The sequence below is a fragment of the Pholis gunnellus genome, assembly GCF_910591455.1.
Source record: "Pholis gunnellus genome assembly, chromosome: 17".
NCBI classification, from domain to species: Eukaryota; Metazoa; Chordata; class Actinopteri; order Perciformes; family Pholidae; genus Pholis; species Pholis gunnellus.
This window is the reverse complement of record NC_136544.1, coordinates 4780639-5047113: the sequence shown is the minus strand read 5'-3', so window position 1 is coordinate 5047113 and position 266475 is coordinate 4780639. Positions and strand designations below refer to the sequence as shown.

The 266475-nt window shown below is 43.3% G+C and overlaps 14 protein-coding genes across 15 annotated transcripts; 4 read left to right on the top strand and 10 right to left on the bottom strand.

Moving 5' to 3' along the window:
• Positions 1-4537: 4537 nt before the first annotated feature.
• prl (prolactin) lies at positions 4538-7734 on the top strand (the record flags this gene model as incomplete). Its single annotated transcript, XM_079178421.1, has 5 exons — positions 4538-4583; positions 5616-5728; positions 5914-6021; positions 6674-6856; positions 7543-7734. 5 exons carry the CDS (start codon positions 4538-4540, stop codon positions 7732-7734), a joined length of 642 nt encoding a protein of 213 aa, XP_079034547.1.
• Positions 7735-10025: 2291 nt separating this feature from the next.
• LOC306709730 (dual specificity protein phosphatase 3-like) lies at positions 10026-17812 on the top strand. The gene is made up of 3 exons (XM_079177995.1): positions 10026-10187; positions 14412-14644; positions 15638-17812. The coding sequence occupies exons 1-3, from the start codon at positions 10036-10038 to the stop codon at positions 15868-15870; spliced, it is 618 nt and encodes a 205-aa protein (XP_079034121.1). The 5' UTR covers positions 10026-10035; the 3' UTR covers positions 15871-17812.
• Positions 17813-30069: 12257 nt separating this feature from the next.
• On the bottom strand, positions 30070-51422 carry LOC306709478 (thyroid hormone receptor alpha; the record flags this gene model as incomplete). 2 transcript variants are annotated; one of them, XM_079177649.1, is made up of 8 exons in its annotated part: positions 30070-30320; positions 31363-31621; positions 33308-33454; positions 36241-36446; positions 37590-37737; positions 40788-40909; positions 42314-42375; positions 51367-51422. In XM_079177649.1, the coding sequence occupies 8 exons, from the start codon at positions 51420-51422 to the stop codon at positions 30070-30072; spliced, it is 1251 nt and encodes a 416-aa protein (XP_079033775.1). The 2 variants fall into 2 exon arrangements, with proteins under 2 accessions (XP_079033775.1, XP_079033776.1); XM_079177650.1 differs by having other exon boundaries at positions 40788-40888.
• Positions 51423-111819: 60397 nt separating this feature from the next.
• On the bottom strand, positions 111820-125157 carry nsfa (N-ethylmaleimide-sensitive factor a; the record flags this gene model as incomplete). The annotated part of the gene is made up of 19 exons (XM_079177945.1): positions 111820-111850; positions 112197-112252; positions 112650-112763; positions 113195-113329; positions 114584-114730; positions 114882-115015; positions 115658-115814; positions 115928-116023; positions 116314-116501; positions 117846-117920; positions 118207-118372; positions 118461-118660; positions 119719-119874; positions 120362-120437; positions 121446-121553; positions 121696-121862; positions 122539-122578; positions 122688-122787; positions 125075-125157. 19 exons carry the CDS (start codon positions 125155-125157, stop codon positions 111820-111822), a joined length of 2229 nt encoding a protein of 742 aa, XP_079034071.1.
• A 21925-nt stretch (positions 125158-147082) lies between these two features.
• LOC306709830 (cyclin-dependent kinase 5 activator 1-like) lies at positions 147083-148255 on the bottom strand (the record flags this gene model as incomplete). Its single annotated transcript, XM_079178127.1, has 2 exons — positions 147083-147574; positions 147740-148255. 2 exons carry the CDS (start codon positions 148253-148255, stop codon positions 147083-147085), a joined length of 1008 nt encoding a protein of 335 aa, XP_079034253.1.
• Positions 148256-162480: 14225 nt separating this feature from the next.
• Positions 162481-169657, bottom strand: tspan34b (tetraspanin 34b). The gene is made up of 8 exons (XM_079177773.1): positions 169451-169657; positions 167397-167474; positions 166690-166905; positions 163789-163863; positions 163591-163698; positions 163361-163498; positions 163151-163243; positions 162481-162989 (listed from the first exon to the last, which is right to left on the bottom strand). Exons 2-8 carry the CDS (start codon positions 167451-167453, stop codon positions 162930-162932), a joined length of 747 nt encoding a protein of 248 aa, XP_079033899.1. The 5' UTR covers positions 167454-167474; positions 169451-169657; the 3' UTR covers positions 162481-162929.
• Positions 169658-175360: 5703 nt separating this feature from the next.
• On the bottom strand, positions 175361-182054 carry znf653 (zinc finger protein 653; the record flags this gene model as incomplete). Its single annotated transcript, XM_079178074.1, has 10 exons — positions 175361-176301; positions 176475-176574; positions 176655-176769; positions 176862-176979; positions 177532-177616; positions 178817-178988; positions 179093-179610; positions 179742-180059; positions 181488-181525; positions 181759-182054. 10 exons carry the CDS (start codon positions 182052-182054, stop codon positions 176124-176126), a joined length of 1938 nt encoding a protein of 645 aa, XP_079034200.1. The 3' UTR covers positions 175361-176123.
• Positions 182055-182343: 289 nt separating this feature from the next.
• On the top strand, positions 182344-186325 carry swsap1 (SWIM-type zinc finger 7 associated protein 1). Its single transcript, XM_079177108.1, has 2 exons — positions 182344-182695; positions 183684-186325. Exons 1-2 carry the CDS (start codon positions 182426-182428, stop codon positions 184239-184241), a joined length of 828 nt encoding a protein of 275 aa, XP_079033234.1. The 5' UTR covers positions 182344-182425; the 3' UTR covers positions 184242-186325.
• On the bottom strand, positions 186321-190363 carry epor (erythropoietin receptor). Its single transcript, XM_079177106.1, has 8 exons — positions 190207-190363; positions 189884-190019; positions 189352-189518; positions 188371-188522; positions 188103-188259; positions 187883-187970; positions 187709-187796; positions 186321-187346 (listed from the first exon to the last, which is right to left on the bottom strand). Exons 1-8 carry the CDS (start codon positions 190307-190309, stop codon positions 186627-186629), a joined length of 1611 nt encoding a protein of 536 aa, XP_079033232.1. The 5' UTR covers positions 190310-190363; the 3' UTR covers positions 186321-186626.
• Positions 190364-191581: 1218 nt separating this feature from the next.
• rab3db (RAB3D, member RAS oncogene family, b) lies at positions 191582-203954 on the bottom strand. Its single transcript, XM_079176963.1, has 5 exons — positions 203687-203954; positions 201172-201408; positions 194968-195086; positions 194339-194463; positions 191582-194249 (listed from the first exon to the last, which is right to left on the bottom strand). The coding sequence occupies exons 2-5, from the start codon at positions 201406-201408 to the stop codon at positions 194062-194064; spliced, it is 669 nt and encodes a 222-aa protein (XP_079033089.1). The 5' UTR covers positions 203687-203954; the 3' UTR covers positions 191582-194061.
• Positions 203955-206006: 2052 nt separating this feature from the next.
• On the bottom strand, positions 206007-208538 carry tmem205 (transmembrane protein 205). Its single transcript, XM_079177050.1, has 4 exons — positions 208433-208538; positions 207375-207483; positions 206842-207005; positions 206007-206750 (listed from the first exon to the last, which is right to left on the bottom strand). The coding sequence occupies exons 1-4, from the start codon at positions 208451-208453 to the stop codon at positions 206448-206450; spliced, it is 597 nt and encodes a 198-aa protein (XP_079033176.1). The 5' UTR covers positions 208454-208538; the 3' UTR covers positions 206007-206447.
• A 691-nt stretch (positions 208539-209229) lies between these two features.
• elof1 (elongation factor 1) lies at positions 209230-211138 on the top strand. Its single transcript, XM_079178142.1, has 4 exons — positions 209230-209267; positions 209894-210025; positions 210108-210178; positions 210301-211138. The coding sequence occupies exons 2-4, from the start codon at positions 209910-209912 to the stop codon at positions 210363-210365; spliced, it is 252 nt and encodes an 83-aa protein (XP_079034268.1). The 5' UTR covers positions 209230-209267; positions 209894-209909; the 3' UTR covers positions 210366-211138.
• Positions 211139-213678: 2540 nt separating this feature from the next.
• cnn1b (calponin 1, basic, smooth muscle, b) lies at positions 213679-222119 on the bottom strand. Its single transcript, XM_079176869.1, is given in 8 exon segments — positions 213679-213922; positions 214670-214729; positions 214731-214817; positions 215547-215663; positions 216056-216193; positions 216944-217010; positions 217189-217310; positions 221993-222119. Coding segments are annotated over 8 exon segments (894 nt in total). The 5' UTR covers positions 222053-222119; the 3' UTR covers position 213679.
• An 8812-nt stretch (positions 222120-230931) lies between these two features.
• On the bottom strand, positions 230932-245809 carry tlcd4b (TLC domain containing 4b). The gene is made up of 7 exons (XM_079177159.1): positions 245671-245809; positions 242573-242725; positions 240584-240673; positions 236399-236457; positions 235685-235779; positions 235524-235597; positions 230932-235398 (listed from the first exon to the last, which is right to left on the bottom strand). Exons 2-7 carry the CDS (start codon positions 242716-242718, stop codon positions 235050-235052), a joined length of 813 nt encoding a protein of 270 aa, XP_079033285.1. The 5' UTR covers positions 242719-242725; positions 245671-245809; the 3' UTR covers positions 230932-235049.
• Between the last annotated feature and the right edge of the window lie 20666 nt (positions 245810-266475).

Here is a 266475-nt window from a genome sequence, read left to right as displayed (position 1 = left end):
CGACACCATGTGGTAGCAGCGGCCTACATTGAGCCACGTGGTCTTGTAGGGATAAACTCAAGGTTATCCAAGGTCAGTCAGAACTTAGTAGGACTTCAGAAGTTTGGACGAGGCCAGAGACGACAGAGTTACTGTATCAAGAGAATCTTCGGCTTTTACACCACTTTTCCATTTCAATCAGTTCATTTTTCTGTCCACTAATCTAAGAATCCAAGAATCTTTGGACATACTTTGGACCCATATAGTTGCAGAACATTAAGAATGTCATTAATAGTTAGTAAAAGGATTTTTTTTTACGATATAGTTTTAACTTGCTAGAAAGTTATGATTACATTTGGTTTATATTGATTGCAGGATTGCCTACAATAACCAACACTGTATGAAGACACGTGACAATTTTATTTTCAAATATTACATTAAATTCAATGAATTTTTTGTACAATGGGAGTACAAGAGCTAAAGAGTTAATTTGCCTCAATAGGTTGCTGGTTTCAGCTTATGTAGCTGCTCATGTTCTAAACAAAGAATGAATGAAACATTATGTGTGTGCACTGCCCCTTTAACGGGATGAAGACATTATTACGACCCAAGTTTATCGTCCGCCATCACTGCGGACGCTGTAATATTACATCACAGTTACGCAACAACCTGCACGAGAGGTCGAAGCTGCTGCTTTGCATACAAGCTAACAGCATCGTGGGTTTAATCACGGAAACGCACATTACTTCGGTTACAAAGTGTGATTACTAAAACACAGAAAAGTGACTTTGATTAAGTTTATTTTACTAGCTTTCCGCGCGTCTCGTGCGTGTACCGGCGGCTCTTGGAGGCTCGCGACCGCTGCTCCCGCTACACACCTGCCTTAAACCTCTGCTAAATGAACGGCACCTATGACTTATGGGATATGTAGTACCGAGCGAATGCACTCGCGCGAGCCTCAGGCTGCTACGAAAGACACAAACAGCTTCTGTAGCCAAGGAAAAAAGGGGAAGAACAGAAGCCTCCTGTTTTATTTTAACCCTCTTTTAAAAAACAGTTTTAACCCCTGCTCAACCTGTGTGCCATATTGAGCACAACACGCATTAACTGGACTCTGCCGCTTCCGAAAATAGAGCCAGCTACTCATTCATATTCAGCAAAGAGGAGAGGAGGAAGATAAAAGTGTGCAGCGCTTTAATTACATCAGCATAAAATGTCAACCAATTAACTTCCTGCGTGGAAAAAAACGAAACTCCTCAATGCTCTGTAATGCATACATTTTTTTCTGGCACGAGGACACTAGATAAAGCAGGCATATAATAGGACTCAATTTTAATTTGGAAAAAGGTGTACAAGTGGTATTACATATATTGAATAGTAGCCTATATTATGAAGCCCCAGACTATTAATCAAATAACTCCAAATAATTCTGGAAAAAACTTTCTCTGTGAATGCAAGTCTCTCTGAAGCATAAAGCAAAGATAACTTCAATGAGAAGCCTCCACCTCCATGAGAGTCCGTGTGCCAAGAGGCAAGAAGGGAACATCATGTACTCTGAGCAACATGAGTGGCTTCCCCTCGCAGAAACCCAGCACATGAGATTGAATTCAGGAAACAAACCCATTAGTTGCCTACCTATCTGCAGATGGGATGTCTTGGTCCTGAGTTGGAAAACTCAAAAAGTGTCTTGAGTGTGTGCAGGAAAAAAATTGGAGGGGGGGGGCTTCAGTGTGCTGCAAGTGCTCTGTAGCCTTAGTGAATGTGATCTCACTGGGAAAAGGGGTGTGTGTGTGTGCTGTAGCGATGTACGCGAGTGTGTGCATGTGTGTACTCGTGGTATGTGCACTGCAAACATGGGGGCCGAAAGACAGAGGGGGAGGGTAAGAAAAAAAGAAGAATGGTATGGAAGCCTGAGCGGGGAGAGCTATAGGAAGGGTGGGGGTGGGGGAGGGGCTCTGCACATTTTGTAACATGTTCAATCCAACATGTCTGCCTGGCTGTGGTGGACTGCGGCAAGGTCGACATGCCATAAACACAAGTGAAATATAGAGGGTCTTCTGTATTCACGTGAACGCACACAGACACACCCACACACACACACACACACCCTTATTTCTTCTTTGCAAGACAACACAAGCAACAGCAATTGGCTTGCAGCAATTAGGAATTTAATTAAACATAAAATGTGTGTGTGTGTGTGTGTGTGTGTGGGTCTGTTACTGGAGGTGACCCCGTCTAGGTGATGAACTCAGTGGAGCCTTTAAAGTCAGTCTGTAGGTCACACACGGGGAGGCCCACCCATGCATGTGCGTGCGGCGCGCTTGTGCAGCACACGATGTGAGGAGGATTGAATGGAAGGAGGCTCATGTTTAAAGCAAGGTGTCATGAGAAAAAAACACAAAGGACGCCAGGCGAGCTCCAGGCTCCTGAACAAGACGGTCCGCGTGCCGTCCTTGCAAGGAGAGTGGATGTGTGTGTGGCTTTCTGAAGAGGTCTCCTGGAAAGGAAACAAAGGAAACTACTGTATTTACTTATTGTTCTTTTCAGGGTCCCCTTTAACAGCTCAGAAAACACATTGTTTTATCACATTGATACTTCATGACTTCTCTTATAAGAATGCTTCTAAACATGACAGAGGTATGTTACACAAAATAATGTATAGGTTGCACAATACGGTTCAATACAAAGGATTTTCATATGTCCTATGTGTTTTTAACGCAGCACTGCATCTCCAAAATTCCAAATGATCCTTTTTGGATTTGTGTCATTGGAGTTAATAAGAAGTTCAAGAAGGAAGTTGGACATCTTCGAGGGCAAATTGGCCCAAAACGTCAGTAATGCAATGGATCATAGGGCACGGGAGGCCTCTGGACAAGGGAGCGCCATAAAGACGGAAGAAGGAGAACAAGAAAAACAAGAAGAAGTTAAAAAGGCTAAATAACAACAGCAACATAAAGCTACTTTTTCAAACCCACTTAATACATTTATTAACCAGAGAACTCACATATGAACATAGTAGCCCCATCGCATTACTAAACGTACTTCTTTGTCTGTAAATGACTGTTTGGCAAACAAAAGGAATCTTTATAGTTCATTATGCACAGTCCACATGACTGAGAAAACGTGAAATGTGTCTTTGTTTGATGTATGTTCATGCTTTATGTTCTGGTCTTTCTGTTTTGACTCTCATTCACCATAAATGGCTCTGTTCACAGCCTTAAGACATAATAACACATTCAACACTTGATATTCAAACCAGCTGCTACAGCCTCTCTGTCTCTGTCAGTATGTCACGCGATCAGCTAATCACTGCAGTCAAAAACATTGTTTTTCCTGCTAATAAGACAGAGGTATTGACCTCAAAGTTGTATTACTGAAGTTGTTTGTTCTCTGTCTCCATTCTCTCCCCTTCCTCTCCCTCTGTTAACCCATGTTTGGTCTGTCTGGCAGTGTAGTTCCACATATGTCCACCAGGCGTCCCCGTTGAGTTCCTGTCTCTGTCATCTGCCCTGCATAATTGCAAATTATTTGTTAAACCAGAACTGATGTCTGCAGGCGAGGCACAGTAAATATTTCCCTGATTGTGGACACAAAAAAAAAGACTTATTTCTGACCGGAAAAAAATGAATGCAACATTTTTATATAATCTCCAGGGAAAAAACACATTAAAAGGGAAAAATATTAAATGCTAATGATATTTTTTTTTACGCATACAGCAGTGAGGTCTGTGGGATCCCAACACTATACACACACAGTACAATAACAATACCAGTATATATATTTATGTTCATTTTAGTGGATAGTTATACCCACAAAAAAGAGGTTGAGGTCTGTTATGTAATCAGTTAGACTTCGATACACATACAACCCTTATATGCAGGTTCACTATCTACAGGATTACACTCTCAAAGACTTCATAGAATTTTAGGAGGTTAAAAAAAAGCCAATACGGCACAATTAGACATCAATGAAATATGACAGAAATGGATTTAAATGAAGGGCAAGTACTGCTGAAGCTGCTCTGTCACTATACTTTTTCTATTCAAACCAGCAGGTCTTGAGGGAGAACCTGTCTCTATTTTAAGTGGATTTAGAACGAGGATCTCTTTTTTTTTTTACCTACTGGTTTGAGCACGCAGGTAGCAGGTGAGGAAAGTGGCCCACACTGTAACTATGGAAAGTTCAGGTCAGTTATGGACCCGCATGGTCGTCAGCACTTTGACCATCCAATGATGCCGCAATGAATTAGGACGCAGCGTCATTACCAAACATCGTGTGAGCGTCACTGTTTTTATTCATCCATCTAATTAAGATCGGGGAGCAACTTTTTCCACGTCGCCCACAACACACACACGCACACACACACACACACACTCCTGTTGCATCCATTCAAATCTCCTTGACCATGTTTCTCATTACGAACAAGTTCCCAAACAATCAGCACACGGTGCTGCATAACCAAACCGCCGAAGCCAAGGGACTATAAAATGGAGGCCAAATGGAGCAAGAGAAAGACGCAGCGACGAGATACAGACGGACAGGAAGCAGAAGAAGAGAGATGGCTCACAGCAGAGGAACCAATGGAAGCAAACTCTTCATGATAGGTGAGATGAGCTCAGCTTGTCTACTTTGTCTGTATATGAAGTTATTAGCATTCCTTGTTTTTTGTCCGGGATCTAAACTATACACCAAAATTAATAAGAAATGCATCTATTTTTACCATGTTAATAGATTTTTATATAGTGGAAATCAGGGCGTGCAAAAAATCTGCACACCAAAAATATCGAATCAAAATTGCTGGAAACAGAGATTTTAAACATTGCATTTAGATGATAAATCAGCCGGGCCCTTAGCTCATCACGGGCAGTATATTTGTATGACAAACAACAAGAAATTGCAGAATAAATTTATTTTCACACTGTAAAATGTCCCATTTAGTACAGATATCAACCACATATATCGACTAAGATTTTCAATAACCAGATTTAAGTGACGCTTATCTCAAATATTTGTTGGTATTATGTGTTTGTATGAAACAGAAACGAATATCGGCCATTTATTGGACAGATGAAAGCGTAGAGGCAGAGAGGAAATGGGGGAGAGAGAGAGAGAAAGTGTTGTGACATGCAACAAAGGCGGCTGGAATCGAACTGGGGACATTGCGATTATGTGGCATGCGCTGTAACCCTTCGGCTACAGAGGTGCTACAATATTTCATTTTTTAAACTTTAAAACTTTGGTTTCTTTATCAACCTCAAAAATCTAGTATTGGTCGGGCAATCGTATACCACTAAAAGACTTCTTAATCCAACAAAATTCATTCAAAAATACAATGAAGAGGTGTAGAAGATACTGAAATATCATGCCCATCAATTACAGCTGCCGGTTAGGATAAGCTAACCTATTTTGCTGTCATACGGTATCTAAAATGGTTATATAAAATGAACCATGTAAGAGAAATAACACTTTCAGCTCATTGGAGTGTTTCAGTTCTCACCGTGTGGGCTGTGGCTGGTGTGGATCTGTAAAAGTCCATTGAGAGAGAGAATGCGATATTTGGCTTTACAGTACAAACAGGTTTGACTTTGAGAAGTTGAAAAACTGTTCCGTCTCTGTCCCTTTCCTGTGCTCCGTAGTGTTGTACATGGTGGCAGCGTGCGGTGCCATCCCCATCAGGGACCTGCTCGACCGAGCCTCTCAGGGCTCCGACAAACTGCACTCCCTCAGCACCACTCTCACCCAGGACCTGGTCAGTATCCGGGCTTTACCAAACATACATGTCAAACCAGCTCTTGGCTTCCTGATTGCCTTGAATTGTGTTATACCCATTGTACTCGCATGCAAGTCTAGTTGGGTCAAGTATCCAGCACAGTGAGAATGAAAAACAACATGAGACAATATAATAATCATCCGCTAACCCCCCCCCCCCCCCAGGACTCTCATTTCCCTTCTACGGGCCGGGTGATCATGCCCCGCCCCTCAATGTGCCACACCTCCTCTCTGCAGACACCCAATGACAAGGAGCAAGCTCTTCAAGTATCAGTGAGTTACTGTACATACATGCAACGTTTCTGACTGTCCCATCTCCTGGGAAGACGAACTCATCGAGTCGTTGTGATATCAGTCGAGGCTTGAGTGAAGTTTTAAATGAGCCATCTCAGCTTTCACCCAAACAGCTGGAGCGATCGCTGAAGGTGTTCTGAAAAGGGGGGTTAAGATAAGCGTCATATTTCTTCTAATTTAAAGCAATTTGCAGCAAAACAATTGGGTTGCCAATCTGAAAGATCAACACGATAAATGTGTGCTTTATATGACAACCAAGGCAGACCCAGTTGCGATCAAACGCTAATTTGAAAGTCTTGCAAAAATCTACCTGATTCCAGAATAACAGCATGAAAATGAATGAGCATTTCTAGAGTTTTAAGTTAGGTAACGTACTTAGATTTCATAACATAGTCTTCATTACTGAAGCTACGCAACAAATGTACTTGTTGTAACCGAAACCACGATCTTTTACTCAACCTAACAAAGTGTCTTTGCCTAAACCTGAGCGACGCCAAGCGGTCCTGACCAAGCGTCCGCATGCGACGAGTTGGGGGTGAGAATGGGTTGAATTAATTTCCGATCCCTTGTTTCCCCAGTTACCCTTCAGCATGTTGTATCTTACTATCACCTGTTTGGCTTCTTTTCCCAGGAGTCGGACCTGTTGTCACTGGCTCGCTCCCTGCTCCAAGCCTGGGAGGACCCGCTGGTGGCTCTGTCCACCTCTGCCAACACCCTGCCTCACCCGGCCCAAGGCGCCATATTCAACAAGATCCAGGAGCTGCAGGAGCACTCCAAGAGTCTGGGAGACGGCCTGAACGTCCTATCTGGCAAGGTGTGCAAGTGTGGGAAGACACACATGCCGTTTTGCTCTTGTATTCAATAGCCGTGTTTGAGGTTCCTGGAAATAATTTTGGTCCTGGGAGTACTTTTCAAGGAACAAAAAGGTTCCTTCAGCCCATTGCAAAAGGTTCTGAGGCCCTCGGGAAGTCCTGCAGTCGAAAAAGGTCTTCTTATAATGTTAATAGAAAATCTGTTTTAAGCCAGATTTCCTCAGCCTGATCTAAATCCTAAATTTCTGTTCAGCAAAACTGCATTGTCAATTATGTTGGGATTGAGTGTAATTTCTCTCACTTTACTTTTGTTTTTGACGTATCATAATTACGTTTAATTAAAGTCTGTGCAACTCCAGAGGAGGTCGGTGGGTCAAATGTGAATTCCTCCCAGGAGACTGGTGTTCGTGCTCCATGTGAACCCAAACCACAATCTTTTACTAAACCTAACCAAGTAGCTTTGTCGCCCAAACATAAACGTAATTGAGAAGGCAGTTTCGAAGCAGCAAGAGTGGTATAAGCAGTTATAACACTATTACACTGATGTAGAAATGTTGATATGGAACTTATTTAGATCTTACGTACCTGTGGTTTGCGGAAACATACAATGCCAATATTTCATTATTTGTGTTTTCCCCCCACATCCCAATCCCTCCAACTCCCTTTCCCTGCCTCCTTTCTCTCCCAGATGGGTCCAGGAGCTCAGACCATCTCCTTGCTGCCCTACATGGGAGGCAACGAAATCGGCCAGGACAGGATTTCCCAATTGATCAACTTCAATTTCCTGTTGTCCTGCTTCCGCCGCGACTCCCACAAGATTGACAGCTTCCTGAAAATATTGCGCTGCCGGGCAGCAGAAATGCTACCGGAGATGTGCTAGAAAGGGAGGCAGCCGGCTTGATGTGTCTCAAATCCTACCAACCGTAGCTTAGCGCGTGCTGGGAATCTGCTATCTGAGCTAATATCCTAATTAATAAGTAGTTGTCATTCTGAGCTTCCAGAAGGTGAAGATGAGGAGGAGTTACACGGCACACGCAGGACATCTTATTTCATTTGAACACCTTTAGTCATCACGGTGCATCAGTCCAATTGGAATGAATAGAATGTATAGACGCTGAGATATTGTGACGTTTTAGCACTTGAGAAACTTTTCCCTTGTAAATTTGAAAAAAAACGCTGTTCTTCCGAAACAGCTTCTTTATTGTTAAAGGTGGTTAATAACTAGGCAGGGGAGCCGCCCAGTGAACCTAAAGGCTCACACTGTTTTGCTAATGAGGACGAAGCACGGCTCACGAACTTCCCCGGATGGTTCCAGCTGGTCTGGCATTACGAGCTGACCATATCGTGCTCCAAGGCAGCGGTAAACCGGTGTGCCATCTCTCCTGTTACTCCTCCAGTCTTGCCTTTCTTCTAAAAGCTTGTTACTTGTGTGTGGCGGCAAGAAGGGTGTGACATGAGAGATCCCTCCACCAGCCAACTCTCCAAGTCTTTCTTCACACTGGGAGGCTTCGGTGGAGAAAGGCCTTCTCTCCCTAACTTGCGCCCTACTGCAGCATTTGCACTTTAGATTTAATCTCACTTTCTTGAGGGTGAAACGCTTATCAATTTCAATATTCCTGGTCATCAATAAAAATCACCTCTTGCACAGTAAAATTCTTTGTCTGTCTCTTGTGAGCCCATCGACTCTGTGGAAATGCAATGTTGAATCAATGGAGTACCACATTAGCCATCGATCATGTGTTAAAGCACACATGTACACTAGTTAAATTGTTTTAAAAAAAAGCATAATACATTACAGGTGGATTATATGTGTGTAGAGGTGGGAGAGCATGATAACCAATTGCACCATAATCTGATATTTGCTTGATTGATAAATTGATACAAATGTCAAAGTGGGTGCTTTGAAGAAAATGTGTTCAATTCCATTTTTCAGTTTTTGAAACATTTTTTGTAACTTTTCACGGCATGGCGACATTTACATTATCTGCATTTCAAACATATACTAATGGGACTTTTCAATATGCTCAGTAGTAAGATAGGGACAGTGTAGTGAGGATACATTTCAGCCCTCAACACAGTTTGACACGAACAACGGAACAGTGAAGGTGAAGCTGTGTCGCAGCTGAATTACTCTCGGCAGGATAACGCAGCAATATTGTCAAATGAGATCAAGATGTGTTGAAGGAGACGATGCTGAATACTTAAAGAGTCATTGCACAACGCAAAAAATGTTACCACGGGGCTGTTAGTGATTATCCGCCTCAAACAGCCAATGTACCGACTGTAGGCTACAGACGTTAGCAGCTAGATAGCAACGAACGCACAGATCTCAGACTCAACAGAAACTCTGGTTCTTTTTCTTATTTCCCTCCAGTCTCTCTCCTGTTTCCTCTCATCTCTGTACGTTTATGAAGCAGATTAATAAAGCCCCAGGATATGTGCAAGTTATTTTACTCAAACTGCAGCATTTTTACATTCCCACGGATACGTCTTTGTGTCATATCACACCGCCCCAGGTGAATTTGTGTCCACTCGCGTCTTTCCATTGACTTCCTTGACTGGCCGACAAGGGCAAACGGGCGACAGAGGCCCAAAACATTTCCGTTAGGAGAAACGTTCTGCAGCTTCATAAATAAATAAAACACAAACGCCGAAAATAAATGCAAAAAACAATCATGAGAGACCAACGTCTACACCTGAATCTTACAGAACTTTAAGTCAACGGGTGATGTTTTTGCCATAACAACATACTTTGTGCCGGTGTTTTAAGGGGATCGAGTTAAAAGAGAAAGTTGAAAAAATAGCCCCTGAAGTCGGGTGATATTGAGAATATATGCAGTATGTGTAAAACTAAGATGTCAATGAAGAGGGTAATTTCAAATGCAATACTGTTATTAAACCGAACTTATCACTAATGTCTAAAAACATATATTTTTCTTTCTTATTTATTTAATTGTCTCGGGACCCCTTCGATGGGAACCACTGAGCTAGGCCCCCCTATAAGCTCGGACCGGCCCTGCATGCGGGTCTCTGCTTTCCCCACACTGAGTCGCTCTCCGCGTTGAGACGCGCTGGAGGCGCACGGAGAGCAGAGCAGCCGTCGGACCGGTAAACCGACACCTGTCTGCCACGTTCGCCACCCCAGACTTCGGCCATGAAGAACAAACACAGCCAACCGGTGATGAGCGCGTCTCCGGAGCGGCTCGACAACATGCCGAGCTTCGAGGTGACTCTCCAGCAGCTCAATGATTTGCTGACGGACGACAGCGGCTTGTACAGCTGGCCGACCAAACACTTCCACGAGGTCTACCCGCGGATCTACGTGGGCAACGCGTGAGTCGTTGTTTTCATTGCGCCACACATGTTATTAGCCCGACATGTCGCTCGATCATTCCGGTCACGCAGCACGAACAATCCCCATCTAGACGCTTTTGCCATTGACCGCAATCGAAACAATTATTACCTATTTAAGAACCACTAATTATCCTGTTACAGTCTATTAATGCAGTGATACGATATTATACGACAACTGCATCAAAACTATGGTTATGAATATATTATACCACAATAGATGACACAATAGAGTAACCTGCAGTATCACCATTGAAATCATTTAAGGGAATATGTATATATATACATATACACACAAATATAACTATAGAATGAATATAACATTTTAGCCTTTTGCTATATATATATATATATATATATATATATATATATATATATATATATATATATTATATAGTTCCCAAGAACACCATAAGAGCCTACATGTGTTAGAACCATCTAGAGATGATGTATAATTAATGCCATGATTCTCAGTCTGGTCTGCAGGAACTCACTGCTGTATCATAATTACTGTCTGCTTTTCATGGGGAGTTTCTATGTGAATATAGGTTATTTTATACTTTATTTCCCTTGTTCGAGGCTGACTGTCTGACATCAGATCATGGAGGCAGCGCGTGTCAGACAGAAAGAGATGGAGGAGGCAAAATAGAGCGGAGACAGACGAAGGCAGACCTGGCAGGGGTGGAGGAGGATCCAAAAATAGCTTGTGTGCTCTACCTGTTAGTGCCCTGTTGATTTGAGTGCTCTGCTATTCAATCTGTGCAATTGCCATGTCTGACTCCTCTGTGTCTCCAAGTCAACGGGTGATGTGTTGCCATGACAACATACTTTGTGCCGGTGTTTTAAATAGCCTACGAAGTCGGGTGATGTTGAGAATATATGCAGTATATGTAAAACTAATGAAGAGGGTCATTTCAAATGCAATACTGTTATTAAACCGAACTTATCACTAATGTCTGAAAACATATATTTTTCTTTCTTATTTATTTAATTGTCTCGGGACCCCTTCCATGGGAACCACTGAGCTAGGCCCCCCTATAAGCTCGGACCGGCCCTGCATGCGGGTCTCTGCTTTCCCCACACTGAGTCGCTCTCCGCGTTGAGACGCGCTGGAGGCGCACGGAGAGCAGAGCAGCCGTCGGACCGGTAAACCGACACCTGTCTGCCACGTTCACCACCCCAGACTTCGGCCATGAAGACGGTCTGACTTCTTTGTGTCTCTGCTGAAGTTAAAGGGACAGTTCTCCCCCCCAAATCAAAACTACATATTTCTCCTCTTACCTGCACTGATGTGTATCAGTCTAGAGTGTGTTGGTGTACCCTGCCTAGTGTTGCTGGATATCTGCTTTCTCTCCAATGTAACAGAAATCAAGACCGGGTTACAAAGAAGGTTCTGTTTAGGTTTAGCTTGGAAGATTACTCGAGATAATCCACAAACCTGAGCAGTTTCATATATGAACTATTTCCTTTCTGCCATAGTTCCTACAGCTACTTACTGACATTAGTATGCACGGTATCGTCTCATCACACAATAGAATAGGACTTGACAGTGGACAACATTAACATACATATTACCCAGCAGTCATCATTGCATATATGACAGACATTACAAAGAAAATAGGAGATTATTCTTTTCACTGAATAGTTTCTGTAGAATAAGCATGTTTTATAGATCACTATTGACTATTTTGCAAAATAAAATAAAACCATGAAGGAGATGGGTTTATGTAGCAAAAGGCATAATTTTATAGTAACTTGAGGTTGTTTTTTAACACAGGCCTATTCCTGAGCTGAGCAAGGTTCTCCGCCCAATACAGTGCATCGTTGGAGGGCCTAGTCTCTCTGAGAGCCTCCACCAGAGGGGCCTCAGTGCTGCCGCTTTGCCTGCACCGCCTAAATGTAGCCCCCTGAGAGGGACGGTAAATAAAATAAATCTAGAGGGGGGGATATCAGTAATCTTTCTCCAGAATCATTGACTCCATGTTTAAGCCGATCGCAGCTCTCCAACATGTCCAGTAAGTCGAGCTTGGAATAGACCTGTATGTTTCAGGCCTATACAAGCAAATGGATGTTTTACTTTTTAAATGGTCAGATCTCAAAGCTTTGAAAGAGAAACACCATCACAGTGTATTTGCAGGAGAGAAAAAGCTCTCTGGTGCCTCCTTTTGTTCCGCCTGCCTTCCTAAAGGAGTCATAATGGACAGAGCAGAAACACTTGTGTCTGTCATATTGGAGCAAGTGTCCTCACAAACACATTAGCAGCTCTGTAAGGCCTAGCGGCGAGAGGAGCGTGATGCACCCACGCGTTGTTCTCTCAGAGCCGGTGCTTTTCTGCTTTGATGTATTGGGCTCCACTGTGCAGTCTGGAAGCCTGGCAGACTATTTTTTTTTTTTGCTGTTGCCGAGTCGTGACGTTGGATTCAGTAGCGTGCGGAGGCTATTTTTAGCTCTCTACATCTAAAAGGCAGTAGCTGCCAAGTGGCAGAGCAATACCAGAGGTTCACAGTGAGAAGCAGCACATCTCTGCTGCAAGAGTGGAGAGCATGTGTATGAAAGAAAAAGGAAGAGGGATGAAGACAAATTAAAGATTTAATTCCAAGGAGCCCCAAAACTAAACTCACAAGGAAGCCTGGCTAGTAAGCCAGCTATAGGTACTTGATCAAATTGGGTTTATTTACATCAGCTGGTCAATTCAGAAGTAATTTGACATTGTTGTTGCTCCAGCTAACAGTAGCTACCTTAAAAGGGTGACTGTTGACATTAGAAATGATATCCAATTAAATTCAGTTATGAAAATGAATGATTAAATAATATTTCATAATGATGAGTAAAGTTTAGAGAATTTCTTCAATCATTTCACAAATTGTTGTTTTTATGTATTTATTTTATAAATCTTTTTCACGTTATTATTTATCGTATAATGCATTTTTCAACACCGGGGATCCGTTAGATCGAGCAGAAAGGGGATTGCATGAGTTGAAGATAATCTATTTCTTCTATGTGATTGCGGACAGACAGACATCTGAAGAGCGAGATTTGTTTCCAAATTGAGTTCACTGTGACACAGCTGAACATGTATAACAGTCAAAAACACAACCTCTGCTTCTTCAAATGATTTCATTTGATTTGTGTATGCTCTGGTGGATCAAATCAAGCGCTCCTTACCCTGCAGGTAACCTGCGTGACTAATGACGGTGGTTTGTTCCCACCACGCCTCATCGCCTCATGAGCACGGTTGCAGGCAAGATCATTTTCAGTAAACACGTAACGTTCAGAAGGAAACAGCTGTCTGTGTAGGGAGGATTATTATTCAGTTTCATTACGTGTAGTAGCTATTAAGTACATTTGTATTTATATTTAGTTCTCACAAGACACAATGATTCATGTGAAGAAAGACATTGTGATTAAAATACTTTGACGCTTGCTCACAGCTTCATTAAAAGAGCTCTGCACCGATTTCACACATCAGTTCATGACCCAAATTTCCAGAATCCGAGGGTTGGATTCAAAAAAGGATTTTGCCTAAACCTGCACAATTAAGAGAAAAAAAACCTCATTCTCAAAGCTCCCCGCAAAGGGTGCAATGCACGGTCACTAACTGTGCTGCAAAGCTCTCGTGCTATTTGCATATTTAAATGTTGTAATATGCATACATTTGGCTCTTTTCTTTCCGGATGAGCCTGATTGCAAAATCAGTGCAAGCACTAGTAGCCACACGCAGTTACAGTGAAATGATCAGCGTCTTCAGAGAGTTGGTGGTCACTTTAAGATCATATTTAGTTTTTCTCTTTCTCTCTGCCATTGTTCTGCTTACTATGTTCTTGCCGCAAAGGCAAAATGTATACTTTTCCACTTGAATAATTGCAACCTGATGCAAAGCTTTATGGGCGTGTTTGCGCTTCAATATCATTTGCGCGGTATCTTTTGTGAATTGGATTTTAAGACAGAGCTGATAGCGGTTGCAAGTGATGGTGCTAAAAGACCCTAAAAGAGCTAAAAGAGAGAGAATATTGGATTTACTTTTGTAATTTACCAGACAGGGAATGTCTAAAGGTCCAAATCAGTTAATGCCAATGGAATTGCCACAATATCTGCCATAGGAGGCACCATGTTGAGTGTTGAGTTTGCTTGATATCTTACTCAGCGTTTGAATGTGTGAACTAAACTCTATGGTGTGTATTTGTTTTGCTTACCAATCGGATGCAGGTTCGTGGCGATGAACGCGATGCGTCTGAAGCGTCAGGGCATCACCCACATCCTGAACGCCGCGGAGGGGAACTCCTTCATGCACGTCAACACCGACGCCGAGTTCTACGCCGGCACAGGCATCGTCTACCACGGCGTGCCGGCCAGCGACACCGACCACTTCGACATCAGCGTGTACTTTGAAGAGGGAGCGGACTTCATCGAGAAGGCGCTGGCGCACAAAAATGGAAAAGGTCAGAGGATAGCGGAGCCGAGGTGAACTGGATGTCAAAGACCCCGTTGGAAAAACATTAAGGAATGCATGTTTTGGTTTGGGGAATCATTATACTTACAGTCCTGATAGAGGCTGCAATTGAAGGTCATTATTAAAGCTGTACTAATCTTTATTTTGTATACAACCAATGGATCACAGGACTATATGTGATGTGAAAGGATTCACTCATGACAAACCCACGGATGACTATCACTTGAGCTGTTTCCTTTATTTCTACAAAGCCTTTTAGCTCGGTGTAGCTTATTGTTTCCTAAACTCTGCTTTTATCGGTCATGTTTCCAGCTGCAGCAAGCTGTTATTTTCAGTGAAAATACCAGACAGCACACAGAACATGGTGAACATAGTGGAGCATTTAGCAGCTAAAGAGTCAGATATTTTTCCTCAGGAGTTGGTGGAGACCAAAACAAAGCTAAACGAGAGAGAATATGCCTCTTACTTTTGTAAAAAGGCCATAAACACGATGCTAAATCAATGCAAATCTATTCTGCTGGATGTGTAAATAGGCAAGTGCCTACATATACGTTAGCCATCACTTTATAAGGTGATAAATAGTTGTGTTTTCATCTTGCTTTTTTATTACCAAAGCTACAAAGCGACAGTACCTGCCTAGCATAAACAGAAGCACAACGTTAGCAGCTAGCTAGGTGAAAATGTGGGACATTTAGCAGCTAAACAGCTGGAGTTGGTGGAAACCAAAACTTAGCTGAAAGGAGAGTCAATATTGCACTTAAACTTGTGACCTGAAACACAAAACGAATCAACTTTGTTTCTAAATGAATGCTAATGTTCCTCGGTATCTGCTGAAAGTGTTACACGTTAGCCATACCAAGGTGATACAACAATGTTGTGTTTATAGTTTTTTCCCACTACCACTGAAAAAAAACAAGCCCTAATAATAGCAATATTTCAGATACGATGCTGTGACCTTGGTCGCTCTTCTCGTCCTCTCCAGGTAAAGTGTACGTTCATTGCAGGGAAGGCTACAGCCGCTCGCCCACCTTGGTCATAGCCTACCTGATGCTTCGCCACAACATGAACGTCCACGCCGCTCTGGCCACGGTGCGGCACAAGCGAGAGATCGGACCCAACGACGGCTTCCTTCGGCAGCTCTGTCGGCTGAACCAGCGGCTGGAACAAATGAAGCAGCTAAGAGAGAGCAGAAGTATGCTTAATAAAGATCTGTGAGGGGAGGATCTAGAGGGGAGCGTAGAGGAAATTGAAAGATATTCTGTCTTAGACTAAGGCTGATGGCACTATGTATGTACAGTAGAAAATACTACACGCAAACCTTTGACACGAACATAACATACAGTATTGTAACACTGGTGGTGCCGCGTGCTGATCATACGCTGTAATGTGTAAAACCAGGTGCACTGCATTTACTCGGCGTGTTTACATCCTGAATATTACATCTCTCTTAGTTCCTTTCCTTTGTGCCCTTTTCTTGGCCTCACTCCTGCGATCACTGCCACATTTCTCAGTTCCAGCCACTCACAGATTTTAAGTGGACACTGTGATTTTCAGATTTCAGGGGTAGCATTGGATGATATTACAATATCTTTTGTTTAACATGTTTTAGAAAACTGCACATACTTTGACCCGTCTGCCTCCGAAGTTTGCCTCGGTAAAAAATGTGTCTGCCACTATTTCATATTGCAAAATCATTAGATTTTTAATAGTAAATTCAAGATGGTCATACAGAGGCCCGGTGAGGCAACTGAGAAAAAAAAAATTCTGGTGATCAATCATCTAAGTTTATTTTAATACTCATTACGGCCACATGAGGCTGACATGCACCACTGCCCAATTTTCTCAATAAGACTAATCTTTCACGTGAGTTTTAATTTACTTTACTTGCTAACACACACTATGTTTGCCTTGTGTTTAGATTGCACGGAGAAACTAAAACTCAACTGGAAGAAAACACGAATGCTATTAGTCTCACTTAGAAGATGGAGTAGTGGTGAACTTCAGCCTCCTGTGGCCGAAATGAGTATTACAACAACAAACTCCCTGGAAAAGAAAGGTCAATTGTCAGAATTCTTTTTAACCTGTTCTTAAGTCATAAACAGCAGGAATAGTGCGGCATTTTGGGAAAACGTTTTTTTTTAAATCATATCTTCAATTATAATTCACTTCCTTGCCAAGAGTGCAGTAAGACTATTGATGCCACACCCATGTCTGTATTGTAAATATGAAGCTAACGCCAGCAGCCGGTTAGCTTAGCTTAGCACAAAGACTGGAGACAGTGGGGAACAGCTAGCCTGGCTACGTCAAAGATGACACAACCTGTAAAAGCTATAAAGTTAGGAACTAACATTTTTTATCTCATATCTCAAATGTCCTGGACTGGTTTTTTGGGACGGACACAGTAACCTTCCTAACTACCGAAAAAACACATATTGTTGTTACGCAGTAAGATTAAACAAACAAAATACAACATGTTAATTAGTGAACTTCACAGGAGCTGGTTAAGGAGCCGGGCTAGCTTTAAGCCTTTGTGCTAAGCTAAGCGAACTGGCTGCTAGCTGTAGCTTCACATTCAACAGTACAGCCATGACAGCGGTGCCAATCTTCTCGTCTAACTCTGGGCAAGAAAGCGCATAAGTGTATTTCCTGAAACAATTTCTTCATTTGACTTTGGGAGATTCTCACAGTCTTGACGACGTAAAGATTAATGCCAAATGGTCCATTGAGTGGAACCAAGCCACCAAAGCCTCCGATTGTAACTTCAACACTGCCAGAATTTGAGATACATTTGCCAGAAACTTACACATTATTGGGTAACTTCTCAGTCAACACTTTCCTGCACATTAGTGCGTTTACATGTACGTGTTTTTGTCAGTGTGTTTTGTTTTGTAATGAACAGAAGCATGCTTTGTAATATAAGTGTGAGCCAAAATGTTGTTCATATTCCATTGCTAGCACAGCTATATATCTATACATATATATCTATATATTTACCGAGTCATAGTGTGCATTAATAAGCCTGCAACTTGTGAATCATCATGTGCATTACTGAGTAGGATGTGATGTAACTGGTCGTGTCGATAGGCTTCCATTGAGTCTCACAGAATACGAGACAGCTTTTATGAAGTGCACTTTATCTAATGACGCTGGTGATTGTTGTCGCTCTCTTTTCATACATTCAGGAATAAACTGAAAAGGACAAACAATGCTTTCTTATTATTGATCGCTGTGGGGACATTCAGCAGAGTTCCAGACAATATTAGTGGATAGTTGTTTTTATTAACAATCGTTTACTTCTTTAACTATGAAGATTTAACACTGAATACTGGAGTAGATGATAGGTTGCTGGTTCGTCTGCACTTTGTCCTGTAGAGGGAGCAGTAGGACTACTGCAGTTGTGCTGAGATCAGCAGGGTCCCCAATACAAACTGTAAGTTCCATCAGCTCGACTGTACTGTAAAAACATCAGAGGCCACATCTACTGTGCAGCACAAATATTTTATGCATAACTAGATGCATAAAAAGATGACCATTTGTAGGTTTTTGTTTCAATATTATTTCCATCAAGTTTATCATACCCATCATGAGAGTTGTTCCGATACCGATACCAATATCAGAAATGCCTCCGATATAACTTGAAATGCAGGATCGGGTCCTATACCACGTTATCAGATCATTCATCAGCTCATTTACGCTACACAGGAACTACCCGGTCCCTGCATCCTGCCCGATCGGTACTGCGCATCAGAGTGACACATGCTCAGTAGCGATCAGGCCGGTGCTAGCGGAGAGTGTAACGTTGGCCAGAGCTGGCAAAATGTCACAATATTTGTCATCTGTCAAACGAGCATAATAAAAGAAAGTTTTATGGCATTCATTCTCTGAATGTATTTGTTCATGTTTTAAAAATGGGTTAAACACTGGTGACTGATCAGTACTTGGTATCATGAAGGTAAAAACGGTATCGGAACATCTCTACAGCGGATTTAGAAGATATTACCGAGACAAATACTTGATTTGAGGATTGCTGTCGATTGGCCTGTGTAGGCCCGTGCTAACGCCTTAGCTTAGTGTCTTCTAAATGTACAATGCACAAAGCAAAATCTTGTTAAAAATGTGCAACTAAATCTCTTTAAAAATGGTCAACATCCTCAACATGCAGACGGTTCACCATCTAAACAAAACAAACACCGCTCACTTGTAGTCCGCCCTCCCTGTTGCTTCATTTAGCTGCCCCTCTACATCCCTGTCATCCTGCCAACAGCCTTTTAAAATGTGTGTGTGTGTGTGTGTGTATGTGTGTGTGTGTGTGTGCCTGCATTCCACAGGTTTTGGAGGTTGAGCTCCATGGTGGGGCCTCTCTCCCTCCCCTTAAGATGTCTCCCCTTCTCGTCTTTTGCCCTCTCAGCTGTTTTCATGCATGTTTTTCTCTCTCTCTCTCTCTCTTTCTTCCTCTGTCTCGCTTTTTCTCTCCTCCTTTCGGTCCTAATCTGACGCATGGAGTTGATGCATGGTTGTGTTCTGTTAGGGGAGCAGGGTAAATCTCTTACATAACACCCGTCTGCATGAATGAATGCATGGGGGTGGGGCAGCCGTTTGCAAAGTGTGCGTGTGTGTGAGAGTGTTTTGAGGGAGTCAGGTGGATGTGTGTAATGAAGTATGAATGCACCATGCAGATCCTCAGTATGTCAGGTTGATGTTTTGGAAAATATTCATTCAAATATTTTGCCTTCAATAAAGTCCTGCAATGCTGATATATTTGTGTATGCCAACCCAGAGGTTAGTATCTGTTCATTACAATACTGAACATTTTTTAATGGGTGAAAATGTTTGAAACACTGTAAATTTAAGATTTTTACTACAAGTGAAGCTAAAAACTGGACTCAAATTGTATCACTCTAATCTGTATTTGAGCTTTAACTGGAGCTTAATGCTAACACGCTAACTCCAGCATGTTAACAAGCATTTTACCAACTAATGGATGTTGAGACATGCTGGTATTTATTATGTAGTTTTTCGATGTTAACAGTTACATGCCTCCACTGTGTATGGTGACATAGTATTTTAGCAAGTTAAGAGTTCCTAGCATGCCATGCTAGCATTAATCTCAAAGTACATTAATTAAAGATCTCAGGAAGTTTGTTCTAGAGGAATACTGAAGTTTTGGGTGTTAAAACCTGTGTGTAGCAATCCAAATTTTCACGATTCATTTCCTGTAGAGCAAAAAGTCAGTAAAAAAGACAATGTTACGATGAACTTTTTGGACCAACTGGCACTGGCAACTTGAGCCAAGATGCTAGCATGCTAAAAAGGTCTAGATGGTAACCCACAATTTGCCAGAACTGGCTAAAACTGTCGCAAAACTCTCACTATGAGTATCGTAAATTGTAGGGTAACGTCTAAGACTAAAACATGAATTCTGCTCGTTGCCATTCATTACTGAATTCTAACAGTCCAATATGTGTTGAGAACTAAACACTGGACTTTTACCAATCCAAACTGAATGCTAACGTGCTAACGGCAGCATTTTACTAACTAATGGATATTCACATGGTGATATAATCATCAAAACACACCGTTGTATTTTTAGAGCCTTCGCTGGAAGGACTTTTCCTTCTGTTGAGGGGAAAAATCTCAAAAATCTGTAATGTCAATCTGTGTCAGTGTAAAACTCTCTTCCTCTACCTCACACTGTCTGCAGCATGCCGGCTCAACCAGCTGTGCCCTTCTGTGTTTTTAGAGATGGAGGGAGGGAGGGAGGCGGACGGGTGTGTGGGTGGCCTGTGAAGGACTTTGGATTGGTGGAGAGCAAAGCTGCTCATTGTTACATCATCAGCTCCACAACAACACTAAAACTAATTTGACCTCGACTGGCTTCCACAAATCCCAGAATCAGTAATAATTTAGTAGTTTGTTTCTAAATTTAGCAAAAGTGCACCATGTATAACCCATTTAGACTGTGCATGCACGGGACAATTACAGGGAGGACTACATTGAATTTTTTTAATTCCGTAGATGAAGAACATTGAAAGACTACTTTCGGGAATCTATTAATTGAAAATATTCAGAGCACAAAATTGCAAAATTACATTTCATGTGGCATTTAATGCTTTTTATCAAATCGATTTTGATACATTGTATCGTAGCTGGTACAACAACCTGATCTGTCCTTTACATCAGACTTGGTGGTTTTACTGTGCAACACTAACAGCAGCCTGGAGGATTACTGTGTCAGACAGTAATCTGAAGTAAGGGAGCAAATCCCAGCAGCCAGGTCCCAACATGTTGTGGAAAGGATTCGCAGATGTCTGGAGGCTTTTATAGCAGCACTTAAAGAAGTTAGCAAACTATTTGTGCTCCCAATTGTTTAGACACCATAGACAAGGGTGTCTATTGGAGGGTGGAGCTAAGTACAACTAAGCGCTGAATAAGCCATTCATAGAGACCAAATGAGACCAAAATGTTACAATTAACTTTCATGAACTGAAATCACACTTAAAAAGAGTTAAAGTTGTAAGACAATGACCGGACAACGCCGTGGTAGTGACAATCACTACGTAAGCCCTAAAGCATTCCCTTTTGTCTATTTGACTCTAAATAGGACCATCATTTACAAAAGGAACATCATGTTGTATTCAAAAAGACTTGAAACTAGAGATTGAATCCCACATTTGTTTTTACAATGTTTACTGAGGGAATACATCACGTGAGAAGTAGAGTCATTTTCTCAGACTTCTATACAACCAGACTTCTTTTTGCAACTGGAGGAGTCGCCCCCTGATGGCCATTAGACAGAATGCAAGTTAGGGCACTTCTGCATTGGCTTCACTTTTCAGAACCGGAGGTTGCTGCCTGGGCGTAGCACTTACTTAAATGGAAACTTTGCAGATTTTCATGACGTGAGACAAGTCATTTTGTGTAACGCAGAGGGAAGCCAAATATCGTTTATCTTGCAGACACCATCCAAATTTCAACGATACAAAGCCGGCTGAAAATCGACAAAGTTTCCCTTTAACAGAATGAACCCTTAATAGGAATGCAAAGATCAGTCCACACAATTTAACACCATCAATCTCATCAAATCAGTCAATGAAAATTTGAATGTGGTGTTAAAAACTTTAAATTTAATGAGAAGGCTGCATATGGCCTGTTGTGTTTGGAGCGGCAGCTTCCGCAGAGTTAATAGTGTTAGTTCAAGTTAACTTGCCATGACTAGTACATTTTTCCTTCTTGTTTTCAGGCTACTGCACCCAAAATGGCTTCTAAAAAAATACCTTGACAAAGACAAAGGAGGCAAACTGATATCAAATCATTTTATAATGTTGAAAATGAATGTCACATAGCCACAAACACAAACAGCTTTGAGCCATCGAGATGCCATTCTCTGATTGTGCCATGAATGATTTGTCACAGGAAACAAGACAAATAACAACCGTGCCCATTACAAACCCGCGACCAGCATTACAAAATACACCATCAAACTCTCGTCTGGGGTGCTTCGACCTCATTCAGCTTTACATTCAACACTGTGCTGTGCCAAAAAAAAAAGAAAAAAGAAAAATACACATTATGGCTGCTTCGCAAACGGGGAAATAGCCGGCTGCTCGCGCGGGCGGGCGGGGCCTCGCATGATGCCTACTCAGATACGGTAATTAGCCGGGTTGCGTGCTACTGTATAAAGTCACTGTGGAGGGGTGCTGCAGGGAGCGAAGAGCAAAAACAAGAAAGGACATTTCCGTCATGGTAATAGCGGTTTGGGACGTTTGGGTCCTAAACCTTTTCGGTTCAAGGCACAATTTACCGGCCCGTATCAAAAGCACACGAACACAAGTGTGTAATTGCATATTTGCACTTGAGGAGATTTCGAAGGCTTGAAGAAGACGACGTCGTCTCTCGCCCAAGCTTTTTCTTGGGGGCGGGGAGCACCGTATTTTGATTTCTGTGCCACTGGGGCGACGAAGTGTCAAACCGTAATTTGGAATTTTAAACGTTTCATTTGGCCAACCAACTCATTGCACCCAAACTCTTGTCCTGATAAAGCATCAGTCCTCTCTTGGTTTGTCAGGGCAGAACACACGTAGAGATGGAATAAATATCTGCCAGCTGTGGATAAATACTCGAGGCATAGCTTCGTATTTTCATGCTATCGATTCTTTATAGACATTAAGTAAGTGCTGCATTTCTCAAACTTTTTACATTTTTTTTACAACCTGAACAGATCCTGTAAGCAGTTTTTTTCAGTGTAGCGTACATTTCAGGGACGAGCTGAGGCGTCGACCAGGAGCTCTGAGCTCAATTGTCCCGACTAAAACTAATCAAGCCACCAAATTTTTTTATAAAAAGATTTTCTGCAAAAAAAAAAAATTGTATACAAAAAAATTTGGGGCCACGTATTAATCTTCCTGAGACCACTGTTGGGTCCTGTTCCGTATTTTGAGAAACCACCGGTGATTTTCTTTGCTTGAGACTGATCACTCTCCCTCCTTTACTCTGGCACAAAGCAGTACAATGAGGTATGAATAGTTGTATATATATATATATCTTTTTTTTTTTCTTTACACTTTTCTTTTTGTAAGTTGAGGCTGTTATTTTTCCTCATGAAATGCAATATTCTTGTCACGACATTGAGATTAATACTATACTGCAGATTTATACATCGCAAGACGAGCCCTGGTCTAAAGTCAGATTATAAGAAAGCTAAAGGCTAAGATCAGAATGTGTTTTTTTTTTAATTTATTGACCCAGATCAGGAGTACGATGAGCAAAGTGATACAGCCCAAGCAACTGTGGAAAGCAGGATTCAGGTTCATTCACTCTCAGTTCAACTAATTGGAGGATGGATTTACAAACTTACAAAATACTTTCACCAAAATAGTAACCTATTAATTGTACTGGAAGTAAAAACAATACTGTAAGCATCCATAATGAGCCATTAGGGACTGTGTGGAAATGATTAGGGAGGGAGGGGGCGTTGTGCTATTTATCTTTTTTAAATGTTTTCTCACCCCAGATTTATATCATAAGATTATGGTGCATCTTAAATTGTTATTGTTACGCATTTTATTAATGATAAATGAAGTTGTACCAATACCGTTATAATATTTTGAGATGTTGGGGTTGAGGGTCTAATTATCATATCAATGCCGCTGTGGAGGGTATATAAACAAAGTGTTTGACTCCCCTCACAACGCCCCGGTACAGTCCCTTCAGAAACACCGTACTCGTGTGTGGCTGTGTGAGGTACGCAAGATGTGAAACCTAACGTTCCAGCCCCGTCCCAACACCGATCATTTTCGTGCAGTCCTGAGGAAAATCAAATGTACTCATTGTATAAAAGTATCAAGTGAAACTGGGAGATGGAAATGAGCCATTGATTGGGACTCTTTGGCCCGTTGACCCACCTGACCCGATATGGTGCTAAGCAATGTGCATGCTAGGCAATATGTTGACTTGTCATATAGGTGACTAGCATTAGCATTTGACATAAAAGACCGTCAACAAGTTGAGTGTTTGTAACTTGCGCGAGGAAACCTTGTTTGAACAAAATGCTAATAGCGGAGACTACAAAACACTAAGTTCAATTCAATTACAGCCAATCAAATGGCAGCTAGTTAGCTGTTAGCTGCGGCTAGAAAAATACATTTCCCAGTTATAATCCTTTGTCCCTGTGTTATTAATTTATTTATTTACTCTTATATGCTAAATATATGTCAGAAAGTTTTTTTTAAAGTTTCTTTAATATATATGTAATAAATATTCAGTTTCACTGTCGAATACATCCCAGTATAGTAGCTAAAGATGCTCCAACTTCCGATCCACTGGAATATTAAAGGCTCTATATACCTTAAAGTAACCTCTTGTGTCTTGGCGGGAAAAAAGTTAATAACCGTTGCTCCAGTTAGATGATTCTAACAACTCTTTTGTCAAAATTTGGAGGAAAATTTGGAAGAAAGTAATTTCTGTAAAAATCTACATTATTGATGTAAACCACTGCTGAGTTTGTGTCCCTAAAAGTTTACACTTTGAATAACGCGAGTCACCTAAATGAGCGCTAGCATACACATTGCAGAGCTCGCTCCGGTGCTAAAACTCCCATTAGACAACGCCATGTTGGGCCAATTCCTTGAAATGAATTTCATAGTTCCATTATGAAAATATATAACGCATTTCATCAGATATTATAACACCAGTTCAAGGCGACTGAAAAGTTGAAATGCTAAATCTGATTACCCATGAATGGAGTCGCGGGCCGTTTCAAAAGGATCTTTTTCAGAGTTTTCAGCTGAACTGAAGGTGATTTGAACCCTGGCCCCCTTGTGGTGACGTCTGAGCACTACAGCGACTACACCGACGATGCTCCGCAAAAGTGCATACACAGCCATTTCACAACAGTAAAGCATCGACACACAAAGACGGACATTCACTTACCAAGAAAATCAGATGCAAATTAATAACATTAAAGAATAATCATAGAAAAAACAAAAACAAAAAAAAGGTTCTTTTTTTTCTCACTGTCCAAAACAAAATCACTTCATCTCTTGCTTCAGTCCTCGCGCCGCAAGTCTTTTATAAACATACTGAAGTAAAGAAGGACTTTATCAGTAGCAGTGTGTCGCACGGCCGAGGTTTTGACCTCGACCACCTTAGAGTAAGCAGAACATCGAACACTTGGTGCACAACGAAAGCAACATCGACAACATCGAAAGAACAACATGAGTGTGGAACTTCACACCGTGTCTTTAAATCGTACAATTTTCAGTATTTTACATTCCACATGTGGACTTATTTTCCTGCAGGGATTGTCGACTATCTCCACCAAAAGAGTGTGTATGTGTGTGTGTGTGTGTGTGTGTGTAGGAAGGGAAGACGGAGGTTTATACTAAGAGGACAGAGTGAAATAAATAGAGAAAGGGGACTGGGTTGTAAAAACAACGGGAACTAGAATGTGAGGACGGACGGACGCGATACAGATGCGAGGGGGAAAAGGATGTTGCTGAGTTACAGATAGATGTTTTCCCTGGATAAGTAATAAAAGTAGCTTCAGTTGTGGAAAAAGAGGTTGCATGAGAGTTGAACTGCTTTCAGAGTGGTTGTTTTGTGCTACGCTGCAGCAGCAGAGCTTAGCATCAAGTTCACATTTTAGTTTGTTGTAAACGTAACATAAAACCCTAACTTTAATCTCAGAGACAGAGGTTAGAGAGAGAGCGAGAGAGAACACAATTTTGTGGTCACTGTGCAGAAAAGACAGGAGACTAAAGGGTTCTTCTATTTCGGAGCTCGGCTGTGTGGAAGGTGGAACAGTAGAGCGGCTGCTCTCGTAGAGCGTTTTATTGACTGTGGCTGTTGTGATGGGAGGCATTTCCGTCGCCTCGCGCACCGCCACCGAGGCCGCGTTAGAAACGCGCAGAAGCGAATCCAGTTTTCCGCTTGGAATTTAGATGCTCCTTATAGTCTTTGCGTGTGCCCGGCTGCTTTGTCGGTGCGACTACAGGGTTTGTGCGGACAGCGGTTGAATACACTGTCCCGAGCCCGAGTTCGATTCTGTCGACTAGACACGACGCCAGTCGGATCGAAAGCGGCAACTGGATTCGCCCGCCGTCTGAGCATCACCGTCGCTAGAGCCGACGTCCGTGTGAAATGGCTTCGGTGGTGACTGGATGGAGGATGGCGACGGACCACTGGTCTGTCTCTCTGCTATGCTGGTGCAACTGATCGTGGTGGAAGGCAGTGTGCTCTGTGGTGCTGGTGTGTTTCTTTATTTTTTTTGTTTTTTGTAAAGAGGACAAGGAGGAGGATTTCTCTAGTGATCATTTGGCTGAGAGAGAGAGAGAGAGAGAGAGAGAGAGAGAGAGAGAGAAATACAGAGAAGCTGTGCTGCCAGCTCAAATCTCAATTCCCCGAGCCATGTGGACCGGAACCTGATCTCATGTTCGTCCTTCCGAGGTAACGGGGGGGGGGGCTTAAGGTACTTCTTGTGCCGTATGAGATGATTCAGAGGTGAGCTGAAAAAAGGTGGGTAAAGGTTTAGCTGGCGATCACCACAAGGCAAACGAGCACCGTAATGCAATATGACGTCAACCGCAAAAAACAATGCAGAAATATCATCACTGTGCGGATATCAATGCGGTCGGGTCGGCTGAGTACCGACACCTTCCGCCACGCGACCGGTAGGTCGGGTTCATGAGCTGATTTGAGCTGGCAGCAGGAATTCAGGCGCTGATAGCGCTAATGCTATGTACAATAACTGTAACATTTATATATATATATATATATCCATCTATCTATAAATATATGCTTCTGTATAATGTATATTTGTTTTGCCGACCTCTGTGAGGCACATTGTACGTGTCTGAGTTATTGAGCTAGCGGTTCCCTGTCTGGAGCCACGAGCCGGTTGCAGCGTGGCTTTCATTCACAGTGATGGTGAGCAACGTGCGGTACGGACACAGACCGGCCTGGACGGCTGCTGTGGAACTGTACTGCTTGATCATCCTATTGCTGTGTGTGTGTGTCTGTGTGTGCTGCTGCTGCTGCTGCTTGTGTGTGTGTATGTGTGTGTATCCCTGTAAAATCAGTGCTTACGGTTCTATTTGAATACCCTGCAACATAGATCAGTAAGACTGATCGCAGTCCTCGCTGGCTTCAACGGGTAATCCAGAGGTGAGATAACGGACCGCGTGTGTTTTCACGTGTGTGTGTGTGCGCGACACATATATAGGAGAATATTGTTAAGACTGCAGGAGCAAGAAAAACATGTGGGGGAAGGGGATCAAGGAAGGGGGTTCGGGGCTACTAAGGGATACAGACATTGTGGTTTTAGTGCAACAGAAAAAACCTGATAGTTATTCGAAGTGGATGGCAAGTTGGGATATGGTTGGTGGAGCTTATTTCAGCAGTGCTTGATTCATAGTGTTGTTAGGTTTCCGGGATAGGGCCGCCGCTTTACAACGTCTTTTGAATGGCTTGGTGTCCATTTCCGCTGGGACGGCGAGGGAAGGATCTGGGGACGTGCTGTGTGTGTGCGCGAGAACGAGGGTCCATTTATTTTTTTCGTGGCGGTTTTGCCCCGTCGGCTTGGCCTGAGTCACAAACACAAGCCGCCACGGCCGCTCGCTCGCCGTTTCCTTCCCCCTTTCAGCCGGGACACGGCCGAATCCGCAGGCGAATACTGCTGACTCACTTGCTGTTTATTCATCTCCCAGTCACCACCCACAGTAGTCCGTTGGCCCCGACACAAACGGGGGCCAAAATGGCTTCCACTGGAGTCCCAGCTTCCAGCTGTCGTTGTCCCCTGACAGTTTCCTTTAAGTTCAATCGGAACAAATTCAGCCCCGTCCTCGTTGTCATTTCAGGTTCCCAAATAAAAAGAGAATCCAAAGTGACTGTCGGTCCCTCGTGGTGTGTGGAAAAAAAAAGAACAAAAAAAAAAAGAAAAGGCGAGAGTCTGCCATGTCAGCTGTCAAATGTTGATCCACGGCCCGTTTAAAAAGAGCTGCTGCACACTGTCGGCAGAGCAGAGGGGCTGCTGCACTGAGATGAGAGGTGAGGTAGAATCTGTCTGCTTGAAACAGGTGCAGGTGACGGGTGGGGGGGGGGATCTAAGGAGGTAAGTGATGACCCCCCCCCCCCCCTCCTAACCCCCCCGCCCCTCCCACCACCACCACCATGTGCCAGCGCTGAACCCATCACAAGATGGCGGGAGGTGAGGAGGCGGGGCCACGGTGTGGTTAACAGGGCGGGGCTGTACACGCACATATGCACACGCGGAGACAGGAAGTGTGGTGCAGCCGGTCTGGTTATTTAGGAGGAGATGAGCGACAATACGACTGAGGTAACACATCAAAAAAACAACTGGGTGTAAGTGTGTGAGGTAATGAAAACAGGAGGTATGTGTTGGAGAGGTATTCTAGCAATATATATATATATATATATATATATATATATTCATAAACTGTATACGAGTGTTATGAGTAAGTCATGTCTTATGACTTAAAATGTTCTCTTCATGACGTAAGTTTGTAGCTGAACTATTTTTTGAAGTACAGTAACTGAAACTGTACAATAAAAGTAGTGGAAACACTTCCTATGTAGCCTATAGCGATTACTATTACTAGCATTATTTGGAAATAGCTCATTGTGTATTATAACAATACAATGATTTCTAGTCTATGTTTTCTATTGTAGCGGCTATAAACTGCTGAAGTTTAGCTAGTAGTGTTTGCTATGTTAGCATGATAGCGTTTCTAACGGTGCGTTCTCACCAAAACGTAAAGCGGATTTTCCCCGCGAGTTCATCTGCTTTGTGAATGTTACCGAGCTGCTTTCGCTGGTTTACTGCAGCGGTATGATCCCAAATAAACCGATTTCGCTGTGATTGAATTGCAATAAACGGATAAAAAAGGACGCCTGCGACTCCATTGTTTTTACCATAGAGAGTCTACGGCTTATACAGAGTTTTATCAGGTCTCTGTCCTATTATGCGGCATTGTAGAGCTCTTGGTGCCCACAGCCGGCTACATTCGACTCACGTTTGGTGTGAACGCACTGTTAGCATAGCATCAATCTTCTCCTCTAACGCTCAGTGTCGCTGAGCCTTTAACAATCATACTTGTGTCATGACTGCAGCTGTTGTAATGCATTAGAATGTCTCATGTATATATTTATATATATATAAATATGTATATAATATTCACTGTAGATAAGGGCTTCATACAAAGTGTTCCCATTGTGACTTCCCCTAACACTAGCAGAGAGGTACATGGGTAACTGCGGACTGCCACAACCCACACAATAATGTGGAAACACATTTCACGACATATGAGGTAACAGTGTTGGGGTGTGTGTGCTCAGCGCATGTATCTATATATATATAGGTGGGGGGGGAGGTAGGTGGACAAACGCTCACAGGGCCTCGGCAGACGGAGGGGCGGGCTGCACGGGCGGACGGAGGGCGCGTGAGAGATGACGGAGGGGTCGTCTGAGGAGCTAATGGTGCCAGAGATAAAAAAAAAATATAGAATAATTCTGAGGTGGGGGTAGAGACATAACCAAACCCCCCTCAGGCTGCGTTAGTGTAGTACAGCTGTTTGTTGTGTTTGCATATGTTCGCACTGTACGTTCATGGCAGTGTGTTTGGAATCTAAATGTTGACAGCGTGTTTCTCACTGGTGACGTCCATGTGTGTGTTTGCTGGTGCCATAGGTGGGCGTTTGAGGACCAAAAATCTAAAATAAAAGTTTACAGAGCACGTTTACACTGAGAGAAAAAAAAAATCCAGTTTTTTTTTCTCCTTCTCCACTTCCGCCACAGCCCCCCACCCCCCACAACAATGTTCTTTCCTTCCATGTGTCCAGGGTTCTTTTGTGGGGGGGTGCTGTGGGTTTTTTATTTTTTTTTCCTCAACGCTTCTTCCAGTCACACGTCCTGGTCCTCGAAGACCTCGAGGAAGAGCGGGGGAAAGAGTTCGTTGGGACACTCCACCTTCATGTGGAGGAAGCGGCTGGCGTGGCACGCTCCGATCATGCGCAGGTCCGTCACCTTCATCAGCAGCTTGGGCCAGAAGTGGGGAAGGCTGTGCTTGCGGTAGTTGATGTAGTGCTCGAACGCCAGCAGGTAGGACTCTTGGCACTGCTCGATCTTCTCCACGCTGGTCAGCCCCAAACGATCTGGTGCGACAAGGGGGGGGGGGGAGAGAGGGAGGGGGGGGAGTTACGTTTGTGCAACATTTCCACCTCAACTTTGCAAAGAAGATTAATATCTAGGTTTTATTCTTGTCTCTAAGAAAAATAGAAAACCTGGCTGTAATAATCCCGTCCGTTTTCACTCGGAACTGTCTACCATGACAGCTGTGAGTATAGACAACAGCCATGTTCGTTGTTTTACGTCCACGATGATCGTTTTGGGGGAGTGGCTTTGGAGGGAGGTCTGTAGAGTCAGTGTTGCTGACTGGGAGACTTTCTCGCTAGATTTAGCAACTTTTGGAGCTAATGCTGCTAGCTGCTTTCATTTCCAGGGTTAGCAACACTGGCCTGGTGTTTTTTTTTTATTTGGATAATTTTCAAAAACTAGCGTGATACCAGTTCCTCAAAACAAAAGCCTGGACGGCTCACATTCCTGATTCCCTGATGCTCCTGGGTTCAGCTTAGGACTTCTCTTATAAGCGCTTGTCACTGTTCTAAAATAACGGACCAAACTGAAATGGACCTGTGGGAAAACTATCCGTACCTGACGTGTGTTACTTGATAAAAAAAAAGAAGAACAAATAAAAGGCACCTGATCCGAAATGGATAAGACTAAATCCAAACACCCGATCGAAAAAACGCAGTTGACTCAGACAGACCTAAACACAGAGACAGCAGCATGCCAGTTAATGAGCAGCTGGCCAGTTTGCTTTGATCCATTTGGTCCAGTGACGGCGATCCTGAGCCGCAACTATAGGACAGGATCCCACCAGGACCTGATTAGACTGAAATTGATTCTAATCCCTTGTTATTCTCACAGGACTAATCTGCTAGATCTGTTTTTTCTCTGGTCAGGTTTGTGATGTAAATTGGTGTACTTGTATTTCACATATTTCAGCTTTAAAATATTTTCTTTTATTCTAAGCAAGAGGAAAACACAGAGTGTAAAGACGCGAGGTGAGAATGGGATAAGCTAAATACTAAAACTGAAACTTGTCCCACTACAACATCATTATTCATTCCTCACCTGAGCTCATGAGCAGCACGGTCTGCATCAGAGCCACCTCCGAGTCGTCCAGGTTGAACTGAGCCAGGCTCTTGCCCAAATCAAAGATGGCGTCCGACACCACGCCCAGCCCGCCGTTCTTCAGCTGCTCGCGCTTCACGGCCATCTCGCCGTTCAGCGTCAGCGTCTCGCTCTCCGGGTCGTAGCGGACGGCGGCGCGCAGCGACATGATCTCCATGCAGCAGCCCTTCAGCAAGATGATCTGGTCTTCACAGGGCAGCTGGGAAACACAGACGCACGTGAGTAATGTTAATCGCATAAAAACGACACAGACAGAATTTCGATCTAAAAGGCAGCCACTGCTCGCTAACAAGTTCCCCCCTAACATAGCAATAAATGCCTTTATCTGATATAGTGATAGTGGATAGTGCAGTTCAATGTGATGGACATCGACTGCTTTTGGGTGCTGTATTTTCTGCTCCTGGACTGTTCTGCTAATTGGGGAAAAATGCAAACGTACCATTAATTAGTCCTCAGCTAAAGGCCATAAGTGAGGAGAAATCTACCTCTGAGATGTACAGTAAGATGTGGTATAATAAGCTTTTCTTCAACCCCCAACAGTAATTATCCTGCTTCCTTGCAGAGGAAAAAAGGGTTATCTTCCATTCATAACAACTCCCCTGACACCCTTTATGTAACCGGGAAGCCCCTGCAATATACATGACGGCTGCACTCAGTAAAGTGGAACCGAGGGCGCGCGCGCACACACACACACACACACACACACACACACACTGTAGAGAGCAGAGCAATATCAGTGAGCGGTGAGTAATCACATCATCCAGAGAGAGAGGGGGTGGGTGGGTCTGTGTCTAGTCGCTGCCAGCTTTTCCTACTTCACTACTGTCCATCTTTTATTTGAGAGGCAACTTTTTCTTTTTTACAATAAAGTGCCTTCATAAATGACCATAGAATGTTTCTACTTTCCGCTGCCTTTGATACAGACTCGTTTCAGAATGAGAACCCTGTCCTAGGCTCATGAATATGCTCGTGATGGCTACATGCATTGTGCTAAATGGCGGAGGGTAAAGGCGCATGTCCCAGGCAAAAGAAACATCATGTAGAATACATGGAGTTAAAGACGCAGCATCGTTCTTGGGTTGCAGCGTCTAGCGAGTTGTTAGATGATATAGTAAAACCTTTGGACCCTCTTCCACCCGGTCGGGGAATACTACACAGCGGAGTTGCTGTTAATTAACAGGGCCTTCACTTCAAAACTCAACATGTAGACCCAGAGGAGGTGGTTAATGATGTGCTCCTTGGTCTGGAAGTAACAGCAAGTCACGTTGCTGCCGTGAGCTAGTTAGCCGGACATTCCAACGATAGCAGCTTACAAGAAAAGCAGATAAATATACAGTTTAATCCAGCCCTGGAACTTTCCCTCTTTGTGCTTTCGGTTTTGAAAAAGAAAAAAAAGAAAAGAAAAAAAAAAGACACAGCCCTCCAAACTCTTTAGATGTTGATGGGCTCCTACTCCAGCCCAACATGTGGAGAAATGAGTGTAATGAGATTTTATTTTGTGAATTTGTCACTTTAATCTCAGATAATTTCCATATTCTGTTTTCCTAAATTTATGACTTTAATCTCTGAAGTTCTGTGTTTTCTCTGGGAATATTACCCCACACATAGCTCCTCAATTATATATTCTAATTATCTATTTTTAACCTACAATGGCCCCAATATCCCGTCGTAGCGAGGCGCTCTGGATGAAAAGCACCTAAAAGTTTCTGTAAACTACCGTGTACTGACGCCAACAACAGACTGGAACTATGTTTGCATGTTGAAACGGATTCAAACACACACACACACACACACACACACACACACACACACACACACACACACACACACACACACACACACACACACACACACACACACACACACACACACACACACAACCTACCTCTGAGAACATGGGCAGTTTCTTGGCGAAGTCGACGACGCGCGTTATGGCCGGGGTCATGATCTTGGTGAACTCGCTGAAGGCCTCCAGGTCCACCTTGTCCCCGTCCGACGTGGGCACGATGGGACCCTGGCCGATTTCGTCCGACTGGAAGCAACACATGACACTCTTAGCTGAGTGAAACCTAATGCGGGCATGTGACACCATCCTGTTTTGAACTTGAGAGCTATGGCAGACAGGGAAATGGCTTTAAGCAACACATGGACGACTAAAGGGAAACCTGCAGGTCGACAGCAGGACGTTGTGACGAAGGGAACAACTGTAACACCTATAACATCATGTACTGATCTGGTATATACAAGATTATGGACAGGAAGTTACTATATCTATTCTGGCTGTTGTCATTAATGGATTTTCAAATACTACAAATAGTGGAATCATACTTCTCAATGTTGAACAAAAACTGAAGTGAGGTCGTCCGTGTCGACAGGACTGAGATACAGCGACCATTCAGTACGTCGTCACTCATGTCATGTTCTATCATTGGATGTCCTGAAATGTGCACTCTTCCTCTTTCTGCTTACAGGAAAAGTGTTTTGTGCTCTGATGTAACTCTTTCGGAGTCAGGTTTCAGCGGACCACAGCCAATCCAAAGGAGGGCGCCGTTAGGGTCTAGGGCGGTCAAGGGACCGGCCTCGAAGACAAGAAGCTTATATTTCCCAGTCGACGGATGGTTTGTTTAAATAACAACATAAATGTCGGGAACTTGTGGTTATCTGCCTTTTTGGAGGTGAAAAGCTCGCTCGCCAGCCAGCCAGTCACACTCACAGACCGGCTAAAGAGCAGCAGGCAGCGGCCAGTCCAGCGGTAGTCGACTCAACACCATTAATAGCCTCCAGCCATAGACGTTGTGGTGTTTGGGTTTAACGAGTGACCGTGTTAACTGGTGACTCTCGGCTCAATGTGTTCGTGGTTGCTGTTGAAAACACGAACAGAACATGTAGGCGTCCTCAACAAAGCATTTAATTAATATACATATTTATCCACGTTTATTATCTACGCCGGTATTGCGAGCAACCACATACACGTTCGGCTGAAAGTCACCAGTTAACACGGTCACCTGTTGAATTGAAACACCTCTTAAACGGTTGTGATCCTGTCTGAATATTGTACAATTGAGTCGGCTGTTGGAATATCGATTGTGACGACCAAACACGCAAAAACCCGACATTTTGATGCTGTTGACAGTTTAAATTCAATGTTTAAAGTTTGATACCTCGAAAAAAGAAAACTGGCACACATATTTCTGATGATAAAAGGGTCTAAAATAATAACTCCAAGAAGGATTAATACAGTTTCTCTCTGAACCAGTGAAGCTGCTGTAACAGTAACAGTCAGTAGCTGTGCTCTGATTGGCCCAGCCTGCTGTGTCACTTGCTCCAAAAAAAAAAAAAGGAATCCCAGCAGACCTTAAACAACTGTTGTCGACTGTGAACTTAACTGTCTTTGCCTTATGGTTGACCGATAACTGCCATCTGCCATTTGCCTTTAGGTAACTGCGGTGGAGACACATGCATCAGCACGTGCAACCGACTCACAAACGTCTCCTTTTTGAAAATGAAAAGGCGATCTCTCTCTCTCGTGTGTTTGAGCTGGATTTCTGGAGCGGAAACAACTTTCGACAAAATGTGGGCAAAGCTGTTCTTGGAGTAATGAGCGACATAAAAGGAGGAACGAGCTACTGTGCGGATGCTGCAGGTAGTTAATACAAATCAGAATGACAGATTCGGCGAGTGTGACGGAGGCCTACATGCCGTAATCCTAAAGAGTAGCCCGATTTAAATGGCCATTCATGACAATATGACATCATTCGTTACTTTTGTTGGTGCAGCTTTTTTCGTTATGCTTTCATGCATTAGGTAGAGGCCATTCAAAAGCTAGTCAGGAGTCAAGGCTGCTGCATGTGTTTCTATCCCAATGCTTTAGTTTACAGTATGTGTAGATATACACATATTATGATGTTTTATTTACAATGCTTACAAGAAATGTAAGCTTTTGCCTGTGTACAATTTGGCAGATTGGCACCATTAACTGTATGCAGAATTAGCTAATAGCAAAGTACCCATGGATGTGCAGACATCATACGTTTTGCATGATTTCCAAGGGGACTTTTGGTGGTTGACTCTCAATGGACAAACGGATATAATGGCATCCTCCGAAAGTGTAGGTCACACTGAACACAACTCCAGCAATAACGTGCATCACGTCTGTTGTTGCTTTGAAACTGAAAATGAGTGTGATTTTCTACGCAAATTGTGGCAAGCTGCTGCAACCGTTGATTATGTTGCTCTCATCTCACACAGTATCTTTACCAGACTCCTTTGACAAAGAGTCATTTTACCTCGCAGAGCACGGGAGTCGCTGGTTTACCGCTTCCTCGATCGGTTAGTTTGTTTGTGTCATTGTGTGTCTTTGGTGTTGTAGAGAGTTAGTTTAGGATCCACTTAAGGATCACACAATAACACAAACATAGGAGGCACCGTTAGACAAGCAGCTCCTGGGTTCTACGTTAGTAGAATTACCGTTTTTTGTCGATGGAGTCGTGTTGCTTTGAAGAGAACGTAGATAACTGCTTCAAAGGGCTGCGTGGCGACAAGTTGAAGCGGTAAAATATTGTAAATCTAGTGTACACTTAAACTGATAGATATTCTTTAGGCGGGCCTTTCTTATACTTCCTGCTGCTCCTTTTTTCGTTGATGAAAGAACACAGAGGATACAGGCCAGCATGATGTCAAACTTTTCTAAATATTAAGTAGCCGCGATTGAACCCCACGCGTCACTGCAATGGACTCGTTTGTGAAACATTTGCGTTCATCATCACGCAACGTTCTCTCTGCCTGAAGGCTCTGTCTGCTTTAAAACTGGAATCTTACCAGGAACTTGCGCTTCTGTTTCCAGCAGGAGCCCTGGGCGTTGGTGTGCCGGTGGGCCTCCGTTGCCATCCTGATGAGATCCCACTCCTCGGTGTTTGGCTCCGGCCGCGTCTGCAACGTCCGCACCATCTCCTCCCTCTTCCTTTTCTGTCGGTTCTCCTCGATCAGACGCCGCTTGGCCACGCGCTTCGAATCGTCCAACACCACTGACCGGCGGGACGGGTGGGGAGGACATTAAGGCGAGTTAATGTGGTGACAAAGGAACACTGACTGCAAATTTGGTCCCGATATGACACCGGATTAATACAAAAGAAAGCATATAGAAATACTGACAGGAAGTCAGAATGAAATATCAGATGCAACACTGAAAGCTAAAATCATATATAAGGACTAAGAGAGCTATTATTATATAAAACAATATAAATGTAAAGAACCCATCTTCATGTTATGTAATACTAAATGTCGTATGGACACAATGTCCAACTTTATTTCTCTGGTTACTTATTAGCTGCCCTCCACTGCAACAAATCACAGCACAAACAAACTGCTGTGAAACATAATTAATGTGTGTCATTCATCAAAATGATCACGAGGAATGGAACTTCCATTTCCTTTATCCACGAGAGCAGCTGTACTGCTAAATCAATATCAATAAATTAGATTATGTGCGTGTGTTCTCTGTTATTCCGCTCTAGGCAGACAAATGTGATTAGGGAGGGCCTATTAACTACAGTTAAAATAGTTCCCGCATGAAACTGCACACGAGGTCTGTGGATTATCGTCAGTAACAGAGTCGTGATATCTAGAGAGAGACATCAATGTTGTTCAGTTTTCCGAATGTATTTTTTGGGATCTATAATCTATCATCACACACACACACACACACACACACACACACACACACACACACACACACACGTTCACGCTCCCTGTAGTCTACCGCCTGCTAGCTCGGCTAATAACAACAAGCTAAAAGAAAAGCGCTCTGTATTCAGACTTTTTAAAGAGCATTAGTAAATATGACTAATGCTAGTGGCTCTACGATGCTCTGCTTAGGCACAGTGGTGCATTAAGCTAAATGCTAATGTCAACATGCTAACATGCTCATAATGACAATGAAATGCTAACATGCTGACGTTTAGCAGGTACTGTCGTACCATGTTCACCATCTTAGATTAGCACGTTAGCATTTTAACATTTGATAGGTAGCACTAAACAGAGTACAAATTACAGCTGTGCCCCGAACATGGACTAAATAGTTTTGCGTAGTGACAGTATCAACCTTAACCCCATAGATCTCTTTAGAAACACGAGTAGCAATAAGAATACATAATCTTATATTAACTCACAGTCCATGGCCATGCCCACAGCGATGCACTTCTTGAAGCGGCACAGCTGGCACTGGTTGCGTGTGATCTTATCGATGATGCAGCAGGCTTCATATTTACAGGAGTAGGCTGGATGGAGGTTCTTCTGGATGGTCCGGCGGAAAAAACCCTGAAGAGAGCCAAGGAAATGGAGAAAGAAAAGAAGAAAAGACAAAAGGGAGAAACAGTAAAATAAAGGAATAAAAAAAAAAAAAAGAGAGAAAGAGCACTCAGAGATTGAGGGAAATATGCAACCCCATAGCCTCAAAAATTAAATCCTCCAATTAAATGTTCTTGCCTTTTAATCAGCATAAAACAAGTGCATCTAATGGTGCACATCACATGACAGGGTGATGATTGCATGGCAGGAACCTGATTGCCAAGAATAATAAGTAATGAAGCGATGCTGTGACTGATCATCTCTGAGTGACCACTTTTGAACAAGACAGTGGGGGAGCAGTGTGATTAGAAATCACACTCTGGGAGTGATTTACAAAGACGTGCATTCAAGCAGAGAAGCATCAGGGACGGAGGCTCTGCTGTTTAGTGAAATCCTTCTGAAACCATACAAAAATGAACTGCATAGCAAGAAATAAATACTTGTATTTATTATTGTATTGTATTTATTATTGTATTATTGTATTGAAAACCATTTTGAAAAGTTGGCATCCAATTCTTGCTACTTGCATACGCACAGGCATTTGTTTTAGAGGCAATGGCGAAGCAAATCAAGTTGTTTGACTGAGGGGTTCAAAGTTTGACGAACCTGGCAACATCACAAACGAATGTGCAAATTGATTCAACTGACAAAGAACCAGATGCCAGCATGGCGACCACTTTTAAAAGTAAGTGCTGAGACCCGACACTAAGCGTTACATTAACGTCTTCATATCAGTCTATAAGCGTTACATTAACGCACGTCTTCAGGACTTTATCTCTGTACAATACATATTCTTTTTTAATTTCATACTGTGAACCTTTGCACATTTCTTGAACAAATTTGCACACAAACCTACAACCTTTAAAAAACCGCACAGCTCTTTCATTTTGAACTTGCTTTTATTTAAACTTCATTTTCTCTTACTTTGTTTCTGTTCTGCACCAGTGGACATTTATTTTATGTGAAAACCTACCTACGGATTCTGAATATATTAAGACTCTCATGGGTTTGTGAATCCCCTGAAGCTAATTTCTTCTTTTCAACACCACAGCAGGATGTCAGTGTGCCTTATTTCCTGTGCGAGTGCGGCAGAAGCCATTTTTAGAGACTGCATACTGTCTGCTCTACGGGATGCCATTAATTGGATAATAAAGCTCGGTCCAGCAGACACCGACTACTGCAATCAAGAGGTCCGTGTGCAGCACTTGGGCTCTTGTCTGTACTTGGACCCGGAGCAGGAGAGCTACTCCGGCTGCTACTCGCAGGAGAGCGAGTGTTGCCATCTTCACCACATGGAAGCGTTTAAAGATATTGTTGCCTGCTTTTCAGCTGGTTGACGCGACGTATTTTCCAACGCGCACTCTCTGTCCGCTGATGGGAGTGTGCTCACCTGTGTGTGTGTGTGTGCGCATCGGTGCGGAACTCCGCTGTGCGCGATACAGAGCGCAGAGGAGAATTGTAAACGTGCGACCATGTAGAGACAGAAATGACATGCTGTCATGTAGATAAGATAAATAACATAAGGCCATATAGTTTGTTTAATAAAAGAACACGGTATAGACCTGTTCTATAGGAAAGGTAACCTTAGATGACTTCTGTTGTGATCTGGCGCTATATAAAATCAAATTAAACAAAATTAACTTCACCTTCAAGAGGGGGGCGGGGCGCCCCCTAATATAATGGTAGGGGAAACACTGGAAGTGTATGAATTAATTAAAAAAAAACAGGAAAATAAAGTTTTATTTGCTTTAGACCTTAAATCCTGGATGATAATAATCAGTGCAGATGGCAAAGCTTGCAGTCGATTCATCAGTTCTGTATTCTTTATTCTAACTTTTAAGACTTTTTGCAAATTGTAGCCCTCTTAACATCAGTTTAGATGGCAAAATATGTTTCACCAACTTCTAGACAGCTGTTTTGCAGTTAAATTATCTTCCAAAGACGTGAAAGCTGTTGAGACAGAGGGTTGTGTACCAAAACTATTTCTAGGCAACTAGCAGTCATTTCCTGTATTCATCCGTGGCTGAAAATAGTCCCCAACAAATTCACTATTTATCTTTGCTCGAATAGTGTTTGCTAAAAAACTACAGTGCCCAGCTGTTTTCAGAAATAACTGAGCCACTTTTAACAACTCACACCTTCAGTGGGAGCCAGTGGACTTGAGGCTGAGTGCCACAGTAAGAGACAGACTAAAACATGTCAAAAGGTTGGTCCAAATCAAATCCAAGTCTTTATTGGACACAAGAGGCTGTTGTAGGAACCTTGAATTGATTAATTCAACCAGGAAAAACTTGTCATGAGCTCGCTCTCTGTTTTAACTCAGTCAGCTGAGTCTAGGCGTTCACAATCTAATTTTGCTGAGGCTTCTGTTCAGCATTAATCTAGCTGTTGTCAGAATTGAATTAAATGCTTCTTTGTTTGGATGTGAATGTGCACTTGATGGCTGAAGCTAAAGCTACATGTTCCAGGCAAAAAGTCAGCATCCTCCCCAGCTGAAGAAGACATGTAGATGAAAACACAACATTGTTCTTGTAATGTAGTGCAGAGCCAGTAAGTCTAGTTTGGAAATTAGGGCGTGGCTACCGTGTGATTGACGGGTCGCCAACACGGCGTTTGGGAGTTTTAGTGATAGAACTTTAACCTTTTCATAGCGTGTTTTTCAGTTCATGAGAGTTTATTATAACATTTTAATTGCCTCAATACGTCCGGTTCAGGGTTGTAATAAGCTCCACCCTCTTGCGTCACTGAGCAAAAAAACAAGATGGCGTCAGCCAAAATGCCAAACTCGAGGCTTTAAAACCGTAGTCCACAAACCAACTGGTGACACCACGGTGACTACGTCCACTTCTTACATACAGTCTATGGGAGAAATCCAAAGCTTGACAGGCCTGCCGTGCCCAAGTACGACTGCTAAGCTACGATTGGACATGATTGGTTCGGGGGAGGGGTTTGGTGAACAGTCAATTGCAGTCTCATCTGAGTCAAAGATCATTCAGTGAGAGGGAGATGCTGCACTGTACCTTGCAACCCTCGCAGGTGATGCAGCGGTAGTGGTAGCCGGTCGCCTTGTCCCCGCACACCACGCATGGCTCATCCTTCTCCAGGTAGCTGGGGATGTACCCTGGAACAGAGACACTAAGATCTATAGGAGAGGAGGAGGAGGAGGAAGACAGGGTCAGGGACAGGAAATGAGAGACGGGTGAACAGTGAGTGTGAGGCGAGGAGGGACGGACGGTGAGGATGGCGAGGTAAGGGGAGGGGCCGGAAAGGAAGAGGAGGAGAGCGGTGACGATGAGGAGGAGATGAGGGGGGAGAGGGAGTGGAGGAGGAGAGGGCTGAGTGTTATACCAGGGGCCTCAATCAAGCTCCTGTGCATAGGGGCCCCAAGGATAGAACGTATCTGCACACAAGACATGACAACACGCCAGCTGACGAGGTTTACAGACACATTCCCAGAGTTCATGAAATGTGCTTTTCATCTCGACTTTTAATTTGCTTCTTTATATCTCTTGAGAGGTGAAATGTTGAATCCTTTTTACTCACAATATGTAACTCTGTTTCTAAGTTGGCTCTTTCGTATAATTCCCAGAACTTAAAAAAATATACTGTACTGGATTTCAAGACAAAAACTTGTTTTGGGCCAAATCAAGTAGAACTGTACAGTACGTGGCCGGCATTACATCTGCTCTTGCCCTGATGCCTATTGCTTCAGTGTTTGCTGTTAAGACTTTCACCGAGGCTTGAGCCTAGAAATGTATTGAATAATACAAACACAGCACCAAAGAAAACACTACGTGTACCCGTCGATGATTATACTCTCTACAGGCCAATATGTGATTAAAATATAAACAGAAGAATTGCCCCATCGTCAAAATTTGATTGCTTTGTAACCTTCGACAAATGACACACTAAACCACAAATCAATCAAAGTATTGATATTTTCTGTTGCTGACAGGTTTGTTTACATCAGTAATGTGTAAAACAGCCTTGTTTGCTATTATGATCACAAAATGCTGATTTTTCTGCTAGAGGTCACATTGTAATGTTTAGTACATTCGTTTAATTGTGTATTTTTTAGGGTTAAGAAATACTGACAGGTGCTTTATTTTTTTTCATCCGTGAATAAGCATTGAGGATTTTTTTTTTTACAATTGTTGGTCATGAATGATGGGTAAAAATAAGTGCTAAATAAAGTTTAAAAACTGTGAATCACATTCATTTTGGTCCCCAATTTGGTGGTTCTGTACTTGGTCGTGGACCTTAATAGGCTTGTCTGCAGCTCTACTCAGACAAATCTCTTAAGCTCAGGTTTTGGTCACCTAGGTGAGCTACTTTGAGTCCGACAAAGCTTCTGAAGGAAAATGATATTATGAAGCGATGAGGAGGAGATTATCACGGTGATCACACCTAGGACGACATTGAAAGCCCAGGGGGGGGCCGTCAGCGCCGTGATGAGCTGCACTGAACTAATCTCCCAGCACATCAAAAAGACTGGGCGTCTCAGAAGGAACCTTGAGTGGCCAAGGCGGTGATGATAAATCCTTACCTGACACGCTCTTCACTGAACAATGGCTGTTCTTGCTCTTTCTCTTCGGCACATCTGGCCACCTGGGAGGCGGGGGGGGGAGAAAAGGATGAGAGCAATGTTACAATGCGGAAAAACTATCAACCGATACCATCTTACAACGGAAAATAATAACTAATCATCAATTCCTCTGCTATCAAACATGCATCTCGCCATTGCCTCCGGGGTGTTTTTTTTATGACAGATTGCAGAGGAAAAATAAGTTTGCAATCAATTATCTCACCAAAGCAACTCACAGCAGAGCGTGCTGCAAACACAACACCGACCAACGAAGACTATGAGCTAAAAGAAGCTAAAACGCTACACAGAGCCACAGAGTTGGGTGATAATTCTCTTGTGGAACCCCTCACCAGAAAGCTGCAGCTCGTCTGGTGTTCAATCGCTCCAAGTTCTCCCACACAACTTCCCTTCTCCGTTCTCTACACTGGCTCCCTGTAAGAGCTCGCATCCAGTGAAAGGTACAGCTCCTTCCTATCTCCAGGCCATGGTCAAGCCCTACACCCCCGCCCGACCACTTGGCTCTGCTGCCTCGGGGCGATCGGTTCCCCCGTCGCTCAGAGGTCTCTGCGGCCGATCGACCCGGTCACGGCTGCTTTCTGTCCTGGCCCCACAATGGTGGAATGAACTCCCCACTGACGTCAGGACAGCGGAGTCACTGCCCTTCTTTCATCAGGCTGAAGACTCACCTCTTCAAGAAGTACTACCCTGAGCCTTCCACTCAGCGCTCATTGTATTCGTATTAGTTTGTTTCTGTACGTTTGCTCTGCTTTATGCTCTTCGATGCTTGTTTAAAAAAGGAGATGCACTTATGACTTCTGGTGACTAGTAGTTCTCTTGAATACACTTTTTGTAAGTGGCTTTGGATAAAAGTGTCTGCTAACGACTAATGACTGTAATGTAAATGTAATGTAGAATATCACAACCATTCTTTGTATAAAAAAAGGTAATCAATCAAGCTTTAAGCTAACTGTTTTTTTGTTGTTGTTTTCACCAAAGCAAAATGCGAGTGACCAGAGGCTGATTTGATCTAAGTAGTTGCTCCGCTGAATTCAACAGCAGCCAATTTTTCAACACCAACTAACTAAAACAAAACAAAAAAGGAGTGGACGTGTGTGAGATTACTTGCGGACTTGCTGGTTTGCATGTATGCTGAATTAAAGTCTGCTTGGCTGAAGATAAGTCTCCTCTAAACAGCTCGACCGGAGGCATGTCTGAATCAATTTACTCTTTCCGTATGGTCCCTTATTTCCCCGTTGCTGTATTCCTAAATTCATTTTTGCTTTGTGCTTGTGCTGGCAAACTATATATTTCTTCACTTTCAATCACATATTCAATTTTTGATGTATAGAGGTAATTCACAGCCTCAGCACATCTCGTGCTTTCAGTGTCTGTTCTGTATGAGGACTGAATCCTACCAATACCGACACATATGGAGACCACACACACACACACACACACACACACACACCAGGGTATAGATAATTCCTCCGCTCATCTCTTCCTCCTAGAATTCTCTAACCTTCCTCTTTTCTCACTCTCACAGGATGGGGTCTGCCTTTGCTTCAGGTAGCAGATTTGGATTACCGTCCTCTCTCCCTTCCCTTTCTGTCCATCCCCACTGCTGGCTGTTTGCCCCCCCCCCCCCCCCCCTCACCCATTCACATTTCCCTTCTCTTCTCTGTCCCTCCCACTTTGGCTACTCCACATTTCTTACTCTATGTTCCCTCGACTTTCCTTATTTTTCTCCTCCCAGACATTTCTGTTATCGTCTCCTCTCTAAACTTCCATCAGCAGAATTAGGTAACACCACTCTTCTCCTCCCTCCTTCTCCTCCTTCTCCTCCCTCCCTCCGTTCCTCTCTGGCTGTCAAATCCACTTTCCTCTTCCAACCCCCCCCCCCCCAAAAAAAAGATTCCTCTGACGTCTCTTTCAGTTCTCGCTGCTCTTCACGGTCGAGCAGACTTATTAATTCTATTGCTGTGCACACGGTCAGGCAGTAACATGGTGGGAAACGGTCTACTCCGGTCTCTGATCACTTTGAGCTGAGCTACCGAAACAGAAACACACACGTTATCATTTCTGCCTCTATTAATTCAATAGTTTATGGAGCTCGTGACAGTGCTGACAGTGTTTCCACAACACGAGGTAATTCATTAAATCCATCGGATGTTGGTGGGCATGTAAACGTCGGCGGTCTAGTGTCCATTTAGGCAAAGACACCAATCATAATAATTATTGTGTCAAAGAGGACATATAGTGAGTAGAAAAATACTTTATTACTACAAACTAGACGTATAGTGAGTACAAAAACACACAGTCTACGATCTACATTGAAAAGACGTGGACATCTTTAAAAACTGCGATTTGATGAGCTCTTTGCAATGAAAAGCTGCCTTGCGTATTTTTTGGCAGCAGAACAAGCTGAAAACACAACATCGGTCACCTTATAATGTTTTTATGGTGAACATTTTAGCAAACAGTCACCCATTTACACATGAGGAAGATTCAGATTCATTGTCATCGTATTAGAACTTCAGTAATGTCCACCCGACACATGCGAGTCCAGCATTCACTCTCCAGCATTTTAGTGCACGTGTGCGTGAACCCACTGGTAGCTCACGGCCGCAGCTCTGCAACATTCGCATACGACGGTTATAGCTGATTGCGACGGTGTCATTGTGGAAGCATAGCACTAACCCTCCGGTTCCCCCCTCAGGTGTTAGCACTGTTAGCTGCGAGCCGCGTCGCCATGTTGAGAACTGTGGAGAGGCAATAGAAATGCTCTTAATCTCGTATTATACACCTTTGAGGTAAAAACATGACATTTTTCATATTAAACACAGTTATTTGATCCATTGCTTTTGAACACATTGCTAAGTAAAGCTGTAAAGCCAATCTGTATTCACTTTTATTTTCAAAGACATTGTGGCAGACAGCAATAAATGCTGCCACAATGTCTTGAATGGTGCTATAATTTAATTAAAACCTTACAATTAGGCTTTAACAACAACACCCTAGGAACACACGGTACTACTGCTGCAACAAATGCAAACTAACAGTCATCCACAGAGGCCAGCCTTCTCTTAACACACACACACACACACACACACGTTTCTTACTTTATCTGCTGTAAACATGCTCTAGAGCATATGGACGCCAGCGGCAGCACACACCCACTTCTAACGCACACATCAATACATTCACGCAAACACACCAACCTGTTGATGCAGTACGGCTGTAAGATGTGCATGCTGCTCAGTTTGCAGGAATATCAGAAGAAGAAGAAGAAGAAGAAGAAGAACGTCGCTCCAGAGGCTCTTTTCTACCGTTTCAGCCTCCTAGTTGAGTCAGTGCGCGTGTGCGGTCGCGTGGCTCTGTTTGTTTAGTATTGCAACAGATCCGCTTCTGAGTGTTCGCGGCTAAGAGAAGCTTTCGTTGATCTAGGAACCACTGAGAGGAGGAGGAGGTCCTTAAATCCCCCGCACACCCCTACGCCGAACCCACCTCCCGGTGACCCGGGCGTTCAAGTCCATCACAGTGACGTACAGTAAGAGTCGGGCGCAGCCTGGAGCTGTTGCTATCAGCTGAGATATCTGAGACAGTAGTGGCTCTCTGCCTCAGACTGGCTGCTGGGAGGAACAACTACTCTGTTTATTCCCCCCCCCCCCCCCCCCCCCACCTCTCGCTCCCCCCTCCCTTCTAGTTGCTCTCGTTCAGCCTCCCCCAGCTCTCCCCGTCCCCCTCTCTGTCTCTGTGTGTGTGTGCATGTGTAGTTCCTCCCCTGGTGTCACACACCTTATCATCTGGTCTACCTTGTACAAACCCTCTTGCTCTCCATCGCTTCCTTTCCTTTCTCTATTCTTCTATCTCTCCTTATTATTGTTTTCTTTTTACAATCTCACTCCTGTCACTTTCTCCCTTCTAGTCTTCTCCTTCGATTTTGCTCTTTTCGTTTTGTCAACCAGGAGAAAACAATACAAAACAAAACAAAACAAAAGTTCTGGCCTCTCTACATCCAAACTCAGTTAAGCTTTAATGTTAACTAGATTACATAACGGCAGACTGATGCAGTCTCTCCAGCTGAGTGAGGTCTTATGAGGACACGAGAGATGCTTGATATCTCATCAATTGAATTAGAGTGCACTGTGATCTCTGTTTTCCACCAAGTGTCAAGAAATAAAGTACATTCTCAAGTCCACAATCGTGAGCTTCATGGTGGCGCTACGGGAGCAGTCAACCAATCACCAGCCAGTAGACTTCATCCTCAAAACCAGACCTGGTTTTCTCTACAATTTAGGTTCATTTTGATGAACATTTTCTCAATACATTTGCAAAGTTACCGTTACTAAAATAACCTGACAAGAGAAAGAATCCCAGCCAACCAACTGGGAATAAAATTAAAAACTACTCACTAAATCATCCGGGTTGTTTTGTTTTTCCTTCAATAGTTTAACTGTCAGAGAAAATGTCCCTTTAATTTAAAGGGTGAATATTTTACGATGGATTCATCTTCTCTCCCTTCCTTGTCTCCTTTCCTACCACTTATTGAAGAGGTGAATTCCCCAGCGTCAGCTATCTGTCAGATGCTTGGCTGGCTAAAGAGCAGGAAAAAGCAAAAAAAAAGCAAAAAAAGAAAGTCACTGCTTTTACATTTGGGAGATGCTCTTATCGAGCGTGATGGAGCAGCGGTTCAGCGCCCGGTCAACGTCACGTGGCTGCTGTCAGAACGGACACTAGGTAACAGTTGGTAGCGGGAGAGTAATGCCAAACACTAATCCACCCTCTCCGTGGCTGTAACCAGTCAGCGTTAAATCACTTCTAAAGATTACACAAACACAGACGGTGTTATGTCTCTATTAGAGCTCAATCTTTCAGAAGTCAAAATCCAGACCGATCCCCACATTTTGGCCGAGGAGTGTGGCGTTCCAGCGGGTCGCTTGGCCTCAACTCCAGCCTGTCCTTTGGATTGTTTGGATTATTTCCTTCTGGGAACGAGGGGAACTTTTTTCTCCACTCAAACAAAGCTGGATCTCGGATTGCTTCCTGACAGTTTTATCATGTGGCAAACTTCGCTCAGGTGCTCTTCACGGAAACCAACCAAGCGACTTTTGTGACCGCAAACAACGGGGAGACCGGATCCCAGTCCCCATATGTTGGCCTCCACATCACCTTTTACTGTTGAACTGGACATTTTTAACATCCTTGTGATGGACTCAAATTTGCAGAGTTATGTGTCACTTTGTCCCTTGTCGCTGATGTAAAATGCAGTGCTAATGCCCTGGGCCTGAATCCCGACAGATTCTGCCAATAAAACAGGGTCCAATCAGAAGAGGAGCAGTCCAGCAGGGTGAGTGGACTGTAGCTCCTCACATGATGTTGTGGATGCACTGGGTGGAAGAAAGTCAGCACCAATTGAACCATTTAGACCGTGACGCGGTCCTAGAAGATCGTGGTGCAGCCACGAGGGATGCTCTCCGTTGCAACAGTCGTATCACTTCCACGAACTCACAGCTGCGTCACCTTAACCTCGGTTCCTGGGTGTAGATCCTATAGGTGGATAAAAGCGATGACTTCGTCTCCCTGCTAATGGAGGAATGCTCGCCCCTGTAATCCGCCAGCCACCTGCTCGGTCTCGCTGGTGTTGAGGGAGCGGTTACTCCGCGGGCGCTCGTGGCATTCCTCGCAGTCATGGGTCCCAAAAAGAGGACAGAGCGTACGAGAGGGAACACACGGGACCGATGCTTGTTGCTTTTTCATTCGTTATTTAAAAAAAAAACTAGATAAAAAGAGGTACACATGCTCCCATGTGATGGACCACGGTCACGCTTAAATGAAATTACATGCTGGCATTACATTTAATTGAGGAGAAATCCTGACTGCAGCTGTGTGACACATGATCGGCCGGGCGAAATCCAATAAATCGCACCATGTGAGTGAGCGTCGGTTGGGTCGGAAGTCTGGTGGTGTGGAGTTAGAAAGAAGTTACCAGACTCCTGCAGCCCGCTGCTCAGCTCTGCTATTGAGGCTAAAGGCTACGTTAGCTGCTACGAACAAAAAAACCCCCACAAATCTCTGACTGAACGGTCGGCGGTCGAGTTGCATTGTGGGTAACGCAGGCACCAGATTTTGACAAAGGAAGAGGAATGCGCGGCATCCTGTCTGTCACGAATCTACCAATGTTATAGAGAGGCGACATTAAATCAGAAAAATCGGAATCAATAAAACGAAGCAAATAATGTTAGACTTCGTTTGTAAGGGCATCTCCGTTTACCATGTTGTTGTTTTTCATTTTAAAAAGTACTACGATAAATGAATGAATGAAACGCTATCGAAATGATATTTCCGCAACAAATCTGCTTGGACAAAGGTTTATTCACGCCTCGCTATAGAAATCCCTCAACACTTCGTTATTGGCTCGTGTCTCACACACTAGTGGGTCAAATGGCCAAGAGGCTTGTGATTCGCCTGAGCTGCTCAACTCAACGTGCGACTACAGAGAGGTTACCTGAGGACAAGGCCTCGGTAAGAGGAAAGGAGCGGATAAACCCTATTGGTCCGTTGCAGCTCTACAGAGCCGCGCTGTTCCTGGTAGAGCTGTCACTTTCTGAAAAACATATACACGCAGAAGTGTTTTTAAAACTGGAGGTGAAGGGATGCGTGCATCAGTGCCGAGTCAAAGCTAAATCATTTCAAAGTCCGTTTTTTCCTGCATAGAAATGCCCCCCAAAAAAATGAATTCATGACTGAATGAATAATGAACCAAGTGCATCAATCTCACTCTGATGAGGGACTAGCCAAAAGCGACTATGGCTTGTGAAAGGACTTGGACATTCCATTCATAAATCGATGAAAAGCTATAAGACTCCACCCGCACCGAAAGAATATATTCCTTCAGATGAATTAAACAATCGTGCTATTTTGAAACGAGCCCCGAAAAAAATACACTCTAACCGCAAACGACACAACAACACGTCTCTTTTGCATTATAAAATAAAGCTCCTAAACAGGCAAAAACACACACACACACACACACACACACACACACACACACACACACAGTTACTGCCATTCTATTTCGATGCTAATTGATTTGCAATGGTGGAAGCCGACAGTCTCCTGAAATAATCAGAGGCTCCACACTGACACGCCCATGCACACACCAAATTCTATTTCAGCATCCTCTACTCCAGGCTATGTGAAGTTCTGCATCAACATCTCTGTGTGTGTGTGTCTGTGTGTGTGTGTGTGTGTGTGTGTGTAGCACTATGTGACTCAGAAATCACAGAGGGGAGGGGTCACGGCATGAGGCAGCGCTCTCAAGAACACGTGCGTGCTCATTGACACCGAGAGAGAGAGAGAGAGAGAGAGAGAGAGAGAGAGAGAGAGACACACACACATGCGCATCAAAACAAAAGCGGCAATCTCCCCTGTTGATGTCACATATCGAGGCATCCTGAGCTGTCCTCTGATTTCTGTGGCATCCATCTGCCCTCGCTGCTCCTAATCCGGCTCCCTACACTCCACTAATCCACACAAACGGCTGTACGACACACACACACACACACACACACACACACACACACACACACACACACACACACACACACACACACACACACACACACACAAACACACTACCTGCATTGACATTCAACACGTACAGAAAAAGATTGATGTGTCTTCACGTGCACATCTGCATGTTCAATGACATGACCCAATCTCCTCAAATGAGGATGCAAATGGAACGCACTCTGCCAAAACCTAAATGCCCCCCCCCCCACCATGGCCATGGCAGTACGGTACCAAATATCTGGTAGGCGGGACCTCAAACCGAACCTTGCTGGTGGGCCTTGTATGCTTTTTTTTTTTTTCTGTCGATGAAGGGGAATGTAACACGGGTGCTCTTATTCACTGCAGCAGCCAGTAATTAATTGGTGGACTCTAGCTAGCAGGAGCTAAGTGGCTAACTCTGGCAGCGGTTGTGGAGCTCGTTTGCTTACGAGGCAGGGGGGACATGAAAAGTGACATTACTGTATGAAATGAATAAAATGCGATACAACTCCAAATGAAAGTGGTATTGGGGGAAAAAAAGCCATTGTAAAACAAAAACATTTTGACGTAAAAATGCCTGCTGTGAAATAAAAAACAGACCCAAAAAAAGAAATTATTTTGTCTATCTATTTTTATAATCTATTTTACAAAATACATTGTGGCTTCCTTACTCTTAGCACCCTGGATGGGTAACGTGGGATTGAACTTGCTCAGTGTTTGTGTTCACTTCTTCATCCGGTGTAAACTCGGCCTCAGTGAATTTATTCAATGAAGCGGTGAGGGCAGCGCGCGCGTGTGTGTGTGTGTGTGTGACTGCACGTGCCGGAGAAATGGAGAGAGCACAGATGGCAGCGTGACAGAGTGTTCTGTCTTACCTCTCCAAAAAAATACACTAAATACACTGAACCCCTCCCAGCGATCCAGCCCTTCTCTCTATTTATAAAGCTCACGCTGCACAAGCACTCGTCTGTTATTGAGCGTTTGTTCTTTTCTATTCTCCCTTTCATTAAAGCATCAAGTGTCTGATGCATTCATACCTCTGTCCCCCTTATATATATTCATAAATATGTATAACATTAAAATATATATATATATACACAGTTGCTCGGTGAAGTGCTTGCATCCGCACTGTGAGGATTCAAATGATGTGAACTTCTGTTGATGCACCTCCATCCATCCATCCATCCATCCATTAATGCGTCCATCTATCTGTTCATGAGTCCTTCTAACCGTCCGTCCATCCATCCAGCCATCTATCTATACGTCCATGCATCCATCCCCCCATCCATCCATCCATCCATGTATTCTTTCATCCATCACTTCAGTCAAATCCATTGTTAATCTCTGCTTTACATCAAAGATGAAGGACACACACATGCAGATGTAGCATCCATCACGGTTTGGTCAACACACACACACACGCACACACGCACACACGCACGCACGCACACACTCTGTCTCACCCTTTCTCGTCTCCCTCTGATGAGTTGCTATCCTGCTTGTTGGACATTGGCTCCATGTAGCCTCAGTCCCGTCCGGCAGCCAATCACAGGACAATGAGGCGGACCTCGACCTCGCCAGCTTGCTCAGCATTCGCCGGCGGCCCCTTCAACAGACAGCCATCTGAGAATCTGGGCAGCGGTTGGTTGAGAGGAGCACGGCGGGCGGGACATCAGTGGAAGCATAAGAGAGCTGGAGGGGCAGAGAGAGAAGCCACAGTAAGGAACAGACACATAGTGACATTAACGTGTAAATAGAGATGTGCGTGCAGTTTTTCCAGTAAGACCTGGAATTGATAATGAATATTTTTAGCGTTCCTGCTTAAAATGCATGACTGTAAAGAAGTCCACAAACCAATGGGTGACGTCACGATGACTACGTCCACTTCTTATATACAGTCTATGCTGCAAACATGCATTTAACATTTCAATTTCGGATGACCAAAAGTTGTTACAATTCTTTTGAAAGAGGGCATGAATGAGTTTAAGAGTGAGGAACACTTCATCTTCAATCATCTTCAACTTAAAGGGACAACACTCCGCGGGTCAGACCCTTTTGTCTCGGTTCATTCCTCAATTTCCTCATTACATGTTGTGATCCGGACTTCACAGAGGCTGCTCTGCTTTCACAATACAGCCCCTGTGTTCGCCACTACAATCCAGCGCCTATTAGAGGAGACATACTCCAGCAAATCTAATTTACTATAAGCTACTTACAAGTCCTCTGAAAGGAATTTGGGGTAAATTGCTCTCCACAATTTCCATGTTTTTTTTTTTCCATGTTTTTATTATTTAGTGGTTTTTATTAGTGTCATTCTCTGACAGACGCAAGCCAATGCATACACTTGCTTTTAAGCTTGTTTTTCACTGTGTGGACCACTGAATGTGATCCCAAGAAGATTTGTTGAGCACAAAAAAATGCAAACATGTTGATTTTTAGTGAGATTTCAAGGTGGGTTAAAGGATTTCTTAAATGATTTTAGTCAGCTAGTTAGGCTCTAGGGATGTCTGTTGTTAGGTCAGTCGATGGGTCCAAAACCTTTGTCCAGATTTAAATACCTCAACAACTATTGGATAGATTGCTATAAAGTGTCATACAGACATTCGTGCTCCCCGGAGGACAGTGACTTTGGTAGTCACCTGATTTTTCCCCTGCCACCATCCTGAGGGGAAGTAAAATGTCTCAGTAACTGTTGGATGGAATACTTCGAATTTATTACGGACATTCATGTCTCCCTCAAGACGAATTAAAACAACTTTTCGGGATCCTCTGCTCTATCAGGCCAACATTTTATTCCTACGTTCCATGACGTCACCCAGTGGATTGTGAACCATTTTGAAGCCTAGAAGTCGGCATTTTGGCCGTCGCCATCTTGGTTTTTGGTCCCAGCGCTAAAAAAGGCATTTTTAGGCGACCAAAATGTTGCAACTAACTTTCATGAACTGAAAACACAAGACAAAAACATGGACAACACCGTGGCAGCGACCTGTCAATCACAAGGTAGCCCCGCCCTAAAGCATACTCTGCTTTATGGTCTGTTTGACGCTAAATGGACCATAATTTACTAAATGAACATCATGCTGTGTTGAAGAAGACTTGAAACTAGAAATTGAGACCATAAACTCATGTTTACAATGTTTACTGAGGTAATAAATCAAGAGAGAAGTAGAGTCATTTTCTCATAGACTTCTATACAATCTGACTTCTTTTTGCAACCAGAGGAGTCGCCCCCTGCTGGTCAGTAGAGATAATGCAAGTTTAAGGCACTTTTACGTTGGCTTCATTTTTTAGACCCGGAGTTTGACGCCTGCAAAACTCATCACATTCCCATCAGCCTTAGCTGTTAAGTGATAAATACCAAATGCTAGCATGCTAACATGGTAAACATCCTGCTACACCGGCCTCACACACCTCATTCTTATAGTCATTACAATCAGGAACACTGGACAATGTGAAAAGCACAGCATTGTTTTTATAAGTTCCAGACGTTCAAATGTTCTAAAACGGCACCTAAATGTTGAGGAAGGAAACTCACTTAATGATAATTGATTGATAATTCAATAACTCAATCAATATGTTTTTGTTATACCACGACTAAGGAGGACACTTGACCGGGACTGGCTGACATGAGTATGATCTGATGTCCTTATCAGTGAAAACAAATCAAATCAAATCAAATCAAATCAAATCAAATCAAATCAAATCAAATCAAATCAAATGAAGCAGCAGCACGAGCTTCCTCCGGTAGGCTGAATACTTTGGGTCTTACTAGACAGGCTTTTATTAGTAATGTTATGCAAGTCATGAAAACGATGCCCTCCTCCTCGTTACTAATCATTATTAATAATAACAGAGCCGTGCCATGTCTCCACGAGTGCAGGCTTCGGAGCGGATTATCCTGCTAACCCCGTGGACACTTGCCAGAGATTAAAATATTAGTCTGGTCATGGTTTAGTGGCTGTGTGTCAGAAGAATCCTTTAAAAATGTGTCAACTTACTATTTGAAAAAAAAAAAAAGAAAACTAAAACTATAATACCACTAATAAAAAAAGATCTGCCACTCTTCCTGTACGAGTAAAACGACAACTACGTCACATGTTTGTTGCCCCACCTCAGCTGCATGCATATCACCATGCGAGGAGCAGAGAGTGCCAGAAGAGGGCACCAGAGTCACCACAACACCGGGTGGTCTACCGCACATGTGACCTGAGCTGACCTGGTTTCCTGCACAGAGCCTGGCCTGTTTTCAGGCTGTGCTCACATCATTTAGCATGACCACTGGATTAAAAACTGGAAAACAGTTGCTTATGAGGAGAGGCTGAGTCCCTGAAGATTGAGTCACACACTTAGCGAAAATGCACACAATGCATTTGTGTACGACGACGCGCAGCGTTTCCCACGGGGCTGTGAGACTGTGGAGGGTTCGGGGTCAAGCTCTCCGGGAAGAAACAATGTATACAAGTGAAATGAAATGCATCAAGCTGGGTCACTTGAGTATTTCCATTTTATGTAACGTTCTACTTCTAGTCCACTTCATCCCAGAGGGACATATTGTACTTCACTACATTTATTTGACAATATTAGATTCTAGTTCGGCTACTTTCTAGATTCAGATTCTTAATACAAAATATACATCAACTAATGAACTCGAATGTATTATTAAGTAGGATATAGCCTAATTATGAGGTATATTAAGTAGTTAAAAGGAGCTGCGTCTTAATGCAACAATGCATCAGTAATAATTTAGCCTATATTATTCTGATATTATTAATGGGCCATTCTGTATTAGGAGTACTTGGAGTACTTTGGTGTTTAAAAGTATATTTTGATGTTAGTAAGTCAGTAAATTGTGAGAAATGTCGATTGCAACTTCCTGCGAGTCCAAGGTGATGTCTACTAATGTCTTGTTTTGTCCATCCAACACTCCCAAAGCCCAAAGATAAATCTTTTACAATGAAAAAAAAAAAAATCTGAGAATATTTCAAATGTTTCACATTTGAGAAGATGAGACATTCTCCTTTTACCTTTAGAAGGATTTTTAATCGATTTTCAGAATACCCGATGATTAAGTTCTTGTCGATGGACTATCGTGTTAATCGCCTCATCATCTAATCAGCTCCGGTTCACTGTGTGCGATAATGTCAACAATTATTCTTCTCCATCGATCAATTCGTCTGTTATCTTTATGATTAACTGATTCGTCTTTTAGTCTTCCGAATATTAGAAAACAGTGATAAATATAAAGCCCTATGCGACGTCCTCCTATTGCTCGCTTTGTCCGCCCAAAAGCCCAAAAAGAAAGACATTTAATTCAAGGGATTTAAAACAGAGAAAAACCTTCAAACTCGAGAGGCTGGAACCAGAGAATATTTTGTGTCTTTGCTGAATAAATGACTTTACCGATTAATTGGTTGTGAAAATGGTAGGCAATTCATTGACTGACACTTTATAACCAATTCCAATGTAATTTGTCCGTTTTGGGTCTTTTTTATGGGATCTGCTGATAATAAAAAACGGGTTTACTTTGGATCTGCATCTATGTTTTGATGCTTTCCAAGCTGCTTTAAACCCAGAGGAAAGAAAGACGGCTGAGCTCCACTTCTCCAGATGTGACAGTAGATGGCATCAGAGTGTGTGAGATCAGATCAGACCACTAATCACACACACACACACACCCAACACCAACAACAACAACAAACACTATTTCACAGTCAAGATTTGTTTGCTACTTGTGGCAATTAGTATCAATGAGAGCTGGAGCGCTAATGGGTAGTTTGAGTCTGACCGAGCTGTGTTCAGATCAGCTGAGTAATCCAGGGAGAGACGTCTGCAAGCATCAATTTGTGCGCCGCAAACGGGAACCTCTGATTGGGCATACACAAAAAAAACACATGGCTCAAGTTGTTGCCGCCAGCTAACAACATGGCAACACTATACTTCCTGTTTACATCCACCAAAGCCCCTAAATGATGGAAACCGTAGCTCCGAAAGCATAATTATTCCCCAAATCAGAGTAAGACGCAGTTGACTACTTTTTCGGATTCCTGACCGACTTCAAAAACGCCTGTTTTAAGTTAATTATGCGACGAGGAAGTGAAAAGATCTTGCACTGAGACATACTGGTTGCTGCCTGGAGCTGAGTTTGGAGGAAGATGTCAGACAGAGCAACGAAGACTAATCACAGGACTTTTTTACTAATGTATTAAGCCTCAAATACCGGCTGAATGTTAATGTGTGTATGTTGAGTAAAAAGCATTATTAATGTGCTGCATGTTTCAAATAAACGGTGCTCGTTCCGGCTTTCTCCCCACAGTCCAAAGACGTGCAGTCTGGGTGAGGTGATGACTCTAAATTGCCCGTAGGTGTGATTGTGAGCGTGGACGGTCGTCTGTCTCTATGCGATAGTCTTTGTTTAGCTGGGATCGGCTCCAGCCGCCCCCTCCCCCCATCGTGACCCTGAACAGGATAAGCGGTTACAGATAATGGATGGATGGATTTTCTTCTCTTTTTTTCATGCCAGCGTCTACATTTCTAACTTCATGTTTAAAACAAGAACTTGAAGTTGAAACCCCCCCCCCACCGAAATAATTAAGAAAGCCATGAAATAAAAAAATAATTATTTGTAGGGAGGTAAGAGGTGCTGAGAAGTTGGACTCGACCCCAGCATATGATCATATGCGGCCGTGGGGTCAGTGATGACACAGATCAATGTAATGTGCATTAACTGCAGACGGATCAGTATGTACACTCCGCTGTGTACATACTGTTCCAGTCTGTCTGGAAACAGGGCAATTAAGAGATCATACACGGGTGTTACAAAACATACGCACACACACACACACACACACACGATTACGTGATGTCTATTTAACCATCAAACACACAAATACATACCTCAGTCTTTGTGAGACATGTCCTCCCAACATATTTTCTCCAACACACTAAGTCAAAGGCATGCACACACATACACACACACACACACACACACACACACACTCCTAGTCTACCTCAGAGTAGGGGAGCCTTGGACGGCGTCCAAGTTGATTAGATGGAGAGAGGAAGCAGCACAGCATGATCAAAGATCTGTTTCCCTCCCTCCCTCCCTCCCTCCCTCTTTCCCTCCCTCTCCAGCTCTTTCCCCGTTTCCTCCATATCACCTCCCTCCCTCCCCTTCCTCCCACTGTATCATATCGGCAAAATCAGCAGGGGGAAGAAAAATAGTCGGCGCGCACCAAAAAGAGGTTTAGTGGCCCAAAAGGAATTTCCCATCAGACTAATCTAATTGTAGCTGTGCTCGGGGGAGGGGGGGGGGCACTTCATATCCCATTTTTGCTTTTCTCAATAAACAGCATCGACACGCTAGTATCCACTGCAAACACCCAATTTATTTGCAAAACGTCCAGACGGCAATCAATAAATCAAATCCTCTGCAAAAAGAGGATAACAATGTGGTATTTGTGGCGGTCGCTGGACTTTAATAACCTTCCTGTCTACCGTGAACTCGTCACCGCAGTCTTCCACAAGCTGCTAGCTTGACAGCTAAGAGGACTAACAACAGCAATGTCCATTGTTTGCGTTCATAACTGTTATTTCGGGGCCGACTCTGCGACTTTCTCGCTAGACTTAGCGACCTTTGGAGCTAATGCTGCTAAAAGAGTCAACACTGGGCTGGCTATTTAAAATCTAGCATCCTCTTGGTAGCTTCCCAACATCAGTGACTCTAGCTTTAAAGAAAATCACATCCTGTCAAAATATTATATGTTTGAAAGGCACAGTGTGCTGTGAATTCATAGTCAAAACTGGAAACACCTCCACTGTGAGTTCAAATATCAACTCAATAAAAAGAGCAATAGTGAAGTTTGCCCTTGCAGGAAAACACAGGGCCACACACTGCAGCTATCTGGTTGGTGGGGAGGGGGCCGGCATTGTAACAGCCGACATTTGGATGTTTACAGTTCACCGGGTGCATGTTTAACATGAGCAGCCTCAAGATAATCCACGACAGTGCATTGTATACAGTAGATGCTGCTTTATATCTGGAGCTGAAATCTGACAGATCAGCAGGGCTACGGAGGTGGGACTTAGCGGGCAAAGCCAGGGCAGTAAGACCAGGACGTTCTGGGCTAAGATGATTTTATCAGTGCAAATGAGCTAATGACTGCAGTGAAGTCTAAGCCTGTTTATTTAACCAGCCTGGGGTCACAAGGAGCACGGATACTTAGCAAATGATGGTGCTGTTTAGATTCTAATAGACCTTTAAGCAGGGCGTGCTTTAGGCCGGGGCTTCCTTGTGATTGACAGGTCGGTACCACGCCGTTATCCAGCCTGGAAGTTGTCCGTGTTTCTGTGTCAGAACTTTAACCCTTTCACCCTGTTTTCTGTTCGTTAAGGTAAATTGTAACATTTTGGTCCCCTAAAAATGTCTAATTCAGCCTTCGGTTGCACTTAGCTCCGCCCTCTCGCGTCACTTCTGGTTGCAAAAAAACAAAACAAAATGTTGACAACTGAAATGCCAAAACAGCTTCAAAACAGCTGTCCACAAACAGGAGGGGACATCGGTCACAGTCACTACATCCACTTCTTATAAACAGTCTGTGATCGTATCGTAGCCGATGGAAACGCACAGCGATTTCATTCATCAGGCGGACAGAAACACGACTTTATGAATGATGCTCTGAATTTGCTGGATATTGTTGTTAGGCGACTGTTTGCCAATACGATCACCATGACAACTCTATCAGGTGAAAAACTGTCCATGCAACGACGTGTTTACAGCTCACTCTGCTGCTCTCCAGTGACAAAGAAATCTGTCAGGGATAAGCACCAACGGCCATTTTTGAAAAAAACAAATCATAACTCAAGGTTGAGTAGCTCTTCCCAGATCAACTGTGGACAAGAGTTTGTCAAGATGTGACGGAGTCAGCGAGTGCTTTTATTTACACATGGACGTTAACCCTCAACGGACGCGGACAGGCCGAGCGGATTCCAGACGTTCGTGCAATGTGTGAGCATAGAGCGGACCGCCTGACAGCCAGACAGAAAGTGTTTGAACGTCATCTTGGAGTCATTACTGGTGTCAAACTCTTCATCCCTCCCCTCGGCTGCTCCGGCGCCCCGTTCACCTGATGGAGTCACCACACTCCCGCTGAAATTTTGTTCAAGGAAACGGCTCCTTCTTCTGCCAAAGTGCTCCGCGCATGTGGAGAAACAGTTAGTCTGAATTCACTCATTCGTATTTCGAATGGAAATAAAGTGGGAAACTTATTCCGTGCCTTGTCCCTCCTCATTCCGGCCCGTTCTCTGGCCCCCTTATTTTCCAGATCTCTCGTTCTCCCCCTCATTCCCCCCGCTTCGGTCCATGCCAGCGGCATCGCGTCCTCCTCCGCTCCATTCTTTTATTTACAGCAATCATCTGCTCTGTGTGCTCATTGTTTTCCCCGGCTCTCATTGACTATGTATGGCCGCCGTTTTCTCTGCCAGCGAACGCAATTATCAGCCCGCTGAGAGAGAGTGTGTGTGTGTGTGTGTGTGGGGGTGCTTACATGTGCGCATTTGTGTGTGCATTTCTCAGCGAGCATGCATATGTAAGTGCAATTATGTGACTTTGTGTCTGTGGGTGTCTGTCTGCACGCAACTGTGCACACACGCCATCGCATGCGTGTGTGAGCATTGTCTAGAAAAACTCTTCGTCTCTTCTCCTTTGCATTAAAGCCCCACTTTGTATCTTCCTCCTGTCAAACTGGAACTCACTCCTCCCCCATCATCTCTTTGTTCCATCTAGTCCAGGTCCAGGGGTATTCAATTCAAATTCCAAAAGGTCCAGATTGAGAAAATCTCCTCGTGCAAAAGTCCGGAACATTACAATAATATCGAACTTGCACTATGTAGTGCCATATATATATATATAAATATATATATATTCAAGAAGTCTAGTAGTAGTAACGTCTCTGTGTAGTCAACAACTGTCAAATCAAATAAAGAAAGTACACATCAATTATATTTTAACAATTATTATTCTCAGTTTTCAAATTTAACTGGATGGATCATAATTAATACATAGAATACATAAATAAATATTCTCATTTCAATGTAAAATAATGGCTGGATTAAAGAATAACTTACATAACAGAAAGCTTTTGAAAAATGTGCATCTTAAAATAAAGTAATTCATTTTAGAAAAATCAATTTCACTGAATTGTCCTGCAGCTTTAAACTCAGTTCATTCAGGTGTGAAGTGATGCCAATCAAAAAAGCCCCAATATTATATTTTTCTCATCTTCTAAGAAATTAGTGAGCATTTATCTGTGGTTATTAAACCACTTGTTTCAGCTCTATTCTCTCTGGTAACACCATCATTGGACAGTGAATTCATGCGTTAGGATTCTGATCATATTGGACTCTTAGATTTATGTGTCTTCATTTCGGATGTGAGTGGGTACGTTTGCTCAAAAGAGTTCTGCTTTGAGACATACTGGTTTTAAACTGCCGTGGCAAGAATTAACCAATAAGAGTCTCCTTATTTTAAAGTACCTGTGTGGATGACAGGCAGTGGCTGCAAAGCCTTCTCTGCTGGCCTAAACAGAACCACAAAGTTATAGCTATTTTATAATTTAATAATTTTCCTTAAATACACTACATGTATCATAATTGATAAAAATATTTTTCCCATTAGCTTATTCTCTCATTGCACAGCTACTGTGCTCCTCAGTTGCTCTGCTTCCAGTGCAGCTTGTTTTAAGTAGAGCTTTTATCCAATCAGATTTCACCTCTGTGTCTCTAGGTAAGAAGAGAGGCCCCAGGCCTGCAGACTCACCAGTGAATCCATGTGCAGTTTAAGTGAATGGGGACGATATTGTTGAGTGTCATAGTGTTCAACCAATCAGATCTTTAGTTTGAAATTCTTTGACGCGCCAGAGCGGCCTGCAGACCTACAGCTACATCAGCATTACGTGCAGCTCTGAGATTCAGCGTGTGCTGTGATTGGTCAGTGGGCGAGCACGTGACTATCGTGAAACGAAATTTAACAGCAGAGGCTTAGTCGGGTTTTTTTTTACCTAGCTTTGATTTTTAACACTCAATGGCTGAAATTGGAAGAGAAACGGATTTGTGAGCTGGGATTTAACTGTGGGATTAAACTCTTTGTCAACAAAGAAAAGAGGATGTGATCAGCATTTGGTAAATCAACTGGTTAGTTTTTTTAGATCTAATATCTAAAAGGCCCTTGAGTGTGTAGCAGAATGCGTGTTACTGCTGTTGTTTTTCTGTTAAGCTAGTTAGCCTAGCCTCCCAGAACACTTACAGGGCCTCAGCTGTTTTTGTTCCGGTTCAGAGGTCACACAGACCTCTGTCTCCTAGTGAGTGCAGAAAACATTATCTTTCCTACAATTTAAGCTTCTGTATTTTCCAAATGCACTAGTATTATTCAAACGTATTGTTCAGTTTGTAAGCCTCGTACCGAACGGTTTAATACGAATACGTAACGTTATATAGTTACAGCCCAAGAAACGAATAATAACCCTAGCTGTGGCGCCATCCTGTGGTTATAAGGTGGTATTTCAGCAGTGTAGGCCCAGGTATAAAACGCATGGCCCTCCACTGGTGGCAGGTAATGGGTGGACGATAAGAGCCACTGTATGGAAAAAATTTAATTTTTTTTTTATTTTAATGCATTTCTGTGAGACTTGGCTGAAAGGAATGAAATCGGCTCCATGAATAAGAAATGAAAAGAGCTATACGCGGGCGGTTCAAAAGTTTATAGAATAATAATATTAATAATACATTTTATTTATAGAGCACTTTTTAGAATACTGAAAGACACTTTACATTAAAATCATCATATAAAAGAAAGCTATACACTAAATATGGATAAAAGCAAAATGCAAGGAAATGTCAAATAAATCATCATGTACTTGAAGTGACCTAAATGTAATCTGACGTTGAGGAGATGAAAAATGGCAGCGGACAGAAACATCAGGTCTGTGTGGAGCGATGTGGAGAGCGTGACGTTCCTCAAATGAATACATGACATGAACATGAATACAGTATTTGTTTTCTCCATTCGTTTGAGGTTTGACTCGTGTCGCATTAGTGCCACAAGACTTGTCTCTCAATGAACCAACTCATATTTGTATAAAAAGTAATTAATCAAACGGTAGTATTAATAGTAGCAGTAGTAGCTTTTTAGAAAAAACTATTAGGTTAACATTTGCTTTGAACTGGGATGGAAGCCTGGCTTATTTCAGCAGCTTGTGTTACACTTGAACTGAAAATGAAATTGTCACTTTTTAGTTTTATGGATCAGACATGATGCTCTTTTAGAGAGACTTCAGTTGGTTCAAACAGAAGTTAACGGGGAGGTTACTGAGCTTTAATAACGAATACTTGCATTATATATCAATCTGATTATTTTTAGATTCATCCTTTAGACTTTAAAATGTAAAAAAACTAGCCTCTTTAAGTCCAAACAGTCAAAAATCCAAACTCATTTTGTTTAAACTGACACAAGGAAATTAACAAATCTTGCATTTAAGAAGCTAAAACCTTTTTCTTTTTAAATGACATTAAATCGATTATAATAGCCCAAAACATTTTTGTCGACAGCTGATCCAAAGGTCAAAGGTGAACTTTCAATCTCAGCTTTGAAGCCAAAATGAAAGAGAAGTCAAACAGCTCAAAGGCACAGACATGAACACATCTACAACTCCATGACGACTGCAACCCAATCAGCTGAGGAGGCTCATGTGATGGGACCGAAAGCTCCGGAACAGCTTGCACTGTACTCATCGATACTCCCTTGGGTACTTTGCACATCGCCGACATGCTCCTAAACTGTAAAGACCAAATCTGACTCACTCACTTGGAATATGTCCGCAAAGGAAAGTTTGAAAATCGTGTTTATGAATGAAGAGATCATTTCCACAGTAGTAGCCTTTACCAATCACGCACAGTGGTGACATGGACTGTTGCTTTAGTGCTTGAGCCCGTGGGTTTATACTCTACTATTCAATATCAGTCCATGTTGCTGAGCAAACGTTTTCCAAGCAGAAAAAAAAGAAAAGAGTGGAAGGAGATTAAAAAAGGCTTTTATCCTTTCTCAAGAGGCAGACCGTGGCAAAGTAAATGTGCGGTCTGCACTCCGCCTTCACACACAACATAATCACTTGTGTGACAGCAGCGAGAGCTCACACACACACACCACAATCACAGCACTGCGTCGGCACGCTGCCAAGAGTTTAATAGTTAATATATTAAACGAATAGCACACAAGGGGAATCCTTAAAGAGGTGATGAATCACAGGTAGGGGTGTATTGTAAATGTTCTCCTTTTATTTTGATATAGTCATCTATAAGGGTTGTTTCCATAAAAACACACTTCAAATGATGAGGGAATAAAGATTGTATTTTTATTGTTAAAAACATCTCGTCATTGGTAGTTTTAATGATGTATTATAAGCTGCTTAAAGTTAGTGTTAGAAAGAAATTAAAGATATCTTTAAAATCTATTTTATAATGCTGTGAAAACTGGGTTTCACCAAAACTATATTTTATAAGATAACACCTGATTATATATACTGTATATATGATATAACACATCATGATAACTTTATAATTTGCCTTTGGCAAATACTCATTTTTACTAAACGGAGCTTGAACGCATCATAATGTAAATCAATGGAATCTCCGTACGTTAGCCATTAGCGGTACTGCTAACGTTACTAGCTCTCAGATTTGTTGTTCACATTGTCGCGTTATCAGGGATAAAAGGACTAAAAGGCATTAATGCATTAATCTACAGATCGCATATTTTGAATGAATATCGGTGACTTTATTTCACATGATCATTATTTCATTATCATCGTTAGACTTTGTAATTAATCCACATTTCACATGCGTGCGTGATCATGGACCAACAACGGTGTCGCCAAGTTCTGAAGGAACGTCTTTTATCTATGATTTCAAAGCAGACTTATGACTTTTTCTTTGCGATGGACAATAGCAGAAATGATATCGCACGTCACACTGAATCTAAAAGTATGTGCTTTATGTCTGTGTGTTCAGATTTGGCACTAATGGTTTTAAAGTACCTTAATTGCTTCTGTGAACTGTGTTTCATTGCTCCTGCAGCTTTGCAGCTGCTGTAAATATCTATCGTGTTTACAAGCGGGCCAAACTGCAATAGCCTTACTTCCTGTTTTTCCTCAAACCTTTCACCTCACACAGTATCTTTGCTTCATGCCAACTCTCCCACAGCACCCTGTGAGGCACCTCACCAGTTGAAAACCTAGACAGACAGACTTATCAAAAAAAAAGTACTTACAGTAATACTTACTGTAATACTAAAACAAATGTGCTGTGTCATAGGTTTTTATGTTGAAGACTGTATTTTTCATAGATGATGAAAGAAAATCAACATTTGACAAATGATGATTAATGTAAATAATCCATAGCTGCAGGTCTAATTTAGAAAATAAAGTGATATGGGCCGATTAAGTTGCACGGATATATTTCTTCCTTCACATCCAGTGGCCTGAGGCAACGCTAGGAGACACTGAACGTTTCACTTTTTCTATAGGAGTTCTAAACCACGGATCTATTTCCTTCTGTTAGAGTGAACAATGTTAAAGCAACGTGCAAGGCCGCACTGTAAACGTAAACATGGAGTGTTTTCAGGCACATTAAGTCAAACATTAAAGCAACTGACACAATAAGCCAAACACAAAACCCATGTTTCCTTTGCAGTACAAACAAGCTTGCGCACACTGAGGCAACATAAAAGCAAAGACTGACCTTCTCAAATCAAAGCTCCACAGTTTTCTTCCTTCTGTCTCCATAGCTCTGCAGTCTCCCATCCCGCACCTCTCCCATTCGGCTGTCTCCCTCCTCCTCCCCCCCCCCCCCCACCCCGTTCTCTCCCTCTGTAACGATCAGCCACGCTGCCAAGAATGCAAGTCTGCCACGGTTGACCTTCCTTTCGCCTCCCCTCTCCTGTTTGTGTGGATGTGTTAGAATGACTGCGCTCCCACCTCATCTCCACCGTTGGGCGTTATTCATTCAGCAGAAGCCGCGGCCCCCACGCTGCAGCTGCATAATTGACCCTGCTGCTGGAAACGTGTAGGAACAATCATAATTCGATACTCGCTCTTGTTGCCCGAGCAGGAAGAAAAAGAGGGCCGAGCGACCGGCCAACTAATTCAGCTGCATTGCTTCACTGCATTTTCTTATTTGTTTCATCTTTTCTGCAGCGCTTTTACAGTTTTAGATCGCTACACTCAGTGTTGTTTTGCCGTCCATCCGTCGAAAATAAAAGCTCAGAGTTAAGATTTTGATGTTAATTCATGCTGCCAGCTGGTTCGGTGTGTTTACAGCATTAGCCGCATGGCTCTGTAGTTGGCAGCTTGACAGGCAGACGCTATTTTGAGCTTCTCTTTAAGGTCCAAATGGGATCTATTAGCAGAAGTGGAATATAATATTCAGAACTATTAGTTTATAATCACCTGAAACTAAGAAGAGTATTGTAAGCTTAGAATGAGCCCCGATCCTCTCGCCATGTTGCACCACCATGTTTCTACAGTAGCCCAGAACGGACAAACCAAACACTGGCTCTGGAGAAGGCATTTTTCATTTTAACGTAATCTTAATATGGTTGGGCGATATGACGGAATATACCGTTCCGACTGTAGAAATGAGTCCACCGGTAGAGATTTGGCGATACCGTTTCCACCGCGGTAGCTACTCTCACCTGATCTTGTAATTCTCACGAGATTCACTCGGGAACAAGCACTGGTTTGATTTGAAGATCGTAATGCCTTGTTCTGAAAGAATTTGGAGGTGAAATAAATGATGGAAAGCCTCTAAAAAAATATAGACTTTTGTCTTTCTCCTCGGACGACATGCTGGGCTCCATAGAGCCCTGAAGCCCCGCCCCTTTACATAGCACTATCGCTTCTTTATGCAAACTTTTTGAATATCGAGTGTGTCCAAATTCAACACTGCACGTCCTTGCGTCCCCAGCAATACATCCACCAAGTGTTAGGAAGATCAGCTGAACGGTATTCGAGATATGCGAAGGACAAACAGAGGCAGACAGACAGTCTTGCTGTATAGTTGGATATAGGTCGATGAAATATAAATGTCAAATACATGTCTGGTTAAAAGGACTTCATTGCGTCCCCCATTACGTCAGAAACCAAACCTACCACGCCCTGAAAAGTACTGTAAAGGAATCCGTCTTTGTGCCATAAAACAGTAAGGCAGATGTAAATATACGATGTAAAATGCCTAATAGAGTCTGTATTTTGCGTCTTGCTATGGCGGCACGAGGCAGCATCATACCGTCGCTGTGAATGTGAAGATTTAGGAAGCTATAAAAACCAGACAACCTAGAGCTGAGAAGAGCTCACGTGGCAGTTACAACTTCCACAGCCACTGCTGCAGAGTGAAACAAAGTCTTCCTGCTTCTGCCGGTGCACACTTTTCTCTGTTGTATCTTTAACACAATCTCCTTTGGGAGTTTGCTCCCGAGGATAAACGACCCCGAGGACACGGCCTTGGTGGTGGGGATAAAACCTGGGACTTAATAACCTCTAGTCCAGGCTTCTGACCTCTAACCTCCCCTTCCTCTACTAATCCTTTCCTTGTATATAGCCTGTAATGACCTCTCTGAGCTCCTCGCCCATCCAATCTAATTTTTTGATATTATCAGTTTAACTCATTTGGAAAATGCCATGGGTATTGGAATTGAGAAATGAACTCGGAGCAAACCTGAATCTCAACACTGTATTTTCTGCCGTTCGTCTCTGCGGAAGTGAACTTTCCTTGTTAACCCTTTCGTCTTCAGCACACGGTTGAACCGCTATCGGATGTATCTCGTGCTCGGAGTGCATGGAGGAATTAAAACTCACCGGGAAGAAAATATGAATGCCTTTGGTCTTATTTAGAAAGCAGTGCACTTCAGCCTCATGTGGCCGAAATTAGCATTACAACACATATTTTTAAAAAAGGTAAGGAATTAAGAAATATTATCCTGGACATTGTCTTTTCAACCGTTTTCTAAGTCACAGGAGAGAAAACAATTAAGTGGATAAAATGGATTATCAGAATAATATTTTTGCCCTCTCAGGGCTTCTGTACTTTCTTGTTATTATTGCGCATGTAAATCTTCTTTTCTTTTATGCAGTCTCCAAATACTGTAAATCATTTCAACATCCCACTTCCATACCCTTGGTCTTCTATTTTACAGATTGTAAACAGCAACCATCTGTTAGCTCATGAATCTGTCCAACAGAAGACAACCGAGGGTTATTCTCCGCATGTCGTCTCTTTATGGTCAACGGTTTGTTTCATTTCTGCAATATGCAGTATATTTCAAATGTTTTATGTTCAGCTCTGTCGAGTCAGTATTTCTCTGCCCCTGCTGCTCCGGTGTCTTGATTCATGTATGAATCCTGTAATGTTGCCTTAACTTGACTTTCAAAAACACTATCAAACCTCAACTTATGCAAATTAGCTGGCATTCAGGTTAAAAAAAAAGGGATTTTTAAAAGAAAGTAGCAATATATCATATTTTGTAGGGATTATTTCCCCAAGAGATTTACATTTATCATATGAAAAGACTTCATTATGCATAGTTGAATAAAGACTAAAGAGAAATGGCAACAAAACCAAATTAAAGCTTTGTGTAAATTGTGATGGATTAGCCAGCTCGGGCAAATTAAATTAAAGGGTTGGAAGTTGTTTGTCATAATTTGCTTGATTAGAGAGCAGCTTTTTGTAAAGGGAGGGAGCAGTTATCAGGGGGTATTCTCCCTCCCTTTACAAAAAGGGAGGGAGAATACCCCCTGATAACTGCTCCTGCGCTACGAGCTGGAGTGTGTGCAGACAAACCAAGAGAACTTTAAAGTGGGGCCTGGTGATTGGATGATGGATGATTTAATTGCTATTTTGTGAAAAACTCAGAAACTGCAGGGCACTAAATTGGATAAGTAACTAAATTATTTCCACAACCAGAAGACCGACGGTTTACTAACACAAGATGCAAGTTGACGTTTGCTTGGACTACAATTCTATACAAGTCCGTCTGCATTTATCTCTTGTTGAACAAATGTTTGTCTTTTAAAATGAACTGTTTTTTTTTTTAATCTTTCCTGATTATTTTCAATGTTTTACTTGAAAAAATAAAATCAGCAAGAGACAAGTTTTTTAACCATCTCATGGCGCTAACAATAGCTAAATTAGCTAGCTAAAGCTAAGGTGGTAAATTGGTCACTACTATCATTGGATATTTGCCGTGCGAGACCAAAAAGATAAACAGGTGTAGCAACGGTAGCTAAGGGGAGCGGTGCGTAGCGAACAGTCAAGACTCTAAATCACCTCAAACACACATTTAACATTCCTGCTGCCTTTTCATGAACATGTGACACTGCAGGAATCGGCAGCCAGAAGATTGATCAATCAACCCTGAGTGGCTGGATATAAAAAGGAGCATCGGCACAGGAGGACGTGGGGGCGGATAGAAGCATATCACACGTAAAAACAAGCTGGCAGATTTAAAAAAATCTGGTGATATATATATATATATATATCATATATATTACTCTTTTCAAACAGCATTTGTTGCCATAAAAGAAGTAACATTTTAAACAGAAATATGGATATACAATTTTTTGTATAAAGTAGGGATGTTCCTGACGAATAATTCCCCTTGCGTTTAAATAAAGGGAAGTTTAATCTTACGCTCGTTGGGTAGTCTAAGAGTACGATAAGACAAAAAATTGAGCACAATTTAATTTATGAGGTCAATTGTCTTGAAAAATGTGTTTAAAGATTCTTTAATTTAAAGAAATGGTTGGAATACTGAGAAGATGAGGTGGGATGACCAGTGAAAAGAAGGAGAAAGAAGGGTGCTAGAAAACTAGGGGTGAGGGAAAGAATAAAGATTCTTATCTTCTAATGAGATTCACATCTTCGAATATGAAAATTAATAGTCGATTGTGAGAAAAACAACAAGCTTGTTCAAAGCGAGTAACAGGAATAAATAAAAACAGGAAAATGTACTGTTTTCTGAGAAATAAAAAAAAACAGATTATCCAATCTGTGAGGCAACTCAACATTTCAGTCCAGGTTGGTTTGTCGACGCCGACGGTTCAATTCTACGGCAAAACACTCCTTCAGTCGAGACGTTTGTCAGAAACACAACAGAAGAGCAGCTGCTGTGTCTGTCTGCAGCGCAGTCCAACAAACTCAAGTGTTGTTGTTTTTTTTAAATCAAGGCTTCAGTCAACAGTTGGCTTCTTTCCATCGCGCAGCGCTCCATCCCCGCGTGGCTTCATGCTGCACAAGCAGATTACCAGCAGGGCAGTGTAAAAACACTTTGTTACTTCACTGAGGAGCTGGAGGTGTGGATCCGGTCACCTGCAGCTCACCAATATGAAAGTGTTTTTTGAGACCGCTTCAAGAGGGGAAAAAGAAAACACCAATGTTTTTAATGTGAAGGAGCGGCAGCAGGAAGTGTTCGGTAACTTAACACGGCTCTGATACGACGTTAGGAGAGTGACAGCAATGGTGCTGACCATGAATAGTATAGAAATAAGGGTTTTAATTAAATTAAAAATTATTATTTAACTGTCATGTATTTACTTGATTGATGAGTAAAAGTGACGCGTCGGGGGAAGCGCTATGCAACTTTATTAATAACATTTTTCTAATATATTCTCCTTTTATTAACACAACTTAGAAAAATAGTGTGGCTGAAATACTGTATCTATATAGACTGACATATTTCTCTAAAGTGACTTCTTTTTTTTATTCCTCTAAAGTAAATTCCGTCACTTTCGCAATTGAAAAAAAAATAAAAAAATCGATTCCCTCTCACCTCATCTCCAGCAAGAAATTGGATGTTTTGAGAAAGAAAAAAAAACAGATGACAGTAAACCCAGCTGTGATTAAGGACAACGACCGCCATGCTGGTGCACTGAGCAGCAACAACATTTTTATATTTGTGTTATATATGTTGCAGGCTTTGCATTGCTACAGCGTCTGACGTCCCACCCAGGGATTATTAAAAAACCAATACAGTATTTAGTTTGATCGCTTCAACAATTCAATGCTGCCAGTCACCCGTGAGCCCTAAATCAACTGTATTGATTGTCTCCTATCCGTCAAGCGCTTGTCAATCAATGTGGAGTTTTTCGTGGACACACTGATCAGTGCTGCGATTACTCTCACTGCCAATAGAAGCGTGTTCACAATGTTCTGGACCCCAACATGTGCAGACTGAGCGTCCTCGCTGGTTTTCTTTTCCTTGTTTTCGAGTGCAGTTTTGGAAATAATTGGAATAAATGGAATCCAAGCCAACCGGAGTCCAGATCGAAACCCAATGGAGGTGTTGAGGCTGGACTTGAAAAAAGGAACTTGACCAGTTTTGCAAAGAAGAATGGAGAATAAAAAAAAGAAAGCAAAACAAAGCTGGTCAGAGACCTAAAGAGACATACAGACTGAATGTTGATCAGTGTCAGAACGACTTTGATCCAATGTCGTAATACAATAAAACATCTCTTTCCTGTAAGCACTGGAATCCAATGACACAGTACTGCATAGTGTTAAAAGGTGGAAGCGAAACAGTTAAAGTGTTTGCGACTCTGAACCTCCAGGAAGCAAAGAGTTGTTTTTTTTCTTGTTGGGTTTTATCGAAAGACAATTGAGTTCCAAAAATCTCAGCAAAAGACGTGAAGTGAAGGTCGATCCATTAGTGCTGATTAAAAAACACACACATAATGGGATAATTGGACATGGGGGATTCATTGGGTGATTGGATCATTCATAGATGTTTATCATTCTTGCATTTCATTACTTCTACATGACTGCTGACTGTCATTTCAGGGAATTCTCGCTCCATTAACGTTAATCTGAAGCGAGAGTAAAACATTAAAAAAAGAGGGGAATGAATGGTGTGATAAAAAAATAGTCCTGGGGTAAATTTAAATCAAAGGAAAGCTTTCGTGTGCATTTAAAAACTGGACGAGCACAAACATCTATTTTGTCTGATAAATGATAGATTCTTTGGTTTTTAATTGAGCTTGCAGTAAGCTATTGATATTCTAACCCTGTACTGTCGGTGGCACGATGTGGACCTGACAAAATTACATAAAACTGCACGCACTTGAAGTTCATTTATTGCATTGTGTATAGTTATTGCTTTAAGGCAGAAACACACTGGAACAACGAGGCAGATGTTTACAGGCACAGCTGTTGTTTGCGATGGTCCAATGATTAAGTGATACCGTGCACAAAAAACAAGAGCCGTCAATGTTTTCATTTTGCAAAAAGCCACAGGGCACGAAAAAAAAAAGCCCTTTTTTTACGAGGCTGACCTATTTTAACGCAATGTGGTATCATGCATGTTTTAACAAGGAGGTTCTGGTCAAGGAGGAGTGACACCGAGGAGAGATTCAGCCGAGGGAGCGTTAATTAAAAAACATTCCAAATTGCCTCTGTGCTCAACTACCAATTAAATAGGTAATGAAGCCAGCTTCATTATAGAAGTACAACCCAAGAAAAACTGGCAGCAGGATTGTAAAACAAGAACAAAAGCTGCAGTGGTGTGTGCGTGTGTGTGTGTGTGTGTGTGTGCGTGTGTGTGTGTGTGTGTGCGTGCGTGCGTGCGTGCGTGCGTGCGTGCGTGCGTGTGCGTGCGTGCAGGGTACCGGTACGGGTAGGAGATCAAACACAAACCAGGAGGTTCAGTTTGAAAGCTCATCAAAGCACCTGCATGAACTTGACTGGCCAACTAAGCGGCTTACTGGTCGTCGCTGCACGGATCGACTTGAAACGACCTGGAATGGACGAGGAAGAGTTCTTTACAGGCTCACCGTCCGTCTGAAAGGGCCCTAAAGCTCACTGACGAAATACATTTACTGAATCCATTAATGGGAACGCACTGAGAACACTAGAATCAGTCGTCGGCCTCTGCCAACCAGTCAAGTTGCAGATTACGTCAGAGCTTGTCCAAAATGTCATCGCTTCATCATTTTATCCTTTTGCGTGAAATTTTCACAATTAGCATATGACTTCTTGAGTTATGGTCCAAAAAAAAAAAAAGGGAGGTCACAGCGGTCTTTGACTACCACAATGTAATCAGTTCCACCTCGAGATCAAGCGAATGTTTGTGCCAGATTTGTAGGAATTGCCTCGAGGCGTTCCACAGATATGGCTTCAATGAGAGAGGGGAAGGACGTGAGGTCACGGTTACCTCGACCTTTGACCCCCATCTTTAAGTCCAGGTGGACGTTTGTGCCAAATTTGAAGAAATCCCCTCTAGGCGCTCAGGAGGCATCGCGTTCACGAGAATGGACGGACAACCATAAAAAAAAAATAGTTCATCATGCTAGATTTTACTATGATGACAAACACGCTGGTTTTGTTTCCTGCTCAGAATAACATGACAAGATTGATACTCCTCTCATACCCTAAATATGAAACTACAGCCACTAGCTGGTTAGCTTAGCATAGAGTGGAAACGTGGAGAAAGACCTTCACCCGAAAAGATCAACTAAAGATCATTGGTTTTTAATACCTTGTCATTTCAAATCCTTCTTTAAAAAGATATAGGCCTTGTATCAAGTGTATGACCGCCATATTTCTTTTTGGGGGGGAAGTGGGCGGGTCGAAGAGAAAGAAAAACACATGGAGAATACTGCTTTGATTGAAAGGTCGAAATCAAATCAATTTTCCAATCTATCTCTCAGCAAGGAAAGAAATAGGCGTATTTTCAAAAATATCAAATGTCCTTTCAGTGAAGACCGAGAGTGAAGCATGAATTAGCATATCTTTGCAAACAGACTGGAAGAAGGGGGACACAGCGAAGCTGGTCCAAAGTTAAAACAATCCACCTACCAACAGCTTCACAATCAACCCGCATCACCTTTGCTAAATCTTTTGGTCAATGCATTCAATGTAATTCCTTTACACTTATGATTTTTTTGACGTACCGTCACATCATACAAACTGGAAGTGAAAAAACTGAAATATAAAACTACAACTATAAAGTACTGGTGGGTATAATTCATGTTTCATACATTCATAGAAGTTTTCTGTGGGAAGAGTGTTTTATCCACACACACACACACACACACACACACACACACACACACACACACACACACACACACAGATTGCAGCAATAGACTCAGAGAGCTCAGTGGTGACTCATTCAGTGCTTGTGTACCTGTGCACAGAAACGAGATAATGAGATCTCTTCTGCTTGCTCTCTCTCTCTCTCTCTCTCTCTCTCTCTCTCTCTCTCTCTCTCTCTCTCTCTCTCTCTCTCTCTCTCTCTCTCTCTCTCTCTCTCTCTCCCTCCCTCCCTTCTATTGGCCCCATATGCCCTTTAATGCGGTAGTCAAACCACTGGGCCACTTAGCAAATGTATACGTGACCACATACACACTTCACTGAGTCGTCTGATTGGTCCAAGTAGGTCAATGCTTCCTAAAGATGGCCCGGGCCAAAAAAGAGAGAGACACACACACACACGCACACACACAGAAACACACGACGATCCGATTGGCCGACGTGGGCCACGTGCGTCCTGAGCCACAGGTGGCTTGGGGAAGGCTGCGCGTTGCCGTGGCAACACGAAGCAGAGGGGCGGGGATTGAGCTGCTGATGTGAGGAGACTGTCAACGACGGACGGCGATGCGCGTGCTACTCCTGCTGATTGACTGAGGACAGAGGGTGTCTGAGGTAAGACGTTTGATGCTGCTGGAGTCACATCCATCTCTGTCGCTCACATGTTAGCCCCTCTATCATCCCCCCCCCCCCATCCTCCACCACCTACCTCCCATCCGTCTCTCTGAAATCTCCCCATCAGTCTTTTCACTCTTCCTTTAATCTTTGTGTGAAGGAAACGAGGAACAGCGTGTCCTGTTTTTATTTGTTTCGAAGAACAGAGTTAATACGCAGCAGCAGCAGCAGCAGCACTGTGCATGATTTCCATCAGGGGATCTCAGCAATCGTCTGATGGCCAAGTGAAGCTGTGCAGCGTTTAAAATAATTGGACACGGAAGATGTCGATAAGTTGATTTTTGGAAGTCTAGGTCGTGCTGAAAAACTGTCGTCTTTTTATTTTTTTGTGCTGTTTTTTGATGCAGGTTTACCTCATCAGATTTAAAAGGAATTCCCTAAATGATGCAATATATTAATACCAATGATTCCCACAGAATTAGATTATACAGGGGGGGGGGGGTCCATGCCAGCAGCTCATTTTGAGGCTACTACACAGCAGTGTTTTAAACAAAACGATGCTAACATGCCTGGTCTTTTCTTCACCCTATAATAGCATAATTAACACTTGCTAATTAGCGCTAAACAGAAAATACAGCTGAGGGGATGTCAGTCTTGGAGGTATTTGGTCATAAACCTGACAAAGTTTAAATAATTCATCCCTCATGGGATTCATAAGACATCAAAGATACAGCTGCAGTCGTCAAACTGTATTTCATTCAATTATAAAATTACGTTATTTCACAGCTTGGTCTTAAACAAAATATTCTGCCTTCCATCCCAGGCCTGGAAAATAACAAAAGGTTCCTTTCCTGAACTACAACTCGAGTGTTTCATAGTCATTCAGCCAAAAGAAATTAAAATAAATGGAGCTCATTTCACTTAAGAGTACTTATCTCTTACGTCCTCGTAGACATTTGTGTCATAATTAGCATATGAATTCTTGAGTTATGGCCAAAAACGTGCGGTCACAATGACCTTTCGACCAACAAAATCTAATCAACATCAACATTGAGCCTAAGTGGACGTTTCTGCCAAATGTTGTAGAAATTCCTGAGATATCACGTTCACGAGAATGGACGGACGACCTGAAACCATCATGCCTCCGGCCTCAGCTGTTGCCGGCGCGGAGCAATAAAAATGTCCTCCTGGTGTTGGTGCCGGAGAGGAATCACCAAAGTCATTAGAATACATGACTGGTTCCCAGAAAAAAAACGGAAATCCATCTGACAGTTTGATGTTTCAGTGTTTACCAAAGCAGTAATGGTAAGTGGACTTGCACTGATGTCAGAGGCTACCGTACCGGGAGCAATTAGGGTTTAAGTGTCTTGTGGACATGGACTGGAGGAGCCGGCGATCGAACCGCCAATCTTCTGATTGGAAGACGACCCTCTAAGCCAGAGCTCTGCTAGTGTGGGTAAAGAAATCTCCCATGGTTGAGATCTCAAATCTCCTACCGCACTACTTTGACATACTTTCTGTCATCTTTGTGGTCGTCAGGCCAAAACCGCGTTCAAAAACCGCGTTCAAGCTACAAACTTCCCAGAGACTTGTATTACAACCCACGTCTCTCCTGAATGAAGTTTCTTTGCCTGGATGAACGTTCTTGAAGGGGTTAATGACCTTTACTACAAAGCTGTCCGTCTCCACTCCGTATCATCTAATAAGGCAGAAATGCCATTTAAATGTCAGTTAGTGATTTAAAGACCTGAAACGATAAGAGATGGAACATAGCTCTTTTTTTCTTCTTGCAGTCATTAGTATATACTGGGAGGTAAGACGAGAGAAAGGACGAAAAACAGTTATATTCTTTATTCTCTAGCCTGCAGGGCCTTCTGTTAGTGAGGAGCAGAAACAAGCATGTCAAATAAAATAAAAAGGAACTCACCGCTGCATTCTTCGTACTCTGAACGCCGTCTCCCTCCTTTCCCTCTCCCGCTGTCACACAATATGGATCTCGGTGTTTGGCTCTTCTAACTTTCTACGGTTCACAATGCTCTGATTTGATCTGCCAGAGAGTTCTTTAGCCTTTATTTCTTTTGCTGTTGAGGCCCCCTCAGGAACTTCTCCTGCTCTGTGGGTGGATTGACTTCTCTGGAGGCTTCATGTGGGTGACACTCGAGGCAAGAAAAAGGGGAGGGACGGGGGGGGACTTCTGAGTCTCTGCTGTGATCTCCCCGAAAGGCCTCTTGGGCGATTGCTGATGTATGCTAGCTCTTGGATCACGAGGCTTATGTATGATGCGACTCTGCTGGGGAAACAAATTAAATGAAGTTGACTGCCGGGGCAGCGCTCTTGAGTCTCTCTCTCTCTCTCCCCCTGCTTCTCCGGAGGCCTCCCTGGCTACTGTTGCTATACTCCCACCTCTAAGGCGAATGGAAGATGCTGAAGGAGAGTCGTCTACTCGATTGAAGCACCGGGGCTTGTGAGCGTGTGTTACCTGCCGGAATGGGATCAAGCACCAGGATATTGAATTCTGTTGCTAAAAAGGTTCCCTTCGGTTTCCTTGAGTGAGTGTGTCGCTGAGGTATATAGTTTCCTGCCGGGTGTATCGTACAGATAGGGTGAGGCTGTTGTGAGTGGGGAGCTGGCTTTCTGGCAACAAGCACCCCCCTTTATCTATTTATTTATTTTATACCAGCAATAACCAACCCAGGCTACAAGTGTGGATCAGTACAATTGAGGCAGCGAGCGGGTCTGAGCTGGCGGGAGGCGAGAGGTCCGAGGTCGTTGCTGGTCGTCACGGCTGCAGTGAGGAGAGCTCGAGAGGCAATACAGGTTGTCATGGTAACAGCAGCGAGAGGTCACAGGTGAGTTTTCTGCCCGGTGTTCCAGTCACTGGGGTCGGCCGTTTCGGTGGAGGAGGTAGTCAGTGGGAGAGAAAATCCCTGAGGTAAATGGAGAAATGTTGCACGGAAAGAAGAAGAAATAGACAACTAATGATAAACCGCTTTCACTTCTTTCCTTTTTTTCCTTCTCTATTTGTCTGGGAGGTAGAAAGCAGGAGATGTTGTTGTCTCTGATTGGATCAGAAGAAGAGGAGAGGACGGGCGGGAGGTAAAGCGGCGCTGTGGCAGTCTTGAGGTTTATTCGTCCATATTGTGTCTTTTGTAAAAGAATGCTGGTGGTTTCCCCGAGTCCATCTGAAGAAGTCCTCGCTCAGCCTCCGCCTCTTAACCTGCACAGGTAGGTTTCTTCAGGGGCTCCACCTACGGGAGACATAAACACAGAGACAGGTTAGCATTTGTGACCGCGGCACTTGACACCGTTATCGCTATTAGTCGAGTTTTGGGGCTCAGTTTTGGTCACTTTAGGACTCGACAAGTTCGCCAGACTTAACAACAAAGCAGTTCTACATTGCCTTCCAAAGTGACCCACATCACCAATTTGTCTGATCTAGCGCCCCCATCGGCACTTTCTTTCCAGTGACTTCCTGAATGTAAGATGAAGTCCATCGATTGCGCAGTTACGATGCTTTCAAATCACAATTGTCACAATAGCAAAATTATGACTTTGATATGAAACCCCGTCGAAATATCTCGATACTGAAAATAAAAACATCAGGAAAAGTAATGGAATAATAGATGACAGAACAATTTTAAATAATTGTTTTATTAATTAAAAATGTATTTCTTAAAAAATGAACGAGGTGTGCAGTAATCTGATGTCTCCTATACTTCAGGTAATGTGATTAGAGCTGTGTTGTTATTTTCCTTGTTTCTTTGAATGGAGTTCTGCTGATGCAGACACCAGCTCAGTGCAGGACTGTGCAGCCGTTGGAGTTCAGGACCTGCTTTAATCTTCTTTTCAGTTTAATTTGGTGACTCCATCCTTCTGGAGAATCCCGGGACCCGATGTCCAGTTCTTGACCGGATGCAAAGTTCAAACCGATCCCCAGGCAGTCCTCTAAAAGTCGGTGCTGCACACACACACACACACACACACACACACACACACACACACACACACACACACTGCCCTCCAGGAAATAACTTACGGCTCTTATTAAAACACGGTCATTCTAAAAAGTACCTGAATTAATAAAATGGGGTGTCAAAACCTTTTTAATGGCACGGTATTGCGATACCTTTCTAGTATCCTGAGTTTAGCATGTTTGCATGCCAACATTTGCTAATCAGCACCAAACTGTATTTGGTTGTAAATCAAAGTATTGGACAAATTGAAATTTTGAGCTGATGTTCGAGGAGTGAGCTACTTGAGTGTTCAGGGGATCAAAGCACAAGTAATCCTTTGGGGACCATAAATATCAGAACCAAATTTCTCAGCAACCTTTCTAATATGTGTCAAGATATTTCGATGAAAAGCCAATGTGCCACACTCATGGTGGCGCTAAAGGGAAGGTCATTCGAACGTACGTTTAATATCTGTCGCAGATGTTTCCCTCTGAACCACAAATGTGATGCTAGTCAGGGGGATCCACAAAGGATAGGACTAATCGTCCGGGTGCCAAGACTGTCTGTACAAGATGGCACGGCATTGCAATCAGTAGTTGAAGTGGTGGACCCGCCACTAGCAACAGATAACAATTATTTACGGACTGTTTTTCTGATCTGCCACTACAGTGGTTGATATTAGCTCAGGTTCCGACACAAAAACCACTCGGTAAAGGTTAGGGAAAGATCATGGTCACGGTTAAAAGAAACCAATCTTAACTGTCTGGTGCAAATGGGAAATGAGGAGCATTCTCCCGTGTAAAAGTCACATTTTAATGACCCAATTATCCACTCTGACCATCTCACTAAGAGGCTCTGCAGCGCTGTAATGATGTTGCTCTTTGTTCTTCTGCCGTCCCTTCGGAGAGATAATAGTCAGAAGCTGCACTACCAGTAGACGTCCTTTTCAAATAAATGAAACTGTTGGTTCCTTGAGGCATATGAAGTAGTTTCCACTTGGACCATTTGAGAGACCAGTATGAAGTCGCCGCAGAGAGAGTCAACACCCCCGAGCCTGAAACCATGGGGTGCTGTTGGGTCGCTCCGTCTGTAACGCGAACACGCTGCTATACCCAGGTTAAGGAGTTCAAGCATCTTGAGGCCTAGCTGCCGAGTGAGGGTTAGATGAAGTGCGAAGGCAGGAGACCCTCAGGGCAGACCCAGAACAACCCGGAGAGAACTACATATCCCATATAACCAGGGGATACCTCAGGTCCCCCCAGCGGGATATGGAGGATGCAGCTAGGGTAAAGGACATCTGGGCTACTTTGCCAAGATTGTACGTTTTGCCTCTTGTCTGAAAGGCTTCATCAATGCCGATAGACTGGCGGGGGAATCCCAGGCATTTAAAGCCCGTCCTTCATTTTACGAACATCTTTGTCAGATCCTTACAGAGGTTGAATGCCCACCGGTCAACCAGAACCGAAGAAGCCTTTTGGACGAGAGTTCAAATAACTTAAGGCAAGTCCAGTTGCCCTTGACTTAGCATATCTGGCACGGGACCCAGATAAGAGACATGAAATAAACAGATGGAAGCTTAAAACAACCCTGCCCTAAAAGCAACACAGTGCAGAGGCGTGACGCAATGCATAATGCAAGAGGTAGGACGGAGGGCGAGCAGAGAATTTTAACATGGGTGCTTCTTTGTCAGAGTCATGATGGGGCTGGGTGTTGATCTTAACGGATACAGCGGTGAGGTACATCAGGAGTGGTAAAGCACTTACTGTGTGGATCAGGAGAAATAATCGTGGCTAAGAACATCCGTCAAGCTGTGATGGCTCTTGGTAGCATTTACATGCATACTAATGGTGGATTTCTCCTATGTTGTCAAAAAAAAAACACACCCTGGATGTGTTGCACAAGAAAAGTGATTCACAATGATAAAGCAACAGTGAGCAGTGATGTGGTGTCCCTGCATGCCACAATGGCTCTGTAGGGGCGACGGAGGCGAATGCTCTAATGCATTGAATTCATTCTGCAACAACAAAAGCTACAGTTCTTGCTCGGTATGCAAATCGGCCGCTGGATGGGAAAATCTATTGTTGGCAACCCACATTTGAATGTACAAAATGTACAGACACATGCACACACCCTGTTAATCTTCCTCCATCTGTGCAAGCTGCTCTTGGGTTGGGTCTGTCACACACACGCAACACACACACACACCTCTCTTTGTACTCCTCATATAGACAAACGGGTATGTTCGTCCTCAAGACATGCACACACAAGTGGAGGCAACCAACAGAATCAAGGTCCGTCCTCTATTTCCAGAACATTTCTTTAGGCTCGCAGTCAACCTATTTATTTGAATACCTTCCATTTGCCCGTGTGAGCTTTAAGCCCTCTTAACTCCGTGAGCACCACTTGTCCATACATTAACAGTAAAAAGGACAGGCAGGTGCATAAAATCACCTACACTCACACAACTCATATATTCAATGTAAGCAAGGTGTACTTCAACCCACCAGGGGCAGGTTTAAAAACTTTAGAATTGGGGGTCAAGACTGGTTATCTTTGTCTTCATTGTTTTTTGTCTGTTTCTTTAGTCGTGTTGTATCTCTATGTTGTCGTCTTACATTAATGTATGGTTGTTTTGTCTCTCTTTGTTGTCATTTTGTGGTCATTTTTGTTTCTCTACAATACTAAAAGGCCAACTACTTACCATCTGACATTGGTTGGAAGGGCACCATTGGAGGGCCAATCAAATTCCAAGAAGGGGCCTTGCCACCAATGTGTCACCTTGGTAACTAAAGTGTGATAAGTCGAGGTTCGCACATCCACACACACCTGTTCGCTTTCTCCTCCTTTCACTTCTAATTTGCGAAAAAAAAAAAAAAGACTACTGAAGGAACGACAGCACCTCCAGGACACCACTTCCAAACAAATGAGAGCTCGGGAGAGGGACTAATTAACCGGCAGCAGGAAACGCCATATGAGAGACACACCGAGATTAATCTCATGAAGGAAGATAGAAGCAGGGATCGTTATGTTCAATATGTATCATTCTGTAAGCAGGAGGAATAAGATAAGACTTCCTTTCTTCACCATCTACAGTGACAGGCTGCTTCCAATGGTTTACCAAGAATATAGTGCGAGTGTCAGATTGCAAAAGAGCCCCGTTTGGCTGCCAAATTGGCCGTGTGAACGTGGGAAAAAAAAGGCCATTCATCGCCAAAACTACTGACCATTTGGCTGTTGGAAAGTGAGAAAAAGAAAAGTATTGGATGGAAAACAGAACAAGGAGGCCGGTGGACGAGTGGTTCTAGAGATGTGCAATATTTGCGATTTCATTTCTCTTCAAACGTTTGATTTAAGACATTCAAGGATAAGGCTGACAGTTTTTATATTGTCGAAATAACAAGTATTGTCTGTGTATCCAAAGCCTTTTGTGCTGAGTAGTATCCATTTAGTCTGTGCCATAGAGCTCCGTTGTCCAAAAAACTATTAAAATAATCAATGAGCTGCACTGGGTGAACATGGGAATTAGGCAATAAAAATGAAATCCTATATCACAGCTAATGCTATTTTATATCATCGTACAGCCATTTAGAGTGGTGCGCTACATGTTTTAGAGGCAATAGGATCAAATGAGAAATTGTTAGTTGTTAAAATAACCAGTAAAGACTATATATCTGTGACATTTTTAAAGTAGGAACGAGTGCCACAAACAGCATAGAGAACACGTTGTTTTTCCTTATTTCTCTTTTGCCTGCAGTTACAATACCGTCTCCCTTCTGACTACAGCATCCGACAGTGCTCCGCAAACACTAATGTTCTCGACTTCAGGGGGGGGGCGCGAAGGGCAAAACTGCCCTCCGTATTCAAGGTATGTGCCCCATGTGACACAACCAAGAGAGCAAAAAATAAAAAGTGTCATTGTGTATGTAATACCTCCAAACTTCAAATTTTATTTTCTGAAAGTACCACTCCAAATTTATACCTTTTACTTATTTTACTGTCACAACTTTTTAAAGTTTTCAGCATTTCTCCACTGTCTCACTTAATTAAGATTGTTTTGAACTCGTCAAGGTGGGCGTTTACGGGCTGGTTTGCCAGAGAGTGGGCTGACGACCTGTCGTTGTTCTGTATCTCACACCGACCTTTGACCTGAAGACTTTTGAAGAGATGAGGCAGAAAACCAAAAAAACGTGAAGAAATCCTCCAGGCATCAATAACCTTGATGTTTTCATCGTCTCTGCGGCTGCTGACACGTCTTTTACTAGTAAAGAGACTGGCACACTGACCTGGAACAGCATGCGTGTGTGTGTGTGTGTGTGTGTGTGTGTGTGTACTGAGCACCGTCTCTTGCCTGAGGCTTTGTCTCAATATTGGCAGGAGGTAGTGATGAGGTCTTACGGTGCTCGTATCTAGGGCTTTTTTTCACCACGTATCTATTTTCCTACGATTTTGGACGTGCATGGCATTTGGAGCCTAGAAAACACCCACCAACCCGCCCACACACACTCCGCAGAAGCAACTGGGAACGCAGCCAAGTGTGTGTGAGACATTCTTCCTAAGCAGTGCAACAATACTCTAAATCAATTATACCAGACTGAACCAGGATTACCGCCTCGCGGTCGTACGCCTCCTCCGACCAGTCAAGTAGCAGTTTGCATCCACGTCCGTCCGAAATGTCGTCGATTCATTTCATCATTTCATCAAAAGTCCTACTTAGCAAATACATTTTTGAGTTGAGGCCAAAAACATCTTTTGTGTGGTCGCACAACATCTAATCAGTTCATCCTTGAGTTCAGGTGGACGTTTTTACCGAATACTGAATTTTGAGGTAATTCCCTCAAGGCTTTCTTGAGCCTCGTTCAACACGTTGACGAGAATGAGACGGACGGGCAACGCAAAAACATAACGCCTCTGACCACTTCTGTCGTCGGCGTGGAGGCATAATAAAAACCGTTTGGTCAGTTGGCGTTTGCTCGGCGCGCGCTGTTCAAAGGAACGTCACACAGCAGGCTGCAGCCAATGAGAGCGTGAGACAGGTGTTAAAGGAGGGAAGCTTGGGGGGAGCGGTCGCCTGTAAGTCACACCAAAAAAAAAACTGGAATAAAATTGAAATTGAAGAAACTTGTTGAAATTGTAGACATTCCCCTCATGATTAGATACCTTTTCTGATGTGCTGAATTCAGCAACATTTTAACAGACAAAATACAGAATTTAGGAAAATATGCTGCCCAGCTTTTACTACGACGAGAAACACTTTCAAAAAGCAGAAAAAGATAAGAGCACTTATCTGTGAAAATAATTGAAAATGTCTTTCACTGCTTTGAAGCTCCCCTTGCATGTGTCTTTTTTTAAATTTGGTAAGTAACTGGGCTGTAAAATTAGGATCACATGCTTGTTAGTCAGTGTGTGGCACTGCAGAGCGATGTGGAGACAGAGCCGTCTATTCCCTATAGTTTCATACTGTGCATATGAAACTATAGGGGGAAACAAGGAGGCCGGGGACGCGACCCTGTATTAACAATACGGCGCCTCTTAAAGTCGGATAACATCCCCGGCTCTCTTCCCGTGTCGGGTGTGGTGCGGTGCTCCCGATGTGGGGTGTGATGGATGTTTCCCTGACAGCGTTCAACGCTCACTGGAGCGTTCCCACATGTGATAGCCGGCCCAGCAGACGTATCTCTCCCCCTCTTTATCTGAAGGGTATCAAAACACAGAAACCGCACTAAAATCGGAGAGAATACCGTGCTGGATCAAACGCTCCCTGCAATTCTGTTTCACTGATATCGTATGAGACAGATACGACACTCTCACCGCTGAGCTACAAGAGAAAGAGGTGCTGTAATAATATACGATAGACATCAGAAGAAGACTATATGCAGTGAATCTGACAATGCTGGAATATCAAGCGTGGCTCAAAATGACGAGTGTGCCTCAGAGGCGTCGCGCTGCTTCGCTGGTGTGAGAGCACAAACGGAGTGCTTTCATGCTCGCAAAGGAATAAGGAGTCAGATTAGCAAATGTCATTCGGACGGACAGATTTACAACAGGAAAGAAAGGAAGCTAACGCTCCATTTAACTGGTCCATAAACCTATTGTTATTCCCTAAGAATACCCTCGCAAATTTCCTGCAAAGAGCTATTTGTCATCTGGCACTAATCATCTGTAGAATAACAGACGGCGTTCAATCGGTAGAATTCCGGACGGAGGGTCCGGAAATATTGCAGTTGCCGGCGGGCAGACATCAAAAATAATATCCTAAGTGATTTTCTTTTTTTTTCCAACTGTCTTTAGGCCACTGCAAAGTCAATAACTCCAGTGATAAAATGTAATAAAACCATATCATGGTTTATATACAGGGCTTGAATTGGTGAGATGAGTAAACTCGGAACCCGGAAAATGTTTTTTTTTAAAACGCAACACCAAAAAAAGCCTTTCCAAACCAACATATGTACCTGCAGTCTAAAGAGCCGAACAGCCTGGATAGAATATAAATGGAGCCCAAATTAAGTGGGCCATTAAGGCTGGCTGTAAATATCGAGCGAGTGAAATGACTTTTTCATGCAGTCGTCTTCAAACATCCTCCCCTTTCTCCGCTCCTCATTAAAACCAACTGAAGACATCTGGATTCTTTTTGATCATCTTTTCCGGTGAGAACCGCAGCCAAGACGCACCTGCGGCTCGAGCACAGCAAAGTATCTCCACACACACACACACACACACACACACACAAGCAAATTACTGACTCGAGCCAAATCACTTGACAGACAGGACTATATTTGAATTGCTTTTTTTTGGTAAAATGCCGCTGATTGATGTCTAGAATAGGTCTAAGATGAAAGGAGTGGGGGTGTTACCGCTGTCTGAAAAGTGTTTAAAAATGGCTGCCACACGCATTCACATCCTTACAGTCAGATAGTAGATCGTAAGGGGGGGGGGGGGGGGGGGGGGGGGGGGACACTTCTGATTGGTATTTCAGGCTCTGGTTGAGCGTGGAGTCCGTCTCCCACTGTGATGCCTGCCGCTCCTTAATAAGACCCACTCGGTCCACGGCGGGTAAATTGTTGGGTAAATAAGAGCAGCAGGAAAGTCGGGCCTGTGCAAAAACCGAGACGGGAGCGGTATGACTGGACCGCTGAGTCAGCGGTGGGAGCAGAAAGCCGATCTGCGGGGCCGCAAACAGAGGGGGCGTGTCCGATTAACAGTCAGGGGGGGGGGGGGGCGAGGAGTTCAAGCTGATTTTGGTGCAAAATGAGTCCGTTAATGACTAATGTCTGATCTTCAGTGTGACTTTCCAGCAGTGAGTGGGAGGGCTGTGTGTGTGTGTGTGTGTGTGTGTGTGTGTGTGTGTGTGTGTGTGTGTGTGTGTGTGTGTTTGCTTTGGAACACATTATGCAGCTTAATTGGGAGAAACAAAAACAATCTAAACATTTATAATTGATTCATTTGTGTGCGTTTTTCTCCCCCACTTTGTTGTCAAGCTCTATTGATTCCACAAGTTTCCGACTAGTTTGGTGAATCAGGCACCTCCACCAAACAGGCAATTATGTAGAAATGTCTGTAATATCGAAAAAAGAATAAGTAAAGCAGTACAATTATCTTGGCTTCTGATAACAGTTATCAATGTTTTCAATTTATTCAAGGTTGCAACTGGAAAATAATGAAATGAAACCCTCAAAGCAGCATTGATTTATATATATTTTTTTCTTTTGCCACTTGGGAGCATCGCCACACAAACTGAAAACACGGACTAATTATTGCAAATCGAAAAATTGTCACGGCTAACAAGTATCTGTGACAGCTTGTTCTCTCCTCACTCGAGTTTCAAAGATGGAAAAAACGAATCCCATCTTCCTGTGACAGAGGAGATTCCCCAACTAGAACTGTAGATTAGATTCTTCAATCAGCTTCGATGTGAGAGAGAGAGAGAGAAACAAAAAGACGGTCTGCAAATGTTCAGGACTGGAAGGCGTGCACAGAGTTCAGCGGGCGCCTGCTGCTTCCTTACAAGGACAGGTTTGACACCATTTACCGCCAGACACAACGGTCGGGGACAAGAAACGCCTGCGGGGGCTCAAGAGGAAGAAAGCTGCACTCAGCAAAAACATCTAAATTCCACGCGACCGGTTTATCACACAGAGAGGAAAGACGAGCACTGAGAGACCGCTGGTCTATAGAGTCGAAGCACACAGAAAGAAAATGATTCTAACGTGATCATAATAATGATGGAATGAAGTTGTTAGCGTCGTAGAAATATACACGCAGAAAGCAGAACGGACACCGAGTCAGCGAGACCTGAGCAACAGTGCACATAAAGATGATGAATGGGCGGAGAGTGAGGTGGTGATAGAAACAGTGTTTCCTGCTGTAGGAAAAATGACAGCGCAGCGAATTATACAATAAAAACAGAGCATCAGGAGCTGACATCTAATTGATTCAAACTCTGTAACAGCTCATTAACAACGGCAGGCTGGTACTGCTGTGAGGGGGAAAAAAAGAAGTTTTAATTACTTGCTATTTAGAGAGAGAGAAAGCTTTCGGGTCTGGGAGTTTTTACAACCTGCCTACAGCTCTTAATCTGAAGTTAATTGGTTGCAACTGATCAATATTCCTCTGGTGATACGTAATGAGTATTGCCATTAGTTAAGCCTTTTATTAGGAGGTGTGTTATTAGAAACTGGGACTATTATACTAACACATGTAGCATAAACCATTAAACGGTATTGTGAAAAACATATATATTTTTTATATAAAAAATGAATAGTCAAATTATGCTTTTATTTGTATATAATAATACATTATAATATATATATTTATATATATACAGACACATACATACATACATACATACATACATACATACATACATTTTTAATATAATAATTTATCTTCCCCCTTGAATGTTAATATACTGCCATTGAATTGAAAACAACTAATTATTTTCCATTAAAACATGTACACATGCTGTTTTGAGTGTGTCATATTGTATTTGCATTGTGTTGCTCTTTTCCTTGTTAATTTAATAAAAAAAAACAAATAGCATGTCTGTTGCAGCCAATTAGCTCATTGGTCCATCTGCACAATGTGACTTATAATTGGAAGGCCTTCATTGTGGAGCCTATCCAGTCTGTGCTAATGCACACATGCACACGGAGACGGTCTTTCTGGACCACGTTAGCAGACTGAACCCTGGATGAGGGAGTAGAAGTGATTACTGATAAAGTAGCGTCATGCAGCTTTTTACCCCCCCCCCCCCCCCCCCCCCCGATCATTTCCTTCTCCTACGGTGACACGTCTCTCCTCGTGCTCTTTATCCTCGACCAGAGTCAATATTTACCAGCTGAAGTGACTGCAGACAGACACCACTGACCCAGCACAGAGCCTCCTATCGCCGGGGACAGTTATACAAGAGGGCCACGCGAGGACACACACACACACACACACACATACATACAGGAGGCATGTATAACGTGACGACAGCCGCAGGAGATTTAAACACACACACACACATACATAAGCGCTGACGTATAGGAAAGTGCAAATAGGACTTTAGGACATTTGCTTGTGTCAAACCAACACACACTGAAGCTGGTATTCACATATGTGCACAGAGTGCACACACACACACACACACACACACACTTGTCAGCGCAGTATGGGTGACCTTGGATGCCGTAAGCCTTGCCAGCAGCTGAGCCAAGACCAGGAGAGAGAGGAGAGGGGGGGGGGCAGCATGGTGGACGGATGACAGCAGAGGAGAGGCAGAGGAGCCAAAGTATGAACGGATCATTTGGAAGAAAAAAAAGCGGAGGTGTAAAAAGCTAGTATATGGATTCACTGGGAAACAGCCTTCCTGCAGTTGCATAGCAACCGAATGAAAGTCACGAAAACTGAACCCAGTGCAATCTGCCAAAAATGGAAGGAAAAAAAAGAAAGTACCACTCTCCGCTTTCCAGGCACTCAGAGGCTGAACAACTCCCCCGTTTGTGCAATACACACTGACACACACACACACACACACACACACACTACCATAAATCAACCTACACACACACACACACACACACAAATCCTGTACAGCTTTCAGAGCCAGAGACGATGTGGTTAAAGAGTGACAAGGACAGTGGACAGCCTAAAGGATGGGGGAGATGAAATGATGAGAGACTACAGCAGAGAGAGAGAAAGAGAAAGAGAGAGAGAGACAGAGAGATACAGAAGAAGGAGAGAGAGAGAGAAAGAGAGAGATGTGGAAGTTATAAAAGAAAAGTAGAGAAGCTGATTAGTGGTGAACAACAGCAGTGAAGTCTGGCAGGAGGAGTGGCTCCTCTATTCGCTGGCTCTTTGTTCACCGCATCGCTTCTTTTTTATCTTGGATGAAATTGAATTGAACCCTTTAAACGGAGCAATTGAAGTTGAAGTCATATCGGATGGCAGTACTCGCCCTGAAGCAGAGGATCTTGTTTTACTGTTTTTATTCAACAATAAAGAACAAAGTAATTTTAACACTAATCAAGCCTTGATCTTCCCACTGTGAGAGAGAGAGAGAGAGAGAGAAAGAGAGAGAGAGAAAGAGAGAGAAAGAGAGAGAGAGAGAGAGAGAGAGAGAAAGAAAGAGACCTGTGTCTCTGAGTCCTCAGTCTTGATAATTCTTCTACGATGATGCATAAAGTTGGCGGTCGGTATCGTTGATTAATGTATATTTTTGGGGCGGTGAGGGGATTGGCTCTCATAACAAGTCGGGCGGGTGCGTATATAAAAAAAAAAAAAACCTGATGTCACTTCTTGACATGAACATATCAGAGTCTGCCAATTTCAATATGTTTGGTCTCATAAATGATGGTCTAATAAGACTGCAGGCGCCACGACTCGTTGTATTTTAGGAAATGATATGAATATTGTCATGATTAGGCTTTGCCTCTGTGTTTTTCTACCCTCCTCACTCTACCTGTCAGTCACTCCCTCAGCCTATTCCCTTCACCTGCCTCTGATCACCAATCAAGCACTTCCCCCTCATCAGCACAACTCCTCTCACCTGTTCTTCCCCCTACATAAACTCCTGCCCCTCAATCACTCCTTGCCAGATTCTTGTATTGTCTACCCGCCCGTTCGGCTTGTCCTGTTCCCGGGTTTCCCGTCGGTCTTCCCTGTTCTGCTGGAGTTTCCTCCCTCGTCTCTTGTCTGCTCTGTGGATCCCCTGCCGATTCCTGTATGGTCTGTTTTTGGATTATTTTGTTCATTAAAATTACTCTTTTCACACTACTCTGCCTGGTCTGCGCTTGAGTCCTCCACCATGCCCCGCGACAAATATAGGCTTTGAGTCGGGATAAAACAATAGAATACCAATTATTAGGTTGAAAATAAATGAATATGCTGCAGATAGCTTTTTGTCTTCATTTATAATTGAAATATGCTACCAGGTGGAGTGCACAGTGTGGAATAACTTCCAGACTTTTTTTGGGGGGGTTGGTTGGAGAGTACCAAGAATTTCAGTGCTCCCACATATTGCAAAAAGTATTTCTGTATCTGTTGCTCTTTAATTAATGAAATACTTTCACACTCTAATACTCTAATGGCTTGAGTGCCCGCTTAACTTATTATGACATTGTGTGTAAATCTTTGAATAAAGTTAAAACAGGAAGTCAGCCCTCTTCTCACCCGACGCCACCGTGTTTTCAGACGGACGCAGAGTTCTCTCCTCTAAAACCGCTTTGACTCGACACAGCACTTTGTGGTTATTGTGGTGTCTTCCTGACGCAAGCAGCTTTTCTACTTCAACTGAATTTATTATCATGTTGTGGGGTTTCCTTTCGTTTTGGAAGCCTCTCCCCGTCACCGGTGCTGCAGTACTAGACTCCGCCCGAGTTGTTACGGATATGCAGCGGGGGCGCTGTTTTACCAGAATTAAAAAAAAAAAAAGCTGTTTAAAAAGTGACATCCGGTTTCATATGTAGCTAAGAAATCAATTAAACTCAAGTATAGGGGACATCAGATTGCTGCGTACCACGTACAGTTTTGTAATTAATACATTTAAAAAATATTTGATTTGAAGAAAAATGATGTCATGTATTAATCCATTACGTTCCTTATGTTTTTGCTGTGCTATCGTTTCAATATCCGTATCGAGAGATCATCAAATCAAAGTGACAACACTAGTGCGATCAACCAACAGCAAACCATCTCAATGTCAGACCTAAATGGGGTGAGCTAACGTTTTCGACTTGCCATCAGAACGTCCGCAGCATCTTTTGCCGAACCATCATCTATTCAAATGAAGAATATTTGGTATCGGGCACGTAGCCGTGGCATTTTGCAGTCCTAATTATCATCTTGAAAAAGTGAAGCTGAAGGCGAGCCGTCTCTTTACCGATTCATTAAAATGTAACCGAACCCCGCGGCGACGGCGACGCTGTTATTAATTCAGTGCCAAACACTGATTAGCCGGGAGGTCGCAGACTAATCGCTCGTCGAAACCTTACGAGGAGGCCCAATCAGCAGCGTGACACCTACAGAATTAAATGTCATCACTCCAACATCGAGTTCTTCTCACGGGTTCAGAGATGACATTTACAACCGACGATGTTCCTTTCCTTCCCATTTATCTTAAATAATTTGAATACATACTGAATCTTGAGCTTGTGTCTTGAATAGGACGATGGATTTTCCCAGCCACTGTAAGAAAAAGAAACTGCTCTGGTTCACCTCCCGTGTTATTTCCACTCTCTGAAGAAACAATCCTATTCAATATCGGATCACATGCGGTGCATGGAGGGAGGGGGGGGGGGTCAAATGCGGTTGTCCGTCTTCTGGAGAGGTCAATGACACACTCAGCGAGTCTTTACCCTGTCCTCTGGTGGGACACTGTAGCTCTTCAATCTATACGCAGCGTGTTGTGCTACATTCCAGCAGAATTTAGACAGTGTGCTTTCAGAGTTTAGGGATGTTAGCGATGTGTCCTCGTCTTCTGGATTAGACGGAGGTTTAGAGTTCAAACGCGGTTTCCACTAAGATATTCACGTTCATTTTAGTCCAGGGGCTACTTTTAAAAAGGAGCTAAACGATTGAAAGTCAGCGCTCAGCTTCAATCACTGATGTTAAAAACCACAAACCAAGCCATAAACCTAGGTGTAGTTATGGATTCAGACCTCAACAGTCATATCAAGACAATTTCAAAATCATCAGCCTACTATCACCTGAAGAATATATCAAGGATTAGAGGACTTGTGTCTCAACAGGATTTGGAAAAGCTTGTCCACGCATTTATCTTCAGTAGACTCGACTACTGTAACAGTGTGTTTACAGGTCTCTGTAACAAGTCAATCAGAACGCTGCAGCTGGAGTCCTCACTAAGACCAAGAAAGTGGATCACATCACTCCAGTTCTGAGGTCTTTGCATTGGCTTCCAGTCCAACAAAGAATTGACTTAGATCCTGCTGTTGGTTTATAAAGCACTGAAAACACCAGTCTACTTTCTGCTCCAAGAGTCAGAACTAAACTTGGAGAAGCGTTCTGCTCCACACATCTGGAACAAAGTCCCAGAAAGCTGCAGGTCTGCTGAGACCCTCAACTCCTTTAAATCAAGATTGAAGACTTTTCTGTTTGCTGCTGCCTTTAATTGAACCATATTCAAGGATATTTATCAATTTCCTGCATTTCACTACTGTATTTTATTTGTTACACTGCTTTTTGACTGTTTTTAATGTTTCAATGAATTGTTTTTAAATCTCCTTTTCTTTTGCCTTATGTTTTGATGTCTTTAATGGTTTTAAGTGAAGCACGTTCAATTACCTTGTTGTTGAAATGTGCTATACAAATAAACTTGCCTTGCCTCGCCTTGCCTAAAAGGTTCCATCAGCCCATTGTTGTCTGTGTTTTCATAGCGATCTAAAGACCTGGCGACTGAAAAAGGGTGCTGGTGGTCGCAGCGTTAAACACAGACAGAAAAACTATAATAATATCAGGGACTGTAAAAAACATATTTTGGGACGGTCGCAGCATGAAAGGTAGACCGGTAACACAAAGTAAAACAGATATTACAATATTTAAAAATCTGATGTTTTCATTTGGCACTCACGCTTAAGTGCATGTGGGTTGTTGCGAATGTATCAAAACCTGACAGCCCGGATTCTTGAAGGGTGTCACCTCCCCCGGCTAAAATAAACTTTGCATATAGCATACCTGCGGTATGTGACGGGAGCGTTCTTGTCATTAATACCACATGTGTCGTGTGCACACAAACCCACGAGGACAATTAACAGCACTGCCAGCGACAAGTGAGCGGACATGAAACTGCTTTGAAAGACGAAAAACTAAATAAAGCCTATTAAGACTGGGAGAAATTGTGAGTAAAGATACAAATTTAAAAAAAGTACTACTTTGTCACCTTTGACCAAAGCTGGCAAAAATATCAACCAGCAATGTGTCTCTGAGATGATAAAGAGTAGCTGGAATCTCACCGTTAAATTCTCATTCAGAGAATTAATTCATGCTCATCATCTTATGCTTCTAAAAGGGGCGAGGAGCCATAACAAAGCCCTAAGTCGCTCTAATCCTGGGGATCCGTTTGGGACATCGCAACCAAAAACCTGTAAGCCTACATTGTCACTGCCACTTCATCTGACTGAAATAAACAAACTCAGAGGATTCAAAGTGGGTCATCGCGCCGCCAAGGCAGCGTCACCTTTGACTCCGACGCGAGGATGGGTTCACGCCAAGGTGAGCTGGAGATATTGCAGCATCGGGCGAAACGGGGAGATGCATTGGATTGAAAGGATTAGATGGGAACAGGGGTTTGTTTGTCTCCCGGTCCGCCTGTATTATCTGGGCATCGCACCAGATCATCCGAAAAACTACCCACAGCACCTTATGGGTTTGTAAATGAGGGCCTGGGACACAACAACAGATGAGCAAACACGGGTGCTGCGGGCGGCTTCATTAATGTTGTTTCAGAAAACGAGTGTTTGTTGTGCTGTTAAACGCGGCGTCCCAATCATGCCTCGTCGGAGCGAATAATGACATGATGGGTAGCAAACAAAGGGGGTGGAATTTGCACACTTGTGTAACTCAAAAAAAAAGAAAGGGAAAAAAAAATACACTGATACGCATAAAGATGTACACATGTGTTTACCTCGCAGTGTGGGGAAGCAGCGGATGATATCCGCTTTGATTTGGTCGGCGAGGTAAATGTCACAATGGCTTCCAAATGATGGATGGCTGTGCTAAGATGTTTCCCACAGGCACGGACGAATCCTGGCATTTGTTACAGACTGAGTGAGACACTTGAGGGAATAAGATGAATCCCTCCAAACAACACATCGCCGTGGCTGATATCATTGGTAGATTTGATCTTATGGCAGATATATCGGCATATATGTCTGCTGGTACCTATAAAGAAGCTACAGTACAGAAATATTTGGGCTTCATTCACTTAAGGCCTTTACACACCAGGGGTGGGTTTTTTTTTGTGCGTTTAATTTGCATGTCAATATAGTTTTTTCAAACTATTATTTGTTTTTGTCATGAATACTTTCATAAAGAACACAAATATTACGCGGTGGAAAAGCGAAGCAAGGTGCATTTTTCGGAGCTTTCGCACCGCAAAACTATTACACGTGGTAGCTCAGGCGTGCGAACGCGCTACCAAAACAAAACGTGTCGACGGTGTGCAACTTTTACAAAGTGCGTGAGGCAGATAATCGGCAGGAGCGGAGCTAGCTAACGTTAGCCGTTAGCAGCCGACGGTCAGCGCTGTCCCGCCTGGCTAAACGACAGCTAACGTAAACAGAGGTTGTGTTGAGTTACATTATGGTGCGTAAAAATCAGTGTTAGGTTTGGCAAAAATCTTGATTGGGGGCATCTGTTATTTATTGCCAAGCACAGAAAAACGGTTGCAGGGGGTGACCCTATAGTGTCTCACCAGAGTAGGAATTTTCCGTCCAAATTTATAACATTTTGAACGAATTTCCAGAAAGTCAACAACAGAAGATGCTTCAAGTGTACGGAACAAAACGGTCTAATAATGGTCGCGTGGCCGAGGACTTTATACTTCTTTGCCCCTGGCATGAAAAGTTTGTACACCCCCCTTAAGGAAACCAGCGACATCCCAGTGTTAACACTCTGATGCACTGCTGGAGCTCAACACGAATGATAACGCCTGTTGGAAACAGTTGCACTGCGAATGAAGACGTCGCCCTCGGGGCCCAGAAGCGTTTACGCGTCGCTCTGATCTTGTGAGCGGAACAAGGCTGAAAATAAATCGAACACTTTGTACAAATTATTCTCCCACTGGATCTCTCTCTTTTTTACTACAATTGCTATGAAAGGAGCAGGGATTATTGGGTATGATATGGGAGCTCATGAATGACTCAACCAAAAATTCCCCCTGGCGCAGGAAGAAAAACAATGAACACTGTGTTTCTGTTCAGAGTTTTCACTCTGAATACTGATGTGTTCTTCGAAGTTCTTTGGATAATAACATCTTCCAAGATCTCCATAGCCAGCTGTTTGAGCTTTTTACGCTATCATGTTGTTACCGTACAGTGAGGCACTCTGGATGAAAGTGCTGATCAATGCCATTCATCTCCTATTGCTGGGTCTGGAGAGATGCCGTCTGCTCCAACATCTAGGATAATTGCCAGCAGTCGAGTGCCTACTTGAGCAACGTATTTCTAGCACTTGCTGTCACAGCCTAAGGGCAGAGCAGCTATTCTCAACCACTGACCCGGGGCCCACTGGTGGGCCTCAACGCGCCATCCAGTTGGCCGTGGAGGTACTAACAAATGATTAGATTCAACTCCAAAAATACTTTTTCTTTTGGTAATACACAAAAATAGCTTTTCCTATATCTAAATGAAAGAACTCCATTACATGAAAAGCATAATTTCAATGACCATTTACGTTTGAATATCGCCACGACATTCGTTGCCATTGTTAGCTAGCCAACGTTCCCTTCGGACACAGTAAATGGATTGAGTTTCGAAACGAAAAAGTGATGTTGGAGACGACTGACGGCTATGTTGGAGACTCCTCGGCTCTGATTGGTCGATTTTCTTCGGTCGCGGCAGGATCTCGCAAATGCCATTAGGGGCACTACAAGAAGGCAGAGGAAACTTTTTTTTCCACAGTCTCGTGTACTACTATCAGGATATGGTGACGGTTGGAGGAAATATGACAAAGTTCTTTTCATAAAAGTTACCAGTTTGCACTGTGTTGGGATTTTGCAGATGTGGGACACAGTTGCCTACTACAGCACCTTGGTGACTGGACATGCAAGACCACTAGTGTGGGTTTTGGGGACAGACTCATAGTTTAAAATACTCCTATGGCACTCCCTTGCAGTAGATGAAACAGCAACAACCTGAAGTCTTTCAGAAGGATGCATCTGTGGACGGTCCAACAGAGCAGAGCCAGAGGAGAGGGGGCAGTCAGAGTTGAAAAGGAAGCGCCTCCATTAGCGGGCCATTAGAGGCAGTTGTTGGTAATTAAGTGCGGGTTTAGGGCAGCGCGGATGACGACAGAGAATATGCCTTCAAGTCTACCATCACTCTCGCCCTGTGACTATGTGTGACTAACCTGACTGAGATTTATTTTTAAAAGGCCAAAGGGGATAACACTTTCTTTCTCTCTCTCTCCCTCTTGTGTCGGACAAATTGTTCAACGTCCAGGTAATTAGCGTGGCCATTAGAGAGCAAGTGCTCATTAAGAACGGCTGTGGAATATATATACTCCGCAACCTTTAGGCTAATAGTTTTTCACGGCCCGAGCTCTCGTCTGCATTCCAATTTCCGCAAACAAAAAGAAAAGACAGATTAGATCAAAAGTCGATTCAAACCGATCACACGTCTCCTCGGCTTTTATGTAGGTTAATGCATTTTTGGCTTCTGGGTCTGTCGTGTCATCGCATGTTTCGTGTTGGCCAAAATCATTGATGCAGCATTTAAAAAGGACTCTATAATTTAAGAGGAGGGGAAGAGTTTGCATCTTTGCAGTTCATGTTCAGTGGCTGTGAAAGGTTTAAACACCCACTGGGGTATGCAGGCATTTTAGCTTACAGTGCACGGATGCAACTTTTTGTTCTTATCACTGATGAATTCATTAAATAAAGTAACTAACTGCCCGCTGTGGTAAAAAAAAAAGCCCCCAAAAAAATAATTAAATTAATAAAAGCTGAACTAGTAATTTCATGGTAAACTGCGTTCTTTCATTTTTATTTCTGAGTTAATACAACATGTGAGATTCTTTCAGATATTCATCTCAATATGAACTCCATTCATCATCCTTAAGTTCATGAACCAGTTTTTTTCTTTTTTCTTTTTTTTCTTTTTACACATTTCGGTCACAAATTCCCTCGTTGAGGTTTTGCTGCATTACTTGTGTTTTTCCATTCAATCGTTGAGCAAATTTCAAGCAAACTTTTGAAATGTCGCACATCTGTTAAATGGTTTGGAGCAAATAAACTGAATGAACTAGGCTGTGTCTGAAGTTGGCGGTATAAGCCACGCTTTGTGAATGGCTGTAATCTACCAGTAAACAAAGTAGAAGAAGAAGAAAAAGAGGAAGTTGTGAACTGAAAAATAAAAAAAGGCCGCTTTGCCAATCTACAAGAGAACAAATGGAAAGAGGCCTTCAGGAATTAGTTTCAACTGGGCCAGTAATAGTTCTTTCATGTCAGGTAGTATTGGCCATGTTTCATGTTGTCTGGAGACAAAGACGATACAAACATTTATCCAGGAAGACACACAGCAAAAATAGCTGATCAGTCATTATGTTAATTGTTCGCTACATCAGAATTTATTCTGCAAAGTACTTTCATAATCCATTCAGCACATCAACCCATCTTCCACAAAAGGCAAAAAGCACTTTATGTGAGCGCGTTTGTTTAAAAGTGTTACGAAATTGTACATGTAAGGAGGTGGTTTCTGTGATGTACTTTAATAATGAAATAAATACATTCATAGACATAAATTCATGGTTTGTTTGGTTCTTGTATGTATAAATGTCGATGTTATGGCAATTCATTATGTATATTTGTAAGTTTTGGTCCCAGGGACTCTTCAAATTTGTCATTTGGGTCTCGAGCTGAAAAAGTTTGGAACCCCCTTCATTAGAGAGCTTTGAACTTTAGTTTTACATTTGATGATTTCAAAGAATTCCGTTTTTTTTTGTTTCTTTTTTCCGATTTACTCATTATCATGGCGACACCCGCTTAAATTAGATTTTGAATATTCCACAATACGACCATGCACGCCATGTGGTGCGCCGCCGCTCCCGCTTTGGGTCGCTCACACGCATTCAGGTCCGTGTTGCATGTGAGGGAATGAGGACAGTGAACACAGCCGCGGAGGCGCCGAACGTGTGTTGCAAATTCGTATCAGGGGAACCCAGGAGCGTGACAAAATAATTCCGGGGGCCGGGTGAAACAGTTAGATCAAATCAAATTGGATCTACCGTCGTGTCGCAATACGTCCCGTCACATCACATCACATCAGGGCATCAAGAGCGTCTATCGGCGACTCCCGCCGCTGCTGCTAATCTCTGCGCGCTGCTTTCCCCACATAGGCCCAGCAGGGGTAATAAGGCCATACAACCATTATCTATTGTCTGTACATTTCTGCAACAGCAGGAGAGGTACCACTTTACAGTCAGCGCACACACTCACGCACCTCTCGGGCTGCACTGGTAATTCAAAGACAGTGGGTACGATGCGGAGGAGGAGGGGTGAGAACAAGGGTTATTTATACAACGGTACAACGTTCACGTCCTATTTGTGAAATAATTACTGATCTGTTCTTCGTAACAGTTGTTTTAAAAACATTTCCAAAAGGATTGTTCACAAGGCTGTGACACAAATTAAATTAAATTAAAAAGATAATCATTCAACTGCGAGTTTTGTCTTTAAGCTTTTTGGGAGTAATCTAGAGTAATAATAATGGTCCAAAATGATGTAAAATTCCATAGTTTTGAGTCGAAAAACCTTCACATTTTCTTGAGGGAGGACCCCTAAACCAAACACACCACCACAACCCCATAATGTTTCAGTCGGATATATTATGGGATTATTAGAGGCCTACCATAGAAGATGCATGGACATGGCAAACACACACAAGACTGAAACGCATAATCTCCTGACAGGCCCATGTGTGGTGGAGATGATCAAAATGCTTTCAGCAGTGTCACAGATATGCATACAATTAACCAGCATTATGTAACACTGGACATTATAAATTGTGAGTTTGTCACTAAATTCCACTATGTTATTATTTAACCCCTCTTTAATCAGCTTTTCCTTATTGTTAAAAAGTGACTTTAGCCTTACAGTACATAGTGCAGAATATCCCTTCACATCAGCAGCATGGTCAAGTAGCAGTATTCCTTCAACATTATCTGTACGTAAGTTTATCTTTTTTTATTTTTTGAATAAGCCTTTCCACTGTGCCAATAGAGACGGGTCAATTTTTGCAGGTCCCGTCCGGCATGAGCTTGACCCGTAACGCTGAACCGGCATTTCTCATTATGACACGCCTGACAAATTATAAAGTAGCCTACATCGGCAACCTGTGCCAACTTGTATTGCATTAGTAATAAGCAATATTGACAAAGTGAATAGTGTGATATTATGTTAGTTTATATACGGACTAACCGAGCCAATTGTGTCTGTCGAGACAACTAGGGAGGCTGATGTAGAATTCTTTTCTTCTGACCGACAGCCGCCCCCCTTTTCCCCGATGATTAACTGTTATCAGAGGAGATAAATGCCTTGCATGCAGGTGGCTGATGTGGTGGAAACGTGTAACAAGCCGACCAGCTATTCTCATTTTAGTGAGATGCCGCTCCTCCGAGGTTTGCTCCGCTTTAAAAAAAAAAAAAGCTTACATTTTTCTTTTATCTTTAGCTGATAGTATTAATGGGTCAAAATTTGTATTGTTGATTTCCAGTTAACGGTCATCTCTAAAAGGCAAGTGCGTCAGCGGTCCAGCTGATTGTGGTACCGCTTCACACTCTTCTGCTTTTTCTTCTTATTTAGGGTTTATTGGTTTTTGTCAAACCAGCTACTGCACTCTCATTTGGCAGCGGCTGTTGAGTTCCACTCGCATGTGATCGAACACTGAAGACGAACGGAAGATGAACCGACCTGGTGCTGTGAAGATGGAGGCCGGCCTTGCTCATTGACACAAACATCAGATGGCAGCGCGTCTTCGTTTTGAAATGGAAATGTTCCTGTGACGGTCTGAAAGATCTGAAACAATAAGAAAAAATAAGCTTAGATTTTTTTCTTTTCTTGATGTGACATTGAAATAAAAAATAAAATAGTGCTCCCCCCCCCCCCCCCCCCCCCCCACCCGCCCAATCAATACATTTTCACTCAATAAAGAAACCTTTTTAAAGCTGCGGCAGCTGCTTATTGATCCTCCCTCATTATCACTTTAAACTCACCAGGAGACTCCAGCTCTTTCATCTCGATATCATTCTGTATTCTGGAGAATATATAGCACAGCTTTGTGTGTGTGCTTTGTTATACTGATTTAGTGTGAATGAAAAAGGGGGAGGGGGAAAATCTACTCATGATCTGAATGTTCAGACTCTTTATAAGAAGGTCAACATGTGCCTCAAATCACATGGCTCTTATATCAGGGAGAAGTTCCCAGCTCGACTAACAAACTTTTCCTCGGTGCTCCGCAGCGGCCAGCTTTGACCCGGCGAGGCTGAAGTGAAAAAGTGAGAGCGCGCTTAATCCATCAACTGGTGAAGCGCTGGGTGTTAATGATGAGTGCTGGCCCTGTGGCCAAATCCTGCACGAGGACTAGTCTGAGTTACTAAACAAACCGCGTTGAACTGAATCCGACCTTCACCAACAGGGTACCGGTTATTTCCACTCCATTTACCGCCCATGGAGAGTCTAGCCTGAGCTACTGCCACTTACACATACATGTCGCCGCCTCGGGCCGCCACGGCCCCCCCCCCCCCCTCTCTCACTCATTCTTCATCCAACAGAAAGCACTCATCTCTACTCAGAGGCTTAGCAACGCATTCAAAAAATGAAACACTTTTTACTGTAAAAAAAGAAATGACTAAAAAAGATAAACCCGGAATGATTGATTATTTAGACAAAATGAGGGGGTTGGTAGTTGCAGTAATCGGTATGTAATATGAACTGAATAACTACCGTCTAAATTAACTTAATGCCTGTTTGTCCCAGTGTGCGAGGGTTCCAACCAAATATGAAAATAAATATTCGATTGTGTAAATAAAGCAACACTCCTGGCGGCACACTGAATGCACCACATGACAGGACTCACGCGCCATTTTTATTGAAAATAAAATGTAACGTTGGGTCAAGCTGAACAATGAAATAACCATAATGTGTAAACACTCTCTGGTTGGAGGCAACACCAACTGCATCCGACTTTGTGGACTTAAGTCTGGAACATGACCTTTACTGCTGCCTCCCTTGTTTCGCCATTTTTTCTATCTTGATCTTGATTCCCTGCAGTGTATCTCACCCATCTTCCCCATCTCCCCCTCTCAGATGTTGACAACAGCAGGATGCCAGGGAAATACTCATGGCGTGAGCTTTACTCTACAAGAATGCTGAATCCCCCCCCTGAGGAGAGGAGCAAAGAGGCCACGACCTCTCTGCAGAGGTTCATTCTAAGAGGCGGGGTCCGTCTCTTTAATGTAATCCCTGGACCACTTCCTGTTGTGGCCACTCCTGACGCCGGTTCCTCTCTCTGTAGGACACTGAGTGCATGTGTGTGTGTTGCACTACTGCAATATTCCGTGTGTCCCCTCTGCGAACATTTGTGTGTGTGTGTGTGTGTGTGTGTGTGTGTGTGTGAGAGAGAGAGAGAGAATCCCCCCTGGAGGTGCGAGAGCTTGTTATAAAGTCTCTCTGTCATCCCACCGAGCAAGTTTTTTTTTTATCTTCCCTTTAATCCGTTGAAACAATACAAGCCCCTTGAGAGGTTCGACTGAAAGACAGAAAGAGAGAGAGAGAGACTGTGCAGAAACAAAGATGGAGGGAGGAGGAACGGGACAGAGAGTGGCAAACATGTTGTCACTGACGGATGCAGCCGTCCCCCCTCTGGGCCAATCACAGTTTGAAAAATGGAGGGTTGCACCAGTGTGATGGCTGCAGAACTCTCAGTAACCCGAAGGAAGTAAGTTTAGTTTGTTGAACCTTTTGCCCTCATGCACATCCATCCGCAAACGGATAAAATGTTAATGCATAACGTTTGTTTTATACATCAGTTTAAAAATGAATGAAATGACACGTTTGTTTCAAATCGGTGAGCAAACGTTTTTCTGCCTCATCTCCGTTACACGGTTCGGCCGGAACTCGCATTCGGTACCAGGTGCTCTTCTCTACTTTGTTTGCCATCGCAGATAGTACCACGTCAATGTAGGCGGGATCATAGCAACGCCGTGTGAAACTACCGCAACATCACTTTCAATCTTCGACCTCAAGCTGAAGAATATCTGCACGACCGCTTTGTGGCTGGCCATTTCTAAGAATCAGGGAAATTTCAAGCAATTTTTTTTAATAAAAAAAAAAAAGAAAATTGAGGCCGCTATTGACGGTAGCTTGATTATGTAAAAACGGTGTGTTTGTGCAGGAAGAACTAATGACGGTTCTTACTGACCAATCGGTGGTCTGCAGTGTTTTAACGCCACCTTCTAGTATCAGCTCAGCATGCTAGGTGGTAAAAAAAAAACAATATTATCCACAACTTTTGCATGAGGAAAACCAAAAAAATAACCAGGCAGTGAAATAGAGGCTTTAATAAATATTGGTACAGTCAACACTTTAGTTTATCTCAAGTTGTTCCAATTTCTTTGGGTAACCGGTGTTGAGGGTTCCTACTGGAGGGACATCTCGTCAGGCCAAGTCAGCAGCAGGGAGCCCACTCTACCAGGTGAGCTAGCAGGGCCAAGGCTCGTGGGTTTGAATCCAACCCACGAGCCTTTGCAGCATGTCGTCCCCACTGGTTGTGGTCCTTCGGACTGTACCAAGTGCGCCACAGCATGGGGGCGGATTGAGGTTTTGTAAATCATTTTTGATGCTTTTGTTTTGGTTAATTGTTAAACTATTTATACAGATCCAATTCATTTTTTAGGGAACCCCTTATTTGAAAAATCCACCTGAGACTCCTCATGCCTGCCAGCCCCCCCAGTGGAATCAGTTTAACCAAAATCTGATCAGCGGTGTCTGGGATGAACAAACAAATGATTTTTTTTCTAATGTGTAAAGTGAAGAGAATAGCACAAGGTGACGAACCTGCAACTTTAATCACATCCAAGTAGCACAAAAAAAAAAAGTCTACTATTACCTCCTTACAAGAGGTAGACAGCTGGACGCAATAGCTGTTAAACGCTTAATAACCAGGTTTATGTTTCCCAAGACAGATTCCAGTCCTCTCTGCTGTGTTCCAGACCTGAATGTCTTTAAGGTCCTTGGCCAGTTTAAGATTATGGCCCCTGTTTAAATCCCCTTTATATCATGCTGCCTTTATCCCGCGTTACTGACGGACACAGAGGACACCATTGTGGTGCGCTACGTTGGTCTAAATGATTTAGTAGGAAACAACTACTTAGGGGACGAGAGGAACACTGTTGCCTTCATTACATTACCATTTACAGTCCGCCTCTCACCTCGTTGACCCTTTTAACAGTGCATTAGCTTGTCAAGCTAGTATTTAGCAACCCAGTTTTTAGGGGCCAGATATATGCCCAAGCAAGAAAGTACCAGCAAAGTAATCGTACATTATCTGAGGCCATGTGCAGAACGTTTAACGCCATGACGTAGTATCAGAGTTTTGACCTTATTGAGTTTTGAAATGGAAGCTACAAACACGTCTTTTTGATGCACTTTTAAAGAGATTGCCGCCTCAGAGGTGTTTCGGCTTAACGGGTGACCGTGCCGACTGGTGACCCTCAGCGTCATCATGAAAACAACATGTAGGTGTCTTTGTACAAGCCTTCGATCATTTCTAAACACAAACTCATCTGCGTTCATTATCCACAACCATTTCATGTCAGTTACTGCGAGCAATGCCAGACGCATTCGGATGAAAGTCACTAATCAACACAGTCGCTCGTTAAACTGAAACACCTGTTAAGATTCTGTTTGGAATCCCGTAGAACTTGACTCCACCGTCGGAGCATCAAATCTGGTGACTGAAATGGCATCATGGTATTTCGATGTTTAAACTTGCTAGCTCGCCTGGATGGTCAGGGGAGAAAAAACCGCCACTTCCGTTGCCAACATGTGCACACATACCTTTGATGACGTCGGCTGTAAAAGCATCTCTATACAGCCAAGTGTTGAGTACATTTTCTTTTTCAAATACCACTTCAAAACTCTTTTTTCCTACATTGTTTTCGACATAAGTCGACTAAAGTGGTGGACTGAGCGCCGACATTGCCGTAAACGGAGCCGATAGTAAAACACGCGAGACCTTTGAAAACTCAAAGAGAGCTACAACTTCACAGACGGCTCGGCCTCAGGACACAGCGTGGAGGTAAAAAAGCTTATTAAGATAAGCTCCTGCAGCCGGACAAACGGTCGGTTCCACTTTGTATCTTTAATAAAGGAACGCGAGTAAAGAGCTTTTTTTATTCTGTAGCTCCAAGTCAAGCAGTGAAACACTAACAATTTAGAAACGTCAAATATCTTGACTAAAAACCCCCAAACACATGCTTTGGCACAAATACACTGCTGATAGAAAGAAACTTTCTCCTACCTGATTCCAATTGTTAAAGTCATGTTTTGAGTACATATACCTTTAAAAAAAAACACATTAAATATAAAAACTCAAACTTAATCAAAGCATGGTGTCCTGAAATGACACCGCGATTGTCATCGCCCGACTTTAAGAACTTCTTCAGAAGTAATTTCCTTTCGGAAGGCGGGAGAATCGCCCTGGCTTACTTGAGCTTTTAATTTTCTGTGAGGGAGATGGCGTTTCACACTAATTGAAGATGTTCTTCCCCCTCTCAGAAAAAGAACAGAACATTCTAAAGCAGCACGGAGGAGCCCCAAGGCCACCCTGTGTGTGTGTGTGTGTGTGTGTGTGTGTGTGTGTGTGTGTGTGTGTGTGTGTGTGTGTGTGTGTGTGTGTGTGTGTGTGTGTGTGTGAGAGAGAACAAGAAGCTGCCCTACCTGTTTGGTATTGTACCCGCACAGGTAATATGTACACTATGTACATACATCCTGGCGGTTTCTCTCTTTCTCTGTGTGACATCTCTCTCAAACACTTCAGATGCGATCAGTCGGCACCGTTCATCTCCGCCTCTATTTATCTGCCCACATATGGATCGATCGTTCGTTGAAGTGTCAGAAAATAGGGAAGAATATCATAATTTACCAGGGCCGAGGGCGAGGTTTTCTAGCGGTGATCCATCAAGTGTGCTCTTGGAAAGAAATTTGTTTTTGCCGAGAAACTGGAATAAATACAGTTGTTTGAAGGAGATGTTTTCCTCGCGATATATAGATATTACAGACGTATGATCTGAAGTATGGGATGTATGATCCATTTAACTTTACTAACACTAGCTCTAAGCAGCTTAAATAAATAAACTACGTTAAACTACTTTTTTCCCCCTTTCTAATCATTGAAATTGTGTATTTTCTTTTTGCAAATAACCACTATAGACGACTATAACAAAAATAAAAGGGTAACATTTGGACATTTTTAACAGTGTATACTGACTTCAGAGCGGTTGGAATTCATTTTTAGGAATGTTGGTAAAAAACAATAGTCTGGAGCCTCGATGGGCAGCAAAGAAAACAAACAACCTAATCTGGGCATCTCTTAAAGTACATTTGCTTTTTTATTTACATGCTAAATCGACCCAAGACTCAAAACCGAACTGTGAGTTCTGTGATCCGTTGCACCCCTCCTGTCTTCAAATGTCTCGTTTATGTCCGAAAATAGTTCCGACATGAAACTGCTCACAACAAGGTGTGTTACCGGGTTCTGATTTTATAGAGAGAGACATTGTTGTTGAGTTTTTCAAATGTATGTAAACTAAGTGCGATATAGTCCAATATATTGGAAAAAAGGCAGACATCTCTATTCCAGATATCTCCAAAACTAGGGAACTCGCATTGAATCAATCTAAATTGATTAATAGCGCCACAAGTAAGAGGCAACATATGTATTTTTGATTTTGACGGTGAACGATCGCAGCAATCTTTAGTGCATCTATCCTTCACTTCCACAGTACGGAGTGTTTCAAGTGGCTCAGGCTAACATGTATGTGGGTTAACAGAAGACAATCAAATCACATTAAATTAGTGTGCAAACTCAGTATCCTCCAGAATTGGCCAACATGACAGACGACTCCTCCCACATGTCTGTGACGTGAGCGGGCCGTGTGAGCCTCCACGGCCCCGGTTATGTAACTGATTTCCCTCAGACTGAGCAGGCTGGGAGGGGGCGGGGGGGTAGGGTGAGAGACTGGTTTTCTTCCTGCCCCCTCCCCCTTCCTCCTCGTTTCACCCTGCCCCACTCGCTCGCTAGCTATACATTAAGCCTCAACCTCGGAAAACCAGGACACTGCCTTACAGCAGCGAGGCATGGGAAAGGGGAGGAGGAGGGGGGGGGGGGGGGGGGGGGGGCGTGAGAAGGGTGTTAGCAACGGACGTCAAAAGAGGTCACGTCTGGCTGCGGGCAGAGATTATGGCTTTGTATGTGTATATGCAGACATACATACAGACATGTGTGCAGTATTATACTTTCTTTGGTTTGCCATTCATTCAAGACAGTTCAATCCTGATCGTTGGCCTCCTAAACAGATATTAATTATTTAAGTCATTGGGATTTATTAAGTATTGGGTCAAAATAAATCCACTCAGACAGATTGTCTTTCTTCAGAGAGAACAAGTCTGAGGGAAGGAAACTCGTAAAGATCTTTGCTGAAAAATCGAATGAAAGCCACCGGCTACCAAAATCATAACTGGGTTACTAGGGGAAACTCTCGTAAACAAGCAGAGTGCTTCCTGGGTAATTGTATGTGGTTCTGGCCTCTGCACTCTAGGGAAATATTACTTTTTGTGGTTCCACAGTTCCCAGTTGTGGTTATATGAGAGTTTTTGTTTTTTTCCCCTTCCTGCCTGCATCTGTGGACATTTTTCTATATGAAAGCATCACATGCGCATTTGGGATTTCTTTTTTTTGACTGGATTTGAAGATTGAGGAATATTATATTTGCTCACAAATAAAAACGTGAAGTTGCAGAAGAAACCTTTGCTGTTGCAGAGTCTGGACTTTTTTCTTTTAGGTTCCGAAGGCATTAAATGTACTCTGATGTAGGTCACCTACCTTCAACCCGGGGTGTCTCAAGCTGCGGCTCTGGACTCAAAACCAGTCATAGAACCACCTCTGACGGCCCCACCGATGAAGCCGTGGACTCTGCCCTCAACCTGGAAATGTTTAAAAAAAGAATTATTAACAACACATCCATCTCCTAACTGTACCTTTAAACCACTTACACACACACACACACACACACACACACACACACACACACACCCTTCAAAGAGTGGTATTGTGTGCATCTCCACAAACAAGATACCACGCACCACGCCTCAGCCCGTGGGAAGCAGCTAGGCTGGGAACCACATTTCATATTTCATGCTGTCCTTTAAAAACACATGCACGGTTCATCCCAAAAGTCATTTCAAGCACAATTTGACACACTCGGACCTACTCGGCTACGTCACAGCAAAGGAATGCGGTGGCCGCGCGCGCTACATATCATGCATCGGGAGGGCCACACACATGTAGAAGCACACGTACATGGCAGCCTATATGTTGGCACAAAGCCATGTCTCTGTACCGATTCTTCCCGGATAACGTGTCTCGCCGTATAGGGCAGAGTGTAGGTTAACATGTTTGTTTGCAACGAGCCCGTAGTTCAGACCTCCACCGGGCACTTTATGGGAGCCCTTACCTGAACCAGGTGCATCGATATAACGAAAAAAAACAACAGCAAAAAGGTGGAGCACATGGCAGCCAAACAGGTCCGAGCTTGCAGAGGTGGTTTTCTAAAGTCCGGCGCGCGGAGGAAGCGTTAGACAGCTATGGGACGGTGACCGGGGCTTCTTCGCGTTAGCCTATATGTAGAGTGCAGGACAGTACCTACAGTACGGCAGGCCGGTGCAGCGCCCGGGTTGACGTGAGGACAGCGCTCACGTTGCATAAAAAAGCCGCCGCTGTACATTTCGCTGTATAGTGCGATGAAATGACACACTCACCAACGCTGGACTTGTGATGTAACGCCGCCTCTTGTGCCGTCAACATAAAGCCCGTGGACCAGGAACAGACGGATTAACACGTGAGGGTGGGGAAAGGAAGAAAAAAACTAAAAAAAAACCAGAACAAATACGTAGAAATACAAGCGAGTCCAGCCGGTTGACCGACTCAAGCGGCGTAGCTAATGCTTCTCCTGGTGTTAGCCCCCCTCCGGTTCAGTCCGCTATCAGGTATGAGGAGACGGGAGCGCCGTGTCTGTCAGGGACGGCCAAAGCCATGGCCACGGTCTGCAAAGGGGAACTCTCCACTGCGTTTATTAGCTTTCTGTGCTCGGTCCTCCTCCTCCTCCTCCTCCTCCTCCCCCCTGCCTGTACAGTACGGGTGAATGCGGGTCAGGAGACGCGGAGCTGCCGCTAGAGAGGTTGTTTCAGCTCCGCACTGCCCTCCATCGGTCCGAGAGGGGTACTGCGGCAGGAGGGAGGATTGCATAATACCGCGAGCCTGGAGAATTAAAAGGGGAATGTCTCCCGTTTCCCCAGCACCGTTCACAGGCAACACAAGTGGTGGGGGAAAAAGAACAACATTCACACCCAGCTAAGAACTGTTATTAAATACAACGGGAGGTGCACTTTATTTTACTGTTTTGAATTTATGCTACTTTACATTATACATGTCAGAGAGAAAAAGTAGGCCATTTACTCCACTACATTTAGGCTACCTGACAGCTGTAGATGCCGGTTAATTCTAGGTACAACACATATATATAGCTTAATTGTTTTATAACATATGATGCATTGTTATAGATTAATTTAAAAAAGTAAGTAGCTATAAAGAATTAGCTCCACATATGCATTATAATAATAATGTTAATGATAATAATTGTAATATTAACGATATTGATCATAATACATACATACAATAATACACATGGTAATACATATAACAATACCCTGAGAAGAGCACTGTTTACTTTTACACTTTAACCTAATAATCCAACCAACTGGGGCCCCCACAGACCCCAGAGGAATCATTTTTGTCATATCTCACAGGTGCTCTATTCTATCATTATCTATCACTATCATCATTATTTAGCAATTTGTTCCTAATGACTTCAAACTATTGTTTTCTGTTTTAAATGTATTGGACTCCAGCCAAAAGCACCCAATTCTGCCTATGCAGTTTAAACAGATGGACCTATTTATCACACACCAACATGGAGGTAGGGGCGCTCCGCCAGTCATTTTGAACGAGACGAAGATTCCCTCATGTTGTGACTGGTTGTTATGGCGTACAGTGCTCTGTAGCGCCCCCTAGAGGGGAGAAGCTGAAACAGGTGGTGACCAGGAAGTGAAGGTGAAGGGTCTGCAGGGATGTTTACCCGCTTGCTTCCTGACTCTGGAGAAGTATGAGTCCTGGTGGAGCTGGCTCCGATGTATATTTTTATGTTATGCAATATAGACAATCTGAACTGCATCCCAAAAGAATATACAATAATAATGATAATAATTAATATATATATAATATACATAATTAATATATATATGTATATTTACATACAGTATATACACACAATTTTACTACCAACTTTTTACTGTGTAAACAGCTGTTTTAGCTGGTGGGGATGACGCTACATTCTATTACTTGATATACTATTGTTGGGTAGTTTTATCTAAGCCAATGTACTATTATTTCATAAACTGATCCTATTAATAAATGGATGTAAAACCTGAATATGCAAGTCACCAGTGACTATGGCCGTCGGATAAATGTAGTGGAGTAAAAGGTAGGAACCGCCTACAATATTCCCCTTTAAAATGTATTCTAGTAATAGTGTAAAGTACAGCACAAAATGGAAATACTCAAGTAAAGTACAAGTATCTCAAAACTGTACTTAAGTCAATGCACTTAAGTTGCTTTTCAAAACTGAAAATGAACTATAGTTCCATCCTTCTGTCGACATATCCATCCATCGATCCATCACTAAATAAATAAATGAGATCAGACGAGCGGTTGTAAGTTTCTTTTTCCTGTGCATCTGTGCCTTTTTATTGCAATAATACATCTGCATGTTGATATATATTTACACACACTCACACTCACATCATCAATGATCAGAACAAAACAAGAACTTTGGACGATAAGCACCAAATACATGACATGGAAAAAAAAAAGAAAACCCCACAAATAAACCAGACTGTCTAAAACCTAGAATCAAATGTATACACACACACACACACACCCACACACACACACATATATGCACATTCAAAAGCACGTTCTGCCACCACACACACACACTCACGCACACACACGCGCTCCGACACACTGGACGCATGCAGCGTTTGTTTCCCCACATACATGCACACGAGCGGACACAAGCTCGGGTTCCCACGAAGAACTGCCGAGATAAGTACTAAAGGGTTTTTTGTTTGTTTTGTATTTAGTCGATGTTATAAGTGCAGAATATTTTATTTTTAAATCTTTAACACTGATGATGTTGCAGCTACAATATAGCTAGACTGAAACCGAACTGCACACAACACAGACAGACGGGCCAACAATCCCACATTTACTTTCACTATTACAGTCACCTGGTAAAGTCAACATCTCTTGAAGAATAAGGAAGAAGAAACGTTCTGATATATCGTTTAAATTATTTTGTCTATATATACTATTTACAGAACATGAATAAGTTACATACTGTAGATTTAAAGGGTCTACATTTACACATGGATCACCTTTTTTTTTTTTTTTTTTTACAGCCACTACATATTCACTAAAACCTGTCATAGAAACCTTAAATATTCAAATGCCTCTGGGGATTTGTGTCCGTTGTACTCTGTACGTTCTGCTTGTGTGTTATCAGGATACATATCGTACTATTTTTAGCAGGGGAAGGGGGGGGGGGGGGGGGGGATATGCAACGAATACAACAAATACTACAGCTGAAAACATACATGGCTTTTTTTGTTGTTGTAATTTTTCCGCACGATGCACAAAACAGCACTTTTTTTTTTTTTTTTTACAATCATCTATTCCAATTTCTTTACAGATAACATGTTTTTAACAGTACGACTTCCAGTAGTTTGCTGTGATATGTCAATAAGTAAAGTCTATGGCAGTGATACAGAGATATTGCCTACGGAAACATGCGGAGATGACGAGGACTCGGGTGTTCCCCTCTTTGACCAGGTGTGTATTTAAGTAGATGGACAGGACGGATGGGTGGACGGACAAGAGGAAGATCTCTTCTCTTTCTCCTCCTCTTCCTCATCTGGTCCCATGGGTGGCTTTGTTGGTGGCGAGATGTTTGCTTCACTCCTCCAACCCCTCTACTCGAAGAAGCTGCGGTCACTAGAAAGAGGAAAAGCAGAAGACGTGTTGGTTCAGTTTCCTGTCGGTTGTGTTGCGTTACCCCAACCGCCTTTTCGCAACCCTCAACAAACTCCAGTGTACTTACGCAACACCAACACAATGCAGGGCGGTGTCTTGTGCAAAATAAAATACGATGAGCAGGATTTAACCGGCTATAAAACAAGAAGAGAGCCACAATATAACACCGTCGCTCACTGCTCTTTGACAATTATCAAATTTAACTGCCAGTCCTTTGAAATTGTGTAATACTATGTTTTATACTCTACATGGAGAAATATGTTTCAGAAATAGTACTATTCGTGCAGTTTAAAATAGCAATATTTATGAACATAAATGCTACATGTGCTAGCAAGCTAACTTTAGCTTTGTCAGTAAATTTGGTTATCTATGAAACAATTACACGTGGAAGTTACTGGATGTAAATAATTAGTAACAACTAACCTCTACAAAATAACTTTTGCTCTTGCATGTGGTGTGTGTGGTACAAGCCATTTCAATTTAGTTCTGCGTTAATCTCTATTTAGTAAACATTTAATTCGCTTATATGTACGCTAAGTTTGAACATATGCAGAGCTGGTGCAAGCGACTTCGGAAACCTGGACCCTGAAGCAGGACTGAAAATGATATTCATATTATAAAAGCTAAAATATGCTAACAACATGCTAAGCACTCGACGGAATCGCTTATGTTCCGAAATGAATACAATTGAGTTATAATGCGAATTAAGAGCAACAGTAAAATAATGATGAAGGGGGAGTAAAAATGCAATGCCTGCATGACATTTAGAATGTCATGTTACATAAATTCAACAAATATTATGAGTGATGGCAGCTGTAGGGGCGGAAATATACTATGTAAGATACACGGGGGGGTAAAAATTTCCATGTAGGAATCCATTTTGCTAATGACAGAGACGTGAGGATGGAGGGGCAAAGAGCTGGTTAAAGACAAGCGAGACTATTTAGCTGGAGAACATACTAGTAAGAAATAAAAACTAGTGGTTCTCTGCCAAATACGCCCAGTGGTTTTACTGATACAACCTTTTCTCAGTCGGATATATGACCAGTAGCTGTAATGGCTAACGTTAGCTAATGTAAGCTAACGTTACATTGATATTGCTTTGGAACTGATACTACTGAGTTAATTTGCTTACTCTTCTCTCTTAGAATTTACTATAATCATGTTAATGTCACTTGTGGCCACAGTAACAACTGTTGCGACATGATTGAAAACATGTACACGTGTTGTGTTCTTTTTAAATGAGACCACGGAGTCAACATGCTATGTCACTCAATCATTTAAGTTAACAAATGATCAGAGCAATACAAACATTCAGGCTGTCTCATGTGGCTAAATGGTGTACAGCAGGTATAAATGTTAAATATAAGACTAAGAGAGAAATTCTGCCAATTTATTTGGCGAAGAAAACTCCCAATCTCCCAACCCAGTCAAACACCATTTAAACAGTTACCTGAAGCTGCTACTGCAATCAAATTTCTAAAGCAGAAAGAAAAGAAAACAAAGTAAATGCTAAGCTAACGGCTAACTGACAAGCTACGAGGCTGATGGCCTTACCAGTGCACAGCGAGAGCGACCAACAGCTTTAAATTCGGATTTGATCGCCATCGTTCAACCTGGTGATTGCAAAAATAAAGCTGTTAAGGTCAGTAGTTGGTGACTGATTGTTAGCCCTTTTCTGCCATGTTTGTACTTCTCTGTGTGCAGTGTGGAAATACAAGATTTCTTGTCTTCATTAATAAGTGTACTTATGTGTGGCATTAGTGAGCCGTGTTCAAAGTACATTCTGTCAATGGTGTTTATAGAAATAACAATATATATAGTCTAAAGAGAACAAGCGGACAGGGTGATACAAGGAGAAACATAAAAATGGATGGAGATGAGAATAAAATAAGAGGGTTTAAGTTGATGGAAGCTGTTGGTAAGCAATGGCAATGATTGTTGCAGAGTGGTTGTACTCACGCCCCCTCGTCTCTGAGCAGAGACAGGAACTTGGTCACTCTGTAATCCGCGCTCATCTGGAGACAGTGAAAGAAAGCAGAATGAGAGAGCGATTGAAGAGTCTGGACAATACAAACAACCAACAGTAGCCTGGTCTGACTCACCGGATGTAGACTGTGGGTATAAATCTGCCGCTTAGCTTAGCTTAGCATAAAGTCAAAAACAGCTGGAAACGGCTAGCCTCGCTCTCTCTTAGTGGAATACTTTTACCCCAAAATGACCAATTGTATATCACTAACTCACCCCGAGTAACCTTGATATGTTGAAAAAAACTTTTTCTCGCATGACTCCAAGGTGAACAAAGAATCCAAAAACGGAGAATAGTCTTGATGAATGGAGGCCTGTTGTCTTTAGTTTTCTATTGTCCAACCCCTCACACATCACAGCTTTTCTGCATCGGTGAGTGTCCTTTACCTGCAGGGACATCTCGATGAGCACGAGGAGCTTCTTGATGCCGATCCACACTCGCTTCCCTTTGAGCTGATGTGCGATGCTGGCCCGCTCTTTATCTGTGAAGCTCCCCAGCAGCTGCAGAGACAACAAGAGATATTCAATTCTGCCTTCAAAACCTCCGAACCGATAAGCAAAATAAAAAAGGATCGGCTGGTGAAAACTAGCCCCTTTAATTATGTTTAAGCCACTTGTATTTTTTCAGTACCTTAAGTGAAAGTATTTTTTTTCCCACACAAAGGACACAGAGTCGGTTCTTCCAAGGCTGTGTGTGAACGTGTGCTCTTGAGAATGGGGGATGGTAATGCACCACAGTTAGATGAGCCAAAAGGAACCAGTAACTTGGCATTGCAAAAAGGAGTAAATCCCGAGAAAAAGAGCCGGCCAATCACTAAACATTGTGTGCATGATTGGACGGTCAATCACGAGCATCTTCACCTTCAAGCAACCGAATGCGTTGACTACATTAAAGAGAACGCCCGTGATTGTGTGTGTGCGTTCGTTCATACCTCTAAAGCGTCGACGAGTTGCTCCCCGGTAGAGATGTTGGGGACATGGATGGTGGTGCTGAAGGCGTCCAACATCTCCATCTCCTGCAGCACGTCCTTCCTGCTGGTGGTGCCGATGATGAGCAGCTTCCGGCCCTGCAGGGAGGAGTAAACGCTTTGTTTTGTCCCTTGGTGACAGCTATAACCACAGGCGCTGGGTAGATTTTCATTTCAGCATTTATTCGGGTTATGGTTGGGTAATTCTGAGATAAACAAATATACTGTTCCAGCTTTTAGTTGATCTAATTAAAAACAACATGTATCTAGGGCTCCAGCTAAATTTAATTATGTGTTGATGCAGTAAAGCAATTATATAATATACTGCTGTCCTCTTAAAGGAATAGTCAACACTTTGGGAAACATGCTTTTTTTTGCTTTATTGTCATGAAAAGATCCACTCTCATATCTGTCCTTTAAATATGAAGCTAAAGCCAGCAGCCACTTAGCCTAGCTTAGCATAAAGACTGGAAACGTCTAGCCGGGCTGGTGCGCCATGCCAATAAAAATAGTTCGGCACATAACCTCCCCAAAACTACAATGTGTCGTTTGTACACGTTTACATTTTTTGTAGAGATTGAACAAATCTTGCCGTTTCCCTTTGTTTCCAGTCTTCATGCTAAGCAAAGCTAATCGGCTTCTGCCTTTTTATCCTCATCATCCGTACAGACACGAGAGTGGTATCGATCTTCTCATGTAACTCTCTACAAAAAAAAGTTTAACAAAAGTTATTATAATTTGGTGATTATTCTATATCGTTCTTATTGTGAAGAAATCCAATGAAAAGACCCAAAACAACAGTGTTTGTGAGATTGAGTAAAATAATGTGGCTCAATGACTGACGATGGAGCTTTAAGGCACAGAGGAAGAAGAAGATTGTTGGTTTAGGTCTTTCTGTGTTGATTTGTTGACAATATGTACTTTGTGGCAGCTATTCTGAACCGGAGCACCATCTAGTGGGCCGTAGCTGTACTGTCAAACGGTTTATAATTTTGGTAATATACAAAGCTAGTTATTGTTACATCTAACTATGCAAAATAATTCACCTGAATAAAAAACGTGAAATTAAAAAGAATGATTTCAATGACCATCTACGTTTGAGCTCATCGGGTAGAGAAAAATGTGTTCTACCACCGTCAGCAGCAGCATAACACATGTTTACAGCCCAGTTTAGTTATTCTCCTTTGTTTTGTCATGTCAGGGTTTTTTTTCTCATCTATTTAAGGGTGTCCTCTGTTTTTTATTTATCAATCAGAAGTGGGCAATAAGCTACAAAAGGTCAAGAACCTCTGCTGTATGGTGCACATATAGTATTAGTAACAATATGTATACGGGTGTCAGATGAACTCTGACCTTTGGCGGAGCTTTCTTCAGCAGCACCAGCAGAGCCTGAAGCACCAGGTTGGAGAAACGAGGCCCGATGGGGACGTAGTCCAGCAGACGCTCAATGTCATCCACCACCACGCAGCTGAGCTGCGACTTATAAGCATCATCGAAGACCTGAAACAGTAGTGAGGGAGGGACAAAGGAGTGAGGAAAGGGACAAAGGAAAGACAGGCAGGGAGAATAGTCCCAGAATCTATTGTCTAAATGCAAATGTCTCATTGTTTGCTGACATACTACGGAGGTTAAAACACACTGCAGTGCTTACCTTTTTGATCGCCTGGCACTTGGAGATCTCCGAGTGTCCAATCATCTTCTCTGGAGAGCAGATCTTAATGAAGGGGAACTCCGAGTCCTCTGCAATCTGAGCTGCCAAGGCCGTCTTTCCGCTGTGGGGTGGGCCTGGTGTGTGTCGAGAGTGGAGGAGGGGTGCAATTTACTGTCTGCATCTGTTTGTGTTTGTATGTGTAGCTCAGTGGCGTGAAAGCCGTGGGTGTCGTTTGAGTCATTTAGTGCAAATAATGTTTTTTTTACCACTAAAACTGCTTTATTTCAATATGGGGTATTTTTCCCATAAACATGGTGACTCTATGGGTCGTGCTAACGTCGTGCTCGCAAAGCTGTAGACGGCTGCTTTCTGTGTTTGATTTCATTTCCGACTCAGAGACAAGCTTTTGGAATGATTCATGTACAAACCATGTTCATTTGGAAAGCTGTAGGAGACTTGTGCCTGATATGTTGTGATAGGTGTGTGACTCCTCATTTCCCATAATCTCTAAAACGGAAGTCACTATAGCCACGTTTATTGGAAATATGGCGTCTTGAAATAAATCGTTTGAATGGTGTAAATATTTGCATTGATCTCGCTGGTCTGGAATGCCACGGAAACTCAGGAAATTGGATTCAATCTTGTGCAAAGTCGCACATTATCAACAATTTGGGCAAAACAAATTGGTTTAACTCTTTAATTGGAATAATAGTGCATAAAACTGTGTGTTTTATTGTAGTTTTGCTCTGCTTTTCAGTGTGTTTCTGGTTTCTTACCCTCCAGCAGCACAGCCACCAGCGGTGTGCGATCACTGTTCTTGGTCTGCTGCACCAGCAACTCTCCATCATCCAGGACATGAGTGACCGGGTCGCCCCATTTGATGATGCCGTTCATGATGTAGTTAGAGTAGTCCTCCTGGTTCGTACCAAACGCCTGGGTAGAAAACATAAAGAAGTGTCAGGAACTGCGTTCTGCCTTTACACAATACAGGATTAAACCATATTCTACAGTCAGAGGCATGAACTGTAAAACGACCCGGTACATACAGGTTTGATGTCGTTGTTGAGGGATCCCATGAAGTCACTTCTGGTGACCTGCAGCTTCTCTGCCTTCTCCATGTCCACTTCCACTGTAGCTGTGGCCTGGAGAGGAACATACAATTGCATTAAAATCTCCTTAAAGGCGAGGGTCACAAAAACTAGCAAGATAATCTGCTCGCATACTACTCTACCAGCTAACATGTTTACTTTCTGCTAACCACTATTTGGCTGTGCCAGCTGTTATTACAATATCATCTTTTACACCACACTTACTTTGACTTTCAACATGATTTTATGCATTTTAATTCACATTTCAATCTTGACTTCTCAAAGCAGTGGCATCCAAACCAAACCCTAATGCAAGCTTTGAGTCTTAGAAAGTGCAGAGTGACCTTGATGTGTCGGTTCATGGCCGTGGACTGAGCGGCCCTGACCAGCCCCTCCAGCTCGGCACCGCTGTAGTTCTTGGTGTCGGCCGCCAGCTCCTTGATGTCGACATCGGGGGCGAGCAGGTTGTAGCCTCGCATCTTGTTGGTGTGGATGGTCAGGATCTGGACACGCCCCTTCTCATCGGGCAGACCTGGAGGTGAGAGGATGAGGAGGAGGAGGAGGAGGAGGGGCGTGAGGACAAGATGGACACGGGAATGGAACGGAAAAGAAGAGTCGAGAGGTCATTGGAAGAGAGAGATGGGGTAGAGTTTATGCGACAGAATGGAAGACGTGAGGAAAGGAAGGGAGGGAGGATGGGAATGGGCAGAGGAGGCAAAGAATAAATGTAAAAGGAAAAACTAGTAAAATGTCTCTATTCACTTAATTTCAACTCCATGCTGCCATGATGTGATTAAAAAAACATATAGAGTGCTGTGGGGATGACATATTTTTTTAGGCCGACCTGGTTCCGTCGACAAAAAGCGAGTGGGATTTTTCCGTTGCGTTTATAAATTATTGCAGAAAATGAGCTCTGTGAACATAGATAAACAAACTACACCACTGACACAGGACCGCAAGTAAACACAGCGAGGCCAGCGATGACGTTTTCTGGTCCCGTTTAGCCGCATGTTATTTTAGACACTTAAAAGCTTCAAAGTTCACCAGAGGGGTATTTATTGATGTATTTTATATCATAGAAAAAAAGAGTTTGAATATGTGAAGCTTGTGTTAATCCCAGGCCTTATTTCAGGCATCTAACAAAAAACCCATTGAATTTGAGACGAGACGACTTTGAGACGACTTTGAGATTAAAAAATGCTGACTCATTCCGGGGTTTTAGCACTCATTCCGGCACCACTCTATTGCCAAAGCATATAAACAGAGGAAAAAAAGACATACTGTGGTGTGGATGCATAAAAGTAGAGGTATACAGTACAGGAAATGATTCAACCAAACGTGTTATAGTTTTGATTATTATGGAGCCACTAAACTGAACATTATTTTAAAAAGGCTATCAGAAAAATCAAAAGTATCACTGAATATATAAAAAAAATACTCTTGTCAGCTGTGCTCCTCGATGAACCAGGGCGAAAGAATCGCTCATAATCTGTGTTCATGTCCACTTAATAATAATAGGCTCTAGACCTGAGTCCTAAAGGGGCGGGGCACTGGCAAAACCTGCATGACATAGACACAGTAAATGAGTCTTTAGTGTGCCGTCTCCTTTCTGAAGCGTCTCTGTGGCTCAATTTACGCTACACGCGCAAACAATCCCCTCGACCAATCACTGCTCTGCACGCATATGGACACGCCCTAAAATTATCACATCAACATTAAGCAAACTAGAAATGTGCTGAGGAAAATGGCCATCATTTTGAGGTCCTCAATAGGGATAAGGGGACACTAACTTAAACCAGAAGGTCAAGCTGAGTAGTTTGTATAAGAAACAGAGAGAGAGAGAAAGAGAAAGAGAAAGGGATCCCGCAACACTCACTGATTTCCATCTTGACCTCAAACCTGCCAGGCCTCATCAGGGCGTCGTCTATCAGGTCAGGCCTGTTGGTCATACCTGGAGGGAAAGAGAAAACAGCAGAGATTGAGGGAAGGCAGACGTATGTGAGCCATGCTGTCTGACATTTACCGTATGAAAGGCATTGCAGATGCATACAGTAACAGGAGAAACCGATCTTTAATGGCACAAATAGTAACATGTAGGCAAATCAATTATGTTGGTATCATTTCACACGCAACCAAATCAAAACATAAAGGTACTTGTAACTGAAATCTAAGTAAAAAAAATAACTGCAAAACAGCATTTATATCGTCATATATCAGTTCCCGCTCATGCCACTGACCGATGACCAGGATGTTGTTGAGTTGCTCCACGCCGTCAATCTTGGACAGCAGCTGGTTGACCACGGTGTCGTGCACGCCCGTGCTGCTGGCGCCCGTGCCTCTCTGCTTGCAGATGGCATCCAGCTCATCAAAGATGATGATATGGAGGCCGCTGTTGGCTCCCAGCTGGAGACGAGTTCAGAAACGATTAGTTCAGTTTTGTTTTTCTACTTGAACATTTTTTAAAAAAGCACATTGAGAGTCTCCTCCTCACCCTCTTCTGCTCGTCCTCTGCGTCAGCGAAGAGCTTGCGGATGTTGGCCTCAGACTCTCCCACGTACTTGTTGAGGATCTCGGGGCCGTTGACGACCTTCGGCTCGCGGGCGTTGAGCATCTTGCCAATCTGCCTGGCCATCAGTGTTTTACCACAGCCAGGAGGCCCGAACAGCATGATGCCCTTCACGTGCTTACACCCTGGGAGGGAGGAGAAGGATAAAAAAGTGAGATGGTGGGGAGAGAAAAGTGCAAGGAGAATCAGAAAGGAGACATGTAAGAAATACAAGACGCCAGAGGAAAAAGCAAGGAGAGGAGAGGATAAAGATTTATGAATGTAAGAAGAAAGCAGATTAATAAAATGAATCATAAAACCAAGGAATAGTATGCTGCTGTCTGTGTGTCTCTCTCTCTGTGTGTGTGTGTGAGGGGAAAGAAGCCGCTGTGTTGACTAACCCTGTTTCCTCCATTGTATTACTGTATATTAGATGTTGCTACTGCTAGAAATATGCAGTATACAAAATAACTGTTTGGTTATGAAAACCAAATGAAAAAAAAGACAAATTTAAATATATTACTTTACTATAATAAGTTTCTATGACGACATATTGGGGCCGTTATAAGTAAGAAACAAAAAATGTAGCCTGGGGAGGGGGTTAATATTAGGTCGTAAATTTAGAAAAAGAACATTGATATTCCCTGAGATTAGAGTGGTTAATTTAGAGAATAAATTCACAAATGTATGAGGACAAAACATGAATATTCCCTGAGTTCCAAGTGGCTAATCAACAAAAAAAAATCTACAAATCAATATATGAAATTTTAATTTACCAGTAAAAGAAACGCAGTGGCCAATGATGTTTTTTTTCTGGACAGGTCCAATTCATGGCAATGTCTCTTTAAAGTCCAGCTGCTTATTCATCTCAGAGAACGTTAATTCCTCGTAAATTTACAACTTAAATTTTGGATATTCCTTTTTCTCATTTTTGTCTTGCAATATCAACAGCCTCCCTCCAGCTCCGTCCTTAACGTTCACTTGTTGGTTAAAAAAAAAAGAATTTATAGTCAAATCAAGTAAATAAAAGTTCCTGCATTACACTATATGTCATATCAGGGCAGAGAAAGCTAAAACCTCATAAATACAGAGAAGAAAAGAGACATCATGACAAATTTCTCGTAAAAGTCAATAAAAGGATGGTGGACGTGCACGGTAAAAATATGAAAAGTCAACCGGAGGGAAGGTGGAGAGGCTTTCTCACCCATCTGCTCCACAATGTCTGGAGGGAAGACTCGGGAAGCAAAGGCCCTGCGGAAAATGTCAGAGAATTCCTTGTCCAGACCGCCGATTCCCATCTTCTCAAAGTTCCACTCTGGGTTGATGATCGTCTGACGGGCCTCCTTGGTCTTTGCCTTACCTGTTAAAAGACAAAAGGGAACCACTTGACCAGCAACTCACAGATATATGTTTTTAAAGCGAGTGACTCCATGAGGATAGAGTAAGATATTTGTTAAAAACCAGTTTCAGGATGTTGTCAGATGGGAAGGAAAATGGGATTTCTGTAGCTTAATAGAGAATTAAAAACCCTTAAAATAAAAGTCAAGTTTGGCTTGTAAGTCGTTCTTGGCCTTTTTTCCTTAGCGAGAGAATACTGTGGTGTTCTTACTGCCATCCTGTGGAGAAAATAGATAAGGGACTGTTGCATGATGGCTCCACGGCCCTCATATTGTTTATGCAGCACCCTGGGTTTACCATGTACATTGAAATATATTTAACTTCATCTTACAAAAAATGCTAAGAAAAACAGCTTCTGGCAATAGTTCCCGCTTTGATTTAGCGACATATTGTCCCCTAGAATCCGGATCCTGAAGGTGAATCACATTCTGGTAAAAGAAGGAACTTACCAACTAGTGTGAGGGATGAACTATTGGCCTTCTCAAAGATCACCTGACTGTTGCCCACCATCAGTCCGATGTCGATCTGTCGGAGAAAACAAGAGCTGCAATCGGTCTCCTTTCAGGTAAGTGGCGTATATAGACTTTATGCATTAGCTTTCCTTCATTTAGCCACATGCTAGCCATGATAGCATCAAATGACTCATCTATTCATTTCTACACCTGAGGTGATTTGTCCGTCTGCCCTCCATCTCCATGATGATACATGTAGAATGTGAATGGCCCCTTCGGATAAAAAACATGTACAGGAGCGAAAGCACCACCAGGACCTACTGTGTTATTTGTAACATTTCTGGTTTTAGCTATTTTTCTGCAATTCTAAATGCCTTTTTTTACTGATGTTTGAGTTGTCACTTCTTATATGTTGTAGTATTTGATGCATTTCTGAATCTGGAGCTAATTTCTCTGAATGTGTGCACTTTTGCTTGTGACTGCTTCTTGTCCTGAGGGGCTGCCATATTAATGTGCATTGCTAAATAATGTGTAAGGCAATAAATCACTGGAATGCTTCTATTCCCTCGACTCCAGCTGATATCTGCACCATTTCATTCCTCATAAGCGTTTCAATTTCAAGCTTTAGGCATTACCTGCAGTTTAATTATTGAGGGGTATGTTAACAAGTAACAGAGCTACAATGAGTACTTGGGAACATGGGGGGGTCATCTTCCATGACATTTTGAGCGCCAAATACTTAATTTCCTGGATTCTGCTGAATTTGTATGCACATTTTTATGGCAGATTGCAACCATCACTTTACCGGAGGCATTGTATGAGTCGAGTTCTAGCGGTTCTTCAAAATAAAAATCTTCTGCTACTTTCAACTTTTTCATTTTGGGGGCTGGGGGGCACAAAAATGCACACGTATTAAATATTGACAGGGACGTGTCCCCTGCAACCCCACACATAGGCTTGTTAAAGTTCAAGTGTCCCCCATTTTAAAAAGGCTGGTGAATGGTGACACTTTGATCTGCTCCTTTTACTGGTTTTAACGATAAATCAAATAAACCCCAGGTTCTGCATGCCGGTCGGTTACCTTCTGTTTCTTTCCAGAAGCTGGTTCTCCTCTGAGGATGCTGGCATCCATGGCCTCGATATCTTTTACCATCAAACCAAAGAGCTTGTCGCAGAAACTAAACACTAGCTGAGAGACAGAGAAAGGCAAGAGGATGATCAAACAACCTGCAGAGCAACATCGAACAACAAAGAACAAAGAACAAAGCAAAGCGTGTGTGTATGTGTGTGTGTGTGAGGGAGAGATATTTTGTAGGTTTGTGGATATGAACCTGCTGGGTAACAGAGAAGCTCTGGTTGTTGAACTGCTGGATAAACTCGGCGGCCATCCTGTCTGAGTCGTAGGGGGAGGAGTCAGTACTCTTCTTCTGCAGGAAGTCAATTTCGATTGTCATGGCGCCAATGCACTGCATGGACTTGTCAAAGTTGTAGTTGGCCACTGAGGGGAGAGATGAATTGAACATTTAAATAAATACAACATTTTGAATAGACTAGCACACATTGGATTAAATGGGTCTTTTTTTGCCTTTTCAAAACTAAAAATGTGTAAGGAATTGATTAAATAGTGCACTAATGTAATGCAAATGTTAGCATATCCAGCTACCTAGCTTACTGCCCACACTAGCTACCTAGCATTTTGCTATTAAAAGACAGGGTTTAGTATATCGCTAATCACAACTCGCGGTAATATTTCCCCAGCTGTGTGGAAGGTAATCCCGGATGCTATCAAAGTCCTAGTCTTCATTGGCTGTATTTAGCCGCAAGTGCATATTTAATAGCCCTTTACGGGGTTCTTGTTTTAATACAAGTTAGCCGGAAACAACAAAAAGGCTGCCAGACACTAGCTTTATGTTTGCAACCATCTCATGGCGCTAACATTAGCTTAATTAGCTAGCTAGCTACAGTTGATAAAATAATTCAGTGACAGTTGTCATTTCAGCCGGCGAACTGGACTGACTGAACAAACTAACTGTTAGTTAGAAATGAATGACCCATTGTTTCAGAAATGAGTAACTATGGAGGTCGCTGATGTCATAGCTAATGTCAATTACAGCAAAAGAGCTAATATGTTCTGTTCGTAGCATTTTGCAGCAATCAAGTAGAAAATGTTATACCTTCCACTTCCTGGCCAATGGAGAGACCGGCCCACTTCCTCTACAAGAGAGATAAAGACAGGGACATAAGGAAAGATGACAAACAGTAGACCAATTAACAAAGTGTGCGCAAGTTGCTTGTGTGTGTGTGTGTATGTGTGTGTCTGTACCTGTGGCAGGCTGAAGGCGATGCTTCCAGGTGCCACAGTGTGGTGGGTCTTCACTGTGAACACAAACTTGTGGTTGGGTGTGGTCTTCACCGACACATGTCTGCAGAGATAGGAGGCAGACAGACGCTGGTTATTACATGTGTCATAGTGAATTATTTTGGCTTGCCCAGGACTGTTATTAACTACTATATGCAATGCAACACTGCTCCCTCATCCCTCAATGTGTCTTATTTGACCTTTCACTATCTAGTATGTTCTATTCCGCTCCATTTTTATGCTTTAACATCAACGTTACTGAGTAAGCTGATTTTTTTTGGGGGGGGGTGGGGGGGGGGGGGCATGACATGGTTTACGTCTTTGCAAACAATTGCTTTTTATATATCCAGCAGACATGATGCTACATTAGCCTGCATTTAGAGTTTTGTTTCTGGCTACTTGACAAATATGAGTCCACTATCCAGTCTTCTTCCTGCTCTGGTTTGGTCTGCACAAACTCTTGAGGGGAATATGAGCCTCTCTAGCTGCTAAATGCTCCACTATATTCAGAAGCTAGTTGCTATCATTGTCTGTCTGGTGCTGAGCAGGTAGCTTCATGCCCCTAAAAACCAAGGCAAATATCCAAAATAGAGAAGGAATCGCATATACTGGGATGACAACATTCTAGGAGTTTGTCAATATAGACTAATATAACTCCTTTCACATTACATGTTACATGGTGATTAAAAACATCGGTTAGTGCAGCTTTAATTCATTTATTCAATCTTTCTACAGCGCTCTAGGTGACATCTCTGGAGGTGAGGAAAGAAAAACACTAACATATCAGTGTGTGTGGAGACCATGCACCACTATTTAATTAGCTACATTATATTTCACAGAGGCATTATTGACGAGTTGCGATTGGTTTATCTGCGATGGTTGCTAGGATACCACTGCTTTCCTCTCACACAAGGCTCATCGAGACAGTTTGATAAGAGTCAGAGTTTGAGTAAAACCACCTTTCAATGTTGATGCCTACTGAAGGAATGCATCACATCACTGCAGTGGGTATTTAACACCTTCATTTTAAAGCGTTACCTCGTTGCTAGGCTACGAGAGAAACATCTTTAATATTTCGCCAGCTGACTTTAAATATCTGCATTAACTCATTACCAGACATTTACAATAATGACAACAGTGTTAAACCTGAAAAAATATAGTTATTCTAATCTTAAAACATCATGCACAGTGACAATGGATGATAAAGACAAGGCAGCAGTTGCCATGGCAGTACAAATGTAGGACACAGATAACACATTCATCTTGAGGCTCCCACTTGAAAACAAGTGGAATGTTTGCTGATTATTAAAATGATAATACGTACGGAAACTATTGTGTGCAAATAAATATTAACCAATAGTATCTATGACTATTCTTTATTGTTATATTCTTATGCAACACTATGTATGCACATTGGCTGCAGCAATGAGCCTGTGTCATCGCTTCTGTTGTTTGTCAGCAGCTCAATCCCATTATCTTTTATTAGCGACCTTTCTTGCTTCAACACACAAAGAGATAAAGTGCAGCAGAAACACGATGACATCTGAAGTGTTTGTCATGCAAAACCCTTCATTTAGAGGGCCAACTGTGATGGTGGCAATGCAGAAAGGACACTAAAATAACTTCCTATTTGAAAAACTGAGATTATCATGAAGGCTGCACAGAGGTATTTCACATGTTGGTATCCCCAAATAGCAGCGAATGGTAACTGTTTAAGTACCGTACAAAATTACAGACAATGCCAATAACCATACTATCGTGCTTTTTAAAGTTTCTATTTGAACTACAGTGATGGTATGTATGTTTCTGCAACAGAGATTTCATGTATTTATATTCTGTAACTGCCCCTCGACATAGTGTTTTTTATTGTTGCTGGCGGAGTCCGCCATTCCGGCGGTGGATTCAAACTACCTACTCCCCCTCAAGGGATGCACAGGAAATGATGCGTTCATGTGCTTTAGCAATAACTCTTTATAATGTGATCTCACTGATCAGGGATCAGATCAGAAAATGCTTGATTTCTGTCTGTTAGCTTCAATGGCCTTAATGTTTGCGATTTATTACATTTTTATTCATTACATTTTTGTAATCATCAGGTTGAAAAGATGGTGTCTCTTTACATTTAATTCTTGCACCTCTAGCTATCATTATTACAATATCCAGCAAAATCATCCGGATGATCACACGCTGTAAATCCTGCAGCCTCATGTCAGATTATTGACGGTGACCTTCTGGACAAAGGATAAGGGGATAAGGTGGGTGGATGGATGAGTAAATGCTCGGGGAGATGCCCGGGTGTGTGGGTCTGTATTGACAAACGCATGGATGAATATGCGATAATGATAACTCACTGTCCTGACTGCAGATCCTTCTCGCTCACCACGGCACAATTTGACAGCGACAGCTCATCTGTCGGGCATCGCGCCGCTTGCATGGTCTGCGAAGAGAAAGAGGAGGAGGAGGAGGAGGAGGAGGAGGAGAGGAAGAGCAAAAAATGTTTCAAAGATATTGGCAAAATTGAGAGTCATCCCTGGGCTGAGAGTTGTATAAAATACAATCGTTCTGTGTTACTGTGCAGTCTGTGTTATGTGCAGGTTATGTACAGCCTGAGATAAATGATGCAGATGTAAAGTTGCAGCTGAATTGGAAGCATCTATTGGTATTCTGACAAATTATAAATATGACTAAATATGGGATTAAGTCTCTAAAATATTTTTTTTTACATCCATCCATCATCTTTTACTATTCAATTGTACACCGTTGTACACCAATGTGGTTCAACTTAAGAACGTTGATTCCTCTGCTGCCGTAACAAATGTGAGTTCACTGAACTTAGGTTGAAGAATCTGTTCAAATGAGTTCAATACACGTACAACAATAAGATGAATTGAACAGTTCAGTCACGCTGAGAAACATTACGGACAGATTCATTTTCCCTGTCAGCCCTTCTTTTGACATGTACAAATTAAAACTGTGTATTCTTGTACCAAAGTCAGAGCAGAGACAACATACAAGGCTGTTTCCAATCACTTAGAAAACAATATATATACACAGTATATATATTCAACACAAACCTACACAACTATATCTTTGCCCACTTGGGGGCAGCGGAAACAAGTTGTGAAGACAACATGGACATATCAGCGAACACCTTTTTAATTTGATGTGATGAATGTGCTCGCAAACAGTTGCTTATTTACACAACCAGCAGTTAAAAAAAAACCAAGATGAGCATTCAGTTCCAGTAACTCCTCTGGCCACCTCCCAGTCACAGGAGGGATATTCCTGTGCAACGACGTTTAGATGCTCTTAATTACATTTCACTGATCATTCTGTAGTTTTACTTTAGTAGGATTTTGCATCAAGTAGTTTTACTTGTAGTAGAGTCATTTAAGATGAATGCATTACTATTTTTGCCATAAATTATCCGAATAGTTCTTCCACCACTGTGGAGGACATAGTTTGAGCAAGAGGGATGAATCAAAGAGTACTGCAGGAGCCGTGATGAAGTTTACATCTCCATCCTATAATTAGAAATGTGAGAAGAATCAGGGGCGGTGACATCGCCCCCCCCATGTAATATTATTACCCCCCCCCAACGCCCCCCTAATAGAACCTATTACAACCACCAATTGATTTGCCTTTTACCCCGACCTTTCATTTGAGCCTGTAGTTCTTATCTTTCAGGAGTCTCTAGCACACGTCTGGTAAGACAGGTGTGAATGTAAGGACACTCTGCCATGTTCTCATTTCGACATGAATTAAAAGGCCTCGGCAGAACAACCGTCTCTGCGGCTCGGAGGAAAGGTACATAAAAATCTGCCGCAAGGTTCGGCATTCCATCGCACATCACTGTAACCATGGTAACCACATTAAGCAATCACACGGAGCCTCAGACCATAAATCGGGCTTTAAATCTGGCTGGTTTATGAATAGCACAGTCGCTCCGAGGCACAAAGGTTACTCTGCCACAAATTGTTTTATTATTGTTTGTTCCAGCGAGGCTTCGCAGCCGACACACCAGCCCTGCTCTCACTGTGGACACGGACTCCTCCTCCGTGTTTGATCTGCGTATTGCTTCAACGGTTTCGTTAAAAGCTACGACGATGCAGCAGCTTGACGACATACACTGGTGAAACCTCCTCCCTTGCAGAGCAACATAACACAATGTCTTTTCACAAATAAAAAGAAAATGCATTTGAACCCAGACACAGAAAGGAAAATAACCGTTATTAACAATGATCTAATGAACAAAGCAATTTTAAGTAACAAACGTAAACTGGGTTTCACACAGGACACAAACAGCAGTGTCCTGGGTGAAAGTCCTGTGTTTGTTCGACCCGTGCACACATTCCATCCACCCTTCGTGGACTTTCTCGCATTTTATACTCTTTATTATACCGCGTCACTTTCAATACGAACGCTCCTTATACAACGTCGCTTACTCTGCTCGAATGCAAAAACGTCCAAATTAAGAAAGAAAACGTTCACATTCAACATATTCGTGGCTTACAGTAACGTACAGTGCCATAAGAATTTCCTGGCAACTTGACAAGTAAATAAAGATAAAGACCAAGCTGATCACTGCATCCTGAGGTATTCTGTGTGATATATATACATGGTATTTTGTACACTAAGTGTGTATTTATACATAATTGAACGAGAAGACAGCAGATAAAGAGGAACTGAGAGAACAGAGACAGAGAGACAAACTGGTAGGAAACACTGCAATGCTGGCGTCGTGCCCACATCACCTGCTCCCCGTAGTCTGGCCAGACAGAGGTGAGACAGAGCAAGACCAGTGTGTCAAAAGCCTTAAAGGGCCCTTTCACTAAGAATACATGTTATTTCTTTCTGGATTTTTTTTAATCCAAAGAGGATTCTCAAAAAATATGACTCAATTTGTTTTGACTGAGTTTTGAGATGTGAATTTAATGTCCACCATAATAGAAAACATGTTTTTGTTGAGGCAGAGGAACAAGCTGTAAACACAACATTGACAAACATCCCCTCATACCGTTGTTGTGGTAAACGTGTTGGTTGTCTCGGGACTACCGGTCCTAATTAGCTGTCGCGCTAATCCTGGCACATTTACATTGCTGCTGTTCACATCAGTCCCATACAAATAAATGAATAAACAAACAAATAAAACGCCTTTTTTTTTGCCTTTTTAGTATGATCCATTGAAATTGATTTGCAAATATCTCAAATATTGTCATAGACAATCAAGCAAACACATTTTCCGTTCAAATGGAGAAGCCATAAATTGGGGAATGAAAGACAATTCCCCTGTGGAACACAACATAAATGTGATACAAAATGGAAAACATTTTGTGGTCATGTGAAATATTGCTTTCAGTGGGGAAAGCAAGGTGGCACACAAATCAATATGGATGACAGAGAGGGCAGTTGAGAGCAAAAGTATAATGAAATACTGGGAATATAAATACACGATTGCCCTGGTTATCTGCAAACTGCATCCCATCTAGGTTACCCTAGAAAGCATCTGGGTTATCTGGAAAACAGTGCATATCAAGCATCATAACATGGTTTATTTAAAACCCACGGCAATTTATTTTAAGCAGTGTTTGGTTTTTGCGGCGGACATCGGAGATAATGACATACACGTGAAATCATGTCTGTGTGTTCAGATTTGACTGAGTTATGATAGCTGTGAGAGAAGGAGTGCCAATGTGTGCAGAATCTGTTGACGTCACTTTTCAAAGTGCAGGCTAGTCCGATAGACTTGAATGTTATGTTATGTACGTTACGCAAGTTCAGTACGTTACGTACGTGAGGCCACTAAAGTACGTTACGTTGCTACTTGGTATGATTTAGGAAAAGATCATAGTTTGGGTTAAGATAAGTATGTTTGTATGTAACTTAAGTTAAGTCAGTGTTAAGTACGCTACGTGTGTTTAGTATCTTATGCGATGCAAGTTAAGTTGTAAGTTACGTAATTTAAAATAAGTCAACGTTGACCTCACAGGAGGCACAAACAACAGTCTCCTGGGTGAAATTCAAACCCGTCCATCCACCCCAACCTCCTGCTTTGTGGAGCTTCATAGTTTAAATGGTAGGGCGACCGAGCTGCTGTATTTGACGCGTTGGGAGGGAGAACGGGTCGGTTTTTTTTCGCCATGAAAACTTGTCATCACTGGAATCCATGGTAACTGTCGTGATGTCCTCAATGCGGTTTCTGTTCTTTTGTTTTTGCGACAGGGCACAGTTTTACAGGCAGCTAAGCAGACAGGAAGTAAGGTAAGGGATATCTTCTTGTCAACAGCTTTGTTTTTTCCACGGTATTTTTCCCATATCTTTTCAATATAAACCTTTATTTCACATTTAAGATGTAAGCAAAACACGGCTAATGTGCTATAACCCCAATCTACCTCCCTGGGTAGAAGGACTACCTGCCTCCTGAGCTCTTAACGGAACAAATCCATTTAGTTCTGGGCTCCAGAGACTAAGCGTTCAGTGAGAGAAGCGGCGCAACAGGGGAGTTGATTAATGGATGCTAATGACTTAGCATTTCCATTCAGTCAGCACAAGACATCAGCCTGACATTGCAGCCCACTGGATTGCAATAGTGCCAGACCTTTCCGGGGTTGTTGCTATGGGCATGGTTGCCTATGGATGTCTACTGAGATGCTACTCAGCTATCCAGCCTGTAGCGGGGGAGGGGAGGTGGGGAGGGGGGGACAGCAACGTCCGCTATATATCCATCTCAAGTCAGAGCCAGAAACACGCAAATGTATTCCACAATGACGAGGAAGACGGCAGCTTGCTTTAAAAAAAATTTAACTGGTGTGTATCCATACATACCTTGAAAAATATTACGACCTTGAGGGCACCAGCGTGGGCAAGCAGAGAGGAAGGACAGAAGACAGTATTTGAGACGGAGGGGGACTTTAGAGCAGCAGGCTGGGGCTGAGGTGCGAAGCGGTGGTGAATGAAGACGTGTGCATTCAAGTTTCATTCACATGTACGTATGAGTTTTTTCATGCAAGCCACAGTCACATAATGAGATCACCTGGGATGTTGTCAAGCGCATGCAGACCAGAGTTGGGGTTTGTTTGGATTTGTTGTTTTTTTTAACCAGAAAACACATTTTTGTTTCTGTCTTTTCTTTGCCGAATGCCAAATTTACACATTGTACAGTTACAAAACTACACCCCCAAATCTTGTGGCGGTCGGATGATGCGAGCCGTGTGCAGAGTGCCATGCCAAAGATACGCTGTTATGTTGATCATAAGGTTGTATCTCTTCCCCACATTAGAGACAGAGTGACAGCTGTCGTATTGTGGTGAGAGACATGGATGATGGAGAAAGGAATCAGCCGATTCAGTTCTCCGATGGGTGAACTGTTAATGGTTGAGAGGGGAAATGTCATCAATGTGACCATACTGAGAATGGTAACTTTCACGGTGATATGCCTTTATGGTGATTTGTCTCCATATTTCATTCATTCAATAAATCAAATCAGTCAGGGATGATTACGTTTGAAAATCCGTAATTTGTGATTGAATCCCTTCATGGTGTGGGAAGACCAGCGCTAGTCCCGTTATTGCTTTGTGTTTTGTCTGCTGTTGTATTGTTAGGACGCTTAGGACAGGATCAGTTAGTATTAGCCCGCATGCTCAAACAAACAAGAAGTCACAGGAAGTGGAACAGTGTCAGAAGCAAATACATTTGAAAAAAAGTGTTGAACAAGTAGTCATGTTAACATCAGTTGTCCTGCATGAATTCCTTGTTTGAATTCCTGCTCCATTCTCCGAGTGGAGGTGCGTCTACCTTTGCCTCAAGGAAGCTCTGAGCTACCTCTGACAGCTCTTTAACGTCCTGAGAAACAGAGAATTCAAGGAAAGTATCCATGTACAAAAACCAAATGATCATTTCAGCATACTGTTTGCTATTCTTTGCATCTGTGTATTGTGAAATCTGTGTTGTGATCGGCTTGAAATAAAATCACACCGCTTATGTAATTCGTAAATTAGGTTATGAAAGCATAGTATGACTCATACTGTATGTTCAATGAATAGAAAGACATTTTGGGAAATCCCCCTTATTCATTTTCTCGCAGAGAGTTAGACGAGATGATTCAAACCGCTCTTATGTCCGTGCGGTGAATTTTGTAGCTAGAGCGACCAACTGATTAGCTTAGCTTAGCATAAAGATTTCTAGTCTAGACAACTAGCTTGGCTCTGTCCAAAGGTCACCAAATCTGCCTGCCAGCATCTCTAAAAGCTCCCAAATGATCTGGTTATATCTCCGGACCAGCAGCTTCCTGGTGTTTCCACTGAGGAAGTCCTGCAAACAAACATTACACAATATGTTAATTTGGAGGTGGAGGAAGGTGGATTTTGATACCCTGTGGACAGACTCAAAGCTAGCTGTTTCCCCCGGTTTACAGCCTTTATGCTAAGCTAAGCTAACGCGCTGCTGGTTCCGGCTACGTAATAACAGAACCGTCATAGAGGTGGTATCAATCATCTCATCTAACTCTCAGCAAAAAAGCGAATGAGCGTATTTCCCAAAAATGACAGACAACTAGTAGGACATTTTGCAGCAGCACCTTTTGCAAGCGAACATTTTGCAAACTAACATTTTGCAGGCGAACACAAGCTATTTAGAAGTGTAGATTTTGAATAAGTTGCTGGTATATTCCCAGGATCTTTTGACATGAAGATTGTCCTTCCTTCGTTCCATCCATCAATCCATCGGTTTTTCCTTTTGCTTTCTTCCATCTTCCCTTCTTTCTTTCCATTTTGTAAATATTTTACAACCGGCTCTCGCCTTTTGAGAAAGTGTGCTCTGACTGCATCTTGGCAGTGGAGATAATAAAAGGCTTCAACAGTCTCTTTGTTTGACCTACTCACAGAAAATACAACTTCAGACACGGTCTTCGTTTTGTCTGGAATGCCGGTATGAGAACATCTGTTTGAGTTGCTGCTGGCTCGGGTGTTTCTTTTATTTCTTTCAAAGCTGCTCTGTGCTTCCAAAAAGCAAAGCTTTGTTTTTACTGCAACCTTTTCAATGGCTCAAATTTCCTGCTCCCAAAACATTTTCTCAATAAATAATCTGTCGCAGGGCTTTCTGTGCAATGGTTTGGGTGTTGCCCCCCAATCACTAAATGTGTTCATTTCAGCAAACGTCATTATCAGCAAAAAATCATTTTAAAACCCTGAAATAAAGTAATCTATTGACTTTTTGATGGCGAGAGAAATGAAAAGAGCATGACTTTTTTCTCATTACTAATGGTTCTGTCTCCCTCCCATGAGCCTGTAACAAATCTGTGATCTCCTATTTTTTCAATAAATTATTCCAAAAGGTGTTTTGTGAGTGCGGTCTGTGTAAATCTGCAGAAGCAGGGAGTGTCCGGATAAAAAGACGGTAACTCCCCGCGCCTCCTCTCACTCGCTCTAAATATTCTAAGCATGCCATTAAATTATTCATCCTGCTGTGCCTCGGGGCGGGGTTGTGTGTGTGTGTGTGTGTGTGTGTGTGTGTGTGGTGGTGGGGGGGGGGGGGGGGGGGGGTGTAGCCAGTCAGATGCTGCACTGGCAATCGACGTGTAACGAGACTCTGCTGCATCACAGCGACACAACAGATCTGTCATCCCCTGTTGAGCTGGACTACCGAATGAATCCTGAAGACGGTTCTCAGTTAGTATTTCATGCTCGAAAATACACAGTATTATTGTGTTAGCAGAACCTGTGATGAGTCGTACCTTTCACCATGTATCTTATTTTGTAGGCACAGAGCAATCTCTGAACATGGAATGGGAGTTGGTGGTTATATCACATTTCTAACCTCTACCATTGGAAAACATTTGAATGGCCTGATGTCTGGCCTGTCACTGAGATAAAGCTGCTCTAATTAATATTTTCGAATAAACAATGGTTAATGACTGACGGGCAAATTCACAAAGAATGGTTAGCTGCCGCTGAAAGCACCATGACTCGTGCACCACTTGCAACCGCCATCTGCCCCTCCTCAAGGTCTGACTCACAAAAATGTACGAATTCAATTATTCACAAATATGAATAGTGAGTGCAGGAGGCGATTTTCCACCCTAAATGATGAAGCCAGACAGAGCCTCAACAGGTTGCGCAAAGCCAGTCCCATCAAGTCACATCTGTTTGTGGACCTAAACGAACCCCCTTTGGACACATTTGGTCCAGTGCCTTTCGTGAGAACCTGGATTTAAGCAGGATATTGTCTCTCCTGGTGCCACCGGGTATTTCGCAGACTATACGTGGTAATATTCAAACATAACTGGTCGTTGAAAATATGCTCTGTTTGAATTCTTGAGCACATTTATATATAAAAATAAGTAGCTTTTCAAATGGCCAACCATTACAAACCATTTGGCAGTACCTCCGAGGCCCACTAGATGGACCAGCAGTGGGCCCAGTGGTTGAGAGTAGCTGAGCTGAAGCCTCTCAACATCTCGGCTCAGTTTGGCTTAGTGATCTCGCCACAGGGTATCAGAAAAATCAATGTCAAAACAAATTTGTTGCATCCAAGCCCCTGCAATTCAATTTGAAAGTATTGCAGTCGCACTTTTCCATCCACACGAATGAAATATGAGCCGGGCTAAGCTGTTAATTGTGTCAGTGCTGTGTGCTTTCTCAACTTTAAGTCGTTCTTTGGCTTTTCATGCAATTATATGTATAAACACTGCGCATGAAGCACAAACAGGGTATAAAAGCCTAGAACACTCAATATGATCATCACTGGTACATGTTTGAAACATTAGATCATATAAAAACAAGTTCCAATCAACGGTATAGGAAACACCACAAATCAACTTGGAAGCCCAAGATTCGTTCCTGCTTGGCACAGACACACGTTCAATACCTGCACAATATGAAATTAATTAGCTGCCGATGAGAGGCAATTTATTTTCTGATTCAAATAAATCAGGCTAAGTAATTCCTTGGCAGTCTTCTGCTGGAGCCGGTAATAAATGAAGAAGGTTTCAGGGCACACCGTGCTGTCATTTTGCAAAAGGCGGTGATGGTGCTTCCCTGCCAGATTTAATTTGTTAGAGTTAAGTGTCTGATATTCGGGGGCACTTCATCAAAGATAATTTGATTAAAACACATTATTTTTTATGCCATCGTAAGTGTTGCAAAGCATAAAAAAAAAACACGGGACATGTAAAGCAAAGTTATAATGTAGAGACGCACAATTCGCTGCAAGAAAACAAAACGCCATACGTGAGGTACTCAACAGTGACTGGCAAACACACATTGTTTCCACAACTTTGAATCACAGACTCCAAATGGGATCCAAAAAACGGTTTACACTGACACATCCATACAGGGTTAACAGAATACAGCTGTTAAATAATAATGCTAGTAATAATTATAACGATAATATCAGAGTGACAGAGCAAACCCACTCTGAAGGTTGCTCCTGTCTGTCAGTGCACTCTCACACACACACACACACACACTCCAAGAAACACGGTGTGTGTACAGCGAGTGTGTGTCAGTGTATTTGCCGATGTGTTGTGATGACTGCCCCACAGCAGTGTGGCTCTCTAAATATAGCTGCAGCTAAGAGCTCACAGAGGAAGGCCCTGCGTCGAGACAGCCGGGGATTAACCATTACTCTCCCTCTCAAGCACACGAACACTCACACACTAACATTCCTACACACAACCACTCGATACAAAAAACACGCAATTGCTCGATACGCACAAGGATACAACATGTATGTAGAGAAGATATGTGTTTTTTATAAAGATGGATCATGCATGGCACTATAGCCACACACTCCAAACGAGCCTGCTACTGTTACATATTTTCAGTTTGCTGGCATGTACATCAGTGTGGTGACCTTATTGATTTATTTAAATTAAAAAGTTCAATAAAAATCGAACTGGATTACAAACTGCAAAACAGAGGGAGAACATTTTGGATTGTAGCAACGTTAGCTCGTCAGCAAAGAATGGAGGAACACAGGTGTCATGTAAATGGATACAAAACAATTGATTGATACCAAACTTTCTTTTTTTCACGAGTGAATTAAATAAAAGGTAAAAGGTGACACTGTGGGCCTTGAGCTCGTAAAACAAGGAAAAACAATGGAAGTAAGCAGGGCTTGGGGTTTTAACAATAAAAGATCTGTAGAGTTAGTCACATTATGTCCGTGGATTGATAGTTTGTCGGGATACTCGAGGATTATGTTAACAAATATAGGCTAGTTATGGTAAAATGATAGTCTCAGTGAAGGTCAGCGCTGATCACAAACATGCCTTTTTAAATGGGCTTCCCAGGAGGTATGGAGAAGTTAGCTAGCTAACGTTATTGCCCAGTTATCTTAGAAAACGTTAGCTAGCTAACGTTAGCTAACGTTAAAATTCTTTTCATGCGAGTTCAGAGGGGGTTTGTTCAGACTGGGGTTTGATATTCATGTTAGCTAATAAAGTGGGTTTTAAATCATATTAATGTTATGAGGAAATCTATGATGAATGGTAACATTTGCCTTCTGTTGTAAGATTTCAAATTTCAAAGGGACTTATTCTTGGTTTGATTTGTATTGGAAAAGGAAAAAAATCATATTCATTTAGAAAGCTGGTTAATTTATTTAAAAGACAGACGTGACAGAAAGATTGAGAGGCAGAGAAAATGTTGGTGCTTCTGCTGCTGTTGTTAAAAGAGGTTGCAGTGGATAGTGTTTCCACTGTTTGGAGGGAGGGATGGGTGTTTGTCAATGTAGAATAAAACAGAGGCAGTCTCCGACCTCGACGATGCAGTCTGCTACCTCCAAAATTGGGCGTGGGTGCTTAAACAGAACTTGACGAATAGCTGCTGAGCAAAAGATGGCTGAACTACAGGGACATAACGAGATAAATAAACCTCCTCACTTCATTAGAGAGGAGAGGAAGAGACGCACAACGGCAGAGCTTCCATCTTCTGCAGCCCCCTCACTTGCTCCATCACGCATGTAGGCGTCTGTTTCTTGTTTTTCCTGCTCTGACTGTAGAATCAAACGCACTCCAGCTCTGTCTATTGATTCTGACACAATCAGATCGATGAGGCTGTCTTTGAAGCTCAGCAAACACATGCTCAGCACCGGTGGGAGACTAAATATATGTTGACAGTGATGAAGAAAATAAAAAAATAAATACCTGAACCTATATCTCGTAGGTTAAAGCATAGACTGTATATAACACATCTTTGCCATGACGTTGCCCATTGGTTCGGGGACAGCTTAATCAGCATGTTTATCCTACGGCAGATTGATCATTTAATCTACAAAATGCTAAATTAATAAATTAAAAAGTTGATATGCTTCAGTCTAGAGTTGCGTGCTTCATTCAGCTGCTTGGTGGTGGCCAGATGGCTGGTGAGATTGCCTGGTGGACAGGCAAAACACCCAAAACAAGCAATAATTTGTCCTCAAAAAGCTAAATCAGTTCATTATAAACCGCTCCCCAAGTTTTGCAAAACTGTGCTCTTCAAGCTATTGTTTTTACGGCTAAGCGTGAGCACAGGCCATGGCACTCTTTATGTAAAACAGACTGGTTTGTGTACAGAGCACAGAGCAGAGTGACGCAAACCGCTGTAAAAACAACAATTGAGACGCAGGTTCTGAATGTGCTGTGTAGGTGTCTACAGAATGCTCCTAAAACCATGATAATATTGACATATCCCACATGTCTTGATTGGAAAAAAAGCTACATTTTGAATATGGCATGAATCGGAATGTGTTGTTTACATGACCCATATCAAATTCAGAACATTTTCATATTCGTAATATCAGCGTGCATGTACACGTATATACGTTTCTGATCAGAAGCTCAATCACATGCAAGCATCTGAGCGTACGCTGGTGGACGATCAGTGACTGGCATCTGGAAACAGTCCAGCGTGGGATCAGCATCAGAACAGGAAAGGCATGTTGCCAAAAGCGATGAATCCTCTTCTATCGCCCTCCCCCCTCTACAATCAGCACATAGGATCAGACACCGGAAGTCAGTGCCAGAGACTTGTCAACACGCAGACTACCCACATCGTCTTCTTTTTCGCACTGAAAGCTTTTCCCTGCAGTATATTCATTGAAGAAATGAATAATTCATGAATACATTTTTTAAAACAGGCAGACTAGTTGAAAAGCCATCACCTGCTTTGGAAGTGAGAACTGGGAGAGATGATTTACAAAACGCTTTCCCTCCCAACACCATGGGTCAAATTGGTGATTAAACAGCGAGATGATGGAGATTCCTCAACCGGCACTCAACATCATATTAACAGTTAAATCCTTCATTTTCCAAATTCCGTCTTTTGAAACTGTCGAGCGCATTATGGTGTCACTCTGTGGAGCTGTTTGTTTAGTCCTGACTCCCTCTGACAGGCTGCAGTATGCCCAGCAACAGTGGGTCTATGTGGTCTGCTGGACAAGTGTGTGTGTGTGTGTGTGTGTGTGTGTGTGTGTGTGTGTGTGTGTGTGTGTGTGTGTGTGTCATCAGCCGGGAGAGTCGAACAACACCCCGGTGGACACTTTTGACTCATGCTGGATGGAGGAGGAATGTACAATCGCATCTCCTCTTTTTTCCATGTACACACACACACACCCACACACACACACACACACACACACACACACACACACACACACACACACACACACACACACACACACACACACACACACACACACTCCAGTCTGAGCTTAACATGGCAGACTTGACAAACAGATCCATTCTTTCCCATCCAATGCACCATAACATTGATTGCATCTGGACACGCCTCATCGTGCATGACCACTAAACAAGTGTGGTGGAGGAGAACGTTGTAGCTTTTGGATTTATTTGCAGGAAATGTTCACTGTGCGTCCATCATGCCCAAACGGTGGACACAGTGGAAAACACCACAAATGTAATAAAAATACAGCATTATGGGATCTGTACCAAAAAATAGGTTTTCTTAAGTCCGTAGAATATGATGTTTAGGACACCTCTGTAGCATCCAAATGGTATCTTAACATACATTTCTTCTTTAACAAATATTCGCCTCCTGTGATTTGAAAATAGCAGTATGGGAAATATTGCGATTTTCATAAAATTCAGATTCTTTGTGCAGCCCTTTCTCATACAGGCGCTAAACGGTGCCTTGTTGCCTCGCTATCAGACGCAGAGGGGGAACCGACCAACCTGCTTTGGCTAGTTGGGAGTTCGAACAAGTTGACATGTAACACACACTGCCTACTGCTGCTGAGTATATCGCCGCCACTCAGCCGCTGCTACGCGGGCAGACAGCTCGGCGAGTTTGATTTTGTTTCTGGCAAAATTGTATGAAATGTTTCCATAAACAGGCCAATTTCCTGCATACGTCTCTGCTTGTTTTTTGAGTTTGAATGAAGCGTGTTTTACAACGTCTACACATGGGGGTTAGCCAGTTGTTATACGTTCAATCACACGATACAGCATAGGTCACCTGCACTCTACTGAGTCCACCTTTCTAGTTACACCGCATGCAATTGCTTAAAGAAGTAATGCACGAATCCGTATCTCATGTAAAAAATTGACAAATGGCAGTATTGACCGGGCTCCCTCGGGTGTTGCGCCTCTCGCATCCACAAATCAGTCAGCGGTCAGAATGTTAAACAAAATGCTGCCGTTGTAGCCTGTCTGGCCTCTGCAGTAAAAATGGATCAGCGCCTCCCTCCAGCTTCGTACGTATTTCTGCTTCTTTTGTCAACACAACTGTTACAGTAAAGAGACAGTTAGAGCCATTAGTCAAGAGTTTGGCTGACAGAGTAAGTGTTTCCTTTGCAGTCATATTTCCACTGAGACAACTGTATGCGCAAGAAGCTCAAGGCTCTTTGGATAAAAGCACCCACCTAATGGCACACACAATGTGAATGAGGTTATTAAGATCTGCACGCCTGCTCTGAGAGGTAATGAATGAGCCCCCTGCTGAAATATACTGAATCCACCAGCATAAAAGGTACACCCTTGTGCATAGAGGTACCTGACTTATGTTCACTCTCTCTCACAATATTGCTGTGTAATGCTACAGCTACGAGCACCTTGCATCATGACTCTGCGTGATAATGGGACTTTGATGTCGCCAAGGGTCCGGTTTCTTCCCATTCTGGATTTAAAGCTACATCACCATTTTTCGAGATTGAAATGATGCTGTCTAAATTAGAACACAGGTGGGTTTTTTTACCTCCTCAAATGTAAGTTCAAATGTAATTTTCTGAAAATCCCTGAGATTGATACCACTCTTGTGTTTGAACGGTAAATATGAAGCTACAGCCGGCTGCTTGTTAGCTTAGCACAAAGACAGGGGAAACAGAAGTGCCAAAGCAAAACATTCTGCATTTTGCGAGTGGGTTCGGGACCGCAGGAAGTTACTGTTTCCAGCCAGGAAACACTTTGGCACATAACCCTCTGTAAAGCGACGATTTGTGGTTTTTCGCACAGATTCAACAAAAGTGTCAATAATTAGAGAGCATAAGAGGTGCTGGTAGGCAGATTTCGTCGACTTTTGAACAGAGCCAGGCTAGCTGTTTCCCCTTGTTTCTGGTCTTTATGCTAAGCTAAGCTAATTAGCTGCTGGCGGTACAGCTTCCTATTTATGGTACAGGCATGAGAGAGACATATAACTATCTGCCGCAAAGACTGCATATTTCCCCAAATGTGTTACAAAAGGGTTTTATGGGAAAAACAGTTGGGGAACCATTGGTCTCGAATTATGATAATTATATATATATATATATTATCAAAATCAAAATGCAACCTTTGAAGTTCAGATGATACATTTGATGATTTGAGGATCCCCTGAAAGCGAGATGGTACATTTCAAGGGGTTATTCCTAATAAAGAATGTCTGATATTAAAGGATAGAATCACTGCTTTGAAAAGAGCCAGACATCCCCACTTGTGATCAGCTTTCTAAATGCACTGCAATCCAGCTTCCACCTGGAATATAAACACCACGATGCAGCAAACGCACTTATTGTCTCGCCCTACCGTCCGTCATTACAATTTTTTTTTTGCTGCATTTAATCAGCGGATGCCACTCTTTAAGAGGCATCTCTGTGACCAGATGAAAGCGATTGCTCGACACCGTTTACCTGACATCATCCCCCCCCCTCCCTGTATTCGTCAAACTGCGTGTGCACAACCACCAGTGGAACAAATACGCACACAATCCACCAGCCAGGTGGATTGACAGCTCTGACGCTGCACATCCTAAAATCATTGTTTGACCAAATGTCATCAAACGCATGATTGCGTGACACGGGCTGGTTTGAACACGATGTACCACTCTGCTGTTTTTAGATTGCACGCAGCAGCGTCGGCTCAAGGGCAAGCGGGAGCCCGGGATTTAGCCAGCGATACTCCCAGAGAGAAGGCAGCGGTTAGCGGCATGAGGGGGGCGGAAATGATTCTTCCTGGCACATCGTCAGGGTTACGGGGCTGCGACATCACGTGAAATAAACACCATGTTCTGCTGTGGCATTGACATCCAGAGCGCCTGCAGGTACCAAGACTGGTTATTGAAGGGGGGGGGGGGGGACAACGCTCGCCCGACGTTTTACGCCATTTTCCCTCTTATTTACCGGACAGCAACACGAGGATATTACATATCTTTGGTTGAGTAAATAAAACATGTACTGTATAAATATATGTCTATCTTACCCGGGCCGCCATCTTCGCGGTTGCAGTAGTTCAGGGATGCAGCTGGGGTCAGTGATTCACAGGACGGCTGAGGGGACGGTGGACGGGAAAGGCTCGGCAGCAGATGGGTTTATAAGCTGCAGCGCACCTCGCTCTGATTGGCTGACTCGGGGCGGAAGCTCTCCGATTAGCTCGCGTGCGGGAGTGAGGGGAGGGAAGAGGGGGGGGATTCACCCGTCTACGCACCTCTCCGTGATCCTCTGCCGTGCAAAAAAACCCTCACGTGGCAGATTGACATCAGTCAAGTGGGAGAAACACTTTAGACATGGGGCTCACTGTTACAGTACATGAGCCTAACATGTCGTGGTGATGCACATTGGCACGTGCCCGCGCATTTGACTGGACTGCCCTCCTCTTTTCATTGATGATTAAAGCCCACTGAGACTCTAAATGTTAATACATCCAAGCCGATTTTAAATGTAGACCTGAAACCACGACATGTTTGTTTGAATTAACATGTGTTCATTTCCTGTCACTTATCATCTTTACCTGCTATTTTCTTGCTATGGTTTTCGCACAAAACACGATCTTTTATTTTGGTAAATATCGCCTCGTTCTCTGCTTCAGCACCGCGGACAGCGCCCCCCGCCGCACAGACTGTCTCCCTATCTGAGGGCCTCTGTGCTGTCGCATAACAGTAACATGATCCTGCTGGGACAAGGAATAACAGTATAGTCTGCATGCTGCTACATGGACTATAAAGTAGGTAGTGGAACAGTAACAAACACCATGTACAGGGGAATATAAATAGACTGCTGAACACAATAAGAACAATTAGATTGCAGCACCGCCCACTCGTGGCTGACCTTGATGCCAATTCAGCACCATGGACAGCAGCGCAGTGAAGAGAAAACGTCCAGTTTGCTGTATTTCTGCCTTTTTGTCTTTCTATTCGTCTCATCATTTTTTTACTTGCTTGTTGACACTGCGGTTATACTGTAGTTTGTTGTACGTGTGTGATACACATATTTGAATATTTATTTCACTCCATTTCTTGTTTTCATTGCTTATATTTTCCTCAGATATTGTGTTATATATTGTAGCATTATGCACACTATGTTTACATAATCCTTTATTTTGTATTTTTCTTATGTTCCTTTATACATATATATATATGAATGAATTTCACCCCGTTGATCAATTAAATATTTCTGATTCTGATTTCTGATATCTGATAATAGTTTTTAAACTATAGCCTTAACGTTTGGATTTTTTAACTAATTGTTGTTGTTTTTTTTATATTATAGCAGTAAGAATTGCCGATAGAATCTGAGATCTAGTGTCTCTGAGATTATTTCAGCTGTAGCAGCCATGATGTCATCATTACATATAGTAGGATTTATAAGACATAGTAAATCTAGAGTCTGCTTGAACTGGCAGATACATATACACATACTGTACAATGTAAAATGATCAGTACAGTATGTGTGATAAACTTTTCAGCGTATGTACAGGAAGACTGGTGTGTGTTGAAGTTTTCCTGGAGCGCTCACGTGCCGCCATCTCCTTGCAGCACTTGTTAATATAATTTCAGCACCCCCAGCTAGAATTAGATCCACCCTTGACGACTCTCTCGGTGTGTCACAACATCAACACTACGCCCGCTTAGGTGCTCGAGAGTCAGCATGCAATAAGTGCTTTATGGGGCTTCTTCCCGGATAGGAGCTCTAAAAACTCCCCAAATACCACTTCATCCCTGAATCAAATACACTCCCCAGCAGCCTCACCTGCAGCTCGCTGTGGCTCACTTCAATAACTCAGTGCTGCCTTACTGTGGTCAGACTAAGAACTGTCTCTATCTAGCTATACAATCACATGACCTGAAAATACAAAAAAAAAGGAACACCGTGCTTGTAAATGTTTTTTATATAAAGTACCTGTAACAGTTGATCAAATGATTCTTATTTCTCACATACATATTCATACATCCACATAGTAACAGACTGCCGCATCAGCACTCTAGTAACACTAGTAGCCTTTGACTTTTGTTCAACAAAGATTCTTGTTTTCACAACATGATTCACAAATGAAAAGGAAGGAAGAAACATAATAACTTCGTCATCATCATAAGCTTCATATGTTACACCAACGTTTTTGTCTTGTATGTGTTGCAAGATAAAATATGGCACATAGTTATGAGTTGATCAATGATGAGAGCATGTATAGGAGGGGTAGTCAACCTGTACTTCAAGAAAAAGGTTCATTCAGAGGACACTTTTCCTTTCCTCGCCTCCTATCCTTGCATCCTTGTCTCTTTTTTAATTGTCCCTGCACAGCTGGAAGGACCCGGAGCAGGCCGAAGCAAAAATAGTGAAACATTTTTCTTTTTTTTTTTGCTCATCAGTTCACAGCAAAAATACTTCATCTCTCCTCTTGTCTGCCGAAAGCTGTCGTCACATGGTATTGGATAATTAAAACGTAATACTCCTGGGGTGAGTGGGGCTGTGTGTTGTGTATAGGATAGGGTGTCAAATTTGAATTTAATAGTGATAGTACAATTGACCGTTCGCTGAACCCCTTTTCAAGAGTTTAGAGGGTTGTGTCCTTTTATTCTTTAAAAAAAAGAGCTGCTGGCTTATTCATTTACGACAGTAGTAACCTCTTTACTTAGGTTATAACATTAGAGGCTCTGTGCTGCTCTTTACTGGAATAGGAGCAATTTATACTCAAGCAAAACCAAGCCAATTTTACTGAAGATAATGTTAGTTTTGCACAAACACTTTGGTCTTGTGAGCTTGAATGTGAAACAAAACCAGTCAAATCCTACTTTTTCCTTCTTATAATTACAATATCAGGACTAACTCTTTAACATTTTATCATGTAAGTGGCCATCAAGTGTATATTTAAGAGCCCTTTTACAACATTTTAAAATGAGTCAGCAGGAAACAATAAGAAAGTGAGCCACAGATGTCATTGTTAACCAACTCGTTGAGCTAACGTTAGCTTAGTTAGCTAGCTGCAGCCGATGAAACGTCGTCAAACATTGCCAGCTAGAAAGTAGAAGCTGACAAATACTTCTAGCTACAGCAACCAACGGTGGCAGGGCTTAGTGAACGGTCAATCGAGCCTTAAGTTTTACCACAAAGAATCCAGGTAACAGTTCTTGATTTCAACATTCATCACTCCTCTATTGGAGAAAAACACAAGTTGATGTTCGTCACTGTGACTTCTGTCAGTTTACCAAATCTCTTGATGTGATATATCTCCGCTCAACCAACAACCTGCAGTTTGGAATCTTTAAATACAACAAATTAAGAAATAAAATCATTATTCAACAGTCATCATAATGCTACTTGTGTACTGTTCAACCTATCAGAAACAGCTCGGAGGAAGGACATGTAAACAAGCTTGTTTGCCATGGATTCATTCTTCCTGTGCATATTTGTCTCATGAGGTCTGACTCTACATCAAGGCTACATTATTTTTGACAGCATGGTACCTGCTGCAGCCCAGATGGTTTTCATCTGCTCACAAAATGCAGCTGGAGTTAAAAACATCACCTGCATCGTGGACACACCCAGTCTGGAAACAGACACCACATTTTGTTTTGTTAACAACCTTTTAAAATTCCCCCATTTTTTCAGTTTTGATCTTATCAGAGACCAGGCCAAATCTCTTTACCATAAATTATAAATGTACTAACAGAGTGACTCGAATTTTGGCTGACATTTTTACAAAGTGACACATAAAACTTCACCGTGTGTTAAAATCACAAGCTTTCCTTTTCAATTCTGCGTCCTTTCCATCGAAAAAAAGTTCATTTTTTTCTCGTCCAACATCTTCGATGCATGACATAGCAACATTGTGGAAAAGCTTATTCATGAATCCGCGATAGTCTTTTCTAGTTCAGCAGTCGGACACTTGGAGTTGGCTCATGTTTCTTTGTGTGTTTTTTAGGTTTTGTTGTATGAAATAATTAGTCTTTAGAATGATATGGCACAAGATCTCTGCCCTGTTTGAGAAGGCAGAGCTTTTTTAAACTTGAAGACAGTTTATTGGCTTTCGGTTAGACTCAGTGACGTGACGTCATCAAGGCAGGGAATCTCTTGAGGCACTCGGTTGATTTTCTTTCCTTTTTTACATGAAGTACAGTTATATACTGTCTTGAGCTTTCCAAAGTTTGAAAAAATAAATCCTGATGATGGCACCAGGATCATCTCTGCTTGGGTTTGAGACTTAAAACATGTTATCTGAAATTCATTGTTACAAACTGGAGGTGTGGGGTTTGTATTATGAGAAATGTAGGATCCACCATTGTTGGAGCTTTACCTATAATCGTGGTTAAAAGTCAGGATATCTTGGCATCTGGGGGTTCAGTTTTGATCATTCTTTTAAAACGTTGTCTCCTGTGAAGCCTCCAATTTTATTGAACTGCAACTCTTAAATATCCACTCAAACTGACTGACACTTGCATGGGTGTGGGAGTTTTGGAGGATATTAATGGTTTCTGAAAGGGGGAACCATTGAATCTGGGAGGGTTCTTTAAGACCCCTAAGCACCATGGAACCAAGAACAGAAGAAGTCCTGCATAGGACACAACCAGCCTTTCACACATTTTCTTCGCTATGCAGTCCTTGTGCCGAGTTGCCTGGACGTCACATCACTGAGTCTAGCTTTCAGCAGTTCAGCGTGGCGACCACTCAGTCTCTTTTGTAACATCAGGTGCGGTGTGCCCAACACAAAGCAGCATGCTAGGAAACCTATAGAAGCACTCATGCACGTCAAACAACTCTGTGAATAACTAAGCGATCTGGTCAGCAGACCAGAGAGTCTCTAAATATGGGACACCTGGATTGGACTGGACTGGACCACCCACACCAGACTGGACAGGACCAGTTCAGACCGGACTGGAGCAGGTGGAAAGAAAGAGATAATCGGTGTTGTTTTAGTTTGTTTGAAGAGTAACGAGCGGAGGAAAGAGGACAGAGGAGAGAGGAGGGGGAGGGGGAGGGCGACACTTCAAACAGCAGAGGAGGTCCCTCGAGCTGAGTGGCCGCAGCAACATCAAAGCGTTGTTTTGGAAGTAAAAAGTCACATCTACACTTGTGGCGTCTGCCCACACACACATGGAATAGAGTCACATCTTCTTTCATTCTGACGTGTGTGGCCATTGGTTGAGACAGATCACACAATCTACTTTATGAATACGTCCTCCACGACCCAGCAACACCAATCATTCATACAGTATGAAGCATACAAGATGAGCGCGGGGTTCTATCTTCATTTGTTCTTTCTGTCTTTCTTTCTGTCTTTCTTTCTTTCTTTCTTTCTTTCTTACTTTCAGTAAAACATTTCCCTCTGGTCACCTCAGGACAGCACCAATGTGGACTGCAGGAGAAAGTGCAGGGGACAAACAGGAATGAACGGAATAATTCTCTGTGTTAAATATGCCATGGACGGGTCAGTATTGCATTTTCCCATATTTTTGTGATTGTAAACCTCTTACGGAAGGGATTGTTTAACGATTAATAATCTGTGCCCAGTGTGTTAGCATTTTCATACTCTTAAAAATATATAACTGATCTCCCAATTAATAGCATCCAGATTTGACTGGATGAACCCAAATGTTCCCTTGAAGGCGCAGTGCTTTACGTAAGATGTGGATGAATTGATCCACTACAGTACGATTACGCCGAACAACGACTTAAATTTCACAGTCCGACAGGTTTGCAGACTAGTTGTGTTGTGGTTGATTCTAGCTCATCCATGTTGTGGTATCATTGCAGCCAGTGTTGGTGAGTGCAATAAGCTTGGGCAGGACAATAGGAATAAGGTAAAGTGGAGTTGGCAATAAGCAGGTGGTCATGTGCAAGGACATATGAAGTGACCTCATGCAAGGTGGTTCTTGGTTTTCATCTCCGTGACATTTCTCTATAGCGGAAATGCCTGGATGCTATCACAGAATATCACCGTATCAATACACTGTATCTGTGTATTTAAAGTATTCACCCTTAATTAGTAAAGCAGTGTTGTCTGGCGTTTCTCAACCCATTCATTTTTATCAAAAGACAGAAAAATACTTCAATGGGAGTATCAGATTGCATTTCTCATCTCACTGAAACAAGGTACAGGTCAGACCGATGCATGTCTCTGAGCCTGAGGCAAGAGATGAAAATTACAGATATCTCTTTCTCACAGCCTGGTGATGTCGCATCACCAACCCTGCTGGCCAGGCCTTTGATGAAACGTCTTTCAAATGATATCTCTGCCTTAAAGCTTGTTATTGTCGTGGTCTGAGCCAATTGTACCAGGTGTTGGATATCAACAAGTTTCCTGACAGTCTTGAGAATCTAATCAGATCCAATCATGACCAATAATGTGGCTGATGATGGCGTGGCTACACCGCACAGCATCCCTGATTTAATTTGCTTTGTTGTGGTAACAGGGCCCCGTAGGCCATTAGATGTTTACTGCCTCTGTTTGGATCCTTACCAAACTCAAATGATTCAAATGCTGTGTTGAATCCCAGAAGCTCTTTGTTCTGGGTTACAAAACAGGAAATTTGGTGAATGATAAACTAGTAGAGACGCCAGACAACAGTACTGCTCCAATGTGTCGCTACGCTGCATTACATTAGTCTACCAGTCCACAACCTACTAACTCCATCAATTTTTCTATCCATCCATCCATCCGTTTCCCCTCCTGTTCCCTCTTATCGGTCAAGGCCTATGAGGAGTTTGGTCTTCTCCTCCTCTTTCTTGCTCTCGTTCTTCAGGTCGGCAAACACCTGGGTAAAGAAGTGTGGGTCGGTGTTGATCTGGAGCATCTTGCCGCTCATGCGGTTGATGATCTCAAGGCAGCGGTCCCAGAAGGCTTCCTTCTCCGCCTCGACCAGGAAGGGCTTCAGCGGGTAGGAGATCTCGTTGCCCATGTAGGAGTAGGACAGGTAGAGGCAGGTGAGAAGTGAGGCCTGCAGCTCACGCTCTGAAGCCAGCTCGGATGAGACCACATCGCGGCACAGCATGTAGAGGAAGACCACATTGGCCGGAGTGATGAAGCCCTGATCCTGCCAGCCCTGCAGAAGGAGGGAGCGGTCGACGCTGCGCAGCCACAGCACCGGATCTGTTGGGGATAGACGCTTCAGTCTGTAACACCGACGGCACAGGAACTCACCCAGGCTGCGCATCAGTTCGCTGGTGGAAGCCTGGGTTGCAAAGAAAAAAGGAAAGGTAAGAAAGAGGAATGCGGAAAGGATTGGTGAAATGAGGCAGCAATAACTAGCTAAGGATGATAGAAGGCTTTGTAAATAATCATTTAGCGACAACTTTTGTTTACAAAATAAGACCAAACAAGAAACTGCTAGGATTACCTGGACAATGACACGTTTTGGTGTGCCGGTTGCAGTCGACGGCTGGACCCCGGAACCTGTGAGGGAATTCTTTTTGGCAGCAACAGTAGCTACGTTAGCCAAGGTCTTGGAGATTGGCAGGTGGGAGGAGGTAGTGGTGGTAGTGGCCGAGGGGTCTTGGTTAGAGGAGTAAGATGAAAGGTTAGCACAGGACTGAGACTTCTTCAGCTTCAGGCTGTTGGAGGCTGAGTTGGCTGTGGCCAAGGCGTGGCCATCCGGAGAGCTCCCTTTTCCGCTGTCCCCGACGTCTGCCTGCAACTTCTTGGAGCCCTTCCTCTTCGCCGATACAGCCACAATGCGTTTCCATGGCAACACACTGATGATGGAGGGGCGTTTGAGGGATTTTCCAGCTGCCGCGGCGGCATCCTTGGCGTTCTTGCTGTTCTGGACTGCCGTATAGTGGCCTACCGTGGCAGGGCCGTCCTCAAACAGCGCTGCCTTACGGTAGCTGGGAGACAGAGACAGCACCGTACCCATGATGTCTGCACAAGGGTTAGCAGTGGGACGGAGAAAGGGTGGAGTGGGAAGCAGTGGGGGGAAAGCTCCTTGACTGGTCCAGACAAAGAGCTTTGAGAGGACCAAAGTGTCTCACTTCTGGAGGAAGTCAAACCTGGGACCCAAAAACAAAAAGGAGTGGAAATATTCTCCATTAGTTACATTACGTCTAGTAAACAACGCAAATCACCCCATCAACAACAAACATGTCATAATGAATGACCAAGATGATTAAAGTTAAGTTAAAGAAAGAGAACACTCAAGTTCCACTTACGAGCCTTTCCTGAAATGTTAAGTGCATCCCATTGTCTTTTTCAGGAGACTGAGTTCAATCAATTGTCATGGAGATAGCTACACTCATTACGGGAGCTTTTTCCAGAGCTTTCGAGTGCGTCTCACGGTCTTCCTCAGAAGAAAAGTAGGTTGAAAGCCCGCAAAAAGCTAACAAGTGGACTTTGAGTTAAGCTTGTGAGTCAGAGAAACCTTTCAAGATTTTAAAAGGTAATTGAATTGAATTTTACAAAAGAATACCATTTACCTATGATTAAATACAATAGAACGTTTTATGATCTCTCAACTTGACTGACAAAATGTACAATCAATTCTATGGCTACATAATTTGATGGCATTCCTTCATAGTAGTAAGCACAGATCACAGCACCAGTGTGATAAATGCCCAGCAGTCACATAAAGGAGTCTGTCAAAGAGCATCATGCCTTGGCTGTGCAACCTTGAATTTAAATTCCAATTGAGCCTTACAGTCTGTGATTAAATATTGTTGCTGATACGTCTCTATTTTGGGTATATACATCACTGGTTACGTCAGTGTATACGGGCCTGACAGGGGATTAATGAATTAATGAATTGAATTATCTGCTTATGCTCTACATAAACTATAAAAAGTATATTCAAATAAATTATCTGTTTTTCTTTTAAATTGTTGTCGTATACAGGTATGCAATGATGATTGCAGGGTATTATGTGTGTTGATGTTGTCTAATGTCAAGTCTCTATGTGGCAGTAAGTAACTAGAGCCCCCATCATAATAGTGTGCACTGGGGCTCTTGGTATAGCTATACCTTACATCGCTGGGGCCTGCAGCCGCTTCAGTGTCCGTCAGTATTATATAAGAACTAAGATAAGGCCACAGAGGCATGAGAGAGAAATGTGCGCAAGCATCCATCTTAGCTTCAAAATGGAAGCCTTTAAAACAGCCCAACAACACAAGGCAGCTTCATCAACAGCAGCTTATAGGCCTGTGCTCTCACACACCCACAACCTCAACACAAGAAACATGATGCTGTAGCTGTTAATGTCTGTATGATCCATTTCTGAGCAACATGAATGATCTGAATAGGAAGAATGGAGTCTATGTTGTTGCCTTTTGAGCATTTCGGATGGGCTTCTCGTGTGGTTGTTTTATGTTTTATCATTTGCAAAGCTGGGGGAGGGGGGGGGGGGGGGGTGGTGTTGCTATATGCAGCAAAACAATCCTTCATATTCCTACCTTCGAATTACTCGACTCGTCTTGTGAGATCCATGTATCACACCTTGACCCCCCCCCCCCCCTTGCTGCCGGGCAAATGCGGTCAAAACGTGGAAAAAATGCTTTCCATCCGTTCTGCTCGGTTCCCACACCGCCAACACAAGTTGCCCGGGAAGTGAAAACGGCTCGGTCCCTGATGATTATAAAAAAAATCCCCGACGTTACCGGACCGGACAGGTTTGTCTCCCCGGTGGGCTGCTTTTATAGAAAGCCCTTCGGCTCGTCGATGGGAATACAGATGCGGAGCGAATGCGAAACGCACTTGACGCCTTCGCTCGCAGCCAGCAGGAAGATGTCTTCCATCGAGAAACGGAAAAATCTATAGGCCGACCGTCACGGCTATTAATGTCCCGCTAGGATGCTCGCAGCTTGGACAAACCTCCATCAGGCGTAAATAAAAACAGCGCATATCGCTCCTCATCGACACAAAAGCGCGCAACACCAAGAGAGCGAGCAGAGAAGAAGAAGGAAAAAAATGGCCACTATGTATTCCAAAAATAGACAGCAGCTTATACCCTCAGCTATATAAACCTGCCAGATAGAGAGAGAGAGAGAGAGAGAGACCCGTTGCTTTGATGCGGGCATCTGCAGTTATTCGGGGTTGGATGTTGGGAGAGAAACGGTGCCTTCTCATTGGCTGCTGCCGGGATGCTGCTGCTGAGGCTGCTGGTCGTCGCTGTCACAGCAACGCAGCAGAAGCCATTGGCCGCCGACGGCCTCCAGCCTATCGGAGTGGGTTCGCTGTCCGCGGTGCTGAAGCTGCCGTGGAAGGGAGAAGGCCGGTCTGGCTGCCGGAAATGAAGACGGGGGCGGATTTTTATGAATCACTTTGAGTGGGCCGCGAGCCCCAGTGACACCGTGGGTGCTAAATGAGCGGGGAGAAGCGGGCGGCGTGCACTGCAACAAAAAAAACAACTGTGAATCCTGTTTGATTTGACTTAAAGCTCTTTTATTGAATAAAGAAAGGCGAAATGCAAACAGAAAATACGTCGAATAATAGTATTGCAAGACATTCGTTTTATTTTAATGACCCTGATTTTGCTGATTCTGCAATGCTTTTATTACACAGCTATGTTTTTGCACATTATCGGAAAGGTGATATTCACCATAACTCTGGGTTTGGGGGGCAGCGGTGCAGGTAGCTGGAAGATGCTGCAGGTGGTGGTTGTATTTGTCTGCAGCTGTTTGCCATCTGCAGGTGGAGGTTTTTGCAGTAGACTGCTACTGCACTATGAAGGCGTTATATCTTAAATCTTAAGGTGGCTGTGAGAGACTATTGCTGAAAGGATGGAGCAAGACAAGTCAGGAGGCTTTAGGTGGAGACGCCTTCCAGAATCTGCAGGTGGAGCATGAGGCAGCAGCTGGGTGGTAAAAGCTGCTGGAAGAGGGTGGAGGTAGCAGATGGCTATAGGCTGGAAGCAGAGGATGGATCTGCAGTAGAGCGACAGAGGCTGTAAGAAATACTGAAACTTAGAGCCACTTAAACTTAAAAAACAATACTTAACTTAATCTGCTTCAACTTAACTTAGCTTAAACTACAGAATTATTTAAAGAGTTGATCTTATTTCACCAGAAGGTTCACCAGAAGTATCCACATCATAAAGGGGAGGATAGACGTCCACGTGCACCAGCCCGTCAGTGACTGATCCTGTCAACATCCCACAGCTTCTGCTTGATGGGACATCCCAGATCTAAACTGTGGGGAAACAGACGGCCTTTCTTGAACCTGTGAGGATTGGAAGAAACATAAATTAAATCACAATGATACATGTGTTTAAAAAGTTGATATGTGGAAAATTTGAGCCATTCCTTTTTTTAAGTGATTGGAAAATGTGACAATCATCCGATTGATTTTTGACAAAACACACCTCAGCACGTCATCCACAACCTCATAGAGCTGCTGCTAATCTAAACAACATACTTTTATAAGCTCACGAGAGAGAACATCTACATCACATGCACTGCAGAGGACTATTTTGTCAAAATAAAAGACCCTTCACGAATTCGATGCGTTTTATTTTATGAATGTAGATGTATTTATTTTACACAGGACTTCAGTAAAAAGTGCAACGCACTTGCTTCTCCCCGATAATTCATTGGCCCAATCCCAATCTCCTTACGGACTCACTGACTTTGAGGCGCGCTCCCGCGAAGTCTGTGAGGGTTTAGGGGTGTCCCGCTGTTAAATCATTGAGTGTTTGAGGCTCTCTGGCAGACATTTTGAGCCCTTTATGAACCCTTTCCGTAAATCAGCATATATGGGAATTATTAATTAATTGTAATAACTTCATATCTCATTAACATATGTATCACATTTATACAAGCCTTGTAAAGAAAGAAGTATTACATGTATTATATTGAAACACATGTTGAATATCCTGTAAACAATTTGATTAGGCTTGCAAAATAACTACTTAAATATCGGTCTACAGGACTTTTTGTTTCGAAAGCATTTGAAAACAATTTGTCTGTCTTTGTGAAATCTTCAGACATTTTAACACTAAACGAGCAGCAAGCACCAAGATACAAACACACCGGGGTGCACACCAAGCGCCTCGTTCCTTCCAATCGACTGCTGCATGGGCACTACGTGGCACAGTGACATTAGTTAACTCTCTGTTGGCCTAGCTCTCTTCGGACACGCTCCTAAACGTACATTCCTCCCAACTCTCACGTTGTTTGTCTTGAGACGGACAGCACCAGTCTACAAGTTAGTACAAGCATTTAGTGACTCTAGAGAGCGCACAAAGTCTCACATACATGCATATTCTGGAGAAGCTGAAGGAGGAGAGTTTTCTGTCATTACAGCTTTTTACTCTGTTGCCAGTGTTTTTATTCTGCTTGATAAAGACATTCATTAATAATCGATCTCTAATATTTCACTACACAAAAACATGTGGGATATCATAGGGTTGGGTACCGAAACCCGGTGCCAATATGGAACCGGTACCTATACGACCGATACCTACCGGACCGAAACGCAACGCAGATTTCGGTGCTTCTTTTCGGTGCCTGAGCCGATTGAAATACTTTTTTTTAACACTACTCTGATGACTCCGTCCTGGCAGCAGGTAACGATAGCTACCGTTTGTATAGCTACAGCAGCTAGCTAGCCATCAACCTTTTAATAGAGAAAATGCCGAAAGGTAAACGGTCAAAAGTGTGGCTGTTTTTATTTTGAATGTCCGTTGCTCACTGGCAGCGGTGGAGGAATGGAGACTACTGGACATCGCTGCGGTAAAGTCAGCAGACACTCAGGTCTCCGTGGTCAACTCAGCAGACACTCACATGTTAGTGACCTATACGCTGAAATTCACGGTAAACGCATTCAAACGGCACAGATCGGGAGCGAGCGAAGGACTTTAAAAGTTAGCGGAAAGATTTAACGTGAGACAACATCCGGTTTCTTCAGAGGAACATCCGATTTTCAGAATAAGATGCCAACAAAGTATGAATTAAATTCACATTAAGTATAAAACATGCTACCTGCATCTCGTGAGTTAAAGGGAAAATACACCTACATTGTGCGTAAGTGTGTCTTTATTCTTTGATCGCTGGGTAACCATCATCACCTCTGAGTTACAGCATTATATTGATGAACAGTAGAGCTGCATTCACATGCTCTGTCATGAAGACGACACACATTTAGATGAAACGTGCTGAAACATTGTATTCCTGTTGCACAGCAGTGGAACGTTTCACATGAAGTCACACACTGAGCACAGATAGTGAAGAGATATAACTGCTACTGTGTAAAGGGAATACTGCTGTTAAAAAGAACCTTATTTGTTTAAAGTGTTTGCAAACCAAATGTTATTGCACTTTTGTTCATATAGCAGTACTTTTAAAATAAAAGTGCACAATACACTACCTTTGAATTAATTATTGAACTTTGCCATAACAATGAGATTAATCGCAAACATTCCATGCGATTAAAAATTGTAATCGTTGCCCAGCACTAATATGTATAGTATACTTTAAACAGTTAAATATATTGTTAAATTTGCCTTGGCAATAAAAAAAGTATCGGTTCAGGCACCGTTTAGGCACCGGTATCGTTTTAAAAGTATCGTTTTAGCACCGGTATCGGAAAAAACCCAAACGATACCCATCCCTAATCATAACTACAGAAAACAGTAGGCTACAACACACACACATACAGTACATTGACGTCTGGTCTCTCTCTGCGCTTCTGCTCCCCTCAGCAATGTAAAACACCGTTGTCTGGAGAAAACGGTACAAACAGCGACATCGAGTGGAACAAATAAATAGGTGCATGAGGTGGAATGACTAACACAGGGGTCAGCAACCTTTACTAGCCAAAGAGCCATTTTGCTCTATTTTCCACCAAATAGAATTTGTCTGGAGCCGCAAAAGCTATTTGATGTCAGTTTAAAAAGTTGTATAAATAGTAATATTATATATACAAAAACTATAGTTTGTTGTAATTGTGAAAATGTATAACAAGAATAAAGACACTTGTTGACATTGTATTGCTATTTTAACTGCCATAAGGTTATTTATGTCATTGTTTAGTATGTTTGTTTACATGTTGTTATTTGTAAGGTTTGTTTTTAATGCGAATGGGTTTTTTGTTTTGTATAAAAGGGGGGGAAACTATTGTTGCGTGCTGTGTTGTGCCGGGACGTGTTTGACCGTGGTACAGTGACAGCAGAAGGGCGCGAAGCGTCATAAGTCAGTCAGTCAGTCAGTCAGCAAACAAAGTCAAAGTAAAGTAAGTCAACTAAGTTTTCAGTTCAAGTTTCAAGGGATCATCTTTCGTGTTTCAAGTGGACTCATTTCCCTCTCAGTTGTGTGCAGCCAGTGAGGTACGTTATTTATGTACATTCGCCATTGCGCACATTCGCGCGCAAACTGTGTTTTTATGTAATGTAAACGTCTGATTGTTTTGTATGTCTAAATGTGATTTAAACAGTTCGACGGTGGACGGAGAAGTAGGAGGAAGAATAAATCCATCAGTTGAGAGAACCAAGGCGTCGTGTATTTACTGGAGGGAGTGATAGCTATTTTACGTGTTATAAAATATAAAACTCTTATGAAGAGGAGAGTTTGCTGCAGCAGTTGAGGAATCGCTCTTTTTTGCTCATCTCCAGCGTGATACCTTTCAGCAAATGCTGTGTGTTTGTTCTTTCAACATTACATTTTTTGTTGTTTGGAAATTTCTCGCCACATATCAAGCATACAGGTAAGCCAGCATCGTTGGCAGTGAAAGCTAATTAATACATCCACGCAGAATTTCCTCCGTGACTTTTCTTCTCTGGGATTTATCCATACATTCATATCCACCGTACACTTCAAGTCAAGAACGGTAACTTGCTCCGTACTGTAATTATCCTCTGTTCCCTCTGTTTCTTTCGGGTTGTAACAACCTGGCTGCAAATTTAACTCTTCCCACTCCACCTCCCTTCTCCATGATGGAGGGCTGAAGTATTCCGGTTTGGCTGAAGTATTCCGATTCCGAAATTTTTCGATTTGAAAAAAAGCTATAAATGAGTGCAAAAGTTAGATCATCTGTATCTTTTTTTGAGCTACAGTGGGATCCTGAAAACATTTGAAAGATCACATACTTAGAAACTCTCGATCATTTATCAAGCGAGTAAGCATACGTTCACCAATGGATAAAGTGATGAGAGGTATTGTTGCCATGCTGCAGCGCACACTGCGGTGTCTTTGTAATTACGTTTCCAGGTTCGAAATCAGGCTGCAATTTGAAGAGGGACATGGTCGCGTCGTTGTCATTCTCCATGACGGAGCGACGCTGGCTAACATCTTCATCACTACTCGGGGGAACCCTCCTGACTCAGCTGTGTAGAGATGTTTACAGCAGCTCCAACCAGCCTCCCTGGTCACCGCTGTGGAGTCCTTCCTCTTCCTCATCCACCATAACGCAGGACCTCAAGTGGGAGTTGAAAATCAGCTCCATCACCAAGAAGGCTCAGCAGAGTGTTTACTTTCTGAGGCAGCTGAAGAAGTTCAACCTGCCAAAGACAACGCTGGCGCACTTCTACACTGCCATCATTGAGTCCATCCTCACCTCCTCCATCACCGCTGATCTCTTTCACCCTGGGCACAAACTGTTTGACTCCCTTCCCTGGATGGAAGCTGCGGTCTATCAGGACTAAGACCTCACGCCACAAAAGCGTTTCTTCCCGTCTCCAGTTGAGCTCATCAACAAAGCCCAGGACACACACTGATTCGGACACTTGCATCTCCAGGATAATCACAGGCATCCCTGCAAAACTCTTCCTTGTATGTGCAAATGTAGCCGATGCACCTTTGACACTACGATGTAACGATTTCTATACTCTTGATGAATAAATAAACATTGTGAGACATTTGTTTGCTCTCTGTCATTATTTTATTCATGATTGATGTTATTAAAAGTAAGAAGTGGTGCTCTACTGCAGAGCAAACACCTGGGCCCTATTCCTCGTACGTGGCTAACTGAGTTAGCCGGATAATTTTCAGGATGAGATTATATAAGTGAGGCTTTTCGGTTCCTCGAAGCAAGTTTGGAAAAATCACCATAGCAACACATCCATAAACCTGAACCTGCTCCAGAGCAGGTTTGAGCTGGATCCGCTGGATAAGCTGCCACTCCCCCGGAAAAAAGTGTCAGCTCCCTTCCTCAGAGATCCATCGATGAGGAAGCGATATTAGTCAGATTAGCGTTTTATAGGGAGAGAGTTCTTCGAGATCGCCAAGATCCGTTATCACATCATGATGACTTCCTGTACGAGCGCTATCGATTCTGCCGACAAGGAATCATTTATTTAAAGACCTTCTCGAGCCGTACATTGAACACCACACGCCATCTACTGTCTCACGGACTGTATCACAGCCTCGCGCTGTGTAGCGAGTGGTTCATGTTTGTACAGTGTCTGTGATGCAGAGAACATCGGGAAAGCCGCTACATGCCGTGTTGTTCATGAAGTTTATTTAGCGCTTAAGAAACTTATGGATGTGTTCATTACATTACCATGGCACATGTTGTATTGACTCACCATTCAGAATAATGTTTGTGTGCTTAGTTTTTACTTGCTCCCGTGTCCTCTTGATGGCTGGGTTGCAACTACATGATGGTTGAAAGCACTCATAATGATATGACAGTATTATTAGTACACCATAGATATCATTATTGTAGAACATGATTAAGGTGGACTCATGATACGAATAGAGAGAATTACACACAATTTATTTTTACTGCTTATTATGAATAATACATACATACTGATCCGCCCATACACAGATTCACACACGCATATTCAAACTCCTATTCTATATGGTAATCTACACATACATGTATATACACACATATATATATATATATATACATGATACATAAGCGCATACAGTACATATATCCTCATAAGTATCTATTAATTCGTATCAGTTAGATACTCTTTGGGCTTGTTTTTATCTACTTATTCTGAAAGAGTTGATATAATTATTTTCGCTATAAGATCTCATTGGATGATACATTCCATTGAGCCTACTTAAAGAAATATCATCTGATTGATTGAGGTGATGAGGCACTTAAAATTAGCCGATACATTTTCCCAATACTTGCGCATTTAATGACGTCTGCGATATTTTCCCATGCTTCTCGTCTAGCCCTCGCAGCGTTAGATTTCGCCATGATTATGGTCTTGAATTCCTCATATGTGTTCATGATCATCTCCTGCTCGTCAGCGGAGAAAAAAGAGGCTCTTTCTTTGAGTTTATTTGCCGTTGCTGTTAGAAAATCATGGTTTCGGTGATCGACGCTTCCCCCTTTTGAAGTAGGACGGGCACGCGCGACGATCCTGTTGTCTGACATCTGGCTCGAATTAACGAGACTGTTTGAGCGGATCAGTCTTTGAGGAACCGAGATAGCCTGATGTCAATCATCGAGTTAATTTAAACTGGATAATAGGACATTTGATCGACTTAGTTCAACCACATATGAGGAATAGGGCCCTGTGCAGAAGGTGCAGACAACAACAACAGAATAATGGACAATGTGCCAGACAAAACGTCTTTTGTAATAAATGTATGAAATCTCAGGGACACAAACTAAAAATTCAAACATGGAATTCACACTGCCGAATATGAACGCAACAGACGGAACAAAACCCAGAAACTAAGATGTTTATTTTGTACTTACATTCTATAGTGCCTGGGGAAGCTCCAGCTTCAAGATTACTTTACTACAGATAGATTTCCGCTTTAAAACGTAACCCTGAATAACCCGCGTTAGAATCCTATTTATCTCCGTTATGTGAAGCAGTGGGATGACATGTTAAGCTTTATGAAGTCCTTTCACTATGGGATAAGATATGCCGAAACATTTAATTCATGCCTATCTCGTCATCATAGTTATTGTATACAAGACCGGTGGATCTACCATACGCAAATTGCAACCCGGTTGTGATCACTTACTTGTTATGTCTTTTAGTCTGAAGTCTCCGAGTCACTCTCTGCAGGGACGTCAGAGAGTAAGGCCACCCGAAGCGTTCTGCGCCTTGTTATGCCGTGGACCAAGCACTTAAAAGTGCTTTTAAAAACTGGACTCGTTTTGTGGATTTACAACCTCTTATTTCAGAGGTTGTTGGTTTTATTTTATGAAAGTAAAATACAAGTTATTAAAAATTTAAATACAGGTTGTTTCACATAGGCTCCTACCAGGGGAAATACCCCCAGAGAACCGTTCTGTGTTACACACAACATACAAGTATGAAATAAGTGGATAGTCAGACTACTGGAGGGAAAGTTCCTCTAGAGCAGGCATGTCCAAAGTCCGGCCCGCGGGCCAATCACGGCCCGAGGTCAGATTTTATACGGCCCGCGCCTTCTGTCTTAAAATGCATTATTTATGGCCCGCCAGCACAGTCAAAACGGAATGAATAAATCATACAAATTCAACATGCAATTCCTCTTTTCACCTCATGGTGGCAGCACCACTCTGTAACTGTCTGGCTTTTTTTAATTGTCTCTGACCCTTCAACTGTCATGGCTACGGCAAGTAAAATAAGGAAAGTCGATACCGAGGGCCGCCGCTTTCATATTTTTTCACCGAAAAAAACCCCCCTCCGTTACAGTTCAGACTTGCTCGGTTAAGGATAACGTCCACTGCATGCGGAACTTTGTTTGTTAACATTCGTCATTATCGCGATTTAGGAGGAAAAAAAACGTAACGCGATGAAACATGCCCGGTTCAGTTCACACGGTCACTCGTTAACGTTAAACCGGAACACCGGCGGATCTGCTGGCAGGTTGTTTTTTTTAACTCAAAGTAGAATGAGGATGATTTCGTGGTGACAATAACTTTTAAGACCACGATGATGAGGCCCAGATACTGATGAGATGATGAGGTCAAAGAGCTTCAGGGAGAGGACGCTGTTTGTGTAGCGCAGCTTGATGCAGGGCTGAGATGTGAAGGAGCTGGGCCTGGATAAAGGTGGAGCTGGGCCTGGATAAAGGTGGAGGTCTACTCTAAACAGACGTGAGTACAGCTTCCTGCTGTCGCAGTGTTTTAGAAATATTGATAAGGCAGGGTATGCTAAATGCTGCCTCTGCTCCAAGGAGATGAACTACAGTAACAAGGGCTCACGTGCCCTCTCATCACACTCCCAGATACTGTTCACTGTGATGACCACAGCCAGGGTACTTCCGGTCCCAACAGGGCCCTGAAGTAATGATAGAGAGGGTTAAGGTGCCTGTATCTTCATTTCAGCAGGTTGCTAATGCAGAGGTGTGTATAGATCACAGCTATTACTTTACTCTTCATTCTAATTTAAATAATTGAACTGGATTGAATGCATATTATTTGCAAATAGAAGATAGGCCACAATTCTAACAGCTTTACAGTAACAGTGGAAGTTAATACAGTAACGGGGTTCAATGAAAACTAATCACTTTATTTGTACAGGCGATGGTTCTCGCTACTCTTGCTATCTTTGTTTTTAAATGACAAACTTTTGAAAATGAGACCTCGTTCTCAATGGATTTTGTCTACATAAAAGGTTAATAATAATAATAATAGATTGAAAAAAACTATCCAGCTGTTCCACCAGAGCTGAAATACTGATTAATGACTGAATAATAAATTAGTTTTTTGCTTAAAGTAAATGTCTTATCACTTAATTTTCTTGCTACATTTTAAAGATCACATTTAAAATAAAATTATCCTTGCTGTGTCATTGAAAATATAATTATTAAATAATAGTGTATGTATAGGCAACTTGTATTGTTTAAAATAATGTCAGCAGGGACTGTTGGCCCTTGGGCATCTTCACATTATCAAATCTGGCCCTCTTTGAAAAAAGTTTGGACACCCCTGTTGTATGGTGATCAATTTTGAAATAAAGTGAAAAGTATTTCTAGACCCTGGTGAGTTTTTGAGTTGGTCATGTGCACGTGTGACATCTTGCATTGGTTTTGAAGGGCAGGGAGGACGAACCGGAGCAACGGAAAAAAAATGTCTTCTACTTTCTCTTTTATCATGCTTTAACAAGAGTAGAGGTCTGACAAAAATGTGTGTTTCTACAAGCACATGAGAGTTAAGAGTACATTTTCAGCCACTGAGTTTAAATGATAAGTGCGCTTCATATTGGTGCCACTTGAAACAGTGGAAACATGAGCTCTGATTTTTCCAGGAGATTCAGGATTTTGTTTTGACAAGATAACATTGACCACACTATTTATCTGAATTGGGATTGAGCTAATTGTTCTGGTTTATTTAGCCTGATAAAAAAAATACAAGGGCAGATGTTAATATGTAACCTGGAGCAAACATCGTTTACCCTTTCTTTTAGATGAATCACTTTTGGACTCTGGCTTCATTTGCTGCTTTACTTTGGAAAGAGACTTCCTTATGCTGGGGAGACGCTTGTGATCTTTGGAGTGCGCGGGTTAATGCAAGAACAGACTGAGCACTAGTTAAAATGCCTGAGGCTGTGATACATTGGGAGAAGACTGCCAGGCATCGGTGTTACATTTGAATAATTTGAATCAAATGATTGCCATCAGTTTTGTGTTGTCTGTGGTCCTGAAAGGCGGAAAAGAGACGCCAAACAGGACACAGACCCCCTAGTGCAGGGGTGTCCAAACTTTTTTCAAAGAGGGCCAGATTTGATAATGTGAAGATGCCCAAGGGCCAACAGTCCCTGCTGACATTATTTTAAACAATACAAGTTGCCTATACATACACTATTATTTAATAATTATATTTTCAATGACACAGCAAGGATAATTTTATTTTAAATGTGATCTTTAAAATGTAGCAAGAAAATTAAGTGATAAGACATTTACTTTAAGCAAAAAACTAATTTATTATTCAGTCATTAATCAGTATTTCAGCTCTGGTGGAACAGCTGGATAGTTTTTTTCAATCTATTATTATTATTATTAACCTTTTATGTAGACAAAATCCATTGAGAACGAGGTCTCATTTTCAAAAGTTTGTCATTTAAAAACAAAGATAGCAAGAGTAGCGAGAACCATCGCCTGTACAAATAAAGTGATTAGTTTTCATTGAACCCCGTTACTGTATTAACTTCCACTGTTACTGTAAAGCTGTTAGAATTGTGGCCTATCTTCTATTTGCAAATAATATGCATTCAATCCAGTTCAATTATTTAAATTAGAATGAAGAGTAAAGTAATAGCTGTGATCTATACACACCTCTGCATTAGCAACCTGCTGAAATGAAGATACAGGCACCTTAACCCTCTCTATCATTACTTCAGGGCCCTGTTGGGACCGGAAGTACCCTGGCTGTGGTCATCACAGTGAACAGTATCTGGGAGTGTGATGAGAGGGCACGTGAGCCCTTGTTACTGTAGTTCATCTCCTTGGAGCAGAGGCAGCATTTAGCATACCCTGCCTTATCAATATTTCTAAAACACTGCGACAGCAGGAAGCTGTACTCACGTCTGTTTAGAGTAGACCTCCACCTTTATCCAGGCCCAGCTCCACCTTTATCCAGGCCCAGCTCCTTCACATCTCAGCCCTGCATCAAGCTGCGCTACACAAACAGCGTCCTCTCCCTGAAGCTCTTTGACCTCATCATCTCATCAGTATCTGGGCCTCATCATCGTGGTCTTAAAAGTTATTGTCACCACGAAATCATCCTCATTCTACTTTGAGTTAAAAAAAACAACCTGCCAGCAGATCCGCCGGTGTTCCGGTTTAACGTTAACGAGTGACCGTGTGAACTGAACCGGGCATGTTTCATCGCGTTACGTTTTTTTTCCTCCTAAATCGCGATAATGACGAATGTTAACAAACAAAGTTCCGCATGCAGTGGACGTTATCCTTAACCGAGCAAGTCTGAACTGTAACGGAGGGGGGTTTTTTTCGGTGAAAAAATATGAAAGCGGCGGCCCTCGGTATCGACTTTCCTTATTTTACTTGCCGTAGCCATGACAGTTGAAGGGTCAGAGACAATTAAAAAAAGCCAGACAGTTACAGAGTGGTGCTGCCACCATGAGGTGAAAAGAGGAATTGCATGTTGAATTTGTATGATTTATTCATTCCGTTTTGACTGTGCTGGCGGGCCATAAATAATGCATTTTAAGACAGAAGGCGCGGGCCGTATAAAATCTGACCTCGGGCCGTGATTGGCCCGCGGGCCGGACTTTGGACATGCCTGCCATACAACATACATAGAAATCTCGCATCACATCTGTTGATATTTTACACGCTGCGTCACGGCAACACCATGCCCAACATACCAGCCTCTGTTTCATTATCACAGTGAACGCAGGGATTATGTGACTCCTCATTGGCTGGCCGTGTGTTACAGGTAACAGCGGATTTTAAAAAAGGTCTCTGGTGAAGCAGGCAGTGTGTAGCTCGTTTTACAAAGCGAAGTTGTCTTAAGAAATAATTTACATTCATATGTGGATATCTGTTAGATTTAAACGTAGTAAAAATAGATTTGTTATGTCATTCAGTAATTCTGATTGCCCGAGATATGACATTAACTGCCTTTAATGACGAGGCATTTTTTTGCTAAATAAAGGCAGAGCCCTTCTAGAGGCAACAGAGGAAGTAGAAAGACCCCTGTGACTAAAATGATCCTTCCAAGGCCTTCGCCATTTGCTGTTAGTCCCCCCTGGACTTTATTCTGCAGAAAAGGATCATGGAAACAGCCATGGCACATATCTGGGGAGAACATATGTATTAGTAAGACACGAAATTAAAAGTAAAGTAAGAAAAATGTGTGCAAAAAAATGATCAAGTGTTGATTTTAACTTATATATATATATATATATATATATATATCCTTGGCCTAATCGAGAATGGGATGAGAGATAAGCTCGTACCTCCAGAGCTGCAATTCCCAGGGCAACTGCCACGATGACCACTGTGTTGTCATCAATCAGCTTCTTGATCTTTGGGAAGCACCCAGTAATTGTCTGGAGGAAAATAGAAAGAGGTAAAAGAGGTAGTGAAGCAAGTTATACATTCAAAATGTGTTTTGGATGATGCCATTGGATGCTTTCGTTGTGTCTACTTCTTCCAAAAGCCCATACCGTGACGCTGTCAGCCACCGTTTGGTTACATGGGCCATCCAGGCCTGGGCAGCACTGTGGTGGGTATTGCTTGCCGTGGTCCACGTAATATGGCGAGCCCACGAAGTCTGAGGAGTTGTAGAATCCACAACATTTTAACTAACGTGGGGAGAAAAAGAGAGCACGTTACATAAAGCATCAGCGAAAATGGTGTGAAAACGATCACATTGTTGTTCAGCAGAATGACATACCGAGCTCATTGTCGTATTCCACAGTCCCGTGACGTCAGGATTTCCCCCGTAGTCCTTCCTGATGTTCTTAACTGCAGCTGTGCCAAACTTGGTGAACAAGTCGTCGGCCTAAAATGCGAGCATACAGGAGCGTTTCTATACAAGTACCAGAAAGCAGCAACCTGTCACGATGGTGGAAAAGTTCCTTAGTTGACTTACCAAGGGTCTGAATACCAAGATCACCACAGCTCCTGCAACCTCCGCTATGAAGACCACCAGGACTATGATGAAAAACTAGAGAAAAAAAAAGTATGTTACATATTTTATAGGAATGGGTTTTTTTTTAAATCACCATTTCCACAACCCAGTAGTCAGAAAAAAAATCTTGGCGTTGTACGCTTTTGCAAAAAAATGTCGATGTTTGTTTCACTGTATGAATTCCTCATCAGTCTACAGTAAGCCACATTAAGTGTGTTTCCTTCCACCTTTTCAATGTCCGTTTTCATTTTGCACATTAAAAAAAAAAGTGTGAATGCTGGGAATTAGAAAAGAAAAAAGAAAAACTATGACAAAATGAGACAAAGTGCAATGAAGCAAGACAAAAACTCTGACTAACAAAATCCTGACATACATGAAACATGAAACTTAAACGTCACTCTGGAGACACAAACAAATAACGGCACCAAATCAGCAGCCCTGTATTAGGATGGCAACGTTCCTCAAAATAAGACATGAAACACATAAATATCCTATTCCTGTCATGTTCTCCATTGGGTTTCTATAGTGTTGAGCTTTGACTGGTGCTCTTTTAATACATAATCTCATGGCACCCTCTTCTGGTCCAATGTCTTAATGGCAACCAACTGGAAAATCTGCACCGTCAGCTGTTTATCTCAACATAGCCAACTCCACATCTTCACATATCTGTAGTGAATGGAAATTGGAAAACACACCGATTTTATTTTTAGCCCATTTTCTATGGGGTCAGATCAGTCTCAATAATCGCAAATGCACACAGATAGACTCACAAATGCAAACAGAAAGATTCACAAATGCGCACAGAACAATTCACAAATATATTCGATTTACAAATGCACACAGAAGGATTTACAAATATATTCGATTTACAAATGCACGCAGAACAATTCACAAATACATTCCAATGCACAAATAAATAAATTACGATTTATATAAATGTAAAAAAAAAAATCACAAATATATTTCTGCATTTGTATGTATTTGTGTGTGGATTTGTATGTATTTGTGTGTGGATTTGTATGTATTTATTTGTGGATCGCACTGCATTCATTTGCAAATCGCTTCACATTCGTGTACGGATTTTTGAGACTGTTCTGCCTTCGCTGGATTCACAAATGCGTTTTTTTCAACATAGACCTGTCTGTAGCCAATCAGATGTCAGCCTCATTTTCAACCAATCACATGAGCGCAGCTTCATACATATTCATATATATTGTAGCCGTCTGTGTTCACCCAGAGCTCTACGATACCTCATATCAGTAGAGACCGGACCAAACTATGTGTGTGTAAACCATATGGTACAAACAATGAGGCCACTAGGCTGCTAGCGTAATGCTGCGGTTCACACCAAACACGATTCGCGCCGCGTTAATCGCGCCGCCGTTCTCGCCGGGGGACTATTTGTGTTCATTCGCGTGAATCGGTGAATCGCGCTGGACACGCCGGTGAGGGAGCGCGGCTTATCGCCCTGATAGCCGTTCAACTGTCCGCCGTCAACTGTGGAAAAAATAACCTCTATTTCTGCTTAGTATGTGTTGTGGAAGTCCCAGATATCACGGGGAACCAAACGCCGTCATGTCTGGTTCATAACATAGTCCGGAGGAGCTCCGTGGATTTCATCGAACTGTATTCTGTATTCCTCATATCAGTAGAGACCGGACCAAACTATGTGTATAAATGTTATTTCGGAGTTCCTTTTTGTTGGTTTATTGCCGTTAAATCATAGCCAAATCAGTTTATGTTGTGTTCATACAGCTATGGTAAACAGCCGACGTGTGGCTTGCTAGACACAGTGAATACAGTTCGATGAAATCCACGGAGCTCCACGGAGCTCCTCCGGACTATGCCGCGCTCCCTCACCGGCGTGTCCAGCGCGATTCACCGATTCACGCGAATGAACACAAATAGTCCCCCGGCGAGAACGGCGGCGCGATTAACACGGCGCGAATCGTGTTTGGTGTGAACCGCAGCATTACACTAGCAGCCTAGTGGCCTCATTGTTTGTACCATATGGTTTACACACACATAGTTTGGTCCGGTCTCTACTGATATGAGGTATCGTAGAGCTCTGGGTGAACACAGACGGCTACAATATGTATGAATATGTATGAAGCTGCGCTCATGTGATTGGTTGAAAATGAGGCTGACATCTGATTGGCTACAGACAGGTCTATGTTGAAAAAAACGCATTTGTGAATCCAGCGAAGGCAGAACAGTCTCAAAAATCCGTACACGAATGTGAAGCGATTTGCAAATGAATGCAGTGCGATCCACAAATAAATACATACAAATCCACACACAAATACATACAAATCCACACACAAATACATACAAATGCAGAAATATATTTGTGATTTTTTTTTTTACATTTATATAAATCGTAATTTATTTATTTGTGCATTGGAATGTATTTGTGAATTGTTCTGCGTGCATTTGTAAATCGAATATATTTGTAAATCCTTCTGTGTGCATTTGTAAATCGAATATATTTGTGAATTGTTCTGTGCGCATTTGTGAATCTTTCTGTTTGCATTTGTGAGTCTATCTGTGTGCATTTGCGATTATTGAGACTGATCTGACCCCATAATTTTCTGGCAATTCTGTTTAAATTTGTATCCAATTTGGACGGAAACTATTGAAACTACGCATGTAACAAGAAGTTTGAATGCACCAACAATTTGTGCTTGAATTTTCACAAGAATAGTTTTTTTTTTAAATGTATCCTTTTTCACTTGTCAGGAGATCAATACTACTATATTGAGTGGTTTTGATCTTCTCATCTAGCAAAAAGGAGAATAACTGTTTTATTAAAAATACTGACTAATCCCGTAACCCTCTATAAAGTAGCAGACAACAACCTACCAGCAGCAGCATACACGTGCTCTCTCTGACGGCTCCACAGCAGCCCAGGAAGCCGATGACGAGCAGGAGCGCTCCGATGGCAATCAGCAGGTAGCCCACGTTGAGCACCTGACTGAGCTCTGCCGGTGCGCCTTCAATTTTCCCGAGGAAGCTGAGGATGGAGCCGCTGTCCACCTTCACCCAGATCCCAACGCCCAGGATGGCAGCACCCGCCAACTGAGGGAGAGTGACGGGGGAGAAGAAGAGACGGGGTGAGAGGAGACGTGGGGAAAACCTTTAAGGATTCAAGGGGAGCTGATTTTGATGTGTGCTGTAAAGGTCAGTTTACTTCTCATCCCGCGAAAAAGACAGATGTGGACATTTACCAAGCAGGGAGGGTTTAATGAAAGATGAGATGCATTGTGGGACTTGTAGGATCCAGCTTTTTGGAGCTTGGATGTGCGATATTAAAATTGCTTTTAAATAGTGTTCTTCAACTGATGTTTTTCTGACAAGTACAAAGGGGATTAACAGTTGGACAGCCGTATTAAACAGGAGGGTATTTTACATTTTGTACATTCTCTTACTTTTTTTTTCGCCATTTGTTCGCATACTTTGCCACAGTGCAACCCACTCGTGATGCACACAGAGGTCAAATGTGAAAATGGCAGAGTTTTTATGTGGAAAGTTGTGTTCAGAAGTACTTCTCATGAAACATTACAACTTACAAAGATAATGCCATTGAAGACAAACATCATGACTTTGAGGAATCCAAAGCATCCCATTTTTGCAGCGGATTGTTCAACCTGTAGATGGAAACAAAAAAAAAAGAGAGAAAAGATCAAAACTGTGCAGCATTTGTTGACAGCGTCCAAGTTATTTTTGTCTCATGAAAGATTTTGTGTGAAGTTTTTTTTTTTTTTACCATCTTTAAATACGTTTATTCATTCATCATGACACCAATCTAACACCAATCACACAGTCATTTGTGTGCACAGCATCAGTCATCTGGATGACGTGTGGCCCTAAGTTTCACTGTGTCATCATGCACTGCCACTTAGGTGACACATTAACAGTGGGATTGTGCCGTTTCCTCTGTGAAGTGGAAGGGAGATAGCAGGGGAGAGGGGGGGGGGGGGGGAACACCTGCCTTTATCCCCAACTCCTCACCTTTGACCCTTTGTGAGCTTAATAACTTATCTTTCTCAAACACTCAAGAGTGCTCGGAGCCTTTCGGTCTACACTCTGGGGACATATACTGTACACATATCACCTTACGGGGAACTCGGGTGAGGGCTTTGTATGGTTTTCTATTAACGGGAGTAGAGCGGCGACGTTTGAGGAAGTAAGACTCACAGTATTCTCTGGAAAGCCTTTCCCTGAAGCCAGTATGCAAACAAGGAAAGGATTCAAACTCATGGAAATGCTTCGTCCCTCTGCATCTTTCCCCTCATTTGCATTCAAATTGAGAATGCTGTACTACAATACTCGAACGTCATAATCCCATGGACTTCACACGAATGCAGCATATCAAAGGCACAAATACGCCAGTGTGTGCGTATTTGCATGGAAAACTTTGAGGTCGGCCGGTAGCTTGTTTAGACTTTATGGAGCCGATACTTGTAGCGGCCGCATTAACACATTAACACAACAGCCTATTGAATACCTCTGTGTCTGTTGACAGATGAACACACAACACGTTCTCTTTAGTGTGTTCACACAGATACTCAACATGTATCCGTCTTCATCATCTTGTCTCCCCTCCTGACTCCAAATCTCCTCCTCCCACTCCCCTTTTTACAACCTCCACTGTTCTCGCTTCAAGATTGCCACTTCCAAATGTCTCTCTCTGTGTGTGTGTGTGTGTGTGTGTTTGTGTGTGTGTGTGTGTGTGTGTGTGTGTGTAGACCTCCCAGAGGGGAAACAGTGCCCTTTGTTTGTCGTGACAAAAACGACAATGACTGAGCAGAACCCAAGCAACAGGCTGCTTTCTGAGGATTGGGATATCCCTCATGGCCTCCACGCCCGCTGTTCAACTACAACCGGTTATTTTCATTCCCTTCGAATCTACCGTAAATGTCCCCTCAGACAAACATTCTGAAATAGCAAACATGTATATAAAAAGAAGTGTCTCGTCATTTCTTCTTAGCCTTCCTTTGCTGTTACAGTAAAGCTGGTCATCCTCATGTTAATCATACTTTGGGAGGTCAGGATGTCAGCAGAAACATAACGAGCTGTTGCCTTGACTCCCCCAAACTCCCTCTATCACCTCTGAGCTCTCCACTTCCTCGTGCTCAGCGCTCTGACACAGCGAGGAGTCGGCCTGGTGATGTATTAACGAGCACGAGTCACATGCAAAAATCTCAAAAAAGTCCCAGGAGCGACTGAAAAAAAAAAAAAAAAAAGGAAAGAAAGAAGGATTTAGTGTCCACATCCAACACACCGAGGAGAAGCTCACAGTGTTAACGCTGCACTGTGTGCGTGTGTTCAACGCCAGGAGGTGCGTGCACGGTCCGTGTGTGTTGATCTTACAACAAAATAAGTCTCGTTTCTGATAGACCAGCTTCCATCAAAAAACACACACACACACAAACACAGACAAATCTCAAAGGACGCCATTGAGCAGAATAATTGCAGGCAGGTCTCAGGGGACAAAGGATCATTGTTGGGTGGATCCCTTCCTTTGTTGGTACGGCACTCGAAACATTTGGGAAAAAGGAGACACGGAGGAGCCAGCGACATAACTTTAAATCACAGTCGGTCCGCGTTAAGTCACTCTTACCTTTTCAGAGGGAGTTATCCAAGGACGCGCACCGAAGCCGGCTCACCGTGGGGGAGTCTCCCTTAACTTCAGCTGGTGATGGAGGCTGTTGCGGTGGGTGCAGACTGCCGGAGAGATAACAGGAGCACAGCGGTGTATTATTCGTCTGTGCTCTGGAACAATGACCCACAGTACGCTTCCTGTTGCAGAGCCTCTGAGTTACTTGTTGTTTTTTTCTCCAGCTTTCTGCTTTTAATGTTAAGGCTGTCGGCTGGTTATAAGTACTGGGAGGAGGGAGGGGGAGCAGGTGGGCGGGACCAAAGCAGCTGAGCGGTAACCACCACACATCACCGTGGAGCTAGGCTGCTCTGAGAGAGAGAGAGCGCGAGAGCGAGCGCGAGAGAGAGAGAGATTTATTAAAGTAAACAATTACTTTGACATGAGAACAGTGACTCGATTACTCAATTAAAATATTTAAATTAGTGTATTTACAGGAAACTAATTAAATAAGGATCAACCCAAACGAACATCTCAGAAATGAATATCAAAAGCGCGCGCGCGTGTGTCAAACATAAGGGCCCAAAAGTGGTCGCTGCATGATCGTTCAGGGACATTTTTTTTAAAGACGGGTAGTGCTCGAGTATTCTATGTTTTAACATTTGCATGAATGAAAGTTTGGGGGGTTATTAATTGTGTCTTAGAATCATCGTAAGATTGTTCCAGTGCAAAGGTCAAGCGAAGCTTTAAAAGTACTGGACAATGATACTGTTGTTTTGTACTTGTGTAGTTAGGTGCGGTAACTGTTTGGTCTATCAAAAAATAATCTATTCTAGAGTAGGGTTGGTGGTGTGGGGTAAAACAAATTTGAATATTTATTAAATCGGCATACATGGCACCTTAAGGCAATAGCCTTGTGGAAAAAAGCCTTTGTTGACTTTATAAACACACATAGATCTATTCATTGGAAGCAATGAGTCTCCACCACACTGGTTGCCTTCAACAAAAGGGCAATGAGATTTTTCCATTGGATTTTTTAATCATTGCGGAAAAAGGTTCTGTGGCAAACGAGTTTATGATACTTACACATTTTCATTCAGCAAGATATTTACAGTATGTATATACACACACATATATAGTATACACCGTATATATATATATATATATACACACACACACACACACACACACACACACACACACACACACACACACACACACACACACACACACACACACATCAACACAGGTATGGATAGAATACTTAATGGAAGCCCAAGGCAAGAGATGGTCATTATCCCTCTGAGACATACAGGATTAAACCAAATACTCAAGAATAATAAACTGTAATTTTTCAAACATGGACCAATAGACAAAGACACAAGTGAATTGGGATCAGGGCCTAATCGATGGAAAATATAATATTAAATTGGGGAATCTGTAAGCAAATAGAATCAAGGAAAGTCCACAATCTAATTAATTACTTAAGAGCAACAGCAATCATAGAGAGAATTTTCCTGACAGCCTGCCGCTCCACACTCCAGTAAAAATGCCTTTTAGCTGGTTTGCCAATCTCTAATATACAAGAAGAAGAAGAAGAGCAGCACCGCACTACACCTGTCGCACCTCGGTGTGGGTGATGGCGGCGACATCAGCAGGACGCGAGCGAGGAAGTTCTCATCGGCAAAATGTGCGAAATGCAAAACGAGAAGTAGCAAGTCCTTTGGAGGCGGTTGAGCACGACTGCTCCGTGAATGGATCAGAGATATAGGCAGTTGGGCAGAAATGGATTATTGTCAAGGGAGTGAAGAAGAGAATGAGGGGGAATTGAGGGAAGAATGAAAATCGAGGCAATCGTGTGAGTGGGAATAAACGAACAAGAACTGACAATGAGAGGAAGTGAGAGAGAAGGATATGAGCGAGGGCAGAGAGAAAGACCTGATACATGTATTGTCATAGTAGGGTTCAATAAAAAGGCTCAAGAGAACATGGAGAAAATCAACCCGTTTATACAGGTCTGTGTATGGGAGATATATGCGAAGGTCCTAAATGATGACAAACCTACTGGTGAGATGTGCCAATGAAGAACAACTTGAGCAAGCACTCAATCTAAAAGAAATAGGAAAACCTAAGGTGTTGAACACAGGGAGGGTGGGAGCACAGAATGGTGGAGGATGTAAAGGAGTTATGACAGGGGTGCCAGCGAGTGTTGGTATGGAGGAACTAAAGAGGAATGTCCAAGGAGGAAAATTAGTGAATGTCCAAAGACTTAAAAGTGACAAGAGAAGCAGTAAAATTGGACAGTGAATTTGTCAGAAGGAGAAGGGAAAGAATATTCATTATCCAGATGTGTTAGACAGGAGGGAGAAAACACATGATGAACCTTTTACTTTGGCAGAGATGGTGAGAGCAATGGATCACAGACCCACATCACCAGGGGAAGATCATGTACGTCATGCTAAGGCATTTGGGAAAAGGAGCACTCTTGAAGCTGCTGTGCCTTTATAACAGACTGTGGGAGGAGGGAAAGTTACAGAGCGCATGGAAACAGGCAGTAGTGATTCCAATTAGAAAACCTGGCAAAGATCCACCTACACCCACCAGCTACAGACCAATAGCACTATAACATCTAATATTCGTAAGATAATGGAAAGGATGATAGCAGTGGTTTTAGGAAGGGAAAGAACACCATGGACTCTGTGATAAGAGACTGAAATAAGAAGGGCCCAGATCAAGAGTCAAGTCATTGCAGTGTTTTTTGACGTAGAAAAATGACATGATGTGGAAGGAAGGTTTGCAAATGAAGCTGCACACAATGGGAATTGGTGGGAGAGTTTATAACTGGGGAAAGGATTTTCTGTTTGGAAGAAAACTTCAAGTACGGATTGGGTCAGACATGTCAAATCAATACTTAGCTGATAATGGTACGCCTAGTAGTGCGATTAGCCCGCTACTCGTCATCATTCTGATTAACAACATATTCACAAAAGGTACCAGTAGATGTAGGTAGGTCTCTGTTTGCTGATGACGGGGCATTGTGGAAGAAAGGAAGGAACATGTTAGATGCAGTCAGAAAAGTACAAGAAGCAATAGATGAGGTGGTGGAGTGGGGGGTGTGATTGGGGTTTCAGGTTCTCAGTTGAAAAAACACAAACGGTCTTTTTCACCTGGAAAAGAATCAAGGATGGGACGAAGCTAAGGATGTATGGGAAAGACTTAGGAAGGGTTGCAACATTTACATTTCTGAGAGTTGTTTTTGATTCATGGTTAACGTGGGCAGACCAGATCAGGAGAATAGAGGAAAAATGCCAAAAAGTAATAAATTTGATGAGATGTGTGACTGGTAGAGAATGGGGAGCCAGTAGTTCGTCATTAAAAACCATGTACGTGGCCTTGATAAGATCTGTGTTGGATTACAGCAGCATAGCATACGGATCAGCAGCCGAAACTCTTGTTGGTAAATTAGATGTGGGTTGATGACATATATTCAAAAGAGTGTCAAAGTTACAAAGGTAGGTGGAAAGAGGAAACGGTGTTGACAAGGTTACGGTTATGCAATAAACAAAACACTGAAAATGATATGAAAATGACACCAGACAGGGTTGTGTGAAGGATGTGGAGAAGAGGAGTCAGTTGAGCACGTAGTGGTGAGTTGCAGTGAGTATGAGATGCAGACAGAGATGAGGAATAATGTGAGGGAATTAGGGGTGCATGAATGCACCATGAAAGGAGTACAGAGTATGAGTGAGAGAGCACAGGTCAGGGTCCTGTTAGCTTTCTTAAGGAACACAGTTTTTTTATTTATTTTTTTAAATAGGACATGCTTGAAATGCAGGGATACGGTAGAATGGGTGCTGGTTAGAGTGCTTTTTTATTTTTATTAAGACCGAGCAGTAAAATAAACTAATTTTGTAATTGAATGAAATGAAATGTAATTAAATGCGTGACCAATGCAGCTGTTTCTTATGTCTTACAAACCCAAGAGGGTTAAGCATGTGATGTGTGTGACACAAATACAAAGAAATCAATCAATCAACCAAAAATGTCAATATATACACAATTGCAATGCTTTGCCTGAAACACAGAGACAGCTGTCAGCTGTCAGGCGGAGTCTCCTCCACCCGGTTTTCTGAGATGATTGCCCCTCAAGACTTTCATTACATACTGTAGTTCGGTGTGACATTTTCTTTATCTGAATCATTTCAAGCAAAGATAAAAGAACACAGGGAGCGTGAGAGGCGGCAATTACTAACTCAACTGCCAAAGAAGGGAGAAGGATAAATGATTTACAGCAGAAGAATACGGACGATAATTCACAGCTTGTTATTGGCGACGTGACATTTCTGTATGCAAAGAATAGACGGGGAATGAAGGAAATTAATAAATAATACATCCTCACATACTCAAAATATATCAAAATCCATTTTATACCAATAAACATAAACACGTCACTATTATAAACCAAAATATGACTCCACATCGTTACTCATCTTTCCTGCTTCACCTTGTATCAACACAAACATCCAGGAACCATTTGCATGTCCAGCATTGAGCTGGCTGAAAGAATCTGTCATTTTATGACTAAGTGTCATGATACTTGTGCTTTTCATACCATTCATGCACGCCCACACACACACGTCACTAACATACACACACACACACACCCTTTGAGCGCGTTATGCAAGAGGCGAAGAACACACTGCATATTATAAACCATTTGAGTCAAACCAATGTCTTTTAGAAAAAAAGATACAATACAAACACAACTCATACTCACATATTAGAGTGATTCATCCATGAGGGAAAAAGTGCATTTACTTCAAAACTAAAAAAGGACAGAGAGAACACGAGGAAGAGACACAAGAAGACGACTGGGGGTGAATTTTCCTGAGAAACTGTCACTTTTTCACTCCCAGGATTCCTCATTGGAGCCTGTGAGTCGAGACATTGGGATGGTGAAAACAGATAATGAGGGAAATGTACGATACAAACTGCGCTCCTTGCCCACACGACAGATGCTCAATCTTTGAATGACTTAAACTGAAGAACCTCCATTTGGGCCAGCACGAGCAGCGTACAACCTCAATGATGTCAATTTCACAGCCCTAATTTCAAGTACATTTATATGTAGGTAATATTTACCCACCACACTGGTATGTCATCAATAATCTTTCTCTGTGGTGTATTGATAAACCCAGCAATCCTATTTAGGTCACACTTCATTATTATTGGTCCATACCAGTATTTAGCATTTTTTTTTAACCAATTTCACTGCAGAACACAAAAGATCTACAAAAAAAAAGTTTCCTATAATGTAAAATATTTTCTGTCAAACTTTTAATTGACCGTTTGTTAAGTTCCCCACTTCAAATTCTTAGCAAGTTTCTTTCAAACAACGGGTTGCTGATTTCAGACAGAGATACAAAACAGGCGGCTTCTCATTTGTAGCCAACAAACAGATTTTGCCGGCTGAGATGATAGCTGTAGCTAGCTAGCTAGCTAGCTAATTCAGCTAACGTAAGCTACATAAGTTGGCTAAAAACGCCGTCTCCGGTCGACTTTGTAACGTTTCAAACTGACATGTTTTAAAACAAGGAACCAGTAAACGGGTGAACTTGAGAGCCAAATACATTAACAGACTGAGACTAAAACTACACGTCTAAAGCAAAGAGTCAGCACCCTGACTAGCTGGTGATACATGTAGAAGACATGGAAATAAAGTAACAGCATTGCAGTGAACAACTTATTATTCATAGTATTTTATGTATGATAAGGAAAAATGTACTCTTAAGACTGTTATTTTGTTCCAATGTAACTCTGCTAAACATTAGCTGCTAATCCTGTACACTCAAGACAAGCCCTTTGATTTACGCTGTATTTGCACTGATCATTTTAGTTCTGGTTTACTAAGGAAAAAAGGCCAATGTGTTCAGTGAATGTAGCGCTAACTCAGATAACAAGTTTAGCTTGAGTTGCTGGAATATAAACTTTCTTGCTAACGTTAGCTCAACTCTGATACAGCAGCATCCCGGACTGGCCCCCACATTGCTACACAGTGGATGTGCTAGTTGTGAACAGCGCTTCTTTCCTCAATGTAACTCCAGAAAGTAATGCAGTGAAATACAGCTGCCATTGAAAGGAATAACAGATTAACCTAATGTCAGAGCTAATGTTTGCAGCCGATAATCATACTGTTGAATCCATTCCTGACTCTTTAGCTCTTGTGATTTGGGTTTTGTAAAGGTTTAAAAAAATAAATAAAAAAAAAACTATATACATGGAGTACCTCTAAAGCCATCCACACCGCTTCAAAATGTGTAGGAATCAAACGTTTGTCCGAACTGCTGTGCCTTTATTGTTGTTAAGCTATGAGCTGTTCGGGGCAGGAGTTTAGCAAACGGTCAATTGAAAATCATTAATCATCGGTGGATTAAACGTTTTCCTCGCCGTACCAAACATGTCCAAAGCCCCTGTTTGGGCCCTGTCCTCAGACGGCTTGTGTCCTGCACAGCCGTCAGACTGGCCCTCTTTATCCACCGCTTGTGTGTTCACAGGTGACGTTCGTATCATCCTGGACATTAAAGGGCCAGACAAACGCGGCAAAGGAAAGTCCGTCTCTTCACCAGAAGTCTTCCTTTGGTTTCCGAGGGCCGACCCGTTTGTGTTTAGCTCCCATCTACCACGTGTCCGTGACACCTCAGGTTGCCTGCTTGTCCGGGTGGCTCTTTAGCTTGTGGAATTTAACACTGTCCAGCTTCTCGAACCTCTTCTCGCAGAACTCACAGGTGAAGTTGTAGTGGGCCTCTGACGTGTGCTTCTTCATGTGCCAGTTCAGTGACGCACGCTGGCGACACTGGTAGCCACAGATTTCACATCTGGCAAGGGACGTGGGTGAGAAAGACAAGAAGGAAGGAACGGGGAAGAACAGGAGGAGTGACGATCATGTAGAGGATTATGGGTCGTGTTGTACAGACTGCAACTTTAGTCTAACCGCCTTACAGCAAATAATATGTAAGGATTCAATCAGTTTTCAGCGTTAGTAACTTACTGGAGTGGCGTTTCTCCCGTGTGGGTCCGCCTGTGGACCTCCAGGTGATTCTTGCGCTTAAACGATTTCCCACACGTCTCGCAGATGAAATCTCTGACCCCTGTGAACAGATCGTGTTACGTTTGGAGAGGTTCATGAAGATGAGACTGTGAGGCAACAGGCGTGTCTTTGAGCGCCCACCTGAGTGGATGATCATGTGGCGGTGCAGGTGGTTGGACAGGTAGAACTTTTTCCCACAGCCTGGATGGGGGCAAACCTTGGTCCTCCCTTTCCTGTGAACTAGGTTGACGTGATTCTACAGAGACGAGGAGGAGATGTTTTTATCTTAACCTCCGGCTAAAAGGAGCTGAAGGTGAAAGTTAAAGCACAAAGGGAGGAACGTCTCACCTGAAAGCTGCTAATAGCTACGTAGACCTGGCTGCAGCCCTCGTACGGACAGTGGAACATCTTGAGCATCCCATCCGCCTCGATGACCGGGCCTCGCCTGTTTCTCTTTGACCGGACACTGCGTGCAAAAAAAAACAACAGACACTGCAGTTTTAGGCCCAATCCCAATTTCACGGATTTAGGGGTGTGTGAGGGCTCAGGGCTGTCCCACTGTCAAATCGTTGAGGGCTCATTCTCAGACATTTTGACCATTTAATGAACACTTAATGTAGGTTCGCACTTCTGTAGACTTTGCCCGAGTGAATGACCCACAATCCATAGCTTTGTGAAGTTAAACATGGGGTTACCAGGGGAAACCCAAAGCCATAAAACAGGTCTTTTGCCTGGCATTATAAATTTACATAGAAACATTAAGTTTTACAAGTCAACAGATTTGACAGTTACTGCCTGGAAGCCGTTTAAATCGCGCAGTAAAATCAAGGTGACGTGATATGTCGTTGCAAAGTGCTGTCCGGTTTGTATTTAAACCACTTCAAGCCCTTGCAGCCTCTTGTGTCGTGGGGAATGTTGCATCCTACGTTTACAACAAAAAAACCTGTGTACTTGTGGACAAAGGCCTTGAACGTCTCCTGCACTGGGATTCAGCATGGTAAAACATGTGGCCACTAACCCGCTCAGACCCCTCTGCAGCTCTCTGTCACTGCTCAGCTCCAAAGCATCGTCTGTGGGCTGCAGCAGCTGTTTGTCTCTCAGACCTGCAGAGAGAAAGTGTAGACGCTGATTACAAGTGTTGAATCAATACGTCACACTGGTCAAGAGAGTAGGGAAGGGAATCACCAGAGACCATAAGATATTATCACCATACTTGAGCCACAGTACGATCCTAGTGTGACATATATTGACAATTTATTACCTTTTTCTCAACTGCAAATTATGCAGTTTGTCAACATGTTTTATCTAACAAATACAAAGTTTTCACTCCGTTCACCTCACTTTTATTGAAGCTAAATGTTTTTTTATGAGTCAAGCAGACGGACTGTCATAAAAACGTTTTATGAAGCATAAATGTCGCATCATGCACCTGACAAACTGAGCTGTTCACATTACAGTCCACAGTCAGCTCACTGACTTTACCAACGGCCGCACCAGGAAGAACTTCAGCACCATCTGGTGGCCTGAAAAAGCAATTGTTACCAAAAATTTGTATTCGCAATATTAATAGTCTATATAATAAAAGATTGATACTTCCCGCCCGTGTATATTGATACAATATTGCAACATATCGTAATACAATAATGTACAGATTTGTCCCCCCATCCCTACATGAGAACCGTTCTTTGATTGATTTGTTCATTCAAGTTGCTTCGACTGACCACAGACTGTGGATGTGCTCTTTCACTTTAACTACAGGGTGAAGAAAATCAAACCGTTTATCATTTCTATATATCTACATACGTGCACATTATTATTATTATTATTATTATTATTATTATTATTCCTTATCACGGTTTAAATCAAACAATGTTTGGATGGATTATAAGTAACCACCTATTCATGTCATGTAAACTGATATGGGATTCTTACTCACTGGTGAAAACAAATGAACCCCGTTGGGGAAGTGCAGCCTGTCGTATTAATAAACGATATAACAGTGTCCCTTACAGAGCGGGCCTGCAGACACTCGGCAGCATCAGGAGTGAAGTGCAGAGGGAGCGCTGGGTTTATTTAAAGGACCATACGGTAGGATTGAGTGGCATCTAGTGGCGAAGGTCGTAGATTGAAAGTGTTGAAATCTTTAAAATGTAGAATGTACCTATTCAGGCAGGCCTTTGATTAAGACATTTTAATTATTTCAATTCACTTCATTCAGCCCACCGCATTCTGAACTTCACAGAGTAGCCCCCCCCCACCCCAAAAAACAAAACAATGCTGTGCCAGCTCTGAATGCAGCGCACCTGTCATGGAGTCCTCGTCCTCTGCTGCTCTGAGTTTCGCCTCAGACACCTGGTTGTAGGTGACGCCCCCGATGACGGTGCAGGTGACTTCCTCCACGCTTCCGCCGCCCATGTTGAGCTGGATGCCCTCTGACGCCAGCGCCTCGTAGCTGGGGCCAGTGATGATAATTAACTAGGAATGAGAGGAAATAAGAAAAAGAGGAATTACACTCCCTGATGCGCGCCACACACTTCTACCCTCCTATAAACATCCGTGCGAGGTGCTCGTTCCCCTACCTGTGAGCCTTCCAAAGTGGTCCTCTGGTCAGGAAGCTCGCAGCTGGTCACCACCGTCTGCAGGGTGTGAGGGTCAAACAGCTCGCTGTGCTCTTCTACCTGCATGGGCGGCGGGACAGACGGCTCCGGCTGAGCTCCCAGTCCGGCTGAGCCGCTCAAGCTCTCCTCGTCCGTCCCCTCCAGTTTATCAGCTAGTGACGGCGCCACGGCAACACACTCGTATCCGTAAGTCCTGATCTCATCTTCTCCGTCTCTGCCTCGCCGCAGGTCCTCAGCCCCGTCGTCCTCTTCGCCGTCCTCCTCCTCCTCTTCCTCCGAGGGGACGGAGTGAAAGGCTACCGCCGGGGAGCCTTGCTGTCGCTCTATGACCATCTCCATCTCCCAGACAGGCTGTCCCGTCAGTGGAACATCCACGGAGGAGGCCTCAACACCGGGATGGAGGTCTAGAGCTGCAGCCCGTTCTACGGGACTCATGGTTGCATGTTGTACCTCAGCGACGTCCACATTTTCTCCCACATCTGCAGAAAAGCAGAATAAAAAGCATTTGTTCAGGATCTAACAGCTACAGATAAACAATTAACGACTCATTATTATCAACGATGAGAGTGAAAACCCCCCCGAAGGAGTCAAAGAATGTGTCACTCTGTACCTCTGAAGTGTTTGCGAGCCTCCTTTCTTCTCCTCCGGCCGCCCGCACCTTTAGCCACGGGCGCGTCCGTTATCGCCGCGCTCTCTTCGTCGCCCTCTTCGTCCGCCCCGCCCTCGCGCTCGGAGTCACTCGCCTCTCTCGGTGGTGAGAAAAGGTATTGCACGAACGAGTGGTTGGAGTCACATCGCCAGATGGCCGCGGTGGAGGAGTTGGGCTCGGGCTGCAGGGCTCTGAGCTGGGGCTCGTGGGGGCAGGAGCCGGAGTGGTCCTGGTACCAGCACACCAGGCTCTGGAGGCTGGACACGCGCTCCTTCCCGCCTGGGGCGCAACAGAAGTCAGTCGAAAAGGACAAAAAGGGTCGCGGGTGAGTGAAGAGGATTTTGTCATGCGAGTCCACTTCAATGGCTTGCTGAATTTTGTTGGATACACATTCAAAAGAGCGAGCGCAACAATTGTTTGGTGCAAAAAAAATAAACAAAACGTGCACAATACACTTTCTACGGAAGCCCGTTTCTGCCATGGCAAGAACAAAATGTCCACATTGTGAGTTACTAAGCCAGAAGTAGGAACATAATAAATCAAAGTCCGGCTTTTAACGTGAGATTAGGAGATTAATTCAGAATTTGGACTTTCTTAGTCAAAATTAAGAGATACAAATGAGTACCTCTTTGGGCTCCCAACTAACTAAATCTAACTGATGGTTTTTATTATCAATTAATGTAATCAAATATCAAACTTAATTAAAAAAACGTTATCAGAGTGGTTGAAAAATGCAAATCATGTGAATTTCCTAAAGCTGAGGTTCTCTCCAAAACCAGAAATATTCAACTTATTGCCACAGAAGATAAGATGCAAAACCTCCTGCTTTAGGTTGGAACTCTGTAATGTTTGGCATTTGTTTATGAACTAGTTTAAACAAACAAGCACTTTTCCAACTTTTTCCATCTTGTCAAAGGTTTCTGGTGGACAGACGGTCACGTTGACACGGTTTATAAATGACCTCAAACCTGGACTAACCAAATAGTTGATTTAATCGACAGATCTGTAAAACTGTGTTTCTCCACAGAGAACCACACAAAAGCAGAAATGTGCTCTCAAGTATCTTGGATGAATAAAAAGCATAAAAAACGATTAAACAGCTAAATAAATCTTAGTCGACGCAGACCAAAAAACGAGCGATTAGTCTACTAACCAACTAAGAGGAGGCAGACGTTCTTCTTCTACTATTTCAATAATTAAAGTAAAATTCAAAAATCAGACTTATTTATATCAATAGTGATTTGGGACATTTAACAGTGTAAAAATCATCTCGTCGTAGGTCTCCGGTTGAGGAACTGTGATGGTGACACTGTTTCTAAACCTACTGTAGATACTGACGGACCTGCAATAAGCCGACACATCCACCTGGACCATTTATAAGTCTCGCTATGTTTACTATATCATACCTGGTTATTATTAAGTCGTACTTTCTTTTGACTGGAAAATGTGGGATTTATCATCATGATATATTTTGTCATTCCTCAGATTTCATGGATTACTTCTCTTTCTTTCTGATGCAGACAGAACTCTAGCAGCAGCATCAGCCGTTGGTCTTTCGTCCACACGCTGACATTTGAAGCCTCGTGACTACAGGTGAGCTAATGAGTAAACCACACGAAACCAGCAGATCTCAGGCTACTACACCGACACCTCACAAACCCATGTGACTAACCCTAATTAATCCCATCCGTCAATGGCGCCACTCACCTGTTTTCTCTTTTACTTCTTCTGGAGCAATCTTCTTCCTGGAATGCAGTAAAGTGGACATTGACTGGTCATGTTAAGCAGAATAAAACACTCTTAACGATGCTCAAAATCAGCCATAAAAACACAAAAGGCTGACAGAAGTAAAAGGAAGAGGCCGAGCTAATAACATTGCAGCAAAACATTTTGGATTAAAAAAAAGAAACGTGGACGGTCTGGCTCGGTACCGTTAGCTTGTGTGAAATAAACCGGGCATTGCTTTGAGTGCGCTCACCCGCAGTACTTCTGCTGGTACTTTTCTCCGTAGGTGGTGTTGAGCAGGATCAGGTACTCTGCCAGTCCAGCATCACTCAGGCTGGTCCTCCTGCGGAGCTCACTCCACAGCTTGTGCGACTCTCCCAGGTACACCCGCCTCACGTCGTACTTCTTTCGGGATTCCAGACGCCTCTGTGCTCGGTCGGAGTCCGTGAGCCTGGGTCGTCCTCTGCAGCGCCTCAGCGCACCTTTCTCTTGGTCCCCGGCTTGGTCAGCGTCCAAGGGAACGTCTAACTCTGCCAGGCTGTGCGCCATCTTGGCTGCTGAAAGTTGTGATTGCCGGCAATCCCGGAAGTTGGTCCGACCCGACAGGAAGCACCGATAAAGATCCGCCTTTTTGTGGTTGTTTTCTTGCAAACGTTGAAGCATAAGTGACGAACACAGTCGTTCACCACACGGCTACATGTCTGTCAAAAAATACTAAAAGAAGTACCCCTCTGTGAACGCCGACAACCGCAGCGGAACGCGACAGCTAACAAAGCGTTTTTCCACACGGACCGCAGCAGCACGAACACCAATGTGCAACATGTAAACAGACGCGGGAAACTTCAGCGTGAACCCACACAGAATGGCGTGAATATAATTTATATACCACATAACTACGGGGAAAGTGCACCGTGTCCGTCATGACGGACATTTTAACACTCGTATTTAAGACTTTCACGTCACAGACAGGTGGAAGGAAGGAGCTCACAGTTACCCCTCCATCACCACCGACCTGCAGCACGCTGGTGGTGGGAGACACCGGCATCAGCCGCTCCGTGCTGCTGCTGGCGGCGGTGACAGCGGCCTCAGAGCTGGGCACGAGAGTGGTGTTCTTCACCCAGACACAGATCCAGAGTCTCCCGCTCTGTCTGCAGAAGCGGGTTCCCAGCCTGAGCCCAGAGAGTCTCAAGGTACCGATCACTTTCCCCTCAAACTGATTTGTTTTCTCCCATTATAAATGTGTAGCCTAACCAATTAATGAAAGTATTGTTAGTGAATCATTTACTAATGATTTATAGATCGCGAGACCAACGTTTGGGTTGCCAGGTTGTCGAAAAGCTCTCTCAGGACAATACATTTATTAACTCTTCGTTAATTAAGGACTTCGTGGATTCTTAAAAAAAAATAAACAAACTTCAATGACTTAACAATTGTTACTGTAGACTTGAAGGCTTATTAAAAAGTGAAAACTCATGAACATTAATTATTTACTTGTATTTTAATGTCTCACCAGCAAGAGGGATTATTCACAACCTGGCTACCCAACAGTTATGGTCATTAAATCATTTATTAATCAATAATGAAGCCATTAGTTTTATTTCAAATATATCTATTATAAACTAGTTCTGTATATCTTTAATTAAATACATGTCAATAACACAAGCAAAAGGGTGTATTTGTATTTTGTTTTGTTTCTGTTTCATTAAGAAAATATCTTTTATTTTGGTCTTTTTGCTTGAAAACTAAGTTTCATATCTTCTCTTATCACAATATGTCATTAAATAGAAAATAGTACTGTAACAGTGGTGTTTGAGTAGTTTGTTGTGGGTGTAGTGTGTCCATACATGTCAGAGGCAAAAAAAAAAGTAAATTAATTAGTTGATAGATAAAAAGATAAATTAGCAACTATTTTGATAATCTATTAATCTATTGTCATTTTGCAAGCAGCAAAGCCAAATATTCTCTGGTTGCTGCTTTTCCTTAAAGTAAACTGAACATGTTTGGGTTTTGGACTGAAAACAAGACGTGTAGACATCATTGGGCTCTGAGATCTTGTGATGGGCTTTGCTTTGCTATTGCTTGATATTTCATAGACTTAACACTCCAGCTGTATGTATGACCAGCTACCTTGACTCATTCCGAGTCAATTGAGTTTCTTCTTAATTTCTTTCTTGAAAGAAAATCAAGTTTTCCTATCCGAGGACGGTGGAGGAGCTGCTGCAGCAGGTGGCCGGCCTTCACGAGCCCGCCAACACGTACCCGACACCTCCGTCGGTCATCATAGTCGACAGGCTGGAGGGCTACCTGTGCGGCCCCGGGGCCGGCGGCCTCGGTGGATTCCACCCGGGCGAGCAGTCCTGCGCCGCACACCTGTCCGCGCTGCTGTGCGACACCGCCGCCTTCCTCACACAACTCCTGAGGCGACGCTCCCCGAGCTCGGCCCCCTGCCGCGTCATCGCCTCTTTCCGGTCCGCGGTGGAAACCGGGGAGGCCTCCGCCACGGATCCCGCCCTCGATGTGCTTGATCGCTATTTCCGGGTCCGCTGTACGCTGGACAGGGACGGGAGCTACGAAGCCGCAGCGGCCGGACTGCAGGAGGTGTGGCACATTTACCTTTCTGGGACGGGCATCGCAGAGACCTCTTCTACCAAAGACTGTGAGGACAGGCCTGCTGCAGCCCCAGAGTGGAAGCTGCTGATTTCTCCAGATGGTTTAATGGAGTTTGAGTTGGTTTGAAAATCAACAGGACCACAGCGGTTGCAGATGTACAACGTTTAATGAGTTTAAACGTCATAAAGCTTCGTCAAACACAGGAAGAAAGTCTTACATAGTGAAAACATTTACAGACACATTCAAGTGTTTGAATATTGAATAGTGGTTACCAACATTTTTGGCTCAGGACCCTTAAAAACTAAACAAAGTCTATTTATGCCAAAAGGGCAGAAAAATTCACTGTATGCTGTATATACAAATAAACATATATTTTGAAAAGCATATTGATGTGTGAGACATCGGACCGAAGTGGCTGATATCACAGTTAAAGTATTTTACAAATCAGAAGAAATACAAGAAATATATGAAAAATAAACAATATCAAGAAAAAAACATGAAACAAAACATTACCCCACTTCTAAGTAAACGACTGAAAGCGTAACTTTCTCTTAAAATATATGTTGCAGAATACGTTAAAAAAAGCGTAATATGTGATCCTCAAATGTAAAGCAATAGAAACTAAATGTAATTTAGTTTTCATCATCTTTGATAAATCATTAGTTGTGAGAGACAGGCAGTTGGTTGTGGGCTTTGAGATTTGCCAACCTTATACTTTCTTGTCAAAAGTAGAAGTTACCAACAAATAGATATGTTTTTATATACTTTTATTTTTAATTCCAGATGCAAGATGTTTTTCCAAAGCCACACAAGCACGGAAAACATACGGAAGTTTGATTTAAAAACTGCAACTGACGTGAAACGTCCAGGTTAAGACGTACTGTACATGCTCTGCTCTTTAGATGGCAGCAGTGACTAAAAACACAACTTCAACATGTCAAGAGAGAAACTAACTACAGTTACATGAGAATGAATGTGGCCTACAGTAGTACTAATTATACTTCCTTTGTTCCAGGATTCTACATTTGTGATAAAACACAAAAATCACCATTATACTATTTACAAATACAGTGAGTTCCTTCCCATTTGGAAATGACATTGACATCATTTCTGCACAGTTTAAGTATGAGTGTGTTTGATTTATACTTTTGGGTATTTTGAAGTATAAGGCTGGCAATATTCTAGTTTCAGGACTGAAAAAATATATAAAAACTTATGGTAATGGTGGTCCACATTGTGGGATGCTAAGTCATAATTATGAGCTAATAAGTCTGCTGTTTGAAGTCAAATCAACCCAAATTCTTAGTTATTTCCATTAGTTGACTAACTTGTAGATTATTTTGAAGACCAAGATTATGTCTGGAACCAAAGACAATTACTTGGAACTTGGTCATGTAACCCATTTTTTGCATGATATACTATTGAATGAATACGCAAAACATCAAAAATAGTTGATTTATTTTCTCCATTATCTAATTAAATCAATTAATTAATTAAAACAATTTTGACTTAGTGTCTCGTCATTTGGATTCATCCTAATTATCTTTATGTGGCACTCAACCTCAAGCCCACCGGTTCTAACTGAAGATGTTAATCTTCTAAAACTGCTCGCAAATATGTAGCTTCATGTATTAAAATAATACTCTCTAATTTCCTAAAACAGCTGGGCATTGTAGTTTTTAGCGAATATTAGTCAAACAGGAGTAAATGGTAAATTTGTTGAGGACTATTTTCAACAGTGGATTAAAACACACGTTTACGTGAGTTTGACTCAAAGTCAACCACGGTATGTGGTATGTGGATTTGTTCGTACATCACTTTGGTCCAGACGGAAATATCTTAACAATTATTGAATGGTTCGCAAATGAAATTTGTGGAAACATTCAATGTCCCCAGAGGTTGAAGTGTTCAATCTACTGCCATCGTCACATCAAATTTTAATCTTTCCAACACTTTGGTTTATGACCTAATGCCTGCAAACATGGCATTCCCATTAGCCTCAGCTGTGCTTTGCATTTAGTGCTAATTAGCGATTGTTAGCATGCTAACTCAGTAAACTATGAGGGTAAAAACTAAGATGATGAACATAGTAAACATTATACCTGCTAACTATCAGCATATTAACATTGCCACTCTGTCATTTAGGATTTAAAAGCACACTTAGCTCAAATTTGCATAAACCACTATGGAAACACTCCCTCAACTTGAATTTTGGGGAATTATATAAAAGAAAAGCTGCTCTGATCTACAGGATAGGATACTTACAGATCAGCATGCAGAGTTTTTCACTGAATATCAGTATTTGCTGTAAACCACAGCTGTGGTTTGGATAAAGTAGAAACAATGTACTGTATGTACATCCAGCGGACTCTTCCTCCTGAGTCCTTTAGCTTACACTTCGGTGCCAGTCTGCTCCCAAATTCTTGGTCCACCTTTCTTAACAGTTGTTGAGAGGCTATATGTAACTTTGGGTGGATATCCAAAAACCCTTCACTGAGCCTGCTTCAAGGCTCAGTCCATGTGCTGCCTCGGCAGGAAGGGTCTTCTAAGAGCAGGTATCTCGTTCTCGTACTCATTGGCGTAGATGACCACATTTCCAATGTCGCCTACTCGGCTCATGGGGCTGTAATCCATCGAGACCCCAGAGTCTGCCACTGCCATGTAGGTGTACCCGGGGTCTTTGGGCATCCAGGCGTGGTTTGGGTACTCAAAGCTGGAATGTGACGAACGGCCGGAGCTCTGCTGCCCGGATCCCAGGTCGGAGTGAGATTTACATGACACCGTCTTACTGGAGGCGAAAAGCACCTCAAGCGGTAAGGCCTTCTCGAGAGCGTCGTCCAAGTGACCGTCTTCTCTTTGGTTGTTGCCACTGAGGGTGACGTAGGCGTCTTGGGACTCCAGCAGAGAGGACTTGGAGCAGGGAACTGGGTTCTGGTGGAGCGCCCTTAAGCGGTCCATCAGCCAGTGGTCGTGTGGTGTGGCTCTCAATCGCTCTGTCAATGCCGACTCACCCCTTTCCAACGGCTCTCTCTCGACCGGCTCTTTCATTTCATCCTTGTCCTCCTTTCTGCCTGTGGTCGAAGCTCTAAAGGCCTTGGGTGGCAGAGGTGGGAAAGGCAGCGAGGGGCAAGGGCTGAGCTCTGACAGGACCTCCAGAGGAGAAGGGCATTCTTCTGAGTAGAAGTACTCTGGAGTCAACCATATGCCTCCGTTGGTCTGACCCAACCACTCCTGTACAAAAACACAACAAAGGATATTGAAAACTCCTTGAAGCCTTGGATATTCTAAAATGAAGATGGCACTTTTTTTTTATTTTCCTGTAACACCACCATTGTGTCTCGACTACCATTGGATGGATTGGCGTGACAATCAGTTCAACATTTCAGTTTGTCCGCACTAAATAGCAAATGTTAGCATGCTAACACACTAAATTAAGACAACGAACAACATGGTAAACATACACGCCAGACATGCCAGCATTGTCCCTGTGAGCATGCAGCATGCTGACGTTAGCATTTAGCACAAAGCAGCTTTGTACCTAAGTACAGCCTCACAGAGCCACTAGCATGGCTGTAAACGTGTCTCGGCCTTACCTTAAAGTCCCCACCATAAACAGTGAAAAGGCCTTGGAACTTGCTGTCAGGAGTTGGAATAGTCGGCCAAATCTTCTTTATGACAAACCTGAAAAGAGCACAGATGCTGAAATTACAATTCTGCATTTGTTTTTTGCGGTTAGTACATTAGTTATGCATTGCTGGTTATCTGACCTTCGTTGGGACAGGAGCATGGTGAGAGACAGCACAATGAGGATGAAAGAGATGATGAGCGTCAGGGACACGATGAGTAGGTCGAGTTCTGGAGGAGGCACACAATGATCAAAAACAGGTATTGCATTGGGAACCAACTTGGGATTGGATTGGATCTGTCCATGTACAGTGAAAATGTGGGATTACATATTTCTTTGGACAGCCTTTTAAGAGTACTCACCTGCAGGCGGTGTTTCCATGAACACCGGGTCACTCCAGGCGCTCCAGTAGCCGTTGTAGCTAATCCCGTCCATCTTTACACGCACTCGCACCTTGTACTTCTTGCCTGGCTGCACGCCTCTCAGGATCAACTCTGAGCTGGCTTTTACCACCTCCACCTGCAAAACAGTCCCCAACTCATCGATACGGTCCACATTGTCCCCAACCATTCAACCAACCTGCTGCACAAAGCTTCATGGTTGTGCAGGGCATTAAAGCAACCGCCGTACCTGCGCCGCGTGGTTCTCCGCCGCGGTGTAGCTGACCTCGTACATCATGCTGTCATACATGTACTTGAGAGGAGGAACCATCCAGCTGACATTCAGCTGGCCTTTCTCACCGGTGCTGCTCACTGTCACGTTAGCAGGAGGGTCCAGGAGAACTGCCATGCAGATAGACAAGAGGCAGCTTGTTAGGGAGGATTTTGACGGAAGTCTGGGAAAGACCATTCTTCCCCAAAAGTCCGTCAGACCCTGAAACACTATATTCTTTGGCCATGTAGGGAAAAAGGCTATAAAACACAACACTGACATCGTATCACCTTTTAAGTTGATATGAGGTTCTCACTTACTTAATTGTTACTCAAACTTGTTTCCAAATTGTTGCCTATTTACACTTCTAGCAGATACACAGCAACATTGGCATTTATTTGGAGACACGTTGATGTCCACCTGATGAATGTACGAGCATTATTCACTCTCCTTTTAGCTCTGTTTTTGGTCTCCACCACCTCCTGAGGGAAATATCTGGCTCTTTATCTGCTAAATGTTCCACTACGTCAAACGAGCTAGCTGCTAACGTTACGTGTCTACCGTTTTGGTGCTGGGCAGGTAGTGTACGGTGGGTTTTTCAAGCTTTTTCTCAAGAATAGTTGCAGCTAAATAAACATTGATGAGAGCCGTGATGACTGAACCAAAATAGGGACGTTTCGGGCACCAAAACAGTAAACTGAAAGACATTAAAACACTCCTGCAGGACCTGCAGATTTGGGTGATAATGCTCTCAGAGTTTGTCACTAAACGTGAGTGCTTTCACATACAAGTTGTCATGTGATAAGCACATTTTGATACGGAAATATTAATTATAGCAGCTTTAAAAAAAAAGGTATTGGGAATTTTAGAGTCAATGACAATGAATGTAATCCATCACTCTCACACAAACCTGCTCTGACTGTGCCGTTTAGCGAAGGCAGTGGCAGTAAAATAACTTACAGACGAGCTCGATGAGAAGGCTGCGACGGTGGAGCAGCGCTCTCCCTCGATGAATTTGTACGTCCATTGGGACAAACATCTGGATTTGGTTCAGGTGGCAGACAAACAGCCTTTTCCCGCCCGCTAGAGGGAGGGCTCTCAGTGGGCACCTGCTGCTGTTTTCGTTCCTGACAGAGGAAGACAAAAAGCACTCAGAGGGTTCAGAGAGAGGTGATTTCTTTTTCTTTTTCTTGAATGAGGCCACTTAGAATTCAGACATGCTGAATGTTGCTATTGTTTTATCTATCTGGACTGATGTATTGACCTTTTATTAATAACCAGGCCCCTAAAAATAGTCTGTAAAAAACGTTTTTAATCCTTCAATGTATTATTCAATCACCCTGGTTTACTGATCAGAATATAGTTTCATGTATAACTTGTTGCTTGCAACAGAAAACGAGGAAATAAAACAAAGAACACAAGCTTTGAACTGCAATCTCATGACCCTACTGGACACCACATGGCCTGGTTGTTACTACTGAAGGGGACTTACTGGTAGGTGTACGTGAAAGTGTACTGGTCCACAGAGCCGGCCGTCTCCTCATCTTCCTCCCAGAAGCATGTGAAGTCCTTCCTGCCTTCAGCGAAGCACTTGGGGTTTGCTGGCTGCTCTTTCAGCATTATAGACACTGTGGAGGTGAAGTTAGAGGGGGGGGGGGGACACACACAAAAACAGCTTGTTATTGTTATCCTATAGATTTGAAATCCAATATAGGAAGAATAAACTATGTTTTTAATCTACCTAATACTTACTTTACTTTAAAAGGGGCACTTTTGATGTTCTACAGCTATGAATGAATAAAAAAAGTCTCTTACCTTTTTTTTCGAAATCTCGTGTACCCTCGACGACGGACGCTTCTCGCGTGGCGCAACATATCCCGCAAAGCACCAACAATCGGCTCAGGTGAAAGCATTTCATCCTTCTGTCTCTTCTGTGAAGACTTTGGCCTTCTGTCGCCCGCCAGCATCACTTGAAAACAACCTGCCACTAACGGGTCTGCCGCAGCTCTCTCAGGGGGAGGCTTGTTTGTTTTTTTTCCCGTTCAGATACCATGGATAGCGCAGCGCAGTTTACGCGCCTGCTTGTGAGCGATAAGCTGCGTAGAGCCGAACTGTTTACTTTCTCCAAAAAGTCAGTGAAGGAGGGGAGGGGCACGTGCACTCTTGCAAAACTTTTTACTCTCCCGTTTGGGGGGGGGGGGGGGGGGGGGGGCGTGAATCACGCGCTCATTGATGTTTACCACTTGCTTAGTTTTTTTGTTGCTGTGGGGGGAGTGAGAGGAACTGAGCCTTGGACGTGCGTAAAAGCGCGCAAACGTGACAGAGAAAGAGTGAGATGGATGGATGGTTAGATAGATAGATAGATACACAAATAAGAATGATAATAATAACAATAATACAAATAACAATAATAGTGCTACTAATGCAAATAATAACAGTGAAATAAATAATTTTATATTTTCTAAATGGGTATATGTCTGAGAACCTGTCTCGAGGCTGAACTGTAGTTCACAGCCAGGAGCTGAAGCCTTGAGTAGATGGCGCTCAGCCCCCTTTTCTGAATCCCTGCATGTGCCCAAGTAACGGAAAACCGCAGAGTAGCCTACTCACACGTCCAAGAGGCAGACCTAAACGGTTTCTTATCTACTTGCTGCATGTTTTCTTCGTTTGACCAACATTATCAGCGCTGCAGACGCCCTTGTTTCTTCAGGGGAGTGGGAGGGGGAGGGGGGGTAGTGGCCCATCCCCGTCCGTTTAAATGCAATTCAGCGCCTCTTTTGCGTCACACGAGAGGGGAGAAAAGACAGCCTGATCCCAGTGAAGTGGGTGCTGATGTAAACAGCACGCTGCGTTTCACTCACATGACTGCATTCAGCTACAGATGGTGACACATTTGAACTTTTCTTTTGTCAGCTTCACGTGTTTTTCAGACAGTTTAGTGAAAATCAAACTCCAGATAAGATCCGTTGAGGCCCTCGCTGACCTCGGTGGCAGGAAGAAGGGGGTGATGAAATCTGAGTGTGGTTTCTCTGGTTCTACAGATAAAACGTGAAGGAAAAAATAAAAGCCCTGACCTGACGGTTTGGGGTTAGGTCATAAATTACACTTCACATGCTGCGGTCACGTTGTACACTCATGCAAAAGGAACTAAAGACAAGGATCTGCAACTACACTCTCCCTTTTGTAATGAATATATTCTTTATTTTCATATACACATTTCAACATACTCAATGTATTCTTGTTTATAGGATGCATTTTTTCCTGCCCCATGCTTCCATCCAACACATTCAGAGCCTTAAATAAAAGGGATCCAATGATCTGATCTCCCCTCTTTTAGAAAGCGACCAATCAGGAATGCGACACGTGAAAACAAATAGATCGTAAACAAAAGAGAGAAAGAACAAACCCCAGACAAACAGCTCTGGATGCTACTGACATAAATTGTACAAAAGCGTCAGAGTCAGTAGTTTTTCAGTATAAGGCAGAAACCGGACGAAGTGGTTAAATATTCAACATCAGTGGACAGTTTAGCACATTCAACGCATTCAAGCAGCAGCCGCCCTTGTAAGCTCCTTTTGCGAACCCATCACGGATATCATGTGCTCTGTGACGCCCCTCCATTCCATTTAAATACATTGCAAACCTGCACAGCGCGCAAACGGTGAAATACAAATGTAGTGTTAGGAGTCTTGCACACAGACTCCTCGAGTTAAAGCCTTGCATAAAAAGCGGTGCGGGTGAGATGATCCTATCAGCTATCTGATATGTATACCATAGCTATTGTGGTCCAGAGGTTATGGTTGATATATCAGGTGACAAGTCAGGAGTCGGCACATGGACAATTAATAGCAACATAACCGATTTGTGGTGCAATCCAAAGGCTTTGAAATTGAAATAACTTCAATCAGGACACAGTTTTCAGGTGTGGAGAGTGTCAATACTGACATGGAACAATGAACAAAAAAGCTATTTTAGGTCCAGTGTAACTGATGGCAAACAACGTGAAGTGAAATGATGGTGAAACCTCATTTTATTTACTTCAGATGACAGCAGTGGGAGATCGAGTGACGAAGGCTCCTTTAAAAGATGCTCAATACTCAACTCAGAGCACATCTGTTGCCTCCACCGGCTCTCAACGCGGCGACGCTGAGCCGGCGGCTAGCAGCTAACGGTGCTAACAGCGCAAACAACGGCAACAGCGCTGACGGAGGGTGGGTGCTACGTTTTCGCGACGACGCCGTCGGTCGGAGAGGTGTCATCAGCGGTGACCGCCCTATGAGAGCAGTGCAGAGCGGCGGCCGTGAGCCGGCCAGTGGGGCACGTTCACATGCACTACAAGGCATGCACCGCCGGACCAAATATGTCAACAAAGCACAGAGAAGCTCAGATTACAACACACACAGAGGGAGGGTGACTTCAGCTCATTGTTTTTCCTCATAGTGGCAACAGCACAGTTGAGGCCTACACTTATATTTCACAGAGATCAGTGTTCTGGTACACACACACACACACACACACACACACACACACGCTGTGCTGCATTTCCGCATAACAGTCATTATGTCAGTAAACAAGAAAAACACAATTCACCACTTTGTAGAAACTCAGTCATTAAGCATAGGTTTGCCATGCCAACTCTTTCGCCGTGCTGCAGTTTGTGGGAGTGGTGTGCGTGCGTGGGTGTGATAGTTAAAGGAATTCATCACACGGGCACGGCAGCGTATGTGTAGAGAGCGGGGCTCAACGTTTAGGCATCACCGTCGCCCTCCAGCTGTCTCAGCGTTTGGTGCACAGGAAAAGGCTTCGACAGCCTCCGAGAGGCACTGAGGGACGCAAAGGGCAGCACAAGACGGGCATCGAGACTCTTTGTTATCAGTTTGAACTTCATAATAAGTGATGGATGATGAGACGTCTCACAACAGAGAAATCCTCTAGGGTAGGTGAGACATTAGTGCGGCTTCATATCTGGCATACAGACATGAGAGCGGTATCAATCTTCTCGTCTAACTCCACAAGGTAGCAAATAAGTGGATTTCCCAAAACGTCAAACTGTTCCTTTAAGCTGAATGTGCCTTTTGTTGAGGCAGCATTTGAACCTGAGCACAGGCACTGAATGCATCTCAAACAAAACAATGAATGTAATAAAGCACAGCCACCTACAGCCACTATTTGGCATCACTAGCTTTAAGCTATCTGCACAAATATTTGTCTCGGAAAAATGAATCCCACTGAACAAATGTCTCAGATAAGGTAAGCAGCAGCGGTTGAGGTGGGCGGCATACGCTGGGGGGCACAGGACATGCTTTGGTGGACTATCAGCTCACGCAGAGCTGACGGGGTTGGAAACAAGAGACAGAAAGTAGGCCCCCCCCCCTTTAAAGCTAAAAGACTGAAACACAGGGCTGAGGAGGAGAGGGGTCTGACAATGCTGATGAAGATTATTTCAGCGAGCTGTCCTTTCGGTTCGTGCCGGGCTGTGTGGACAAAGCAGAGCTGGGCGTGGCTGGAGTGAAGAGAGAGGAAGAGGTGCGGCACTTTACATGGTCGAGGCACAGAGAGGGAAGGTCTTAATGTATGCTTATCAGTGTGTGTGTGTGTGTGTGTGTGTGTGTGTGTGTGTGTGTGTGTGTGTGGGGGGGGGGGGGGGGAGCTGGTAAGAGGGCGGACGCTTCAGCAGGCGCAGCCCCCGTGGCTCTCTGACGGCGAGTCTTTAAGGACCTGGCTCCTGTGGTTGGATGCGAGGTCGATGTCCCCCTCCATGCTCTCGTTCATCTTCTCGCAGATGACGTCCACCAGGCGCTCGAACACCTGCTTCACGTTGATGTTGTCCTTGGCGCTGGCCTCGAAGAACTGGAAACCTGAGGGGGGGGGTTAGCGACATGGTTTCAGTGTTGAAACGTCTGTGGACAGAAGCTAGCGGGTCGAAGTGCGAGTGAAGAGTCTCTACCTAGCTCCTCCGCCAGCCTCTGGCCGTCCTCCGTGGGTACGAGCCTGTCGTCCTCCAGGTCACACTTGTTACCAATCAGGATCACCTGAGCATTGTCCCACGAGTACGTCTTGATCTGCGTCGCCCTGTCGGACAGACATAACAGTACACGTGATTAAAAGCAGTAAAAGAAAAAAAACGACCAACGTAGAAACCAACAAATCAAGATACTTTCCTGCAAAAAAACAACTAACAAACATCAAACTCATTATGGAGTTGGTTTGCATGTCATCTCATTGTGGTTGCAACTGCACAATGCAAGAATCTGGCAACCGGTTGTGTGAAAATGGTGCTTAACATTTAGCGCAAGGTCATTTATAGAGGTTTTGTCAAACTTTTGGTGATGAGTGGGCGATTTCTGTCGGAAAGTAGTGGAAAAAAACGTTTTGCCAAAAAAAGGAAAGACCTGGGCAATGATCTGTATCCATAGACAGGCAAAAGAATCCATGAAATCAATAGGCTGCTTGTTTTTACACTTCACACGTACAGCCGTATGAGCAAAAGGGGCTTCATAATCGAAATTTGACAAATGGAACAACAAAAATAAAAATAATCTCCCGGACCAAAATGTTTAACAGTATCAGACTCACCAGTCCTGAACTGCGTTGAAGGAGTCCTGGTTAGTGATGTCGTACATGAGCAGGAAGCCCATGGCTCCTCTGTAGTAGGCCGTGGTGATGGTGCGGTAGCGCTCCTGACCCGCTGTATCCTGCATGGAAACACACACACACACACACACACACACACAAATATATTTCTACGCTTCACACAATTCATATTAATCAAGGTCTATAAAACAAACTAAAAGAAACATGAATTCCCTGTGGTGACTCAATACATGGTTTATGACTTGAAACCACAAGGGGGCAATATCATCCAAACTATGGTCTGTAGCTGCTGCACTCTTCTCTTACTGAAACAGTGTATATGTGGAGTCATCCAACATTTAGCTTTCAGGGGGGGTGGTCTGCTCAACTGTCACACTAATTCAGAAACATCTGTCAGAATGCAGATGCATGTTATTTCTGACTGAACGTACAGAGGGGTCGAGTTCAGCGGGTTCCCAACTTCTTTTATCCCCGAATGCCCCTTCATCAACACCACCTGTCTTATTAAAATACGGTTCACCGTGTTTTAAACGGGATGCTATTTAACAACATTCATTTATAAATGTGGATATTGGTGCGATACTTTAGACTGGTTTAGATCAGTTTGGATAGGTCTGGATTCATACTACCACTTTTAAAAACATTTATTCTATTGCTGTTAATAGTGAGCAAAAAGCAAACTGTTTGCTTACTAGTCAAAAAAACACTTTTCCTTGACCTAGGAAAACGTCACAAGGTTAAGGGAACACGTGAAGGACACATCATGAGGAGTTAGGAAAAGTCCACTGCAGTGCTGAGAGTATCTGACTTGTGCCGCAAGGAATCGTAGGACGACGTTCTCTCCCTTCCTTTGGTAAAGCACGCTCCAGTGCTCCCTATGCTAAAGGAGAATAAGAAAGGAAGCGCTGAAGCACCTTTCCTCAGCATTTCGAGAATTCGACCAGCATGTCTGCCACTTAGATACTTCCGGGTCACTTCACTCAGTTAGAAACCTTCCTCAGCAAATAAATAAATACATACTATGAGAGTCCAGCCGTGGTTTCACACACTCTCACTCACGACAAGTAGCGTTCACGCGTTACGACCGGTTTAATACGCGTTTTCATCATTTCTTTTCAAATAGTTGAGCGACTCTATAATCTGGCAGCTGCAGCACCTTTTGGTTGGGAATCACTGGTGAAGTAAATCATTGGCAATGGTGGGTGAATTATTAAAGTATTAAAGGCATTTTCAAATACAATTCACGTCGGGTTTATGTCAGGTTTTAATCAATAGAAGGAAAAAGTGAGTTATATAGCTAGTTATATGGATCTTGTGTACTGTGTTGGAAATAATAGGCATCTCTCTCCTTCCAAAGCACTTCACACCAGCACTGAAACGGCCCTTGCTCCGCTCCACGCAAACCACCGGAGGATGAAGTTTATAGACGGGAGCAGGCGGCGCGATCGCTGCTCATCAAAACCAGGACGTCTGGAAGAAACGCGCAGAAGATAAGAGGAGCGTTAGACAGAGGAGGAGGAGGAGGAGGAGGAGGAGGAGGCCTCCCCGGCCACCAGCGAGTTTATCAGGGGCATCTCCTCAATTAAATGTGCGACATCGCGGTTCAGCGGATGAAAGATCACACAGGTAGGCTGACCCCCCCCTCCCCCCCTCCACTCTCACTGTTACTTGGTAACCCGTCTGAGTCCTTCATTTACATCTGGGGCCTAAGTGTGTGTGTGTGTGTTTGTCTGATGTTTTCCTCACAGCGAGGAGGAGGAGGAGTGGGTTGCCCAGGTAACTGGCGAGGCCATTGAGGGTTATGAATAGGGCTGCAACTAACGATTATTTTAATAATCGATTAATCTGTCGATTATTTGTTCGATTAATCGATGAATCGGATAAAAAAAACAAAAAAACAAGAAAGCATTCATTTCCAACCCTTTAATCAAAAACAGAGCTGACAGTGCACATTCACAGAGCAACACATCTTCACAAAGTGCACAAACAGGTTGCTCGAACATCCCTGAGCTGTTAAAGTCATTATTTAAAAAAATAAATGGACTAATATCAGGAGTGGGGTTCAGTGGGTTTACCCACGCCTCTCAGTGAAGGGTAGACACGCGCTGATCCATCAGTGAACGGCTTTCAGGCCGATAAGCCACGCCCCCTCTCCGGCGCGATGCACGCGATGCACGCGAATGAACACAAATAGTCCCCGGAGACACCGGCCGCTTTCATCGCGTTCATCGCGTTTGGTGTTCACACGCCTTGTGTGAACACCAAACGCGGTGAAGAGGTCCCCGGCGATCGCGACGAAACGCGATCGCCGGCGCGAATGACGCGAAAATAATACAAATCGCGTAAATCAACTTCCGGTGTAGTCATGGCAACGTTTATACGCCGGTCAGCGTCAGCTACAGAACCGGAGTCCTGTTCCGTTATTCCTGCTGCTGTGAACACTCAAACATCTCCGCCACTTATTGAGTGGCGTAATAATCGCGCGACACAACGAATCGATAATGAAATTCGTTGCCAACTCTTTTAATAATCGATTTTTATCGATTTTATCGATTCGTTGTTGCAGCCCTAGTTATGAATGTTCATTACAGCCGGGTCTGCTGTGGGTGGTCGGCCCAAATGATCACCGCTCGCTTCACGGAAACGGTCAAAGTAAATCCTTCTGTCAGAGACGACATCGCTCGCCCTTCTTATACAGTATTCTCGTCACTCTTTCCTAAGTCACAGTCAAACTCTGCCTCCTGTCCGGGGCTTATTTTTGCTTCATTAAAAGTGGCAAATAGACCAGGTCCATCCTTTATCTCGCCCACGCAGAGATGAACACATATTTGGCAGCGTAATGGGGCGTCTAACCAAATAGAACGTCCCTGCAGGGGTTGCTATAATCAACTCCCAGCCAGTAAACAAAAGCTGCTCCCTCGTGCGTGCGTGTGTGTGTGTGTGTATGATGATAGATGGGGACCGGGGTTTACATCAGGCCCCTGCGTTGTCAGAGACGTCACCGGGATCCTGATCTTTAAAAGAAATAAAAACACGCATCACCTGCGTTTACATCAGCCTGCCGACACAAAGCAGCGTCCCCTGGGCGACCAAGTGTGCGAAAGGTGTGTGTGCGTTTGCTCAAAGATCAGAGATATATTTCCATGACACCAAAAAAAAAAAGAAAAAGGGATGTAAACATTGTGTGTACACAGTGGCAAACATGCGCTCGGCGTATTCACCATGTGTGTGTGTGTGTGTGTGTGTGTGTGTGTGTGTGTGTGTGTGTGTGTGTGTGTGTGTGTGTGTGTGTGTGTGTGTGTGTGTGTGAGGGCCATGTGGTGCGTTATCAGGCGAGCCATGTTTCCATGATACACAAAGCGGAGGCCAGCAGCTGTGCAGTGGGATCGTCAACAAATACCCCGTGCGTGAGGATCCGCTGAAACGCTCTAACGTGAGTTTAACAGCCGGGATGTTTCAGAGTTGATTATTAACGTTGCGTTAAGGGAGGACTCGGTCCCACGCCCTTTTTAAATACACTGCTACATGGCGCTGCAGTATATCTTCATTACGTCCCCGTCACACGCTGATAGGGAGCTTCCTCCGCTTCCTGCTCTGAGGAAGCAGCGGGTCTCTTTGTCGTTCCCCAGCGTTCCCTTCCCAAAACCCTCACCTAACACACTTTATCGTTACAGTTCATTCTCTCGCCCTCCTCCTGCTCAGTTGTTGGTGATATCAAACACACCGCTAACGCTGCATGTTTTAAAAAGGGACATGTTCGGGTCCGGTAGGTGAGTGTGTGTTTTGGTGTGGGCTCCTCTGCTGCTGATTCATCTCTGTCACCGTTTGTGTATCACACGGTGGCTCGCACGTTGTTGGTTCTAGTGAATCATCTGTTTGAACAACCTTAACCATGTTCATCAAGAGGATTTGTGGTGTGTTGTGAGTAATATGGGCTGAGAGAAAAATAAATAAATGAAGGATACACTTTATAGAACAGTGTAGAAGCCCTGCAATGAATGCCAGCGTTGGTTTTATTTAATGTATTTCATGTAGACTGTCGGGGGAGCTGATCCGGCTCAAGCTAGCGGGTTCCAGCCTTTGGGCTAAGCTAACCAGCAGCTGGCAGTAACTTCGTATTTACCGCACTGACATGAGAGTGGGACCAATCTCCTCATCTAACTCTCTGAAAGAAAGGGGAATAACTGCACTATTTCTTTAATTTCTTTATTTCTGATGACATCACGAGGGGTTTACTTTTTCAGGGCCACTAAAGACTTAAAACAACCGTTTTCAACCGGTTCGTATTAATCCTCATGATGAGTAAACTGACTTTTATTCAAATTGGTGGAGTCCCACTTTAAACAGCGATTGTTAAAACTTTTTAATTGGCATCCACCTCAATGTCTTTACACATCAGGGGAGAATATTACGCAACAAAAAAAAGCAGCGTCCCTTTTTTTTCCCGCACAAGGTTGATCTGAGCTTTTGCTCCGTGAATAAAGTCATCAACCATTTAAGTTGTGCGGAACGGGTTTGAGTTGTGGGTGTATTTTAATGAAACAGTAACACAGAGGCTCTGTTGTCCGAAACAAGATGGCAAACAGCAGAAACAGGCAGCAGAGACCCTTTCAGAATAAAAGCCCTAGACATAGAATATTCACAGGCGAGTATTTCGCACTTTGTGTTGTTTATTTTGGTGTGTAAAGGGTTTATGTGTGTAGCTGTTTTTTTTTAAATTGGGAGTTACAGTAACTGCTGCATGACTTGCTGCAGCGTCGGTCAAGAAAGCCGCAAACTCGTGAAATGTTGCATCGACAAATTTGCATGATGCCATATGCTCAACAGTAAACACAAACGAAAAACATAACAAGCAAAGAGGAACCACCGTAGTGCTGACCTCAAAAACTAACTGCAACAAAATGATGTTTCAATTTCACACTGCCTGCAATTATGACTATTTGTATCCGTTTAAGTGAAGAAGAAACCAAACCAAAAGGAAAACATGGCAACTCAAAATATTTCATCATGTGCAAATTCATTGCAACTACAAACATGCATGAGCAACTTATTATCTAAATTCACAAACCATCTATTCAAAGCAGCTATAATCAATATTGTTTACATCAAAAACTGATCAAATGAGTCAGTGTGATGTGTATGGAGTCACTATTAGTGACAAACCCACGGAGAATTGTGACCAATCTGCATGTCTCTTCAGCTTTATGGGACTTTTTTGGCGTCCCACAGCCCAGCTGTCTTGTTTTAGAAATAGACAGTAATCAACCTGGCTACCACTGAAAACTAAAGAGACAGATATTTGCCTCAGGATTAACGTGAATGTTGCTCCGTATATGTTTGATGTGTGAGCTAAGTGTACACCAATAAGTTCGCCGTACCATTTTAAAGGTGATAATGTGCGATGTGTTCACAGCTCTTTTCCGCTTCCTCCAAGTTGCCAAAGGAATCATATTCCAGACTTAATGAAATGCAAAATACCTGCAGATCTGAGGTGAGACAGTTGCTCATTGTCTCTGAGCCTTGACGTCCAGCTGGGCTTTGAAGCATCAATGAAAATATGGAAACCGGAAGACTTTACTTGTTTACTCGACCAGTCTTCTTTATACATTTAAGGGCACACTCAGCACCATTAGATGCAAGATAAGGGTAGCGACTAGCGAGTGACAATGTCTATGAAACCATGAGGAAGTCATGCTGTTTACACTTGCACAATCCACATGCCAAGCTTGCACAAGGGCCAAACCCACGATTGTGGATTCTTCTAGACCTCGCCTTTAAGAAGGTCTGCTGGTTGGCCTTCTACCTCCACGCTGCCCTAAAGAGCCTCTATCTTGGTGTAAACAAGGATTTCACATGGGCTTTATTCACATCTTTATTCACATCTAAAGCAGAGACTGGAGCCTCCATGTTCTTAACAACAAAGCAAATTAAAATGCACAAAGTGCTCAGGTGTATTAGATTGAGAGAGACGAAGCACTTTACAATCAATAAGGGTTATTAGCCGGAGATGCAACGATTGCTATTTTTATGGCCGATTTCCAATTTTTTTAAAAGTCTGACCTGCAGATTCCGAACTATAACTGACAGCATACACAAACATTTTTGTACATTTCCTTTCTGGAACATTTTTCAAATTCATAGATTAAATAAAAAAACACAGCGTATATTATCCTCAAAACCACTCACCCAGATCTGCAGCTTGATCCTCTTGTCATTGCGGAACACGGTCTTGACCTTGAAGTCGATGCCCACGGTGCTGACGAAGGCGGAGGTGAAGGAGTCGTCCGCGTAGCGGAACAGGAAGGACGTCTTCCCCACGCTGCTGTTGCCGATGATCAGCAGCTTGAACATGTAGTCAAAGTTCTGGTCGGCCGCGTCCTTCTGGGACGGCTGCTGCTGGAGGCGCGAGTCATTTGATGCCATCTAGAGAGGCGGAGCACAAGGAGGAGGCCGTCTACAAATATGAACGTTTGGCGGAAAACATGGCCGACACTGGTTAGAATCAACTAGTACGCTCTTTACTAGTGAAGGACACAGCGTGGAGCCAAACCTTTCTTGAGGGCTGACACAGCACTGTGGAGAAAGATGTGGCTCCACACATTATCATTCTGGTGTAGGGGGGGGGGAATAAAACACTTGTTTGTATTTCTTTAAACCTGCTGTATTTTACAGGAAAAGCTCTAAAAACTGAACACCACCTGCTCAGCACCAAACAGCGGGCAGCTAAAGAGCGAGATACTTCCCCCGGGAGGTCGGAGGAGACCAAGAACAGAGCAAAAAGAGAGATATTGGCCTTACATCCGCCAGGTGGAACAGAAGCACGACTCATGACTCGAAATGACGGGAAGCCGTGCCATCTGCTTTATTATAAGCATTCATCTCAGATTAATCTCTCCTGAGGGGCCGGTGTGAGGTTACCTGCCGTTTAGTCTTCTGGTGTCGGCCGTCCAAACAGTGTGTGTGTGTGTGTGTGTGTGTGTGGGTGTGGGTGTGTGTGTGTGGGGGGGCGGGGGTGCACAGCCTCCGAAAACACACAGAGATGATCAATCGGTGCGGCACAGCGTCTCCGTGGAGACCAGACTAGGGACTCAGCTGCCAGCAAGACCCATTAGCGGTCAAAGCAGTCAGTTCACTCGGCTTTTAACTGGCCAGATGGAGGTCTCCGGAGCAGGATGGGGATATCTATCACCTTACCATCAAGGGCTGTAGAAAAGAGGAGGAGGAGGAGGAGGAGAAGGAGGAGCATCGCTAGTTTGAAATTGGAGAAGCCTGGCCAAATCATTGACTGAGTAAATGTTTGCTCTCACAGTAATTGCCCGGCTATGAGAGGGACGAGTCCATGTTCCTCACTTGTATACTGATAGTGTGCTCTTGTACGCAGCTGTGTTTGCGTCTTTAAAAAAAAAAAAAGAGGTATCCAAAACAGCTGATGTCTGCAAGAGTAAGGAAACAACAACAACTAACCATGTTATTATTAAAACCTTCCAACCTTCCAAATCACCTTTGTTGGTGTTAGTATTGGGATTCTGTAGCTGACGTACACCTCCAGTCCACTGGAAGACTTTTCTACACATCCTGTGCAAACTTGCGTGCCGGCTGATGTCGAAATGAAGCACCGCTGTAACACCAATGCAATCCTCTTTCACAACTGTACTTCACCAGGTAGGTACATGCCCCGTGAACACCATCCCTTATACGCTGGAAAAGTGCTTCCCTGGGCTTTACGTAGAGTGCGGTGGTCGGGGCATAAGTTTCAAGTCTATGCCTGTTGAAAAAAGAAAAACATCACATGATGCCCGTGCCACATAAGGGTCTCCGGGGGAACTTTCTTGTGAGTGCTTAAAGATCCCATAGCACGGATCCACCCATTAAAAAGTATGTCTTAGTCCAACTTTCATCTCAGCTTAAGCCTGAGATAACCCCAGTCACATGTCCTCAGTGTTTACTGTGGAGCTCAGGATGTCTGCAGGCCAATAAGAAGGCTCACACAGCCAGGGAACACATCTCTTATTTCTCTCACTTCTCTTTTCACAAAGATGTCACATAAATTACAAGATTTACATGATGGAGTTTTCGTGTTACTGTGCGCTGTTGGGTGTCACAAGTTGCCTCTACACTGGACAACAACAAGAACCGGATCCCACTGAGTGATGACTTTGATTAGGGGCCCCACATCAGCACCTGCCATGACATTTGTCTCTGAGAGGACACACCTCCTCCAGGCAGTGAGACACATCCTCACTGATGAGAATGGGAGCCGGAGCGGCGTTATCTCCAGTGAAATCAAACAGAGGCCATTATTGGTGAACAGGGCCCGGTGATGGTGCAAGCCAGGACCAGCATTGATTAGTGGGGCAGCTGTCACGTCACTTCTTTCATTATTGGGAAGACTGAAATGCAAACACTGATGGGAGATGGAGGCTAGGAAACTCGTTTTATTACCATAGAAGGCAAATGACTCACGTCAACGGTCTAACTTTTTACCACTTTACGCAGCAATAGCGTGCCGAACGACAACCAACCAAGGGGGAGTGAAACCATACGTTTTGTATCATTCCGCGAGCATCTACCTGTTAGCATACATTCTAAATAAAGCGTTACCCCTCTGAGCCACGGTGCCGCATTAGCACTCGGACAAGAAGGAAGCTTTCGCGAGGCAGGAAAAAAAAAACCTGAAACTCGGAAACTTAAACAAACTTACCTTCTTTTGGAAGAAAAGCAAACGTCCAGCTCGGTTCAGAGATACTGTCTTCCGTCCGGGCGGCGGTGAGATGCCGGTTAACGTTAGCCTGCGAAAGTAGACCTAGCACCTGAAAAATATCCCCTTTTTTCCTGCTCCAGCAACAGCACCAGCACCCGACCTGCTCTCTCCTTCCTCAACGGGACACTTTTCTTTTTTCTTTCGAGGTTTGGAGCCGCTCCTGGATGTCTGTAGCGTAGCTGACACTGTAGCTGGAGTTCCGTCTGTGGCAGAGTTAACACGCACTGCTGGAAGCTATGGGGCCGTGTCAGTGTACACAGCGCGAGGAGATGCACACCCAGTGCGCGCGCACTAGGCCAACGCGCACACTCTAGTGAAACAGGACAGAATATTTTTAGAAGATCTATTATAGACTATGTGTCCAGGCTATTTAAGATTGACATAATACAAATCTATTATAACGTATATTTATATTCATAGAGTTGATTCGTATACTTTCCAGGAGCCATGCACGTGCAGGAAGATATTTACAAAAAAATCTGTAGATCTACAATAAAAAAGAAGTACAAACAGCGCATCACACATGAAACAATGTCATACAAAAGACACATTATCTGTTAAAATAGTCGCGAAGTGTAAACCATTTCTGTGTACCCAAAAAACAGAATAACAATCAATGTTCCTACCAATACCAAGAGACCCTTTATAGACTCACTGAGTTCCTTTAAAGAGTACATGAACATGATATAGAAAAGATGCTATAAAGTCCCAGCAGAGATCTTCCAGGAATATTATAAAGGAATATTAATTAAAAAAAGAGAAAAAATAGTAAAAGGGATACAACATCACTTATTGTGTGTATCTGATTGGGATCATTCAAGGTAACATGATGCCGGATGGATTTGAGGTGATAAAACCTGACTTAGCAGCTTTATTTGACTAAATAAATGTACCCGATTGAAAAACAGGGTCTGGGTTCTTCAAGGCCACAGTTACCAACGTTCACAGTGTGGTAATTAGTCTGTGGTTATTTATTGTGTGTGTGTTATGGTTATTGTTTGTATCAAACTGAGTGTGTTTTTGATACACATCCGCCACCGAGATCAAACAATTGCAAATGAGGTCCACATTTCCACATCAGAGATGATCGTATAAAGCTGCCTCGGGCTCCCTGACTCATAATTTATGTAACACCCCACTGTGCTGCAGGGCTGCTCTGCGGCGTTACATGGGAGCTCCAAAACCGTGGTCCCTGAAACCAGCAGCTGTCCGTATTGCAGGTTGTGAACCGGTCTCAACTCATCGCGCACACACAAGCTCGTTTCCTTGTGAGGGTCAGGAATGACGGAAGAAGGAGTCACTCAACACTTCCTTTTGTTCCCCCACTTCCTCGTGTTTTACTTTGCACACGTAGAGTTGAGGGGAATTCTTTGACAGTGTGCATTTTTCTTCGCCATCATGGTCGGAGCAAATAATCTACACATTGTATAGAAGTCAAGGAGTTCTTGATACCAACAGTCCTTAAACTTCTCGAGCTATTTCACTGTAAAATCTCCCCCATGCCATGAAATGGATGAGTGGATAAACTTGTTCTTTGGTTAAACCGGGTTTACTTTATTTCCTGATGCCACTGCAGCAGGAAACTTGTCTGTACGGTTAAAGACCGTCCTGAGTTTCAAGATGTTGAGACACTTGGACTAACTTCCTTGTACATTCTACAAACTGACAACAGGATACTGTAACACAAAGTCAGCAAGGTGGAACAGACCGCTTTCAGAGCCAATTGTTCCACACTGCATCTTTATAAACCAGAAAGCAAGAAAAAAATAAATCACATTAAATTATTACTGATGGCAGATAGAGAAACCATCTTTAAAAAGGCCAAGATGAATAAGCACTTGGGGAAAAAACCTCAACTTTCAGTCCCTGCTTATTATACTGAAATGTCTCTATTATGATCCATCAGCGCTGATGTTGTAGCTGCAACAGGGACAGTGCCTCTCTCATCATGTAGCTCTCCATCGAAGCAGTGTTCTCTGCTTTCAAGGCTGGTCCCTCTCAAAAAACCCTGTGCGTCACCGGTAATTACATTAAAACCTTTCCTCTTCTAAATCCAGGAGCTGTCTGTTTGGGCCTGGGTTCTCTCATCAACGTGGATCTATGAGGATAGGAAGGACAGCTTATTTCCAAACCAATCCAACAATAACAATTTTTTTAAAAAGTGTTTGGTTTCAGAGCAGAATGATCATGACAGGTCAAACATGTAGTACAGAATTCAACAAAATAAAAGCAGATGCACATGAAAGAATAATCACATGAGTTGATAAAATTACCATTTATTTTTTATGAAAATATCAGGAAACACACTATTTTACAAATACAAATGCACTAATCTATGCTGCAACATCAGCAACAAACTCTTCTCTGAATACACCTGCGTCCAAACATCGCCCCCTGCTGGGGATGTGAGTAAACTGCCCACACAGTACCTGAGGTATGTGTGTTCTTAACAACATCATGAGCAATATAATCAAACGCTGAAATATATAAATGCATAAAAATACATCGTATATTTTGAGACAGCCGAGTTACTGATTGACTGGATGGAAATAAATGATGGATAAAAGAAAACAACAATGGTGGGTTTTTTATTTTGGGGATGCTAAATAGCAACAAAAGGCATTCTCCCTCATAAAGGAAAGCAAAACTGTGTAATTGGGGCGCTTTTCACTCAAGTTCACTGGATTAAACCTAGCCCTCTCTAAATGGTGGATAAATTCAGAGCCGTGTAGATCAAGTTAGTTGTGGTGCAGATGAACCCTATCAGGTTGCAGAGGCTGGACAAGCCGTGGTAGCGGCCAAACGTGCGCTTGTAGGCCTTGTACTTGGGGTCCTGCTCTCGGAGTTTGGCGTAAGCCTCCTTCTGGCTGCCCAGGCCGATCTGGTCCCCCAGGCTGTGCTCCGTCTCCACCTCCCTCATCTGGAACATCACCTCGGTGGCCGCTGGGCCCAACCACTGGGCGTTCAGGCCCGCCGTGACCAGCGCCACGAAGTACAGGACCATCTGCAACACGGGAAGATGCCGATGATTTACATGCAAATGTGATTTTTTTTCTTTTTTTTTTTAAGTACTTTGAAAAAGTGTTGTATCTGACCTGCACGCTCTCGTGCCAGTCCAGCAGCTCCCGGGGGTGGTACACGGCGTACACGGCCAGGCTGACCCCGCTGCTGCCCAGCAGACAGTAGAAGTACAGAGGGAAGAGCTTGCTCTGCACCAGGCCAAAGGTGTGCCGAGTGACCCGCCGCACCAACGCAAAACCTGCAGCAGACATGGAGATCCAGGACAGGGATCAAAGTTATACCCTCGCGAAGCAGGAATGCTAGGCCTGTCACCACAACTACTTCTGTTGGATCGACATATTCTCACAGAAATAATCGAGAAAAATTATAATATTGTCATTTTTATGACCATTTTATGCCGCTGTTATAATGATAAAATGCAAGCGTAATAAATGCAAGTACACCCTTTTTAAAGAGCAATGAACTTTTGATTCCAACGGTCATGTCCATATATCGTATGACAAGTCCATAACATCACAATGATCAAGTTCATGTTCATATGTATTACAAAGAGTCGATAACAAAATCATCGGCCAGTTGCAGCCATCTCTTGTGTTTGTGCTCTCACCTGCTATGAAGGAGACCCAGACCTGCATACCCCAGGAGAAGGAGAGCACCAGAAGGTGAAGAACTTTGACCAAGTCTGCGGGCTCCCCCTCTGTTGCCATGGTTTCAATCTGCAAAAAACACACACAATACATACACAGTTAGCCTCCGTTAACCCTTCTGTTTAGCTGTCTTTGGCTTTACTTCCTCGCTGGGGGACCACGGACCTCACAGCTGTACGAGTACAAATAGTTATTGCAAATTTAATCTGGTTTTCTTTCCAGACCATATTAAAGCGAATATGTAGAAGAGTATTAAAGTGGCAGCCGTCACTTTAGCGACAAACTGGGCTTGCACATCTGATGATGTCCCACATAGTGATGTCACTTATGTTTGGGGGGGCCAGAGGTCAACGTCCCTGTTAAACCTCTTCGGAACACATGAACAAACTCCAATAACAGAAATCCAAATATTTAAATAGACTTATTTTGGATTTGTTTGGAGGAGTTAGAGCTGCATAAACAGTACTGTCAATCACATATATACTGTACGGCAAATATACATTACCCGGATAAAAACAATTTTACACATATATTTATTTTAGCGTTAGATATGGCAAGACCATACACACACAGACACACACACACACACACACACACACACACACACACTCTAGGACTGGGGCCACTGAGATAAAGGTCTCGTGCCTGCTGCTCCACACATGCAGCAGACCTGATAAGTCTCCAGAATGAGATAACTGTGCACAAGGCAGAGCAGAGAAAAACACATTTTGGAATTCACTAACAATTACATTCATGCCTCTCCACGCATCTCTGAACTCATTTGCATGTGGTGATAAAGGTAAACAGACGAAGGAGAAGCAGCGGACCTCTACTTTCCGCTCACAGCTCACTGTAACACTGTTTCCACCTGGAACTGACCAGCTAACCAGCTGTAGCTTCTGAGCTAAAACACAAGTTTTATGTCGTCCGCAGAGTTGCTCTCTCTAATTAGCATTTCACCACGAGACGTACTCTCACTCTACGACACACACACACACACACACACACCTGCACTTACCTTGCTTTCCGTGTCCTCCATCGGTAACGTTAATTAGCAACGCAAACTGCAAATGAATAACAACACAAGTATGATCCAAGGTTCAGCCGAGCCACTTCCTCTGTCATATCACTATGTCAACAAGCCCCGCCCCTCGCAGCGAGACGGACCAATGGCTTTCTTTGAAAATGAATATTTAAAAACCTTACAGCCGCGCATACATTTGTGGTTGATGTTTAATAATTATAATTATAATAATGAAAATAATAATAAATCTTTGATAAAAAAAGCATTTTCTGAAATTCAAACACTTCAGCACCTCATCAGTTCTTAGCAACAGTTTATTTATCTGCCACAGCGAGAGTATTTCTACTTTAGGAGGTTTCATTAATTTCTGTGACACACACTATCAGACTTATTTAGTTCACTACATTTTAACCTCAAGTTGATGTGGCTCAGACCTTTTATCATTTTTTGGGGGGAGAAACCTTTTATCAGCCAGCTTAACCATGACAAGTCATCACTTTATCTCATTTGTATAATCAATAGAATATTCAAAATGTTCCAGTTATATTACAGTTGCCAGGATAGCTAAATTGAATTTATTTTCATCTATTTATCTCTACTATCTATCTATCTAAAGTTTGGATGTCACGTTTGCACCATCACTAGAGGAGGGAGTTAATTTAGAAGGAGAGACCCGCTATTGGATACTTAACGCTGTCAGTCTCCTACCTCTTAGCCAATCACAACCCGGTCAAATTCCCAACTAACCAATCGGTGGCGGACCCAGAGAGGCGCAGTACCCGGATGAAGTTGAATACACAGAGCATCCTCCGCTGCTGACATCCCTCTGGTAAGACAGTCACACCATTAAACACATGCGAAATAACACAACCCATAACACACGCACTTCAGTTTGACGTTTTACCTTCAAAGTCGTTTATCAAAAGCTTATTTTATTTTTTTATCTCATACGTCTTTACCCACAAGGTAGCATTTGTTAGCGAGTTAGCTTGCTAGCTTGTAGCAGTAGCTAATTGGCGCTTCAGCTCAAGTGTTTTTCTGATCCGGTTTGACGTAAGTTGATTTGTTCGGCTGCGGTTGTAGCTGTAGACTGATAATGTGACCGTAATAAAGCATAAATCAGATTTGACTATGTATATATTAGAGGCAGAGTTATTATCCACGAGGAAAAGGTGAAATGTAGTCACAGGACTGTTAGTTTTGGTCCAGTGATTTTAACGTTACCTGCTTATGAGCCAGGTAAGCAGCCATTGCTGGTTAACAGTGGTGTGTGAGTTATTGTCTTTTAACTAGCTATTACTAGTCTTATCATAATGGCTGCGTGTGTATAGTTCTGTTTAGAAGTGTAGATGCAAAGCAATGGAACCAACACTGTACCTAGTGTGAAAGTATCTGGTGGCTGATGAAAACAAACAATAAATGTATTATTGTACAGTTTTGTTGTTGTTTTTGCAGCCACACAGCATTACAAATGGGGCGCAGGAAGTCAAAGAGGAAGCCACCTCCAAAGAAAAAGATGACTGGCAACCTGGACGTCCAGTTCACGTGCCCGTTTTGTAATCACGAGAAATCCTGCGATGTCAAAATGTGAGTAGACATAAAAGCGCAGACAGAAATAGAGATGTGCACCATGAGCCACATCACTAACATACTAATAACTGTTTTCCAGGGAACGAACCCGCAACACAGGAATTATATCGTGCAGTGTTTGCTTGGAGGAGTTCCAGACTCCGATTACCTGTATCCTTTTTCCATCAATTGTTTTGTGGAATTAAATCACGTATAAAGTCAGGTTTTAAAAGCCGTGGAGCGAGCGGTTTGTTGTTTTTTTTTGGAATGCCCCTTAACCCTGTTCCCATCAGATCTGTCTGAGCCGGTGGATGTTTACAGCGATTGGATCGATGCCTGTGAATCAGCCAATCAATAGTCATGTTTTCCTGTGACTCTCCTCTTCCCTCTAACCTCACTCACTTACACTTCTCCCCTGTGATTGCTCCATTAAATTCAGCCCTGTTCCGCCAGTACAGTGTAGCAAAATCTTACACAAAACTATAGCAGCGTTGTGTTTTTGCATGCGATGCTTGTCAAGTTTGATTTTGCTACAGTGTGGCTTGCCGAGCACACCACGATCCTCTGGCTGGGCCAGAGAGTTGCCATGTTGTTTTGTCTCCGTCACAGTCCTCAGTGTAAACGTTTCCTTTTAATTCAGTTTCTTTAATGTTGTTTTTTGAATGATTAGATCATTGCGTTTTGTCTTTTATTCCGGCGAAATTGTCTTAGAATTTAAATTGAAAATGTAACCGACTGAAATTTCCATCAGTGTTTGACATTCCATGTCCTCCATCGTTATTCTTTGTGTTTATTGATGAAAATCACAATTGTCTCGTCTTTAGGTCGTTGTAATCAGTAGATGATAAAGTGTGTGTTACTTTAGTGGAAGTAGTTTTTCTAGTTTTCACCCCGTCTCTGAACTGCACTGAACCATTTTGTTGGATTCATTTTTTTAGTTTAAACTGTCGAAACTTTTGTTTGTTGGACCAGTGTATATACATACACACACACACACACACACATATATTTGTACCGCTAGATTTTATCATTTTCTGTTTTTTTAAATCACAATCATGTAATTTCACTACTAATACGTATGTATTTCACATCTACCGTGTATTTTTAGGTAATGAGAAAAATAAATCAGAACCATATTTTTTTCAAGTGTTTTTTTATTGCACAATGTCATGTTTAGTGAACGCGTATAGAAATAAAAACAAAAAAAGGTCAAGAGGTTAGCAAAGATGTAACGTTTGAACAATGTTGAAACAAAGCCAACACATCAAAGTGAAATGTTCCGATACATTCACTCAACATTGTTGACATTCGGGATATCAAAGGGAACTAAAAGACTACATTGGATTGAATTTAAAAAAAAGGGAATGTTTCGACGTTTGATGGCTTGTACGAGTGCTTTCCCCCACTAGATGGCACACTGCTACATATCCTCAATCGTGGCTGCAACGCCTTTGTTGCTGAACAATTCAAGAGCTCCAATCTATTGGCCCATTCAGCACATGAACACACACATGAAGCTAATTTAACACCTAATTCTGACAGTAATTGGGAGCCGATACATCCGAAGATTTCACAAAGAAATGCTGAGGTTTTGATGTGAAGCACTCGACTAGGTGCCCGAGACTCCTCTGAAGCTTTTATAAATGCACATTACTGCTTTCTAATGAATCCCGTAACCCTCCGCTAACAGTACATTCAGAGCATTCGGTGGGTTTCAACAGTATGACGCAGAACATTTCAAAAACGAGAATCTCATCTGGATATTTGGCATGATTCACTGAGCAATGATCAGGTAGGTCAGGCACCAGGGTCTACTTTGATATTGACATCAGTGGTGGATGAAGTACTCAGATACTTTACTTGAGTATACCATGAGTGTTAAAATACCCCCGTTACAATTCCAGCATTTGAAATGTAAAGTGCTGCACCGAATGTTTGTTGTTTTTTTACATTTGAAGCTTCTATTGGAGGTTTTCGAATGTCTGCCATATTTCATGACGTCATCACCCTAAATTAAAAAAAACAAAATCTTGAACAAAATCCTCAGTTTGAATAACGTGATTCAGAGGATTAAGTTCTAGGCCTTTTTTTTCTTAAATCACCTTCCTTCAATGAACAGAACTAGTCAGTGTGTGCAGCGAGCGGGTGAGCCAAACGGCAATGTTATTGAAAGCTAAACGGCGACAAATATTAATTAAAGGCCAATATTTAGATGGATAAATGTGTGAATTTGGTAAATAATTACCACCATCTTATTTTTCAATACATCTTGACTTTTGGACTCAACTCCGGAGTGACTGGAAATGATCCTACCACTACAAATAGTATAATTCTAATAATGTTAGTGGAGCCTGTGCAGAAATACCCGACTTAAAACAAAATGAATAGACTTAGAAAAAAAGAATGTTAATTTAGAATTCGAATGTCAACTCTAGGAATGAAGCTTGGAACTGTTGGGTACAGACCTAGAGATGTTACGAAGGGAAAAGTACCTTAAAAATACTCAGTGCAGAAAAATGGCCCCAGTGAGTGTTATTCTACTTATTACATTATTATTATTATTATTATAACCTCATTTGTCAAATTTTATCTTGTAAAGTTACTATAACTGACAAATAAGTGCAGTGGATTAAAAAGTACAAAATAATCATCCGAGTCCATTTCAAATAGAAATACTCAAAGTACCTAAAATTTGTACTTAGCAGAAGTACTTCGTTAAACTCCACCACTGCTTACTAGCGAGGCACAAGGTGAGCGGCACAAAAGCCAAAGAAACAACAGGACAAAGACTACTGGTGACTAAGTTTACCCTAACTTCAAACTATATATATCACAACACCTACCTACTTGCTCTTGTACTTTATCAAAAAGCATCTATTTATTTCCCCTCAAAACCTCCTTTAAAAAGGTGCCCATGCGCAACAAAGCCATATAAATTAGCCCCATAAAAAAAAATAAAAAATGGCGCGGTGGGTCGTATGTGCAGGCTCGTGAACATGACAGCGCGGGTGCTCTCAAAACAAAGCGATGTCCGCACAAAGCTACGAGTCCTCCCGCATCGCCGGCCCTCGGCTCAGTCTGTGGGAAACCGCAGGAGCTTTCCGTGTCGTCCCGAGGTGGACTCCCGGTTCCGGATGGGTCAAAAAAGTTCAATAGCACCAACGTCACTTGTTTTCTTTAAATTCTGCTTCGTCAGTGCTCAAACTGGATTGGAAGGGTAGGGAGGTGAGGCGAGGGGTGTCGACAGTTAAAAAAAAAAAAAATCTCCAATTACAATGAAAGTATAAAAGACTGTAGCAAAAAAACAAATCTATGAATAGCAAAGGTCATTAAATCAGAGTGTTGCTTGGGTATTTCTAGCGGGAACAAAATCCATCAGAGCAACGTGATACGGAGGTTGGCCGCTGCATGAAATCTTTGACGTAAGGTCAGCGCAAACACTATGTTTCCCTTTACTCACGGAAAGACGAACAATACATTCCTAAGAGTAAAAGTACGTTTAGAAAGAAGACGTGGAACGAAGACGACGTCGGTCGGCGTTAAAAATAACAGTCAGGTAGGTTTGGTCGTCACAAAGACAGCTGTGGTTGGTTGTCTGAAGTTAAGCAAAGAGGAGGGAGTGGGGGAGGGGCGGGGGGGGGGGGGGGGGGGGGGGGGGGGGCTGTGGTTGTCTTAGTCAGAGTACTGGTAGCCGTCGAACTCCGCCTCGCTCCCGTTGTCGTAGTGGTCCTCGGTGGGGTTGGTGCAGTACTTGTTGTCGTAGACCTGGCGGGGCAGCCCGTAGGTGGTCATGCCCTGCTGCGAGGCCACTTTGTTGGTGCCCATCTGCAGGGAGATGGTGGTGGTGTCACAGTTCTCCAGATCCAGCTTCTTGTCGAAGATAAGCCTCCTGGTCCCCGGGGCTGTCATGCCGGCCTGCGGGGGGGGGGGGGGGAACGTATACATTACCGTTCATAATTCTGTTATATTGGTGTTTTTCTTCTTAATATTTTTAACAGATGTAAAATAAAAAAAGTATAATTCAGATAACATATGTATTATCTGCATTTGAAATAGTTTGGGCCTCAAAAGAAGGAGAATCCAATGATTCAAACTTCCACTGAGTCGATGTCCCTACAGTGTTGCATGACAGGGGGATTTTTTAATTTGCTTTCCAGTCCAGAAAAGCTATTTAAACCCCAACGGTGCGACTGGACTAAATATTTTTGGGAAGCCCTCTGCACTCTACTCAGTGGTTAGATGGAAGAGGTTTAAACTGGGATTTGATCAGCTGACCTTCTATTGCTATTGTGAAGTTTGAAGAAGAGCTTTGCTAAAGCTACACACCTGCTAATATTCCGGCTTGTTGTAAGATAAATTATTGTGCATTAGACACTAAAACAGGAACCGGTTCTTATTTAAAGCCGCACATGTTGATGTTAAGCTTCCAGTTTCTTTTACCAATGACTGCTGATTTCTTCTATTCTCATTCAACGGTGGCTCAGAGGGATCTTTGCCTTTTTTGTGCCCTTTGAATTATCATTTAGACTCATCTCTGCTAATTACACTTTGCTTGCACTCCCAATCGCACCACAGCGTGCGTCCAGGTGTTGTTTTTATGGGATGTGTTGACAACAACAAAGTATAGAATAACAGAAGCCTCGCCCTTTAACATCAACTCACCTGGCTGGCTCCCTTGTTGGTGCCCATCTGTAGGCTGATGGTAGATTGGTCCAAAGGGGGTGTCCATGGCCATCTTGGAGTCATACAGGTGGCGCCGTGTGCCGTAGGAGGTCATGCCCTTCTGGCTGGCGAACTGGTTGGTGCCCATCTGGAGACGGAGCGAAACGCAGCGAGTTACAGAGCTGCAGACGCACAATGTTTAGGCCCCAACCCAACGTCCCGCCCCCCCCCCCCCCCCCCCCCCCTTAAACCTTGAACCCCCTTCAGGGACTCTTCTGACGTCACATGGTAAACGGTTGAGTGTGAGAGACTGCGAGGGATTGAAATGGTGTAAATACGAATGGGACGGCACTTTGCTGTAACAAATCACGTACCACATATTTCTGGGCATGTATTTTATATTCTTCACTCCCTGATTTGAACGTCTTCCAGGCTCACGAGATGAGGTCATTGTCAAATAGTCCATTCACTCGTTTTTGTCAAAAAAGCTTCAATAACAAAATGAAAAGTGACAGTTTATGAATAAACCAGCGCTGTAATACAGTTTCCTCTTGTATTCCTCGGCTGTTATGTGTTTTTATGTTACCATCTTTAATCCTCAATGTTTTTGTGTAACTGTAATATTCCAGGCTCAACTCCCATGTGCCTTTTTGTGGCAAAACTTCCCATGAGTGTTATTGTTCCACATGCAGGGCGGGTAAGAGAAGACTCAATTCTGTGAAGATATATTCAGCACGAAGTCCAGCAGCGGGTACAATACGAACCCACTTGGCCAGCAGAGCATCTCTGGACACACGTGCGCCTACAACCCCGTGAGAAAGCGTGGTCGTAAAAAGTAGTGGATTCCAGGTTCATTTATCATTTCCGCCGCGCTGACCTGCAGGCCGATGATGTTGCGTCCCTCCTTGAGCTTCTCCGGAGCGAAGCGCCGCTGCTGCTTCTCGGCGTACTTCACTCCCAAGTCGTACTTGGAGTGGAAACCTTTGGACTTGGCCTGAGAGAGAAAGAGAAAGAGAGAGAGAGAGAGAGGTGGCAGAGACGGAAGGGAAAACAGTGGTAATAAGAGTGCATTCTTCGTACCCATATTGTTTTTATTATTATTCTGCCGTGGCCATATTGTAGTCCTAGTGTACGCAGCACAAAGCACTCACACAGGTAGGCTGGTGGCTGCAACATGTATGTGATTATCAGGATATACTTCTGTGCATCATTGTTAATACTCATGGGTTTTTTTAGGCTATAAATTAGAAAACAATTACTCTCGTGTTTGTTGATTGCACCCAATTCTCCCATTCAGTAACGTTCAGATTGTGAGTAAAGCACCAACATCAGTCTCTCCTACAACAGATGGAGAGTGTGAGTGTGTGTGTGTGAGTGTGTCCTCACCATTCCAGCCAGAGCGATGAGCGTGCTCTGGACCTGAGTGTGGTTGACATTTTCAAACAGATCATTGGCCTCGAAGATGTCATCTGGCCTCAGGCCGTACGCTGTGATCGCGCGGACAAAGTTCCCTATGTTTTCCAGCTGGAGGAAAAAGAAAAGAACGGAGCGAGTTGAGAAGAGCGTCTATTTTGACATCTGACGTAAAGTCCTGAGCGGAGCTGCACCGATACCGATACCGAATATCTGCCCGATACCGACTCAAATAGCCGGATCTGGTACGGGACACCGTTCGGTACATCTTTATCTGTGGATTTATTAGTTACATTTTGTTTTACAAAGTAAGGAAAAAGCAATGTTTACGTCAAGCCTGGTGTTGCCTTACACAGAAAAGAATGATCCCAGTCGCTTCCACAAAATGAGGCACGCAGCTTGTTAATTAAACGTTGGTATCGGCCGAGGTATGGAGATCTGTATCGGGACTGAAATTGGTCGACTGAATAGTTTGACATTGAGGGAAATATTTCTATTTGCTTTCTCGTACAGAGTTGGATAGAGAAAATCAATTCCAATTTCACATCCGTATGGTAAATATGAGCCGGTTAGCTTAGCTTGGACAGAGCCAGGCTACCTTTCCCCCCCCCCCCCCATTTGTGCGTTGCACCTTAGGATTATTGACTCTGTCTGACTATGTGTGCTTTCCTTTGTTCATTATCAAGTGTTAATATCACAGGGGGAATTTTTGGAGAGCTTGTTTTTAGTTGAGATTTGCATCATTTGATACTGCGGCTAGTTTAACTAAGTTCCACATGTTCTGGAGAAGGACTCGGACTTTGAGACTCACAGAACAAAAACAGCTTCTTTTGTTTTCCTCCCATAGAGCTGATGCATTACCTGGTGCCAGTTTTGAGTGGAGCTGCTGACCTTCCTCACAGAACCCGGATGGAGCACATTAATGAGTCTACAAAGAAAGAGACACAAAGTTCAAGGAAGTTACATTTTTAAGAAGCAACCTCTAATAATAATAATAATAATAATAATAATAATAATAATAATAATAATAGTATCAGTATTATTAAAAAGGTTGATTTAATGTTCCGGTGCTACAAGCATCCTTCTCATTGTTTCCATTCACTCACTCGCACAACAGGACCCCGTCCTTCAGACTCTCCATGAAGCCGTCCCCTATCCTCTTGCCCGTCACATCCTCAATCCACAGCCTCAGCTCCTCTTCCTTCTGGTGGTCGTACTTCCCTGCAAGCTGGGGGAGGGGGGGGTCAGAGGTCAAACATGAGGTTGAACTTTTGTGTTTTATGTTCAGTTTTGTTTCAAAACGACAGCTGACTTCAGCCGATCGGACTCTCCATGACCTTGTAGTCGCCCTAGCGAACTTCTTGAGCAACAGAAAACCGATGAATTAAAAAAAAGAATAAAAGGATGATGCAGGATTCGCCACTTTTAACTCTTGCGGAAGAATAAAAAGTATCAATGTGGGCATCGAACCGTGTCAAATATTGTCCAGTGGAAGATCCTTTCCATTCCATCTTTGAAACGTGGCATGTTTTTAATTAAACGGTAACAATTTCTTTTACAAAACTGTTTATCATTTCCGTGTAATTTTCAAAAATGTCCTGAAAAGAAAGAACTATGAAATTCATCCTCAAATATAGGGAAACATACAGCAGGAATCTACTAAAAAGCTCTATTAAAACAAAAGTAAATATTTATTAATTAGTCTATATTTTGTTCTCCGGTACACACACAAAAAGACTTACAGGTAGCAGTTAATTGGAATTAAATAATTAACCAATTGGAAATTGTTTAATTTCCCCTATAACTGGTAACAAATCAATTAGTTATTTCCAGAAAATATACACAAATATACACATAAAATATGTCGTTACCCTTTTCATAATGATTGGGGAAAATACGGTGAAATTCTATGGAGGGGTGGTGCAATAGTAGTAGAAGGTAGAGAACAAAAGATACACGCACACTGAAAGCTATACTTCAGTTTAATACAACACATATTTCATGGCCAGGTTTTCGGGAACTAAAAATAACCCCGGGCTTGGTTTCACACACTTTTCTCATAAGAGACGGCACAATCCTAATCTGTGCCATCTTTGAAAGTCTTACTGTATAATAAAGAAATACCTTGAGATGAAGCGTACTAAAGGAACAGGGGGGGGGGGGATTCAAAAGCCCCGTGGACATTCCTGCATGGAGAAACGCGCCGGCCGCTCTCTCTTCTCTCCATGCATTTCCTTATTGGCACAAACGTGTTGCCCCCTAATACTTTGAATTCTGGCATGGGGTTTCAAGGCTGCTTGAGCACTGCAAGCACACACACACACACACACACACACACACCCTTGTCCCCTTCTCCTGAATGTTCTGCCGATAAGTCTTCACAGTCTGGGATCGGCAGCCAACACAAACAAGTATTTCTAAAGCAGCAGGGATCGCGGAGCTTCCAGGCCATCACACCAAACTTGGGAGGAACAGTTTCCCCCCCGAAAAACACTCCTCCCTCTCCCTCTGACCGACTTGTCTCCCCCGATCAGCCCGGCTCATATTTCTCCCTCTCTCTCCCCCTCTCTCTCCCTCTCTCCCACTAGGTTTTCCACAATCTGCCCTTTTACAGCAAGTCGAGTGCTCAAACAAACCCAGGTCTGATAGAGAGACAGGAAGGGATCGACAGGTCCTCAGCTGGAATTAACCGCGGTGTTGTTGTTGTTGTTGTTGTTGTTGTTGTTGGATTCTGAGATTAAAAAAGCCATATTCATTCATAGTGTAGAAATATCAAGAAGTATCAAACGGAAATCCTCAATAAAGTGTTTGAGTACCTCAAAATTGTACTTCAGTACAGTACTTGTGTATTTGTTCAATCTTAAGTCTGCACTGAAGTCATGACCTTGTTTATTCGCTCTTTCAAGCAATTCTTTCCTTCTTCAAGTCAAAATTCTGCAGATTTTTGACTGTATTCTAATTATACGAAGTTATTGTGCATCCGTTTGTGTGTAGACGACATTTCACATGTGAAAGGTTTGGCTTCATAAACCGTTGCATTATCTATAATTCTTTGAGTGAGGTATGGAAGAAAAGGGGTCGTTTTTGTGAGCGAAACTCAACACTAAGACAAACACTTTTTAACGTTACTCCGACCTAAAACAAAACTATGACACTTTTTTGCGTAAACAAAGTGTGACAGTAGCACAAGAAAGCTACTCGTCTCTGACCGAGAGTTTGCTTACTAACAAGGTTCTTTGCACAGATTTGTCTGTGTAACAGTAGAGAAAGTAAGAGAATACTCATAAAGTCAGTGATTTCCCTCAGTGATGTCATGCAATGTCACTTACACAGGCATATCTAAAGATAGCAGAGATTAGCTAGCATTAGCCACCATAGACCGCTGGTCACACCCACAGACTGTCTAAAAGAAGAGGACGTAGACATGGTGACGTCACTCGTTGGTTTGTGGCCTTGAGTTCAGCGATTTGGTCGTCGCCATCTTGGCTTTTTTTGCAACTTGTGAACAGAAGTGACCATATTTGGACTGAGGAGGAGTGATGGGAGAGACGCCGTTTACGGCTCTGGTAGACCTGTCAATCACAAGGTAGCCCCGCCCTAAAGCATAGGCAACAGCATGCTGTATTGAAGAAGACTTGGAACTAGAGATTGAGACCATAAACTCATGTTTACAATGTTTACTGAGGGAATAAATCAAGAGAGAAGTAGAGTCATTTTCTCATAGACTTCTATACAATCAGACGTCTTTTTGCAACCAGAGGAGTCGCCCCCTGCTGGTCATTAGAGAGAATGCAAGTAACAGCACTTCATTGGCGTCACTGGTCACACCAGACTATGGCTGTAGCAGCAAAACACCTGAGTGCACTGAGTAATGGTGGATTATTAATTCATTTTTAACTTTTAGAGGTTACATAGCCGGTCCACACAGCCTATGCTGAGTCTCAGGGGGCCATTTGAACTACTGCATATTACCATGTGGGGTCCACCGCAGAGTAGAGGGTAAATATATTATCTACCGGTCTGGCTGTTTAAAACCGATAAACAGAAATCCCTTCATACTCAAACAAAGACACAGTCTGACATCGCGTCTCCGCTACGTAGTGGATCCACTGTGCGAGCCGCTGACACGGCTTCGTCTGCGCCTTCCATCCCCTGTGCACCTGCGTTCTGTCAGGGCAGTGTTTTGTCATTCCAGACTGCGATGTAAACTGTTTAGAGAAGGGACACTTTCTCCATCTCCAAGTGCAGAACCCGGTCGGTCCTTAAAAGGCCATTAGATCACGCCGACGTACCCGTCAAGTCTTTTCTGCTGCGTCGTCTCTAATGTCACGCTGATGGAAATTACCATCCCTGAATGAACCCACGAAGGCTCAAACGAAACATTTAATTCCCTCGCCTACTCTTACAGGAAATGCTTCTTCCTCTTGCCCTTGTGTGTATAATCGACTTGTGGGGGGGAAAAAAGGCAGCAAAACAGCCACGCACCGGCGGCAAAAAAACACCAATTGGGACGGAGAGCCCGCTGAGTGCTGAATGGCAGTAATGACAGGAATGTGGGCTTCACAGAGTGCAGTGCACCGCCATGTGTGTGTGTGTGTGTGTGTGTGGGGGGGGACTGAAAGCCCCGATGAGAGACGGCACTATGCAGGGAAGAGACGACATCCCTCCAGGACAATAACAATAACAATGATGGTGGTGATGATGATGATGATGATCTGGGAGTTGGAACGCTGACCTTTCTCATCCTGAGCAGGCTGTCGGCAGCTCTGACTCATCTCACTGCACAGAGTCACTGCTGTCACGACACAGAGAAATCACTGCATTATGTTGACAATGGCTGTATTGACACTTCCTGTCAGGACGGCGACAGCGTGAATGCTGGGAAATATACGGCTGGCACGACACCATGCAGGGATGGGATGCAACTATAAAGTATTTATTAATCAAGTCATCAAGTCCAAATCTGAGGTACTTCTATTGATGCCAGGTCACTGCGATTCAGAGGGACACACTGTACTTCACTGTAGTACTTTACGGATTGATACTTAACGTATGAACATATTATTCGACGCATTATACAGTTTAAATTAGCTCCAATTGGACTCCCGAATATACATGAAGAATGAAGAACATCTTCATTCATCAAAAGATAATAATCTAACATTATAATATACAGCAATTTAACACGGACCTGAGCAATATTTCTCCAGTTTTCTTGAAGTAACATTTTGGACGCAGGCCTTTTACTAGTATTTTGACATTGTGGTACAACTACATTTTCTTGAGTAAAAGGAATATCTGAGCGCGTCTTGACCCCATGTCACTCACTCACATTATTATTCATTCACTCATATAAGCCAACATTATGTCCCTTTAAATCATTAACAAACACAGAGCTCGTGCAGTACAAGTCTGCCATAATCACACAAATGATTTGGCCACCGAGACTCACTTTCAGCTCCAAAACAATCGCTCCCCTCACTGTGTGAGCTACTATCAAAGTGTTTGGAGCCAAGCACACTGGAATGAGGGGAGAAATACATCACAAGCCATTTTTAATATCTGATTTAAGGGTAACAGTTACAACCACTCAGCATGCTTTCATGTCCTTTCTAACCCGTTAAGCTAAAGAGGCACGAGCCAACATGAACTAGCACACACCGAAGCTTTCATCACACCACCTCCATATAAGGACTTCAGTGTGTCCTAGCAACTTGCCACCTGCCCACCTTCATCTTTAATTTCGTAATAATTTAGGAACAAGTTAAAACAAATGAGTGTGTGCGTCATCGTTGACCCTTGACCTCAACGTTACTTGGGGGGACTCGACGCTCCAGCTGCAACGCGTCTATATTCGGTACAAAAATAATATTACACGTCATAGAAAATGTGAAATGGAAGTGAACCTACCTTACTCTTGACCTCGGCAGAGAGACCGAAGGCAGGTCCGCTCCTGAAGTGTGTTGTCATCCTGTTAGTCTCGTGTATTTACAGTGGAGCCGAGGAGGCGCTTTAAAAATGGAGAAGCGGGTTTACAACTCTCTGTCCGAGGCGGTGGTGGTGTACACAAGTCCGTGGGTATCTTTATTTATTTCAAAAATAAAAAAAATAATAATAAGTGTTCCCCGCGGCGAGTGCAATGGGACCTGCTCGTGAGGCTTTTAAGAGATAACTTTCCGACACTTTTCTGAATCTTTTTTAAACTCTTCCCATGTGTGCGCTCTCTGATTGGCCCGGGCCCCCGGTCCAATCCGGACGCAGCCTTCTCTTTTTCTCTGACGGGCGGGGGAGCGAGGGGGTGTGTGGGATGTGATGTCACCGCCCGGGTATTAGATTTAATCAGTGTCAGTTTTTCCATCTTCACTCGGGCCGGTCGGGGATGCTTTTCACCGGGGTTCAGATGCACTTTGCTAAAGTGATGTCATTGATATGTTCAGCTGGATCTCGGTCATGGCCTCGAAACGCGTTTCACTGTCAATAACAAACAAGTTCCCCGTTTGATGTTACTATACAATATATTCTGTGATCAATTAAATATTACAATAAACCTAAGAGTACAACTAGAAATATTACAATTATATAAAATATGTTTAAAAAAAAATAAAACAGCATTTAAAAATACTATTGCTTGGGCCAAATTATAATAATGGGTGTAACAATAGTTACAACAATAATAATCATTACCGAAAGGCTACACTTTGGCACAGCAGTGCTTTGAGCTTAATGAGGTTGATAGGATTTTTTTTTGGTCATTAACAAAAGTTTGACCTGATGATGGGACAAGATGAAAAGTTCAGTTGAATTTATCCTCTGGGGACCTTGGATACCTGCGGTAAATTTCAATTCAATTTCAATTAAATAACTTTGTCAAAATATTTCACTTAACACCAAAAACCTTATTGTGGCACGAGATGAGAGGAGATCACTAAAGTCATTCAGATTCATCATCTGGAAACCATGAACCACGTCTGTACAACACAATCCCGCTGGTAGATGTCGAGCCATTGTATTGCATAATTAACACCTTGAGCTGCTGGTTTTGCAAAAAAAGGAAAACTCAGAGCACCATGGTATAGCCGAGTGTTCAGCACACGCGACGTATTGTCAGTCAATACGCTTGATCCTCTGGGGACCATGACATGTCTGTACCAAACGGCAATCCATCCAATAGTTGTTGAGATACTTCAGTCAGGACCAAAGTGTTCGACTGTTATCATCCAACATACAGCCTTTAGCCACTAGTCTGGCTACAAATATATATATTTTTGACCATATATTTGTGTTAAGTTATCCTAAAAGCTAAGATTTACATTGGGTCATTTTTGAACTGTGCGTGTCTGAAATATACTACTGTTGCATTTTGGGGGTAGAGAGGGTCGTCCAGTAACCGCAAGGTTGCCGGTTCGATCCTTGGCTACCACATGTCCTGTGGCGAGGTGTCCCCGAGCAAGACACTGAACCCCTAACTGCTTCCCGGGTGCTTCTCAAGAGCAGCCCACTGCTCCCTATATGGGGATGGGTTAAATGCAGAGAACTTTTTTCAATGTTTAATTTAAGATTGCTTTTAACATTTCAGCTTTCATATCAACTCTGAGAGACGGGTCACGTTTTGTGGAGTTACAAGGTTAGATTGTTGACAAACTTTTGATTTCCACCACACGTTCTTCCTCAGCAGATAGAGTTGCTCATGTCATCATGGAAATCGTAGATTCAAATTTCGACTCCTCCGAGAACTACGGGGACTTCTCGTCCATGTCGTAACTTCTTTGTGGGCCTTGGAAACAGCGGCGGCAGCAATCACACGATCTGACCACAAGGTCCGTTTAAAAGCTGTTTTGGAGCTTTCGATCGTATCAAATGATCGTTTTTAATCCCCACCTTTAAGCCAACGTGGACGAAATGGTCCAAATGGAAATTTCAACATCTACAGTTCCACAACAACTGGGCATCCTCCGTCTGCCGGGGAATAATGTGGGATATGGTCGAAAGCTCTACAACAGCTGCTAAATCCATGTTCCATACTACAGATTATCACTCAGTATCTTTCATGTGTAATTTCACAATTCATTAGCCAAGCACCGTGGTGCCCACACACGCTTTGGTTTCACATGGATAATGTTGTCTCTTTATTGATAATTCATCATTTAAAACTCACAATTAAGGCACTGCATTTGTTATTACCATAGAGAGAATCTTGACAAATTCATGTGAATGGCTCTCAGTTAAAAATGAAGATAAGATAAGATAGACTTTATTGTCCCGAAGGAAATTTGTCTTGGAAACATACATACAGTGTCTGCTGTTAAAACAATACAAGTAACATATTGCATACATACATTACATACACAGACTGTCGGCAGTCCACATACCCGCACACACAGTACCTACTGTACATGCAAAAGACTACCACCAGGCAACAAATACATTTCACACCTGTAGTGTATAGTTAAGATAATAAAAATACAAAAATGAATTTAAGAAAAAAATCTGTGTTACAGGGGTTAAGCTCTGGCTAGCTTGCCATTTAGGGCTTTGATGGACAAGGGGACAAAGGAGTTCTTAAAGCGGTTGAGCCTGCACTTGGGGACTCTGAAGCGTCTGCCTGAGGGAAGAAGCTGATATTCAGGGTGGAGGACATGAGTGGGGAAAAGATTAAAAAAATGAAAGAAATAAACAGAAATAAAACATTTACATGAAAACAGGAAACTGGAGGAGGATGATGTCACAATGATGTCACGATGATGTTAAAGAGAGGTGAGCACCAGCATGGGACGTCTGAGGTGTCTAACCGCAGGAAGATAGTTTTCTGAATTTTCAACTTAAATCCCATATTGTTTTTCATTTTATCTATATATATATATATATATATATATATATATATACTGTATATACACTCCTGTGGGACTGACGCAGCATATTTCACATTCGTTTGACTGTGCGTGGAAGCTACTGTGGAGCGCCTGATGTAACTCTGGGAGCAATGAGGTGGTTTTCCTGTTTTACTTCAGTGCGTTGCTTCCCTCTCCCCAGGCAGGCGGATGACAAGGAAAGGAATGCAGCAGATTCAGGGGGTCTGTGGAGTGGAGTGTCGGGGGGGGGCTCTAATGACAGCATGATTCAACCCCTGCTTTCACTATTTGTGTGTGTGTGTGTGTGTGTGTGTCACTTCCAGACACATGGCCGGCATGCTGGAGAGGAACACTCCAGAAAGGCCCGGGATGGATGACAGAGGGACCCATATGTGGCTGCACTGGCGGCGATAGACAATGAAAGACTACTGGACACACACTGTTACCCAGTGACAATGCAACGGGCTTCAGTCGGTCAGTGGAGGACTCGTACACTCAGGCAGCAGAAAATAATGACGGTCTGCATGAGTGACTTTCATTGACCCCCAACGCGATGTAGCACACTGCTGCTGTGATGTTTCACTGTCCTCTTGGATAGCTATGTGACTCAAGAATTAAAAAAAAAAAAACAGACATCACCTCAATGTTACCTGCAGGAAATATGGAAAAGTCCAACTTCAGTTTCAGGAGTCCAGTACTTTATTAATATTGATCCGAGAGCATCAAATGCACTTTGGAGCATGAAGCGGGATCGATGAATCTGCGAACGGGATACTAACAAATATACATGATATCTTATCCCTCGTGTTGAGGAACCAATAGGTTGAGTACTGAGAGAAGTAAAACTGAAAACAGCAGGATGAGCTCCAAGGGTGTAGCTACCAGCGAGAACACCGAGGCCATGCACGCCTTCATGTTTCTGGGACTTTAGGGGGCTTAAATCTCTGGAGAGGAAGTGGATATTTTGTAATTACGCATTTGAAGACTGATTTTTATGGATCAAATATCTTTAAATGTGAGTAGTATATATATATATCTCCATCAGATATGCTGTATATACTGGCACTGTGAGATAGAATTTATAGGAAGTAAACATGGACAGTTACATTTACAAACGAATAAGGCAAGAAAAACGAAAACAAGAAAAGGCTACATTTTCTGAATGAAGTTGAAGCGTGCTCAGAGGTTCAAATGTCAGCTGATGACTGTTATTAGCATGACTGCATCCAGCTCGTCAAACCTGTCTGGTGTGCAGCTACTAGAGAAGCTTCGCATGTACTGCTTCCCTTTCCCGCTAGTCTGCTGTCTGATTGTGAGGTCAGGCTGATCTGGGATCAGCTCTTTCTCCTCTAAACTTCTCCTCTCAAACGGTTCTTGGAGGAGAAGTGCTCGCGCTGGCGCTCGCGCTCCCCTGTAGAGACTAGTCCTGACGTGACGCGCAGCTCGGGCCGTACAAATGTGGCTCCATGCTGAATGTATTGGACTCCGCTGATTGGCTACATTGTATGTCACACATTTTAGCGATTGGCTGAACTGCTACATAGACCCGCCTCCTGTGGGCCGTTCTTCCAGCACCCCAGCGCTGCTGAGACATGCAGACAGGCGGAGAGGTCGGGCAGGAAAAGCATATATTTTGCGCAGATATCATATTTTACACATATTACTGGGTGATTCCATATTTCAAAACCACAAATATTGACAATTTGTATAATTTATTATACAATAAATATATTATTATGATATAATAATAATTATTATATATTATTATTATTTATTTGCTGTGGCTCAAGGGGGTCCGTGCCCTAGCGCCCTCTATGGGCCAGCCACCACTGCACCTGCCTGAAAACCATTTAAATTCCCGTTGAAGCTGAAGGGCCAGAGGCGCGTGTGTGCATTGGAGCTGGAGTTTCAGTTTGTATGTAAACACTGACAGAAGTCCAAGCGTCAATTTATATTCTGTAATTACACATGGCGGGGATTTGAAGGCGTGTTTAGACATTGTTTAGACTAAATATCTTGACATTTGAAGAGAAAAAAAAATCCTGAGATTAATAAAAAATATTAAATATAATAAATAAATTGAGTGTTTCTCCACCAGAATGATCTCCTGGAAGTGTGGAGAAGGCTTGTTGAAAGGGAGTATAACTGAAAGGTCAAACTGATGAAGAACATTAGAAAAGATGCTCTTACGTTGATGCTGTTGGCACAGTTGGGATTTTAGACACATGACCTCAGTCTTTTATGGCCCTGATGAGCTCAGCGCACCAATAACCTGCTAATAATCAAGTTAAAGTGCAATTAAAAAGAAATGCAGCAGCATCGTAACAGACCTCGTAAACTGGTTAATCTCCCGTTCTCATACCATTGCAATATAGTAAAACGTTTCATTTTTGTATTTAATAATGAACCAAGATTGACGTATTTTATCAAAGCACAGCGGATTACCATAAACAGCCTGTCGGAATATAAAATTCTGCACACAAAAAAATTCAAAGTCATGCTCGTCTATGCACAGTCGCATTCCCTCCCTCTCTCTCTCACTCACACACACACACACACACACACACATCAGGCGAGGGTCTTGTAAACATTTCACTGAGAGGAGAAGAAGAAGCACACACATGGAATTTGGACACTTTATTTGGGCATGATGGGAGAAGGGAGGGGCCTGAGTGGACCATGTGAGGGATAGAGATGTAACGTCTTGTGAAAGAGAAATCCCTCGCACTAAAAATAAGAGACTACAGTCAGATATTTACTGCTGCGGTGGGCTTTGCTGTTTATGTTGGCTCAAAGTTAATCTGACACTTGGCCATTAGGCTACCTCTGGATACATTCATTGTGTTGCAAAACGTCATGCGGATGGTAGCCGATGAGTAAAGGGGCCTCGTTTAGGGAAAAGATAGTAAATGTGTCCAATTTTGTATTTATCAACTGGAGGGAGAAAGCCTGTGATAATGTGCTGTGTATTTACAATACCGTTACTTTAGATAGCCGTCTGTGTTTTATGAGAGCACGTTTTTGGAGAGCTTAGTTCGGATGGCACGACCTGTAATCAATCCAGCAACGCAAACAAAAGGAGCAGTTTAACCGTTTGATTTCTTATTTCTAATAGGACGATAATGGGACAGGACTGGTTGAATAAAGAGACGTGTGGTGTTACGGAGGCTTGAGGTTGAGGATGAATCATGAGTCATGAAATTTGACGAGCTGCAGACAGAGTTTTATTAAGGACCGAAACTTTTTAGGAAGTAAGATGCAAAAACACAGACAGGGTAGAAGGGGGGAGGAGATGGGGAGGGAGATTAGTGCCGTTTGAGAAACTCAGAAGAGCATTTCTACAGTAAGCCGCCCCCCCCCTCTCTCCTCCACCCACCGACCCCTCTCCCCTCTCTGACTCTGTCTGGCTATTTATGGTAGAAGGCCTCATGATCCTGCGCAGCTCAGGGGGAGTCATGAAGGCTGAGTTCACAGCATCGTAATTCCAACCTGACGCTACAGTAGGACAGGAAGCATCAAACAAACCTGGATTTGGCCGATAAAACCACAAGCGGCAACTCGGCTCAGTCACAAAGTCCAGTTAGTGTGCTCGCCTTCAGCGATACATGCTCATATTTAGACTTTAATTATCATGATTACACTTTCTGTCCTTCAACTTCCTCAACATACTCCAAAATGGTTGAATGCTTTCTTTAAACTCCATGAAGATGAAATTTCAAGACAAGTTCTGTTTACAAAAAATAAATCTAGAAAAAAATGTGACGCCGGGCTGACACTTCAACTACTTTCACCCGTTACGTGTCAATGTGAGACTTGAACTGACTTGTTCAGTTTAGGAATCCACTTTGACGCTTTCATGTCGACTGACATTTAAAAAGGTACCAATCTTTTACTCTTTAACTGCTTTCACCACTTAGGGCGACCGTAGTTAAGTGGAGAGCAGGGCCGTCCTTCAATCAGAGAATCGGCGGTTCGCTCCCCGGATCCATGTCTGAAAAAAGTGCTAAATGACTGTAATGTAACTTATACGTCAACAAACACTATTTCCTCTGTTCGATACTTCAAAAGACGCTTCAAACCCTTTCAGGTCTCAGGTCTGTGCCTTTCAACAAAAGGTTGGTTGAAATTAAACTTCTTTGCCTCGAATAACACCCTTTGTGCATGCACGATTTACGTCAACTGAAACTTCGACTAGGTTTCATTCACACATCAACCGCAGTCATACTTAACTCTTCAGCTTTTATCTTTTACCTTAGCTGCTTTCACTGGTGACACTATTAATATATTATCCCTTGATATTTTTTCTGCATTCATCTCTTACACGTCAACTGACAATTTAATGTCAACTGCTTTTCACCAAAGGGTTGAACTCTTCTAGCCAAAACGTTCACTGCTCACACAGCTTCTTTCAACTGCTGTCATACTTCCACTTCAATTGACATCACTTTTTTTTTTGTTTATACATTTGCATCGACACCGATTCCTCTCAGGACATCCATAGCTCACACTTCCCATCAGTTTATCGCTTATGCTTCGACCAACATTTAAACTTTTTTCAGTCCTTGAACTTCAACTGAAGCTTCAAAATGTTTCAGCTCTTCCACTTCCACTTCATTCAGCGCTTACACTTAAACTTTTAGCACTTTGCATTTGAACTCCTGTTTAATTTTTTTCAGCACATTTAAATTTCCTTCAGACAATTTAGGCCTTTCTAGTTAGTACCAGAGGACTCGTAATGCAGCACGAAACAGAAACTTTACACGCTTTCAGTTGTGTTTGTCACGCGTTTGAATCTCGGCCCTCACTCGCGGGCTTGTGACATCTTTGGCGAGGAATCTGGTAACAGTTAGGTGCTGCTTGTTAACAAACTGGTTTATTAAAAGTCCTTACGATCGACTCTGGCTGAGGCTTTAAGTACCTTGTAAAATCGGCTCCGTTTATTGCCTCTCCAAAAGTCTGGAATGTGGATTTTTCGGTATGTTTTTGTTTCCCCTAAGTCTGGGAACAGTCTTCAGTATAAATTCCTCCTGAAATAGGAATATCCCTCAAATCTATTTATTTATTTTTTACATAACTACAACTTGCTCAATGTAGCGACTCACGTGGAGCAAACCAAACGCGAAAAAAAACGGAGAAGATACTTGACATTTACAGACATGAATAATGACGTTAAAACGCCTCACAAACACAGTTGAGGGAAGGTAAACCCCAGAAGGAGACTGTGGCTCTCTCTCTCTCTCTCTTTCTTTCTTTATCGCAGAATCAGCCACACAACGAGAACGGCGGAAACACGGATGTGTGCGCACCTCACGTGCTTCTCTGCGTGCGTTTGGTAATCCGACGAAGTGACCGAATCGGGTGATGACAGACGGTGTGTGTGTTTTTGTAACACGCAGGTGTGTTTATCTGTGTCTACACCACGCGCGGGTGATGATGTCCACCCCCCTCGTGGGTGAGTGAAGTCGAACGGTCAGCCTACAACAACCACGAATGTGTGGCCGAGGTGAGCAGGAGGACATTTTCATTGAGTCTGTTATGTGACCATGTTTGGTAAAGCTCCTCAGGCACGGTCTCTGAACAAAGCCCCCCTTGACCGATTGGCGCACACGAGATGGTTTCAACCCCCCCCCTCCCTCCCTCCAAATCTCTCCCTTTTCACGCTCCTTGTTAATCCTCTCGTTTCACCCTTTCATCTCGGTTTGAAGGTGTCAGTCTGTGCTACCTTTCCCACTTTTTTGTCACACACACACACACACACACACACACACGCACACGCACACACGCACGCACGCACGCAGACGAACGAGCGGACCAGCTCAGTGCGCCGCTGTCCGGATGATTTACACCGCGCACCAGCGGTTATTCCCGGTGCTGACGTCACGGCTCCAACCGAGGAATGTGATGTATTGGGAGTAAAAAGGAAACTTAGGTTAGGTATAAGTATAAACATTCAACTGTAAAGTCAAAATGAGAAAAAAAAAAGAAAAAGAGTCAAGCCACTGTTTTCCTCCTGCCTTCAACTTTATTGAAGAGCAACACGTTCAAGTATAAGTCTCAGCTTTCAGCACTACAGTTACATGATCATTAGTAGTGGTCATTGAGGACGAAGGTAACGCTCAGACAACACAAAGGCCTGCGTTTAGTGTAGGCCGTTTCACATTTAAAATCTCCAGAAAACAAAAAGAAGAAGACCGATCATAACAAGAAATTGCATTGCGTTAAAAGACAAAATAAAAACAGAAGATAACAGTGAGAGGGGGGGGGGACGACGACGACGACGACGACGACACAAGCCGCACTGGCAATTCATTCAAAAGAAGAAGAAAACGAAGGTTTGTGTGAGATTTTTCCAGTCATCATTATACAAATGCCTTCACGGTCACCGCACTGAAATTCAACCCTCTGCATTTGTCATTGTACGCCCTCGGATCAAACCTGACATCAAAAGATCGAACAACAGAAATGGGGGGCAAAAATAATAAAACAGTTGCCAAAGTACCATGTGTGACTTTGAGAAGACCGACAGAGTGTATTTACACTGTTTTAAGTACCAGATTCTGATGCAGCTCCGTTATAACGTACCTAAGAAAGAAGAGACGCCCCGTCATCCAAATGACACAAAACAGGACCAGAGGTTTGAATTAGTACAGTGTGCATCTGGTTTCAATACTTGATCACGGATATATACAGTTTTGTATATACCTTTATAATATATATATATATATGTATGTATATATATATATTTAAATATATTCATTATATTATATAATGAACGTTGGCCTCCCCAAAGAAACAAAGGCAATGTGGTTGTTCTAACCTGATACAATACAGATCACGGTCGTACAATAGCAGCCTCTTCATCAATTCATTCCGTCGATTCTTCCAAACATCCCGAGGGGGTGAGATACGGCACAAACATCAGGTCTTGAAATGAATTCTGTAGAAAACCCTGACGAAATACAAAAAAACCTCTCAGTTCGTCCAGTCCGCGGAGACAAGATTCGCAATTTCTCACGTATGTAGTTTTTAAAAACTTTTGTGCACGAGCCCTGGTACTCGGTCTGAACTCTACAGACGGCTAAAAGTGCAGGACGCTGCCGCGGGAAGTGAGATCTCCCACAGTGGAGTCAAACTAGTATCACACAGCTACGCCACCGATATTACAGTTTGTTTTTATTCTACAACTATTCACAGCTTTGAGTTTAGGAGGCCCGGAGAAATGTTAAGAGATGTTCGCCTTCCCCGATCGACTACCTGTATATTCTAAAAATAATAATAATTAATATATATATATCTATAGATATAGATATATATATCTATATCTATATAGCTTCTCATTCTGATCGCCTAGGACACTGTGAGCCCATCTTAATGCCACTAATAACCCATCATTAGGGGGGAGGGCACAAAAATCAACACATCAAAACTCCCCGAAAAGAGAGGGGTCAGTTTTGGATTATAATACTTGGCCGGATTAATCGTTGTGCAGGCAGATTATTAAAATATATACAAAGAGTATACTCATGGAATACAGGGGAGATACATCAGAAAGTCATGCTGGATCCAATCCACTGTGTTGGGGGTTAAAAGAAAAAAAGAAAAAAGGCACAAGATACTGTAGCCCCTCCTCTGTGGTGACAGACAGAAACACAGGAGATCGCTGAGTCAGTGTGCTTTATAGATCCACAGTGAAAATCCAGCTACAGATACAAAGACTTAAAGGGGGACTCCACCGACTACACATCAAACGGCTACATATGTGGGGGGGAAAGAAAGAAGCTACAGCCTCATCTCTTGAGGGCCTCGGCGCCACGTTAGCCGCTACTAGCGCACCCGAATATCTGACGGAACGGTGAGCGGTTGGGTTGCATTGTGGGTAATTTGGACCCCAGGTTTCGACAAGGAAAGAGAGAGTGTGGGAATAAAAAGACAATAATGTGCGTTTCAATACACCGGTTTGTATGTGCGTTTTTAATTCCCACATTCAAACAGACTGAAAACACTGGTAATAAAAAATATTGCAAAAAATGTTTTCACATTCGGCTTTTGGCGGAATAGTTTACGCACGAGTCATTCTGTTGGACTTTTGGTCAGGAAATTGAAAATGAAAGTTTTTGCGCTACATTTGGATGGAAACTTGGCTACAATGTGTCGATTCTCAGTGGATTCTGAGTCGCCAACGCTAAATCGGTGGAGTGCGCCTTTAAGTAAAAAAAAGGAAAACAGGAGTACACACGTGCCAGCACATTTTGTCGTGAATCCGAAACATCCTCTGTCTGCTGACTGCGGAGACCTCGTGGATTCGTAAAAAAACAAAGTAGTGCCGAGTGGCGTACGGAGAATGTGGTGATGATTCAGCCACACGGTGTGCAGAAGGAGCCCCCGCACAGCGCCTGTGTGTATATATACTGTACAGACATGCAGGAGGAGAAAGGAATCAAAAAACACGCATGCATTCAAAACGCTCCGAGAGGCAAAAAACACTGTTTTGGAAGACAACCCCTCCCCCCCCCACCAGATTAAGCATTAGATGAATTCATATTTAGATGTTACTCATCTATCTTGATTATTCTCTAAGGCATCGCAGAAATACGTCAATCTTACCATGCTGTGTAGTGATGATTTACAGTTTGTACAAAAGAAAACTAAAACAAACAAAGAAACATGCAGATTGCCACGTTGCTCTCGACAGCGACGGTCACGGATTGGTGCGTCCTAATTTATGAATTCGATATTAGAAAAATGTCATATTGCTAGCATTCCTACTGCTGACATTCTTCAAAAATAAAAAGCACCATGTCAGTGTTTTAGAAGGGCGTCAGATACCGTGAATAGCACTCTATGCTACAAACTGTTTTCCCCCACTCCTACCCTAAATTAGAGTCTCAGAGACACTGAGAACAAGAGGAGATGAGGGGAAGTGTAAAAGCCTCCAGGGGGGTGTTTCTCCAGAAAGATAGCGCTCTGTGTCAGAGCATCAGCCGGGGGGGGGGGGGGGGGGAACCGTCCCTCTGAATCAGTGATATCACAACAGATAACATTTCAAAAGGCTAAAATCCCTCTTTACAGTAGAAAGAAAACAACAAAAAAGTTGATTGACGGAGTCTCTGTAAGGCCGGGGGAGAGGTAGAACAAAAACCGAACGTTTCCGAGCTGGACGGAGGAGCCCTGTCCAGTGAGGCAGAGGGTTGCCATGATGCAATATCCTACACTACACAGTGATGCCGATGAATACTGAAAAGGCAAAACCGTCCTGCGAGGAGCCGAGGATGTTGGGGAGTGCGTCTTTTTCTCTTCTGCATGCATATTTGTTTAAATTATATATATATAAAATCCAAATTGTGAGGAGTTTGAGGGGCATGGCTGGTGATATCAGCAGGCGCCACTTGTTACACGGAGGCCACAGCAGGTGATACTGTAGAAGAGGCATTGTGGTGTTTTTCTGTCTCTTTTTTTTGTTTGTTTTTTGTTTGTTTTTTTTTACTTGTGAGGTCTGATGAGTTTTAAGACAAGAGCCCTGTAGATTCACAAAAACGCCGTATGGATCTAATGCAAGGGAGTCGCCCCCCCCCCCCCCCCCGCGGGCGCCGTCTCCCGGATGGACGGAGCGGAATTAGGGGCCTCGAGCTCTGTTGGACTTTGGCGAGCTCGTTTCCTCCAGCGTTTTATTGCTTTCCTGTCTTTCGCAGGCACTTCAGAGGATTGGGCTTTGGCTGAAGTCGAAGCATGAGAGGAGGTGAGAGAGGAATGGTGGTGGTGGTGGCGGCGAGGGGACAAAACGTTTTTATTTTTTTTTTAAATGTGCTTGCGAGCTCTAGCTCGTCGTCTGCGACCGGGGGAGCCGTCACCCGGGCATGGCCGACACTGAGGCCGCAAAGGGCCGACGCTCGAAGGAGTCAGAGAGCGGTCTCTTTGTCTCGTGTCGGGGTCAGGACCTGTCGGCCCGGTCCGCTAGCCGACTATGAGGAGATCAAGGGGCTGAGATTGGTGGATCGGAGGGTGTGGGTGGGAGGAACGCCGAGGCTAGAGCAACAGAGAGAGGCTGCGAGGGTTCCTGGGTGTCCAGCCTCACCTGCCCGCTCGTGTCCGTGTCTACACATCCAGCGCTCTGCACCGCTTCAGTCCGTGTGGTTGTTGACGGGCTTCCCGTCCGCCGGGGCCTCCTTCTCCGCTCCGTCCTTGGGCTTTCGCCCGCTCCGCCCGGTCAGCACCTTGTAGCAGCCGCGGGCGATCTTATACATCCAGATGGTGTTCAAGATGTCCAGGGCGATGCAGGAGGTGATCCAGGCCACCTGGGCGCCCAGGCCCAGCCGCGCAAATTCCTCCGTGCCGAAGGTGGCGAAGACGCTGCCCCAGTACGACGGCATGACGGCGGTGCGCACCAGGAAGAAAACCGCCGCCATCGCGACGCCGTTCACCACCACCAGGCGGTCCGAGCGCGGGTACTTCAACTGCTCGAAGAACCACCTGGGGGGGGGGGGGGGGGGGGGGGGGGGGGGGAGAAGGTGACGATTAGAAATGAGCATCTGTCACACAGTAAAACAAAGAAACGGAGGTGATGTGTGGACCAACACAAGGTTGTTCAGACTCACCTTTGGTTCACAAACGGCGTGGACAGCTCTGAAATGAGGCGGAAGTTGGCAAAGTAAGGAAGCACGCCTCGCGTCTGCAAAGACGAGCAACGTGACACAAACACATTACTATGTATGAACAATCTAGTGTCTCCAAATGCTTCTGAAGTTCAAACACTCACCAGCACGTATCCGTATGCATAGAGCGCCGCCAAGTGGTGACAGACGAAAAAGCTGTCCCCCATGGTGCTCCAGTTACAGGCCAGCAGCACGAGGTCTAGAGGACAGAGGGGGCACGCCGGTCACAACGATTAGGGTTATGTGGGCGACTGCACCAGAACACGAGAGCAAGAACGGAACATGTTTATTCTAGACCGTGGTCATAACCTTCACTTTCTAAAAACAGTCGGAGTCAAGTGTACCAGGGGTAGACCAAATACTCCTTTTGACATATTCAATATTATTATCTTTGAAAAGTCTCGTGTCAAAGTGCAGATCGCTGGGTCTCTCATGCAGCCGACAATGCATTCTGTTTTAAAATTGACCGGCGTCGCGTTGGTGTTTGCGACTATAATCAATTTACCTCAAGGAGAAGCAACTAAGCAAGTGAAAAGGGGAAAAGGTTAGAATGTGACGGAAACATTTGTAGAAGTTCAATTTCTAAACAGCAGTCTAAAGGCAAGCACACAGAGCATGAAAGGCCCTTCATCACTCATACTGTTCCCTTTGACGTATGAAAAAAACATCTTTGTTTTTGGATCAATGCTCAACTTAAAGTCAGTTTAAAGTCCCGTACACACACACACACACACACACACTCACAAACTGACCGGCTGCCGTCACAGACTGCGCACTGGAAGAAATGATCAACAGGAAAACAAACAAAAATAGCTCACCGTAAAGGAGGTAACCACAGGTTATGGCCACGTTTAGTTTGACGAGGCTGGGGTCACCCCTGTGGGGGAAAAAGCACAGAACCCTGTGTGAGAGAGGGAGCGTTCAAACGCTCGGCGTGAGGAGAGGGAGCCGCTTACCATTCCCGGAGAAAACCTAAGAGCGCTCGCAACCGCGCGCCTCTGATTGATGCAATTTTTACAAATGACTTTATGTGACTGTGAATCGAGCAGAACGCTCATTCGGGGATGACTGATGCTGATGTGCCGACTGTGATGCACCGTTAGGTCTTGATTAAAAAGAAAGGGCTTTGTTCGTGGTGCGTCCATAACTGATCTTCTTTTTGTTTTGATTTGTTTCTGAACAATCGGTACCGACGCGCTCCGGTGACAAATGAACTCTGCTCAGACAGACACCCGACCCCGCTCACAATGTATCGTATGGCGAATGACACGGCTGACCGCTTGTGTAACAGGACCCCCCACGTCACACATACTGTACAAACACAGATATACAGACCATGTGAGGACACACACACACACACACACACACACACACACACACACACACACACACACACACACACACACTCACATGCATCTGTACTATACAACAGCTAACCCTCACTCCCCCCCAGAAGACCCTGAACGCACCGCTGTCAAAAGTGATCCCGCACCTTCGCTATAGGCGCTTTGACCTTGAGTGCACACGAGTGGAATGTATGAAAATATGAAATTGTTGTCGGCCTCTGGTCGCCTCGTCAGTGAAGCGCACCGTGTTCTTGCTCTCCGATTGTGCGTCTCATCTCACTAAGAGAGAGCTGCTGTTAACTGATCGGTTGTATCACTTTACCTCTGCACTTGAAATGCAGAGGGCAAATATAAGATTGGATGTCCCCCCCCCCCCCCCCCCCCCCCCCTCCCTACACATAAAGTCTGCCATCAACAACCAAGAGTCCAAAGGCTTCATGATAATCACATCAGTGTGATCCAGCTTCAGCTCATTAGATGTACAGCAAACCCACGCTCCTCTCACTGGAGGGTGAACTGACTGGTATTTGGCAGGCGGAGGGGAAGAAAGAAAGAAAGAAAGAAAGCGAGAGAGAGAGAGAGCGAGAGAGAGACTTTCACACAGGAAGTGCTGCAGTAGTGCTGACTCAACAGGCCTCATGCAAGAACCACTCATCTGAATTCAAGTGTTTGTTCCTTTACGGACGTTTTATAATGACATCACTTCTGAGCTTACATGGGTTTCAGATTTTGGTATTTATTTATTTATTATTCTGTAAATCTTTCAACCTGGAACTTGAGGTTAAAAAGCGCTATATAATTAAAAATATAACTATGATGATTATTAGTGTTTGAACGATTTCGGAGAACTTGTCACATTCACTAGTTCGGTTCAGATTATTTGGACGTGAGGTTGTTTGAGGTACTTTGTGGAGAAACAGGAGCAGCAGCATGAAGGCAAATCAAAGCACTGTTGTGGACATCAATATTAATATCGCTTTAAGTGTTCGCTGTATTTGACCTGCTTTACATTGCTGTCAGACAGCCCCAGTTTTACAGGGTTAGTTCGGATTCACCAAAGTCTCACGCTAAACAAACTGGTGCACCAGCAACTCCAGTGTTCTGCAATGTAAAGTTCCTGTTTTTGTCGAAGGAGTCTTGCGGTTTAATTTGCCCGTAGAAAAAAGGGCTTTCCGGCGGCGAGGTAAAGCGATAGAAATATTCTAAATATTCTGACAGATTCTTTTTGAGGTGTCTAAAATACATTTCTGCTGCCCCCGTCCACAGCAGTACAGCCTTCCTCCTGCGCTGGTACTCACTGTCTGTTTCTCCAAACTGGAGGCGTGCCGACCGCCATCTACTGTAAGAAACACACCGGTGGTGGAGAAGTAGATTTCATAATCAGAGAGTCTGCTTCTCTCCGCAGGGGGACAATAATACAAATATTCATATAACAATGATAATGCCTTCATCTGAATGATTAAGGCAAAATACAAATTAATGTAAAGTTGACCATATCAGTTTTTATTCTATACGTATTTTTAACAATTCAGTAGCAGCTGAGCTGTAGTTACGGGTCCTTTACACCGCGGGGGGGGGGGGGGGGGGGGGGGGGTTAGGTTGCCTGAGACTAAAGTTGACAACCGTGAGAGAAACGCAGTAAAGTCTCTGGACCGTGTGACACGTGACCAATGACAGCTCGCAGCTGCTGCTGCTGCTGCTGCTGCTACGACCATGGTCTACAAACCGATCGGAGTAGAGCATGAAATATATAGAGGACACTGGCTGATGCATTGTTATCTCATGAGTCCCCATTCTGAAATCAATTAAGGGAGGAAACACAATTTGTTTGGTTTCTGTGAGCCAATTTCTGACCGCATGACTTTTAACTCTGTGGTGTGAACAGAGGCTGATAGGACGTGTGGGAATAGTCCAAGTTAAATATTATATCTAAACCAGCTCGACCAGCTCATTAGTGGATTATGATAACAGCCAAAAGGCCTGTGTGCTGCCAGTGAGAGTGACACTCCGAAAGAGACTGAAAACAATGCGGGGTTGTTGTTGTTGTTGTAGTAGCGGTCAGGCTCTGAGCTACCGGAGAGCAGAGCAGCCGGGGGAGAACAATGCGGCTGTGTGACGGGTCTTAATGATGCTGTAATACAGTCGGACTGACGGGAGAATTATCGCTTGCGCCACTCGGCTGCCAACAAGATCAGCTTTGGAGGCATTAGGGACACTGCTGGGGATCAGGTAGGTGCCCGTAAGTTTAGCAAGAGGAGAGGGGGGGGGGGGGGGGGGGATACGCCTGGTCGAAGCAAACTGCAAGGCTCGAGTTGGAACACCAAAAAAAGTTATGACAAAGAGGCTTTGGAGAGGAGGGCTCAGATACTATAAGCACCTGAACACATGAAGATTGGTAGAAGGGAGAGAGAGAGAGCCCCCCCCCCCCCAATCGTTCCTCTCCCACCTTCTCTTTAACACCCAACCCCCCCTTTTCGCTCCATCAGCGATGCTGGCCCGGGACCGACGCCTGACACCATGAGAGCGAGGTGCGCTGCATTGATTCGACAGCCAGAGATGTAGAGTGCAACGGACAGCTAGAGGCCGGAGGGGGGTCCATATGAAGAGAGATGGAGAGATGGAGAGAGAGAGAGAGGAAGGAGGGGGTAAGAGCACCAGGCTGCTGCTGTTTGCTATGAAAAGGAGCCTTGTTGGAGGATTCTAGTCTAGTCTGCTCGAGAGCCAGAGAGGAAGCGAAACAGAGGGGAAAAGAAAAGAAAGAAGAAGAAGAAGAAGAAGAAGAAGAAGAAGAAGAAGAAGAAGAAGAAGAAGAAGAAGAAGAAGAGTGCAAGAATAGGATGGAGGAGTAAGAGACGGCAAGGTGAGGAGTTATACTTAAAAAAAAAAAAGAAAAAAAAAAAGATTGAGATATTGGGGAGGAGAAATCACCATTTCTCTTTTTCCAGAACTCATTGGTGCAAATAACACAGTCAGCAGTAGCAGAGAGAGAGAGAGAGACGACAGTAAAGGCAATAATCAAAGGCTAAATCTACTGAATGTACAACTCCCCAGAGACTCCACTGACATATTAGACCCATCTCCCCTCCCCTCCTCTCCTCTCTTTCATTCTGATGAAGGGAACGCCGTCGCCATCTCTCCAAAAGGTTTTAACCAACCCCGACGACTCCCTCCCACCTCCCTGTTTCCTCCCGTCCCCTGTGAGCCGTCGTGCCTGCTGCTCTGAAAAGGCTGATGTGAGGAGACCGGTTTCTCCTAAAAGCGGAAAACGCCTAAAGCATTTATTATTTTAAAGCCTGCCAAAATCACAAAGGTTAATGTGTCGCCCCGCCCCCCCCCATAGGTTTGCAGCAGAACTGCTTCTGTGTTTATAGGGTTGTATTTGTTTTCATGTCACATCTTCTCCAGCCGTGTTTCATTGGATTATAGGGTTGTTGGATATTTTATTTATGAACGAAACGTTCCAGAGCTGAACAGTAAGGGTTGCCCATGGCAACCATTTTGATATAAAAGAATAGGAGTAGCAGTTTTAATATTTGTTAAATGAGTGATATTTCATTATTGCCGTTTCAGTCAGAACCAGAATAAGCTGCGCGTGAGTTGGTGCATCAGCAGCAGCCACTTTAAGAAATGTGTGTTCGGGCTTTCTGTTCCTCTTACCAGACGGGGTTGGCGTTGACGACGTCATCGAACCACAGGATGTACAGACAGAACAACCCCACGACCAGAGCGTGCACAGTCGACACCAGCCTGGGGACGCACACACACACACACACACACACACACACACACACACACAAACACAAGAACAAAGTGGTCAACACGATGTGAAATAACAGTTTCTTCTTCTTCTTTCGGCTGTGAGGGGATCTTTTTCCATTCAATATTCCACCCAGCCTTAACTGATCCCGTATGGAAATCTGATTTTATGATCTGCATACTTGATTTCAAGTTTTTTTTTTTTTTTAAAGGCCCAGACCAGGGATCGAACCCGGAGCCCTGAGCGGAGGCTGATTAGGTCTCCAGGGTCTTGATAACAGTGTGTATTTAATTGCATCTACGTTATCCCCCAAGTCCACGTAGCGGTGACTTCTTCTTTATCAGGCCTGATACAGTATCGCCCCCTGACCTTTGGAGTTGTTATCTGTTCGACTGAAGAGATACTTCAGAGAGGCCAGTGGCCCTTATCGCTGCTTCGCCAGAAACACAGGTCCTCCACGGTCGTCACGCTGCCCCGAGGGGGAACAGCAGTTCACTGTCCGCTGGGGCCAAGGCTCCTTTACTACCTCTGAATCACTGCGAAGAGTCTAAAAACGGAACGTCCATAGAGGAACTTGTGCCAAAGGACGTGTCAATGCAGCCGATCTCTAGTTCCAGTGTCTGCATGGAGAAGCTTTCTATTATACAGCTGTCAAGTAGTCACAGCTAAGAAGAGAAAAAGACAAAGAAATCAACCACGGTCTTCTCGATTGTGCGGCTGTGCGTCAATACTAGACGGTCGAACCGGCTCCCTCTTTGGAAACGCTTCCTCTCTCTCTTCCCCTTGCACATAAGTCGCGGTTACATAAACACAACACGCTGACAAACAGAGAGCTGGCTGTTATGCAACAGCAGGGCCACTCTGAAGTGAAGCATCAGTGTCTGGCCTTTTCATTGGTGGATACACCCCGTACGTTCACATGAGGAAGGCTAATGCTAACTATAGCTGAATGAATGAATGAAGGCTGTTTTTGTGGAGGCAAAAGGGACAAAACAAGAAGTTATGCAACTACAAGTCATCGCGCTCTGAACTTCACCCCCGAAGCTTCAGCTTGACACACACACACACACACACACACACACACACACACACACACACACACACACACACACACACACACACACACACACACACACACACACACACACACACACACACACACACGTTTTGTCAGGAGGTCACGACTTTGCAATGTTACGCAACGGTATTATTAGGAACTGGTAGGGAAGCGCGTCTCAGCAGGTCTACGGGGCAATCAGTGATACCGCGACGAACATGTTTACGTTCATTGCGTCAGTGTCAAGGAAACAGTAACAATTGAGTGAAACTACTAAATGCTAGTGGGTGTCCTCTCACTAAAAGGTCTGTCACATCCAATATAGGAATAACAAACGATGTTGTCTGTTAAAAACAATAATTGTTACATTCAGGCGTCAATGCACACAGAGCTCAGTGACGCGTCTGTTCCCACTTGACAAAGTCTAAGAGATGAGTGCTACAATGCACCAACGGGGGAGTCTGAAAACCTTTCCGTGGGATAGAATTAAATTGCTGTTTATTAGTGTGTGTTGGACGTCACAATGAGCCTCGGCTGGTGATGGATAATACTTTTTAAAAATGGTTTTACACTTGGGGGAAATACCCTTAGTTGCTTCCCTGCCGAGAGTCAGATAATTAATACTGCTCTCGTGTCTGTTTAGTAAATATGAAGATGGGGCTCTTTATATGAGCACAGAGTTAAAATAGTGGCTGCCTCTGTCAGAGAGGGAGCTTTAGAGGTGCTGCTATTTTGCTTCCTTTAGGCAGAGCCCGGCTAGCCGTGTGTGTTTGCAGGCGTTACGGCACTTAACAGATGAAATAAATAGACAATTAAAAAGACAGTGGCACACCTGGAGTTCCACTCCGTGAGCTTGGTGGAGGGCAGCCGTCCGTAACCCGGCGTGATGACGGTGGAGAGACGCGGGCTGACCACCGAGAAGAGGAGCTGGAAAGTCACGAAGCTGCCAGCTACCACGGTCAACTCTCTCGTCTCCATCACTCACCTAAACACGAGGAGGAGGAGGAGGAGGAGGAGGAGGAGAGGAAGGGGAAGAGAGGAGAGGAGAGGGGGGGGTGGGCAGGGGGACAGGGAGGGGGACACACATGGACAGGTTCAGTCGAGGACTCTCAGTCATCCTGGGCGGAGCCAGAGGCGGAGCCAGAGGAGGAGCCGAGGCGGCGGTTGGGTGAGAGGGTGAAGCGGCACCCTGTGTGGTTCATCCAGTCCACAAAGAAAAGAAGAAAAGGAAAGAGGGTGTGTTTGTGTGTATGGGGGGTGGAGATATATATATATATATAAATATATATATATATATATATATATAAGCCAAAGACATGGGCTGTCTAATGCGAGTGACATGAGAGCTTTAGACAAGCGGGGCAGTTCATAGAAGGGTGGGAGAGAATTAAAGGTGCTACAGTTGAGGGAAAAATACAGAGTGGCAAAAAAAAAAAAAAACAGAAAGAAAAAAAGTTGTTGGCTGTTGTGAATACAGTGCACAGCATTTTAGACAGGAATAAAAGGTCTCCATTTATATGCATATTTTGCAAGAGGATTACAGTGATTTGTTTAGGCCTACTAGAAATCCCTGAAAAGAAAACACAAGGCTGAGCGGGGAGAGAAAAGAGGATTGTCAAGATGGAGACAGGTTCAGATCATCGGAGGCAGTGGAAGAAGTTTTGAGGGAGTTATTCTACTTCAACAATGCCCTTTATTCTGCTTATATCCATGTTTTTAAATCATCTGTATACTAGACATTTGGTTTGTTTTCATTGTGCCGATTTATCTCGCAGATTTAAGCATCATCCGCGTTGGAAGTAGCAGACCAGAAACCGATACAAATCTACACTAATGAGGACAAACACAGGATGTAGACGTGCGAAGCAGCTGTGTGTAAACACATGCGCGTGCACACTGAAGAGATCTGTTTACTCTCCCTCTTAGGTCAACAAACTAAAGGCCTGTCTTCTTCAAATCACAGGCAATCAGCAGAGACGGCCTGAAATTTGTTCACAATGGTCTTTTTTTCCTCCGACCCGGTTAAATAGACAAAAAGTGGAAAGAATTGTTTTGAATTACACAAAGTTGTAGATTGACGTAACCGTACTCCTGTCGGTTTGCTCGAATTCCAGAGCAAAAATAATTCTGACTGTGTCCTGAGCCACCGGATGCTTCGGGGTCAACATCTCGCATGCTTCATTCCTAAAATAGACAAAATAAAGACCTTAGTTTGAGCAATCTGTTGCTCTCAACTGGGACTGGGGACTAGAAATCCTGCTGACATCGCAAGCAGATCGTGACCGCCTCTTCCTCGTTTCCATCTTTTATTTTTGCTGCTGACAAAAACAAAAAACAAAAAAAAGTCATCAGCTGCCTTCGTTTCTCAGCTTCCACCACCCCACCTGTCACAACCGCAACGACAGCAAAAAAACGGTCCAGACACCGAGAAAAAGGTCACAGCGGACGGTGAAATGCATAGTCATCGTGACCTCTCACTTGTTCCTTAGCCGTTACAACATACCGGGCTTATTGCTGGTCTGGACTCTGGCCCGAGGAATGCGTTCAAATTCTGAATTCACAGAAATGAGCCGTTTAAACCCACTTACTCCAGGAGAGGCGGCGATTAGGGTTGTGTAAGGTAAAGATTACTACCGGTATACAGTCCATTACACAACATGAATTAAGTTATATATTTACCCTAAAAATGCCCAATGTTGTACGCACCACGCAAAGGGAACAAAAGCACAATAAGCAACGAGCTGTTTGAAGAAAACAAGAGCCACGAGCGAAACCCATCAATTCAAATACTACCATTCAAGATTACAGCTTTGCTCGGAGCCACCAGAGGCAATATTCACAACTATTTTCCGCTTGATCTTTAGAAAACAAAACATCAGAGAAAAAAAAAAAGTTTCCCACAAATGCAGCTCCTACTTCATTAAGCTTCCCAGTGTTCCCCATCCACTCTAGGAACTGGCATGTTGAACAGGGGAAGCTGAGGCAGTTCTTCTTAGGGAAGCCACACTACTCTTTAGAGCCTGTCATTGTCTCCAGCAGCAGCTATGCACATTCCTGGGCCACGCTGATCATTTGCAGCATGTGCCTGAATAATTCAGTGGCATTCTTCACCTGGCAGGCTGGTTCACACTGCCCCATGGGAGGAGGAGGATGAGGAGGAGGCGCCGGCGTGCAGAGAGCCTCCTCACTGCGGTTGACAGCCACGCTACGCCGTCCACGTCTCACCTTGTTCCACCGGGCCGATCTTGCCACTGTCAGCAAACCGTGACCCCGGTGACATATCGACCAAACATAAATAATAGCGGTTCAATCCCCCCCCCCATCCTCCTCGGTCCTTTCGAAAAGCTACCCCCCCCCCCCCTTCCCCTCTCTGTCTACCGCATTGCTACACCAGACCGATGGGTTTGACTCGCCTCTCTCTCTCCGTAGCCGCTCTCGTAGCACAAAACCTCGGCACGCCTGGTCTTCACGAATGTCCGCAGGCCAGGGTGGCTCATGACAGGAATATACCAACGATTATCTCCGTTTAAAACCAGACAGATGTGTTTACGGTTAGCATACAGAGTCTTTACAGCGAGGAGACGCTCCCCCTCTGGAGGAGTGTTGTGCACCCTCCGCCACAATAGCGCCGTTAAGGTACACGTTAAACACAGCCTTAAAAACACACACATAAGCCGGGTCAGGTGTTGAACGAGTTGTAACAAGAAGCAGAGCCCCGGCGGGTGAGACACGCGACCCACTTGAGATTCAGGGGGCAAAGTTGTCGGCTAAAACGGGAAGGCTACGTATGCTGTTGTTGCTGCCACTGACGAGGCGAGAGGCATGTAGCGGTCCCAAGATTCGTACGGCTAAATAGTACCTGAATTGTGCGAGATAAACACAGCACGCCTTCATATGTAAGGTGGAAGGCAGGCGGGAGAGCTCGGTTACCTGCTGTCCGTCGCATAGGTCTGTGTAGGCGGGTAGGCTCCCGTTTAGCCGCCGTCTTCTCCACTTTCTTACAACTTGACGTTAGCTAGCAAGTCGGCTAAACTGACACAGCCCGCTGGCTCTCGCTCTGCGACCCCTGGAAGGAAAGAGAGAGAGAGAGCGAAGGGGAGGGAGGGAAGCCTCCTCTGCTACGCGAACAATGGCGCGTCCCAACCAGCCACTACGACCAGGAGAAGGGGGTGAAATGGCTTTCCCTCACAGCTTCATTTCCTGACTGCCATGCGTTTCGATTAATGAGTCCGGCAAAAAAGTTTTTTTAGCCGTTTTATTTTGGCGTTCACAGTAAGGACTGACCGGTGACGTCGACATGTACCCACCCCTCGTGCACACGCCCCCAACCCCCTCCACCCGACAGAGGCTACACCCACGAGGAACAAAGGCCATGTAATATTAATGATGATAACATGCACCAACCGTAAATAGTGCAGAATTAAAGGACCACGCCAACCAAATGTAGCCCATTCACTACAAATCACTATTCAACATTAGAATCATTGTGCTGGGTTTGAATTAACTGTCTACTCTTCCAGGCATCCGGTGGTTTCCATTTATATCCATAGATAAATCTATAAATAGACTCTGGAAACTTGAGTTCTTATCAAGTCATATTGTCATTATGTGGCAACACGGTCCAACCTTCTTCTTTTTTTTAAATCAATCTGCACTGTAACTGCATATTCATAATCATCATACAACCACACAGTTGTAACGTGTGACAGAAACAAATGCAGGCCTTGTGGTCTCTGTGATTGATGACGAGGCTCAAGCTAGTTTTAGTCTCCTACAAGTGCAACGACTGCTGACCAATGGCAGTCTGCAATGTGAAAAAGAAAATACATCATGTGATCCATCTCAACTTGTAAACATAAACTTCTATAAATGATGAATTATGCAATCTTTCTTTTTGATCTTTTCATGCAATTCAATGTGGCAAAAAAAAATGTTGCCAAAGCATCAACATACAAAAGTACACAGTAATATTGCAATGCATGTTAATACAACATTAACATTGTTATATAATAATGGTATAAGCATTACATCCTTTTTCTTTTTCCTTTTAATAATGACTATTGATATCTAATAGGTATCCTCATAATGTCTGGCTTTTAACCTGTCCTTTTTGATTGTCGTGTTTTTTTTATATATGTGTATATGTTCAAATAAATAAAAAGTACAATAAAGCATATGGCCAAATAATTTGATAATCCATTCATTATTTGGGTCAAAATTGTCAAACATTAGCGGCTGCCAGCTTCTCTTAGGAGATGATATGCTGCTTTTGTCCGTTTTATATCACTGTAAACTGAGTATTTCTGGGTTTAGCGGTGTTGGTTAGAGCAAACAATTCAATTCAAGACATCAAATTGGCCTCTCACAAACACACCAGTGTGGTCCTTCAAAAGACAGAGAAACCATCTGGTCTTGCAGCGTACAGAACCATGGAGAATAATAGCACGGTGAGGAGGTTATTATCTTTTTCCTTGGATCCAAAGCCAGATATGGACCCGGAAACACCTTCAGTCACCAATAGACTTTGGAATGTAGGAGGAAACGGGCACACCTGGAGGTCAAAGTGAACGCATGAGTAACCCAAAGAATTAAAATGCAGATACTGATATGCTGCATTGTCAGAATACTGACACAGGTTGACTTTCTGGTCATTACAGCCTGCTAATAATGTGTTTATATTTTGGAAAGGGGGGGTTTGTTCTTTGTCTGAACTCTTTGTTCTGTCAGCTTCTGAATCATTTTGCAGAGCGATGTTTTGAGTCAAGGCCGTCAGTCTGGTTCCACCACACGTACTCGCACAGCGAAGGAGGAATTGTTTTTTCATGCTCACATACCGGCATGTATAGAAAAAATAAATTCACATTTAGTGGGTTAGCCTTGGGCTTACATTGTGTGGCACCAAGTGCTCAGTGGGCCCTCTGCGCCAGGTTGAAATAGACACAGAATCTGATTAGAAATGAGAGGCAAAGGTATTGGTTTTATTGAATTGAAAATGAATCACTGTTTGGGTTCGTTCTCTTAAAGAGAGAGAGCGAGAGCCGGAGCGTAGCCTCCATTAAAGTATACTGAGTGAGTCAGACACGAGCGTGGAGACGGAGGCATTTTTGAAAAATGGAGTGCACGTCGACGGAGAGAGTGTTAGAGGCACATATATATGAAGCTGGCGGTATACTCGCTCGGTGCACGGCCAGCATGCTGCCTCAGAAATGAACGCGCTGCAGGAGATACCCTTTGCATTATGGGGCGTCAATCACAACCAGAGAGCACAATTAATATTACATTGTGATACAATCCCATGAAAATTTAGAGGAGAGAATTAGGTTTTAAAGTTAAAAAAAAAATCCAAATTCTGTTTAATATTTCCTCGCCAGTGTCGCAGAGCGAATTTCCATTGTGATTGACCGACGGAGTGTGTGAGAAAGCACACAGAGATGGGTAAGTGATATTTGCGTCGGTTTAAAGAGTGTGTCGAGACAGGATGAATCTAATCCTTTCTCCAACAATGAAGAGGCTCACGGATTTACCAAACATCAACTGCTAATTAGAGCAGATCAGATGACGATCATAGGAGTGGCAGTGTGAAATAAAGATGCGTGGGGAAAACAATGCATTCAGATAGAGTCAGATGGTATGACACGAGCAAGCATGCAAGCAGAAGGTTTGGCATGTTATTACTTAATTTGCATTGAATTGTAAAGTCTCTGGAATCTGTTCTGTAAAAACAAGTGGGTTTTTTGGGGGGCATTTGGGTGAACTGGCCCTTTAAAAAGGCATGTTAAAGGGATATTTTGACACTTTGGGAAGTAGGCTTATTCACTTTCTTGCCCGAAAGTTAGATGGGAAGATCGAATGCCACTCTCATATCAAGTTGGAGCCGAGAGACGGTTAACTTAGCATAGCACAAAGACTGGAAACAGTGAGAAACAGCTAGCCTGTCCAAAATCAACCTAGCACCTCTAAGGATCACCAATTAACAGTTTATGTCGTGTTTGTTATCTGTACAAAAAGCTAAGTGTAAAAATGACGTGGTTTGACAGGGTTATATGTTGTTCTCCGGCTATTATGCTAACTTTCTAGAGTTTTAGATTTTCGTTCGGGTTAAACAAACCACATATAATCTTCAGAGGTGCTGCTAGCTGTATATAGATACCTTTGGACAGAGCCACGTTAGCTGTTTTCCCCCGTTTCCAGTTCTTATGCTAAGCTAAGCTAACCAGCTGCGACAAACAATAAAGTAGCATCAATCTTCTAATCTAACTCAGCAAGAAAGCAAATTAACTTATTTCCCAAAATGTCAAACTATACCTTAGTTTATCATATGACATGAATGTTACATTTTCCATTCCTGTCGGGTTGCGTGAAAGTGAAGCATATATTTCCGGACAGGAAGTTGCAACAATGCGCTGTAACCACTTGGCTGCCAAGGCATTCCTTTGATGTGCGGGTACAAAATAACAAAATAAATAATCCGCAAAGAAGACCAGGAAGTGTCTCCACTGAACTAAAAAAGCTTTTGTTACCTGGCGGATTTAATTAATTAAGTCAGACACACTAAACTAATTTACATTTTCAAGCAAGGAGACTTTGTGCCCCCGATGACTTACTGTAATTAACCTGTAATGATGATAATGAGAACAACAACGTAGCTGTTTATTATATTAGGAGAGTAATTTAATACAGCAGGCTACTTAATCTCAATGCAGGCCAGAGGGCTGTTCTCATTGAGGCGTAAGTTAGGACGAAGGGCAGGCCACAGCAGGGCAGCGTAGAAATCAGCAGGCCCGCTGAGTCTCTGGGTCAGTGCCATCCCTGTTGGTTCAGTTTAAACAAAGCATAAAGTCTGTGTGAAGTGGATTTTTTTTTTTCAACCTTGAGGGCAATTGCTGGAAGGAGAAAGGTGGTTGGCTTGTAGCCCAGGACAAAGAGATAATTGGTTCACAGCAGCCCTGCGCTGGTATATGCCGAGCAGAAGGGAACATATGTGTGCTCGTATACAGCTTAAAGTGGGCCGGTACTACATTATAGTCTTTGGCGTATCGTGACTTTTTCTCAATACAATGTTCGCCTCCTCGTCATAACTTTTATTTTTTTTTAAATTGTAAAGAAATATAATTAATGACTCATTATTTAAACGTTTTCAGAATCTGCTCTTTTGATTTACAGACTATAATTTGTCAGGGCAAATATTTCCAGAAGAATCAAATGTTCGGGCGAAGGCTGTGATATGTGTGAATGATAAGATAATTATTCAACGATAGCAAGTTTTGTCGAAAAGCTTTTCACACATTGTAATAATAATGGTGCATAAATGATTTTAATTGCATAGTTTTAAGTCAGAAGTCTTCAAATTGTCTTGAAGGAGAACCATCAAAACCATTATCTCCTAATAGCTTTTACTCACTGTAGAAATTCTGAATATGCTTCTTTATCCTGCTGCATTGTATGTACGAGCATCCTGAGTGTGGCTCTGCTCCTAAAACCTAGAATGAGTAGTTCACAACCTGTCCGACTGGCTGGTGTTGATTCCAGACTGTAGTCATGATATAATACATTATAGAGAAATACAATAGGCTATAAATAACACAGGAAAGCACTTGACACTATAGGTGAATATACAAACACCACCATCACACAATAACGATAGTATTATAGGCCTACTACAGGACATAGTGCAAATATAACAATAAAATCACAACTGGCAAGTATAACATGCAAGTAATGCAAGACTACATGCCAACATGTGAATATAAGTCAGTTTGGGGGTTTTATATTTATATTTCCAATTCAAACACATAATTATTGGAGGCTTACAGAAACTGATGTGCTTTCAATTTTTGATATCCGGGTCAAAATCTCAGCTAAAAGAGTTTACCAGGCCCACAGTCACCAATGAGCACACTGAGAAAGAAAATACAGAGAACATGACGTTCTCTGTATTTTCTTTCTAAGCATTTGCCAAAACCCTCAGCTAATCATAGCTTAGCAACCACAACTATGAAGGCACTTTGGGCCTATCACGTTTTGAATTTCTCCACATGTTGACACGGCGTGCATTGAGCCCTAGCAAGAGTTCGGGAGGTGGTTTCTCTCTGAGCCCAAAATACGAGGGGCAACAGTGTGTGTTTGTCGGCTCTAACTTAAACTGCACACGTTAGCATGGCGGGTTAACGAGCTCGCTGCCTGGCTTCACTGCCAAGGCCAGCGGCATTTCATCGGCTACCACATTACTCTGTGGGGTTACAGGTTAGACCCATTCATGAATAATACATCCACTGTGTAATTCTCAACTTTGTGGGAGCTGGCCTTGGATGATATCAGAGTGCAGCATCACGTCTGTCCTGCTCTACTGGCTTTCGGGAGGTTTTTTCACTCCAGCAAGCGAGGCCAAACTTGCTATCTCAGATAGCATTACATTCCCCAAGCACATTAGTCCTCATCTACCTTAATGTAGAAATGAAACTGTTTGAAAATATGAACATTAAAGCATAGATATAAACTCGCGCTTGTCCAAGTATTTAAGCTAAGCAGCTAAACATTTTTATATTCGAATGAAATAAGAGCCTGATCGTAGTTTTTTGTACTTCTCATACTGCTAATACTACGTAAGGCCAACTAGCTGTACACTGCATTACAATAACTCTGCTGTTTCTTTATTTCCATGTCCTCTGCATGTTCAACTGGAGAGGATGCTGACATTTTGGCTCAGACAAGTAGCTTTAGCCCCTTAGCCTTAAGCCCCTTAGCCTTTAGCCCCTTAGCCTTTAGCCCTTTAGCCTTCAGCTCCGTAGCCTTTAAGCATGATATCAATATTGAAGAATCCTTTACAGGTTTCCCGTTTCACAAGTTAGCTTGAAATATTAAAAAGTCTGCTGGAGATATTGTTTTCAACCAACTCATGGAGCTAACATTAGCTTAATTAGCCAGCTAGTTTCAGCTGATAAAGTGGGTTGAAGACAGTTGTCATTTTAGCAAACAACAGTTAGTTTTAGTTTACATTTTACGATTTAAAACCGTATCTATGGTGGATATTTTATAGTCTGATTACAGTATACCCCTTAATTAGACTAGTAGTATATTAATATTGTACTGCTTTTGGCTAGAAATAAACAATTAAAGGTGTCTGTACTTGTTTATTCTATTACAAGTAGTGAGCAAAAATAAGACAAACCACACTTCTTTTTTCACGTGTTTGAGCGGGAGTTGCCTTAGGGGGACTGAACTCACGACCCAGTCATGGCCTGGAGTTTACCAAAAAAATGTGTATTACTCCATGAAAATTGTATGTTTCTGTACGTGACCCTTTAGCCCTGCACTGTGAAACTCTTGCAGAAAGGTTCTTGGGAATTCACATGATTACCAGCCAGGACAGCAACGCTGGTATTACTTTCACTTTGTGAGTCTGTGTGTGTGAGTCATCATAGCAAAATGTGGCCCTGTGTATCAGGAGCTAACACAGAAGTGGTTTTGTGTACGTTGCCAGGTGTTAGATTTTTATCAGCAGGATGGCGTCGCAACCGTGCAAGATGCAGTCACGTAACTCTACAGGAGCGTTTTGTTTACGGCTCCTGGACCGGTTTGGCGTCGGCTGGCTGTTGTGTTCCCATCGCGAGATGGTCTCTATTTAGATTATGCTGCTGATGTAACAGGGTTAAGTAGTCGTTGCTTGTTTGCCTCCGTAGAAACGGACAAATGGGCAAAAGCAGAGCGGCAGTCGCTGTCTTTTTTTCACCCGAATAGACAGAGACGGAGCTCCAGAGACACAGGAAATGTCAAGGCTCTGCCCCGAGGTCAGGGGCATTTGGAGCCTTGATTGGATCTTTTCTCAGATAACCTATAAAACACAATCAGGCCCCAGGAGAAGGCCACAGAGGATAATGAAATTATCTGAATAGCTCGCATAAAACAGCAGTGGGGGGAAAAAAAGAGAAGTGATGAAGGTTTACTGAGAACTGCATTTGACAGGATATACTGAAAAATGAGAAATTACTGAACCATATGTTCCAGTAAAAAAAAAAAAAGAAGACTTACCAGAATGTTTGAGAACAGGAAATACTGTGTGAACTGCCCAAAGCAGAAAACTAAATATTGTAATGTTGCTTGTATTTGTGCAGCATGAACCTATACGATTTGTTCTGTACTAATATTAGTGGGACTCTGTATCAGGTGGATATGTATGCCGATGTTTTTCTATATTCTAGCGTACACACACATGCAGGAACACGTATGCATCTTCATCAGTGTGACAGTATAATGCAAATCATATTCATGTACCGTATTAATATATTAATGCTGCGTTTTATCCACTGCTTTGGAGATGAGTTTGGAAACGCTGCCTTTATCAAGCAAAAACATTAGCTGCAATCCCAAGAAAACGCTTGGCAGAATAAATCATTGTGCTGTCGTCTTTAGTCAATTACAGTAATTATTAACCTCCCTTGGGCCCCCGTGAGTAATGTTTGAACTTACCAAGGCTCAGAATATTTAATTATCTCAGGAGGAGACTAATTAGCACTTTATCGCAGGTAGTGATACAAAAACAGCCATTATTCAAACAAATAAACATGCAATTTAAATTCAGTTTCACGGTCGTGTTTCAGCAGTAGGAGAAGGGTTTTATGGTGTTTTTTCCACACCATATATACATATATGTATATGTATATATATATGATACAACATTGCCTTTTTCTGAACGAACAGTCTGCTATGGTATCTTTGACATGGTTATTTGCTTCAAGCAGATAAATGATTTGGCATCCCGTATAGGTGAATTTGGGCAAGTTTGACATTTTAACCGCACCCTCCCAGATATTATTCTATCAATAATAATGTGTTCCTTACTACTTGGGTTTAAAAATAAAATGTAAATGGTGTAAAATCCTTTCACCTTATATTAGGCTTAATAGATTTCTTTTGGCTCAGGGAATCCAGGATGCAAAAGTGCTGCCACACCACGGTGCATGTGGGATATAAAGTGCTTTAGAATTGGTATGCCCAGTGGGGGACCTTGTGTGCCAACTCTAGTTATTTAAAATTTTTATTTTGCATGCATGCATGGTATTTTAAATGTATATAAAAAGTATGGTATCTAAAAAATGTAAATACACTTGAATATTGCTGCTCAAAGCATTGACATATAAGGGACTGTCATGGCATTTTGTTCTCTCATTGGTACACTCATAATTAATGGAATATACCCAGAAAAGAAGCTTTTGTCAGATTAAATAGTGTAAATATATATATATATATATAAAAACTGATAAAGCCACAATGTTGGGTAGAAAAGTTGGGCTGCAAAGTGATGTCAGCAAACAAAGAGTTAATTGTCTTGGTTGCAGTTGGGTTAACAGTGAACAATAGAGTGTGTGAATTCAAATGAAGGCCAATGGGCTGATAATGGGCAACTGATCATGTAACTGTAAACATCCATATCATGGCACATCTTTGTGATGTAACTAGCTTGACCTCTTTTGTTCACACACAAAAAATCTCACAAAGGAAGGCTGAGTTAAAATATTAAAAAAGAACACAAAACTACACTCCCTTCATCAGCAAACTAAATATAAACTAGCCACTACATATATACACCGCCCCCTTCACCGCTAATCATTTTTGTACAGTCATAAGCACGACAGTGTGACTGTGCAGCAATCACTCACACTCACATGGGAAGGGAACACTGTGTGATTAAGGAGACACTGACTGCACACTTTCCACCACCGACTGATCTGAAGCCGTCGTTATTCCCACAGTGAGCACAAGATGGCGTACTTGTTTCTGTCCTTTCCAGTAACAGCGCCTCAGAGAAGGGGAGTAGTAGCTTTCCTTTCTCACTCAATGGCTGTTACATCAGCGCCATCCTCCAACCGACGGCCTGCGTTTCTTAGAAAAGTGGAGAGAGAGAGAGAGAGAGAGAGAGAGAGAGAGAGAGAGAGAGAGTGAGGAAATATTTTTTTTAAAACTTCCCAAATCCCACTGGACACGACCCCGTCTCCTGCCAGGCAGGATTCTAACTTGCAGCTTCGTGCCACCGTTGCGTAATACTGGTGGTACTAATGTAAAGCGGTTAGGCTCCAGCGGGTAGCGGAGCGGCCTGTGCCAGGTCCCAGTTTGTGCGTGGGGGTGTGTGTGGAGGCGTCGGAGGAGGAGAGGGAAGGGAAGGGGGGGGGTGCCATAAGTTTATATTCCATTCCACGCCCACGCAACTAAACTAACTACTGCCACAACTAACAAAATGCAGGAGGAGAGCTACTCACGAGTAAAACATGTGCAAGATACACGGAGGCCGATGAATTCATGCGTCATTCTTAGACAACCATTGTCAGGGTGATTTAACCCCACTTGTCCTCCGTCTCCAGGACGTTCGACAAGCGCCGTGAGACAAGAAGAGCTAGTTTGCTTCTTTCTTTGTTTTTTTTTTGTTTTTTTTGACACAGCTGGGGCCTTCTGTGTTGTGATTCCTGCTGCCACATCTGGTGTGTGTGTGTGTGTGTGTGTGTGTGTCCATGTGTTTAGGGGTGCGCGCTTGACGAATTCTGCCACATCTGGGAGGCGGTCCAGCTGTCCCGCTTCCTCGCGCGTCTGGACGGCGTCCTGCAGACACTTTGCTGTCACTCCGGGTTACCTGGAGCCCACCTCACGGATAAGAGGCGAGACACTGGCTACACATGTGCATCCGCACTGCCACATCTGTGTGTGTGTGTGTGTGTGTGTGTATGTGTGAGACTGGGGTATGCTTATCAGGGCGTGTATACGTACGTGTTTGTACGCAAGTGTGTGTGTGTGTGTGTGTGTGTCCGAGCGCCGGTGCGTGCGACACCGGGTACATGCGTGTCCTCGGGGCTGACGCTCCAGTCTTCACACCTCTCAGTTGAAAACACACTCAGAAAGACACACCAGGCCCCGTGTATGTGTGTCAAAGACTCCTTCAGAAGGAAGATTTTCAAGCTCACCTTTTCCAAAAATGCAAACATATTTAAAGAAAGACGACATTTGAGAAAAGATGTCCAACAGTAGCACTTTTTTTGTAAAGCAGGTTATCACTATGCTATCCTGCAGTGACGTTCGCTCAAGGCAGCGATCATTTTTACAGATAGTTGCTGTTACATTTGAACCCACACACTCCCAATATTTCCCTTGAATTTGACCTAAAGTAAAGTTGATTTTTTTTAAACTGCACAATCTCACGGAAACTTTATATTCTGGATCTGCTTGTTCCAGTGCACCAGCGAACACATTTCCCACAGTGAAAAGATCTTTTTTACTTCCTTTGATGTGTTGACCTTGGAATTCTTAACTAGAATTTGAACTATTTGTTGTTTTTGAATAAGTTCAGAAAAGGCGTACATTTGTAAAGAGGGCAACTGACGAGGTTGTAGATTTCTTTCTGTCCGGGTCAATGAAAATGAGGTGACGGCCCCCTTCAAATCTGTGATGTAAATATATGACACATAAAACACATAGAAATATATGCAGCTATATCTATTTATGTAAGTTAGGGTGACCCAGGGGTCAGAAAAGGGGCAAGGTTACGTATTTCTTTGCCTTGAAGGAGAGCAGTCTGATTATATTTGGGGAAAGCAGGGGGAGGGTCATTTTCTCATTCCAGATTTATATTTTATTTCATTCTCCCCTTGTGCCGCGAGACATAAAGGCGCCGCTCAGTTCACAGCAAGTCAAACTGTTACCAGGATATTTAGAGCTTTGCTGCAAATTTTCTCTTCGTCAGCGGTTCAAAGAGAATATGAATAAAGGTGGGGAGGGCCTGGCTTTTCTTTTAAAGTGGAAGGTTCGGCCCCTCTCCCCACCCCGATAATTCATGTACAGTCCCTTCACCTTCATTTGATGAGAAAAAAACCTCAATAACACCACAACAGAGAGACACACAAACAACTTGAGACAAATGAGACCAAACACACGCCACACAATGTGAATTACCACACTGCGGAAGTCAATTTGCCGACAGGAAGCGCATGAAGGATCACACCTCATATTGTCTTCTATGAGTGAGGCGCATTAGAATTAGTCAAAAGTTGCAACATTTATGGATAAAAACATATTTAAACCAAAAATAAAGTTGTGAAAATCTATCTATCGAAGTCACTTTTGAAAAAAAAAAATGCCCAAAAAATCCAGCGCTTGCAGGTATTCTTAGTCTACTTTCACATGTAACTGAATACATTTGGGTTTTGGACAGTTGGTCGGACAGAAGGGCATTTTCATTCTTTTTAAAATATTTATCATAAAAAAAAATCATTGATTTAATAAGGAAAATACTCACTCACACTCCAAATGTACAGATTATAATTGAAAACGAAAATAGCGGTTATTTGCTGGCGTCAAGATGATTTCTATGACGACCAAACAAGATGCAGTACACTGTAGTACAGTGGTGTACATGTACATACAGTATGTTAGACGTCTGCTTGTTCACCGGTTCAGAAGCAATCCTGTGTGTGTGTGTGTGTGTGTGTGTGTGTGTGTAGTGTACTAAGGAGCCTTGGAGTGAGACAGCACCGCCGCACTATACTCGGCGTTCCAGCGAGTACGTCTCTTTCTCCTGCCTTTTTGTGGACTGTTGCCAGTTCTGCACCTCCAGATCAGTGCAACATGCATCTCTCCCTGAGCACTCCACCACTGAAGAATCTCCACTCTAATTAACCGAGATTACAGCAATTAGCAGACCATTAATCACACCCTTATTAGTTTAGCCAGGCGGAGGAGAGGGGAAGAGTGGAGAGAGGGATGGAAAGAGACGGAAGGGAAAGTGCAATCGGATGGGAAACAGGGGAGGAGGAAAAAGATAGGGGGGGGGGGGGGCTCTGCTCTTAGCACCGGAGCAGGCTGCGATTTCACACTGCATTCTGTCTCACATAGCGTAGCTTTAGGAGCTAAAACAATGCCCCCCTGATTAATACATGTCCGCTCCATATAGTGTGTGTGTGTGTGTGTGTGTGTGTGTGTTTATATTAAAGTGTGTGTATGGTGTCGAACAACACGTGCTTGCATGCAGAAACATCCTGGTGCAAATTTCAAAACGCGCCCTGTGCAGACTTGGACTTGTGATGGAGGAAGTGTAGATTTAGCATGTAATGTGCTGGGTCCTAAAGACAACTGTGTGTGTGTGTGTGTGTGTGTGTGTGTGTGTGTGTGTGTGTGTGTGTGTGTGTGTGTGTGTGTGTGTGTGTGGTGGTCGTGGGTGGCAGAGTGTGAGTTTGAGTTGGCACGAGCGCTGGTATGTTAAAGCTTAGAGCGCATGTGTGTCTGCATGGTGTTACAGTATCGGTGAGAATGACTGTGTGTGCGTGTGCGTGTGTGTGTGTGTGTGTGTGTGTGTGTGAGCCAGGGGGTGTGAGGCTCTGTGTGTTAAGGAAGGAGTGATAGTGAAGCGGCTTCAGAGGATACATACAAATCTTCTTAAAAAAACGCTCTGATCATCCTCCATCTACTATTCTCTCCATCTCTCTCTCTCTCCCCCCCCCCCTCCCCCTCGTCAGCAAGCGGGGTCAAATGTTATTCCCTCCTCGTTGTCACGGTTGCCAATCACCTCACATTCTGTAGCAACTGTTTCCAAGGCAACGGAGGGATCCGGTTGCCAGGCACCGAGAGCAATGCATGTGATTGTTACTTATTTATTTAATTCCATCTTTATCTATTTGTTCATTCTAAATGCGTCCGCACTCGCCGTTAACGTGCGCGCGCGAGCGCTCTCTCCATGCGCCAGAAATACACACACATATGCAAACGCACACACACACACACACACACACACACACACACACACACACACACACACACACACACACACACACACGCTGTTATCACCACCTTCCTCTCACACTCTTTTCTCTCTCCCATGCACACATACGTGAACTATTTTTCTCTCTCTTGCTAAAACACAAATGCACACACACACACACCGACTTACATGACCCTGGCGCTAACAAACTAACCCATCTGCATTTACCACAGGTGTGAAACGTGCGCATTGGATGACAAACAGTGATTATCATAGCAATAAGGATCCTAATCTGAGCCCCGCTCTCCTCCTGGCCTTCTGTTCCCTCCTCTCATCTGCCACGTCTCACAGGAGCTGCACAGTGATAAAGACAGGCCCTAATGAGAGGGCTCTTATTGCACTGTGATTTCCTCCCTCCGTCCCCTCTCCCCCCTCTCCCCCCTCTCCTCCTCTCCGTATCCGTCCTCCTCTATACCTGCAGCATCCCTCTCCCTCTCTCTCTCTCTCTCTCTCTCTCTCTCTCTCTCTCTCTCTCTCTCTCCATCCAACTATCCATCACTCCTGCGCACGCCGCCTTTTGTTTGTCTGGATAAATATTACAGGGTAATTGCAATGGAGTGACCCATCAAGGGGGAAATTGCCGCTTTCGACGCATGGCCACGTCCAAGACACGCTTATACATTCAGGGTCTATTGTCTCTGCTTGCTTTGGGGGGGGGGGGAGCATGGATGGAGGAGAAAAAGGGAGGAGGAGAGGCATCAGTTGACCAGGTTGATTCTGACGGGGGGGGGGGGTCGCTTTGATGTCAGCCCGCTCACAGATGTAACGACTGTTTGTCGGCCCGCGTATTCGCCGCATTCCTGTTGAGAGGCAACTAGCTGTTGTGCAGAGAACACAATAGATTAATCATGTTTATCGCTGTCAGCCCTACGGGAAGCAAAGAATGAAGAAATATCGGTGATTTGAGTGGTGTGCATGTAGGCAGTGTTCCTGATTATACAGTCCTGTGGATATGCAGTGTAGGCAGATCAGCCGAGCATCGGAACAACATAACATTCTGTGGAAATGTATGCTAGAAATACTCGCTACAGATCATTACTGGTATATATTTTAGCCATGCTAGCGGAACGGCTCTAGAAATGGAAATATTGGTTTATTGTTTGATAAGGATGACATTTTGCACAGATATTCATGGTCACCAGAGGATGAATCCTACAGACTCTGGCTTCCTTCTGACTTTTCCTTTCAGCGCCATCAACATGTCAACAATTGTATCTTAGACTGAAATATCCCAACTGCTGTTGTATGGATTTCCTTGAAATTCATGGTGCCCCGAGGTTGAACCCTTGACACTTTGATGACCCCCTAACTTTTCCTGTTGTGGCAACAGCAGGTCACAGTTTTCCTGTGAAATATCTCAAAGTCTACTCAATGGATGCACAACATTCTGCGCAGACATTCATGGTTACCAGAGGACGAATCCTACTGACTTTGGTAATCCCCCAAGTTTTCTCTATCGCCATCATGAGACCGAGAACTATTTGACGGGTTGCCGTGAAATTTGGCACAAACATTCATGTTCCTCAGGATAAATTGTAATATCTTTGATGATCCACTGACTTCAGCTGTAGTCTCTGTTTAGTGCTAATTAGCTAATAGTAGCATGCTAACAAACTTAAAGAAGATGTTTTAGCATTTAGCTCAAAGCACCGTTGTGACTTATGCCGCATTTCCACTGCATGGCACGGTACGGTTTGACTCGCTTGGAACCTTTACTTTTTGGTTTTCCATTGGTGAAAGTTGTGGTTAGTAAAAGGTGCTGTTTTCGAAACCACCTCAGTGTTGGTTCCAAGCAGGCTGAGTCGATACTAGAAGATTAAAACACAGGGATGTTTTTTCAAAATTGTCAATTGCATGTGTTTGTGCGGAATGATGAGCTACCATCAATAGCGACCACAGTTGTTTTATTTACTTGACCCAGATTTATTTTGAATTACAGCCCGTTGACATAGTATAGACGTTCTTCTGTGTGGTTGCCGATGAAAGGATCCAGAGAACATGAAGAATCTGATAACCGCGCGCTGCCGCTACGCTGATCAGCTAAGAATCTCACAATCCTACATTGAGTCAGTGCTGTCTGCGGTGGGAAATGATATGGAGAAAAGTACAAAGGAACCAAAAGCGTTGAGCCGACCTGTTCAGTGGAAATTGGACATAGGTTCATTCCTGCAGAGCTGCTAGCATGGCTTTATACTGTCACAAACAGTATGTGTAGTAGAAGATGGTGGAACATTTTGTCTTTACGTGCTGCTAAATGGAAGGAGTGGACACAATGTGGATACTGGTCGAATACAATGCAATTTTTAAAAAGTCATAAATGGTTGGGGCTGCAACCCATGATTGTTTTTTTTACTATTGATTCATCTACCAAATACTTTATTACAATAACAGTTTGAAAAATGTCCGGTGGAAGGTCCCAGAGCGAAACATGACTTCTTTAAAATGTATTGTTTCACCCAAAACCCGAATAAATTCAGTTTCCTATCACACAAGAGTTTTACGTGAAAAATGACTCAGTTAACCGTCAAAACTGTGGATGCACATTTCCTGCAGACGGACTAATCGATTCATTGTTTTAGCTCCATAAGTGGGCCATTTCTCACGCCACTGTTGTATTATAAAGCGAGGTGCCCGTGTTATCGTGTCAGCTCCCTGCACATACTCTCAGTATTAATCAGATATCAGAGAAAAAAACAAACTAGTGAAGCAGGTAATCAGTGTAGGCAGGGAAATCAATTGGATCTTTAATTGCTGTGTGGAGGAAGAGGCAGAAAAATTGCAGACACACACACACACACACACACACACACATGCACGGTGACAGAGAGACAGTGGCGCTGATGTGAGTGGAGTCTCTAGGGAGTGGCGTGGAGAATCCTCTTGGCTGGGAATTTCCAGGGTTGAGCACACAGATACAGTTTTCTGTCAAAGGGCCCTTTTACATGGATGAGCCCCAGAAATAGAGGGATTGGAATAATCTTATTACACCCCATTACAATAACACTAATACGATCCAATGCCCCGCAAACTATCCCACAGACGGGAGAGTGACAATTTTGACCACCCCGCAGAGTACCAGAGACGGGAGAGTACATCACGAAAATAAGAAATATTATTAACGGAATAGTTTTTATTTTATTTGTGCAACATTCCAGCTCTTAGAACAACGACTGGGTTGGTGATTTGATCCATCACATCCTTTTCCTTTAGTAAAGGTAGTACCACAGTGTAAAAATACTACTACAAGTACAATACCTGCATTAAAAAAAAGAAAGTACTATCTGCAACATGTACTTGTACTTGTTATGAAGCAAAATTACCCCTATAATTGTGTTTGATTTTTTATTATGGGTTCATTATCACTTATACATCAGCGTGTAAGCTTACTGTTATATCGAGGCAAAGCTACTTTTAACAATGTTATTTGGAATATTCTAATAAAGACCTTTCTGTCTTTATTTGAGTCCTAAAGACATGTTTTAGTAAAATGAGGGGAAAGAATCAGTTGAAACACACTCACTTTAAGCTCTTTAAAGCTGAGAGGAGCTGCAGATTCAGCTCATCACTTTCATATTGTCACGTTGTTTTCTCATCATCATTTGATGTGTTGTTATTATACCAATATTCATTCACGGCCGCTTTAAGGACTCACTCGCGGATGAAAACGACTCGATAAGAAGGACCAGAGCAATGCATCACGTTTTAGAAGCTCGTTTTTTGTATAAAAAAAGTAAGTTGCGGTCCGATAAATGTATTGAAGGGATGTATACTATTAAAGGTCGGGTTGGTAATCTTCTACAGGTTTTTTTTTTATTTTTGTGGACATTCTCATAACATCTTGACAGCAATCAATGAATCAAATGCTCTGACTAAAAGAAAAAACAAAGAACAATTAAAGTGTCTGTGGTTGTCGCAGCACTGTAATTAGCCTGTCCAATCAATTCATGATGTATGTCATGATTGGACGGGCGGCTTTCCTGTTCGTACTCATTGGTCGTCACCGGAGTCTTCCTCAAGCTGCTAGCTTGACAGCTGTGAGTATTAACTACAGCCATGTTTGTTGTTTACGATAGCTCTGGGGGGAGTGGCTTTGAAGGGAGGCCTGAAGGGACGGGCCGTCAGTGTTTGTCGACGTGTCGACTTTCATGCTAGATTTAGCGACTTTCATAACTACTGCTGCTGCTCGCTCCTTTCATTGGAAAATAGTTGGCAACACTGAGGCTGTTTTTCTTTCTTTTATTCAGTTGGATCATTTTTAAACTCCAGAGAGCTCTTGCTATTTTTCTCAACATTACTCAACCCTGCCTTTGAGTACATTACATAAAAAAATGATAAAGTAGCGGATAATGGAAAGTCAATGACAAATACCTCAGAAAATGTACCAAAACACGTTATTGTCCACCATTAGATCCGGAAGGCGTTTCCTGTACTGCTACGAGTCTCATTGTCCCCCCGTCTCTGCCATTCTGTCTCCTTGTCTTGCCCCGCCCCTCCTCTGGGACAGCTGAGAGTAGACTGAGATTTATCTCTTGACTTTCTAAATGCGTTGCCGCCCCGTGTCCCAACCTGCCCGTCTGCCCGCCAGCCAGTCTGGATATTGGATTTGCTCTTTGACTGTGACCTTATGCGCGGCGAGCCACGGGAGCTAGTGCGACTGCTGGACCTTCTGTCCTGCCGTGCAGAGTTGTGTCCCCCCCCCCCATGCCTTCCCACTCATCCACCGTGTGCACTTATTGGATTCCCCTCTTCAACCACGCTCTGATAAGGGCATCTGTCAAGCGGATGAACAATCAGAGCTAAAAAGGTGTGTGATGCACGCTTGGAAGGATCTTACTTCCTGCAGAGAGCCGAGAGGACGCTGGGCGGAGTCTCGGGGACCACAAGCAGGGACTCGAGGAGAGGACTGCCTCTGCCGCCGTCAAGTTCTGAATCTGTTAACATCCGTTTGCAGGCCGGTGGTGATGGCTTCCGCTCAGCTACGCGTATTCTCAAGCAATAACATCGACATCTGTATTATCAACCCAAGAATACCCGTGGTCGAGACGGGAGCAAACGGTGGCGCCACCTCACTCCCCTCCACCTTCTCTCCTCTCTCTGTCTTGCCCCCCCCCCCCCCCCCCCCCTCTCTTTTCCACGCTACACAGCGGGAGAGAGCTGGAGGGAAGGGTGGGGGTTTCATAAGCTGCTGAAACTGTCCAGGTTCCTGCAAGAAAACACAAAGAAAACACAACTGTTTTGGGACTGATTCATGAAACAATTAGGGTTCTAACTAATCTTTTTTTGTATTGAATAATCTGCACATTATTTGTTTCATTAATCAATAATTGTTGAAAGGAAATGAAATGAATGACGTAATGAAATAATGCCGAAGGCCACTTCCCGGAGCACGAGGTGACGTCTGACAATGTCTTGTTTTGTTTGGCAATGATGACAAAGAGAAGCAGCAAACGGAACTACAAAATGTTACGCTTTTCGTCACCATTGCTCGGAAAAGGATTAAATTGTCTGGTCAGTTACTACTGACTACTACTAATCAATTAATCGCTTCGGCTTGGAGGCAGAGCGTCTCCGCATCTTCACAACTGTTATCCGACATATTGACGTATTAAAGTTACACTTTCTTCACGAGAGGACGCCGACTGATGAGCGCCGAGCAATCAATCGCAAATACAAGGACGAGGATCGTTTGGGAGGTGGAGTTATGTCCGTCTAAACGGAGGGCGGGCGCGTCGTTCGATAAGCCGCGTTCTGCGTTGTGCGGAAGTCCTCGCTAACTGGCAGTAAACATCTCTTGCGCTTAAACGCCGTCGAAAAACTGCAGTTTTTTTCTGCCGTCTTGAATTTACTTGCTGTTCCACGGCGACTGGGTCTGCAGCAGCAGGCGACAAGAGCGCGAAGGACCACCGCACTTACACAATCACGTCATTTTGTCACGGCGCACCGGGGCGCAATGAAGTTTGGGCTTTTAAAAATGTTTTTTGTCAATGCTTGGAACCCCTGACTGAGGGCGATACGAGGGAGTTGGAGATGTGAGCTCTGCCCCCCCCCCCCCTCCGTGTTTATCGACAAGCTCCACAGTCACACGCGTACATCTAACGGGGAGCGAGGGCTGCTCGAGCCCCCCGTCATGAGAGGGGACCAGGAGGGAAAAAAGATACAGAGGAGGAGAGAGGAGGAGAAGAAGGCGACATGACAGCATCCGAGGGAGACAGGAGTAAGGAAAATGTCACGGAGCAGAAGAGGAGGAAGAGTGCGTGTAATTTTCAAGAGGAGAAACCGATAGAGAGGAGGTGGTGGTTGGGGGGGGGGGGTGTATCAGCTGGGCCTCGGACTGTCATTCAATGACATGATTGGCTGTGTCAGGAAGAGATAAGCAGTCCTCACATCCCCCCCCCCCCCCCCCCCCTCGCATCTTCAAGGCCCCCGGAATCAAACGGCGGAGAACACCGCCGAGCACTCCTCTGCGCTGAAAAGAGACGACATGAAAGGAGCCGTTCCTGCTATTATTCTAAACACCTCTGCATGTGAAATACCACACTTTTTCTTTTTTTCCAAAGGGATGGGGGGGGGGGGGGGGGGGGGGCGGATGTGGAGGGAAAATAATAAAAAGGATGTTAAGATTCTTCATAGGGAGGTTGCAGCAGGATAGTGGCCTCGCGGTTCCGATGTGTGTGTGTGTGTGTGTGTGTGTGTGGGGAGGGGGGGGGGGGGACTGCGATCTCAAATCCCCGTGTCTTTACAACTCTTTCTTCCTCCTCCGCCCGCCGTAAGCTCTCACATTAGACGGAATTAGGGGAGGGAGACGGAGCAAGAGGGAGCAACTCCCCCTCGTGTCCACGGCTCCTTCGGGACCTCACATCTCAACTCTCAACTGTCCCGGTGGCCTGTCCGCCCCCCCCCCCCCCCCCCCCCCCCAACTCCCCCCTTACCCCAGCCAACCACCTCCCGTTGAGTCATCAGAGAGAAATCCCCCCAAACGAATCCTTCCCCCATTGCTAGAAGCTCTGACACTCAGTATAGATCTGCAGGATTATAGAAGAGGTAGGAATTAGAAGGTATTACTAGGAATTAGTTTTTCTAAGTAGCGGCTTAAACCGTCACGTCTGATGACGCAAAAAAAAGTTGAGTGAAAGGAGTTTTAAAAAACATGAATCCTATTGATGCAAGTGGTTTCTAGTGGGGACTTAAGAGTGTACGTTCGGATCACAAACCCTTTGTGAAAGAGTTAGCTCGGAAACCACGCGTCGGGGATCGATCGAGCGGATCGTAGCGGTTGGACCCTGCGAGGACGGAACGCCACGCGCCGCCGCTTTGGTCTAAAACAGACAAGCCTCGTCTGCGAGGCTGCACTGGCAATCTCTGGTGCGCTCCCCAAACAGCTCCCCGCTATGCACCGCATCAATTATTCAACATATTTATCTATGCAATTTGACGGCCTCTCCCCCCTTCCAAGGCTCTGAACAAAAATCGCGGGGAGCACGCTGATACCTCTCCTGGGGGCCCCGTGGCAGGAATCGCAACAAGAGGCCGTCAACAATCACTTGACACTTAGCACTTGTATATATTTTTTGTTGTTTTGGATCTGTCGGGGCTAAACGCAGGCCGGGGAACTCGCTCGGAGCCATGTGGGACCTTCTTTTTATGAAAAGAGACGGTGGCGGTAAACGCGCGCACGAGAGACCTGTGGAGCTTTCACAATGCTAACAACCCCCCTCCCACATCGGTCCACAAATGCATCTTCACGCTCACACCCCCTCCTCGTTTCCATTCTGCCTCTTCCTTCCCTACCAAACCGGCATTTAGCGTGACACGCTCGCCGAGGAGCCGGGGCAGCCAATTATCAAACAGATGTCAATGTATGCGTTACAATACTGAGGGGAGCCCAATTACCACACAGATGTTTTGTTTTTCCTCCTCTCGCTGCTTTCTTTTATTTATTT

Bases quoted from the DNA above. Each gene is read 5' to 3' on its own strand.
- LOC306709730 (XM_079177995.1), top strand. From the start codon at position 10,036: ATGAGCGCGTCTCCGGAGCGGCTCGACAACATGCCGAGCTTCGAGGTG. The intron at 10,188-14,411 runs GTGAGTCGTTGT...AATCGGATGCAG, and splicing joins CGGATCTACGTGGGCAACGC to GTTCGTGGCGATGAACGCGA. The intron at 14,645-15,637 runs GTCAGAGGATAG...CGTCCTCTCCAG, and splicing joins GGCGCACAAAAATGGAAAAG to GTAAAGTGTACGTTCATTGC.
- tspan34b (XM_079177773.1), bottom strand. From the start codon at position 167,453: ATGGGATGCTTTGGATTCCTCAAAGTCATGATGTTTGTCTTCAATGGC. The intron at 163,699-163,788 runs GTAAGTCAACTA...CTCGCATTTTAG, and splicing joins TCTTGGTATTCAGACCCTTG to GCCGACGACTTGTTCACCAA. The intron at 163,499-163,590 runs GTATGTCATTCT...TCCCCACGTTAG, and splicing joins GGAATACGACAATGAGCTCG to TTAAAATGTTGTGGATTCTA.
- swsap1 (XM_079177108.1), top strand. From the start codon at position 182,426: ATGACGGACATTTTAACACTCGTATTTAAGACTTTCACGTCACAGACA. The intron at 182,696-183,683 runs GTACCGATCACT...CTTTCTTGAAAG, and splicing joins TGAGCCCAGAGAGTCTCAAG to AAAATCAAGTTTTCCTATCC.
- epor (XM_079177106.1), bottom strand. From the start codon at position 190,309: ATGAAATGCTTTCACCTGAGCCGATTGTTGGTGCTTTGCGGGATATGT. The intron at 190,020-190,206 runs GTAAGAGACTTT...TCACCTCCACAG, and splicing joins ACGAGATTTCGAAAAAAAAG to TGTCTATAATGCTGAAAGAG. The intron at 189,519-189,883 runs GTAAGTCCCCTT...TTCCTCTGTCAG, and splicing joins ACTTTCACGTACACCTACCA to GAACGAAAACAGCAGCAGGT.
- rab3db (XM_079176963.1), bottom strand. From the start codon at position 201,408: ATGGCATCAAATGACTCGCGCCTCCAGCAGCAGCCGTCCCAGAAGGAC. The intron at 194,464-194,967 runs GTGAGTCTGATA...TCTGTCCGACAG, and splicing joins TTCAACGCAGTTCAGGACTG to GGCGACGCAGATCAAGACGT. The intron at 194,250-194,338 runs GTAGAGACTCTT...CCCCCCCCTCAG, and splicing joins GAGGCTGGCGGAGGAGCTAG to GTTTCCAGTTCTTCGAGGCC.
- tmem205 (XM_079177050.1), bottom strand. From the start codon at position 208,453: ATGGAGGACACGGAAAGCAAG. The intron at 207,484-208,432 runs GTAAGTGCAGGT...TGTTTTTTGCAG, and splicing joins TGGAGGACACGGAAAGCAAG to ATTGAAACCATGGCAACAGA. The intron at 207,006-207,374 runs GTGAGAGCACAA...TGTCTGCTGCAG, and splicing joins CTGGGTCTCCTTCATAGCAG to GTTTTGCGTTGGTGCGGCGG.
- elof1 (XM_079178142.1), top strand. From the start codon at position 209,910: ATGGGGCGCAGGAAGTCAAAGAGGAAGCCACCTCCAAAGAAAAAGATG. The intron at 210,026-210,107 runs GTGAGTAGACAT...ACTGTTTTCCAG, and splicing joins AAATCCTGCGATGTCAAAAT to GGAACGAACCCGCAACACAG. The intron at 210,179-210,300 runs GTATCCTTTTTC...TGTTCCCATCAG, and splicing joins GTTCCAGACTCCGATTACCT to ATCTGTCTGAGCCGGTGGAT.
- tlcd4b (XM_079177159.1), bottom strand. From the start codon at position 242,718: ATGGAGACGAGAGAGTTGACCGTGGTAGCTGGCAGCTTCGTGACTTTC. The intron at 235,780-236,398 runs GTGAGCTATTTT...TCTGTCCTCTAG, and splicing joins CTGTGGTTACCTCCTTTACG to ACCTCGTGCTGCTGGCCTGT. The intron at 235,399-235,523 runs GTGAGTCTGAAC...CCCCCCCCCCAG, and splicing joins ACGCCGTTTGTGAACCAAAG to GTGGTTCTTCGAGCAGTTGA.